This window comes from Castor canadensis, chromosome 2 (assembly GCF_047511655.1).
Source record: "Castor canadensis chromosome 2, mCasCan1.hap1v2, whole genome shotgun sequence".
Classification (NCBI taxonomy): domain Eukaryota; kingdom Metazoa; phylum Chordata; class Mammalia; order Rodentia; family Castoridae; genus Castor; species Castor canadensis.
Window position 1 is genome coordinate 104,570,298 of NC_133387.1, and position 288,358 is coordinate 104,858,655.

Genomic DNA, 288,358 nt, shown 5'->3' on the forward strand with positions numbered 1-288,358 from the left:
TGGAGAGGGTGAACTTGTGCAAGGTATACTATATATATTATGGAATTATCACAATGAAACCCTCTTGCATTATTATTTAAAAAAAAAGTAACCAATACAAGGGACAAACTTGTTCAAAGTACATAGTAGTCACCTACAGAAATATCACAATAAATTCTCCTTGTGTTACCAATGTATGCTAATTTTTTAAAATTATCTTTAAAAGGAGGGGGTAAACAAGGAATAGAGGGAGTGAATTTGATCAACATACATTATGTAAATTTATGAAATTAACACAATGAAACCCTTAATGCACAATTAATATATGCTAGTAAAAATAAAAAGAGTAACCCACTGGGGTTAAGGCATGACTCAGGGGTAGAACACTCTACACCAAGGCCCTGGGTTGGATTACAGCAACTTGCGAGCACACACACACACACACACACACACACACATGCACACACACACACGTATGTAAAGCCAGTAACCAAACTGAAATAAACTACTGCCTCATTTCCTAGCTGCTTCCCTAGTCCCCCATCCTCAGGAAAGTGACTCAACTTTACAGAGCTGGCTTTTGTTCTACCTGGAAAGTCTCAATGAGTAGCAATGACTCCTGCATAAAGACAGTTGCAAGTTCACTGTGGTGTTTGTCATTATTTTTTTTAGAGCCAAGTTCAGAATTCACTTAAGGAACTGATGAAATGATTTTATTTTCTAAATCTATTTTTTACTTTAAATGAATATTTATGAACTTTAAAAAAAATTTTAATTAACAGCTTTGATAGAAGTCCCTGAATGATTTTACTTCCAGAAGAATTTGTGCTCTGAATGTCCTCCTTGACCTTCTCAACTTCCAATCACTGTCCACACTTGAAATGTTTTCTTAATGAAACACAGGAAAGGGAAAATCCTTTGACAAATATTAGGGGCCCACCTACTGTGTGCCATGCAGTACTGGGGCTAGACGGTTTACACTGTTGTGCACTTGCTCAGTGCCCACTCCTCCCTCTCTCCCTCCTTGAGGTCCCCTGGTCCTGCACGTAGAGGAAGTTCCTCCTTTTTCAAAGATCTGTTTTCTAAATATTTCCATTGCTTACCTCATAGCTAGTGTAAACTAAACAGACACCATCCAGGGAGCCAAAGCTCCACTTTTACTCCCAATCTTCTGTCAACAGGAATGGAGCGATGCCCCTCCCTCCAGCCCCATGTGGCCCCTCAGTCCACTGCCTGACCTGTGTGGAGTGAACAGCCCTCCTCTAGCAGTCACAGCTGTGACTCAGTCACCACAGATGCATAACCCTAATCAGGGACTTTAGGACATTTTCCAATGTCCCACCCCCATGAATTAACAACCACCCAACTTTACTTCCATGCCCTACAGCTCTGGTCCTGCTGCTGTCAGTCCTGGACTCCCATTGTCCTGTTATCCTCATCTCTTGAGCTCATGGTCTCAGTCATCCATCCCAGAAGGCTTCTTCCAGGATTCTATCCCGATGTCCCCTCTCCCTTCTGTGGCAAAATGTGCCAGAATGAATTGCTCTTCCTTACAGCTTTCTAGGTCATGGTCATGCATTTTCCGAACTTCTGACTGCTTTCTCATCCTCTTGCAACAGTGGTCATGGCAGATAGCGGGGAGCCTCCTTTCATGGGGCAGGGATGGAGCTGGGTGTGGGAGATGGGTAATGGGGATGCCAAACAAAGCTGTGATCAGGCACTCTCACAGTCCAGTGGTAAATGGGTGAGTGTTCTATCCAGGGCTCTTTGTAAGGTCACCCTATGCTGCCTGTAGCAGGAGGGCCAACACATCTGGACACCTGTCAGAGAAGGTGCTGCTATGACTGGTCTGGGGAGGAGTCCTCCAAACAGCAAAGGATGGGGTACCACTTGTGAGAACAGGGACAGAAGAAGGTGAGAGCAGAGACCCCCAACAAAAGGGTGGTGTGTTCTGGGAACAGCCAGCAGTTCTGCCTGCCTGGAAGCTCGACTACACAGGGCATAAGCACAGAAGGATGGGAGTGCCTTAGGAAGAGGCCCTGAGAGGTCCCTGTTTCACTCTTCTTTCTTTCTTTCTTTCTTTTTGCAGTACTAGGGCTTGAACTCAGGGCCTACACCTTGAGCCACTCCACCAGCCCTTTCTTTTGTGAAGGGTTTTTTTGAGATAGGGTCTTGCAAACTATTTGCCTGGGCTGACTTCAAACCCTGATCCTGCTGATCTCTGCCTCCTGAGTAGCTAGGATTACAGGCATGAACCACTGGCACCCAGCTTCCCCCCATTCTTTCTGAGCACTGGCCAGATTCCCAGACATGGAGACAGGGTCCCATCCTCAAAGATCTAAGAGGGGTGGCCAATAGACGCTGAGGTACTGCAGCTTAAGGAGGGAGACGGCTGTGGGAAGGGGGAAGAGATGAGCAGATGCTTCTTAGCTACAGCATGGTAGAGGCAGATAAAGAAAGCCAGAGGCTCAGACGAGGACCAGGTGTGAGGCAGGATTGATCAGGGAAAATTAGGTGTGGGAAATAGCAGCCAGGATTTCAGAGATAAATAAGCATCATATTAATAAAAGCACAGAGGTACTGCTTTCTTCACTTTAATCTTCACGGTCCCTCTCTAAGCTGTAACATGTAGTTGACTTTTTCAAGGCAAATTTCTCCCTCTGACTTTGTCCATTGCCCAATAATTAGCACACTGGTAATGGAGGAAGGGTATCTTATTTTTTTCTTTTTTTTATTATTGTTGTACTGTGAGCACATTGTGACATTTACCAAGGATCTTAAAATATATCATAGCTGAACTCACCCCTCCATCATTCTCCTTTATTCTCCCTTCCCTCCATTCCTGGAATAGTTTCAACAGCTCTCATTTTTCCATTTTCATACATGAGTTCATAATATTCCACCATATTCATCCTCCTACACTCTTTCCTTTTATCCTCCTTCCTCCCAATGGTACCAACCCTGAGACAGGACCTGTTTTGCCTTCCTGTCCTCTGTTTTTTTTTTTTTTAAAAAAAAACATTTTGTTTAAGCTAGCTATACAGGGAGTTTCCTTGTGACATTTCCATGGATATATCCATTATAACCCAAATTGGTTCATCCCTTCTATTTTTCTCCTTTCTGCCTTAGTCCCCTTCTTATGGTAGTTTCAACAGCTTTAAAAATTCTATATTCATTCTTGTACAGGAAGTACTTCAACCATATTCACCTTCTTAACTTCCTTCTTTTACCCTCCTTCTCTCATATGTGACCTCCCCTTAGCATGACCTGTTTTCCGTACTATTACTATATTGGGTCTATATTCCACATATGAGAGAAAACATATAGCCTTTGTCTGAGAATATCTTTTAAAAGACACTTATCCTGGAGAAAAGACATTTGTAAAATGACTCCTTGGGTAAGAAGTGTTTGCAAAGACAAATATTTATCTCAAGGATGGACAGACACCTGTCTTGAAAAGAATGTCGGGTAAACCCCACCTTTGTTTCAAGGGATTCTCAGACATCTACATCAGGTGTCCCAAATTTAGTAAACTAACCAGACATGATTGATATCTCTGAGCCCAACTGATAATGAGCAAAGCACATCAGATGCCCCCCAAAAGGGAAACACTTGCCTAAGGCAAATTGATTTGAAACACCCAGCCCACTTTTTTTTTTTTACTATAAATACCCCTGATGTAGAAACACTGATTGCACCTGTTATCAGATGTGACCACACCCACGTCTGGGCTGCGTACTGTTTCTATCTTTTCTTTGCTTTGCTTTACTAATAAACTTTCTGGTCTCTACCTGGATGTGTCCTAAAATCTTTTTTTGTGACAATATCACCAACTTGGTACCCAAGGACCAGGCCTCCCTTTTGGAGACCTCCCTGGACCCAGGGATTCCTTGGACTTGCCTGCATGACCTGTGGGCTTCTGTGTGGTCTTTGGGAAGCTATCAGTGTCTCTAAGGTGCCTTTGACCTTGCAGAGGTTGAAGGTTATTCTGAGGATCATATATCTTTATTGTCACAGTCCTGTCTCCCTTCAACACCTTCTGCCCTAAATGTTCTCTCTACCTCACAGCCTTCCCCAGACCCCAGGTAGAGTTACATGAGTTACATGGCCCCTGTGTGATCCCAAAGCATGATGAGTCTTTGGGTTATAGTCATTCTGAACAGTCAAAGTAACCATGTGTGTGTGTGTGTGTGTGTGTGTGTGTGTGAGACACCAGGCTGAGTGGGCAGGGATGGGTACACAGTGGCCCCTCTGCCCAGGACATAATGGGTGCCCTATAAATGACTGTGCAATCTAAGCACCAGGACCCAAGACTGGTGGGAGCAGTCAAGAACAGGCAGGAGAGCAGGGAGCCCATACTTTATAATAAGTGCTCACTGTATACATCTTGTGCCAGGCAGGAATGTACGTCATAGTTACCAACAGGTCTCCTTACCAGCAGCTGGGTGTGCAGCCCCACTCCACAGACACAGTTTACCAGAATTAAAGCTCATACACTTCTTGACAAACCACACAGGCATTGGACAAGGGGTAGGACCAAAATGTCTGCCATGCAGGAGTAACGGAGCTTATGTGGGGAGGCAGTGTTGAAAGGGCTTGGGAGGGGTGTATGGGAAGATCTCACTTCAGATATGGGATATGTATTACATCAACAGAGCAATAAAGGGATGGGAGATAGCATCGCCTCCTACCCCTGGGTGAAGTCTCTGCCAGGCAGGGAGCACCATGGTGGAGTACACCTCTGTGTACTCCAGGGGGCGCTGTGCGGACATGCTGCACACACCATATTGCCAATAATAGGATGGTTCTTAACATTAACACCTCTGCCCTTCTGATGTGGGAACTTGAAGAACAAGTATGGACTGTTGCACAGGAATAACTCTGAGATTTTACTAGCATCTGAAGGGGAGATCATACCAGAGCAAGACTCTATATCTTTCACCTTGGATTTCCACGTCTTAGCATATTGCCTAACCAAGGCTTTATGATGAGGATGATAGAGTGCCTGATATAAGTAAGCACTGACTTAAGTGTGAGCTGTTGTCATCTGGGCTGACTTAGGGCTCCTTCTGCTGCCAGGAGCAGCCCTGGGATGATGAAACCCTCCGAGGCCTTCTGTCACCCACTGTTCCCAGTTCTGTCTTCACACAGTGTGCTGCCTATTTACTGTCGGCTGGGAAATTAGGCAATCTGTGCTCTGGAAAACAATACAAGAGTCAAGGGCAAAGTCAAACTTTCAAAAGGGAAAAAGATGCTGCAATCGAGGGAAACTCAGAAGGGAAGTTGTTTTTAACCTGGGGAAATGACACAAAAAAGATGTTCTCCCCATGTCCCATGATCAACACAGAAATGATGCAAATCTGTACAAAGACCCTGCTTATCTTCCAGGCAGATGAAGAGTGCCGCTCTGCAAACTGAAAGAAAGATTGGAAAAAAAAAAGCCTTCCACCTACACATCAGGGTGGAAGAGTAACCTCCCTCTTGTCACGTCAACAAGCCCAGGTTCTAAACATAGGATGAGTCAAAAAGATAGGTGGCCCCATCAGAAGACTGGAGTTCCAATCTTAGCATAGATCGAAAAGCCAGCCCTAACAAATGCACTTGCATTCAGGGGTGCATTGGGAGTTGGGTTAAGAAGCAGATATTAAGGGCCAAGTCCTCCTAAGCAAGGTGGCATGGGCTGGGCCACCTCTATACCACTCCTCTCTGTGGGATGTTTAGATCAGCCTCAAGTCATCAGGGAACTGGTCTTCAGATCCACCCCAAACCCTACAACTTGACCACTGGGGTGTGCCCAGCACTCTGTGTTTTAACAAGTCTCTAGGAGGTTCTGACATGGGCTCCACTAGTTCACAAAGCCCCTTGCCCCCACACTGGCAAGCACATTGGTCCGAAGGCTCCAGGGTAACGAGTTCATGTAACGAAGAAACAGACACGGGGCAATGGTTGCTGCAGCTGGGTGGTGGGAGGGGCTGGGTAGCTGAAAGAAATACAGAAAAACTACCAGTTGTACCCACAGGGCTCCCTGCTGCTCTCCAGAACAGGATTTTCCCCATGGAGTCCTGGTGGATGATTCAATAAACCATGTTGTCTCTACAATGTCACTGAGCACAGTGTTGCCTGATTGAGAAGATTCGTTAGATGGCGAAGTGAAAACCACCGTCTAAGCTGCCCTTGTGAACCTACTTGGTGAACGCCATCCTTGGCCAGCTCACCTCTTGGACTTGGTACTACTTTCAGGCAGAAAGCTTGATGTACCCCTGAGGCCATCAGTCTAGTGCAAACACCAGGGCTGCCGTTCACCCCAGCCCACAACGGAGCCTCCCCATCCCCAGAGCTGGCAGGGTCCCCCTAGGATGGAGGTGATAATTCCTCTCCCTAGACCCCAGTCCCTATGGCACTCCCTACACTCAGATTTTGAACAAAAGCCTTGGATGAAAGTGCTAAGGACCAGTGATCCAGAACTTCCAGACTTGGGAGGTAGCAATGACTGTGATCCCAAAAGGGTGCAGTTCTCAGCTTCTAAGTCACAGAGTGCATATCACTAGGGTGCTGTCATCCACATCCCTGTGTACATGTGCATCAAGGGTCTGAATCGGGGCGGGGGGGGGAGTCGTCCCTCCAACAGACCTACAAGGTGCTCATCTCATCTGTGGTCTCCCATCTTGCTTTTGCAAAATGCTGTCCTCTCCTCACTTCAAAGACATGCTGCTAGTGACCCACACCCCTAATAGCCCATTCAGCTCTGAATTCACTGATGGATTTACCCATTGATGAGGTTTGTGCACTCATCAGGCAATCACCCACCTCTCGACAGTGCCACCAACTGGGGAGCAGGCCTTCCACACATGAGCCTTTTGGAGGTAGATACTTTATATTCAAATCATAACAGCCAGTATTGTATATTGATGATTGAGAATTCAGTAATTTTAAAGCAGTATTTTGTTACAGGGTTTTGCACTTATTACTGAAGTTTGCAGGTCACCCACTTGACATATCCCACCATGCTTTACAAAGAATACTGGACTAGTGCCTTGTTCATATCCGGGGTCAAGGGCAGAATGGAGCATATTGGAGACATGCAGTTAATTCCCTGCTGGAGTTTGCAGAAATGAAATGTGGATGAGAGGGAAAATACAAATAGAGGGCAGTTGCTTTGACAGTACTGACAGAAGACTTATTATAGGTTGAATATCCCTTAACCAAAAATATTTGGGACTAGAATTGTTTCAGATTTCAGATTTCCTTCTAAGTATGGAAAAATTGCATGTAAAAAAAATGAGATCATGGGGAGGGGACCCAAGTCTAAACACAAAATTTGTGTATGTTTCATATATACCTTATACACATGGCCTGAAGATCATTTTGTGTGATATTTTTAGTGGACCTGTCTTTGCACATGACTTGTCACATGAGGTCATATGTGGACATTTTCACTGTGACACTCTGTTGGCACACAAAAAGTCAGGGATTTCAGATTTCACATTTTGGGGTGGGTTTTTTTTTTTTTGTATCATTTTTACATTTACTCACATGTGTATACATTGTTTGGGCACACCTCCCCCACACACCCCAGATTTCACATTTTTGGATCAAGAATGCTCAACCTAGTCTAGAAGGTGTTGCCAGGTATTGACTTTAGGATGTGCTATTGTCCGGAGGGTTTCCCATACATTACCATGGGCCCTGGGGTGGGGGGTAAACAATCACTGTTGAGGGTGGTATGTCTCATCCAAGGTCCCCACAATCAAAATGACAAGACTGGCTCTGAGCCCAGGACTGCTGAGGCCTCAAGCAGCATCTGTCACATAACACAACTGCAGTGGGGTGGCCCGCAGGCACACATGCTGGCCACTTGGACAAGGATCACTTACGAACCATCTATAGTCAGCCTGCCTTGTAGGTGAGGGATTTGAGGTCCTGTGCTGTATAGCATCTCTGGGATACAATCTGAGGGTGAGGACCTGGGATCTCGAGGGCTGCGGGTTTGCCTGCCTCTGGCCAAGGTTGACCTGGAGCCTGTGGTGCCCCGCCCATGGTGTGGGCTTTTCCTTCCCAGGCCCCAGGCTGCCGCCCAATGGAGGCGGTGACTGGTCCAACAGGTGACACTGGGTGCCAGGATAATGTGACTGTGGAAACACTGTAGATTCCAAATTATCTTGTTCACACACAAGCAAGAGCCTTACAGTGCCCAAAGCACTCTGCCTAAGTGACAGAGCATCAGGAGGCCTGGGGACCTTGAGGGTCAGGAAGTCGGGACCAGGAGATCAGAGGACCCTTCAGGTCAGGAGGTTGGGGGATTCTGGAGTTGGCTGAGTATGTTAAGAAATATACTGGATGTTGGTGGCTCACACCTGTAATCTCAGCTACTCAGGAGGCAGCAATCAGGAGGATCATGGTTCGAAGGCAGCCGAGGCAAGTAGTTCTGCAAGATCCTATCTCGAAAAATACCAGCACTAAAAAAACAAGCAAGGGCGGGGGGGAAGGGGCTGGTGGAGTGGCTCAAAGTATAGGCCCTGAGTTCAAACTCCAGTACCACAAAATAAAAAAATATATAGTGCTTGTTGTGGGGACAGAGGGAAGGGTGGGGTCCAGACTGAGTCTTTAACAAGCATCATGAATTCCATCAATTACTTGACACCTTTGTACCTCAGTTTCCCCATAGTCAATTGGACAAATACCTGCCACATGGGATTTTTAAGCATCATTCCTTGTGGTAGAACATGTTTAAAGCGTAAGAGGTCAGGGTCACTTACCTGGAACACTGGCATGGTTGTGATAATTAGTTGAGTGATTGCTTTCTTCCTTGGACATAGCCATATGCTTGAAGAATGCCCTTGGAGAAAGTTACCATGGCCTCTTTGTCACCTAGGAGACTGTGGGCCCCACCCTGGTGGCTCTCCGCCCTTTCTGCTCCCACTCTGCTGCCCTCTGACCTCTCCAGTTACCCTGGACCCTGCTGTGCTGAGACCTGCCAGCCTGCCCCATTTTGAAGGGACCCTGGCTTCTTCCCTCATCCAGCAGATTCCCAAGTTGAGCAGCAAGAATGTGGCCACCCTGCCATCTGGAGCCACATAATAGTGGTGACAAATATTTGTCACATGGTCTGACTCATCCTTGACTTGACTGTGGAGCCCAATGGTAGATAGGGGCTGTGCCTGAAACTCATCTGTTAGCAGAACTCATTAGGGAACTTGTTAAGAATTTGTCACTCTGTCTTCAGTCACACCAGGTGGCACAGAGGCAGGGGAGAGAGAAACCCTGGCCTGACTCGATCAGGAACTTTGGATGAAGCCCTCCCCTCCGCTGACTTCAGTTTCCCATATGGGAAATCAAGCAACTGGCTAGGAGAGCTTTATTTTAAACAATTATTATAGATTCATCCCATGCTCTATTTTTATTTTTGTTAACATATTATTGTTGTTCTGGGGGGTAAATTGCAACATTTACAAAAGCGCTTACAATATATCACAGTTGAATTCACCCCTCCATCATTCTCTTTTATCCTCCTCTCCCCCATTCCTGGAATAGTTTCAATAGGTCTCATTTTCCCATTTTCATACATGAGTACAGAATATTCCACCATATTCACCTCCTACACCCTTTCCTTATATCCTCCCACTCCCACTGGTGCCAACCCCCAGACAAGACCTGTTTTACCTTCCTGTCCTTCATTTTTGAAAAGACATTTTTGTTTGTTTAAGATAGCTGTACAGGGAGTTTCCTTGTGACATTCCCATGTATATATGTATTATAACCCAAATTGGTTCATCTCCTCTATTTTTCTCCTCTTCATCTTAGTCCCCTTCTTATGGTGATTTCAACAGGCTTAAAAATTCCATATTCATTCTTGTATGGAAAGTACACCATATTCACCTTCTTAACTTTGTTCTTTTACCCTCCCCCTCTCATGTGTGACTTCGCCTTAGCATGACCTGTTCTTCATTACATGCCCTTTTAGGAAAATGTGAGACAGAATTAAGTGATGCTAAAATTTCTTTCTTCCTTTTTTTTTTTTTTTTTTTTTTGAGAAATGGGGGTCTTACTATGTTGCCCAGGCTGCTCTCGAACTTGTAGGCTCAAATAATCCTCCTGCCTCAGTTCCCTGGGTAGCTGAGCACTACCATAGGTGCCCAGTAATGTTAAATTTACCCAAACCCCTGACTCCTGAATGTCACTATTTCCATGTATCTCTTGTTGGACGTGTGTCTGTGTGTGTATCATTTTTAAAATGAGAACACACTGTTACCTATTCTACAACCTTTCCTCATTTAACTTACTACAAACATCTCTATAGTGACATATTTGTCTAATACACACATAAACGTGAACATATCTGCACCTGCACGCAGGTGTTCACACACAAATTACTGTTAAGTATTCATTTGCTTAGATTCCTCCTGATTTACTTGATCAGTGTCTTTTTCCCGGCTACTTGCATTGCATCTGTTTGGGCACTTAAAGATAACACTCCACCACTAGGGTCGGTAACAAGAAATAGGTTACAATCCAGTCTGGTTAGTTCCTGACATAGTCATGCAAGTGGAATTGCTGGTTCAAGTTCATACATGCTTTTAAGCTTACCACACATTAATGCCAACTTACCACCTAGGAGGAAGGACCCCAAGAGCCCCAGGACAGGAGATGGTTCTCACCAGCCACCCTCAGCCCTTACATATGCATGCAGTCACTTAGCCGTGCTACTCTGTGCCAGCAGTACAGCTCAGATGGGTCCCACCTCTCCATCAGTGTTTCTCTGCAGTCCCAGGAAGACTTTGGTATCCAGGGATCTCAGCCTCTCTTCCCACCAGCTATGTCGTCAAAGCAGATAGTCAACAAAGTGGGCGAGCGTGGTGTTGTAGCTCAAATCTCTTATCCTAGCTAGGAGGCTGAGATCAGGAGGATCAGGGGTCTGAGGCCAACCTGAGCAAAAGAAGTTCACAACACCCCATCTCAATGAAAAAGAAAAAAAAAAGCTGGTTGTAGTGCCACACCTGTCACCCAGCAACAGCAGGAAGCTGAGCAAAGAGTGAGCCCCGATCTCCAGAACAACCAGAGCAAGTAGGGCTGGAGGCATGCTCGAACCATAGAGGACCTGTCCAGCAAGCTCAAAGCCCTGAGTTCAAACCCCAGCACCACCAAAAACAGACTATCACAGAGAGATCCTTTTGATGTTACAAGCTTCTCTATAAATCAAACAAAAACCTTATATTTATATAAGTAATAAGTGCTTTTAAATCGTAGCTCTCTGAGCTGTTTCATCCCACCAGGGGTCACTAGACTCTTTTAGTTTCATCCTCCTGGCACCCCAGTACTCAAGGAGTGGCAGGAGTGGCCTCTGGTCGCTCATGCCTGTAATCCCAGTTACTCAGGAGGCAGAGATCGGGAGAATCATGGTTTGAAGCCAGATCGGGCAAATAGCTCTCAAGACCCTATCTCTAAAATAAGCAACACAAGGACTGGAGGTATGGCTCAAGTGGTAGAGTGCCAGCCTAGCAAGCGTGAGGCCCTGAGTTCAAACCCCAGTACCGCCAATAAATAAATATATAAAATAAGCAACACGAAAAAGGGCAGGTGGAATGGCTCAAGTGGTAGAGCAGCTGCCTAGCAAGCGTTGATGCCCTGAGTTCAAAACTCAGTAACACACACACACACACACAAAAAGAATTAGTGTATGCATTCGAATTGACTAAGTTACCATTACTCTGTGGCACTTATCGACACTCATTAGTGCTTCTGCTAGGAAGTGGTCTAGCACCTGGCACCTGCATGGATTCTGTCACCTGGGAGTCATTAGCTTGTGCTAATTATGGGACTTCAGCCAGACCAGCTCAAGCAGGAACTTGATTGGCCTAGCACTCTGGGCTCTCACAAGCCCTCTGGGAGGGTTCTGAGAAGACTGAGTCTGAGAAACATGGAAGGGAAGGGGAGAAGGAAAAAAGGAGAAGAGGAGGGGAGAAAAGGGAGGGAAGGGAAGGAAGAGGGAGGAGAGAGGAGGACAGGGCCCTTCAGTGATAGAACATGTTTGCAGTACAACAGTTCTGGTGACCCTCAGTTTGCCTGGATGTACAAATGTCTTGTTCATTGACTTGCTTAGGTGAGATCACCCTTCCTTTATTCTGTGATGATTCAGGTTAAGAATTTGGCACACAGTGAGCACACCACACTGGGCTTATTATTGGGTAGCCAGGGTCCTGCAACCTTGACTTTCTGAAGTCCTTTGTGACACACACTCAGGTGCACACAGGAGGAACCAGCCAGGTGGAGGTCACAGGGTGAGGAGAAATCACTCCCTGCCTGCTCAGTGCACCCGAGTGCTCATTAGGTGAACTGAGGTACAGGTGGACTCGGACAGGCTTGGCCAAGCGTGAACACCAAGCACAGGTGTTTCTTGACACTGGGGATTGAAAAGCCAGAGGCTGAAGCTGCCCAAGGAAGAGATCCAAAGGGAGATCCAAACAGACGGAGGGGATGGATCCAGGGACACAGGTAGGTGGAGAGGGGTGCACTGGGGGATGTGGAGGCTACAGAGGGTTAAGTGAAACTACTACTGGTCATGTGCTTTGGGTTAGGCAGAGCAGGCTCAGTGCTGGCACTCTGGGGATGTCCATGTCCTCGCCTGGAGCCTCCTGGTTGGCTGCAGGAACTGCTAGCTATGCCTCAGTCTGAGTCTCCCCAGCCTGGCTCTGAGGCCTCCAGTGCACCTCGGGTCTCTCAGACCCAAGTCAGGCAGGCAGGATCCTTTGTTCTGTCCTGAAACTTGGGGCTGTCCTTGGTCCCTTCTTTGGGGCCTCGGCATTCTGGAGGACAGAGCCTCCTTAGCTGCAGCTCTTCAGGAAGGCCAGAAAGCCAAGGAGACCAGTGGTTCCAGGGTACAGGACAAAAAGCTGTTTGTAAAGTGAAATGCTGGCCTGTGCAGAATCAGGTAACAATTCTGTGTTATGTTAAAACCAGTTTCTAATTCTGTACTGTGACTGCATCTGAGCACCTGCAGGGTGGGACCCTTCAGTGCCTGTTCCCCAACAGCTCGTGGTCCTTGGCTCCCTTAGTCTCCGTGTGTCTTGGCTTCTTTATCAGAGAAGTATCGGTTCTTTTTTCAATCCTTTTCCATTTGTACGTGGATGCTAATTTGAGCTGTTTCTAGAACTTTAGATTTTTATTTTTGCTCCATGTGTACAAAAAGACTAGCCAAACATAGAGATCTTTTCCTGTCTGTATATTAAAAGCACTTGTGTTCTTCTTACGGATATACTGTGTATCTCCTTACATGGATACTAATTCAACTGGTCCAGAATGACAAAGACTTTCTGCTACAGTGTTGCCATGGACATCCTTGTACAGGAAATATTTTGCACATGTATCCTTCTGTAGAATAAATTTCTAGAAGGAGCATCTGTTGTTAAATAGAGACTGCATCTGGACATTACCAAGTTCCCTTCCATGGAAGATGGAAGTTTGCTCACTTGTGCAAAGTTTTCCTGTATCTGGAATTTTTTTTTGTCAGTCTAACAGAAGATTGAAAAATGGTACTCTTTCATTCTGATCTGCATTTTTATTAAAAAGAATGGGAGGGGTGTGCTGAAGAGAACTTTCTGCATTTGTCCACTAGGATGCTAAGTTTTCCCAAAATTATAGGCACTGTGATTTGTCCTTAAACTTTTCATTAGTGTATCAGTTTTTTCTTTTTCTACTTTCTTTCTTTCTTTTTTTTTTTTTTTTTTTTTTTGGTGGTACTGGGGCTTGAACTCGGGGCCTACACTTTGAGCCACTCCACCAGCCCTTTAGTGTTGGGTATTTTTGAGATAGGGTCTCACAAACCATTTGCCTGGGCTGGCTTTGAACTGCGATCCTCCTAATCTCTGCCTCCTAAATCGCTAGGATTACAGGCGTGAGCCACTGGCACCCAGCAAAGATTTTATAGACTAATTCTTTAATGGCTTCTAGGCTGTGAGTCTTAGAAAAGCCTTGCTTAGAATGCATTTTCAGAATGAGCCACTCATATCAACTGCCAACACTTTTATAGCTTTGCTTTTCATATCTGTCTTTAAGCCATATTGCAATTATCATGGTGAATGATGTGATCTAAGAACCCAACTATGATTAACAATTCTAGTTTTTTCTCTGTTCATTTCTGGTAATTTATGCACTTTAAGGAGGATGCATCTTTGGTTCTTTGTAATACAGTGTAGGGCATGAGGTAGGGATGTGGCTTTGCTATTTTTAGCCCCCCCCCCCCCCCCCCCGCAAATGGCCAACCAGACAGAAGAGTATGGTATGAAAAAGACACACTCTAGTCCCCGCTCATTTGAGATGCATCTTGTCACACACGATGTCATTTTATGTATGTCCACAGATGATTATGAAATAATACTAAATTGTGTTATTTGGGATCTTTTGACATGTTTCAATATTAGTTAGAATAACAGATCAAATTATCAACATTGAATTCAATTCTTAGTTCTTGTTAACAAGAAAACATACTTCTATCACTTTGTGGTTTCAATGTGAAATTTTTTTCCAGTGTTGAAATTTGAACTCAGGGCCTCATGCTTGCTAGGCAGGCACTCTACCACTTGAGCCACTCCTCCAGGCCTCACTTTGGTTCATTTTGATAGAAGTTCTTTCTCCTCACCCACATTTCTTTTCTCTGAGATCTTCAGCCCTGAGGGAGAAGATTTAAAGGCATCTTCATCAGTACTGGTGGTTCAGGTAAGGAGGTGGTCTCCAACACATTTCCAATCTTTTCCCCTCTTGATCTAGCAAGGGCTATAAACAGGTGAATTAGCTTCATTTACTACTTTAATTCTGTTTTTCTTGTTTTTCCTAGTAGTTTGCTCTATGAGTGTTGATGCTATAGTAACAGAGGTCGTTGTAACAGCTGTGTATTTTGGCTATTTTTACTACATGGTGCCTTTGGTTTTGGTCCTGTTTAATGTATTTTGCCATCAGTTCAACCTCTTCCAATGTAAATATTGAAGTCTGCATTTTTTATTTGTACTTCCTTAGTGTTACCTTTGACCATCATTCTACTTTGAAAGGTTGTAAAGCTCTTTGTCTGAGACCCATCTTATTGTAGGCAGTTCATTGTTGGTTCTGTTATGTAATGCAGTCTGAGAGTCCTTTAATAGGTAAATTTGTTCTGTTTGCCTTTACTGGTGTGACAGATACCTTTGGTCTTGAGTTTTTCTAGTGTACAAAAGAGACATAGGGATGTGAGGGCGATCTGGCTGCGACATCTGTCACCCCATTGATCGCCAGGGTTGATTCGGCTGATCTGGCTGGCTAGGCGGGTGTCCTCTTCCTCCCTCACCGCTCCATGTGCGTCCCTCCCGAAGCTGCGCGCTCGGTCGAAGAGGACGACCATCCCCGATAGAGGAGGACCGTTCTTCGGTCAAGGGTATACGAGTAGCTGCGCTCCCCTGCTAGAACCTCCAAACAAGCTCTCAAAAGAGACATAGATGGTAGATAAGTACATAAAAGTCAAACGACTTCATGACTTCATTATTCCTTGCAGAAATGGACTCTAAAACCACTATGCATATGGGACACCACTACTCTCTTATTAGAAAATTAATATTAACAAAAGGACTGATGGGCTGGATGTTGATGGTTTACATCTGTAATCCTAGCTACTTGGGAAGCTGAGATCAGGAGGATTGCAATTTGAGGCCAGCGTGGGCAAAAATTTTCAAGACCCTAATCTCAGCTAATAGCTGGGCATAGTGGTGTGCACCTGACACCCCAAGCTACACAGGAGGCTGAGATCAGGAGGATCCTGGTTATAGGCCAGCCTGGGCAAAAAAAAAGCTTGCAAGATTCCATCTCAGTGGGAAAAAAAGCTAGTGGCATGCACCTGTCTTTCCAGCAACAGTAGGAAGCATTAAATAGGATCACAGTCCAGTTCAGCCTAGACACAAAGCAAGACCCTACCACCAAACAACCAGAGCAAAAAGGGTTAGAAGCATGGATCAAGAAAGTAGAGTGCCTGCTTCAAAAGCACAAAGCTCTGAGTTCAAATCCCATATCGTTTTAAATAAATGAATAGAGTAGTTATACCAAATGCCAGTGAGAATGTGGCCCAGCTAGAACCCATTTACATTGCTGGTGGGCTGGAAAACAGTTTGGTGGGTTTGATACTCTTATGCTCAGGTGAAATTCCCATCCTTCAGGCTATTTGAAGTTGATTGGAATCCAGTGCTGTTATGCTAAAGGAAACCATCCACAAAACATACCCCAGGAAGAGCTCTGTGCACAGTCACCATGAAGTCTCCATCCTCAAAGGAGAACTCCCCCTCTTTACTTTCTGGCCAGGCATCGGGGACCTTGCATGTGAAGCAAGTCTGCAGTCCTGTGATCCCATGGGAAGGGCTTAATCCTTAATTTCCTCAACTCCAGCTCACACCTGCCTGCTGCCATATCCCTTTCTCAGGTGACAAAGTCATCAGCATTGAATTCCCCTGGGTTATTTGATAATGACCATCCTTGCCTCTTAAGAATGTAAGGAAGGACTGAGAGCTGATTTTAAGTGTTTCAGAACACCCTGGTGAATAAATGTTTCTAGGAAAAGCTCTCCCTAGACTATATTTCCAGAACCTTCCCCTCCTGCCATGGCTTCATTCTGAGATCTTATTTAAAATTTTTTTTTTGGTGGTACTGGGGCTTGAACCCAGAGCCTCACACTTGTCAGGCAAGCACTCTACTGCTTGAACCACTCCACCAGCCCTTTTTTGGTATTGGGGCTTTTAGAAATAAGGTCTCATGATCTATTTATCCAGCGCTGGCTTTGAACTTTGACCCTCCTGATCTCCGCTCCTGAACAGCTAGGATTACAGGTGTGAGCCACCAGTGCCAGGCTTATTTTGAGATCTTTGTGGGAAATTAGACATATCTCTGCTCTGGTACAATGTAATTAGCTCACATTTCAAATGTTCTATCTTACATGTTTTTGTCCAAAAGTCAGTGGCATATTCCAGAAATAAGCAATTTGCAAAAGTTTCAAATTGTATAATGTTCTGAGCATTGTGATAAAATATCAAACTGGCCATCCTGCTGGGGATGTAGATTCTCCCTTTGCTCAGTGTTCACACTGCATTCTTGTCAGTCATTTGGTAGTTTTGGGGTGGACTTTGATGGTTTTGTGGTTCTTATATTGAAGTGACCCTTACTTCATAATTCCAAAGCTCCAATAGTGATTGCGTCAATTTGAGTATGACAAACAGAAGCCACAAAGTACTTCTTTTAAATGGAAAAGTGAAAGTTTATCATAGGTATATGTAAGAGAAAACATCCAGAGGGTTTGGTGTACAATATCTACTGGGGGGTCTTAGAACACATTCCCTGTAGATAAGTGGTGTCTACTGCTCAAACCCACCAAGTTTCAGTGTAATTTATTAGAAAATGATAAATTAATACAGGTTCCACTGCTTTGCCTCAACATTCCCACTCATTCTCCTGCTTCAAGCAGACAGTCATCTACTTTTTTCTTCTCTATCACTCCAAAATCACTAATGTGCTTTTTACCTGATAACCCTTTCTGTGCACAAATATGTTCAGGCATTCAGTAAAGTGGTAGCACCTGTGTCTTTGCTGCTATATAGATAGCCCCCACACAGACCATCCTGAGAAGATGGCCTTTGACTTTCACCTTGTCTGAAAGAGAGCCTTCTGAGTTTCTCCTGAGTTAAGTTCTGGGCTCTCAGCTCTTACTGGCTTTGTCCAGGCTATGAACAACCAATGGCTAACCACACAGTATGGGCAGACCTTGGGGAGTGTCAGAATCCCTCCTTTTTAAGGATCTTCTCCTCTCATTTTAGAAATGTTCCAGTTCTTCTTATAGCCTGAGTAGTGACAATGGCTTCCTTCACATTTTGGGGGGTTTGCAGTGGACATTGTAACTGGAAACTGTTATTCTCATTACAAAAAATAAAGAAAGGCAGGAACTTGTTCCATTAGAGTGGGATTAAAACAGTGAGAAAACAACTATTCCTTGGAAAGCCGGCTCAGTTAGTAGTAAGTGGGAAGTTGTAACTTCCACTGTAACGCTATCAGCGTGAATGGATGTGTCTAAATGCCGAGGAATAATGGCACAGAGCCAAGTGTTGAATCACTGCCAGTCATTTGACTTGAGCAGTTTTCAAGGGGCACTGTGGAGGCACATGCCTTATGGTGATCACAAATGTATTTACCCTTGGAGATTGGTTCCAGAAACCCCCTCAGATGCCCAAATCCAGATGCACAGTGTCTTATGATAAAATGGTATTATATTTGCAAGGATCCCCTCCTATACTTTGGGTCATCTCTGAATTATTTATAATTTTGAATACAAGGCAAATGCAATGGAAATTGTTGCCATACTGAACAGTGTTTGGAATAATGACAAAAACTTTATGCTAAGGATAATTTTTTTATGACTATTTTCCATCTGAAAGTGGTTGAGTCCATTAACGAAGGACCTGCTGACACAGAGGCACACAGTATAGCTGGTATCTGAGAACAGGGTGTGAGTACAGGAATATGGCTGGCTTAATCTAGACCTTGTCTCAGGGGAACACATGGCCAAGGTGAAGGCTGCAGTCTATCATGGGACTCAGATTAGGATAGCAACACATTGTCTGAAGTGCAAATATTGTACATATTGCCTACCCTCAGCCGCCAGCTAGAGCTGCCTGCCCAACTTGTTTCACTTGTCCATGCTTGGGAAACTGCCATATCTGTCAACAAGTTTGTCTCTTTATATTGTGAATTTCCATGTGATTTCACTTGACAACATTTTGCTGTTTTCCTGGGGTGGGTGTTTACCTGAATATCCCCTGTGCTTAGTCTTATCCTTGAAGACTGTCTCTGACTGCTGTGGATGCTGTTGACAAGTCATCATTGTGAACAAGGCACAGATGAAGCCATGGTTTCTGCCCTTGGCCTCTGTGCACTCCTAGCTCTGGGGTAACACTTGGATCTGTCTCGAGGGGTAATTGTGCTCAGATGGGGATGTGCCTGATGTTGGAGGTTTAGTGTCCTTCTGGAAGCCTGCTGCAACTGTCTGTAAGTCAGATCTGTGTTTTTACCTTACAGGTTTCTGGGCTGAGCTCCACTGAGGATGAAAGCTCCTCTCTTGTGACAAGGAAGCTACATTGGAAAAAGCCCACTAAGCACAGCACCCCTAAGGAGACAGCCCTGATCTGGAGCCCAAGGCCCCCAAGAAGGTCCTCCCACCTCCAGGGGTCCCCAATACCTGCAAGTTCCTTGCAGGATGTCATGACCCAACTGGTAGGGGTCAGCCCCACAGTCACCTTCAGAAAGAGGAGACTTTCTACTGTCCAGGACTCTGAAGGGTCCAGTGGGCTGTTGGGATCCAATTCAGACCACTCAGCTGCTAGGGAAGAGCAACCTGTGTCAACATTGACTAAGCAGCAGCAGAAAACAGAAGCCCTGCAGACAGCAAGCTGGCCCAGGAACCCAGGATTGCCAGGGATTCCAGAAACAGTCAGGAGGAGGAGACGAGACCCAAGGGAGCGGGAAGCTGTGGTAGGTCTTGTCCTGCCCCTCGCTGTCCCTCAGGAGCTCCAGGTCCAAGTCCCTGTTGACAATGAGGAGGGTACATGGTGCCTAGCCGTCGGGCACTCAGCACCCACTTTCACTGCTCATGCTTCTCTGGCCCCAGGCATTGGGCCCACACAAACCATGCTGTGTGTGAGGTCACCTTGGTCATCTGGCCTTTTTGGCACCCACTGCTATCTTGTCTTGAGATGGCTGTATGCTCAGAGAGGATGCTGTGGCTGATGTGGTCTGTGGAAACTGTGACTTCCCAGCCAGGGGCTCTGACCTCCTAGTCCCCAGCTGTGGGCTCTGGATGCTCCTTTTCCTTAATCTGTATCTCTCATAGGGACCTAGGTGCCAACTCTTGTCACCAGCAGAGGGGTAGGCGGACAGAATTGCAAGAGGAGTGGGGAAGTCCCTCTTTCAGTGGAAAGCTGTACTGTCTCAGCTCCTTCCTGCACTTCAAGCTGTGCCTACCCTCAGGGGAAGAGGGGCTGTTGCCACTCCTGGGACAGTCCTGGGTCCCAATGTCCTGGGTGAAATGGCCCTAACCCCTTCTCCAGCATGGTGTTGAGACAGATGTCCCACCCTTACACAGTGAGGTTTCTATGTCCCCATGGTGGGACAACCAGCAGGGCACAAGCTGTCCTAGACACCCATCTATCTGAGGTCACTCTCTGCCTCTGCTGGTCAGAGGGTCTCCTCTCCTGAAAGCTGCGAGGATCAGATGAGAACAGGAGGGTGGCATCTGCCAGCACCTGCTGGGAACAGTGGTGGAAGAGAAGCAGATAGAGCATTAAGCACAAGTCCATCCCCGTAGTCCTCAGCTCCCATGAACAGACTGCTGCAAACTGTCACAAATACCTGACTCAGCTTGCTGGGGAGGTACAGGGCAGCCCAGGAAGCCATGGGAAGGGTTCTGTCTTCTTTATTTCTCCTCCATATCCCTCCTGTGGACTCCAACCTCCAGGGTAGCTGGTAGTCAGGCAGCCCAGCCTCTTTTCTGGAAGGGCCTGTGTCACCTGGCCCTTTTATGGGTTCATCCTTTTACCATGATGGGCCTTGTGTTCTAGTAGCTTCCCGAGAAGGGCACAGGTTGCCTTTTCCCTCACACTTGACTGGCAGGTAAGGATCCCTCCTGAGAATGGGAAGACTATGTGGTCACCCAGTTCTGCCCTGCCACCTGGCATAACATACATTTGGGGCACAGGGAGAAGGGAGCTCTGTGGGTTTGACTGGTCTCTGACCTGGACGAGGGTCCCCAGGCCTGGTGGGTGCTTCTTTTTCTAAGTGGGCTTTGCAGTGCACTGGGTGGTCTCCAGGACAGACGGCTGTTCTGCAAGGTGACACCTTTCTTCTAAACAGATGCAGCGAGTAAGGCAGTGGGAGGTCCGCCTGCTCCAGGAGATTGAGGCGGCGGTCCAGCATGAGCTCACCATCGAAGAAGCAGAAGGGATGCCTAGAACAGAAACAGTTGGGGTCGCCACTCAGGAGCCCGATGCCTCAGACTGACTTAAGCACCCACACTTGCCCTCCTGCAGCTGGCCCAGAACCTCAAGGCCCCATGAGGGTGAGGAGGGAGCCACTCTTTGCTATCCAGACTGTAAAATTGGGGTCAGGGATGCCAAGGAGCCTCTTGGGGGGGGCACCTCTTTGAGTGAACATGGCATGGTTGCTTAAACACTGAGCTAGATTTTATTCTTGTAAATGTTTGCATCCCACACTGTACCTAAAAATGTTTGCTTTCTTTTGCTAAAAACAAATGTATGCTTACATTTCCAGGTTAGGCTATTCTGCTTCCAACCTGGCTCTTGGTATGTCATCAGGTAGGCTGGGTCTTCTCAGGCATGTAGATAAAAGGTTATTGCTACAGTGGAATTGAAATGACAGCCCCTAAATAAAACCTCAGACTGGATTTAAAAATAGGATGTAATTTCTGGGCACTATGACACCTATCATCTTAACTACTTGGGAGGCTGAGATCAGGAGGATCACAATTGAAAGCCAGCCCAGGCAAATAGTTCCAGACCCCATTTCCGAAATAACCAGAGCAAAACAGACCAGAGGTGTGCCTCAAGTGGTAGAGCACCTGCTTTGCAAGCATGAAGCCCTGAGTTCAAACCCCAGTCCCACCAAAAAAAGAAAAGAAAATGGAAAAAAGAGTAAGGAAGAGTAACAGTGAATATGATCCAAGTATGTTCTATGAATGTATGCAAATTCCACAATGAAGCCCCCACTTTGCATAATTAATGTACTACTAAAAATGAAGGCTATGATTATTTACCAATTTATTTTTGGTGATATTGGGGTTTGAACTCGGGGCCTCACACTTGGTAGGCAGGCACTCTATCACTTGAGACACTATACCAGTCCTCTTTTGATGAGTTTTTTCAATGTTAAGTCCAGGATGGTCTCTTTGATGAGCCAGGTGAAAAGTTTCACTCTGCCACATAGTGGCACAGTGGCAGATCAATATATACGCATTTATATGTAGAACACGTTTGTAACAGTGGAGCTGCTCTGTGGAACTCGGGGGAGGAAGGAAAGGAAAAGAGAACGATAGAGTGTCAGTAATATCATAAAACATCACATCTGTGCAGGTAGAGGACATAAGGATGTGCACTGAAAGCTGTTGAGTAATGGGGGTGGGAGGGAAGGGGTAAGGGAGAGCAGTGGAAGGGGTTGAATGGACCAAAGTAAAGTAGACTCACAGCAGGGATACATGGAAAAACCCCTTTGAACATCAACTTAAATATTAATAACAAAAGACAGGACTGTGAAGTAAGTACAGTGTGGGGGGCACTTGTGGGAGGGGGAGGTGAATGAAGGAGATGAATGAGGGAATATGGTGGATGAACTTCATAAACTTAAATAGAACAAAGAAACCTCTTGCAAGTGCTTTAAATGGGGTAGGGAGGGAGTTAAGAGAGGAGATGGAGGGGGTGATCTAACCAATGTACAATATAAACCTATTTGGAATGGTAACTATGAATATATGCTAATAAAAAATGAAAAAGAAATTCAGATCAAGAATCCTCCTCCCTGGAAGTGTGCACATTTCTCTGGAAGAGTGGCAAAGAGGAGATGATGGGATTCCTCACAAGGATTAAACATGGGCTGGCAGCTGTACCTGTAACTTCAGATGTCACCTGACATTCTTTATTAAGTGAGAATTTTACTCTGCTGCTCGTTTAAATGTCTGCATGTTTTATGAGGTCATTCCTTTGGATGTCCTGCCTATTCAAACTGCTCTTCTTCTGTTTTATAATGACTGAGTTGTAGAATTATCATATTTATAAAAATAACACTATTCATTTTTCAAACTGTCGCATCAAAGTATAAAGAAACAAAAACTGTAGAAGTGCATAATGTAGAAATAAAATAAAGCTTCTGATCTTTTAAAAAATCGAACTGCTTTCATGAGAAATAGTCCCAAAGGCTGTGCTTGATGCAAATTGATTCACATATGAAGTCAAGTGAATTCTTCCTCCACTACCCCTTTCCCCCTCCAATTCCCCATTCTCCTCCCCCTCCTTTTTCTTCCTCTTGTTTCATTCTCCTCCTGCTCTCCTGTTCTTTCTTCCTCCTTTTCCTCCTCTTCATCTTTTTCCTCTCCTTCTCCCTTTTCTTCCTGCTTCTTTCCCCTCCTCCCATCTCTCTCATTTCTCAAATAATAAAATCCCAAAATCAGAATTAATCCAGGGAGGAAGTCTAGGGAAGTGTGTTCTTGAAACGTTGGGAATGACAGGCAAGGGGACAGGTTTATGTGACAGATGACATCCTGGATGAGCATGCTGCCTTTTCTAGGATCAGTGCATCAATGCAGCAGGAGTCTCAGCAAGTTACCCCTAGTAACTGCAGTGACTTCTCCTTGAAGTGACTAAAATGCAGCTCTGACAGCTTTCAGAAATAAGACAGAGTAGCAGGCATGTGTTCTGTTCCTGGGGAGACACTGGTGAGAAGCTGGCGTCTGGGCACAGAGGGCACAGTCCCCTTTGGCCTCAGACTCTGTGTTCTCAGGAGGAAAGGTGGCTATGAGAGCCTGGGACCAGAGATGGCATCTTTCCAGACCAAGGCACATGGGAAAGGGCACTGCCATCTCAGGTTGGCAAGCTTCCCGAACTAATCCAGTGGAAATTGATAAATGGTGGTCCTTGGGGGATGTCGCCATGATGCTCATTTGGAGAGAGAACCAGGGATGTAACTTGCACCATAATTGGGTATTAAAATGATTTTCTTAACCCCTGCTATGTAAATAAATACATATAACTTGCATAAAATACAACTATACAACCTACTGAGCAAAGGAATGCGTTCTTTTTCCTGGCAGTTTTCTTTCAATGTACAACACCCACAGACACTGAAGTTCCTCTAATCCCTTTCTCCTAAATGTAAGTGGTATTTAAACTGCTTTTGCTGAAAAGCACTGACCTTGGACACACGAATTAACTAAAGACAGAAGAAGCTTGGCATCCCTGCCTCCATTTTGTATCTGTCTTAGCTCTAAGCCATTCTCTCTGCAGTCTCTGCAATCACTTTGGATTCCAGAAAGGACAGAACTGATAACATCTGTGTGACAAGGGACTGAAACTTCCCATAAGGAACAATACAGCCTTAAAGGACAGACACCTCTCCAAATGAGGACAATGACCTATAATGAGAAGGCTGCACCCTGGAGCAGAAGCAATCATCTCATGGGAACCAGATGACTCCCCTCAAGTGATGACAGTGATGACATCTTCTCTGGAACCCCTCTGGGATCCCTTGGACTGAAATAATGGTCAATCAGAACACACCTGTGACTGGGACTATTTAACTATGCACACCTTTGTCCCCTGCCTCCTATGCTTTTGTCTGTTTAAACCTACAGCTCGTGTCTGTACACAGAAGATGGCTGAAGATGAGCTGAGTGCTTACTCTGCCTCTTCCCATGGCATGTCCCCAGCTGTATAATAAACTTCCTTTCTCTGCCTTTCTCTGCCTTCACCATGCCTCTTTATTTGGTGTTTAGGGGCAAGTGGCCAGACCTGGCATATGGAATCTCAGGAGTTTGGGCCTTGGTCCAAAACTCCCATTTCATAAATGCTTATCATATTTATACACAATGTCCAAGTGCCTGTGCCCACTTCTCATGGACTGTGGTATGAGAACTAGACCCCATGACATGCCAGAGTTGTGTGTTTAAGTTATTCCCACCAAGAGACATCTCCTCTGTGCATTTGTTTTCTGTTAGGTGTCAGTTTCTGTGGTTGTGATGGTTTCTGCTGCGTTTGAGTTTTCTAAGGCTGTGTAACAAATGATCCTAAACTTAGTGGCTCACCACCACACCCTTTTATTATCTCTGGGTCTGGCAGCTCATCCAGGGCTCTGTTTGGAATTCCTGGAGATGAGCTCAAGGTAGTTTTTTACCTGGAGGATCTGAGCAAGAATCTGCCTTCAGGCTCACTCAGCTTGGCAGAAACTAGTTCCTTGCATCTGTAGGGCTGCAGCTCTCTTCCCTTGCTGGCTATTGTCAGGGCATTGCTGCGCTCTGAGATCCTGAAGGTCCCTCCCACCACCACCAAGGTCCAGTGTTACTGGAAAAAAATGGTCCTGAAAATTACCTCAGTTCTTGTGTCCAGCAGGAGAAGAATTCAAGCAAGACACAAAGATTTAGTAACAGTAAAATTTATTAGGAAAGCATTATATTTTCAACAGACCAAAAGTGGGTTTTCTCTAGAGTGAGAGCAAAGGGGTCAGTGGGTGGGGGGAGAGAATTTCCTGTTCCCCATGCAGGAAATGAGAGCAAAAGCCCAAAATGGTGTTCCCCATTTCTTAAGTCTTATAATGGAGAGCTGGGGAAATACCCATGGTCAAAGATAATGGATGTGGGTACCTGAGATGGCTGTTAAAACAGGGAGAGGTCAGCCTCCCTAATCACATCCAGCCACACCCACATCCCATACAGGTCACAGGGACAGTAGGAGTGCTTTAGAACTTTCCTTTGATTATTCTCCACCCATCCAAGGATCCTTATAGCTGGTTAACATCTCCAAGGGGAAAGCAGAAGCAGGTAGCTCCTCTGTGTCTCCTTGTTCCTGTCACATAGCATCTAAAAGGACATGAGAGAGGGCTAGCTATTCTGGCTCTCCTGGTTCCAATACCAGAGTCTCTCCCTTAAATATTTATTAAAATAATAAAATTTCCCTGCGTCTTATGGCCACTGCTTATGTCTAACTCTATCATTAGTCATCTGGCTGCCTCAGTCTTCAAACCATAAATGCTTGGATCAAACCTTGTCATGTAGCAGGAAGGAGGGCCAGAAAAGAAGCAAGCAAGTCTGTGTCCTGATAATATAGCAGTGGGGAGTGATGGCAGAGCAGGGAAATAAAACTTAAAAATCCAAATGTGAAGAAGGTCACATAGCACTGGGGGTGAAGTAGTCAATAGAGTTGCATGCAACCATATGTGGGTTAAACTTGCTTCTATAACCTGCTTGCAAGGGTATGTAAGGTGAGACCCCTTCGTTCTCAGGGCTCAAACTTTGGACTCGAGTCTGCTGGGTCTGTGCCTGCACAATAAAATGTTGCTTCCTACTAAACTGCCTCAGTGTCCCGTGTCTTTGTTCGAGATTCCTGCAACAGTCATCCTTCAAACCTTTCTAGTTTGTCCTTCTGCCACCAGCGAAAGAACATTCTCTCATGGGGCACAAGACATGTTTAGTGTGCCAGACAACTGACCGCTTGCACAATCAGGAATTATGTCTATCCCATCATGGGTTCTCACTAGGGGACATGAAATCCTGGGGGCGGGGAAGGAATCTTTAGAATTTTGTTCCTAATTTCATCACCATGAATGACACATGAATGATAACAACTTTTGCACAAAAAGGTGTTCAGATGTCTACCAATTTTTCTAGAACCCTAGGAGTTGTTTGGCTTTATGAAAGGGTATTAACCCTCTATGGTTCCTGTGAAATTGTTAGAAATGAAGTCAGTGGTGGTCCATTTTGAAGGCAAGGCATTTAACCCTGACCACTTGCATATCACCTTGTGGATGTTGGAGGAGGACCAACTGATAAGGGAACTTAAAGTGGGAGGGGTAAACCAAGATATAGCAAGGAAATGGGTAAAAATTGTGTAGGTGCCAGAAAGCACACATCACAGGGAGAACTTCCCATCACAAAGGAAGTAGATACTGTTACATGCTGATTTGATGTGTTTGGGGCCTTCACAGGCCAGAGAACTGACTCATGAGGCAGCTGGTTGACTTGTGAGCCAAAGCCAGTATACAGAGTAGGATTTATTAGAGAGAAAGGAAAGGCTACAGCTAGAGCAGGGCAGCGGAGCCCAGAAACCGGTAGCTCGCTGCTCAGGTAAAGGCTGGGACTATATGGACATTTTTTTGTTCGTTTGTTTTGTTTTTTTAATTTTTATTGTTTTATTATTCATATGTGCATGCAATGCTTGGGTCATTTCTCCCCCTTGCCCCCACCCCCTCCCTTAACACCCACTCCACCCCCTCCCTCTCCCCCCAACCCCTCAATACCAGCAGAAACTATTTTGCCCTTATTTCTAATTTTGTTGAAGAGAGAGTATAAGCAATAATAGGAAGGAACAAGGGTTTTTGATGGTTGAGATAAGGATAGCTATACAGGGAGTTGACTCACATTAATTTCCTGTGCGTGGGTGTTACCTTCCAGGTTAATTCTTCTTGATCTAACCTTTTCTGTAGTTCCTGGTCCCTTCTCCTATTGGCCTCAGTTGCTTTCAAGGTATCTGCTTTAGTTTCTCTGCGTTGAGGGCAACAAATGCTAGCTAATTTTTTAGGTGTCTTACCAATCCTCACCCCTCCCTTGTGTGCTCTCACTTTTATCATGTGCTCAAAGTTTTATGAACGTTTTAACTCTGGGTTAGGTGGGCTATTTTCATTGGCCAAGGACTTGTGGGCTTTCTTAAATGAACTAATTTGTTTGCCCCTTATTGTGGAGGGATGGGGGGAACAATCTTGAGAGCATTTTGCTCATCAACCCTGTGGCAAATCTATCAGACCCTGTATCTTCTCTTTAGGATGCAGGAAGGCAGATTTATAACTCCTCAGGATATAGGAATCATAGTGCTCTGCATGGGGGATGGGATACTCATCTGTCTTAGGTCTCCAGACCCAACAAGTCCCCCCTCTGAGACAAGTACCCAACTGCTGTTGGGGAGAGGGGCGATGACTCATTTAGCTACTTCATGCTGGCAGTGGGGTGATGGGGGGGGTGAGGGTGGTGGTACTTGTCTCAGAGGTTGACCTGTGTAGTCTCCAGAGCCCCTGACAGAACTGGATGGAGGACTCATGTGTAGGCAGAGGTGAGTATTCCTTGACTAAGAGCTGGGGTTTGATCCATTGGACTTGTTGAGATATAAATCTGGAGATTGCATTTATTATGCAAAGCCCAAATAGGAATATTAGAAGGAGCCTAAAAAATGGTCAGACAAGGGCTGCGTATCTAGGGATCCAGATTCTGCAAAATCCTGTAACTCCCAAGAAAGCTCCAAGCTGCTTCATGGTCTGGGGGAGTGGGAAACAGGATTGAGGTGATTTACTCATGACTCAGGGAGCAGGTCTGTCCCTTTAAGATCATGCCTACGTAGGTGATCTGAAGGAGGCATAATTGAGCCTTTTCCTTAGAGACTTTGTATCCCTGGGAGGCCAGAAAGCTTAAAAGGGACTCAGTCGCCCTGGAGATGAGGGGCTCTGTGGCTCTGCACAGAAGTAAGTCATCAACATATTGAAGAAGGTTGTCCTCTGGGTAGTGCCAATCTAATAAGTCTCTGGTTAGGACTTGTCCAAAAAGATGAGGGCTGTCTTGAAACCCTTGTGGCAAAACTGTCCAAGTTAGTTGTTGTGAGGAGTTAGTGGAGTCTTCAAAGGCAAACAGAGGCTGACTGTCAGGATGCAGAGGAATGCAAAAGAAAGCATCCTTTAAATCTAGTACTGTTACTCAGTACTAGATTGGGCTTTTGAGGGTATTTGAGCCAATAGAGTACAGCGATTGGGAACGATTGGGTGGAGGAGAATGGCTGCTTCATTAGTGAGCCAGAGGTCTTGAACCAACCTCCATTTGTTTGGCCCCTTGTGAATAGTAAGACTATTGTAGGGGCTGGAGAAACTAATTAGTAGGCCTTGTTTTTTTTTTTTTTAAAGGAATTTATGATAGGTAAGAGGTCTTGTTGTCCCTCAGGCTTGAGGGGATACTGTTTTTTATGTGGAAACTGTGAGGGATCTTTGAGTTTTATTTGAATTGGGAGGGCTGTTTTGGCTCACCCTACAATCACTCCATCAGTCCACATTGTGGGATCTACTTGTTCCTAAAGAAGGGGGCAACAGAGAAGTCCCCTGAGGGGAGTAGAATTTGAGCCTTAAATTGAGATAGTAAATCCCATCCCAGCAGGGGCACTGGAATCTCAGGGACTATGAGAAAAAAGTGACAGAAATGGAGGTCTCCCCAAGAGCAGGCCAGAAGCCGAGTAGAATAGCATTCTAGGGGCTGGTCAGATAAACACTGAACAATAACCTTGTTATTGGACTGGGGACCAGGAGAGAATGGTAAGACAGAGAAATGGGCTCAACTGTCTGGGAGGAAAATTACTTTTCACTTCTCTACCATTATGGTTACCTAAGGCTCTTCAACATTGATGTTAAGAAGTAGAGCCTGGACAGTAGGCCCTGGGACCCATCAATCCATAGAAGGTGACACTCCACCTTCCATCCTGAGACAGAGGCACTTAGACCTCCAGTGGTTACCTTTGCAGAGAGGGCAGGGTACTGGCAGGGACTGGGGCTGTCTCCTGGGCTGTCCCCCTGTTGGGCATTCTCTGCAGAAATGCCACAATGTCCACAATGGTAGTAAGCTCAGCCCCTGTCAGGTGGGGCACTGCAATGAAGTCATGGTGTTTCCTCATCTTTTTCTCTCTTTTTATTAATGTCCCAGTATAGTTTACAGACATGGCTAATTGTATGAGTTGGTCCAATGATTTTTTTTCCCTTCAGCCACAGACTTTTGGAGTTTTCTTTTTATATCTGGGGCTGACTGAGTTAGAAATTTATCTTTGAGGAGAACCTCTCTGTGAATGCTTTCTGACAGCATCCTTAAGACACTGTAGAAAGGTAAGGGGGGTTTCTTCAGGGCCCTGTTGTACTACAGTCACCTGGGAATAGTTTAGAGGTTTGACTGTGGCCCTTTTTAGCCCTTCCACTATAAGATGGATGAAGTGGCATTGATGCCATTCATCCTCCTCACCATTTTGATCCCAATGTGGATCTGCCAAGGGGACTGCCTGTGCCCCTGTGAATATAGATATATTTGTTCCCTCATTTCCAGGTGCTATGGGTACTGGGGCTCATTGTAGATGGAAATCGTCACCAACCTGAGTGGCTTGGGCCAGGACCCATTGCTTTTCTAATGAGGAAAGAGTCTGGTCTAGTGGAAACATAATATCCTTCCATGCCAATTCAAAGGTTTGGATCACAGAGATAAAGGCTTGGATGTAGTGGTCTAGGGCATCAGTATAGCTGCCCAGATCTTTTTTAATCTCCCTTAGATTTGACAACTGGAAGGGGACATAGAGTCACCCTCTTCCTACCACTGCCTGTTGAAGTGGGAAACATCCATTAGGGGGTTCTGAATATTGGGCTGGCTTAGAAGTTAGGGCAGAGGGTGGAGCAGTTGGCATGGGGGCCTTCTCATTGGTAAGGGTCTTTTCTGGTCCTCCTTCCCCATGTTTATCCTGTGGCTTACAAAGAATGGCCAGTGTTTGAGTATCTAGATAACAATTACGGAGCCATTCTGGGTGGTCTCAGAGATAAAAGAAAAGCTGTATATAGGGGACCTCAGTCCACTTCTCCTCCTTTTTACAAAAAAAATCTAATTGGAATGTGGTATTATAATTTAAGGAGCCCTCTGTAGGCCACTTCTCTTGGTCACTCAAGGAATACTGAGGTCAGCCCTCAGTACAAAGAAAGATGAGGGTTTTTTCTTGAGATTAATAGGGTCAAAGTTCTTCCAATTTTTCAGTAGACAGGCTAGCAGAGACTGCTTGGATACCAAGGCCAGAAGACTGGAAGGGGCAGGTCCCATTTAAAAGAACTTGTCAGACTCCCCTTTTGTCAGTGTCCTGACTGGGGATCAGACATAACTAACGAGAGCAGGCATCCCTGTCTTGTGACTTCCTTCCACCATCCGTGACCGGGACTGAAGGAAGTGGAGTAACTGGTGAGAACAGGTCACCTTACTGACACAATGAGAGAAAAACTCTAGGATTGTGCCTTTTAGTCAAAAGCAGGCAGCCTTTTTAAGAAAGGCTACCACTTTAACAAAGGGATGCCTCATCTGGAGAGGTACCATAAGGTTAGAGAAGGGCATTCAGAGGGAGTCCCAGGACAATCACAGTGCCACAGTGCCACAGTGCCACAAGGAGACAACTAGTGTTAATATTTGGAGGAAAAAAATTTTTTATGCTGAGGCCAAAAGTATAGGAAATTTTAAATGAGAAGTTTAGAGCCTGGAAGCTGGTAGCTTGCTGCTCAGGTAAAGGCTGGGGTTTACCCTTATTGGGGGAGGGTACAACCTTAAGAGCATTTTGCTCATCAGCCCTGTGGCAGATCCATCAGACCCTGTATCTCCTCTTCAGGATGCAGTAATGCAGATTTACAACTCCTTCTCAGGATGCAGGAATCATAGTGCTCTCCATGGGGGGGATGGGATACTCACTCATCTTCCCTTTAGGTTCCAGACCCAATAATACCACCTAAAACTTGCCTCTAGAACTTGACCAATCCCACGAGAGGCATATTTTAAATAGCCCAACAGGAAATCTAGTCAATGGCTGGGAAAAGAATGTGTACCCCATAGTACTCAGCCAATGAGGAACCAGGGGAGGGACTTGTGCACTAGACAATATAATGCCTGTTGTAACCATTTTGGGTGTATCTGCTTACCAGGCACCTGATCTTGCAAGGCCACCATTAAAGTCTCATTTTCAGAGACTCATGTCTCTGAGTCCATTCTTTGAGTGTGGACAGGTGAACATGTTTCTCACAGGGATGAATACCTATGAGCAAATGTACAAATGTGACCTCATTATGGCTTTGCTAGTGCTATCCTATCATCTTTTTAAAACACTTGCCAAAGTGAATGTGGTATGTCATTGTTTTCATTTGCATTTCTTTGATTCACAGTTCTACAAATGTCCACATGTTTTCTGGTTGGTTGCATTTCTTCCTGTGATAATTCTTTGTATGCCTTTATATATATATTTAAAATCTACTGGAATATTTTTCCATAATGATTTTTAAATCCTCTTATTAGGAATTGATTGTTTTCAAAATTAAAGAGGCAGTCTTTAATTAAAGAGAGATGCTATACTTACATAATGGTCAATTTCATCTATCAGCTTGGCTGGGCCATGGTACCCAGTTTTCTGGTCAAAGCCCAGGGTAGCTATTGAGGTAAAGGTAGTTGTTAGATGTGACTGGCATTTCTTTTTGTTTGTTTGTTTCTTTTCTTTTTTTTTTGTTGGTGGGCCTGGAGTTTGAACTCAGGGCTTCAAGCTTGCTAAGCAGGCACTCTATTGTTTGAGTCACAGCACCAGTCCATTTTGCTATATTTGCCAGGGCTGGCCTCAAACTGAGACCCTTCCAATCTCAGCCTCCAAGCAGCTAGGATTACAGGCATGAGCCACCAGCATCAAGTGTGACTAGTATTTCTAATTGGTAAACTTTGAGTAAAGCTGAGGACCATCCATAATGTGGGTGGTCTTGAAGGACTTGAAGAAACTGACACCCCACAAGTAGGAAGGAATTCTGCCTCTAGCCAGGCCAGTCTTGGGACTCCAGCTGCAGCCTCAGCTCTTCCCTGCTTGCCACCCTGCCTTGCAGATTTCAAACTGGCCAGGTCCACAGTGATGTATGCCAGTTCCTTAGAAGAAATTGTGTGTCTCACTCCTCTGTATGCAGAGAGCCCCCCCTACCCCACCTCCCTCCTTGTTCCTGCTTCTTTGGAGACTTTAAGATGACATACCAAAGAAAAACAGTGGAGCAGAGATTTCTCAGTGACAAGAGACACAATCCCTCACCATCCAGCTGGATGTTGATGGGATGATATTTTCAAACTTTGGAAAAAAAAAACCTAACAAGATAACTGTGAACTCAGGTTTATCTCTTTTAAGAGAAGAGATGAGATCACAGACAGGTGGCAATGAAGTGGATTTCTCAGTGAGTCCTGAGCGAAAGGAATTCCTGAAAGACAAAAACTGTGGTGTTATCCCTCAAGATACATACTGTGAAATGTGAGGAAAGTGTGTGGAGTAGAAAATAGACAATCTATATTAAACTCTAACTATATCTAAATAAAATAAGTATCTTCATTGTGAGATTTAGCAATGTATGGGATTAAAATACTGACTAAGAACATCATGTCACAAGGACTATACTGAAAGCTGTTGAATAATGGGGGGTGGGAGGGAAGGGGTAAGGGAGAGCAATGGAAGGGGTTGAACAGATCAAAGTAAAGTATACTCACAACAGGGACACATTAAGAAACCCCCTTTAAACATCAACCTAGATACTAATAACCAAAGACAGGATGCTAAAATAGGTACAGTATGGGGAGGCACTAGTGGGAGAGGAGGGGTGTGGAGAGTGGATTATGAGAAGCCTATGAGGATATTAGTACAGCTGTACCCAATGTTCTGCAGGCTGAGTTTGGCACAGCCCTGGCCACAGAATAAGGCAAGAATAAAATGCAGAACAGCTCTTTTCCTAAGTTCACCTTCAGAAAAGCAGGAACACTGGTTCCTCTTTTTACAATGTCACACTCCTCCCTGAGAACTATTGCTCCACCTCATTTACCACTGGGTATAAAAGACTCACTGAGGGAGGACACAAAGCTTTTGGCTTTTGGTTTTTGGCTTTTGGCTTTTGGATGGGGAAGGATTTTGGCTTTTGGCTTTTGGATAAAGGGAGGCTTTTTGATGTGGGAGGCTTTGGAAGGGAAAAGGATTGCTAAAGGGAAAATGAATGGCTGAAGGGAAATAGCTGAAGGGAGGACTGATGAAGGCGAATTGCTAGCAAGTCTGAGGGATGAGATTTTAAGAAAACCAAAGAGAGAACATGGGGGGATTCCAAGATGGTGGCTAGAGGGAGGAAGCAGAAAGCGTGCTTCCTAAAGTAAAATCTTGGTGAGATGCTGGAGATACACCTTACAGGAAACACCACTGAGAAAAGACAAAACTTTGACTCCTCCACACCTCCAGCCTGCACATAGCATCTCCACTTCACATTAAATGGAGAAACCATGCCACCAGATGCCAGTGCCCAGACAGCTTGGGAAGACACAGACCAAAATGTGAGCTAAGCGGCATGCGGTACTCCCACAGACAGCCCTGGGCCAGATCAGCATAGCCCCCTGGCTATGGGACCGACCCCCACCCAGAGAAAAAAGGAAAAACCTGAATAATAAGCAATAACATCAAAAAAGTCACATAGCAAAGAGGGTGGGGTGCCCTGAGCACTGAAGGGGGGGAGGGGAAATCTCTCACAAAAAGCCAGCTGGAGAAGGCAGGAGCAGCGGCACTGCCCAGCAACCAGGAGCGGGAATGCTTGTAAAAGTGGCGGTGGGAGGAAAATGCCACAGGAGAGGGGGGAAGACTCACTTCCCATGTGAACTGTAAATAAACACGCAGGCCTGAGAAAGTGGGTGCAGTGCCACCTCCCCCAGTGTGCTTGGAAAGGGGAAAGCTTGTAGCAGTGGTAGTCACGCCCAGGAGAACTCTAAGTAAACAAAGCCTGTGGGGCCAGGTGAGTGTTAAGCTCACTCCTGAGATCTGCATAAATAAAGCCTCCAGCAACAGCAGGCTGACAGAAGCAGACAGGTGAGCTGCAGCCTCAGATAGCCATTCACAGAACTGTCTCCAGACTCTTTTTTTTTCTCTCTTCCTTTGATGAGACAACAACCAAACTACACCTGCATGCTGAAAAACTTACTGAAACTGTATTGCATTTGAACACTTTGTGGGGTTTCTTTTGTTTTGTGTTGTTTTTTGTTTTTTAGTTTTTTTCCCCTTTGATGAGACAACGACAGAACTACTTCTGAGACACCATCTCCAGGATTGGAGGCTGAGGGACTAATACCAAAATTATTAAGACTGAAACTTTATTGCATTTAAACTTGGAGATCATTTTTTCATTTATTTATTTAATTTTTTATTGTTTTTCAATCCTCTCTCTGTCTCTCTAATGCCTGTTCAGCTTACTATTGATTAGTACACTATCTCTCCCTGTTTATATCTTTGAAACTTTTTTGTTTCTTTTGTTTTTTCTACTTGTTTATTTGTTTTTCCCTTTTCTTTAACTTCTTTGCATTCCATCTCCTCTCACCCTTCCATTCTAAATATCACCAGTGTTATTATTACAAGCTAGAAAAAACTTAATTGCACACAGTACAGGGACAATAACAACACCAAAGGCAATGACGGGAAGACAGAAAAAACAGGGAAACCAGTTTCCCCACAGCAAAAAATTAGTACAGGAACCAGAGGGAAATGAAGAAAACAGATACTCAGATCCAGACTCCAACAAAATGAAGATAAACTATGCCAAAGAACCCAATGAAACCCACAAGAACAATCTAAAAAAAGAAATACTACAGGTACTCAATGAGAATTTTATAGAGATGATACTGGATAGGGTCAACCAAAATGTACAGGAGACACTCAAGAAATTCCAAGACAACAAAAATAGAGAATTTGAAAAACCACAAGAAGAAATAAAAGAAACCATAGAAGCACTGTATAAACACCAAAGTGAAACAAGAACACAATTAATAAAGAGATAAATGAACTCAGGAAACAATAGACAACATTAAAGAGGAAACGACTCAGGATACGGAAAACCTCAGAAAAAAGAACAAAACAGAATTGCAAAACAAAACGGAAGGCCAATCCAGCAGAATAGAACAGACAGAAGAAAGAATCTCAGAACTCGAAGATGAAATGGTGATTAAAGGAAAAACCGAAAAACTATTAATTAAACAACTCAAGACCTGTGAAAAGAAAATGCAAGAACTCACTGACTCCATCAAAGACCAAACCTGAGAATCATGGGCATTGAAGAAGGAGAAGAGGTACAAGCAAAGGGAATGCGTAATATATTCAACAAAACAATAACAGAAAATTTCCCAAATCTAGAGAAATCTATTCCCATACAGATGCAAAAGGCCTCCAGAACACCAAACAGACCAGATCAAAACAGAACTACCCTACAGCATATCATCATTAAAACAAGTACAGAAACTAGAGAAAGAATATTGAAGGCTGTAAGAGAAAAAAAACAAATAACATACAAAGGTAAACCCATCAAAATCACAGCAGACTTCTCAACAGAAACATTAAAAGCAAGAAGAGCTTGGGGTGAGATCTTCCAGGCACTGAATGAAAATAACTTCAACCCCAGGATACTCTACCCAGCAAAACTATCATTCAAAATAGATGGAGCAATAAAAGTCTTCCATGATAAGCAGAAACTAAAACAATATGTGACCACAAAGCCACCACTACAAAAGATTCTGCAAGGGATTCTGCACATAGAAAGTGAAACCCAAAATAACCATGAAAGGGCAGGCAGCACAAACTACAGGAAGAGAAAAAGCAAGAAAGTAGAGAGTAACCTCAACTTAGGTACACACAATCAAACCTTCAAACAACTAAGACAACTAAATGAAAGGAATCACCACATACATAGCAATACTAACACTTAATGTTAATGGACAGAATTCCCCCAACAAAAGGCATCATTTGAGGAAATGGATTAAAAAGGGAACATCCAACAGTTTGTTGCTTACAGGAGACCCATCTCACCGACAGAAATAAGCATAGGCTTAGGATGAAAGGCTGGAAGAAGATTTACCAAGCCAATGGCCCCCGAAAACAGGCAGGAGTAGCAATACTTATCTCTGACAAAGTAGATTTCAAACCTACATTGATCAAATGAGACAAAGAAGGACATTCCATACTAATAAAAGGGGAAATAGACCAAAAGTAAATAACAATTATCAACCTATATGCACCCAATGTCAATGCACCCAATTTCATCAAACATACCCTGAAGGACCTAAAAGCATATATTAACTCCAACACAGTGGTTGTGGGAGACTTTAACACCTCATTGTCATCAATAGATACGTCATCCAAACAAAAAAATCAATAAAGAAACCCTAGATCTAGAATACACAATAGATCAAATGGACCTACTTGATGTCTACAGAACATTTCATCCAACTTCTACACAATATACATTCTTCTCAGCAGCCCATGAAACCGTCTCCAAAATAGATCATATCCTAGGGCACAAAGCAAGCCTCAGCAAATATAAGAAAACAGAAATTATACTATGCATTCTATCTGATCACAATGCAATAAAACTAGAACTCAACAACAAAAGTAAAGACAAAAAACATGCAACCAGCTGGAAACTGAATAACTCATTGCTTAATGAACAATGGGTCATTGATAAAAGAAAAGAGGAAATTAAAAAGTTCCTGGAAGTCAACGAAAATGAAAACACAACCTACCAGAACCTATGGGACACAGCAAAGGCAGTCCTGAGAGGAAAGTTTATAGCCATGAGTGCATATGTTAAAAAGACTGAAAGATCCCAAATCAATGACCTAATGATACATCTCAAACTCCTAGAAAAACAAGAACACGCAAATCCCAAAACAAATAGGAGAGAAATAATAAAAATAAGACCTGAAATCAATGAAATAGAAACCAAAAAAACCATACAAAGAATTAATGAAACAAAAAGTTGGTTCTTTGAAAAAATAAACAAGATTGACAGACCCCTGGCAAACCTGACTAAAATGAAGAGAGAAAAAACCCAAATTAGTAGAATCAGGAATGCAAAAGGGTAGATAACAACAAACACCACTGAAATCCAGGAAATCATCAAGACCACTTCGAGAACCTATATTCAAATAAATTTGAAAATCTTAAAGAAATGGACAGATTTCTAGATACATATGATCATCCAAAACTGAACCAAGAGGAAGTTAATCATCTGAATAGATCTATAACACAAAATGAAATTGAAGCAGCAATCAAGAGTCTCATTAAAAAGAAAAGTCCAGGACCTGAAGGATTCTCTGCTGAATTCTATCAGACCTTTAAAGACGAACTGATACCAACCCTCCTTAAACTGTTCCATGAAATAGAAAGGGAAGGAAAACTGCCTAACACATTTTATGAAGCCAGTATTACACTTATCCCAAAACCAGGTAAAGACACCTCCAAAAAGGAGAACTATAGGTCAATCTCCTTACTGAACATTGATGCAAAAATCCTCAATAAAATAATGGCAAACCAAATTCAACAACACATCAAAAAGATCATGCACCATGACCAAGTAGCCTTCATCCCAGCAATGCAGGGCTGGTTCTACATATGAAAATCAATAAACGTAATAAACCACATTAACAGAAGCAAAGACAAAAACCACTTGATCATCTCAATAGATGCAGAAAAAGCCTTTGATAAGATCCAACATCATTTCATGATAAAAGCTCTAAGAAAACTAGGAAATGAAAGAAAGTACCTCAACATTATAAAAGCTATATATGACAAACCTACAGCCAGCATTATACTTAATGGAGAAAAACTGAAACCATTCCCTCTAAAATCAGGAACTAGACAAGGATGCCCACTATCCCCACTCCTATTCAACATAGTACTGGAATTCCTAGCCAGAGCAATTAGGCAAGAAGAAGGAATAAAAGGAATACAAAAAGGTTAAGAAGCTGTCAAAATATCCCTATTTGCAGATGACATGATCCTATACCTTAAAGACCCAAAACACTCTACTCCAAAGCTCCCAGACACCATCAATAGCTATAGCAAGGTAACACGATATAAAATCAACATAGAAAAATCATTAGCATTTCTATACACTAATAATGAACAAACTGAGAAAGAATATATGAAAACAATTCCATTTACAATAGCCTCAAAAAAATCAAATACCTAGGTGTAAACCTAAAAAAGGATGTGAACGACCTCTACAAGGAAAATTATAAACTTCTGAAGAAAGAGATTGAGGAAGACTATAGAAAGTGGAGAGATCTCCTATGCTCATGGATTGGTAGAATCAACATAGTAAAAATGTCTATACTCCCAAAAGTAATCTACATGTTTAATGCAATTCCCATCAAAATTCCAACGACATTCATTAAAGAGATTGAAAACTCTGTTAAATTTATATGGAAACATAAGAGGCCACAAATAGCCAAGGCAATACTCAGTCAAAAGAACAATGCTGGAGGTATCACGATACCCGACTTCAAACTATATTACAAAGCAATAACAATAAGAACAGCATGGTACTGGCACAAAAACAGACATGAAGACCAGTGGAACAGAATAGAGTACCCAGATATGAAGCCACACAACTATAATCAACTTGTCTTTGACAAAGGTGCCAAAAATATACGATGGAGAAAAGACAGCCTCTTCAACAAAAACTGCTGGGAAAACTGGTTAGCAGTCTGCAAAAAACTGAAACTAGGTCCATGTATATCACCCTATACCAATATTCACTCAAAATGGATCAAGGATCTTAATATCAGACCCCAAACTCTAAAGTTGATACAGGAAAGAGTAGGAAATACTCTGGAGTTAGTAGGTATAGGTAAGAACTTTCTCAACGAAACCCCAGCAGCACAGCAACTAAGAGATAGCATAGACAAATGGGACCTCATAAAACTAAAAAGCTTTTGCTCAACAAAAGAAATGGTCTCTAAACTGAAGAGAACACCCATAGAGTGGGAGAAAATATTTGCCAGCTATACATCAGACAAAGGACTGATAACCAGAATATACAGGGAACTTAAAAAACTAAATTCTCCCAAAACTAATGAACCAATAAAGAAATGGGCAAGTGAACTAAACAGAACTTTCTCAAAAGAAGAAATTCAAATGGCCAAAAACACATGAAAAAATGCTCACCATCTCTAGCAATAAAGGAAATGCAAATTAAAACCACACTAAGATTCCACTTCACCCCTGTTAGAATAGCCATCATCAGCAACACCACCAACAACAGGTGTTGGTGAGGATGTGGGGAAAAAGGAACCCTCTTACGCTGTTGGTGGGAATGTAAACTAGTACAACCACCCTGAAAAAAAATTTGGAGGCTACTTAAAAAGCTAAACATTGATCTACCATTTGATCCACCAATACCACTCTTGGGGATATACCCAAAAGACTGTGACACAGGTTACTCCAGAGGCACCTGCACACCCATGTTTATTGCAGCACTATTCACAATAGCCAAGTTATGGAAACAGCCAAGATGCCCCACTACTTATGAATGGATCAAGAAAATGTGGTACCTATACACAATGGAATTTTATGCAGCCATGAAGAAGAACGAAATGTTATCATTCCTTGGTAAATGGATGGAATTGGAGAACAACATTCTGACTGAGGTTAGCCTGGCCCAAAAGACCAAAAATCGTATGTTCTCCATCATATGTGGACATTAGATCAAGGGCAAACACAACAAGGGGATTGGACTTTGATCACATGATAAAGCGAGAGCACACAAGGGGGGTATGAGGATAGGTAAGACACCTAAAAAACTAGATAGCATTGTTGCCCTCAATGCAGAGAAACTAAAACAGATACTTTAAAGCAACTGAGGCCAATAGGAGAAGGGGACCAGGAACTACAGAAAAGGTTAGATCAAGAAGAATTAACCTAGAAGGTAACACACATGCACGGGAAATCAATGTGAGTCAACTCCCCGTATAGCTATCCTTATCTCAACTAGCAAAAACCCTTGGTCCTTCCTATTATTGCTTATACTCTCTCTTCAACAAAATTAGAGATAAGGGCAAAATAGTTTCTGCCGGGTATTGAGGGGGTAAGGGAGAGAGAGAGGGGGCGCAGTGGGTGTTAAGGGAAGGGGTGGGGGCAGGGGGGAGAAATGACCCAAACATTGTATGCACATATGAATAAAAAAAAGAAAAAAAAAAGAGAACATGGGACAGTGCAAGTTTGGGGGCAAAGACTCTAAGAGAGATTATGCTAAAGAAAAGCTAAGAGAAAACATGGGACAGAACGAGTGTAAGGAAAGAGTCTTTAAAGAACAGAAGACTTTAGAAGTGAGGTTTTCAAAGAAGACTTTAGAAGCAAGGTTTTGAAGAATTGTAAAGGAGTAAGGCCTTAAAGAATATAGATAGAGAAAAGAAGCAGAGTAAATAAAGAGTTCAATAGAGAAAAGAAGCAATGAGGGTCAGGCGTCTCCACCTGAGTGCCCAGCACACCTGGCCCCAACTTTCTGTCTGTCTGTCTGCCCTTTGTTCTTTCTGCATCTCCCATCACCACCCAGTTAGGTTCAGTAATAACCAGGAGTGAGAAGAAAGCTCACTCCAGAGGGGAAAGGAAGGAGATGAAGGTGAGGGAATATGGCGGATGGACTTCAAATATGAAATAGGACAAAGAAACCTTTTGCAATTGCTTTAAGGGAGCTGTGTATGGGTTGCGGGGAGTTGGTGGGAGGGTTCTAACCAATGTAACAATGCAAACCTATTTGCAATTATCACAATAAATCTGCCCTGTACTACAAATATATCCTATATTATGTAATATATATTATGTAACTGGGGCTGGAGTGAGAAAAGAAAATTATATGCTTAATACTTTGAATAATAAAATTCCCCTTTGGCAGTCTGTGAAACAGCCAGTAGGGACTTAAAACATCCAGATGACTATTTTGTAGTCAAGCAATTTTTTTCCTTTATTTTTGTTAAATAAGACTCCAGAAAGTATAGTGCAAACACTTGGTAGAAAAGTTGCAATTAAGGAACATACATTCACAGTTCACATTGCAGCCCATCACTTTTTGTTTTTTAAATAAAAATAGGACAAATTATTCAATTACTTGTTTCAATGAACAATCTTGAAAAAGACTAGAAGGTGCTCTACAGTGTTCTGTTGACATAAAAATAGACCCGTATTGATATACAAATCTATCGTGAGAAGTTACCCCGTGAGAGTTATTGTGATTCTAAATATAGTCGTGTTCTCGTGTCTACAGAAGCATTCTCAGTGAGTTGTTTTGGGGGAGACGACATCCCTCCCCCCAATCTTGCCCACTTCACTCTTCATCCCAGAGAAGGATGGAGGTGCTTTCTTGACTTTTCTGAGTAAGAAGATCCAGAAGTGGGCTTTGGTCTCACCTTAAATCAGAATGGAGTTACCGCTAAGAGATGGCATGTAGTCATGACATTTCCACTTGTGCAAGGTGGTGTGAAATCAGCCTAACTGAGAGGATGGTGGTCAGGGGATTTGAACTGAGAGGAGACGGTGCATATTGAGTACAGGAGCTACACAAAGCTCAGGTCCCCCTGGGACTCACCCTTAGAGGATGCTTAGAGGATGCTGTGTCCAACAGGTGGTGACACCCAGGCCTGTCCCTTTTTGTGCATGCATGATTTCAAATTCAAACTAAGGTGCACACAATTAGGAACTTCACAGCATGCAATTCCAGAGTGCAAATGGCTTGCATAAACGCAGCTTTAACAGGGATGAAGGTAACACCACGAGCCCCTGGTGGCCAGGTGTACCTACACCCCTGGTGGATGCAAGAGGCTCTGTGGGCTTCCTTGGGATCCCCACGATGTGGGAATGGTCCCCTGAGACTTGTGCTTTGTGTGCCCGGGGCCCGGGGTTGAGTGGGGGGTTGCTGGTGGGAGGTGAGGAACAGGTTCTGGCTGCTGTCTGGATAATCTCTTGTTGTATGTACCCTGGGAGACAGCTGCCCCCTGGCAGGACACTCTGAACAAAACTGTTCTTGCAGATGGACCCATGTAAGTTTAAGTCCAGGAGAGTTCAGAAATCTCTTGGGAGTTAATCTAGGATCTATTGTTTGTTTAAACAGGAATTCTCAATAAGGGGTTGGAAGCAGTTGGTAAAACCAAGTGATCTGAAAGCCTGCATGGCCCAGTATCAACAGGGACCAATACCCAGGACGCCCCACCCCCAACAACACACACACCTCTTCTTAAGGACCTACAGAGTTTCTCACTATCCATCTATTCCTTACCTTTCCTGGGGAAATCTGCTCTTTGAACATCCTCTAATCCCTGGGAAGGCACCCTGACTGCCTGTACCCCATTAGTAGCTTGTGTCCATGATGCAGAATGGCTCTATTCATGGCACAGGAGGAACAGGGTAGTTATGGCTGACACCACCAACAGCCTCTCCAGAGCTCACAAAACCCCAGCAACTGGGGGCTGGCTGGTTGGTGTCAGTGGAGAAATGATGTGTAATTTGGAGCATCAGGTGGGTGCCACTGCTCTGTCCCTGTATAAGGAGAGTCTGTTATCAGTTTAGACACCATGATGAGTTATGTTCCAAAAAAGTTTTAGAATGTAAAGAGTGGTATGACAAAGTAGTGATTGCCCAGTCTACAATTTCAATTCCTTGCAGAGAAGGTTAAAGGAGGAATAGGGCTTAGCCGAGAGGAATTGCATTGTGCCAATTTAGCCATAGGAAGCCAATGAGGAGTCAGTGAAGACTTGGCTACATGTTCCATTATGGGGTTCCAGAACAAGTGTTGTCTCCACCATGGTGGGCACTACAGTGCAGACAAGCTATCATTTTCCATCAAAGCCAACACAATTTCTGCAGATTTTTCTGTTTGCCAAATCTGACGCAAAACACAAGGGCTTGTGGTGAGACAGAACAGGACCGGAGGCCTGGTCCTTCCTCTCAGGCTGTGATGTACTCAGGTACCTCACCACTTCCTCCACAGGCTGATGATGGAGGGCTTTGGGCAGATGCCCTAGTGACTGCAAAATCAGACCTGGAGCTTGTAATGAGTGTTTTCTTCATTTATGGCTATACCAAAAGGCCTACTATGGAGACTTATTTTAACTAGACAGGAGAGTGATGGTTCCCCTTGCCCTGGGGCTGTGAGTATGGAACAGAAAGGATCCAGTGACTTGTTGAAGGAAAGGCAGCAACTTCACAAGGGATGAAGGAATTAGATCTAAAATGACCAACACCCATCAGGAGGTAAAATATGGCACCAGGTCAGATGCAGTACTGTGTTTGGTTTTCTGATTCTTAGATATCTTTTCCAGCCAGTTGTGACCCATAACCAGTCTGTTATTACTCTTCCCACAGCTCAGTGAGATAGGAACTAACATACTCAAGTGAGAAGACCTGGCCTCCAAGTTGGGTCCAATAGCTGGGAGGGAAGGAAGTGGCTTTTGATGCCTGAGGTTTGGCCCACTGGGCTTCTCCTGTAAGAATTCCTGCCAGACAACCACCCTGAAGTCTCTCGATAGGCTTCCATGTGTGTCAAAACAAAAACAAACCAAACAAAAATAACCAAACAGAAATAGGACTAGCTTAGTGCTTCAATGTATCTGGACTTTAGTGCTGAAATTTCAGATCCTTTTAGAAAATAAATCAAAGAGACTTGGCAGTTGGTGATGGACAGAGGCTCAGGGACCGTCCCTAAGGGTCATGGTGTCTTAAACACTTCTGTCCCTCCTTCTCTGATGAGTGTTCTAGGAGGGAAGTCAAGTCAAGACAATGGGTTGGGCGATGGTTTGGCCAACTCCAGTTGGCAGTCATCGGGCTATATTCAAATATAATTTTGTTCCTTAGATGAATTTGTCTTCATCCTAGGAAGGGCTGATTTATTCTTATGAACACACATGAACATACATGTTCACACAAGAACACATGTACACAGGTGCACACACTGATTTGAACTAAGTATGGCCTCCAGTGGAATAGCAATTTTTTAAATATAGTGAACAGGTCTGCTAGGGAAAAGAATAGACTGAATTTTCAAAGAAACTTGAAAATACACATCTCTGAGTCATTAGATGGGGGCATGCTGTTTAGAGATGTCTGTCTAGCCCCAGAATACAGCATCTGAAGTTGGATGTGTGGTGTTTATGGAATGCACAAACCTCCTCACATCCTTTTACTGGACCTGCCTTCATCAAGGGTGTGAACCATGCAGGAAGACAGGTGGGAAATCCCAGATGCATTCCAAAGTGTCGCCTAGTGTTCTCAAGGTGAGGCAGTCCTGGAGGGCTCTCACACCTGTTCCACCCCAGTATATTGCTCTGAGGTCATGCTCTCCAGGTACATGATCCTACAAGAGGGAAGAGCCACCAGGTAAGAGACATCCACTTCACAGTCAGTCCACACAGCAGCACCGAGCCTGTGGCAGCTCACATCCACCAGCAGCACGGCCTGACACCCTGGAGCACCTGAATCTACTATGGAAATCTGCAGTACAGCTCTGTCCTGCCACTGAGCCCAGGACCTTTCGGAGTGGCTCCCTAAACTCTGTCCCCACTCTGCCCTCCAGATGGGGTTCAGCCACCACTTCTGCCTCCCTCCAGAAGGCTGGTTAGCTCCAGCCCCTCAGCCTCCATCTCAGTTTAGCTGGGACACTGGTGTCATCCCACTAGGCTCTGGTTGATTTAAAAGACGTGAGGGGCTGAGACTGCAAGAGGTCAAAGAGATTCCATTTCTACCACATTCACTCTGCAGGCTGCGGACACCCAGCCACAGCATCTCCTCTCTGATGCCAAAGAGTATGGAATGATTCAAGTGTTGATAGCTGTTTAGGTATCTGAGTTCTTTGAGTGGGACCTCTCTCTGCTGGCTCCCAAGTTCAATGCAAAGACCCGAGCTACAAAGATTAACTCCCCACATCCCAACTGGCCAGGGTGGCCCCAGATCCTGCTCACTGAGCTCTGGGCCCTACATCCTCCCAGCAGACCCCAAATCTGATTTAAGTCCACCTTAAACAGCTCCTCTAATCCCCGACCCTAAGGAGCCATGAATGTAAACAAAAGCCCAAGATACTGTGCAAAAATCACTGACTGCGTTACTCACTGACTCTCAAACCTGGATCTCTAGGTGGAAATGAGAAACTACTGGCTTGTGTGAGCATGAGGAATGAGCTGCAGCCGGGGAGGAAGACGTTCCGAAGCCCAGAGTAAACTAGGTCAGGCCTGGCCACAGCCTGCCTTTTATTAATTTGACCAAACTGAATATTTTGAAATCTGGTCATCTCTTAAGGAGGGTCGGGGAGGGGGTCATGTGTGCATTTTGTTTTAATTTGAATCCATTGTAAAACCAAGAGCAACTCAGGGGGTGGGGGTCGCTCTGTAGGCAGGCATCAATTCTGCACAGCTTTTCAGAATGTAAGTACTGGCAAGCACTCTGTGACCCTCTTGTACAAGTGTCACTAGGAGCACAATGCATGTAAGCAGACCGTTCCCTGTGACTGTAACATACATGATAGAGTGTCCTTGCTCTATAACCCTGCAAGCATGTTGGACTCAGGCCCTTCACAGCTGTGAATGAGGTCCCTTGGACTTGGGGAGCCCCAAACCCACTCTGCTGAGGGGCAGACAGGTGCACATGCCAGGTGAAACCCTCCAAAGTGGCTATTAAAGCAAATAGTTGACACAGGTTGCTATGAGGACTATGGCATAGCCTTCCTATAAAATGCAAATAAAAACACAGAATCATGGGAGGTTGGCTGCACCCTAATGCGCCACACCCAGAAATCTCTTCCATAGCAATCAGAGATCCCCAGCTTTTCCTCAGCATACCTTCTGCTTCATCAATGGAAGACAGGTGTCCCAGCTGGGTGGCCCTTCTCCCACCAGGACCAACCTACCATGTGCCATCATTTTCCCAAAATGGCACACCATGGGGAAGGCTTGAGATGTCATCCTTTCTATGCTCTGCTGAGACAAACTCTTCAGCTCACCACCCTCGGTCATATGAGGCCAGAACTGAAACTCAAGGATGGACACAGACTTGGGACTGGTTTTGGCGGGGAGGGTGCCCTCATCTCTTCCTTGGCTGAGAAAGAGTGTGGGGCCAAGGGTAGGCCACCAGCTTGGTCTACTCACTGTCTGGGACACCAAGCATGGCTGCAGGAACCAATGGGCCAAAGCTAGAACTTTAGGGGTCTTGGGGGTGGTAGTCCCCTACAGCAAACATGTATGCATGACTGGTCTCTAGATTACTAGTCTGCTTGGGCCAGACTTGTCTCCACAGTAAAGAGTTGCATTATTGCTTCTATGACAGAAGGGGTCCGGAAGCCCTGGTGGCTTTAGAGTCTGAGAAACACTGGGTTGTCAGACAATGTGGAGCATCCATCTGTAGGACATGGACACCCCAAGAGAGGACAGGCCCCAGGGGAGGGGTGACGGCCCATGGAAGCATTTGGAAGCATTCTGGGGCTGTTCTACTCTAGAGTGTCAGGCACGGGAGGCATGCTAGGGTCAAGAAGAGAACACACGGGGTCATTTCCCAAGGGCCACAGCATGACAGGCAGGGGCTGACGTGGGTGCTGGGCCTTTCCTCATTTTTGGTACAAGTGAGCAGGCAGCACCTGTATCTGGTGCACTATTTACAGAGCATCTTAAAATAAATAATTTAGAGAATCCTACCCGAATGGCTCTAACATTTGTACACGAATATTGTACAAGAGTAAAAATAAATAAGGCAATATAATACAGTCTTATCACAAATAAAAAGGAAGTTGTTTTTCACCAACCCCCCTCCCCCAAGGAACATTATGGCTAAATGTGGTTCCTGACCTCACAGGAAGTAGGCAGGGTTTGGAATTGCTGATGATGGAGACGTCTGCTCCTGAAGTAGAGACCTTGCAGAGGCTGCTGTGTATGTGACGTACTACAGAACAGTCCTATGCCCAGGGAAGGCAGCATTGTCCCCTGCGGTGGCTCTTCCTCTTGCTCTAACCACACCAAGTGGCTCTGCCTACATATCCATGTGAGTTCATGACTGCACACTCACGTGTGGTCATGCAGAGCTGTGGACCCTGGGCTCAGATGTGGCATGGCAGGGGGGCTGGCTCTGCTTGGAGTCTCACGGGTCAAGTTCAGGTGTCACTGGCCAGGGCTCTGGTGAGTCTGCCTCCTGTTCACTCAGTTTGCTGCTAAATTCAGCTCCTGTGGTTGTGGGAGCAACGTCCCTGCTTCCTTGCTGGCTAGAGCTGGGGTTGTTCTCATATTCTGTGTCTCCAGTGAGGTCCTGTCCTCATCTTCAAACTAATAATGAGGGCTCAATACTGAGCATGCTTCACGTCTCTGCCAGCCCTCCTGCCCTTTCCCTGTCCATTTCTGAGCGCCATGTGCTTTCAGTGAATTCATCCAAACAGTCTCAGGTCTTCTCCCATCCTAAGCTTTCTAACTTTAGTCCCTTCTGCAAAACCACTCTGACTTTGTGGCTGCACACATCCACAGGCCCGGGCCATGCCAGAGGCTATCTGCCTTTCTGAATGGCAACCCACAGCCCAGCAGGAATAGGGAGGCAGCCCCACACCTTGCAGAGCCCAGGGCCAGCCTCGCCTTTGCCCTGCAGTGTGCTTGTTCGCTTGGTGTCTTCCTGTCTGAGCTGACTGCTTCAACTCTGGTTAGAACAGCAGACAGGTGAGAAAGTCCTAGTGGAAAGGCGGGACACTAAAGGATGAGTCATTTGTCCTGAAGACAGGAGAGCCTGGGAGCAGAGAGGAGGCAGAAGCCACAAGAAGTGGGTGGCAAGGTGTCCAAGCCCTCTGCCTAGCTTGGACATGTCATTAGAGGACTTGCCAGTTTTCTCAGGAGCCCTCAGAGCAGCCTGTAAACACAAAATCTGATGGACACTCCAACCACAGGGACAGACCCCAAGAGCATTCCTCCTGTCCTCAGCTACCTGGGAGCCAGTGCCCACCTGTCCAGAAGGATGCTGAAACACCAGACACATGTGACATGGCCCACCAAGAAGGATGAAGCCAACTGTGTTCTCCACTCTTGAAGTCTACAGTGGGGCCTTGGGGTCTGCATGGGCCCTGCCTGTGAGCTCTAGGTCTGTCCAGGCTAGGGAAAGATGCCAGGAAGGCAGATATGCAGGGCCAACAAAGGTTGGAGACCCTCCACAGGAGGCAGCAGAGACCACCCCGCCCTGCAGCCTCACAAAGTCATGGCCATCTCAGAAAGAGGAAAAAGGGACAGCATCACCACAGCCCCAACCTGTAATCCTTAGGTACACGAGAGCTCTGTACAGAGCCCCCACTCTTGCCCAAAACTGTCCACCTGCCCACCTCTGTTCTGAGTCTGGCCCCAGCTGGGTCCCATAGGGACAGGTGGCCAGCCTACCTCAATCACCACAGTGCTGGCTGACCGCAAAGCTACCCAGACCCCAGCTATGGCCAAAGACACTGCTACCCTTGCACGTGTATGCAGCCACACAACTCAGCCAGGGCTGAGCCAGGGATGCCACCTGCACACTCTGTCAGAAGTCTGGGCTTTGCTCCTATTCTGAAAACCTGGGGACCCCCCCAGGAAGGAGGTAAGGCAAAGAACCCCCCCTCTGCCACACACACACGCACACATACAGCCATGGACTCAGGCCTGCCAGCTCCACACAAACCTTCGTGGCCACCTCTCAGAGATGAGGCTCTCTGGACATTTCTGTTGTTGTTTGCCCAGAATGTACTCCCCACCCCATTTCAAGCTGCATCCCTCCCCATGAGTGAGGTCAGAGGTTTTCAGGAGCCAGGCTGTATCCAGCAACCCCAGGCCTCTGTCCCTCACATCCTTGACTTTCATCTCCTTCCATCATCAAGAAACATAGGCAGAAGGTCCCAGATGTCGACAAGTTCACCTGCACACTGGAACAGGGATACCTGAATTCAGAACCACATACTCTGCTAACTCTAAAACTTCTGACCCAGTGGGCTGATTCCTTTCCATCAAGGAAACTTGCTTTCAACAGGAATGAAGCCTTGATTCTTGTTAAATATACAGGATTCAAGACGACGCCACTGAGAAGGCAAGTCAGGTCCATGCTGTCTCTTCTTTGAACACATAGTGAGGGTGCAGAGAGACAAGCACCCAGCTGTCATAGGTGGGGCAGGGGTAGGGAGAATGCACAGGTAGAGAGCAGCTGGTGCCGGCCTTGAGGATGGAGGTGGGGGCTGCAGGACCCCTGAGGTCTCCAGAATACCTGCCTCTGACTGTTAGCAAAAGTCTACAGTGAGAGGTGGCTTCTCAATCCTTTCAAAACACTCCTGTCCAAGAGCTGACCAGCTCTGGGTCGTGCCTGTGGTGTGAACACACCCAGTCCTTGTTGCCCTGCCCAGCAGGGCTCACTTCCCAGTCTAGGTTTCAAAGCCAATACCCAGAGCAGAAGCCATCCACATGCCAGGACCCTCCAGGGCCAGGTTGATGTGGGTCACTCATGGTGGGCTTTCTCTCTGCCAGCTGGACCTCCATAGCTCTTGCTGTGACCCTGGCAGATACTCTGAAGGTCCCAATGTCAATGCCAATCTGCTAGAAAGAGACCGGGCTCCTTATGCCCCCAAGGGCCGTGGTGTGGACACATCTCCCATTGGCCCTCGGGCCACACCTGACCAATGCTCTTTCTCCTGCTTGGCCAGGGCTACCTGCTGTGCTCATCCAGCTGCTCCTGGCCGGAGATATAGTGGCCCATGTCACCCTGGAGCATCCTCACCCCGCATGCACCTCCAGAGGCCAACATGGGATCCACTAAGCCTCTTTTCCTGCTGCTGCAGATGGCAGGTACTGACCACTGGGGGCTGGGGGAAGCCCAGCCGGTACTGGGGGTCTGGCTGCAGGACACAGTGGGGGCCGTCTGGCCTGGCCTCCGGCTCTCCCATAAGGACACATCTTCCGATCCAAGTGCAGGGACCTGGTATGGGAGCCACTTCCATCAGTCCTGCCTTCTAGAAAGTACGTCAGCATCTCCCCCTTGCCCTTGACACTGACTTTGCCTCGGCACACGAAGTGGTAGGAGTACTTCCTCAGCAGCCGGTGGACCTCCTCAGTCACCTGTCACAAGCAGAGAGAAGCCAGTGTTATTCTGGGTCATGGGCAGCATGGGGGTTAGGAAGATCTTCTGGGGGTCTGGGAGCCCCATGGTGTGCCATTTCAACCTGTCTCTCCCACTGCCCACGCTGACTACCTCACATCTTGGCAGCCCAGGGCTATCACTTTTTGACAGCCACTCCATCTCCACAAGGAGCATGTGACCTTGCAGAGACTGTCCAGGAATCCTATGGTTTGTCCCCTGGACAAGTGGGAGAAGCACAGTTCACAAAGCAGGACCACTGGACTGGGAGGGTGCCATGGCCTGCCCACACAGTGCGGGACAGGACCCAGCAGGGCCTGGGGAGTCACTGCAGATGTTTTGTGCACTTGCCAGAGGCTGTGGGGGCCCAGCAGCAGTGTGAGGAATGGAGGACAGGCTCCCTGGGCCTAGGGCTCCAGTACCCTTCATCCCAAGTAGAGCGCAGAGCTAAGTCCACCATTGCAAGTGGGGGTGCCTTTAGTGGCCAGGGTTGGGATACAGCTGCCACCTGGGGCCCTGGAGTGGGAGACATGAACATAGAGAGGGCAAAGGCAAGTTGCCAGGAGAAAACCAGGGTGTCTCTTAACTCCCTCCCTTCTCCCATACCCCTCTCTCTTTCTCTCTCTCCTCTTCCTTCCCCCTCCCCCTTTCTCTCTCCCCTTTTCCATTCCTCCTCTCCTCCCTCCTTTCTCCCCCTCCCTCTCTCCCTCTCCCTCCTTTCCTCTCCCTCTCTCTCTCTCTCTCTCTCTCTCTCTCTCTCTCTCTCTCTCTCTCTCTCTCTCTCCCCCTCTCTATCTCTCTCTCCTCCAACCAGTGTTGTAGCTCAAAGAACCCCTGCTTCATAAAGGTAAAACGAGAGAGGCTAAGAAGGACTTTGTTCTCAACAAAGTCCTGGACCAGCAGAGGACAGGACTGCTTTGTCTTGAGATAGAGATAAAGATAAAGAGAGAAAGAGAGAGAGAGAGAGAGAAATGGGACCTCTCTCTCCCTGCCTCCCTCCCATATGCCATTTTCAGTTAAAACAATGAAATCCATCCCAAATTATAGGCTCCTGTAGTCTCTGATGAGAAGACTTCCAAATTCTTTGTGTCTGGCATGGAACCTCCAGGCAAGAAAGGCAGATGTAATAAGGGAGGTAATAGAGTTTATTAGAGGTAAGGGAAGGCATTACAACAGGCAATGGTGGCCCCATCTGGCCAGGTTGGATGCAAGCAGGAAAAATGGGCAGACTCTCTGGATGAAAAGATTCAGGCAGTTCCTAATAACCTGGCAGTGGGGAGGGATTTGGTGATGGGTCACTCTGTGTTTATGCTAATTCTCAGGTACCCTGACTTTCACAGGGTGGAGGTTTCTGTAGCTCCGCAGCTCAAATGGATCAAGAAAATTATAGATACACAGTGGAGTTTTACTCAGCCATAAGGAATAATGACACCGTGTGGTTTGAAGGTGAATAGATGCAATTGGAGGACATCATGTTAACTGAAGTAAGCCAGGTTCAGAAAAACAAAAGCCACATGTTTTTTCTCTTATGTGGAAGATAGATCCAAAGATAAACATATATACAAAAACAAGCATGGTCATATACAAACTCACATGTAGGACACGTTTTAACAGTGGAACTGCTCTATGGAACTCGGGGGAGGAGGGAAAGGAAAAGAGAATGATAGAGCATCAGTAATATCATAAAACATCACATCTGTGCAGGTAGAGGACATAAGGATGTGCACTGAAAGCTGTTGAATAATGGGGGTGGGAGGGAAGGGGTGAGGGAGAGCAATGGAAGGGGTTGAACTGACCAAAGCAAAATATACACTCAGCGGGGATGCATTGAGAAAACCCATTTGACTTAAATATTAATAATGAAAGTCAGTACTGTAAAATAGGTACAGTGGAGGGGGTACTTGTGGGGGGGGGAAATGGAGGAGATGAAGGTGAGGGAATATGGTAGATGGACTTCATATACTTATATGAAATAGAACAAAGAAACCTCTTGCAACTGCTTTAAGTGGGGTGGGGGCCAAGGAGGAGAGATGGTGGAGTGACCTAACCAATGTACAATGCAAGACTATTTGGAATTGTCACAATGAATCCCCCTGTACAGTGAATATATCCTAACAAAAAATTTAAAAAGAAAGAAAACAAAAGGAACCCTTGCAACTGAATGAGAGTTTCAGAGTGAGAGAGAGAGGGTGTCTGACCTGAGATGCTCTAGGTTAAGTTACACAGATTGAAGAGTCCCAGTCTTTCCCTATTTTCTATCTGCCTCAAAGTCACCTTCTCCCATGCCACACATGTGCAGAGAGGGATGGCTGTGACATGGGGAAGTGCTTAATGGCACTTGACTGTGCACTTAAAAATGACTGAGATGGTACATTTTATATATATTTCATCTCAGTACAAGAAAACTCAGAAAATCAAACAACTAAAAGCAATGCAGAGAGGTTCCATAGATGACCTCATCATGAGGGGAGGCTCTGGTGAAGAGAATGGACTACCTGCCTCCTACACGGTCCAAACAAGGTAACTGAGGCAGGGCGAGGGGTACTGTTAACCACTGTTGAACGCTGTTGAGAACGTCAGTTTTGCATTGAGTTTTCTTTAAGTTTTTATTGTAAGCACCCTATAATTTTTTTCCGTCAAATTTGCTGGACCTTCATTTTTTTTTGCAATACTAGCGTTTGAACTCGGGTCCTTGAAGCTTGACAGCCAAATACTCTATCACTTGAGTATCAGCCCCAGCCCTTTTGGCTTTCCTTTGTCTTTAGATAGGGTCTCATACTTCTGCCAGGCCAGCCTCAGACTGCAGTCTTCCTACCTCTGGAGTAGCTATGCATGCACCCATACACCCAGCCCCTGCTCAGGCCTTTCACGGCATCAGATTGACTCTTCCCTCATGCAAGGAACCTAGCTCATGTCCCAACCACAGCATTAGGGCACCAGCCCTATGTCAAATACCCTGTGTTTGCTGCCCAGTTCCACAGGTCCTCAGAGACCATAAGGGAGAGCTGGGTAGTCCGTCATGAACTCCATGTGTCTCACAGGGCCTTATCCCAGAGCACACCAGGACCAGGTTTTGTGCTATTCTTAGTGAAGCGTGAAGAGCTAGGCCATTCCCTCACACTGATAAAATGAGAGGCTCCTGCCTTCTAAGCCTCTTAGTAGATGACACAGCTACCAGGTCTTGTTCTACCTGAGTGGCCCAGAAGTTCTGCAGATGTAGTGGGTGTGCACAGCAGTCTGCCCTTTAAACACAGTACAAAGCCCTTCTCTCCTCTGGCATCTGGATGGCAGCCATGGTCCTGTAAGAGGCACTCAAATTGCTTTTGCTGAAAAGCACTGACTCCTTACTTGGGCACACAAATTAACTAAAAACAGGAGAAGCTTGGCATCCCTGCCTCCATGTTGTATCTGTCTTTGCTCTAAGCCATTCTCTTTGCAGTCACTTTGACATCACCTTGGATTCCAGAAAGGACAGAACTGATAACACCTTTATGACAAGGGACTGAAACTCCCCATAAGGAACAATGGAGACTTGCAGGACAGACATTCCTCCAAATGAGGACAATGACCTATAATGAGGAGGCTGCACCCTGGAGCAGAAGCAATCATCTCATGGGAACCAGATGGCTCCCCTCAAGTGATGACATCTTCTCTGGAACCCCTCTGGTTCCTCTGGAAACCCCTGGACTGAGATAATGGTCAACCAGAACACACCTGTGACTGTCACTGTTTAACGATGCACAGCTTTGTCCCCTGCCCCCAGTTCTTTTGTCTACTTAAACCTATAGCTCATTATCTGTACCCTGAAGATGGCTGAAGATGAGCTGAGTGCTTACTCTGCCTCTTCCCATGGCATGTTCTGAGCCGTGTAATAAACCACCTTTCTCTGCCTTTACCATGCCTCTTTATTTGGTGGCAGGGTGGCCAGACCTGGCATGTGGAATCTCAGGAGTTTGGGCCTTGGGTCCAAAACTCCAGTTTCAGTCCTGGGACAAGGGAGGAAACTGAATGTGATCCAACTCTGTACCTTGTCACTCAAGAGCCACCTCCAAAGTCGCATGCAAAATCAAACATCCAGGCCTGGGCAGTGCCCTCAGCAGCAGACATGGCTGGGTCTTGCCGCTTACTGGCTGTAGACCGTGGGCTCACACAAGGCCCCTGGAGTCTCTGTTTCCTCACCTACAGAATTGACACCTATGCCTTTGGGGATCTCTGGGTGAACTTACCTGAATTCTGCCCTGGACCCCGGTGCTGTCCATCCGACTGGCCACATTAACTGTGTTTCCCCAGATGTCATACTGGGGTCTCCGAGCACCGATCACTCCGGCCACCACAGGGCCAACGTTGATGCCTGAAAAACAGCCACAGCATGGCCTGTGGTCAGCTGGAAAAGAGCAGCTCATCTGCCATGCCACCCAGGATGCCTGCCACTGCTCCTGGTGGCAAAAACACTGCTCCTTTCATGTCCTGTTTTCGGGGTTACCTGGGGCCAGGCAGGAAGCAGGACTCCCCCAGCCTCACAGAAGGGTGGAGGTGAGCCCCTCCTTCCCAGGGCTCCCTGGCTCTCATCACAACATGGCCCAGTGCGTCCTGCCACACCCTGGCTGCCAGAAGCAATTTCTAACTCTGAGAAAAAGCCTCAGGTCCTGGAACTTTGGCTCTGTGAGGAGTCCTGCTCTGGAGCCTCTGAGTGCATCCCCTCACCCCCTCCAAAACAGCAGCTCTGAGATTCTCTCAGGATGCAGCCCTGCAGCTGTTTCCAGTAGTGGGTCCCAGGACTGAGCAGGACAGATAGTTCCGGTGTGCAGAGGGGTGGGGTTCCCACAGCTCAGAGTCCAGCTGGCCTCTGGGCACCCGCACACCTGGACAGTGTCACAAGGCCCAGGTGTACCCCAGTCTGGAATCACCCCTCCACACACACCCTGTGAGACCTTTGGCAAAGTGCTCATACGTTTCAGGACCTGGTTTTTTTCCCTGTGAATAGGGCACAAAATGACCAGTGCCACCCTGGCCTGGCCACAGGTGGGATGTCTGATGGGTTCTGACCATAGCCTGCTGCCTGTTTTCCCTTGTAACTGGAGCTGTCTGGTTTGAGCAGACACCGCCTCCTAGCTTCCCTTCTTGTGCTTGTGGACTGATTTTTTTTAAACATTTTTATTAGTATATGACAGTTGCATAGGGGGTTTCAGTGTGACATTTCCATATATACATGTACAATGTGCCCTGGGTTGGTTCATCCCCTCCACTGTTCTCCATCTCCCCCCTCACCCCCGCCTCCATCATCTTAAAGTATCTTGGACAGGTTTCAGTGTTCCATATTCACACCTGTGTAGAAAGTACATCAGCCATATTCACCTCCTTTACCTCTTCATTTACCCTCCCCCTACCACTATGCCCTCCCCTTATCATGACCTGGTCACACTCCTGTCCTTCATTGTTTAAGGGTCTGCTCACTGTTCAGTGGGGTTTTGCCATGGTATTTTACCCACAAATATACTGTGCTTAAACCGGTCTAGCCCCCTCTGTTACTCTTCCTTACCCTTTCCCCATACCCATATTGTTCGAGTTTTCAGTGCGTTTCCTTGTGTCTTGTTCCTACACAGGTGTGATGTACTTCATTATCATTCACTCTATCGTTTTCTTCTCTTTTTCTCCCTTAGTCTCCTCTAACAGTCCCACTTTTGGAAACATTGTGGACTGACTTCTTGAACTTGGTCTAGTAGCTTCCCCCAAAATCCTGGTCATTGGGGGGTAGCCTGGAAGGAGCATGGGAGGCCCAGAAAAGAATCCCAAAGGGCCACTTCTCAGATGGTTGGTGGGACTCCAGGAGCACCTCTGCCAACCCTAGACACCTTTACCCAGGTGGAGGAGATTGGGCCAGAGCCAGCCTTCTGGGTAGAAGGGCCCCAAGGGACCCTCATCCAGTCCCACTGGGTGATCAGCCATATACAGACAGTGGCAGGGCGGATCTGCTGGTTCTGTTGAGGGAAAAGGAGGAAAAGAATCTCCACAACTCTCCATCACATCTGGTCTGTTCACATCAGTACATCTACCTACCAGAGCCAAGGCCCAGGGAGGAGGCCTGGTGCCCTCTGCCCCTGATCCCAGGCAGAACACCACATGGAAACAGCTTGTGAGGACCTCAGGGCTCTACCCGCTGGGAAGTGGATCCCTTTCCCACCCTCCCACACAGACACAGCCAAGGGCGGTCTTATGGCCACTGGATGTTTGAATCCTAAAGGGCCATGTGGGAGAGAGGGAAAGAGAGAGAGAGTAGGAGGGAGAGAGACAGACAGAGAGCAGGAGGGAGAGAGAGGGAGGGAGGGAGGCAGGAAGGAGAGGCAGAGAGAAGGGAGAGGAAAGAGAGAGCGACAGAGGGAGACAGAGAGGTAGAGGGAGGGAAGGAGAGAGAGTCAGAGAAAGAGGGAAGAGAGGAAGAGGGGGGATGGAGGGAGGAAGGGAAGAAGAAAAGACAGAAATAGAGGCAGAAGGAGGGACAGATGCAGAGAGAGGAAAGAGATGGAGGGAGTGATGGAGGGAGGAAGAGAGAGAAAGAGAAAGATACAGGGAGAGGAAGGGAGAGAGAGAGAGGGAGACAGTGATGGAGAGGGAGGGAGAGAGAGATGGAGGAAGAGAGAGGGGACGGAAGAAAAAAAGATGGAGGAGGGAGGGAGGGAGGAAGGGAAAGAGAAAGAGAGACAAAGATAGAGGGAAAAGGAAGAAGAGAGGCACAGATAGAGAAAGAGGAAAGAGATGGAGGGAGGAAGAGAAGGAGGGAGAGAAGGAGTAAGAGAGAGAAGGGGGAGAGAGAGATAGAGACAGAGGGGGAGAAGGAAAGACACAGTGAGACAGAGGGAGAGAAGCCATAAACATCTTGATTCTGGACCAATAAGAATTCTGACAAACTGTCTACATCTCAGGAAAAAAAGAAAAGGTGAATTTTGGATTAAAAATTCCCCCAGCAAACTATGATTTTGTAAAAGTTTAGAAAGGAACCTGGCCCTCACTTCACAGCCAGATGCTGACCTATGCCCACAGCTGGGCTCCTGCCAAGGCCACCTTCCAAGGGACTCCCACACCTTGGCCTGGCCATTGGGGCCATAGCAGGAGCCTTTCTCCAGCTGAATGTGGCAGTGGGGTGCCTCTGAGTGACTACCCCAACAACAAGATAGCTGACACAGGTGCTTCATGCTGCCCCACAGCTCCATGAGTTCCTGGCTACACTGCCACCCTCCTGAAAGACCAGGGGCCCACCCTGAGCCCGCTCCCAAGGCGGAACACAACAGGGACAGGTTCAGAGCCACTGACCAACTCGGAGGACAAATTCATTGTAGGACTGGTAGTTAATTTCATCCAGGACATCAAACATATCGATGGCAAAGTCAGCCAAGGTGCTGAGGTGAGCAGAGATGGACTTCTTAGCCTAGGTGTGAACAGACGGGAACAATAAGCAGAGGTGCTGGAAAAGAAGGGGTCAGGGGCCAGCGGGACCTGTCCTAGGATTGAGAGTTGACTCCCACAAAGCCCAGTGGTCCTGGAGACTGTGAGTGTCTTGGTACCTGGCTGGGGACACACTTACCCCCCATTCTACAGGTGGGAGACCGAGGCAGGGCAGGGCCCAGACCGTGGCTCACGAGGGGGCACTGGAGGCCATGTGAGCCCAGGCCATGATCCTCTGCAGGTGTACAGCGGGACTCAGACAGCACTGCCACCGCCACTGCCCACAGCAAAGGAGCAAAACAAGGACAGGGGAAGTACATTGGGGAGCACTACCACATCACCTTCCTTCCTGCAAACTGAGACTGTGTGCGTGAGAGAGACACAGAGACAGAGAGCGAGATGGAGAGTGAGTACGTGTGTGAGAGACCATGTGTGTGTGTGTGTGTGTGTGTGTGTGTGTGAGAGAAAGAGGGGGCAGGGTGTGTGTGTGAATGAGAGAGAGAGAGAGAGAGAGAGACCTCTCTCTTGTGAAATAGTGAGTCTCATCTTTATTTACCGAGGAAATTTTATTTGTTCTCGATCTCAGGGAACACTCACAGACTATTTTAGGATATTTTAGGTTTACAGGTGATGGAGCAGATGGCACAGAGGGTTCCCATGTGACACACTCCCCCACAGTCCCCACTATTGCTAAAATCTTGTGTCCCTGGCACTTGTGTTGCAGTGAATGAGCCAATACCCACCAGCTGTCGCCACCCCAAGGCCAGGGTAAACATGAGGGTTCACTCCAGATGGACATTCTGCAGGCTGGGACAGACTGTAGTGTCACATGGTGTCACAGTCTCCTTGCACTCTGCCCAGTCACTGCTCCACCCCCAGCTCCTGGGGACCCCTCATCTTACAGTCTCCACAGTTCTGCCTTCTCCAAAAGGTTGTGTCAGAATCACACACTCTGTATAAGGCTCCTCCACACCTTTTCATGACTTGTCATTTCTTTTTATACCTGAGTAATACGCAATTTTATGGCTATATCAGAATTTGTCCATCTGTTCACCTAATGAAGGGACTTTCGTTTCTTCCCAGTTTTTGGTGATTATGCCATGGACACTCACGAACTGGTTTCTGTGTGGACCTAAGTTATATCTCATTTGGGTAAAATGGCAAGGACTACGCCTGCTGAGTGTCTCGGATGACACCAACTTTAGTTTTGGAGAACCTGCTGGACTCTCCACAGTAGCTGGACCACTTTGCATTTTCCACTAGCAACCAAAGAGGGTCCCTTATGCTCAATGTCCTCATGGTGTTTGCGGTTTTAGCTGTTCGAACAGGTGTGCGGTGCTATCTCACTGTGATTTGAATTCGAAACTCCTTAAAGACCTAACATCCTTTCATATGTTCACTGGCTTCTGTGGATCTTCCTTGATGAGCTGGCTGTTCAGACTGCCTGCTTTTTAAACAAGATTGGTGGCTTTTTTATTGGTGAATTTTAAGTGTTCTTTGTATACTTCAGAACCAAGTCCTTTTCAGAGAAATGATTTGTCAAGATATTCTTCCAGCCTGTGGCTTGACTTTTCATCCTCTTAACAATATCTTTCACAGAGCAGGAGGGTTTTTTATTTTTTAATTGTAATGAAGTCCAACTTCAATTTTTTCTTTCATAGTTCATGCTTTTGGTATTCACCCAAAGTCAAGGCCTTCTAGGTCTTCTCCCTTGGTGTCACCTAGAAGTTTTATACTTTTTCATTTTATATCTAGGTTTACTGTCTATCTTGAGTTGACTTTGTGAAGGGTATGATGACTGCATTGCATCTGGATGTTTTTTGGTTTTGGGTGGCACTAGAATTTGAACTCAGGGGCCTCACACATGCTAGGCAGGTGCTTTCCCACTTGAGCCACTCCGCCAGCCCTTTTTTGCTTTAGTTTTCACATAGGGTCTCCTTCCTCCTGTCTAGACCTCCTCTGCAAAGCTGGGGATACAGGCGTGGGCGACCATGTCCAGCTTGTTTGTTGAGATAGGTTCTTGCTAAATTTTTGCCCAAGCTGGCCTCAAAGTATGATTCTTCCAGTCTCTGCCACCCAAGTAGTGAGGATTACAAGCATGAACAATCATCCTTTCTTAATTTGTTAGATCTGCATTAATTTCTTTCACCAGAGCTTTGTGGCTTTCCTTATATAGCTCTTGTGTATAATCTGTTACATTTATACTTTAAAAAAATTACTGGGGCTTTTATTCTCTTTTCCCCATTCTTTCAGATTTTCTACCCATATAGTCATGCCATCCACAAATGAAGACAATTTTTGTTCTGCCTTCAAGGTCTGTGTGTCTTTTATTTCCTTTTCTTGTCTTATGGCCTTAGCTTGGATTTCCAGTATGATGACAAATGATAGGGAACATCCATGCTATGCTCCTGATCTTTGGGTCAAAGTATACAGTCTGTACCCATTAGGAACAATGACAAGCTGTAGGGTTTTATTGATTTTCTTTTTTTTTAAATCAAGTTGAAGGAGTTTCTTTTCCAACTTGACTAAGAGTTTTTCTTCAAAAATAAGTGCTAGATGATTTTTTTGCATCCATTGGTAAGATCATAGGACTTTCATTCTCCATTCATTCACTCGTACAGTGAATTTCATGAATTCATCTTGCAATGTGGAACCAGCCCTACCTATCTGGAGTGAGTACAGCTTGGCCTTCCTGTATCTTTTTACTTATTAGTGAATTCAGAAATAAATAATTATAAGTCAGTAATATAATTATAATAATAACTCAGTAATAAATGTTTGATGAAGACTTAAGAATCTGCATTCATGAGACTTTAATTCTGTTCTACCTCTTCTTTCTTGTGATGTTTTTGTCAGGTTTGGCATCAGAGTGAGGCTGACCTCACAGAATGACTTAGGAAGTGGTCACTCTGTTTCTGTCTTCTGGAAGAGATGGGAAATAACTAGTACCATTTATTTCCCCTTTAAATGTTTTGTAAGATCACCAATGAATGCATCTGGACTGCTGTTTCTGTTTTTGGAAGACTGTTAATTGCTGAACCAATCTCTTTAATAACTATAGGTCTATTCTGGATCTGTACTCCTATATTCCCAGTTCTGCTATGGGGAAGGCACATCCTCAGTGGTACATGACTGACTGACGGGGAGGAGCGGGCAGAGGACAGGAGAGGCAGGGGAGGAAGAATTGGGGAGGGGGCCCTGCATCTGACCTGCATGGACTTCCCTTAGAGATCATGTCTGGAGAGTCAGCCAGTGGGGAAATAGCCTAGGACATGCCCCACTCCTGCAATGCAGTGACACCAACCACAGCATGGGACCCTCCCAGGGTCCCAGAGCCCACTTGGGGCAGGGCTGGTCCAGGCTGGAGCAGGTGTCCCTGTGCACTACTCACCCTGGTCCCTGCTGTGGGCGCCAGCCCCACTGCTGCCATGTAGGTGCTCCCAATGGTCTTGATCTTCTCCAGGTCCTTGTAGAAATCTTTGTCCATGAGCTTGTTTAAAACAGAAAACCATTAGACATCACACAACACTGGAAAGACATCACCGCAGACATCAGTCACTGGCAGTAACAGCCAAGGCGACCAACACATTGAGGACAGCAGCCATTCCTCTTTGTTTTAGGTACCAGATGGGTTCGGAAACTGTGTATGAAAGAATCAGCAAGTTGCCAGGCAGCAGTGGCTTATGCCTACCATCCTAGATCCTTGGGAGGCTGAGATTGGGAGGATCACGATTCCAGGTCAACCTAGGCAAAATGTTTATGAGACCCCATCTCAACCAATAGCCAGTGATGGTAACAGGTATAAATAGAAGGATTGTGGTTCAGGCCAGCCTAGGCAAAAACCAAAACCCTCCTCTCCAAAGTAACCAGAGCAAAAAGGCACGGAGGTGAGGCTCAAGCGGCAGAGCACCTGCTCTGCAAGTGAGAAGCCCTGAGTTCAAACCCCAGTCCCATGAAAAAAAAAAAAGCAGCAGCAAGAAGAAACAGCATAGGACATATCCCTGTCCCTAAAGCCAAGGTCGTGGTCACTGTGGAGAGTGGGTCTCCAGTGATGGGGAAGACACAGTGTCCATCTGGGGAAGAACCTGGAGGTGCCCACCCACCCATCTGAAGAGGAAGCCGCCGAGGCTTGGCCATTGCTGATGTCCAGCCCATGCCCAGTGGCCAGGTCCCCATTCTAGAGTTAAGACCATCTTCTTTCTTTAACTGTCATGGCTGATCTGCCCCCAAAGGGGACAGACACGTGTGCTTCATCAGATCTGCTTTCTCCCCATGCATCTAGAGAGCATAGAACATACTGGCCACATGCGGGATGTGGTTGGGTGAAGGGACATCCTCGTCACCTGTATGAGGATGGCACAGTGTAGCCTCACCTCATCGAAGTCAGCAATGATCTCATTCAGGAGCCGCAGGCACTCTACCCCCATGTTGTTGCCATCCAGCTCAATGTAGAAGTCATTGAAGTTGGGGATGGAGGCAAACATGACGCCCACCTGGGAGTAGGACTGGTAGTAGAGGTCCTGTAAGAGCAGAGGAGGGTCAGCCCACTGTGCTAGGATGGAAGGGTGCTTAGATTGAAGATGGGCCAGGCCATGGAGACCCAGCTGGTTCTTAAGATAACGAGGGCATGGGCTCCAAGGGCTCCAGGCTGTACGGCTCACATTTATGGGCAAAAGTCTTGATGGAGTCTGCATCCTCCACAAACCTAGCAAGGTGAGGAGGCAGGAGGGCGAGTCTTAGCAAAGTCCCACGCTCTGCCTGGCTTCAAAGCCCAGCCAGGAACCACTTTAGGTCAAAACAAGTCAATGCTGAACTTTGGGCTTTCCTTCCTGATCTTAGGATCTTAAAAAAAAACAAAACAAAGCAACCTAACTCTCTCTACTTTTGAATTTGGTCTCACACCATGATAAGTAACTTCTGTCATTGGGGCAGCAGCTGTGCTGTAAGGAGCTCTGACTGACCCAAAATACCGAGCAGAGGGGAAAGGGGCTCTCCAAGGGTTTCAAGCTGATGTAAGAAGGCAGAGGCAAGTTCTGGTTTTAGGTACATATTGGCCAAAAAATAGCTATATAAGGGAAAACTCTGAAAGGCTCAGGACCTGAAAACAAAGAGCTTTTCCTCTCCACATTTGTTTTTTGGAAGCTCGTTTTCCTTTTCCGTGGGTGTGATGAATGGTGCATTCTCTCCCACAAACAGAGGAGAGGAAAACTAGACCAAAGAGTAGCCATCAGCCCAAAGCTCCAGGAGCTCACTAGCGACCAGTGCCTGTCTTTGTCCTTGGGATGGGCAGGGAGCTGAGCCCACTAAGTTGTGGTGAATCTGCAGGCAGACAGGCCTCCAGCTGCAGACCAGGAACCCCTGCCATGTGAGCAGAGCCCAGCAGAGCCCACAGGGGTCAGCGACCTGGATGCAGGGCCCAGGGTGCCAGGCACTCACCATGTTCCGGGGATTGGACATGAGGAAGTGCTGTGCCACGTGGGCTGGAAGTAGGTTGAAGAGGATCCTCTTGTTGTCCAGCTTCACCCTCTCCATGTCATCTCGCTCCTCTTCTGCCTGGGGGTCATGGGGTCACAGGGTCATGAGTCCCATCCATCCATGCTACTGTACCTGACTACTGCAGTTTGTCTCTGCTCTTCCCACATGGGACCCAGATCCACCAATCGTCCACACCAGTGCTCTCCCCACTTCCACACCAGACATAAGGACCAGTCACATTAGAGGGCCTCTGGCATGATCAAAGGGTGAACAATGGCTCCCCCATTTCTAGAACCTGCCCTGTCCCCAGCCATCTCCTGGGACCCAGATCCCATGGTGGTTCCTTCTGAGGCACATGCCCACCACCAGGCCAAATCAGCAAAGGGCAATCCCCAGTCTGACTTCCCCACAGTGCCCAGCATCAGGTGGTAGGCGCCTCCCTAGGACACGAGAGTTCCCTTTGGAAACTCTCTGTCCCCACACGAGCTCACAATCTTTTGGCACCAAGACAAGAATTCTGTGGGGACTGAGGTGGGTGGCTTCAAGAACTCAGCTCAGTGAGCGTAACTCGCAGAAACGGGAAGTTTTGTGAAGGTCTAACAGATGCATGGTCTGAGCAGTCCAGTCCCACCCTACAGAGGCTGATGAAAATGCCAGGGATGGCCTTCCTCTTGGACCACCAAAAGGGCTTAAGAGGTGCTCCTGGCAGAGGTCCATGGCCCATGGTACACAGCAGAGCCCTCAAAGACAGAAACCACTAAGGTCACTGTGTATCCCTGGCACATGACTTGACCCACAAAAAGAGCCAGGCCTGGGAAATATTGCCTGTGTGCCTCAGAATTTATGGGCACCAAACTCCTGGGTAGAGTAGAAATCAAATAATGATGTCCTGTTGATGGCCTGGAGTTAGCACTCCATGGTCCATGCCCCACATGGTGGCTGGTAGCATGAAGGGCAGGTACACCTCTGTGGTACAGTGTCCTTGTTGGAAAATGAATATCAAACACCCATTTGAGAGGGGTCCCTCCTAGGGCTGTACTAATCGAGGGCTCTGGAGATGGCAGGTGTCCCCTTTCTGGTGGGATCCTTGGATTAGAGTGGAGTTGGCTGGTGTCATGCTGTTAGATTTCATGTAACGATTCACCAAGAAGCAGAGAGGTGTAAGGAGGCATTGAGCATGAGGATGTGGTGACCCCAGGATACAAAGCCAGGTTAGGCAAGGTGGACCCCCACAGGGTGTTCTCTGGGAAGACAAGTGCGGTGAGCCAGCGTGACCCACCCAGTCAGACACATAATGTCCTTTTTCTTGCTTGTTAGGAAAGGTAGACCACAGAGCACTAGGACAAATGAAAGATATCCCTGGGATATAACCTCTAAGTCAGGGCAGGGTAGACACTGGTCAGTGTGGCCCAGAGGGGCTGGAGCCAGCTCTGCAAACAGCACAATGTGGACACTGGAGCTTCTCAAATGACTAAGGGTCCACAGCCTGGGTTGGACAGAAAACAGGAGACAACAAGGGCCTGAGTGCATCAAACAACCAGTTTGGGGTGTCACTAGCAGTGAGCCTTTCATGAAATAAACCCATGACTTGCTCTGAATCTGTATCAAAGGTCAACGGCCTCTGATTTCCAGCCCCCAACTGCCTGCTTACCTCCTATTCCTGTCAATATAAAACTCTGAACACACTCCCTTCTAGACAGATACAAATAGTTACACGTCACACAAAAGAAAAGTTTCTACAGAGGGAAGAAATAATGCTTTGTTTAATAATGCTTTTGTTCTATTTATTAATGGCATAAAAAGCTTACCCTTTCTAAAATAACTGCTGCTAATAATATTTTAGTAAAAACAATGTAACTGAATTTGCTTTGATTAAAAAAAAAAACCTTGGCTTATTACATTGTGACTAAAAGATCTGATTCTAAGTTCTCTTTATGTCAACATTTCCACTGAGGGACTGTCAGTACAGATATGCTTCCTACTATCATGTATTTATAGGTCATTCACAGATACACACGTTTTTGTTCAAATCTGACTGGTAAGTGTCCACTGCTCCTGAACCCATTCCGTGCCAGTTATTTTTATGAGCCTAGCAGAAACGATATTGTTATAATTACACAGTTTTCCAACCAGCCAGGAAACGCTAGTATTTTTAAGGAAGGGTGATTGTGGGTGGTCAGTCACATTATTCTTGTCAACAGGTCACATGGGAGAGACACATTCAACTTCTGTTTTCAAAATGTTCTCTTCGTGAAGTTTCTTTCAAAAGGTTTTTTTCCTTTCTCGTGTATGCTTACATTTTAGAATTGATTGGCCAGGGCACATCTATTGAACGTGGTGTGGCATGTCAAAGGAGGTCACAGCCTGGTACATTTGTCATTTTTGGAAAAAGAACAAAACAAAGTAATAACAAATAACCTAACCTGACAACTCTCTGGAATGCTGGGTGTGTTGTCAATGACTATCACCATCACCCTGACCAAGAGCTCTCAGGGTCACAAATAAGATCAGCACCCCTCCAACCCAGCACCTGGAATCAACAATGTGTTCCTTATAATGGAACAGCCCAGCACGGTGGCCCCCTCCTCCCTCTGTGCCTTCCTGAAAGGGACCACAGGGCTTTGGACAAGAATATGAGTGCCAGTTCATTCTTTAACATTGGGACAGTACATTTTTACTTTCAAGAAAAAATCACAGATGTCCTCTCTCATTGAGTCACTCAGTATCCTTCCAGGGACACATCTTTCTTCAGGAGCACCCCAAATCTGAGGGACATCTCTTTTAGGGAAGTGCAGAGCACAATCCCCAGCATGGGGAGTGGCTACAATTAAGTCTCATCAGCTCCCACTGGGGAGGAATGGATGTCGTTTCCAGCTTTGGGGCTGAATTGTTGCAGGGTACCTGCCTTTGATGGCTGATTTTACTTGAGCTCACTCTGTGGCCACATCTTCCCCTGTGAATGAATTCTAAGATCAGGGTAGCCCAGATCAGGCAGAATTCTAACTGCAGGTGTCCAGGGAAACCCCTATCCCTGATATCAGAGAGGGTTAAAACACAAGAGGGGTCAGCAGCAATGTGAGGAACCCCCGCTCACCTCACAGATAGACTCTAGTAGCTTCCCTCCTCTCTGAGGCTCCGGGGAAGACACAAATGTTTCCCCACTGACTTATAGACACAAGGAGATCATCCAAGTTCACACCTCAAAGACTAGTCAAACCGTGCCTTGCTTCTGGAATGAAGCCTTCAACAGCCAACCCTAGACCCTGCAGCCCCACTTCCATACCACAGAGGACTGAGGAAGCTCTGGCAGCCACCAGCCTGGCCCTGGAGGACTATGATGAGGTGGTCCTGGCTAACCTGCACAGACATGTAGTATGAAGAGGAACCAACCTGTGCGGCTAGATTCTACTGACATCCTGGGGATGTTTCTCACTGCACCACAACCCTGCCTGACTCTCAGAATGCTGGATTCAGAAAACAGCTCTAAAGGGTCTTTCTATGGAAATCACCACTTTCCCCTTGCCTCCCTCCCTGCATAGTTAGAGTCTCAACACGTCCACACCGAACTTCCCATGCCCTTGGAGACGAGATCACACATTCTTCACCTCTTTGAAGGCCTTTCTCTCAAATATCAACATTTCAAGAACCAGTTTTAGAGGTCATCTTACTTCCAAGGAAACTAGTGAAACACTCTCTACTCTTCCTTGAATAGTCACCAGAGATGGGGAATTCACATTGTAGAAGCCTGCCTCACTGCTGAAGAACTGTCCTGACATTGCATGAAAATCTTTATCTCTGGTCTATAGACCCTGGTTCTATTCTCAGGTGGCTGTAGAAACCAGCCATGTTGGGAGGGAAGGGCTAGAACCCTCACCTAGGCTCCTACTCAGTTCTTTTAGTCACTCCCCTTACCTGTGACTGGTGTGACAATCCCTCACTGGCTCAATCTCCAGGCTGAGCCCTGAAGGCCAGGTTGTGGCCAAAGCCTTCCCCAGGCAGGGCTCCAATCAGGGTTTGCTCCCAACCAACCTGGACCGCCAGACCCCTTTCTGAGAACTGCCACTACCCTATGTTCGCAAAGAACTGTGTTTTGGACACAGAATTCCTCTTTCAGCTTTATCCTGTGTAGTTGGTTCCAACAATCCGGGTACCATGATCAGCTTGGATTCTGAGCCCCATGTCCTTCTCAAACCTCAAGACTATGGACATACAAGGAAATAGAGAGGAGGTAGGACAAAGGACAGAGGTTCTTGGTTCCCTGCTGAAAACACCAATTTTGTGTGGCTACGTCAGGGACCATGAGTTACGTACACATGTCTGCACCTTGTTAACCACTTCTCCAACTTATGTACGAGACTTTAGACACACCATCTACACTATGGGGCAGGCTGACTATGGAGAGGATATTCTTATTTGGACACCAAGTTTCCTCCCTCCCCCACTGCTTAGTGTCCTTACTCACCCACACCTTGCTTCTGACCCACTGAGACCTGTCAATATGACCATGGCCATTCTCTGTCCCTGTCCCTCACATTGAGGTCCTGCTGCCTGTATGTAGGTCAGTTCTGTTTCCATCTTGGAAGAGTAGCTGGAAAGTTCAATTTCCAGGCTGCATATGGAGCCTGGAGCTCTTCCAAGGTTGACAAACCTGGAAGACAGAGAACCCCCATACAGCCTGAGTTCACAGGGAAGACACACAAGAGGAGAGGACTCTGGAGACTAGCAGAGGTCCCCTTTAAGTCCCCACGTAAGCATCAAACAGCACCAGCCAGGGAAAGAACCACCCAATAAGATTTCAGGAGCAACTCCCGAAGCTCACACAATGATAGGAACAGTTCTCACCCCACCAGAAAGTACGGAAAACCACGTAACTCACTGGGTATTGGGTAGAATGCTGAAAAGGGTTTTGCCTCAGTTATGGGCAAACTAGTCCTGGAATAAAGGTTGCTCTGATTCTTCCTAACAAAGAATCAAGATGCTGCCAAGTAACTTATCTGGGTCCCAGAAAAAGGATCAAGGACAACTTTAGGAATGAAAGAATCTATAGCATTCAAAAAGTAAAATTCCATCATGCCTATAATTCTAGCTACTCAGGACACAGGGATGAGGAGGACTGCAGTTTGAAGCCATCTTGGACAAATAGTTTAGGAGACCCTATCTTGAAAAACCCATCACAGAAAAGGGCTGGTGGACTGGCTCAAGTGGTAGAGCCTAGCAAGTATGAGGTCCTGAGTTAAAACCCCAGTACTGTCAGAAAGACTAAAATTCTGGATGTCTGTCATCCTGTTAAAAATTAACATATGCAGAAAAATATGGGTTATAACAAGCTTGCCTAACAAGCTCAAGGCCCTGGGTTGAATCTCTCATACAATAAGAAGGTGAAGAAAGAGAAGGAAGAGGAAGAGGAGGAGAAGGAGAAAAAGGAGGAGGAGGAGGGAAAAGGAGATGGAGGAAGATGAGGATCAGGAGAGTAGTATAGTGAGGTGTGGGACGACTTGAAGAGGCTGTGTAAATAGGGCTCCTGAGAGAGAAAGGCAGAAAGTAGGGAGAGATGGATAGAAAAATATTGAAAGAAACAATAGCTAAGATTTCCCCAAATTTTATGAAATGATAAACCCACAGATCCAAGAAGCATACCAAATCTCATGCATAAACACACAAACACCTAGTACAGTGGAGCACACCTATAATCCCAACACCCAGGAGGCTGAGGCAGGAGGATCTTCTGAGCTACATAATGAGACCCTGTGTCCAAAAAGATGGGGATAAAGAAAATGACACCAAGGTACATCATACACCACTTAACACCAGTGATAAAGTCTTAAAAATCCAGAAAATAAAGACATATTCCTTAGAGAGAAACAGGAGCATGGCAGCAGACAATGCCAACCAGAAGATGGTGGAGTGTCTTCAAAATGCAGAAATGAAGGACTGGTGGAGTGGCTCAAGTGGTAGAACGTCTGTCTAGCAAGTGTAAGGCGCTGAGTTTAAATCTTAGTACTGTCAAAAAAAAAGAGACACACTAAAGTGCAGAAATGGAAGACCACCAGAATCCTCTTCTAGTTCTAGATCCTAGAGTCTCCTTTCAAACATAAAGTCAAAATAAAGATTTTTTTTGACATCCAAAAGCTAAAAATTTTAAACACCAAAAGATCTGCAAGTTGTAATTAAAGCAAGTCCTTCAGACAGAAAGACAATGATAGCAGACAGAAACCTGGACCTACCCAGAAGCACAAAATCACCAGAAAGCATAAGTTAAAAACTTCTCATTTAAATGTCTTCAAAATATAATTAAGTGTTTATGATAGGAACAATAACAATATATGTTGGGTTTATTTGTTTTCTTAAGGGGCTGGGTACTGAATGCAGGGCTTTGAATATGTTAGGCAAATGCTCTACCATTTGAGCTGCACTCCTATCCTGAATGTTGGGTTTATAACATAAAACCTATGAGGGCAGTTACAAAAACCCAGGACGGATGACATGAGCAAGGCTTTGTCAGTTCGGGATGCAAGGTGGTGTCAACAACAAGCACTGGTTTCTCATGGTTCTGGAGGGTGGGAAGTGTGAGGTCAAGGCACCAGCTTCACTGGGGTTTGGATGAGAACTACTTGGTGTAGGTGGCTAACATCCTATTGTATCTTCATGACAGAAAGAGGATAAGAGAACTCTCTAAGCTCTTGCTTACAAGGGTAATAATCTTATCATGAGGGCCCTACCCCCATGAACTAATTTCCTCCCAAGAGTCCCACTTTCTAATACCAAAGGGACACAGAAGGTATGCAAACACTCAATCTATCATAGACATATCCTGTCATAAGGTTCTTATACTATGTGTGACATACTATAATATCCCTTAAAAGCAAACTATGAGAAGTGCCCACTAAAATCTTACAATAGAGAGAACTAGCTAATAAGCAAAACAGTAGACAAAGAAAGACAACCCAAAGGAGGAAGAGGAAAGAGAAGGAGGAGGAAGACAGGAAGAGGAAGAAGGAGAGAAGGAAGAGGAGGAGGTTGAAGGAAGAGGGAGAAGAGAGGAAGAGGAGGAAAGAGAAGGAGAGGAGGAGGAAGAAAGGAAGAAGAGGAGAGAAGAATGAAGAGGAGGAAGGAGGAGAAGGGAACAAAGAACAGATGGTGCAAATAAGAAACAGACAGGAAGATGGTAGACAAAAACCCAACCACATCAATAATTACACTGTAAGTGGCCTTAACAGCTAAAAGGTAGAAAATTCTAAACTGTATGAAAAAGCAAGACTCAATCAAATAGTGCTTAGAAGAAACCCATTTTTAAATAAAAAGACACAATCTAAAAGTAGAATGCTAGGAAAAACATATAAAACAAAAGCTGAATATTCTATCAATATTAGACAAAGTAGACTGCAGAACCAACTATGATCTTGGGGGAGGGGAAAGCTAGAATGTTAAAGGGTAATAAAGAGGCAAATTTATCAAGAGGGCAAATCCTAAACATTTGTGCACCAAATGGTAGATCACTGAGACACACAAAGCAAAAAACTGATAGAACTACAAGGTATTCTACCCACAATTATAACTGGAGATTTCAACACCCTTCTCAACAACTGATAGGATAGCTAGGGAGAAAAATCAGTGAGTACATTATCAACCAAGTTGACTTCACTGAAATTTACTACACACCATCCACCAACAGCACCAGAATATACATTCTGTTCAACAACACGTGAAATATGGATACTGTGGCAAGTCTTAAGGGAAGGATCCAAATCATAAAAGTATAGCCATTGGGCATGCTATAATTAAATTTTGAAGTCAACAACAGAAAGATCTCTCTCTGGGAAGTCCTCAAACTAAAGACCCTACTTCCCAACTTTTGGTTCCAAGAAGAAATCAGAAGGAAACTTAGAAAGTATTTTGAAGCACACGAAAATGACACTACATGTAATACCAACATTTGTGGAATTCAGCTAAAGACAATTTATAACAAAGTTACCTTTATTAGAAAGGAAGATAAGCCTCTCTCAGATTACCTAAAACAACTTGGAAAACCAATAATAAATTAAACCCAAAGTGTTCAGGAGAAATTAAATCATAGAGACCAGTCTCTATAAATATTAAAATGACATTAAGGAAATATTACAATCAACTTTATGTCAACAAAATTGACAGATGCTAGGGAAGGATTCAAACTTCCAAAACGACCTCAAAAACAATGGGAAAGACTGAATAGCTTTATATTTTTGGAGAAATTGAATTTTAGTTTAAAATTACCCCATCAAAAAACAAACCAACCAAAAGATACAAGTCCAGAGGGATTCATTATACCTAACATTTATGGAAGAAACGATACCAATTCTATACAAACTCTTTTGGAAAATGATTAAGGATGGAAACTTCCCACTCATCCCATGAGGCTAGATAGATCAGGAAATTGATCTATCAACGTCAGGATAACAGTGGCCAGCAATTCACAGATAAATACTGTATCAATGAACGGCTTGATAAAAAGCACACAGGCACTATTTTCTTTGCTTAAAACATACATCCCCTAAACTATCTGTAACATTTAGTAAAAAGGGAGAAAGAGCAGCTCCCTCCCGCTGACCTTGCCACTTGCCCAAAAGTAATTAGTGCATTCCGGGAACTGAGCAAGGACATCTTAAAGAAAGACACTTATCCTGGAAAAGAACTCAGTAAAACAATGTCTCTGGACACAGTGTCTACAAAGGAAATATCACAAGGATGGATGCCTGTCCTGAAGGGAGCATCTGGCAGGACCCACCCTTTGTTTAAAGGGATGTTCAAATACCTGTGTCATAGTGACTCAAATTTAAAGAGCGGGCCAACTTTGAAATCTTTGGGTCCAATTGATAAGACAGTGAAACACCAAAAGCAACTAATTACACCAGATGTCAGAGTACTTTTCCCAAGGTGAATTCAAGCCAACCCCCAACCAAATTTTTCACTATAAATACCCCAATGTTAGAGCACTCCTTGCACCTGTTATCAGATGTGCTCACACCCAGCTCTTTCTTTCTTTTACTTTGCTTGAATAATAAATTTTCCTGGTCTCTGCCTCAATGTGTCCTAAAATTCTTTGTTGCAATAACATCACAAATCTGGTACCAAGGGCCAGGCAGAAGCCTCCTCCTCTTAGAGACCCCTCCCTGAAGCGTTACCAGTTCCGAGAACAATTCTACCAAAAACCAGACAGAGACATTGCTATGGTTTGGGTGTGGTCTGTCCCTGAGGGCTCGATCCTCAGTGTGGTGGTATTGGGACCCAGATGAGGTGGAACTAAGAGGAGGTGACTGATAAGGAATCTTCTGTCTCCAATGAAAGCTGTTGTTAAAGGTAAAGCCCGTGTTGAGTAACAGTACAAAATGATGAATGACATGCTATAGCATTTCAGAGTCAGAGAAAGGTGACCTTGACTTAGGTGTGTGATGGAAACTCTCAACTACTGTCATACGGGTGAGAAATGCATGCTCAAGGACACAGGACATAGGGGACTGGAGTCAGGAGAGCAATGTGGTTTCCAATTTAGTTCTACTGTGGGGAATTCCATGCCTTTGCCATAACCAAGCCAAAAGCACCCCTTCCTCTCAAGGTTAATAATGACTACTGCACCATGGGAATTAGCTCAGATTAAATATTACTGGTATTCAAACAAGTTAGCTTGATTGATGCTAATGACTGTAAACACTGAAATCGTAATTGCCATGGTGATTATCTACTGAGTTCAAAGAAAATGACAACAGAAGGATGAAAGCTTCCCACTAGTTAAAAATAAAAAGCTTACAGAGGCCACAAAAGGGTAACTCCTGTCTATTTATGTAGGTTTGTCTATCCAATCTGGTCTCCATAAATAATTAACCCACCAGGTGTTTGTTTTGAGAATGAGGCAATAGTTGGAGACAACCTGTCTAAATGGCCAGAGGTCAAGGAGACAAAGTCTAGATGCTCCATGTTTTGTTGGGGTGACAGGAAAATGAGGTGAAATTTTTCTTGCCACCTATCTATGGAAAAAAAAAGGTGTCAGTGTGTTCCATTTAGCAACTCTTGCCTCATGACACACAGGCAGGAGGGCCAAGAGTGAGGACTGTGCAGGAGGAATGCATTAGTGCCTGAAACTCACTGGTAACCTCCTATATGAGGGCTTTGACTGGGGGTGTGGTAGAATTACATGACAAGGGTCAAATATTGTAATTTAATAACAAAAAAAGTCCATACCAACCCAAATGAGAAAAAATACCTCCCATAGGGAATGTCCTCCAGCTAGAAGTCACAGACAAGACCTCAATTCCACTTGCTTACAGTATGGAGTCATACAGGTACCCAAGTACACAACCTTACACACCCCCATTTTGCCACTCTGGCTGTCCTGTTCTTCCTGGTTCATTTTAAAGCCATTCTTCTTCAGCTCTGGGTAGATATTCCCAACAAAAAGATCTTGAACCAGAGGGGACAACTGATGGCAGATTAATGGATCTTAGGACAGCCAGTGGAGCCCAACAAAGACCACAATCTTCAGCACAGGACTGTAAAGAGGCTCATTACACCATTAACTGGCATGGCTCTGACAAACAGCAACTGCTGGTCTCCTTTCCAGGAACCGGAACCTGAGGCCTTCCCTACCTGCTCTGTCCTGGGGAGATTGACGTAGCTACTACTAACCACAGGCATCCCGCTTCCACTTCCAGCTGGGTTGGGTCAATGGGCAGTGCCCGCAGGAGCTGGCCACTCAACAGGACTTATGACCTGCCCCAATGGGTATAGCCACCCACAACAAGCAAGCCAGCACACCTTCCTCCCTCACTCCAAGCCCAAGGCCAGCATGCCGAAAAAGGAGTCTCAGTTATTCTGTGCAACCTTGATTGGGGTTCTCGCCCCCATTTTACTGCTGGAGGGCAAGAGTTTGGCTAACCACTGGCCCTACTGGAATTTGGAACAAGGACTATCAATGCCAGGGCAGCTCTCATCACCTCTGCTGCTGCTGACCATGGTCTTGGTCCCTCCACCACACAGCCTGCTGCCCACTCAGCTTTAGGACCAAGGATGACAAACCACCAGGCTCTCCCACTCCAACAGGTGCGTCAGAGCTGGTCCCACTGCCACGAGACAACTGGAACCCTCCGGGTCCTGTCATGGTGAGCTCTCTAGTGGTCTGTGTCCCTCCCCACCACTCTCTGGCTACACCTGTCACAGGTTGGCCCCACTTCAGTGCTGGCTGAAGAGTGGAGGCCCTGGGCCTAGGACACTGGGGGTTCTGAGCCTGTCTGGAGATCACATGGACTGCAGCTGGATTTGGGCTCAGCCACTTACCACAGCACAGCCATTGCTCCCCCTGGCTTGTCCCTGCTGTGGACCTGGTGCCGCTCTGAGAACAAACGAAATTATACAGCTCCACTCCAGCAGCAAACAACTGTTCTCAACATGGCAGAGTACAAAAATGGTCCTTACTAACTGAGAATCATCAGCCATTGCACCCCTTTTTCGGTGATGGGGAATCTAGGCAGAACAATGGGTCCCGGGGGGAGACTGTAAGCAAATTCCACAGATGGAATTTGACCCCAGGGAATTTGGTCCAAATTCTTTTAACTGTCTTGCACCCCAGAAGCCTGGGGACAAGCAGGTGGTGCAGGCGCAGGCAAAGATGTGTGCTTATAGCTGGGAGCACAGGTAACTCTTGCCATCCCTGAATGTGGCTGCACAGCAAGAGTTCAGGCAAACATCCTGCAGATGGCACCTGTCTACCCCAAAGCCACCTACAGACTTCAAGAAAGCAAGCCACCCTGCCTGGTATCCAGATGGCCAGAGTCCGAGGCCAGCCCACACTGCTGCTCTGTGGCCACTTCTCCAAAAGGATCTTCATGTCTCTCCTGCCAGAATTGCCCAGGGTAATTATTTAAAAATATAATTCCCAGTTCCCACAGCAGACCTACTCAGTCTGGTTGGGTGGAGTGTGATTTGGCATTTTTTCATTTCCTGATAGCCCTGGTGGGATGCCTGGCCACCATCCAGCCCCTGTGGAAGCCAAGGCCCCTCTGAGCATGACCACCACACAATGCTGAGGACAAGGAACTCACTGTCTCACCAAACAGCCACTCTGATAGCAGAGAGCACCCAGTACACTCATCCTATAGCCTTCTGTACAGTCATCCCACAGGCACTGTTCTCATGCCTCATCCTGAGACAGGTCTCAGACCTCCATCCCTGAACAGTGCTCGGCCCTTGCATGCTGCTAAGCCTCGGTCTCTGTGGGCCCCACGGCCTGGAAGTGTCATGGCCTGCTGGCACTGGCTGAAGACTTTCCATCCTACACCCCAGGGAAGCAGGGAGGGCTCATCTTGCCTGTGCAGCCCAGAGGTAGTCCAGACGCAGCCTGACGTCCAGCTGCCTGGCGTGCAGGGCCAGCGTGCATGAGAACAGCAGGATGGCCACAATTGGCTCGTAGCTGCGTCCAGAGAGGGCACCACCCCTGCAGGAAGGTGAAGAAGGAAAGCTGATCAGTGTCGAGCTTCCAGGAAACATTCAGTCATCAAACCCCAGAGCTGGGTAGAGAGCATTCCCCAGGTGACAATGGCTGTAAGTGGCTTGCACAAAGGGACCCAGGCCAACACCCCCTTCTCAGCTGGAGTCTGAGGCCTTGCTAGAATCTGGGCTGAAGACTGGAAGTAGTCTAAAAATAGTGCATGCATTTAGACCATGTTAGTGTGCTAATCAGCTTTGTGTAGCTATTCATATGATTTAATGGTTAACATCCCACACTCACCCGGCCTTGGTGTACCCACTGAGCTCCAGAACGAGGATGTAGGATGTGGTGAGCCCGGACAGCAGGATCATCTTTGGCAAGGAGGACACCCTCAGGAATATGGCGAGCGGGAGGGTCCCCACCAGGCAGCAGAGCAGGGCGTGGTGTGCAGATTCACAGGGCAGGGCAGGCAGCACGGTGCGCCGGCCACCAGCTGCCAGGACCACCAGGGAGCTGTTGGACTGGGAGCTCCAGGCCCAGGGCAGGCAGCCCACCTGGGAAGAAAAGGCCCAGGGGCTTAGGAATGGCTAGATGAGGGCCGGCAGCTCTCAGGAAACTGGGGTGACACATCTCACAGTTCCCCCAGTCTCCCATAATGACCTCCACCCTCCTACTGTCACTGCTGTCATAGCCTGAAAAGGTCCCCAGTTGGATGCAGGGCAGAGAAGGGGACAAGTTGGACCAGACCAGACAGCACCAGCCGAGCCTGGAGGCTCCCTCCCATGACTCCCACCCCAGCCATGAAGGAAAGTCTTGATGCTCACCACACATCCTTGGGCTACCGAGTAGATTAAGACCACTATAAACATACATAGGACAGTGCGGATCTGAATCGTCAGGCACCCTGGAAAACACTGAAGGAGAATTATTATTTATTTATCATCTATCTATCTATCTATCTATCTATCTATCTATCTATCTATCTATCGGTAGCACTGGGGTTTGAACTCAGCATCTCCACACTTGCTAGGTAGGCACTTGAGCCGCTCCACCAGCTCTGTTTTGTATTGGGTATTTTCGAGATAGGGTCTTGTGAACTAAATTTTCCCAGGGCTGGCTTTGAAACCACAATCCTGATCTCTGCCTCCGGAGTAGCTAGGATTATAGGCATGAGCCACAGGCACCTGGCTGTCACTTTAAATAATACCATGATGGAGTTTTACTCATTTATATGGAAGAATGACACCATGTGGTTTGAAGGTAAATGGATGCAATTGGAGGACATCATGTTGAGTGAAGTAAATCAGGAACTGAAATACACACGCTACATGTTTTCTCTCATATATGGAAGATAGATCCAAAAGATAAACATATACACAAAAACAAGCATGGTCATATACAAACTCACATGTAGGACACGTTTGTAACAGTGGAACCGCTCTATGGAACTCGGGGAAGGAAGGAAAGGAAAAGAGAATGATAGAGCGTCAGTAATATCATAAAATATCACATCTGTGCAGGTAGAGGACATAAGGATGTTGAAAAATGGGGGGTGGGAGGGAAGGGGTAAGGGAGAGCAATGGAAGGGGTTGAATGGATCAAAGTAAAGTAGACTCACAGCGGGGATACATCAAGAAACCCCTTTGAACATCAATTTAAATATTAATAGCCAAAGTCAGTACTGTAAAATAGGTACAGTGTGGGGGGCACTTGTGGGAGGGGGAGGGTGGATGAAGGAGATGAAGGTGAGGGAATTTGGTGGATGGACTTCATATACTTACATGAAACAGAACAAAGAAACCTCTTGCAATTGCTTTAAGTATAGTGGGGAGTGGGTTGAGAGACAGAGAGACGATGGGGTGATCTAACCAGTGTACAATATAAGCCTATTTGGAATTGTCACAATGAATCCCCCGTACAACAAATCTATCCTAATAATTTTTTTAAAAGATAACACCATGATGACAAAGGAGGCTGCCTTCCATGCACACCAGGAATAATGCACGGGGGCAGAGTGTGAGGGCCACTTGCTGGCCCTAGACCCTCCCCGGGCTTTGGTCCTCCACCCACATTCTGTGCTGTTCCTATCTATCTATTTCCCAGAAGATGCACTTTCCAAAGTTAAGAAAAACAATCTGAAGTCTTTAAATCAAAAAGAGTAACTGCCCTCCCCCACTCTTCTCTCAAGCACTGAAATTAACTGGATAGAATAACTTCCTTTTTCCTATTTCTCCCTTCTCAAGAATGGTAAGAATTCCATTCATTCACATTCCTGTCTTCTTTTATGTCCTTTAGGTACACTGTTTTTTGTCTGCTCCTTTCAAGGTACTGGGGTTTGAACTCAGGGACTCGTGTTTGCTAGGCAGGCGCTCTACCACTTGACCCACCCCTCCAGCCCTTTTTGCTTTAGTGTGTTCTTCAGACAGGGTCTCAAGATAACTTTTGACTACACTGGCCTGGAACCTGGATCCTCCTGTCTCAGCCTCCCAAGTAGCTGAGATTACATGTGCACCACCACACCTGGACCTTTGTTTTGCTTTTGAGACAGGGTCTTGTAAACTCACTATTGTTCTGCCTCACCCTCCCAAATGCTGGGGTTACAGGTGTGAACTCCATGACTGGTTAGTAAGTTTTATCACATTCTTCATATACAATTATTATTATTATTATTATTATTATTTTGGCAGTACTGAGGTTAGAACTCAGGGCCTTGGGCTTGCTAGGCAAGTGCTCTACCCCTTAAGCCACTCCACCAGCCCTTTTTCCTTTATTTATTTTTTGGGGGGGGTAGTACTGGGGTTTGAACTTAGGATCTCACACTTGCTAGGCAGGAGTTCTAACACTTGAGCCATTCCACCAACCCTTTTTTCTGATGGGTTTTTCAAGATAGGGTCTTGAGAACTATTTGCCTGGGCTGGCTTTGAACTTCGATCTTCCTGATCTCTGCCTCCTGAGTAGATAGGATCACAGGCGTGAGGCTCCAGCACCTGGCTTTTAGTTATTTTTTGAATAGTATCTCACATATATGCCCTGGCCAGCGTGGACCAAAATCCTCCTATTTATGCTTCCTGTGTAGCTGGGATGACAGGTGCATGCTACTACACCAAAGTTTTTATTGGCTGAAATGGTATCTTGGTAACTTTTGCCTGGGTTGGCCTCAAACCTGATCCTCCTGATTTCTGTCTCCTAAATAGTTGGGATTACAGGCATGAGCCACCACGCCTAGCTGGTTTCATACAATTCTAAATAGAAAGTTTATTTTGAATATATTTACTAAGTACAGTTTGACATAGTCAACAAACAGTTTCAAGGATAAAATTAAGAAGTCCTGTTTTATACTCACACTCCCAGAAATAAAAGTATAGACTCTAATAAATACCCACAGCCCCTTACAGAAAGCAACACCTCATGTGGACAGACCCTGGCCCAGCAGGACACCCATGGCAGCCTAGGCAGCAATTCTTGCTGTATTCCTGTGAGATCAGGAGCACTGCTCTCTTGCTGGACACCTGAGGAAAAGCTGTCAAACTCCAGCAAGGCTAGGATCACAGGTTCTGGGGGCGAGGGCACAGTAGTTTGCCCAGCTACTGCATCTGGTAGATTCCCAAGTCCTGAGACTGTAGCATTCCACTAAAACACTCATCCATCTCCACTGATCTTAGAAGGAAGAGTAGCCAGACATTACAAGGCCCATGGGCTCCACTGGTCTGCTCCTCTGTTTCCCTACCAATCTGATCCCGGCCCTGGACAAGACACAGCTGCAGGTCCTCATCTCCAGCATGACCCCTTAGCTGCTTCCCCAGCTCCCAGCATGTCATACTAATGTGACTAGATCAGAGCCACCGATCCAAGATTAAGACTTTGGAGCAAGGCCTACCATCTTCTGCAGATAAGGCCTTTCCTTCTAACAACAGAGCTCAGATCTGGTCTTGAGACTTAGAAAAACTGGAGTGTTTGATACAGGCCACCTGAGCTGTCCATCAGGAGCTGGGTGTTATCTGACTCACAAAGCCACAAAGATTGGTGTATAAGTAACACCCCATCATCAAATGGGAGTGGCGTATATATGATTGGGCCTGAACAGACCCAAAGCACAAGTAAGTTACATGAAATGACCCAAATGCCCAAGATCCCTTTCCTGGCACTGTCCCCTTCTCTATCCCAGCATGCACCTGCAGCCTCCTGGGGACCATCGAAGTTGAGCCCTGGTTTACAGCTGGTTCTGCACAATAAGCAGGCACCACCCCCAAAGTGGACAGCTGCAGCCATTTAGCCACTCTCTGGGACATCCCTGGAGGACAGTGGTGAAAGAAAAGTCCTCCTACTAGATAGAACTTGGGACAGTGACCTGGGTTTCCTTTTGTGTAAGAGAAAAATGGCCAGATATGCAATAATGAGCCAATTCCTGGACTGTGCTTGGTGCCTGGACAGGACTAAACTACTAAGGGAGCTAGAAGGAACACCACTGGAAATTGGTGACAATGAAGTCTGAGGAAGTGGGATGTTGACTGGCCTCTCCAAATGGACAAAAGTCAAAGGACATGAAGCCATCTGTGTCCTCTCTAAAGGGTGACCTCAAAGAGGCTTTTAATAATTGGGGGACCATGAGTCTCCTTCCCAGCCACTCCACTGCCAATGAACTCATGAGCAAAGTGGCCATGGTGGCAGTGATGGAAGCTAACCCTAAGTAAGCAACATGGACTTCCTTCCATTCAACAAGGCCAGCCTGGCTCCAGCCATGCACTGCCCAGGTACAGGAAAGAGCATATGTCAACATCATTTATTGGTCTGATTTGGGTCCCACCATCCTGAAGCAGCTGGCTTCACAGAATGTGGAAATAACCTGAAGACCAGTTCCTGGAGTGACAGCACCACACACAGCCAAGGTAAAGTTCTCCAGAACCAGCACCTGAGCCAGGCAGTGAGTAGCGTATGCTACACAGTGACAGGCAAGCAGGAACCTATGATGCAACCTCATCAGTGGGAAAATCACAGTTGTCTTTTGGATCTATCTTCCACCCATGAGAGAAAACATGCGGTCTTTGTCTTTCTGAGCCTGGCTTCCTTCACTTAGTATGGTGTCCTCCAATTGCATCCATTTACCTTCAAACCACATCATTATTCCTCATGGTTGAGTAATATTCCATTGTGTATATACACCACATTTTCTTGATTCATTCATCAGTTGTAGGGCACCTGGGTTATTTCCATAGCTTGGCTATTGTGAATAGTGATGCGATGAACATTGGTGTACAGGTGTCTCTGTTGTATCTTGACTTATGTTCCTTTGGATATATGCCCGGGAATGGTATTGAAAAAATGGGGGGAAGGAGGTAAAGAGGTTAGGGAGAGTAATGAAAGGGGTTGAATGGACCAAAGTAAAGTATGCGCACAGTGGGCAAACATTGAGAAACCTCTTTGAACATCGACTTAAATATTAATAACAAAAGACAGGACTGTAAAATAGGTACAGTGGTGAGGGGATATTTGTAGGAGAAGGAAGGTTGAATGGAGTAGATGAAGGTGAGGGAATATGGTTGATGGACTTCATATACTTATATGAAATAGAACAAAGAAACCTCTTGCAATTGCTTTAAGCCAGGGGAAGAGATGGTGGGGGTGACCTAACTAATGTACAATATAAGCCTATTTGGAATGGTCACAATGAATCCCCCCCTGGACAACAACTATATCCTAATAAAAATTTTTTTAAAAAAAGAAAATTACAATTCTCCTCCAAATCACAGAAACATCTATCAGAAAAATCAAAACTCTCTTAACTTTAAGTTATACAGAGAGAAAGAGAACTCTAATAAGATGAATATTTATCAGGCACACTTGGGATAGACAGTTCTAAAAGGGTTCCCAAGATTCCTCACCTTAGTTTCTGAGCCAGAGACTACAGCAAGTGGTCATGTCCACAGTCCTGTGCTATTACACAGCAAGGGATTCTGCAGCTGTCATGAAGGTTACACACCACGTGACTCCAAGTCACTCACACAGAATCCAGGTGCATCTCGGAGAGTCACAGAAGGTCTTTAAAAGCCGAATTTTCTTTGCTGCATGGAAGCCTTTTAATTTGATGCAATCCCATTCCTCTCTCCCTTTTGTTGCCTGTGCTTTTAGAGTTATATCCAAAAAGTAGCATCACCTAGATCAATGTCATGGTCCTTTTCCTCCATGATGATTACAGTTTGGGAGTTAATACTTGCAAACTATACATCTCATAACAGCTAAAATATACAAGGGACAATATCTAAATATATAAGGGGCACTATTTAAAATACACAAGGAACTCAGACAACTCAACAGCAAGAAACAAATAACCTGGTTTCAAAATGGGAGGAGTACCTTAATACACATTTCTCAAATGAGATACAGGTGAAAGTCTGACAGATATATGAAATGTTCTCAACACCACCAATCATTAGAGAAGTACAAATTCAAACCACAATGCCATATCGTTCCAGTTAGAATGTCTATCACCAAAAAGGTGAGAGGTTACAAATATTGGCAAGGATGTGGGGAGGGAAGGGAATGCCTGCCCAACGGTGGTAGGAATGCAAATTAGCGCAGTTGTGATGGGGAACAGTACAGAGGTTTCTCCAAAAAACAAATGAGAAATAGGATTATCATCCTATCCAGTAATCCTACTACTGGGTATATAACCAAAGGAAAGCAACTCAGTATGTCAGAAAGACTGCTGCACTCTCATTTACTGAAGCACGAGTAACAATAGCCCAGAAACAATCTAAGGTGGCCATTGATGCGTGAGTGGATAAAGAAAATATGGTATATATACACACCATGAAGTACTATTCGGCCTTAAAAGAGAAGCAATATGTCAGATGCACAAAGATACCACATGATCTCACTTGTATGTAGCATACAAAAAGGTCAAATTCACAGAAGCAGAGAGCAGAGGCTGGGGTGGGCGGTGGATGGTAAAAGGACACAAAATTTCAGCTGCACAGGAGGAATAAGGTTTTGAGACGTCTTGCACAGTGCGGTGACTATGGTGAATATCAATATTCATATTGCATATTTCAGAATTACTAAGAGTTGATGTTAAATGTTGTCACCACAGAGAAACACTAAGTGTGTGAGGTGATGGATATGTTAATTTGCTTGATTTAAATATTACACAATGTTTAATATATCATAGCATTCTACTGAAGCCCATAAATATATTTGACTATAATTTGTCAATTAAAAATAAAAATATAAAAGCAGAGTGTTTTCTCTGGCTGGTAGCAGAAGGGAAAGCCAGAGAGACTGAAGTGTCACAGAGGTTTGATCCACCATTAGTGGCCTGGAGCTGGAGGAGGTCATACTGAAGAACCAGAGAGTGGCCACTGGGCTGAGAGCTACCCTCACCAGCAGCCAGCAAGAAGAAACCTCAGCTCCATACCCACCAGAACTGGATTTGCCAAAAACCAGATGGACCTGGAGGTAGATCCTTCCCCAGAACCTCCCAAGAGAAGCCAGGGGTACCTGAACATTGGTTTCAAGAGCTTCGCCTGGCCTGGGCACTGGTGGTTCACGCCTGTAATCCCAGCTACTCAGGAGGCAGAGATCAGGAAGATTGAGGTTCAAAGCCAGCCAGGGCAAATAGTTCACGAGACCCCATTTTGAAAATACCAAACACAAAACAGGGCCAGTGAAGTAGCTCAAGTCATAGAGCTCCTCCCTAGCAAGTTTGCAAGCTTGAGGCCCTGAGATCAAGCCCCAGTACTGCCAAAAAAAAAAGCCCCAGCTATGCCTGAACTTCCACTCTGTGCAACCACAATCTTATGAATAGCTGCTGTTTTATGCCATGTGCCTATGGCCGTTGGTCAGGCAGCAACAGAAAACCACAAGGGATTTTGGTATCTGGAAGTGGGGTACTGTAACTATGAAAGCAGCTTTGGAAGTAGGCAGGAGGGGGAGGTGGAGTAGGCTAGAGAAGGTATGTCCTTGTCCTTCCCTGTCCCTGCTGACTCCAAACTCCATCCCAGAGACTGACCCCTGCTCTGCCATGGTCACACCCCCATAAGTGACCTCTCTGCACAGAAGGAAACCAATAAGCTCTCTGGGTTCTGCTCCTCTGAGTAAGCCCAGCTGTCTCCATGGAGCTGGAAGCTATTAGATCTTTTGAGAGAGGTAGAGAGACATAGCCTGTTCTGGGCACATGGTGATGGGACTGCTGCCAGCTTTTGGCCACCTCAAAGGAGTCCAACCTTTTGAGACCAGTACCAAGGGGCAGAGAGAGGACCCAGAAAGAAACAGATCTAAGAAGACAGAACAGTCATTTGGCTAAGCCAACCTTGGGTTCTTCTCTCTTATTTTTCTGGAAACATGAGTTAATAAATACTCCTTATTTAAGGCACCTTGAATTGGCCAGTCAGTAACTTATAAACCTCAACCACTGCTCCAAGGACTGTAGAGAGGTAGTGGAGCTTAGAGGCCTAGCCGCCAGAACTCAAACCCTTAGGGAGGAAGCTATGGTTTCCATCCAATGTTTGATACTTGAGCCTATGAATGTACTTGGTCAAAGAAATTAAGAATTAAAATCTCTCTCCAGTAATTGAATAGTGGGCTGGTGGAGTGGCTCAAGCAGTAGAGTGCCTGCCTGGCAAGCATGAGGCCCTGAGTTCAAGCCCCAACACCACAAAAAAAAAAGTAATTGAATAGTGATGATCATATAGAACATGGACACCAGGCACTGAGCACTGTCGGCATCAAGGAGGAAACATTTCTATGCTGTCAGGTGCCTGGAGACGAGTTATGGCACCTGGCTTAATCCTACCTGTGTGACCAGTCCCAGTCTTGTGTCCTCCTTGGCCATGCTGGCTCCCTACTGGGTGACCTTAACTTCCTACCTCCTCAACGCCTTCCCACATCCATCTTGCCCTCTGTCCCTGTGTGCACCACCTTTGTCATGGCCCTAGTTACCCCCACAATGGATGTAGAGTCAGGATGTGCTGGTTCAGTCAAACCCTATGCTAGCTGTGTCCACGTCAGCACCATATGCTATTGACACAGCTCCCTGGGACTCAGACCACAGCTCTGGTGCTTCCAAAACCCTCCACACTCTCAGGAGGCTGAGAGGGGCAGTGTAACTCAACTTATTTTAATATCACCACCCAGGAATTATTCTGGTCAGTTACCACCCACAAGGGCAGTTCAACAAAGGGGGTTAGTTCCAGACAGGCCATCACAGTCAGATCTCACAGAATGTGTGTTTTATGGAGTCAAGTAGTGTTTAGGTTTGAATATTAATTTTATGGACAAGAGGCTGGTGTCAATCTTCTTGGGTATGGAGTGAGATGCAGGGCAGGCTTTTTCTTACACAAATTTTTTATTGGGATATATTCATTATATGGGGGGGATCATAGCGACAATTTCAATTAGACATATATTGTAAATTATTCACATTGTCCCCCATTGTTTCTCCCTCAACACCCTCCCCACCCACTTAAAGCAATAGCAAGAAGTTTCTTAGTTCTGTTTCATATAGGTATATGAAGTCCATCAACCATATACCCTCACCTTCATCTCCTTCCTTCACCCTCCCCCTCCAAGTAGTCACCCCCCACACACACTGTGCATATTTTGCAGTCCTGTCCTTCATTATTAATATTTAGGCTGATGTTCAAAGGGATTTCTCAATGTGTCCCCACTGTGAGTCTGCTTTACTTTGGTCAGTTCAACCCCTTCCGTTGCTCTCCCTTACCGCTTCCCTCCCACCACCATTATTCAACAGCTCAGTTCATCCCCTTCCATTGTTCTCCCTACACTTACCTCCCACCCCCATTATTCAACAGCTTTCAGTACACATCCTTATATCCTCTACCTGCACATCTTATGTTATGTGATATTACTGATGCTCTATCATTATCTTTTCCTCTCCCTACTTCCCCGAGTTCCAAAGAGCAGTTTCACTATTGCAAACATGTTCTACATATGAGTTTGTCTATGATCATGCTTGTTTTTGTGTATACGTTTATCTTTGGATCTATCTTCTATGTATGAGAGAAAACATCCAGCCTTTGTCTTTCTGAACCTGGCTGACTTCACTCAACGTGATGTCCTCCAATTGCATCCATTTACTGTCAAACCACATGTCATTATTCCTTATGGCTGAGTAATACTCCATTGTGTATATATACCACATTTTGTCGATCCATTCATCAGTTGTAGGGCATCTGGGTTGTTTCCATAGTTTGGCTATTGTGAATAATGGTGCGATGAACATTGGTGTATGGGTGTGTCTCTATTGTAGCCTGTCTTATGTTCATTTGGGCTTTGAGGGGTGAGGTTCCTCAGCCACCCTTTGGGCTATGTTTTCCCCAGGTTTCTGCACATCTCATGTGATGTGCACACCATCAGTTCCCACCATGACAGGACAAAGTGACAGGCTTTAAATATAACCATCCTTCTGTCATACTTTCACTTGATACCATATGACAAGAGCAATATTTGACACAGGAAATTTCAAACCAAATGTCACTCGACCCACAAATGTGACTTTTAATATGTGAGCTTTTAATAATCTGAAAAAAAAATCAAAATGGTGATGAAGTGGAATTGATCAAACTAGACTTAATCTTTTCAAGAAGTTGGGTGTTCTCAACAATTATGGAAAAATAACTCTGGTTCTATCAGAAGTGACAGGTGAGATACACTAGGGGAAATGTGCTTGAACATGGAGGATGTGACAAAGAAATGCAAGATGGGGAAAATAATCTCCTCTAAAGAACAGAGAACACAATGCTGCAATGCTTAGGCTTGCTCCAAACTGCAGAGCAGGTGAACACCAGAGCCAGGCAGTGCCCACAGCCCTCCTAGAAAATACCCTCCCATCACCTGCAGCATGAGCACAAGAAGCCTCCCTCTTCTTCCCTAGACTCTCTATCCAGGGCTGCAGGGCAGCACCTCACGCCCACATATCTCATCAGTGTCCATCACTCACCACCATGCCTGGCCAGCAGTTCCCAGCAATGCATGGTGTCCAGTGCAGGACAGGGCTTAGCAAGCATGTCTACATGGGCAGATATGGAGGGCAAAGGACAGAACTACCTCTGTTCTCCCACCTGTCCTGCCAAGAAGGCAGGTAGAAACCACCCAAGTATCTGGATCAGGTGGTGCACAGACAACAGGACATACATACAAGCATACCTGGACCCGGGTGATATGTAGGTATAGGACACAGGCTACCAGGAAGCAGATTGAAAACACCAGCAGGAGCAGGACAGCCACACTCCTGGGGACAGAGGACACCAGGTCACTGTAGGGCGGGGGCCAGGTAAGGTGGACCCAAGAGATACCTAAAAGTCAGTCCCTCCTCCCCTTGCCTCATGTCCCCAGAACCCCAGGAGGAAGCATTATAATGAACCCCTGCCTGCCTCAGGTCCCTGGAGACTTCTCACCTTTGGTTCTTTTCTAGGGGAAAACACCCAGGGACTCCCAAGTAAGGTTGTTTCCCAAGTTCAACCACATTTATACTACCCCATCCCCAACCCAAGATCTAGCCTAGGCTTGGGGAGGGGGTGGTCACATGACTTTCTGGAAGCCTGTTCTTCCTGATCAAATGGCAGGAGCTGCCCACTTTTGTCCTGCTGGCTCTGTCTGGGAAGGGCATTTCTAGGAAAAGCTTAGTCCCCAAACAGAGCCCTAGGGCAGATGGCCATGCTCACAGTGTCTGTGTTTGTCCTACAGCTGAGACCCCCATCCTCAGTAGGCATGAGGGAGCTCCTATGTGCTTCCTGGAAACTCAAAAGAGGTGCTGTACCCCATAGGAAGGTTTTATTAAGAAACAGGTATGTCCAGAAGAAAAGTTACAAGTAGAGGTTTTCCGGTGTCGCCCTTGCCCCAAATCAAAAGCTTCCCAGCTCACATGGGCTTATAGGACAATTAAATGTTATTAAAATTACTCTTTTTTTTTCCTTTTCAGAGCCCACTTTTTTTCATTTTAATGTTTCTGAAAAATGCTGTAGACCCACAAACTAAAGAGAGTATTGGTGACACTCTTGGTTTCCCCTCAAAAGCTACTTTCAAGGCAATGTTGTGAGTTTTTTGAGGGGATGGAAAAACTACATATGTCTCAGAACTCATTAAATTCAAAATTCAAAATCTGCAGTGTCCAGTCCTAGGCTGGACGCCATCCAGGCTCACTAAAGAACCAGCTTGAGTAAGTGGAAGGCTAAAAAGTGACCAATGTATTCCCCAAATGCCAGGTGCAATGAGAGAGCCAACCTTGAACATGAGAAGGACACATGGTCGCCTACCCCAGGGAGCTGGAATTCTCAGTCACCTTCCCATGTCATTGATCAGAAGAGGGACAGCACTTACTGTGGGATTACCAGAAGGTAGACAAGGCCAAATAAGGCAGCCATGATGAGGGCGAGGACAACAGCGCTGGTGAAATACTCATCCTGAAGCTGGTGGTACTACAAGAAAGAGGCATAAAGAATGAAATTTTGCTGTTTGCAGGTAAATGGGTGGAACTGGAGAACATCATCTTAAGTGAAGTTAGCCAGACTCAGAAAGACAAAGGCCACATGTTTTCTCTCATATGTAGAATATAGACCTAATATAAATACAAAAATATTATGAAAATCAGGTCAAGGCTAAGGGGAGATCACTGATGGGAGAAGGAAGGTAAAAGAAGGAAGTTCAGAAGGTGAATATGGTTGATGTACTTTCTATATAAGAATGAATATAGAATTTTTAAACCTGTTGAAATCACCATAAGAAGGGGACTAAGGTAGAAAGGAGAAAAATAGAGGAGCTTTACCAATTTGGGTTACACTACATATACACATGGAAATGTCACAAGGAAACTCCCTGTGTAGATATCCTAAACAAATAAAAATGCCTTTTTTTTTTCTAAAAAAAGGACAGAAACATAAATCAGTTCCTATCTGGGGGTTGGTATAGAGAGAGGCGGGAGGATATAAGGAAAGGGTGTAGGAGGGTGAACATGGTAGAATATTATGTACCCATGTATGAAAATGGAAAAATGAGGCCTGTTGAAACTATTCCAGGAAGGGGGGAGGGGATAAAGGAGAATGATGGAGGGGGTGGATTCAATTATGATCTATTGTAAGAACTTTTATAAATGTCACAATGTACTCTTGGTACAAGAATAATTTTAAAAGAGAGCGAGAGAGAAACAAAGACAGAGAGAGAGAGAGAGAGATTGATCAACCCATCAGAGCCATTAGCTTCCAGGACACACAGAGCCTTCCCCTGAGGACAGCTGGGAAGATTAGGCTGGAGTCACTCACTTACCTTTTGCTCCCGTTCTACGTGCTTGTACTTTAGGGTGAAGAAATTCAGATCTGCCATCTCTAGCTCTGTCTGGCGGGCTTCCAGGAGGCGGCTGATGTACCTGTTGACACGTGTGCCCGGAGTGGTGTAGACCACGTTGGTAGAGAAAGAGGAGCGGTTTCTGAGTTTTTCCGAGGCTGTTCTCAATGCCCTCCGCTAGCCATCATGGAAACAAGGAAATAAGATCAAAGTCTCCACTTTATAAAGATAGGCCCCTCTGCATGCCCTCCAGCCTGCATTCTTGTGTGCTGCAGCTTAGGCTGTGCTCAAGGATCTGAGACACCACCATGGTGCTTCCCCCTGCTGGTCCAAGGTAGCAGGCAAGTGTTTCTTGCTTTTGGCTGGAGTTGCCATGGTCTGTAATGTGGTGATAGGGTACCTATGACAGCCCTTTGGCGACTGTGGCAGGATTCAACACATGTGCAGTGGGGAGCAGTGCCCAGGATGGCCTGAATTCACAGTCCACGCATGCAGGAAAGGATGCCCAAGGTTACACAGGCAGGAGTTTCTCCCCCTCCTCCCAGTAGGGAGAATCACAGCAAGAGAAGAGACCTCACCAGTGTCTCACTGTGGCCAGCATGAAGGAAACAGAGCAGAGCCCCAACTCCAAGGCCTTCATGCATCACTGAGGGGTACAATAAGACACCAGCTTCCCAAAGGAAAATGGCATCTAATTTGAAGCCATCTGCTGTGAATTCGTTAATTACCAGGGCTTCACAAGCAGAGCCTCTGGTGCTTACCACGTTTTAGGAGAAAACAAGGTATTAAAAAGAGGCTCTGATGTGGTTCCAGAAGAGATGTAATAACACTTTTCTCTTTTATTCTAACCAAATGGGAAAACTCTGACAACATGTGGAAACCAAGACTATGAAAGGTGGAAAGAAGTAGGGGGGGGGGGGCTTCAGGAACTTTAGGACTATGTGACAGGGGTTTCTTTTCTTATCTACCATAAGCCAGAAACTAGTGAAATCCAGGACCTGGAAATACCAATGGGTGAAGAGAAAATTGGTAAAAGCCACCAAGAAAAACTTGTTCTCTCTTGGTCAAAGGACCAGGAATGGACAGTTCAGAAAAAGAGAAAACTTTTAGACAATAACCACCCTACTCTCCACAAACAGAAGAATCTGCACCTCACCTCAACTCAGCCACCAAAGGTCACACAGAGGCCCTGGCTCCAGCCTTTTGAGCTGTGAGGACACACAGCTATGCTCCCCCTGAGACAGTGGTGGACAGCTGAACAGAGTGATGGTGTCCATTTCCAGGCCATGGTAATGAACCCTTTAACTTGTGTGGTCGCTGGTGGTCTAATGGGAACCTGAGCTTCTGCATGTGTCCTACAATGATGTCTTTGAGGACAAGTGTGTAACCTGGACTTCCACCCCCACCTGGCAGCAACAAGATGGTAACCCTACTCCACTTCATAAAGTCAGAGAAACACTGTGGGATACAGGCATATCAGAGGAGAAAACACCAGACAGATTATCTTAATACATACTCAAAAATATTTCTGAAAGAAAAAAGGTGGGCTTAGGGAGTAGCTCAAGAGGTAGAGTACCTGTCTAGTTAGCAGGAAGCCTGGAGTTGAAACCCTAGTACTTCCTATAAAAAGAAAGAAAGAAAGGAGGGAGGGAGGGAAAGAGAAGGAGAGAGGAAAGAAGGAAGGAGAGGAGAGAAGAGAGGAAGGTAAAGAAGAGGGAAGGGAAGAAAGGCGAGACGGAGGGAACAAGAGTGATAGAAAGAAAGAAAGGGAGGGAGGGAGAGATGAAGGAAGGTAGGAAGGGAAGGAGGAAGAGAGAGTGAAAGAAAGAAAAGAAAGAACAAAGGAGAGAAAAAAGAAAGGAGAGAAAGAAACAAAGGGAAAGAGAGAAACAAAGAAAGAGAAGGAAGAGGAGAAAGGTAAACACTAACTCACATGGATGTCTTTAAAATTATTAAGCATATTACACAACTCCTAGCTCAAAGTACCACAATTAGAGATTACTTATTTTAACTATTAAATCAAAAATGAAAATAATGTCCACCATTATTTCTATCATTTAATTTAATACTGGATGGAAAAAAAAGCATATTTATTACAATTTATACTACATATTATTGCAGATCAAGATAAGCCCAGAGAATCAAGTAAAAAGTTTCAACTAGGATGAGCCAAACAACTTCAATTTTATCTTCAATGAATTTAGACAGATCCTGTAGAGAACATAAAGCCTCACTGAACAAGCCACAAAGTTTGTCTGTACTTTGGGTGTACTGCAGTTTAGAATCAGTGAGCTCCCAGACATCTGGACTGTTGGCTACCGCTAACACCAGGACACTGTCTATATGGACAGGACTGATAAGGCATACAGCCAAGAAATGCCCAAAATGGCGACACTCATGCTAAAACATGATGACATCTAGAGCATCCTGCCAAGGATGCCTACCTAGGTTACACCCAAAGTGTAACCAATCAGCAGAGGACTAAATGACATAAGAGGTGAACACCATGGAGGACAAAGATATATAAAAAGGGCATCTGCTGAGGACTTGGCAGAGTGCGCTTTCCAAAGTCCTCTGACACTCACAAGCAATGTAAGCCAGCATCAAGGGACTCTCTCCTACATGCACCTCTCCTGGCCAGAGGATGTCTCTCTCCAGAGTAAGGGAGGTCTTGCCGTATAGTAACTCTCCCTCCCAAGTAGATCAAGGTCTGGGCAATCTCACCCCAAATGAACTGACTACTTGGTGGAGCTCCCTTATGGGAAGGAGGATGAAGTCCTATTCAAGATAGATATATTGCCAATTATCTTTATAAAACTAATCCTGGGCTGTGTTTAAACAAAAGGTCCAGGAGACAGGGCAGGTGAGATGCTAGGTGGATGAGAAACAGAAGGGAAGGCCCAGTGTAGAACAGTACTGGGCAGTGCTGGACACCCTGTTGGTGTGGTTTCCTCATCCCACAGGCAGGAGAGAGCAGGTCCAGTGCTTGAGAGAGTATGGCTTGGCAACAGCTGTCCAGATTAAAATAGACACTCCATTAGCCCAGCAATTACACTACTAATACCCCAGGCTATCCTTGTACCCTTGAATAAGATGTTCACTCAAGAGGATGTCCCCAGAGCCCATTGGTATGACGACATAATCTAGAAATGAAGTCCATGTCTACCAACCAGCCAGTATGAGGTCAGGCTTGTGCCCACCCCTGAGGGCCATTCAGTCACAGAGAAGTGACCAGGACCTGTGTGCCTCCAAATACCTCAGTCTGTCAGGACTGAAAGGACCATGTATAGCACAAAACACTCAACTCCAACCTGCATTTACCACCTGCTTTTTTAATCCAGAAAAAAAAACCCTACAAAATGGTAATCATTTTGAAAACCATGTTAGGATCAGGACCCCTCCCTCAACTCTGGCAGGCAGCTTATTGGAAACACCCCATCACTTACTGGAAGGACCACACTTAGCCTCAAGGGAATGACAAACTCTTATCTCACCAGGGGTCCAATCTACCTAATTACCACTTATCTCCCATAGCTTCCTCCTCACAACTGTTAATCCTGAGAACCCAGCTAAACTTCCCCTTCAGACCCCTCCCCTCTATGTACTCCAAGTCTGTGAATGGGCAGTTCTGGCTTTGGCTAGGTTTCTTCCAGAAGAAACCCTGTGCTGGCCTTTGAGCCATTTCCTGGCTGTGTATTCTGTGCCTCTTTCAGTCTAACAGGTACATGTTGCTTTGAGTTTTCTTATCAGTAAGCTTAGCACTGAAATATGACAAGGACAAAAGTAACACTAAAAACAAAAAGAGACACATGGACAGACAGAATGGGGGGTTCGTTGGGTATACAAATGAGGGGAATGCATGTGCTTCAGGTGTCAGGAAAGAATTGAGAGGTTCCCATGTTGGCTGTGCCCAGCGATGGCTAGTCCCTCACCTGATAGGCACAGTTGGTGACAAGCCTTACAACTCCTAATCAATGACATTCCCACAACTCACTCTACAGAATGAACACAATAGGAATGAACTTTTTTTTTAAAGCATGTTAAATTATGTTTATTTTGCTAATTTATTAACTTTTATCTGCTAAATAGCAGTAATACTGTGAATACTAAGTACACGAAACTCTCCTGCATTAATTTAATTTCAAAAATATCCTATGAGACAGGAAACATTATACCCATTTTACAGATGAGCAATTGGAGTCACCAAGATGTTGAGTCACTTCTTTTTAGCCCAGGTGTCTTTATTGTAACCTGACTTACGTTCCTTCGGATATATGCCTAGGAGTGGAATCGCTGGATCATAAGGTAGTACTATTTTTAGTTTTCTGAGGAGCCTCCATACTGTTTTCCATAGTACTTATATTAATTTACACTCCTGCCAGTAGTGCAGGAGGGTTCCTTTATCCCCATCTCCTCACCAATATTTGTTGTTGTTTGTGTCTGGAAGATAGCCATTCTAACAGGAGTGATATGGAATATTAATGTGGTTTTGATTTGCATTTCCTTTATGGCCAAAGATGGTGAGCATTTCTTCTTATGTAATTTGGGCATTTGAACTTCTTCCTTTGAAAAAGCTCTGTGTTGTTCATTTGCCCAGAACTGTACTTTTATGACCAAACACTTCATTTAAAAGAAAAAACAGAAACACCCAAATATCCATGCAAAGTGATTACATAATGGCCTAGAAATCTATGTGATGATTGAAAAGTCAAATTTATGAGTAATATTTAACAATATAAGGAAGTCTTCATTGAAGAGGGATGATGGATGAACTGTGGCTGGGGTGGGCCAGAGCTCAGGCATCACTGCTAGATGGGTGCCGTGAGTGACAGGTGCACCCTGCACAGAGCACAGGCCTGTCTTCCATCACCCGTGTTTCTTCTTCCCACCTGTACCTCCAGTCCTGCCTTCTAGCAGTCCCAGCATTTATTTGATGGGTGAACCCAGAGCTGGGGTTAAGGATGGGGTAGGAGTGTACACTCCACCATGTAGGACCTTGGTATGGCTTTTGTGAATCAACATGTCCCTTTCTGTTTACAAAAGTGCTCAGACAGCCTCAAACTGCTCACTTTCTTGAAGTCCAGTGTTTTGGGGGACTGCTTATTTAGACGTGCAGGAGCCAAGATAGCAGGGTTGACCAGTAGGAGGCAGTATCACACAAGGGTCCAGTTTAGGGATGGGGGTCAGGATGCTATTAAAAGGAAGTCACTCACTAATCCTTGTTGGAATGCAGTGGGGTAGACTTGATTTAAGACTTTTGCAGTAATACAGGGAGCCCAGCCCAACAGTGGGGTCTTGGAGTTGGGAAGAGAGACTGGGCTCAGCTCTGGATACAACACAACAAGGGAGAGTCTACAGTCATGGAACAAGGTGGGGTCAGTGGGTAGGAAGTTACTCAGAGGCAACATTGGGGGTCAAGAGGATTCTGGGTAAGCTGACCTAACTGGGTTCTTGCTGGAGACAGGTTAGAGTTATTGTCCATCTTCTGGGAATGGCAGAGATTGAGGGCTCTGATCAGATATTGAAGATGAACAGATTCTTGCTAAACTGAGTAACAGAGTTCTTTGGTAAAACTGATTTTCATAAAGAAGTGCACAGATGGGCCTAGAAGAAGGTTCTGGAGCCTGAGTAAAGTTTGGTCAAGCAGAGAATCTTGGTCAATTCTGATGCCTCCTGGGTAGGGTCAACCTGCCCTTCACCCAGTGGCCTGTACATCCCTCTGGACATCTGGCTTCTTACCTGTTGCTAGGACAGCCATATTTGTGGCTCCTGATCTCACCCAAAGAGCCACCATCATCAATGTTTCAGGGCTGAGCTCCTACAATAATGCTCCCTCCAGGCCCCCAGTACATTTACCCCTGTTCTATTTGTTCTTTGGGTACTTTTCTGATTAAAGTGTTTATTGTAGAAAATATCAATAAATACAAAACAGTACATAAAAATGCAAGCCTGGCCCCAGGGCTCACGCCTGTAATCCTAGCTACTTGGGAGGCTGAGATCAGGAGGATCTAGGCTTGAGGCCAATCTGGGAAAATAGTTCACAAGACCCCATCTCCAAAATAACCAGAGCAAAATGGATTGGAGGTGCAGCTCAGGGGGTAGAGCACCTGCTTTGCAAACATGAAGCCCTGAGTTAAAACCCCAGTCGCACAAAAAAAAAAAGCAAATGACATTTGTCTATAATCCCACAACCCTACAAAAGACCTGACATTTTGCTCCTTTCAATTTCCTAAGCATGTCTGTCTAGAAATTTGTAAAGAATGTTCACTGGGTGCTGAACAGGGAGTTGGGTTGCTGGTTTCTTCTTCATCGGCCCACCCCAGTCACCGTCCATCATCACCCCTCAATGGCTCCCATGGTGGAGACACTACAAGCTCCCATTTGGGGCTTCTTTTCATTAGTCATGAGTAACAGCAAGGGGCCTGGACTGGGAACAGGTGACAATGGAGACATCAGAACAGCAAAGGATTTTCCATGGAAGTTGGGTTGACTCTCAGCATCTGTCCACAGGGAGACCTGGGGTCTGGGGGGAGGGGAGGAGCCTGGGCTACAGAGGCTGCTTATAGGGCAAAACGGCCAGAATCAGGCACTGTGGAAGACAAGGGGTCAGAGGTCAGAAATTGAGAACAAGAAGACAATTGTTTGGGCGGCATCAGCCAGTATAAAGAGAAGACCACCTGCAGGCAGAGAGCTCATGTGCAGACAAGGAGCTGTGACCAGCACAATGGGTGGATGGATGGATGGAGCACAGGAGGGAGGTGCTGGGGAGAGAGTGGCAGGCAGGTGGGTGGGTCCTGGTTCCAAGGTCCAGAAGTTCAGTGTGATATCCAGTCATTATGTCCACCTGGGGTAGAAGCTAGAGAGGTCCCAAGATGGGGTAGGGCCCAGGGTCCAGCCATGCCATCACAGACAATGGACCAGAGTCCACAAAAGGCAGAGTGATAAGAGAAGGGAGTGCAGTCTAGAAGGGTGCTTATATGTGTTGGCCCTGGAGAAGCAGACAGGCTTGATACAGAAGTGTCATCTGCCCAGGAGCAGATGGAGTTCAGGATCCTAAGCACATAGGTCAGGCTTGAGAGTGTGTGCAAGCTTTCCAGGAGGATTGAGGGACAGAGCAGCCAAAGACGAAATGGGGACACCACCACTCAGTGCCTCTAGGAGAGGCAGCAAGTGCAATTCTAGAAGCCCACATCTCAGACTGGCAGGTAAAAAGCTTGTGCACGTGGAAGCCAGACTGTGGTGGCCAAGGATGGATGGGAGTGAGAAATGTGGTTGAAACCCCAGCACTGGGGTGAAAGACGGGTGGGGATGCTATCCGGGGCCTGCCTACCCAGGCTGGGCATGAGGAACAGTGCAGGTGGTGAGGCTGGCAGTCAAGGAGGGTGGGGCTGAGGACTCGTGGTGGATTTCTGGGGGTATCAGTCATATAGATAGGCTATAGACTGCATGAGATGGGGCTGAAGGACCCTGAGCTCCTTCAAGCTTATGGAGCACTGGCGGGGAGGAGGGGCACCTACCGAACTGTCTAAACCTGAGCAGGGGCGGCAACCAGCCCACAGGTACCACTGTTCCATAAGGAGAGATGGCTCCCTCACTGCCTTGGTTTGCCAAACAGAGCTTAAATGTGAGTCACAGGCCAGCTCACTCTTGCCTGGAAGTTCCCTGGTTTCCAGAGTCTTATTCCACCTATGCCTCCCAGAAATTGAGCAAGAATGAGTTCCAAGGGCATCCTGGGCAGCCAGAAGCCCTGGCTGTCAGTCTGTCCTCTTGCCTCAGTCTCCGTAATAGCTCTGTGCTCACTATTCTTTTCTGATTTTGATTTCTGTTTTTTTTTTCTTTTTGGTTTTTTTTTATTGTGGAGTCTTTAAAATTGAATTTGTCATAATTTATTGCCTGAAAATGTCATTTGTCTCAATAACTGATTTTGGGGGACACACTTAAATTGTGCACCTGACTCACTCTATCCTTGTTCTAGCTCTGTTGGGAAGCTGGTGGGGGGGTGGTGTCCCTGTACTGGGAGAGGAAGACAAAGATTAAATCTGGCAATATGGAAAACAGCAGACTAAAATTCTATTGCTGCGAAGTTGGAGTAAAAGCTTTAAAATACACAGTTTTTAAAATGCATAATTGAATGGGAAGAAAGTAAAGGAAACTGTCAGAGGCCAGAATCATTCAAGCAGGTAGGAGTGCAGACAGGGCTCTGTCTGTCCTGAGGGCATGGCAATCTCAGGATACCACCCTCTGGAGTATACTGTGTTTCTCAGGGAACACTCACAATGCCACAGTGAAAAGCTAGACCCTGAAAGAGGCAAGAATCCCAGACCCCATTGCTCCATCTTCAGCAGACAATAAATACCTAGGAAGCACCTTTATGACAGATAAAGAGGCTTACCTGTCTTGGACCTATTCTGAATGGAGCAGGGAACCCCTTGGGAGCATGTGTACCTCCCCTGATCCCAGCCAAAATTCCTCCTACTTGGGACATCTAAAACCCAGAAACCAAGCATTTAGTATAAAGAAGCCCCCAGCTGCCTGGTAGGTATAAAAACCAAACTTCTTTGATGGAATCCACCATGAATGGAGTTCTGATTGAATTACCAGATAAAGTTCTAGCAAAGATGAGCTCACACAGACAAATCCTTGTGTGTGTGATGAGCCATGAATGAGATGCAGGAGAACCTAGCTTTATCCTGAGAAGCCTACAAACTACAGCAAGAAGTGACTTTAAAAGGCATAAACCCAAAGAGAAATGTATGCACAAATATAAACATAATCACATAGATGGATGGATGGATGGACAGAGATGGACAGATACATAGATGACAGATAGATAGATAGATAGATGGATAGTTATAGGACATGTTTATAATAATTGACTGTTTTTTGTTTGTTTTCATTTTATTAGGATATATTTGTTGCACAGGGGGGTTCATTGTGACAATCCAAACAGGCTTATATTGTGCATTGTCTAGATCACCCCCTCCATCACCTCCCCCTCCCCAACATTTAAAGAAATTGCAAGAGGTTTCTTTGTTCTGTTCCATATAAATATATGAAGTGCATCCACCATATTCCCTCACCTTCACCTTCATCCACCCACTCCCTCCCACAAGTGCCCCCCACACACTGTACCTGTTTTACAGTCGTCTTTCATTATTAGTTTCAAAGTCAATGTTCGAAGGCATTTCTCAACGTACCCCCGCTATGGGGTACGTATGTTGTAGGGTATGTTGTCGATACTTTGACTTTACTGTGGTCAGTTCACCCTTTCCATTGCTCTCCCTCACCCCTTCGCTCCCCCCCTCATTATTCAACAGCTTTCAGTACACATCCTCATGTCCTCTACCTGCACAGATGTGATGTTTTATGATATTACTGACGCTCTATCATTCTTTTTTCCTTTCCTTCCTCCCCCAAGTTCCACAGAGCAGCTCCACTGTTACAAACAAGTTAATAGTGGGACTTTGGAGGGGACTTGGGGGAGGAGAGAGAAGAAAAGAGAAGGATAGTGTGAACAATATAGAAATACATCGCACCTGTGTAGGAAGATGACAAAACAAAACACTCTGAAAGCTGTTGAATAATGGGGCTGGGGGAAGGATAAGGGAGAGTAATCCTTCTAACCAGAAGGATTAAAATACAATATATCCATTGGTGAAATACCATGGTAAAACCCCACTGAACAATGAATATCCATTTAAAACTGAAGAACAGGCATGTAAAATAGGTACTGTGGTGGGGGATCAGTGGGAGGGGGAGGCTGAATGGAGGGGTTAAAGGAGGGTGAATGTGGTGGATGTACTTTATATACTTGTATGAAATAGGTCAATGAAACCAGATGAAATCATTTTAAGTAGGGAAAAGGGGGTGAAGGAGAGTGATGTTGGGGGTGAATCTAACCCAGGTACACTGTAAGCATTTATGGAAATGTCACAATGAAACTCCCCCACACATTTAAAAACATTTAAAAATGTTTTTTTTAAAGGCACAATACCAACAAAGTCCAGGAAAAAGAAGGCAGAAAAAACAGCAACAGAAACTAAGGCAATGACAATGCAGACCCCAGAGGGCTGGACCCAAGCTGGCAGTGGAGGAGCTAGGCCTACTCAGGCCCAAGTGCAGGAAGCTGCAGTTGCTCTGGTGGAAGGCTGTCCAGGAGGTGGTGGTAGAGCCCTGGAGTTTACCCCAAGCTCTTTAACACAGCTCTCCTGAGCCCTGAGCGCACCAATGCAGTCTTTTCTGGGGGCATGTGGGGGGAGGGGGAATCAAGGTCTCTGACCCAGAGTAGACAGAAGCCCAAGTGGTTGAAGTGAAGACGGAAACACCTGTAACCCCCTCAGCAGATTAGAACAATCACAGATGACCCTGAGCAACCCAAGAAGACCAAAAGCAAATGGTGGTGCCCACAAGAAAGCCTAAAGAGGGTAGCACTCACCATCCTCAGTACTTCCCATCAGCTAAACAATTCCAGTGTTAATCAAGAACAAAACAGGAAGGGTTTACACATCTATGGAAGACGGAATTAGAAATGGAGTCAAACAAGTCAAAAAAAAAAGTCTACTCAGAGAAAATAGAGAGGTTTCTGGAACAAGAATATATGTCTCCGTGAGATGAACAGAAAAAATACATCCTGGATATGGGAACAGAATTTCATGAGAAGTAGGCAGAAACTGAAAGGGGAGGGAAGGGGACGGGAGGGAAGGGGAAGGCGAGAGGAGGTGAGGAAAATAGACCATTTCAGAAGGTCTAATGAACAGGTATATAGAGGACAAAAATTAACAAAATCTGCATGTTTCCAGAGGTGGATCCTCTGAGTCCATGGGGTGTTGTCCCAAAGTATAAAGAGAAAGACCCAAGTCAAAGCACACATCAAAGAGCAGGTTCATCAACAACAGGCATCCCAAGAGCAAGAACACCAGGAAGTGTCACATCAAAGGGCTGAGAACTGAATGACTCTGAGCACCTCAGGAGTGACTCTGGAAGCCAGAACACAGCAAGCGAAATGTCAAGAGAAAGAAAGATGATGGCCAACTGCAATGGACTGAATATCTGTGTCCCCCAAAACCCATGTGATGAAATTCTATCCCCCAGTATGATAGTTTTAGGATGTGGGAACCCAGGGAGTGACTTGGTTTAGTTATGGTCCTGATGGGACTATGCCTTTATAGGGAAAGGAAGAGACACTAGGGCCTTTTGTCTCTCTGTGATGTGAGGACACAGAAGAAGACAGTGTCTGAAAGCTAAGGACAGACCAGCCCTGCAAACACCTTGGACTTTTAGACTCCAGCACTTGTGGAAGAATGAATGTCTGCAGTTTAAGCTGCCTAAGTTGGGATTTTTGTTTTGACAGACTGTGTAGACTAACAATGCCCAAACATAGACCTCAACACTCCTCTCCAGCATGAGGGGCTGTAAAGACCCCTTTACACCCACAGGACCCCCAAGGTCACCTCTTTTTCCCCTTCCATTATCAGCTGCCAGAGTCCCTGATCCATCAAAAAGAGAGAATGAACCAAGGGAAAGGAGACCATGTCATATGAGAGACAAGAGGTTAACCACAGGAGAGAGACAAGGCCGGAGAAGTCCCCAAAGGTAGAAAGGGTCAGCCTTGGAGGACAGTTGAGCTGACCCTCAAATGGCCAAGACCTTGGACTAGAAGGATTACCTCAAGTAGCTTAGACAACTCATGGAGAATGTTAGATTGAACATGTATAAAATGTAGAATGGAAAGATGTACAAAAAATAGTACAAAATAATATAAAGATGTGTGTAGGAAGGACAAAGTATCTTGGCTCTGGACAGCATTTACAAGGAATGGAAGGGATGTGACAGAGACCAAGCCACCGTCCACTCCTGCACAGCAGTGGCCCGCCATTCCTACCTTGTCATCGTCCTCACAAGTCATGACATTGGAGAAGGGGATCTCAGCTTTGAACATCTTCCGACAGTGCATGAGCTGCACCAGCAGGTAGCAGACAGTCTTGAACTTCATCCTCTTGGCCGGCTTTATATCTGAGAGAATCAGGCCTGGGAATATCTGTCCAAACAATGAGCTGTTGATGAGACATATCTTGCCATTCAGGCTAGAAGCATGACCCTAATGGCAAGATCCCCAGGGCTTTGGGATCTGTTTGCTTATTGCCTACTGTGAGGGGAACTCTGCTAGGAACCGCAATGACCAAAAAAACCTCATATCAGGTTCCTGAATATCCAACTCCCAAATCGCACCCAATGCCTCTGAAAACCAAGGGTTAGGCATCAAATACCAGGCAGAATGGAGAGAGGTTTGGAACACTGGTCAGGAAAGGATCACCAGTACTTTGTGACTTCTGTTACCCCATCAAGGTCTCAGTATGTTCCACTCTACTGGGAAAGAGGCCATAGGCCTGGAGTTGGGTGGTAGTAGAGTCAGCACCTGATGATGCTAAGGGCCCCACACCTCACAGACTTTGTGTCCTGGGCTCTGATCTGTACCATGGACAAATATCACTCATCCACCCCCTTGGGTCTTTTCAAGACCATAGTGAAGAGGGACCCTAAGAAAATCCTACAGATAAATACACAGTTATCATTCTTGCTGGTCTCCCATCATTCTGATGTGAGAAGAAAGCTCTGCTCCCCACAGCAGTTGTGACCCTATCTCTTCTCCTCCCCAGGACACAGCCTGATCTGGAGCCACCCCTTTCTTGTCACCCTCACCACTTCCCACTTTCACTTCCACTGGCCATACAGGCAGGTGTGAAGTGTGTAATTTTAAAAGAGAACATCCTCCTGCTTTTTGGTATTCTTTCCTCTTCACTATCCAAAGTTCTCCAAACAGGGGGCTGCATGCTCTTTTGACCTCATGGCCACTCATCCTCAATCACAGGACCCCAACGCTGTGGCGACATGACCCAGCCTGGAGGCTCTTCTTTCCTCAGGATGAGTCCCCTGACTCTTGCCCCGTCAGCCCTCATCCTTGGTGGACCATTCCAGGTGGTTAGTCAAGGAATCCCTCTAATCTAAGGACTCCAGATCTACATACCAGTTTCTCCCAGGCGACTGGAGCTGCCCTTAGGGACCATCCCACCCTCTATTCAGTCCCTCCCATCTCCCACCAGGCTTGTGAAGACTACAATGACAATAGGGAGCCCAGCTGGGGAAAAGGGGTGACAGTGAGAGCTCTGGGAGCTAGGAGGGCATAGCCCTGCTCAGCCTCACTTCCCCCAGAACCTTGGATGGGCAATGGCCAATGTCAGGTTAGAAACAGCCCTCAACACAACTGCCCAGTGGTGTCCAAAAGTGAGGGCCATCTCCAAAGAGGCCCAGCCAGGCAAGCTGTATGCAGACCAGATTCCTAAAGTGGTGGTGGACAATGGTGACATTCAGTAATGGAAACTGCCCAGGGACACCAGACTTTATTTACTTAAGTATATCAAATTTTTCTTAAAAGAAAAAAACCCACAGAAGTGGCTCTAGTCCTTCACCTGAGCCTCCATTTTTCACCTGAGCCTGTGTCCTCATCTGAGCCTTTACCCTCACCTGAGCCCACACCTGAGCCTCCACTCACACCTGAACCTCCACCCGCACCTGAGCCTCCATCCACACCTGAACCCTGGAAGCTACTCTGTGACCTTCAATCATAATCAGATCACTTTTCTCTAGGGTGAACTGAAGTGTCCCACACAAGGTGAACCCAAGCCCTGTGTGCACAGCCCCCCTAGGTTCACAGAACTCTTTACCCCTGACCCCCTGCACAAGTTCATGCCCATTTTCCTGAGGAATGAAGCAGTGAACGTCTAGGAAGGGGAAGCAGGACAGGTGGTCCAGCCCCAAGACATCCCCAAATCTCCAGCTGGGGTCTCCCCTCTCCTTTGACTGGCCCCCCTGTCCTGCTTGCAAGAAGCAAAGTCCCGGGCCCAGTGTTAGTGCAACACCCTCCCTGTTATAGCAAGTGATGGGAGGAGTAGGTGAGAGCAAAACTCTGCCCAAATGAGGCCGTTTAAGGACCAATAAAATGGGAGGGGGGATCCTGGATGCCCACCTTTCTCCGATGGGATGGCACAATGAAGAAGGTCTCGATGTTGTGAGTTTTCAGGAAGCTGTTCCTCTCATGCCCGTGACCTGGCTCTACCTCATAGTCCCCATTCAAGCACGCAAGGGTTGTCTTTGTGATGTGAACCTTCCTACGAGGAAAACATGCAGAGATGTGTGTGGAGTGCTGAGCCCTGCTGCTCAGGCTCCCAACAGATCCTCACTGGGCCCATGACAGAGGCTTCCTTGTCCAGGGCAAGACTGCAGAGGAGCGTTCACGTTCCCTGTGCATGCCCCAGGTGCACTCCTGCACAGGAGAAAGAAGAGAGGCCCAGGGTAAAACATGCCCAGGAGGGCACAGCAGGAGTAGCTGAATCAAGAAAAAAACCACAGGAACCAAAGGGAAGAAAAATATGTCAGAAGGACACAATAGAGAAAACAAGAACAGGAAAAGCAGGGTGAAGGGAGGAAGAGAAAGGGAAGAGGAGAAAAAGGGGGTACTTCCTCCAGTGTGTAGGCTAGCCCAGTCTGCAGTGACAGGTCAGGGCTGGTTGATAGCCAGTGAGGTGGACATCAGGCAGTGGGAAGTGGTGTGTGTGTGAGGCCCAAGGACAGGAGAATCCCTTGGAAAAAAACACAAACCCAAGGAAGTGAATGAAACACCTGTAGCCTCTGCTCCTTAGCCAAGTCCAATCACATGGACTTAGACTTTTTTTGGGGGGGCGGGGAGGCACTGTGATTTGAACCCAGGACTTCATACTTGCTAGGCAGGTGCTCTTACCACTTGAGCCACTCCACCAGCGGCACATGGACTTAAGAGGCCAAAAAGTAGGCTCCCTGGGTTCCAAACCATCCTTGCCAATCTGATTCTTCCTGGACAATTAGACTTCCCTCAAGTTCAAGATTAAACTCTACAGCTGGCTGAGGATGAAAACAGGGAGACCCCACTGTGGTGATGACAGGGTTTGAAGGACAGACCTCCCAAACTCACAGGGATTCCAGGAGGGAGGACAGGACAGTCAGCAGTGGCCTCTCCCAGCAGTGGCTGCCTTATGATCCTTAGAGATAGGGCAACAGAGAGAGGGAGCTGCCAGCTGCCAGAGGGGTTCTGAAGTCACACACTTTCCATGTACATGTTTGAGAAAATGAAAGCAAACTGTAGAATGGATAAGAAGCCACGAGGGTGGCAGGTGCAGCAGATGAAGGTCCCTTTACATATTCGGTCTTCTCATCCGACCTAGGCATTCTGCACACATGCACAGGGCCTTGGCTAGTGCCAGGGAGGGCAGAAGTGGGCTGGGCAGGACCACCCACCCCACAACACAGGAGTGCACAGTGCCAGGTGCAGCAGGGACAGGCCAGGATGCCCTGAGGTCTTGAAGTAAAGGGTCAGATTAGAACCTGGCACACATGTCCTCAGAAGCAATGCTTGTAGTGGGGCCTTGAGCAAGGACACTGCACAGCCACCCCCCCCACTCAGTCCCCAGCTTACCCTGGCAGGCCAGCAGCCTCCATGACATTGGCCAAGGTCACGTCATTGGACCACACGTCATACTGCCACTTGCGCAGGCCCAGGACGCCACAAAGAACCCTTCCGGTGTGCAGCCCCACACGCATGTTCAGGTCCACCTCGGTGGCCTCGGCCACAGACCTGCAACACAGGCATAGGGCGTGGGGCTGGGGTCTGCCCTGCACCTGTCTAGATGGTCACTAGACTCTGTATGACAAGGCCATGGGTGTTGGGGAAGCTAGGCATTGTTCTTGCTTCACATGGCCTTCGTGAGGTCATGATGAGACAGGTGCACTGAGTTCTCTTGGCAAGGTCAGTGCATGTCAGCCCTTCACCACACCTGTGAGCTGAGGCCCCAGCTACCTCAGCTCTGTGGAGCCCTCCATTGCGTCCTTCTCCACCTCCCAACTCAGGGAAGTGCCCAAAGGGAAATGAGCCCAGGGCCTCCAAACGCACACAAGTCTTGTCGCCAAGGGAAGGGGCTTTGGAGTATAGTGTCCAGTCAATTTTGGACATGCCACTGCCAGTGTCTTAGCCTATTTCCTTGCATGTAAACCAGGCTCTGCCTACACTAACTCTGACCATCTCTGAAATTAACTGCACTATCCAAGTGCACCCCAATGCAGAAGAGAGCGGCCAACTTTCTGCTAACTCGTTCTATTGAATTAAATGTGAAAATTCCCATGGAGGCTGCAAAAAGGACTCTGGAAAGCACAGTCCACTCCTTGTCACTGTTGGGGGTGACCAAAAACCCAGCTCAACCCTCACTGTGCCCTGACCCCCACTCCCCGCTCCACCCTGCGGTCCTACTCCGAAGGCCTCTGTATACCACATTTGTCAGTAATAACACGGCGTGTGTGGACTGATTGCGCCCCACCTGAGAAGACCATGTCTGGCTCCCCTTCCCCTGGACTTCACTTCACAGAATTCCCACCCCACTCTCATACTGGAGATCCAGCCACAGCTAAATAAGCACCTGCTTTGTACATCGTCCCGCTTCCATACCAACCCCACCCCCAACCCCTCCTGAGCTCATCTTACAAACAGGAGCATCTCTGCCATCACTGCCCCCCAAAACACCAGGACACAGAGGGCCCAGTAGCCTCCAAGACAGCTGCTGTGTGTTTGAGGATACAAGATGGTAGAACAAGATACATCCAAGTCAGGGTCCTGGAAGTCCTACTGCAAGTTCAGCTCCAGTAACAGAAGTTGGAGGTTAGACAGTTGCTACATCTTTGAGACCTATATTTTATGCATTCTGAATGGAATCTTTCATGTTGTCTTTCCCTAGTAAATTGCTAATCTCTAATAAGAGACACTGAGACAAATCCTAGGGTTAAAACTTGTATTCAAGTTCAAGACTCACAAAGAAAATACTGTGAGAAAATGTAGATGATGAAATGTACCAATGGTGTTCCCATGGGCTTTCAGCTTTTAGACTTCTACAGTCATATTGGGGTAGACAGCATGGCAGCTGTGGGCACTCATGTCCACCCCTATTCCCAAATCCTCTAAAACACCCCCACAAAGCAGCCCTTCAGGGTCCCTGTAAGCATTGCCATGGCTAGCCTCTAACCAAGTCCATGATGCCCCAGGTGTCTGTCACCAGCCACTGTCTACAACACTCTTCACCTTCAGTCTTTCCCAGCAGGTTCTCCCTCCAATGTGTCAACAGTGACACCATCAGCTCTGTGGCTGGTTAGAGAATTGCTCTCTATAGAAACCGTCCCCAACATCTCTCCCCTTTACCACCCCCGCCCCACCCCACTTCAAGCAATTGCAAGAGGTTCCTCTGTTCTATTTCACATAAGTATATGAAGTCCATCCACCATATTCCCTCACCTTCATCTCCTCCATTCCCCCTCCCTCTCCCACAAGTACCCTCCCAACACACACTGTACCTATTTTACAGTCCTGTCTTTCATTATACCTAAGTTGTATCCCCACTGTGAGTCTACTTTACTTTGGTCCATTCAACCCCTTCCATTACTCTCCCTTACCCCTTTACCCCCCATCCCCTATTTTTCAGCAGCTTTCAATACACATCTTTGTATCCTCTACCTGCACAGATGTGATGTTTTATAATATTACTGATGCTCTATCACTCTCTTTTCCTTTCCCTCCTCCCCAAGTTCCATGGAGCAATTTCACTATTACAAACATGTTCTACATACAAGTTTGTACATGGTCATGCTTGTTTTTGTGTATATGTTTATCTTTTGGCTCTGTCTTCCACATATGAGAGAAAACATGCAGCCTCCTGTACAATGAATATATCCTAATAAAAAAATATAAAAAAGAAAAGAAATGGTACATCCAGTGCTGTCCTGAAGAGCCTCCACGTTGTCACTTATAACTGGAACAACCAAGCTGGCTTTACCTAAATCCAATAAAACCTCCAATTTCATTTCCAAGGAACCAGAATTTCCACTGTCATTTTGACTTTATTGATCTAAATTTGCTTATTTATCTCAAGTATTTTATTTTATTTATTTTATTTTATTTTATTTGATGGCACTGGGGTTTGAGCTCAGGGCCTCATACTTGCTAGGTAGGCACTCTACCACTTGAGTCACTCCACTAGCCCATCAAGTATTTTATATGCAGGAAAAAAGCCAGACTCTGGCTCACTGCAGCCCTCACCTTGGCCTTCGGTGCTGAACCTCAACAGGGTTGGAAACAAGGAAGCAGCCTACCCCACAGCACAGGGGACCCCTGCCTGCCCCTTCTTATAAATAAACTCTATTAGAGCCAAAACCTAATCATGATTACACTGTGACTCCAAAATGAAAGGACAGAGGTGTACTTTTGGTCATGAGTCCAACGAACACCTACCAAGCTTTCTCCCTTCTGCCATAATTTTCCAAGCATTGGGTGCAGTTGTGCACACAACAGAAAAAAACACACATTATTGCCACCTTACTATTACCTAGGCAGAATTTTCTAGCAATGGTAACAACACACATGTCTACAGCAGTGTCCAGCCCCACCCCAGCCAGGTAGAATGGTTTTAACTGCGTACGTTCAAAGTCATGACCTCAACTTAGTCTCCTCTCCTCCCCTCTGGGCCTCAGTTTCCCTACCTACAAAATTGCAAGTTCTCAACCTGGAACATAGGGACACTGAGACTCCTACAGGGTCAGGTTCTGAGCCACAAGTGGACGAAGAGGGGAAGGGTCCAGGACTCCACTATGAAGTAAACCTTCTTCTTGTCTTTGTCAAGGAGATACCTTGCTGATATGGTTTGGATGAGAAATGTCCCCCAGAGGCCCATGCGCTGGGTCACCTAAATGTACATGTAGCCACGTGGAAAGAAGTGAGGTCCCTGGGGGTGTGCCTGTGAAGGCAACATCGGGACCCTGGCCTCTCTTTCTCTCCCCTGTTGCTCCCTGGATGCTATAAGGTAAGCATCTTTGCTCCCCCATGTCTCCTCTCATGATGTTTTGCCTCACCATAGACCTGAAAGCAACAGAGCCAAAAGACCATGGACTGAAACAATGAGTGACAAACTTTTCCTCGTTGCTCAGGTATTTGCCTCAGTCATGGGAAGCTGACCAATACACCTCACCTGTTTCAGGGGGCTTCACTGCCACTCCGTGGGGTTTACTCTGGAGCTGTCTATGCTAGTGAGTCTTAGACAAACAATGCCCACAAGTTCCCAAATGATCACAGTGAACAGTGACATGACGACAGGCCTGGGTTTAAAGGTTCTCACAGGAAAACATGGTGGACATTTCCATTCTTTTTTCCCCCATAGGAACAAACAATCTATAAAGTAACACAAGATTGTTACTCACAGGCTTGACAAGGAAACCATCTTGTCCTCCCCTCCACCCCCCCAGTCAGCTGAGAAGTCAGGTACCAGTCTGGCTGTACCCTGCCACACCTGCTTCTTTAACAGTTCATTCTTTCTTTCCCCTTGGGTCCATGCCCTGGCGTTTCAGAAGTCCATCAATGTGTACAATGTACACAAATACAAGAATGGATTGTCAAGTTTTCAGCAGCAAGTGACCCTGCTGTCCATGCTGCCAGGGAAGCCTCAGCCAGAGAGAACTGAAAATGGAACCCCAGCTCCCAGGGGTGGGGACAAGTGGTTTCCCTACCTCACCCACTCCATCAGAGCATCCCCTGAACCCAAGAAGTCTGTATGAGATGCTTCCAGAATCTTCCACCAGCCAGACTGGCCCTTTGTGTCTCCAGATTTCCTCTGTCAGAATGGACTTCTCTGTGGCTCCATCTCTTCCCTGATCACCCAGCAGAGTCCACCACCTTGGGCCCTTTTGAAAGAGGTCAGTCCATAACCTGCAGAATCTAGCTCCTTGAGGCCTGGCTTATTCCTCTGAGATGGGAAGGGCTTCCTAGAACAGAAGCAGCTCCAGAGAGAAGAAAGTGAAGCTGAGAGTCCAGGCCTCAGACTGCAAGGGACATGGCCAGCAAGGACCAGCATGAAGCCCTGCAGACACCTGAGCTCTGGTCACATTGCTTGTTTTCCTGAGTTCTTCTCAAGGAACTCTTGTGTTTCAAAAATCCCCAAATATTCTCCACTCTAAGCTCAGAGGGCAAAAAAAACACACACAAATATCTTCCTGTGTCTGGACACACCTTTGTATCTGATAAATATATTCTGTCCTGTCCTGTGTGTGTGTGTGTGTGTGTGTGTGTGTGTGTGTGTGTGTGTGACAGTTGGCTGGAGAACTGTTTTCTACAGAAATCATGCATCCAGAGTACACGCAGCCTGGAATGGTTGACAAGGAAGGACGCAAGTTGCCAGGAGTGGCCTTTCCTGGAAGCCAGGAGGTCAGCCTCAAGAGCTCACTCTGATGGCCCTTGGTTCTGTGACAATCCTAGGAGGAGGAGGGGTTTGTTGGGCAGGAAGCCATTTTCTGAGCTTGGGTTCTTGGTGAGACTTTCCTTCCTGCTCAGAACCAGGAACTCAGGCCCAGACAGAGACTCCAGGTCTGTGGGGATCCCTTCTGTCCTGGGAGTTCGGGTATCGGGAGCTCAAAGCTGACAGCAGCCCCAAAAGACATAGGAAGATGCAAACAATCCCAGGTCAGTCACAGCAGCCTCAAGGGCAAGACCAGAGACAAGGAGGCAGATAGCTGCTGGTGAGATGCAGGCGGGCAGACGGCCAAGGGGTCCACTTTGTGGAGCAAGGGGACCGTGGAGCAGAGCAAGAAGGGCAGAGTGAAGGGGTTGCAGCTCTGCTGGACAGATACAGGGTTTCCTGGGCAGCGACCAGGAAATTATTCAGCATGCACACAAGTGCCAAGAAAGCAAGACAGAGACAGGAGTGAAAGGAAAGGTTATCACCTGAGGCCAGAGCACCATGTGAGAGGTGAGTCTCAGCCAGGCGGGTACCAGTGGCTGCCAAGGAACCCCTGCAGGGACCCAAGGACACCTACCTACAGGGACACAAGACCACTCACATGCAGAGGCACAAGGCCGTCCACCTGCAGGGGAACAAGGCCACCCTCTTGCAGGGGAACAAGGCCACCCTCTTGCATAGGCACAAGGCCTTCTGCTTCACCTGGCCAGCCAGACCACTGGCCTAACTTCACTTGCATCTACCTGGGTGGCATGGAACAGGGGTCATGAATATTTCTCAAATGAATGAACTGACCTGTGTGCCCTTATAGCTTCCACCGACAAAGCCTCATTCTACCTCAAGGAGATCACACGGAAGAGCTGGGGTGGTACGTGATCTATATATATGTGATATCATCTGTGATGTGACAGCATGTGACACACCACACAGTGTAACATGGTTTGTAGCCTTGCTTCTGGTTGAAAGAGAACACAGCACCACCATCTACTGGTGGCATTGACACTTCTAGATGGACAGGGGTGCCCTCCCTGCCTATGCGGCCTTGTGACTCACATAAGTTACCTGGTGACTGTACAAATCCACACATCACCCCCTACCAGGCTTCATCAATCAGGTCTTAACCCAACCTCCTTTCTTTCCCTGCCCAAAGCTAAGAGGAGCCTAGATCTGTGAGCTGGTGATCTTTCAGGACTCATACCCAGCATCAGCTTACCTAAAACTTCTTTTCCTTTGCCCCAACAATCTGTTCTGGATCCACTGAGCCCTTGTTGGGCAGTGAGTAAACAGACTTGGGGGTTGATAGCTGTATGATGGTGTGATGTCACATATAACATGATTATGGTGGTACAATGTGACATGTATCATATATAATATATGATACATGGCATGATGCAATGTGACCTGGTATGATATGATATCCCCTATGACATGAACTGTGATGTAATAGATTAGATGATACAGGATGTGACATAACATGACATATGATGTGATACAAGATACATAATGAAGATTATACTCTGTGATGACGTGATATCTGATATGCTGTGACAGGATGTAGGTGACATGGTGTGTGGCATATGATATGGTGTGTGCTATTACATGTGATGTATGACATGACATCCTTCCTGGAAGAGAAGACAGTCATTGCCTTCTGAGTCTTCTCCAAGCCAGGACTCCTTCCTTCCTCTTCTTTCCCTTCTTCTCTCCCTCCTTCCCTCCTTCCTCCCCTCCCTCACTCCCTTCTTCCCTCCCTCTTTCCCTTTCTCTTTCTCCTTCCTTCCTCCCTCATTTCCTCCCTCTCTTCCTCTCTCTCCCTCCTTTCTTCCCTTCCTCCCTCCCTTGTTCCCAGGTATCCAGCCCAGCACTTCTGCACTGTCTGCTTTTCTCCAGGGCAGTGGCTCTTAGACTTGGCTCTTTATGGGAGTCACAAGGGGACTTTTCCACTTCCTGTCCTACAGCACAGCCCCGACCATATTAGAGGACCCCTGCCCTGCAATCAGGGCTCAGATTTGCAGCCCTGGCTCTGTCCTCAGGCCTTTTCTGTCATACTCTTCAGGGACAGTGCCTGGGTGTGGGCCACAGCAGCTGAGGCCACACACACAGAGTTGGGGGCTCACTCATCTATCTCCACAGCCTTGATCATGGGGACATTCAAGTGTGTTCTTTCCCCTGGCAGCTATGTCACACCATGTCCCCCATTCATTCTTGTGCTGTTACTGTCCATTCCAAGTGTGAATCCTCACATCAGTCCCTGAGAACCCATCTCACTGGAACCTACCCCCAGGCCACCATGTTCTGAGATGTCTTGAGTTTGGATCCACCCTACATCCATCCGTCAATCTGCAGCTACACACATCTAACTTGATGAGAGTATCTCTGTCCCCATTTCTGATTTGCACCAAGGTTGACCAAGAAAGGGCAGGCTAGGCCTCATAGATGTGCCACCATTCCATTCCCTAGGGACTCCCCCAGCACCTGAGGCCATCACCTGCCTTGGAAGAAGACGCACACACTCATTGCCTTGTAAGTGGAATTCAGCTGGACTTGGGCCAACCCTCTCTGAATGGTTTATCCAACTCCATTATAAAAATAATTTGGTTTTGCACCTCTCAGACAGACCTGACAATACACAGGATTCCTACAGCAAAAATATATCACAAACTGTAAGGAAGGGGTTTCACTGACACATCACTTCCCAACTCCAGGGGGACCCCCTGACCCAGCACCCTCCTCCTCCTCTTCCTCCTACTGCTGCTGCCTGGGCCTCTACAGCCCTGGGCAGCCCTCCAGATGGCCCGGCACTTACGTGATGGTATCAATCATGTCCAGCCCCATCTCCACGCAGCAGTGGGCATGGTCAGTCTTGGGCTGGGTGAGGCCCGACACACAGTAGTAGCAGTCTCCCAGGATCTTGATCCGACGGCAGTGGTTCTCCTTCAGGGAGGCAAAGCACACATGGTCAGTCAGGGAAGCATTGCTGCTGCCTGGCAACTCGGCCTTATTCCTCTACAAGCCCACTAGAGACCACTGAACAAGTGGACAACTTACCATGTCTCTACATGGCCTCAGGATGATGGCCAAGGCCAGGCTCACCATCCCCAATACCCTTACCCACACCTCTTTCTAGTTGGGGTGTCCATTCCCCCCACCCTTGCTCTCTATTTGGCCAATTCTAGGTCCAAGTGCAAGGCCACCTCTGTGGGGAATTGGCCCCAACCCACTGAATTCATACAGTGCCTCCACAGAAAAGCAGAGTCAGGATAGGACTGAATCTCTGACTACAATCCCTATAGAAGCTGTTTGGAGGACGATAAATGGCACTCAAGTGATGAAGGATCAAGAGATGCCCAGGGGAATGACAAGTGTGACCATTCCTGCATGATACCACCAAGGTGTGTGCAGAGGGAGAACCCCCATCTGAACAAGGATTGATGGCAAAGACCTCTAGACCTGTGACCCATGGACACACATCCATACAGCAAGTGCTTGCAGGCAGACAAGGTCCATGTGATTCTGAAGAAATCACCTAAACAACTGTTCTAAAATAGCAATCCCCAGCCTGGAACCGGGTCAACAATGCATATGGGGTCACAATTCCAGTTCACCAGGGTCACACATGAATCATTGGTCCTGATATTTGAAGCCTAGGCTCCTCCTGACATCACTTTCATACCTGGTCATCATGCCAGCCCCAGTGAACACAGTCTAAAACAAATACTAATACATATATTGCTTTGTTTTATTTTTTACCTCAAAGATCCTGGGTTTTTTTCCACACACTTAAGAGATCAAAAAAGATGTTTGACCGTGCTTTTAGATGTTCAGAACATGGAGAGGTTCTGCCTTGAGTGGCTGCAGGAAGTACAGCAGGGAGAGTTTATAATGTCTGGCTGGCTCTGTGATCCACAGAGAAGAAAGTAGAAGAGGAGAGCAGGAGGAGTTCTAAGAGGCGTTCAGCTGCCCCCCCTCCCTCAGGGACCAGAGCTGCCCTCTCTCTTCCACATCTGGAAGGGATGACAGTGCTGGGAGAATCCAGGTAGGAAGGCCTCATGCTTGGCCAGATGGAAGACAGAGTCTAAACCAGCCTTGGACCTTCCTGAGTGGGTAGCCACAACCAGACCTATGGGTCTAGGCCACAGGGCCTTCCTCCTCCCACCACCATCACCACCACCATCAGCATATCTTGACTCTGCCTGGCCCCAGCAGGTCACAGCATGCTGGGAAGGCTGGTTGTGGGGAGGGTTGTCAAGAAGGCTTTGATTCCATGCAGAAGGGACAAAATTAAGACCCACCATTTTGTAAGTCTAGAAAGAACCAAATGGTTCATGGGCAGGATAACTGCTGCTGATTCTAGAACCCTAGGATGCTTCAAACCCTGCCAGGGTCAGTCCAAGACAATGGAGTCTAAAGAGACCAGAGTACCACATGGGGACGCCCCCCAAAGTGTACCTCAATTCTGAGATAGCAGACAAGTCCTAGACATGGAGCACCAAAGCCCTGGTGGGGAGGAAAAGGTGAGGAGGGCAAACCTAAATTAATCCAGTTCTTGCAGCCAGCTGACTGCATTAAAAAAACCAAGTCTGTTAATTTTGTAATATTGAGTGTGTGTCTATCAGTGGGAAAAATGAAAGAGGAAATTTTAGAAAACTCTATTTCACACAGCAGTGTGAATGACTACTAGGAGTGTGCACATATAACAGGGGTGGCACGTGAAGGGTAGAGAGGCACCCAAGGCCTCTGCAGACATCTGCCAATCCACAGGGATGGGTCCCTGGCTGTGGTCCCCAGAGGTCTGTCCAGTTTCAGGAAGGACAGACAGAGGGAGACAGCCTGCTCTGTCATCAGGGGAACACTTCTGAAACTTTCTTCTTTTTTTTGACAGTAAGAGCTTTGTGCTTGCTAAGCAGGTACTCTACCACTTGAGCCACTCCTCCAGCTCTTTTTGCTCTGGTTATTCTGGAGATAGGGTCTTACTTTTTGCCCAGGCTGGCCTGGACTGGAATATTCCTACTTAAAGTTCTCACAATCGATTCTCCTGTACTTCCTGAAGTAGCTGGGTGACAAGCATGCACCACCACACTCGACTATTTCCATTAAGATGGGATCTTGCTAACTTTTTGCCCCAGCTAGCCTGGAAACAGAATCCTTCCCATCTCAGCCTCCTACATAGCTGGAATGGCAGGTGTGAGCCACTAGCGCCACCCGCCCCGTCCCCCCCCCCCCCCCCCCCCGCCCCGGCTCCAGAAAGTACTTTCATGTCTGCATTCGCTCCTAGGATCAGAACTGAATGAAAGAGGGGCAAAGTGAAACCCAGCACAAATGTTCAACTCCCCAGATGGGAAGAAGGAGAGGGGCAGGGTAGCCATCTCATATGTCTACCTAGGAGTATCTCACTGTGGAACTGGACCCTGAAAATATTTTATGTATCCAAAAAGCAAAATTAAATTGAAAAGTGATGCCTAAAAATCCAAACCAAAAATCTATCTGTTCCCACATGGGCAGACTGACCACACAAAGAAGCGTGATTCCAAAGGATGTAAAAATACACATTTCACTGTAGATTTGGTAGAATATAATCTGAAGATTAAAATCACATTAAGATACATTAAAAATGGCAGCGCCAGTGGCTCACACCTGTAATCCCAGCTACTCAGGAGGCAGTGATCGGGATCAAAGTTCAAGGCCAGCCTGGGGAAATAGTTCACAAGACCCTATCTCAAAAATACCCAAAACAAGAAAGGGCTGGCAGAATGGCTCAAATGGTAGAGCACCTACCTAGCAAGTATGAGGCCCTGAGTTCAAATCCTAGTGTCAACAACAACAAAAAGTTATATTAAAAATGAGCCCAAACCACAACAAGGGGATAGGACTTTGGTTACATGATAAGGCAAGTGCACACAAGGGAGGTATGAGGATAGGTAGGTAACCCCCCCCCAAAAAAAGATAGCATTTGATGGCTTCAATGCAAAGGAACTAATTCAGAAACTTTAAAGCAACTGAGGCCAATAGGAGAAGGGGACCAGGAACTAGAGAAAAGGTTAGATCAAGAAGAATTAACCTAGAAGGTAACACACATGCACAGGAAATCAATGCGAGTCAACTCCCTGTATAGCTATCCTTATCTCAACCAGCAAAAACCCTTGTTCCTTCCTATTATTGCTATACTCTCTCTACAACAAAATTAGAAATAAGGGCAAAACAGTATCTGCTTGGAAGTGAGGGGGTGGGGGCAAGAGGGAGGGGGTGGAGGGAAAGGGAGGGGGCGGGGGAAGGGGGGGAGTAATGACCCAATCATTGTATGCCCATATGAATAAAGAAAATAAAAAAAAAATGAGCCCAGTAGTTTTACCCTTGTTGATGACATTAGCCATGTTATTTTGAGCTTACTACATATAGAACAAGTACTATTCCTGCCTGTCTTCATTTGTGTGGGGTTACCCCAACAGAATAGCTGAGACTGGGTAATTTATAAAGAGCAGAGGTTTGTTTCTTACAATGCTGGAGGCTGGGAAGTCCAAGGTTGAGAAGCTTATGTTTGGCTTTGAGCTCCCATGATGGAAGGCAAAAGAACAAAAGAGCATGTGACAGAGAGACGGCAAGAGAGGCTGGAACTGAACTTGCTTTTGTAGCAACCTACTCTCACAATAATAACCTTAATCCATTCCTAAGGGCTGAGCCCCCCTGACCTAATCATCTCTTAATTTGCCCCACATCCCAACTATGTTAAATTAGGGATTAAGTTTCCAACACAGGAACTTTGAGGGACACACTCAAACCATAGCACTTGTCCTTAGGATTTTCAACATCAAGTAAAAGACACAAATATAAAAGTGAAGGGAGTGAACTGGGAATTGGAAATATCGATCTATACCTGTGGTTTAAAAAAAAAAAAAAAAAAAACTCGTATCTCTGTCACTTGCAAAGCCCCACAGCCAAGGTCAACCCAGATTATGGGTGTAAAAGACCATTTTTCCCTAAAAGAAATTAGAGCATCTGGAAAAGTGCCCAAGCATCTGAATCAAGAGCCATCTCACTGTTCCCATCTCACTGCTCAGGGCTGAGGGGACAACCCAGACGGGCCTCCACTGACATGCTGGGAAACTGAACACCAAGAGTAAAGAAGGTGGTAATGAATCAGCATACATCCACTTCCCTTTTTTTTTTTTCTGGTAGTATTCAGGGCATTTCACCTGCAACATGAGCCACACCTCCAGCCCTTTCTTGGTCTGGTTATTCTGGAGACAGGGTCTCATTTTTTTGCCAAAGCTGTCCTGGGATGACAGGCATGTACCACCACGCCTAGCTTTTTTTCCACTTAGATGAAGCTCTTTTTTTAACCTGGAACTTTGATCTTCCCCATCTCAGATCCCATGTAGTTAGGATTATAGGTGTGAGCATGAGGACCCGACCATCACATTTTTAAAATTCCACAAATTCATAATGGGGCACTGATTCATTATTTTGAAAACTCATAAATAAGAGTCAAACATTTATTGTTTTTGAGGATAACTAAATAGCTGATGAGAGTAAACACTCTTCTTTTTCAAACATTATGAGCTAACAGACCAAAAATGATGTAAATAAAAACCACCATTTTGCAAACCCAAGAGAAATATGAAATCATGGTGATGCTTACAAGATAGCTGCTGTAAGATCTTTGGGTTCAGTACAGGTGGGGGCCAGGTGAGGTGCAGGTCACACTAGCAAGGTCCCAAGCCACCATTAACCTTAACCAGACAGGAAGAGGAAGGCACTAGTGTCCCCTCTGGGGAAAAGCAAAAGGATTCATACAGCCCCTGCAGAGAAAGTACTAACAAAAACCAGACCCAAGAACCAGCCAGTCAAGTCTAGGCCAGATTTCTCAGTTCAGAGGAGATGATGAAGGGGGTAGGGAACATAGAAGATGGGGAACAAAAAAAATGAGGAACCCTGTTAAAAGGAAACTCATTAAGGTATCCACCAAGTGCAATTGTGTAAAAAGTTTCAATGCAAGACACCAGAAATGTTATTTCTTTCACATATTGTGAGATGGCTTTTTTGCAGCTCAGAAAAGCTGTCCTTCCTTCTGTGGGGGACATCTGCATCTACAGCAGAAGAAAACAGTGATGTAAAGAGGTGTTCTCTGAGCCCCACTCCCAAACTGCCCAGGAAAGTCTTTTCACAGGAAGAAAAGATTGCTTGTTTGAAACCTGGCCAGGGGACCCACAGGTTGCTTCCTGCTGGCTGCTACCTGGAAATTATGCCTAATAAGACAACATTTGTTCGGGTCATTTCCCTCCCCTCACCCCTCTGCAGCCCCTATTTCTTTCTCAAGCTCAAAATGCTATATAAGTTTCAACCATCTGACCGGTTCTTTTGAGTCTTGAGCATTGTGTGTGGCACCTGTGTTTCTAGTGCTTTTTTTCCTATTAATCTGCGTTTTCAGTTTGCTTTGTAGACTAAAATTATGGACAGCTGAGAGAGAAAAGAGAAGATTTGGAACTTCCTGACGCATCTTTCTATTTTCTGTGTTTTAGGATGGTCTGACAACTTGGAGGCCTTGCTTGCTGGCCCCTATAATCAGTTACAACTCTCTGATCACTCACTAGACAACTAGAGACCACACCAGTAGCCCAGAGGCAATGGACATCATCAGTGAAATTAGCCAATCTTAACCTGTCTTACCCCTTCCTTCCCCAGAAAACACAGTAAAGGCTCAGGGCCATTCCAAGCCTTTCTCCGGACTGCTAGCAGATCTCGGTGCTTACCATGTGTCACAAAGAGTCACACGGTTAGTATCTGGGAGACTGTGAGTAATAAATTTCCTTCAATGGCATTGATCTCTCTGTCCTCACTCAATCACTCCATAAATAAAATCCCACAGGACAATCAAGTCATATGTCCATCTCGTTTGCATTCTGATTGGAACAAACCAGCCAGGGTAAAGGACATTTTTTTGAGACAACAGACTGGGTATTAGAAATGTCATGACTCTCAAGGGTGTGGCTGGGTATGGTGATGATGGTAGTGGTGGTGGTGGTGGTGGTGGATGAACGTTCTCAGATGGTAGAGCTGTGCAAGGAAGGGCTTATCCATGAGGTGAAGTGCTGTCCAGGGTTGGGAGGATGAAGAGGGCAGACACCAAACAGGATTGGCTATAATCAATGGCTGCTGAACCTACATTATGGGCTCAGGATCACGTCTCTCCACCTTGGTGTGCGTTTGAATGGCCCCATAACAATGCCAGGCTCCTGAGGGCAGGGTCGGTGCCTCACTTGCTCATGCTGCATCCATCACCTACAAATATGTATAGCCTATGGTGGGGACTCAGTAGCCATCTCCTGAATGAGCTCACGTATGTAGTTACTTTTGCATAGCCGTTAACAATGCCTAAGGGAACAACTTAAGGAAGGAAAGAATTATTTTAGCTCCTGGTTTCAGAGGTGACAGTCCATCATAGTGCAGAGGGCATGGCAGAAAGCATAAAAAAGGGAATCCAGGAAGGGGTCAGGGCAAGACATAGGCAAGGACTTGCCCCTGACCCCCATGATTCCAACAAGGCCCCACTGCCTAAAGTTTCCAGAATCTCCCAAAATAGCACCAGAGCTAGTAACCAAGTACTCAAAACATAAGTCTGCGGGGACATTTCATATTCAAGCCACAACATCCACCTCCCCTGCTGAGGACTGAGTGCTGAACACCCTTCTGGCTCTGCATTTTGGGGTCTGGGAGCCTAAAGGGCAGATGAGTGAGTATCCCAACCCCCACAGAGAGCACTATGAGCCCTGCACCCTGAGCAGGATACACAGGGTCTCATAAATCTGCCATGGGGCTGGTAGACAGAATGCTCTCAAGGTTATTTCCCCCAATAAGGGGCAAACAGACCAGCTCATCAAAGAGAGCCCACATACACGAATCCAGTCAATGGAAAGAACCCACCTAACTCTTACCCTAACCCAGAGTTAAAGCATCCATAAAAAGCCCAAACCTTCACCTGAGCAGGGAGCCACCGGTTTCCGGGCTCCACTGCACTGCTCTATCTGTAGCCTTTCCTTTCTTTCTAATAAATCTTACTTCGTGTACCAGTCTTGTCTCATGAGTCAATCAGCTGCCTCATGAGCCAGTTCTTTGGCCTGTGAAGGCAAAAACTCTTTCACAACACCAGCCTGCAACAGCATGGTGTTCAAGGCCCACCCATCTAACTGACTGCTTCTTACCCCAGCCTTCTCACTCCCTGTTTCCTGATAATCTCCTGCCCTCAAACCACAATTCAGTCCTGTTTTCCTTCATGTCCAGTCTTCTCTACCTGTAATACCAACTCCCATGAGAGGTCTGTTAATGGCAATGGTGTAGATTCTGGTAAGACTTCCAAATTCTTTGTGTTCTACATGGAAGAATCCATGGCAGGACATGTGAATGTAAATGGAGATTATTAAAAGTTAGGGAGGGGAATCACAAAAGGGGGCTTGGTGGATGCAAGTGGAAGCTGGAAGCAGAGAGAGATTCTTTTTTCTTGTCCAGGTGTTTTTAAAACTTACACTAAGCTATGGAAAGGGAAGAACCTGGTGATTCCCATCCAATAATCAATGAGTGGGGAGGGGCATGGGTGGTCCCTGGACCAGGTGGCTCTAGGCTCGTCAGCAACCAAACCAGTTTCCATAGTCCCTTCTGGAAATATCCAGACTAAATACACAGTAGGTGCAAAACAATAACCTCATGAACACAAGTTATAATAGTTTATCTTCCATCAGATAAAGATTGAATAAAATGGCTAGACTGCAGCACAGAACCACATGAGTCTGTTGTCCTCTGTGGCCAGGAGGCCCTTGCTGTGTCAGCCTGCAGGAGGACTTGTCAGCTCAGCATAAGTGACCTATTTTCCCCTAAAGCATACATGAATGCAAATGTCCCTGAGCTAAGGTGTGAATAACCTACACACATTTGCAACTGAAAAGAAGGCTCAGAGAAAGAGAGGAATGTTCAGCCCATTCAACCCAAAACTCAATAGTAAGTCATGTGTTCTAAGAATCCCAAACTTTCCCTAATTGTAGCCTGCTTCAGGCACTAAGCAGCATTCCTGATGTTTTGTTTATACGACAATCATTCTCTGTCAAGCACCTTACGCCTCCAATTTGGCTAGTTTTTGAGTGGCTCACAGAACTGAGGTGATGGAGCAGGAATTGATGGAGACCCTATTGGTGTTCTCCTGGCAGGTCACAGACAAAGAAACTGAGGCATGAGAAGTAAGGATAGTGTGGCTGAGTTCCTGGGGCTGCCTGGTGAATCTTAGTTGCTAAATCACAGGCAATGAGGACAAAGTATAACAGATGCTTAGAAACTACGCTGCTTAAAAGTGCTGACGCCTCATGCTGGTCCAAAGGTAACTGACAGCAAGATAAAAGTCTGGTACCTCTGCCTCCATTCTGTGTCTGTCTCCTTTACTTTGGGCCAAACTCCTGCTTAACTGTGCATGGGCATGTTATCACCAATGTATCTATCACCAATGATACCTAACTGATCTTATTTCCCCTCTTATAAAGAGAAGAGTAACTGTGGCATCTCACCATCAGCTTTTACAATGTCCTGTTTCAGACCTTGAAAAGCACTGGAAAGTCTCCTGCCATTGTCCTAAACCTGCAGTCAGTCACCTTGGATTCTAGGAAAACAAAGCCTCTCAGATCAGAGCACCCCATCATGAGATCACCCCCAGATAGGAGCAATCACTACAGGGGAACTGGATTCCTCTCATGCCATAAAGACATTTCTAGAGCCATCTTACAGAACCAGATCAGAGATAATAACCAACTAGACCCCACTTTGCCTGGGACGGCTTAATTATGTATCGCTCTCTCCCTGCCCCATTCCTCCCTCTTGAACCTAAAGCTCATGTCAACACCCCAAAAATAAGTCATGATGCTTCCTGTCCTTCTTCCCCACATGGCCATTTTGATTAAAATCCATTCTTGCCTTTTCACCATTACTTTTGTTTGCTTTCTTTAGGGCATGTGGCTGAACCTGACATGTTGGAATCCCCAGAGTCAGGCCTCTGATCTAGGACTTTGGTCACCAAAGGCCAGGAGGGGCACAGGAAAGACAGAAATGACAGAATCCTGATGAGCCTGAAGTCCAACATGGATAGCTCTGGCTCCCATAGTCCCTTCTGGAAAGATCCAGACTAAATACTCAGTTAAGTGCAAAACAATAACCACATGAACACAAGCTATAATAGCATCATCTTATTTCACCAGATAAAGGTTGAATAAAATGGCTGGACTGCAGCACAGAACCACAAGAGTCTGTTGTCCTCTGTGGCCAGGAGGCCCTTGCTGTGTCAGCCTGCAGGAGGACTTGTCAGCTCAGCACGAGTGACCTATTTTCCCCTAAAGCATACATGAATGCAAAGGATCCTAACTTAAACGCTGATTAAATTCTTATTCAAGTGCTTCTCCATGATAGGCCCTTGTGGATCAGAAAGTCTCCTCATGTGCCCATGTTTGAGACAGTTGGGGACACTACTGACTTCAACAGGCTGTAAGCAGACCCAGTACAGCCTACAGCATTACTCAGACCCAAGGTAGCCTAGATCAAGGAGAAGAAGTGAATCATGAGGTTATCTAACCTTGTGATACCACCCTGCCAGCTTGTGTGTGATTCAGTCAGTTTCTATCAATACAGGCACTCAAGGTACCGGAAGTCTGAGTGTTGGGGCTGAGACCCTACATGATATCCTAAGGGTATCATGGGAGGGTTCTAGGAATTGTGGTGAGGACTAAGCATCTGTCTTTTCGTCCACCTGGGGAATGGGCTCAGGTGGAGAGCCCTAGGTGACCCAGCTGAGAAGAAGCCATACTGAATGGCTTATCTCTGCAGAGCACACACTGTGATCTCACCACACCACCACTTAGCCTCCTGGAACCAACTAAGGGACTGTGTGCCCAGCCCAACCAATTCAGAGTCCCATTAAGAAAACTGATACGCTGAGAAAAGGCCCTATCGCTCCACTGGTGGTGGCAGAATAAGACTGGGAGTCAGGACAGGTATTTCTCCATCATTTCAAAGGGGTGTGGCCAGTTTCTCAAATATACTGCATGTGTAAGACCCACTGCAAGTCTAACAGGTACCCAATAAACGGGGAAAATGTCAAAAATACTGCTCTCATCTATTGCCATCAACCGTGGCTAGGGATGGTAAGTAAGCCATCACCTACCCAATGAGACAAAGGCAAACATGCCTTCCTGGGGGCACCTTCAGAAAGAGAAGGCATTTGGACCATAGCTGTGTGTGATTTTCCAAGCCTGGGCTTTCCAGGGGCCACCTCGCAGCTCAATGCCAGAGACTCTGACCTCAGACAGATACATATGAGGAAGCCCATGTGCTCCCCAAAAAAAGAACTCATAGATTACAGCAAAAGGTATATTTAAAAAAATACACAACAGCCTTAGGTCCCAAAGGAAGAAAGGACCAACCTTTGCAGAGGGAGGAGAAATGAGAGGATCACCCCACTGTTCAGCTTCCTAGCAGATACCTCAACAAGGGGAAAACTGATTCAAATTGAGGTTCTAAAGATGAAAAAAATATAAAGTCTAAGAATGGAACAGAATAACAGTATATACTGCCTAAGAAGACAGATACTATATTCAAAATGAAATAGAAAGAAAAGAATCTAAGATCATTCTTAAAAAGATCATCAAGAAACTACAGGACAAGTTAAAGATAACATAGGTAGGAAGGAAGAAGGGGAGAAGGGCAGAAAAAGTATTTGAAAAGGGGTGACCCAGCTTTTTTGTCCCTTCCAAATTTGATGTGAACTTAAAGAAGCAAAACAGAACTAATGCATCAGCCTGGTTGAAATAACTTCAAAAAGTGAAGGCAAAAGAAAGAGCTTGTTCACAAACACAAAAACTGAGAGAATTCATCCCAGCCGACTGGCACTGCAAGACAGGTGAAAGGCAGAAAAACCCAACTCCTAGAAATACTGGATGAAGAGCCATAGAAATGGCTACTCCATGAGCAAGTAGATAAGACTTTATTATTCAAATCTCTTTGAAAGAGCACCGGCTGTGTGAACAAAATATGAAGCAGGTAAAGCGGAGTCTGTAACACAAGAAAAACTTGACTGTGTGGCAGTGATTTCACAAAGGGCAAGGGAGAAGTTTGCCATCAGAAGCTTGCTGTCCTGTAAGTGACAGATCACGTGATGGTTGACAGTTGTACAACAAAATATCCATGATAAAAGCAATAATGGAAATAGCTAAAACAATGCCTTCTGAGAAGAAACCAACAAAGGCAGTTCGATGGAACCATGAAACATGTTTAATAAATCTACCAAAAGGCAGAAAAAGAAGAAAAAAAAAAAAAAGGAACAAACAACAACAGATAGGACAAACCAAAAGCAAACAACAAGGTGACAGCTTTCAAACTAAATACATCAATACAATAAAGCAGGGCTCTAAATACCCCAATTAAAAGTAGATATTGTCACTCTGGATTAGAAAATGAAATAAAATCAAAGCAGAACTGGAAACAAACGCTACCTAAAAAGTCATCAACAGACTAAAAATGAAAAGATGGAAAAAGATATACTTTTTGACAATAATCAAAAAAAGTTAGATTCTTTTACAAAACTGGAGAAAAAGAGGGCAGAACAGATCCTGTCTGGGGGTTGGCACCAGTGGGAGGGGAGGACATAAGCAAAGGGTACAGATGGTGAATACAGTGGAGATATTATGTACTCATGTATGAAAATGGAAAAATGAGACCTGTTGAAACTATTCCAGGAATGGGGGAGGAGGGCAAAAGAGAATGATGGAGGGGAGTGAATTCAATTATGATATATTGTAAGAACTTTTGTAAATGTCACAATGTACCCTCACTCAGCACAACAATAAAAATAAATTTTAAAAAGAAAGTTGGAGTGGCTGTGTTAATATCAGACAAATGAGATTACACACCAAGATTAATGTCAGGATGTGAGGGTCATTTCTTTATAATAAAAGAGTCAATTAATCAAGTCAGCTATTAAATGAAGAATCTAGTAACAGACCTTAAGAAGTCATGAAGCAAAAAACAGTAGGACTGAAAGGAAGAATCTACAATTACGTTATAGTTTTTGGCCATCTCTCACCATAATTGAGAGAACTCAGCCAGGACATCAGTTAAAGACACAGAAGGCAGGAACAATTCTGTCAGCTTGTATAAATACAGTTTGTATTAATAGAAAAGAAATTATTAAAAGAATTCTACAAAAGCAGAGTACCCCTTATTTTCAAGTATTCAAAGGTCATTTGTCAAATAGATCATATTTTAGGTCATAAATCGAGAAGAATTCAAACACTGACATAAACAGGAGCAGAAGGACTGGGCCAGGGTGTGGCTCAGAGGTAGAACACCACACAGCATGCACGAGGCCCTGGCTTTGAACCCCAGAACTGCAAAAAATGAAAAATTACATTAAAATTAAAAAGTATTTTGAAGTGAATAAAAATAAAAATATTTCAGAAATTTGAGGACTTATAAGTTTATATTAAATGACTAAAAATAAAAAATAACCCTCAATTTAATGGTCACAGTTTCCAACTTAAACTACTCAAAACACTAAAGAGAAAATTAAAACTCCAAGTAAGTAGAAAAGGCACAATAATTAAGATCTGAAAGGAGGTTAATGAAATAAAAAATAAAAAATATAATGAAATAAAAAATTCCTTTCCTTAAGGAAATCAATGAAGTTGATAAACTTCTAGCCAGAATGATCAGAAAAGACAGAGAGAGAGAGAGAGAAACAAATTACCAAAATCAGGAATAAGAAAATTGCCAAGCCCTATCTCAAAAAACAAGCTCAGTATGGTGACTCAAAGCTATAATTCCAGCTGCTCACACCTGTAATTCTAATCCCAGCTACACGGGAGGCAGAGGTAGGAGGATCTCAGTCTAAGGCTAATCAGGGTAAATGTGTAAGAACCTATATGAAAAGAAAAGAAGGAGGGAAAGAGGGAAGGAAGGGAAGGAGGGAGGGAGGGAGGGAGAGAGTCTGGGCACATGCTTCAAGTGGTAAAACACTTCCCTAGAGATGTGAGCCTTACTTCAATCCCCAGTCCTGCCAAAAATAATGAATATGAACACAAAACTATCAAGTCATTCCAGAGAAAAAACTAACCAGCCCTATTGAATTTGTAGGTAAACCTCTTTTCCACAAAGGAAATGACAGACTCAGATGGACTTGCTGATAAATTCTACCACACATTTAAAAAAGAAATAATATCAGTTCTGCACAAACTTTTCCAGAAAACCAAATAAGAGACTTCACTTCCAAACACACCTATGAGGTGGGCACTACCTTGACACCATGTAAAGACAGAAAAACCACAGACCAATATCCTTAAGTGACATAAATTTAAAAGTTCTAAACCAATTTGAGCAAATCAGAGCCAACAATACCGAAGAGAGGTAATACAACACGTCCACAAAGGGCTTATCCCAGGAATGCAAGGGCACTTCAACCTTCACCCACCACCGTGATCCATCCCATTAACAGACTGCAAGTGAAAACACCCTATGACCATACCCACAGATACAAAAGAAGAAAATGCTGACATCGAACTTCTGTTTCTGATTTTAAGAAAAAAAAAAAATTCAGCAAATGAAGAATAAAAGGAAAACTTGTTCAACTTGAAAAAACATCCACAAAAAACCAACAGTTAATATCATCCTTAGTGATGAAAGACAGACTGCTTTACCCCTAAAATGGAGAACAAGACAAGAAGGTCTGCTCTTGACCCTTCTGTGTGACATGATACCAGAGGTTCTGGCCAGTGAAATAAAGCAAGAAATAAAAATAAGACAAGAATAAGCAAATAAAAGTCAACTGTGGGGAAAATGAAGAAATAAAACTGCTTTACATTTGAGAACAATGACCATTTATGTAGAAACCTACAAGAGAAGTACTAGAAATGAACTTAGCAGATTCAGAACAACAAACTGCTCAATTTGTGTCTTAAGACTATAGTAACAAACAATTATAAATTAAATGTTAAAAACCACTAGTATTTATCATACTATGGAAAGGCAGAGTGAATCTTATAAACGATAGGAAACTCCTGTACACTGAAAACATAACTTTTTTGAACAAAACTAAATAAGGTACAAAACAGAGAGAGATATACCACGTTCATGGATCGGAAGCATCTCTATTTGTAGGACACCAGTTCTCCCAGCTGAATGATGTAGATTCAACACAATCCCAAAGAAAATCCCAGCAGCCTTTGTTGTAGGAACTAAAGAGATGGTTTTAACATTCATCCTAAAAAAAAAAAAAAACTAAAGGACCTGAAACAGTCAAAATCACTTAGAAAAAGAACAATTAAGTTGGAGGGTTCACAAGACCTGATTGCAGACGTACTTGCTATAAAGATATAGGGCCAAGGTATGAAGTTTTTATGTCAAGGCCTGTATGGCCAAAGTATGTATGCAGTCAAAATAGATACATGGATTCATGGAAGAGAATAGGAAATCCAGAAACAGACCTACCCATCTATGGGAAAGTGTTTTTTCTAAAATTTCACTAGGCAACTTAGTGAAGAGATAGTCTTTTTAACTGATGATATTGACACCATTAGATATCACTTTTTTAAAGGACATTTTCGGGGGTGAAAGTGGGTTGTCTGAAAAAAGACAGGTTAAGAATGATATAGTAATTTTTTGAAAGGCATTGATCCGTACCTCATACCATATGCAAAATTTAGCTCAAAATGTGTTATAAATCTAAAAACCTAGAACTACAAAACTCCTAGAAGGAAATAAAAGGAGAAGTCTTTAAGACTGGGGTTAGACAAATTTTTTATCGTATTATTTACTTAGCAGCCTACTGTGCAACACAGGGACGGGGAAGCCCAAGTGCTAGTAATGAAACAGGACATTGTGAAGGTGTGCATATCTCTGTCTTGTGACTTTTCCAAAGAACATGTATGCAAAGCTATGGAAAATTCACACACACACAAAAAAATTTTGAGTACTACATTACATTTTCATTTCAGGACCATGAATCTGATTTTTGTACCTAATACTTGGACTTTCTGTTGATGCTGCTTGCTTCTGAATTTGGGAACAGACCTTATAAAACGGAGAACAGCTGAATTAATATATTGCATTTATTTGTGATTTGGGGTATGCTCTGTGAGCCAGTGTGTAAGGAACACCTCTGCTCCTCTGCTGCATTGCAAAGCTGCATCCTGCTTAGCTGTGTAAGTCTTGGTCAGCCATAGCCTTCCTCCCACATGACAGATTTAATTACAATGGTAGTGAGACAGCAGTTAATTAACAATTCTCTAAAACAGACCCCACTGACCAGTGGAGGTTTTCTAGCAGCAAACCTGGTTATAAATGAAGACCTAGGTAAGATTAAAAGAAAATGACTTACATCTTTACATTAGAGGATCCTAACCTTTTCCCGCTGGATTTTCAAGTACTGTGAAGATTTCTCTGATCACAGCTCTTCTGTGATCATGGAGTTGTCCATCACTGGGTGTCCACCCTCCCTTGGGATCTGCGACAGATGTTCTTCTACTATGTATTATCTTACTTTCATTCTTTGACTTCTCAAAATGGTCATAGCTACTCTCATTTCTTTCAAGGGGAAGACTAAAATCTAGAGATGTGGCACGACTGCTCACAGTGTGTGGTAAGCTAAATAAAAGATCCTTCAGCAGATGCGAAGTCTGTGCCCACAGTGTGTGAATGTCACATTGCAGGATGAGCAAAAACAAGAGTCTTTGAAGATGTGATTGATAGGGATTTGAGACAGGGAGACCATCCAGGACTGAGGAAGGAAGGAAGAGAGGGAAAGAGAGAGAGAGGGAGAGGGAGAGGGAGAGGAGTGGAGAGAAGAAGGAGGAGGAGAAGAAGAAAGAAGAGGAGGAGGAAGAGAATGAAGAAGAAAGGCTGGAGGGGGAGAGAGAGAGGAGGAGAAAAAGGAGGAAGAGAAAGAAGGAGAAGAAGAAAGAACTGGAGGAGGAAGAGGGAAGAGGAAGAAAAGGAGGAGGAGAGAGAAGAAAATGAAGGAAGGAGGAGGAGAAGGAGAAAAAGAGAAGGAGGGGAAAAGGAGGAAGAGAAGGAGAGGGAGAAGGAGAAGAAGAAAGAGCTGGAGGGGGAGAGAGAAAAGAAGGAGGAGGAGGAACAGAAGAAGGAGAAGGAGGAGGCAGAGGAGGAAGAAGAAGGAGGAGGAGGAGAAAGATGAGGAGGAGAAGGAGGAGAGATGGGGAAGAAGAAGAGAAGGAGGAGGAGAGAGAAAATGACAAAGGAAGAAGGATGAGGAGGAGAAAAAGAAGAGGAGAAAGAGGAGGAGGAGAAGGAGAAAAAGACAAAGAGGAAAGGAAGCAGGTAAAGGAAAGGGAGGAGGAAAAGATGGAGAGGAAGAAAAACAAAGGGGGAGGAAGAGAGAATGGAGAGGAAGTGGTAAGGAGGAGAAGGGGAGACAGGTGTTATAGACAGGCTGCAATGCCCAACAGAAGATGTAAGTAGTAATGACAGGACCCCCCAGAACTTCTGGGAGACGGACAGTCCTGCCAACACCTTGACTTTGGCTGAGCAGCACTCATTTCAGATTTTGGGTCTCCCAAACTGTGGGCAAACAAATTTCTGTTGTTTCAAATCACCAAGTCTAAGGAAATGAAGTGTTCACATAGGCAACAAGATGGATGACCTCAAAACAGCTGGAGAAAGAAGAGAAAGAAGGCAGAATACAGAGCACACATTACATTATGTCTTATGTAGGAGATTCTGGAATATCCAAAATTATCTGTGAAAAGCTTACTAGCAGCCTGGACACAAGGAAGAGAGTGGACATGGCATAGGAGGAGAGAGGGAGACACCTGGTGAGGGATATATTTAGTGTCACATCTGTGCACATCTGTCCAAACTGTACACCTTCAACACGCACCACTATATGGTCACTCAGAAAAACCACTTTTTCTTTTAAACAGCCCTCTGTGCCACCAAGGACAGCAGGAAGACAAGAAGTTTGGAAGAGGAAACACAGCCAGATTTGCCCGTGAGGAGGCTGGTCCCACAGCAGAGCTGATGTGGGAATCCCGGAAGGGGCAGGACTGGCACAGAGAAGTGAACACATCTGTGACTTTTAGTGTCAGCAGAAGGGGGCACTAGGGAGGCTATACTTGGTGCATATTTGTAGGAAGAGAGAATCATGTTGAGCTGAAGATGACTCTCACTGTTCAAACTTTCCCTTTGTGTTCACAGTCTTCCATCAGTGATACTCTACAGAACTTTTCTCAATAAATATTTTCCCTGCAGACTTCCACACTCAGCCTCCCTAGAGGTAAGTGGGGGAGGTCGTCATCCTGTCCACTCCAGGACCATGCCCTGTGGGGCCCGGGAGGGCCATTTTACAAGGATTCCAGAACAGGAAAACAATTTTTCTGCTATATGCAGCAGGACACATGTATACCCTGCAGGGCTAGGGCTAGGCAGTGGCCAGCACCGAAGCAAGCGGGTCTCAGGGCGAAGAAGGTGAGTGGCTCTGTTGGGTAGGAGGCTAAGGTGGGAAAAAAGATCCACGGGTCAGGGAGCAGATGTCAGGGGACGCACCTCAAGGCCCAGTGGCTGCACAGAGGCACATTTGTTAGCAAGTGACTTTCAGACTGTAAAACTCCAGGGCAGTTAGTAAAACAAAAGTCCCTGGGTCCCAGGACTCTGGATCGGGTCCCGGAATCCAACCTTCATGTTCCTGGTAATGTGATCAAGGTCTTCTGATCACTTGCTGAGAAAGACCAAAGAGTGCCAGATGGCTGGGCACTGTGGCCACACCTGTAACCCCAGCACTCAGAAGGCTGAGAGACTTCAAGGCAGCCTGGGCTACACAGCCTGACCCTGTCAGGCTAGAACCCCTGATGGATAGAAGGATGAATAAGATGGATGGGAGCCTGCCAGGGGCTAGTCCATCCTTAGCCAGGTCTGAGCACTCACAGAGGGGTCCTGGGATCTGGAAGACCAGCCTCCTCCCTCTGTCCTCACATGACTTCCACAGCACCTCCTGAAGGCCCCTCAGGGCTGGGTTTGTTTCCTGGATGTATCCATGAGCCAAGTCCCCCACCAGGTTCTCTTCCTCTGGGTTGCTCCCAAGGTTCACAGATATAGGAAAGGGAAAGAAGGAACAGGACCTCTTTCTGGCCATCACAAATGGGAAGAGGAGCCTGAAGGAAACCCAAACTCCAGCCTGCTGGCTCTCGCAGCTCAGCTGCTCCTAGCCTGACTTTGCTACTATAGGTGAGTGACTGTGGTCAACAGGTACCCGGCACAGGCCACCTAGCCTCTTCTCTGACCATTCCCACCCTGAGATCCCCTAGCTTCAGATCCCAGGCCAATGAGCTGGCTGTGTGCCAGCTCCTTGGTCACCATGGAGACACAAAGCTGCTTAGACACAGGTGTGGCCTGTCCACAGGAGGCCACTGTCTTATAACAAAACAGCCCCACATAGTAATGGGATGGGAAGTTTCTGAAGGACAGGATATACCCCATTCTACAGAAGGTTAGACAAAGATAAAAGGCCAAACGAGCAAAGCCCCACAGACAAGATGACCTTTAGGGCTTTGAAGGATGAATAGGAGTTCTCTTAGAGAGAAACAAGCTTTGAAACCACAGGGACACTGCTTCTGCTACTGCCTGTGATTACAGGGAAGCTGCTTTACCACATGAACGTCTTGGAATGAGGATGACATTGTGTTGTCATGGCCAGGATGTTGGACAGATTCCCTGTATGGAGAGTTGCTGGGCCTTACCTCCTGCTCATGTTGCAAGATGCAGCCAAAGTCAAAACTTTCAGCCTACGCTATGACAGCTGTCCCCTGACTCGGAGGGCAGGGGTCAAGAGATGACAAGCCCAGCCCTTTGCCTGGGTCTGCTCCCCGCTTCGTACCACTAGCCAGTTGTCTGGTGCTAGGAAACACACAGTCACTCTGCACCCCACCTGTGTGCCACAGAGCCCTCTGTGCACCAAGACGCCTGTCACTGGCTGGCACTCACAACCTCAGAGCCCTGTGTCACCCCAAGGCTTGTCACTGCATGGAATCCACAACCTGAGAGGCCCCTGTCCACCACTCCAAAGCCCATCACTACTCAGCACCCACAATCACACAGCCCTCTGTGCACCCCAGGGCCTCTTGTTGCATGCACCCACAACCTCAGAGTCCTGTGTGTACCCCACTGATGAACACCCTGAGGATAAGCCCAGCACCCATGCTCAGCCTCACAGCCCTACACTCCAAAGAGTTCTCTGCTCTCTCCGGCCACATGCATCAGGCCCAAATGGCTCCATTACAATGGGCTTCTAGAACATTTCTGGGAAACACTCTCTTCAGCTCCAAGTCACAAGCAGACACTCAACACTGAAGGTCTGTGCTATGGGGGAGGCGCCCTATGGCACTGAGAAACTAACTCAGCTGTGGGACTGCCTGTCATTTCCAATGTCCTGACCCTGTGGACACCTGGAACCGTCCACCAACAGAATCGAAGGCCACCTGAAGGGACCCGCCAGCTGCAATGACATGACTGGCCTCTGGCTCCCTGCTAACCAGAAACAGTGTCTGAGCGACAAGGGCAGTGGCAGCACTGCCCTGACAGTGAAGGGTGGACAGAAGCCACGGCCCAGCACGAGTACAGCAGGCACCCCCTGGAAGCCATGTGGCAGCTTTGTCACCAAAGGAAGAACCTGGAAAACACAGGGACTGGAGCTGTGCTGACGTTGACGAAGAGGGAAGAGGTGTGGGACACCGAGCTCCGCGTCCCACAGGATGTCGTAGCATCTGGGACACAGAGGTGTCCACAATTCAGTTAGCCTTCACAGAGGCTCTTCTGTGCTCTGTGAGTCTAAAGAATGATCTTAAGACGCAAGAGGAAAACCTAAAGCTATAAAATTTCCAGGGAAAAAAACAGAGGTGGAAGACAAGCTCTCTAGACTTTTCATTAAGCAAAGATTTTTCCAGATATAACACCAACGTTACAACTCTGATAAGAGAAAACTGTTCAACTGGACTCTGTGGAAACCAGAAACGCCTGCACTTTTCACAACACTGTCCCTGCCTAGAGGAAACGTTTGCAAACTGTCTACCTGATGAAGGGCCGGTGCGGTGGCCACTGAAGTCTGTTCCACTGTTGATCCTTTAGTGGGTCAGGGGGACCCATGGGACAGTCCCTCGTAAGAGCTCTGGGGAGTCTCCAGAGAGGTCAGCAGGGGGGCTGAGAATGATCACACATGGGATCTGTCCCCTCAGGGACAATGATGTTGACCTCAGGGCTGCCAGGATGACCAAATCAGATGGTCAAGGTGGAGAGTCCTACCCCATCCTGTAGACAATACAGGCTTCAGAGCACAAGAGAGAAAAACAGCCCAGACAGGACCAAGCGAGAACCTCCATCCAGAATTTTCCAACAGGATGAGCTTCCTGCAAAAGGGTAGAAGCAAGAAACAGGCCCTGGGAACATCACTTGCTGTAGTATCTCCTGGGAGCTTCCACCAACCACAGTGTCTGGACAAAACACACTTTCTGAACCAAAGGCACAGGCACTAGAGACCCATGCCTCCCACAGCATCCTGCACACTGGTTGTGCCCCGCCACAGCTGCACACTTCCTTCATGCTGTGCCAGGAATCCTCACTTTGAACAGGAAGCCAGGGGGGACAAGGGGCACATGTGAAGACCGTCACAGCCATGCCCAGGGGGACAGGCTCAGCAGATGACCAGACGAAGCTGCAAGGGCCTGCAGACAGGCAGCCCTGGAGCCTGACAAAAACATCATGCTGGCTGGAATGTGCGCAGTCCCAGATGGAGGGACTCCAGGGAGGGGCATGCACCCTTTCCCAAGCGAGGACCCACAGCATTCAGATGTCCAAGGGGTGCTCCAGGAGACAGGGCTCCTGCAACTGATGCATCAGGGTTATACACTACAACTTTACAACGGGACCTCAGGAGCCTCACTTCCCACAGGAACCTCCCAAAGGGAGAGGGGTCTGAAGTCCCCATGCCCACCCCCTCCCCCACCCTGCCACCTTCAGCCTTCTTCCTACCCCAGGAGTCTAAAGCAGGCTCCTAGATTTTCTCCCACCTGAAGTCAGGCCCCAAAATTTCCCCAGGTGCCACAAGTCTGGCAACCTCAGCCCCAGGTGACCACCACCTGGCCCTGCACTGAACTCAGATGACCCTCAGCTTCGTGCCTGGCCCTCTGCTCTCTCCTCCTTCTCCCAGGGAATGTCCAGTCTTTCCCACCAGTGTCCCTCAACTGAGAGAGACACTGGTTTTCCTCCCAGCTGGCTGCTCCTTCCCTTGCAAACTCCCCCATCTGGGGAAAGAAAGTGGCTCCATTCATTTGTACCTCCACCTCCCTGCAAAGGGTGGAGATGGTGGGGTCTTGGGTGCAAGAATGCCCAGGCAGACAGCACCCCAGCAAGTCTTCCAACCTTGCATCCCCACCCTGTTCCCTCCCACAAGCAGTGAGAGGCCAGCCTGGGCTGTCATCAGTGTCCTGCAGAAGACATCCCTGCCTGCACAGACTGGGCCAGTATCACAGAGGGTGGGCCAGATGAACAAGCCACATAGACATCTCTGCCACCAAGTAATGGGTCACATTCTTAGCTCTGATCCTATCATTGCTGTGAGCAGTAAAATTCATCCCCAGGATTCCCAGGATGGTAGAGGAAAGTGAAGGGCAGGGGATGGATGCCTCTCAAGGGATGGATGCCTCTCAGCGCACGTGCCCTTCCTGGCCCCACAACAGTCTAGTGGCTTCTGCAGCTCAGATCCCAGCCCCTCCATTCCCTATTCCTGTTCTAAACCAGCATGTTTTGGGGGAAGAGGAAAAACTGAGAGTCCTCAGGGGTCTTGTGGACAACAGGGCTCCTGAATCCATAGAGTAGCCAAGGAAAAATAAGCCACAGGCATAGGCTTGGCCAGGTGGGCTCATCTCAGTATCTAAGCTCACCACAAGCCAAGGCTGTGACCATGCCCTTGGCCAGACCTAAAGCAGAACTTAGCTGCCAAGAAGGTCCTTATGAAGTACAGCGTGAAGCCCTGCGCTGGGCCAGTATGTCCAACATCAGCAGCAAGGCCCCTGCAGACAGTTTCAGCCTAGAACAAGACCTGGAATCAGCAGACACAGTCACAACCGCCTCTGAACAAGGGCTGTGGTCACTGGCTCTGCCTGCCCAGGGCTTGGGCTGAGAGCTGACTGTGGGACAAGGCTTCTGCCTGAAGGCCTCAGCTGGAAGATTGCTGTCCTCATTTCCTCATCTGGCCTGTGCAGGGCTCAAGTCCAAAGACAGGAATCAATGAACAGCAAGCCTCAGAAGGACAGTGACTTAGCACCTTACTGAAGAATAGCCAGACTCAGGTGGCAGACACAGGAGTCCACAGCATTACTGTCCTCTGGCACAGCATTACTCCAGAGGCCATTCTGATTTAACCCAAGTGACGGAAAACGCTGTTACTTACCGTGGCTAACTCATCAAACTTGCCAAAGAGCTCATTGAGAAGTTTCACCAGCTCCTGAGCTGTGCACTGGGACGCCAAGCCAGTGAAGCCCACAATGTCAGCAAAAAGGATACTGCAAGAGAGAAAGCAGAGTCTGGTCTCACCTCCCTTCAGTCACCAAGGAAATCACAGCCCCCAGAGTTGCATAGACATGTCCACCTGCTCCTCAATGCCAGCTGGAAGCGAAGGCTTCCTCCTTTCCTACAGGTGAGGAGACTGAGGCTTGGAGCAGCCACAGGATGCCCTCTTGGTCACAGAGGATGTAGCTGCTGTGCCACTCAGAGTGTGCTGACACCTCCCAACACACAGGGACATGCCGTCCACTAGCTCTGCCCCCTCCTACGGAGGCCGTGTGACTGCAGGTGGAAAGAAGCACAGAGTAGAAGCAGCAAGCTCTGAAGAAGTGTGCACCCTCACCACACCCTGTTTTTCCCCTTCTGCCAGGTGGATCCAGATAGACACAGGCCCAGCTGGACACAGGTGACCACAAGGCCCAGCTGGATGCAGGTAACCACAGGCCCAGCTGGACGCAGGTGACCGCAGAGCCCAGCTGGAGACAGAAGACTACAAGTTATAGCTGGACATAGGTGACCATAGGCCCAGCTGGACATAGGCAACCATAAGGCCCAGCTGGATGCAGGTGACCACAAGGCTTTGGGTATAGTGTCAGAGCCCCACGGTAGACAGGGACAAAGTCTCTGAGTTACTGTGCAGAGGGCCACAGACCTGCATGAAACAGTCCATGTAACAAGTGTTTATTTATCTATAATAAAACTGGGGTCAGCCTCAAAAACTCAGTGCCCACCCACAGAGCAGAACGATGTTTCCAGCAGGGGTAAGACTTCAAAAAAGATGGTTCTTCTTGTTTTCTCTAAGAATAAAATTAAAACATGCTTTGTGGAAAATTTGAGAAATGAAGGAAAATCATATATAGTGTTTGTCTTTAAACATTTTATAGCTTTAAGATGTATCTTAAAAGATGTTAAAACACAGTCCTGATCATTTATTCACTTTTGTTCAAAGTGTCCTTGACTTTTCTCTAAGTTTGGGACTTCCTGAACCTATATACTATCCCTAGGACCCCTTCATGATGGGAGCCACAGATACTAAATAAAAGGAAAGGTGCACTCTTGAAGACAGCTCCCAAGAGGAGCCCAGCCCAGGAGGGGCAGGAGGGAAACAGGCCTTAGACCTGGACTCCACTAGCCCTGACCAGCTCCACCAGCTCCAGCAATGTACCCAAGCCTTCATCGTGTCTACCCTCTCTTATGTGAACTAGGAAAAAGATGACAGTCCACCTTGTACCTTGGGAGAGCTCAATCATTGATAATCAATAATAATTCACTTCTTCACTTTCTCCTTGGACAAGAGTTTACAGAGGGCCAGGTGTGCTGGCACTGTTCTAGGCACTTGTGACTTACCAGTGAGCAAAAGATTCAAGCAGACATCCCTGTCCTCAGAAGGGTTCCATTCTATTGAAAGGACAGGAACATTTAAAGAATGTCCAAAGTGGCATATTTAAACTGTCATAAAAGATGGGTATGCGGTGTGTGTTGTTACCTAGGATGGGCCAAGTTATAGACACCAAGACAATAGGGTTCCAGGTGAGGAAATTCAAAAGCTGCTCTTTCTGTATCCTGCTGGATACAGAATTCTTATCTTTTTATTATGGCCTTTAAATATGCCATCCGCCTGCCACTTTCTTTCTTCTTTTTGGTGGTATGGAATTTTGAACTCTGGACTTTGCACTTGCTAGATAAGCACTCTCCCACTTGAGCCACATCTCCAGACCTTTTTGCTCTGGTTATTTTGGACACAGGATCTTGCTTTTTGCCCAGGCTGTCCTTGGACTGTGATCCCTCCTATTTTATGCTTCCTGCTGTAGCTGGGATGACAGGTGTGCCAACCCCATGTCCACTTTTTTCTGTTGAGATGGAATCTCACAACCTTTTTGGCCCAGGCAAGCCTGAATCTACAATCATCCTGGTCTCAGCCTCCCAAGTAACTAGGATGACAGGCGTGAGCCACCACTGTCCAGCCCTGCCTGGCTTCTAATGAGAACAGCTGTTCATATTACTGAAACTTGCTGGCAGGCCAAGTCCTTTCTTCATACCAGGAATGGGGGTGAAGTCAATCATTCATTGACTGGATTATGTGTTATTTTGCTTTTTTAGTTCTTTATATATTCTGTATATTTACCCCTGTCTGATGAATAATAGCTGGCAAAGATTCCCTCCCATTCTGTAGGAGGTCCCTTCACTCTGTTGATTCGTTTCTGTTGATGTGCAGAAGCTTTTTAATGTGAAATATTCACATTAAATCAATTCTTGCTCTTATTTCCTGAGTTGATTTTTGTACAGGGTAAGAGACGGGGATCTAGTGTCAGTCTTCCATATGTGGATATCCAGGTTTTCCTAGCACCACTTGTAAAAGAGGCTGTCTTTTTTCCAGTGTGTGCTTTTGGCACCTTTGTGAAAAATCAGATAGCAGTACTTGCTTGGGATTATTTCTGGACATTTTATTCTATTCCATTGGCCTATCTATTTTATGCCAGTACCATGCTGTTTTTGTTACTATGATTCTGCAGTAGACTTTGAAGCCAGGTATTTTGATACCTCCAGCATTGCTCTTTTTACTCAGGATTGAATTGGCTATTTGGGGTCTTTTGTGTTTCTACATGAATTCTTTTTCTATTTCTATGAAGAATGACATTGAAATTTTGCTGGGGATTACAATGAGTTACGATGTTGCTTTTCTAAGGAAAATGAAATGTACAAATTAATAAGAATAACAGATGACTTCTAGTTTTAAAAAACTGAAGCTATCTTGAACAAAAAGTCTTAAAAAAAACCAGAAGACAGGAAGGTAAAACAGGTCCTGTCTGGGGGTTGGTATCAGTGGGAGGGGAGGACATAAGGAAAGGGTGTGGGAGGAGAATATGTTGGAGATATTATGTACTCATGTATGAAAATGGAAAAATGAGACCTGTTGAAACTATTCCAAGAATGAGGGATAAGGAATAAAGAATGATGAAGGGGTGAATTCAACAATGATATATTGTAAGAATGTTTGCAAATGTCACAATGTACCCCCAGTACCACAATAATATAATAAAAATTTAATTTAATTTAAAAGTACAAAAAATGTTGCTTTTGGTAGTATGGCCATTTTAACAACATTTTTTCTGCTATTCTTTCCATCTTCTAGTGTCTCTAACATTTTCTTTCTTCAGTACTTTCTTGGTTTTCACTGTTGACATCTTTAACCTCTTTGGTTGAGCTTTTGCCCCCACTGTTTGTTTGTTTGAGGCTGTTGTGAATGGGACTGCTTTCCTGGCTTGTCTTTCTGTGAGTTCATTACTGGTGAAAAGCAAAGCTATTGCTTTGTGTCTGATGATTTTGTGTCCGGCCTCTTTGCTGAAAACATGTATCAGAACTTTAGGGTATTTTAAGTATAGGATCACATCATCTGCAAATGGGGCTGGTTTGACTTCTTCCTTTCTCATTTGTATCCCTTTTATTTCTTTCTCTTGCCTTATTGTTTGAGCTAAGACTCCAAGCACTATAGTGAATAAGAGTGGAGATTGTGGATACCCTCATTTAATTCCTGATTTTAGAGGAAATGCCTTTAGTTTTTCCTCATTCACTATAATACTGGCTAAAAGTTTGTGTTTTATGTTGTGACAGGAACTTCTATTCTGAGTTTCTTCAGGGCTATTATCCTGAAGGGATGCTGAGCTTTGTTGAAGGTTTTGGTACACTATATTAAGTTTGTTGATTTGCACATGTTGAACCTTCCTTGCATTCCTGGAATGAAGCCAACTTGATCATGCTGTTTGATCTTTGTGGTGTGTTGCTGAATTTGCTTTGCAAGAATTTTGTTGAGGATTTTTGTATTTTTGTTCATCAAGGAAGTTAGCCTACAGTTTTCTTTTTCTTGTTGTTGTTCTTGTGTCCTGATCCAGTTTTGGTATCACAGTAACACTGGCTAAATAAGTAAGTTTAAAAGTGTTGCTTCCCTTTGGATTTTGCAGAATAGTCTGGAAAGCACTGATGTTAGTTTTTCTTTAAAATCTGGGAAAACTCAGCAGTGACTCCATCTTGTCCTGGGTTTTTCTCTATTGTGAGACTTTTTATTGCTGTTTCAATCTCATTCCTTCTTATTGTTCTGTTTAAGTTATTTGTAATTTCTTTGTTCAATTTTGGTAGGGCATAGGTATCTAGAAATTTATCTGTTTCTTTCAGATTTTCCAATTCATTGGAATATCAGTTTTCCAGACATTGCCTAATGATCTTCTGGATTCCAGTGGTGTATGCTATAATGTCACCTTTTTCATATCTAACTTTATTAATTTGGGTCTTCTCTTTCTTTCTTTAGGCTGGAATGGCTAAAGGTATGTCGATCTTGTTTATTCTTTCAAAGAATCAACTCTTTAGTTCATTGCCTCTCAGTATCATGCTCTTAATTTCAGCACTGCTCTTCCTTATTTCTTTCTTCCTACTTATTCTGCAATTAGCTTGTTCTTGTTCTCCTAAGACCTTGAGATGCATAGTTGGGCTATTTATTCAAGACCTCTCTGATGTTTTCAGTGTAGGCATTTTAGCTATAAATGTTCCTCTCAGAACTGCTTTTAGTGTGGCCCATAGGTCCAGGTATGTTGTATTTTTATTTTCTTCTAGGAATTTTTTATTTCCCCCTTACTTCTTCAGTGACCCACTTGATTACTCAAAAGTGTATTATTCAGTTCCCTCATGTTTGTATATTTTCTCTGTAATTTCTAGTTTATTCCATTGTTGTGGCCTGATACAATACAAGAAGTTATTTCAATCTTCTTGTGTCTGTTAAGACTTGCTTTAGGTTCTAAACTAGAATCCATTTTGGAGAAAGTTCCATGGGCTGTGAACAAAAATCTGTATTCTGCAGCTGTTGAGTGAAATATTCTGCAGATGTCTGTTAAGTTCATTTGATCTTAACAGACATCTCTTAATTCTAAAGTTGTTTTATTGACTTCTTTTTTTTTTGGTCTGGACGACTGGTCTACTGATGAGAATGTGGTATTAAAGTCATCTACTTTTCTCGTGTTGGGGTCTATCTGTGTTTTTATGTCCATTGGTGTTTATTTACAAAATCTAGTTTGTGTATGTTTACAATTACATCCTCTTGATGGACTTTTTGCTTTATTGATATGAAGGGGCCTTCTTTGTGTCCTCTGACTAATTTTGACTTGAAGTCTGCTTCATTAAATATTAGCATAGCTACTCCTACTTGCTTGCAGGATCAATTTGCCTAAAATATTGTTCCTCTGCCAGATGAATACCTGGCAAAGATTCTCTTCCATTCTGCAGGCAGTCCCTCACTCTGTTGATTTGTTTCTGTTGCTGTGCAGAAGCTTTTAATGTGACACTATCAATCCCACCTGTCAAATCTTGCTCTTATTTACTAACCTACCAGAATTCTATTCAGAAAGCCCTTACCTAGGCCTGTATCTCAAAGTGTTTCCTTTACATTTTCTTCTCAGAATTTAAAAGTGTCAGGCCTTTAATTAAGGACTTTGATCCATCATGAGTTGATTTTTATACAGTCAGAGATGGGGATCTGGTTTCAATCTAGCTTCATCCTTTGACTTAAGCCTGTGTTTCTCTCTGCCAGTGAGTTGCATTTCTTGTAGGCAACAATTGGGTCTTGCTTTTAATTCAATCTGCCAGTTTGTATCTTTTAATAGGAGAAGCAAGGTGACTAATATTCAGAGTTATTACTGAAAGGTAGGTAGTCACTCCTGTCATTTTGTTGCTTTTGTAATGTCTGATTCCTTATTTGTTTATCTACTCTTGTAGTGTGATACCTTCTTTCCTGTATTCTTGTGGTTGTGTGAGTCTTCCTCTTCTGGGTGTAGGATTCCTTTTAAGTATCTTGTGCAATGCAGCTTAGAGGTCATGAACTCCTCTAGTTTTCTCAATGTTCTAACTCATCTTCCTTGTCTTCAAGACCTGATGATCTGTCTCCTACTTGATCTAGTCTGCTAATAAGGATTTCATCTGAGTTTTTTTATTTGAATTATTGAACTTTTCATTTCTATTGAGAAATCTGCATTAATCCTAAAGCATCTGCCTTTGTATGTGACTTGGCACTTCTCTCTTGCAGCTTCCATAGTCTTTCCTTGTTCTATAAACCCAGTTTTTAACTATATTATGATGTGCAAAGGTTCTTCTCTGGTCTTGTCAGTTTAGTGTCCTAAAAGTGTCCTGTGTCTGCATGATTATCTCTTTCCCAAGTCTTGGGAAATTTTCTGTAATTATTTTATTACATACATTTTCTATGCCTTTAGCTTTCACCTCTTCTCCTTCTTCTATGCCCATGATTCGTAGGTTTGATTTTTAGTGGTGTCCCACAGGTCTTAAATGTTCTGTTCAGTTTATTTTTTTTAGAATTGCTGGATCTTTATTGAGTTCCTCTTTCATATCCTGCATTGTCTTACTTATTTCATTCAGCTGTTCATTTGTATTCTCTATGATGTCTGAAGGTGTTTATTCATGTCTTCTTTAATTTCATTGATCATTCTAATAATCATTCTTCTAAATTTTTTTAATCTGGGACAAAAAACTTATTGCTTGCCTCAACTGGTATTACCGGCAAAAGCAGCCATGATGTTAAACAATTGCTACTAACTACTCTCAACAAAAGTGCTGAGCAAAGTCAGTGCACACTGGTCTGAATCAGGTCCAGTGGTGATTAGGCTGTGAGTGGGATTCTCCAGGGAGTCATGCAGATACATTATGTTATGGTCATTAACTAGTCACTGCCCATTCACAGTCCCCCATTCCCTGGATACTCTGAGTCTATGAATTTGACTGCTTTAAGATACACCTCATAGCTACTTAGGAGGCTGAGACCAGGAAGATCTTGGTTTAAGGCCAGCCTGAGGAAAAAAAGCTTGCAAGATCCCATCTCAACAGAAAAAAGCTGGGTGTGGTAGTATGTACCTGTCATCCCGGCAATGGCAGGGAATGTTAAAAAAGGATCGTGGCCCATGATTACCACTTGCCAGGCAGATGCTCTACCACTTGAACCATGCCCTGCTTCTACATTTTTTTATTCACTCATGCATTGAGATGATTTAGATTTAGACTCTTATTTATTGTGAATAATGCTGCAGTGAACATGGGAGTGCACATATGTACTTAACATACTGACTTTATTTCCTTTGGACATATACTCAGTAGTAGAATGATCGGATGGTAGAATTATTTTTAATATGGCAGTTGTAGTTATAGTTTTTTGAGGAGCCTCCACACTGATTTCCATAGTGGTTGTACTAATTTACATTCTCACCAACGGTATTTAGGGGTCCCTTTCTCACCTGCATCTTCACCAGCATTTGTCATTTGTTTATTTGTCAATAGCCATTCTTTCCATACCCTTGGCACTCTTTTGAGGACTATTTACCATACATGTGTGTTTATTTCCGAGCTCTTTATTCTGGTCTGTTGATCTACATGTCTATTTTTATACCAGCACCACATTGTGTTGGTTACATGGCTTTGTAATATAATTTGTTCAAGACTGCTTTGACTATTTGCCATCTTTCTATGGTTTTAAATGAATTTAGAATTTTTTTCTTTCTCTTTTTCTTTTTTTGTAGCCATTGAGATTTTAATTAAAATTCCACTGATTCTACAGATTAGATTTTTGGGGGCTTTGTCATTTCCTTTTTTTTTTTGGAGTTACTGGAGTTTGAACTCAGGGCTTCATGCTTGCTAGGCAGAAGCTCTATCACTTGAGTCACGTGTCCAGCCCTTTTTGCTCTAGTTACTTTGGAGAAAGGGTCTTGCTTTTGCCCAGGCCAGCATGGACCACAATCCTTTTTTAAAATTCCCTGCCATTGTTGGGATGACAGGTGCATACCACTACGCCCAGCTTTTTTCTGTTGAGATAAGGTCATGCAAACTTTTTTTTCCTCAGACTGGCCTCAAACCAAGATCTTCCTGGCCTCAGCCACCCAAGTAGCTATGATTACAGGCATGAGCCACTGGCTTATGCTTGCAGATTCATTTTTAGCAAAGACATTTTAATAATAATGCTTTTCAGTCCATGAATATGAGGTAACTTTTCATATATTTGTGTCATATTTAGTTTCTTTCACCAATGCCTTATAGTTTTGAGTATACAAATTTTTTACTTCCTAAGCTTATTCTTAGATATTTTATTATTCTGAGGAAGTTGTAAATGGGATTGTTTTTCTAATTTCCTCTTTAGATAGTTTGTTGCTGTTTTACAGAAACACCACTAGTTCCTGTAGGTTGATTTTGTACCCTGCAACTTTATTAAATTCATTTATTAGTTCCAACACAGCTTTTTATGGTAGTTTTAGGGTTTTATTCCCATAAGAACTTGTCTTCTTCAAACAAAACGATACCACTTCCTCCTTCCCAATTTAGATGTCTCATATTTCTCAGTTTTGCCTCATCACTCTGGCCAGGACTTCCCATCCATGGTTAACAGACATGGTGAGACTAGCCATCTTTGCCTTGTTCTTAATCTTAAGCGGGAAAGCTTTTAGTCTTTTATTACTGCATGTGATGATCAGTATGTACTTTTCTTATTTGTTGGGGAATGTTTCTTCTACCCTAGGTCGTTTAGCATTTTTAATCGACAAGGAGTGTTAAATTTTATCAATATTTTTCTGTACCTAGTGAGAAAATCATGTGATTTCAGTCTTTGTTCTCTTAATGTGGTGTACTATAATAATTGACTTCTATCTGTTAAACAATATTTCCTTCCAAAGGACAAATTCCACTTCATCATGATTTATGCTTTATTTAGTGGGTGATTGGATTCATTCACTAGTATCTAAATGAGGATATTTTCATCTATATTCGTCAAGAATATTAGCCAGCAAGTTTCTTTTCTTATGGATTGGGTAGCAGCGTAATGCTGGTCTCATAAAAGGAGTTTGTAAGTGTTCCCTTCTCTTCAATTGTTTTGAAGAAATTTGAGAACTGTCATTAATTCTTTAAATAATTGGTAGAATTTACCAGTGAGGCCACCTGGTAAATTCTTTGTTGTAAGGTTTTGATAACCGATTCTATCGTGATACTATTTATAAGTCTGTTCAAAATTTGTATGTCTTCATGATTTAGACTTTCTAGGTTGCACATTTCTAGGAATTTAGCAGGTTTTTCTAGATTTTTCCAGTTCGTTGGTGTGATGGTCAATCTTGACATTCAACTTCATTGGGTTGAGAGATATCTAAGACATTAGTAAAGTACATCTCTGGGTATATCTGTGAAGGTGTTCCCACAGACAGTTAGATCATGAGGGCTCTAACTGTCTAATGGAGGGTGAATCCACTGTTGGATTCAAAGTTTGATTAGATTATTGGAAGGTAATAGGGGCTGGTTGGAGGAAGTAGGTCACCAAAGGCATGACTTCAAAGGGCATATCTTGCTCTGGCCCCTTCTTATCTTTTCTCTGCTTCCTGGACACCATAAAAAAATATTGCCTCTGCCATACACTCCTACTGCCATGATGTCCTGCCATGGTGTGCCACCTCACTAAAGGCCCAGAAACATGGAGACAAGTGACCATGAACTCAAACCTCTGAAACCATGAGCTAAAATAAATCTTTCCTCCTCTCAGGTTGCTTAGGTAAGGTATTTTGTCAACGTGACAAAAAGCCTGACTAACATAGTTGGCATATAGTTATTCACAGTAGTCTCTTCTGGTCCTTTTCATTTCTGTGGCATCAGTTAGAGTATCTCTTTCCTTTGTGAGTTTCAGTCTTCTCTCTTTTTTCCTTAATCCAGCTAAGGATTTGTCAATTTTGTTTACTTCTCACAAAGCAACTCTTAGTCTCTACTGTTTTTTCTCTTTTTGTTTGCATTTATTTCTGCTTTTTGCTATTTCTTTGTGATAGCTTTGGTCTTAGTTTATTCTCTTTCTAGCTCTTGAGGTGTGGTTAGGTACTGGTTTGAGATCTTTCTCTTACATTACATTAATAATTTATCACCATGAATTTCCCTCTTATTACTGCTTTTGCTGCATGCCATGAGTCTGGGTTTGTTGTTTTCGTTTTCATATGCCTAAAGGTACTCTCTCTCATTTCCTTCTTTGATCCAGTGATTGTTCCTGAGTATGTGGTTTAATTTCCATGTACTGTGAGTTTTCAAGTTTTTCTTCTGCTATTAATTTCTAATTTCTCAACATTGCTTATTGAAGATACTACCCTTTCCTTACTTTGTTCCCTTGGCACTCTTTTGAGGATTATATGTCTGGGTTTATTTCTGAGCTTTTCAGAGCTCAGACAATTAGACATTGGTCTAATGTGTCTGTTTCTATGCCAGTGCCATACTGTTTTGATTACTACAACTTTGTAATAAGATTTGAAGTTAGGAAATTCAGCTAGATGCTGGTTCCATGAGTGACCTCATGGAAGTTGGAGGACTGGTCACACTGAACAACTCTTCCCTCCCAGGGGACAGTGAAGAGCTGGGATTTGTCTTCTTCTTGCTGTGTGCTCAGCAGGAAGAAGGTCAATGATGTCCACCAGCTCAAGTCAACAGAAGGCTTCTGACTTTCTGCAGTGTACAGAGGCTCTGGTATCCTTAGGGTTCCCTGGGCATCATTGTGGTGGTCTGACCATCTCCCCAGGGGTTGCTGTATCACATCCTTACCCGGTAACAAGAGGTGGTGGGTGAAATAAGAAACACAAAGACAAGTACTAGTGTCAGCTAACTGTAGGTCCAGCCCAGCCACTCACTGTCCAGTGAGTTCTATTCACATGCTTCACTCAGTGTACCTTGAAAATGGAGATAGTAATGTCAGCAGTTCATGGGAATGTGGTGATATTCAACAGAAACAAGTATTTAGCAAGGAGGTTCTGAGCTCCAGTTCTGAACTCATCCTGGGCTCCAATGATGGCTCTAGAGCTACTTTCCAAACACCTGAGCCTTGACTCCAAACCACTTCAGCACCCTCCTCTGTAGAAGGAGGACAACATGGGTCCTCATGGAGCAGCATGATGATGGGGAGTGGATGAGCTCACACATATGCTCAGAGCTGGACCTTGTAAGCTTCCATTCAGGAAGGGCTTACCCATGCTGGCTTGGCACACTGTGATGGCTCTACCCTGATGGATTCAGAAGCCTCAACTCATTCTGGTGACAAGTACTGGCTCACAGTGACCCAACTCATGGTGCCTGACATAATACAGAGGTCTTTCCTTTTTTCCTTTATGTCTTCAGGGGTTCTACAGCAAGAAGGCCTGATACCCAACACCCAGAAGAGCTAGCAAAGACTAGCTGAAAAGGAAAGTGCTTCAGGCCCCCACAACCCCATCTCCTTTATCCATTCATCTGTTCGTGGGCCCCTAAGTCAATTCCATAACTTGGCTATGGTGAACAGAGCCACAATGAACACAGATGTTAATTCTGTCATGTAGTTCATTGAAGTCCATTTCACTGGAGTCAGTTTCCATTTATGCAAAGTGTCAATCACAAGCAGGGGATACTTGACTGCTCTTAGCGCATTATACTTCAATGAAAAGTCTTTTTAAGAAGAATTTACAACACAGTAAAATAAATACTTCTAATAGAAGCTCTAAAAACAGAAAAGCAACCCTCAGCATGTCTACAGCAAGTCAGTTGACACTGAGAGCTCAGTTTCCTCACCTGTAAAATGGGGCACTGCCATGAGATAAAAAGAGAAGGAGGAAGAGGTCCATCCCAAACCCTGGCAACAACAGGAATAATGCTCACCTATTTTTCACAAATGAGCAAATACCCATCCCAATATGTCACACTGTTCAATCCCAATTTTAGGGACAGAATTCTGACCCTCTACAGTCAACACAGGAGGGCAAGGGTATTCAAAGAGGACAGAGAGCTGTGGCATGTGTCACCTAAGAAAGCCACAGCCCATTCTTGTGGGATTTGCTTCCCTCAAGGGCAAATTCCTGATCACACCTTCCCTCTTCTCCTAGAACCACTGTGACCTTCCAACCTCTTCCTACCCCTCCCCACCTCCTCATCAGCCTCCTTCCTCTTCCCCTCCTCCTTCCTATCTCCTTCCCCCATCTCTGCTCCATCCACTACCCACCTCCCCACCTGCTCCATCCCACTTCCCTCATCACCTCTATACAACATCCCTCCCAGCTTGCCACTGGCCAGGTCAGTGCCAGCCCTACCTCACGTTGTCATGCCTCTGGATATAAATCTTGTGGAAAATCCTCTCAGGGGGCTTCAGGAAGTCCTCCTTCATCTCCATGGCAACATTCCGGGGCAGGAGGCTCATAAGCAACCGCTCCTGGACAGGAGAGAAGGCCTCCATCAGACAGTAAGGACTCCCCCCTCTCCCTTGGAGTGCCCTGCCCAAACAGGGTAGGGTGAGTGGCTGCCCTCGGAAAGGTGCTGCAGACCCTCCTTAGGTGTGGCGAACAGACATCCAGGCTGTACACCTGCTGACCCCCACACCCTCAGTGGGCCCATGTCCAGACCTGGACACTCCAAAAGTGCTGCTGACATGGGCCTGGCCTTCAAAGGGCACAGTTAGGTGTGCAGTGCTTGAACGCTGCTCCTTGAGTCAAGATGCTGAGTCTTAACCTGCTGGACCCGCAGCTTCAATGCACACTGGTATCACAGCCCAGTAAATGCCACCACAGCCCCCACACGGCCCCTCTCCCTGCTCCCCACTGCTCCAACACAGCCTGGAAAGAATTCTTCATATTGGTCTACAGAAGTAACCATCCTCCCAGGGCACACAGGGACCCACTGATCTTTCATAAAGACACAGTCTTGGACAAAGTGGCATTTTCTTGTGCTCTTTGTCTTATTTTTCCCTGATCTGTGTAGGTCAAGTACTTTCTTTCTTCCCCCAATAGAAAATATAAAATTGTTGGGTTTTTTTCAGGAGACCTGTGTCACCCCAAAGAATCCTTCCCCTTTCTGGGTTTCAGTTTCATTCACCTGGACCAAGGGCATGAAGAGGACTCTGGCTCTCACCTTCCAGGTGACCTACCCTGACCTTTAGCCCAGGCTGGCCCCTGGCCTACCAGGCACAGCCCTGTGTCTAAGAAAGCATATGCTACTGGATCCCTACTGTCAGGGCCCCCGCTTTTCCCTCACGCCCTCTCCTGCCACCTCAGAAAGAAAAAACAGAAGTACAGCGGGGTGGGGGCATCCCACTGATGAGGAGGACATAGGGGCTGAAGGAGTTGAAGATTCATCACCACCTGGTCTCTGGAGGCTCCTGTGTGGACCCCTGGCTGTGGTTTGTGTGGGCCAGCAGCTGGCCCTTCTCCTCCTCCTTCACCTCCCTCATCCTCCTCCTCGTCCTCCTCCTTCTCTTCCTCTTCCTCCTCCTCCCCCCTTTCCCCTCCTTCTCCTCCTCCTCTCCCCTTCCTCCTCTTCTTCCTCCTCCTCCCCTTCCTTCTCTTCCTCTTCTTCCTCCCCCTCTTCCTCTTCCTCCACCTCCTCCTCCTCAGAACCTCAATGGTAGCCACGCCCTCCAACACATTCCCTCCCTGCCCACCACAGGCCACCATGCAACTCTCAGAACTAACAGTCCCTGCACACCTTGGCCCACTGTTGTGTGACTTTCTCAGGAGCACAGTTGCCCATTCCTCTGTGCTCAGGATCCATCAGGACAGCAACCACAGAGACCCTGCAAGCCCAATGGAATCTGGGGAGTGATATGAGGGCCTCAGTCCTCTGCTACCCACTTTGATAGCAGTGCATGTGCTGGGCTCAGGCTGAGACCATACACCATCATGCACACACTGTGAAGCCTGCACAGAAGTTATCTCCTTACTTCAGAGAACAAGGAAGGTCAGGCCCAGACCTATTGGAGGGCAGGGTTGAATTTGGGAGTCTGGGAGGGTCCTGCCTGAGAAGGGATATGAGAAGGGATATGAGGGCTGTGGAGAAGGGATATGAGGGCCATATCAGTGTGGCCCTACTGCGGTACCTACCACCATCCCAATGCAGCTCCTGGCTGGTTGGACCCTCACACACAGGAACAGATGCTGCAGGAAGGCAGAACACCTGTGACCACTCTCCATGTTGGGTCATATGAGAAGAGGACACTGCAGTGTCCAGACCACATTACATATGAACAGAAAGGTCTTCTTGCTCAGGGCATGGAAGCACAAGTGTGTCCAACACTGAGAGGCCATCAGGCCCCTTCTTTGACTGCGTAGACAAGGCCCAAAATGTGGCCCTCAGAAAGAGGCAACTGCAGGCAAACCAGCCATGCTACAGGAACCACGTGCTAATGGAAACACTGGGCAGCGTCTCTAACACAGGCACCAAGAAGCTTCCATAGACTTTTATGGCTCTGAGGCTCAAAAGTGCTGGCCAGGTTGGAAAACAGAAGCCACTGCACCAATTCCAAAGGCACAGGGGAAGGTCCCTGAGGAAGCACAGGCAAAGCTCAGTGCTCTCCCAGTCAGCCCCAGAGTCACAAGGAAAACCATGGCTCCTGGGCCTGATGAGCCATGTGCAGTCTCAAGGCAGTCCAGGTAGGGTCCCAGAAGACCCACCCAGGGGTCTCGGAGGCCTGACCTCATGTCAGACAGTTAGTGAAGTTATCTCAATCTCAGATAGGTAAGGATAACACCTGGGGTAAACAGGACCTACGGGTCAGGCTTCTTCTTCACTGTGTGGCCTTCACTCCACCATCATCACTCCAACCAGCTACCCCTATCCCGTGGCTCTAGCACTCAGCTCACTGCCTCTCACATCCACCTCTCACCTGTACCTACCAAGCATGAAAATCCCCACAAGTCAAGTCAAGGAAGAAAAGCTCTACCCTTCACCCAGAGCCCATCTGACAACCCCCTTTTGGGGTCAATGTTTTCAAAACATCCTCACTGGCAGCCCTCACCCAGAATACTCTCACCCTAGGCCTTCAGCAAGGCTGTAGACCATCACCACACAGCCCAGAAATGAGGAATTAGGACACAGAAATAGTGAGCCACAGGCCAAGGGACAGAGCTAGCCAGGCAGGACAATGCAGGAGGAGACTAACCTCAAGGGAAAGGAGGAGTGTTGGGGCCACTACACTAATCCAGAGGGAAGGAAGGAAGAGATGCTGGACTCCTGGCACAAAGACCCCAGCATGAGGGTCTCCAGCAGTCCACGTGGAAGGCTGGGCTATGGCCCAGGGCATTGCAAGAAGTAGCTATGCCCATCAGTGGCCATCATCAGCTGGCTATCCCAATATCTTGACTCCACTGCTAGCACCAGGGGTTCTTGGCTCCCTGAAATAAGGACCACATTTTCCAGACTCCCATACAGTACAACTAGATAAGGCCAAAAAAAAAAAAAAAAGATATAAGCCCAAGGTCATGAGGGAGTACTGTAGTGTGGATTGTGACTGTGCTCCAAAGGCCCACATGTGGAAGGATAAGGGTGGTGCTGTTGGGAAGCGGGGGCTTTGAGAGGTCCTGAGGTCATTAGAGGTGTGACATTAAAGAAGACAGTGGGAGCCCAGTCCCTTCCTCTTCCTCTCTTTTGTTTTCTGGTCACAAGGCGAGAGACTTTGTTCTACCACCTGCTCCCACCATGATGTGTACCTCACCACAGGCCCAAAGCTATGGGGTCAACCAATTACAGACTGGAACCTCCAAAACCGTGAGCCTTAATAAACCTTTTCTCTTTAGAGGCTGACTAAAGCACGATACATATAGACCTGAAGTACCAAGATATACCCTTGGACTATCAATATACACTTTTAAAAAATGAAGGGCAGAAGGAAAAAATGGGTCTTTTCTGGGGGTGGGTAGCAGGGTGGGCACAGGAAAGGGAAAATGAGAGTGAATATGGTAGATGTGTTTTGCACCCATACATGAAAATAGAACAATGAAATCTGTTGAAATTGTTCTAAGAAGGGGGTGAAGGAGGAAAAGGGAGAACGATGGAGGGGTGAATTTAATTAAGATACATTGTAAGCACATGTATAAATGTCACAATGTATCCCTCTGTACAACTATTATATGCTAATAATTTTTTTAAAAAAGAACTTGATTATCTCAGGTAATCTAATTCACTGGCTAATTCAGGGAACTTTTGAACTATTCTTTAAGGACAGTTTCTCTTCCCTTCCTCCCCAGCCACTGCTGGGAATGCAGTAATGGCCGGATCTTTACCTGCCATCTTGGATCACAAAGATGAAGACCACATCCCAGGGACACAGATGGTGAACTACAGAGGAAGCCAGGGCTGCTGAGAGTTCGTGGATCAGATTTGCCACAGCCCCAAAAAGTGCCTGCCCTGCCCTTGAGTGTGTGCATGAAAAAGTGTGTGTGTGTGTGTGTGTGTGTGTGTGTGTACACGCAAGTGGTATAAGTGTTATGTACGTGAATGGGCTGTGGGAGTGGGAGTGAGTGTGGGAGTGTGTGCATGTGAGAGGGTTGTGGGAGTGTGTGTGAGGGCGTGAGGGTGTGCGATGTGAGTGTGTATGAGCATTGTGTGAGTGTGGGAATGTGTGTGAGTGTGCATACATGTGGGTAAGTGTATATGTGACCATGTGTGTGAGTGTGGGGTGGGTGTGAGCATACAGGTGTTGCGTGTGAGTGTGTATAGTTGTGTGTGGGTGTGCGTGTGAGAGGCTGTGTGGGTGTGAGTGTGGGTGTGTGGGTGAGTGTTGTGTATGTGTGGGTGAGTGTGCATGTGTGTACTGTGAATGCATGTGTGTGAGTGTGCATGCATGTGTGTTTGTGAGTGCACTGTGCTCAAGTATGGGAGCTCGCATGCGTGTTCCTATGAGTGTGTAAGTGTGTGTGAGTGTGTGAGTATGAGTGTGGGTGTGTGGCTGTGAGTGTGCAGGTGTGTGTGAGAGAGGGCTTCACCTGTTTAAGCCACTTGCAAGTGAAGTTGCTATGGCAGATGTACTTCTGACTGAGCACTTCCTCCATTAGATCAGCAAGCGCCCCTAAATCCAACACTGGTTAGTAAAGAAGACCCTTCCTCCAGGGAGCAAAACAGCCATCTCACACCATTGAGAGCTTATTTCCAATCAAAAAACAAAAACCTAAGATAAAGAAGCCCATTCACTTTATAAATATACCTGAAATTAGTTTCCACTCTCAAATCTCACCCTGTAGCCCCCAACCCAATTGACATCAGGACCAGAGGGTGACAGCAATAAACTCTAACCAACAAAATAAGACACAAAGGCAGAAAGTAAAGTGACAAAAGTTATCACAGGCTTGGACCATACAAAAGATCCCAGAGTCCTATGAAGGGCGTATTAAAACCTTAATACATTAATCTTGACTATTAAGCTGTGATTTAAATAGGTGTGCTATTCTCAATAAAAGCTAGATGTTTAAATGACTATTGTGAAAGCTTTCCTTATGGGGAGATGGAGAAGTACTAATATTCCTCACACTCACACTGCTAAGAGTCCTAGACATTCCACGTCAGGCATCACAGACTGAAAGCTCGAGGGAAAAAGAACATGGACGTGGGCCCCCTGGGCTCCCTGTTTGCCTCTTGTGCCTCAGACTCAGTGCTGGACATGCAGGCAACTCTGACCAACAGTGGGCATACATTAAGAAAAGGCCCAACCAAAGCTGCTGTCTCCAGGACAGAGACCAGGAAAAGGCAGCTGAACAGAAGGAAACTTGTGGACAGCAACCACCCAACTCCAGGCCAAAGATGCTGAAAAACCTGAGTGTGGCCCCACCCACACCAGTAAAAGCCAAGCAGAGAAGCCAGGCCTTCGCCCTCCCTTTGACACTGGGTAGAGTCAGAGAAGGCCACAGTTTCTACGTACTGGTAACAAGGGTCCTCTCTGTTCTGTGGGGTCACTGCTCCTCTCCCCAGCCCAGTGCTATGAGTGTGGTCCCTCTGGGCCAGTACCCTCACTCCTTCCTGGCAGTCAGAGCTCTCCACAAATGATGGTCAATGGACACCCAGCATGGAGCCTGGGCACTTCCCCTGACCTGGCAGCAAAGAGACTGCAGCGCCTTCCCCTGCCAGGGTGATGTAACAGAAAACTAGCCCAAAAAAGATACAGAGCCTCACGCAGTATTCCGCAAATGGCCAGGTTCCAACAGGACATCATTTGTCACGTCAACAGCTAGGACAAGAGGAGTACCAGTGGCTCACATCTGAATACTAACAACTCAGGAGGCAGAGATCAGAAGGATCACAGTTTAAAGCCAACCCTCAACAAATAATTTGCAAGATACTATCTTGGAAAAAAAAAATCACAAAAAAGGGCTGGTAGTTTGGTTCAAGTGGTAGAGCACCTGCCTTGCAAGTGTGAGGCTCTGAGTCCAAACCCACCTACCACACCAAAAAGACAGAGTGCTAGAACAACTAACCAAGACCTAAAGCAGCCATTGTGGAAACGATTCTATGAAAAACTGAAGCACTCGTGAAAAACAGATTATAAGAAGTCTTAATGAGACACAAGCAATTCACCAACACATAAAAAGAATTATATACCCTAACCAAATTGGGCTTAATGCAATGCTAGTTCAATATTGAAATCTCAACCAATCCACAACAGTATAAAGAAAAAAACACACATAGTAATTAATACTGAAAAAGAATGTAACTAACCTGTATTCATGATAAAACTTTCAAAGAACTAGGAATAAGGAACTTCCTCATCATGAGGAAAATTAAAAAAAAAAAAAAAAGCCCACTGCTAACATTTTATACTGTTAAGTGCTGTCATCCAGGCCAAGGCCAGGGCATCAGGTCACATCACTCACCTCCCACATCACACTGGGGAGGTCTAGTCAGTGCATTAAGGTGAGAAACAGCACACAGACTGAAAAGAAAGAAATAAAAAGTATACAATGGTCTACACGGGAAACACAAAGGATGCTACAAAAACAAAACGAAGCAACACCAAAACACACCTAGAACAAATAATCAAAAAGTCACAGTATACAAACAAGACTAACCTACAAAAATGAATTTCTACATATTAGCAACAAACTCATGGACACTTATTTTACTTATAATAACCCCAAACTGTGTTATTGCTTATACTCTCTCTTCAACAAAATTAGAGATAAGGGCAAAATAGTTTCTGCTGGGTATCGAAGGGGTGGGGGGGAGTGGGAGGGGGTGGGGTAGATGGTAAGGGAGGGGGTGGGGGCAGGGGGGGAGAAATGACCCAAGCATTGTATGCACATATGAATAATAAATAAATAAATAAATAAATAAAATAAAAAATAAAACCAATTAAGAGCCTTAAAAAAAAAAAAAACCCAAACTGCAAGTTACCATGATGTCCCCCCAGTGGGAAAATGCTTAAACAAACTGTGCTACAACCACACCATAGCATTTATTAGCACTAAGAAGAAATCAAGGGCAGACACATCCAACTACCTGGATGAATCTCTAGAGAACTGTGCTGAGCGAAAGAAACACAACTCTAGGAGTCTACCAACTTTCTGATCCCATTTTGATGACATTTTTGAAATGACAAATTTACAGAACAGGTTCCTAGGGGCCGGAGGTCAGGAATGGAAGAGGACTGGAAAGAGGCGGATGTAAGGGAACGTCAAGGTTCCTCCTGCTTCATGGTGCTGGTTGTTATGGCCAGGGACGTCTGTATCTTTACTTCCCAATGTTGGTCTCCTGGTTGTGATACTGTACCACAGTGCAGCCAGGTCACCACTGGGGAATGGAACAAAGGACATTCTTCTTTACAGTGACATGTGAATTTACAAGTAGCTTTGTCTTAAAGTTTATTTTAAAAAAAACACAAATTCTGAATATGAAGAAAATGTTGCCCTATGTATGTTTCTGGCAGGAACAGAAAATGGCATGGTCACATTGGCCACAGAAGGTCTACACAATTTCTCATGGTAGCATTATTTATACTAGCCAAAAAGTGAATGTGATCTAAATATTAATATGATGTGAAGGGATAAACAAAATGTGTTCCATCTGTAGAAATGGAACAACACTTGGCAAGAAAAAAGGACTGAAGTACTGATACTCCCTACAGAAAACAGTCACAGAAGACCAGAGTACAGCATAAAGTTCCATCAGTACGAAATGTCCAGATCCCCTGCATACAGAAAGATTAGTGAGTTCTTAGGTCTGGTTGAGGGACAGGTGGAGGTAGCTTTTCTAAAAATGTTTTTACAAAAAAAAAACCCAAAAATTCTGAAAAGGGAGAAAACGGCACCTTTGTATATTCTCCGTGAAAAGACAAAATGGAATAGCCACTTTGGAAAACCATCTGGAAGTTCCTTAAAGTGCTACATTCAGGGCTGGTAGAGTGGTTCAAGCAGTAAGAGCACCTGCTTTGTAAGTGTGAAGCCCTGAGTTCAAACCCCAGTCTGCAAAAAAAACACTCTGAAGTATAAACAACAACGGTCATGGCTTAAGAACAGCTGTCTGTTTAAAAACCCATCCTATATTATTCAGATGAAAGTTTTCTTTCTCGTGATGCATGTCCTCACACACTGAGAACTCAAAATTGCTCCATTTACCTTGCTAAGATAACAAATTGAGTGTGTGCTTTAAATAGCTGCCTGTTATTTTGGGAAATCTGATTTAGTAGTGGTGGCTGAGGGGCCAGGGCCTTGAGGGACCAGCCTCACACCTAGGAAGACAGCTGGGCCTGGGGTGCCCTCCTGGTGGGCTGCAGAGGTGGCAGGGGTGGGGGAAGCCCAGGAGCTGAGGGGGACCTTCACATACCTCCGTGCTCTCCAGCTGTAACAAGCACAGACTCCTGGGATGGAGGGGGGACATCCCAAGGCCACCAGGTTGTCATAATGGACCTGTGCCTCCAGCCCACAGCCCCACCCCCTCCATGCTGACAGAAGCAGAACTCATGCTAAGGGACCTTCCCATCCCTGTCATATCTGCAACCTGAATGCCACCTACAAGTCCCACCTCCTGCCTCTACCTTCTATATACACCTCCCTCAAAGGTCTGATGGTACCTGCTCCCCCATACAGCTCATCCACAGAGGCTCCCCCATACAGCTCACCACGGACTGAATCCCAGTGGCACAGTCCGTGAATCAGCACCTGGGCCTCCTCAGATGTCCCTTCTGGCTATGGACTCTGTGGGTCTGGGGCAAGACCTGAGCTCTGCATTGCTCACCAGAATTACCTGCAGAGGCTGAGGAACACATCTGGGTGACAAAGCTGGGCTGGCTCCCCACAGGGGAAGGTGTATCTTCCCAAGTGACTCAAAGCTCCCTTGGGAGCTAGTGCAGAAGTGCTAGAGACAGGGACCCAAATCCACAGAAGGCAGGGGCCATGGGCTCTCCAACCAAGGACCACCATCTTGTCCTCACCACAAGTGGGCAGCACTGCAGGGCCTGCCTTCCCTCTTTCGCCCTCATAAGCCAGCACCTGGGCCTTCTGTCCAGTCACACTCCAGGAGGCGCTAATTGCCAGTCAGCAATCTTGAGTCCCCAAAAGCCAGCCCACCTGAGACCTGCACCTGGGATTAACTTTTCTCCTTCTCGGTCCAGTCAGGGCCTCCTCAAGGCCTGAAACTGATCATTTCTGGAAGCTTTTCCAAGACCAGAGCAATCAGCCAGTGTCCTCTTCTCTGTCCAGGGCCTGGAAAGCACCCTCATCTGCTGTCCTCCACTCCCTTAACTAGCTCAGACCTGGCCCTGCCCCTTCTCCTCACACCAAATATCAAGAAGGCATGGTCTGTATCCCACTGTCCTCACTCCTGACCTGTCACCCCAGTTATGCCAGTTATGAACCCCACTTGATATCTACATAGAGAGACAGACCAAGAAGACCAGAGGATGAGTCCCCCTCCCCCAGATCGTGTCCACCTCTTAATGAGGACCTCAGGGTTCTGCTTCTGCCACTCACTGGGCTGGGTGGTAAAAGTAAAATAGGAGAAACTGGAAGGAGGACGGAAAAGCCAAAGAATAATCCTTTCTAAAGCCCCGGGAGTGCTGAGAAAGAACTTCTTGCTGGGTACGTATGCAGTAAAGGGGCCACTGAGGTTGCAGATGCCCTAGGCCAAGGGGAGTACCCTCAGCCCTCCCACCCACAACCATCCAAGGAAGAAAGGCAGATCTGCACCCAGAGCTGGTGGGACCCAGGCCAGGGATGGTGGATGAACTGCTCAGAGTCATAGTTCATCTGGAGTGAGCAGAGAGCATGTCTGGGCCCTGCTTGTGCTGTCACCATCCTAAGCTCCAGTCAGAGCAGGAAGTACAGAGGAGAACCAGCAGGAAAGGGCCATGTTCACCCAAGTCTTCTCCCAGCTGCACAGCAGCCAGGACTTCTTGTCCTTGTGCCTGGCCAGCTGAGGACTAGAATAGGCGCTCTCTACCCCAGGCACAGCCCGCCTCCCCTCATTCCAAGATCACACTCTTGACTTTCACTTGACAGAGTACTATGTTGCTTGGTGTGTGCTATGGATGAAACCGTGCCCACCACCAAAAAAATTCACAAATGGAATCATAACGCCCAAAATTCACAAATGGAATCATAACGCCCAACGTGACTGTCAATGTAATTCATTTAAAATGAAGTCGCTGCACACACAGGTTTAGTGCAGCACTATTCACAATAGCTAAGCTATGGAAACAGCCAAGATGCCCCACTACTGATGAACAGATCAAGAAAATATGGTATTTGTACACAACGGAATTTTATTCTACCACAAAGAAATGAAATTTTGTCATTTGCAGGCAAATGGATGGAACTGGAGGACATCATCTTAAGTGAAGTTAGTCAGGCTCAGAAAGCCAAAAGCTGCATGTTTTCTCTCATATGTGGAAGACAGACACAATACAAATACAATCAATATTATGAAAAACAGGTCACACTAAGGGGAGGCCACATAAGAGAGGGAAGGTAAAAGAAGGAAGTTAAGAAGGTGAATATGGTTGATGTACTTTCTATACAGGAATGAATATAGAATTTTTAACCTGTTGATATCACCATAAGGGGACTAAAGTAGAAAGGAGAAAAATAGAGGGTATGAACCACTTCAGGTTATAATACATATATACATGGAAACATCACAAGGAAACTCCCTGTGTAGCTATCTTAAACAAAAATGTCTTTTTTCAAAAACAGAGGACAGGAAGATAAACCAGGTCCTGTCTGGGGGTTGGCCCCAGTGGGAGGGGGAGGATATAAGGAAAGGGTGTAGGAGGATGAATATGGTGGAATATTATGCACTCATGTATGAAAATGGAAAAATGAGACCTGCTGAAGCTGTTCCAGGAATGGGGGGAGGGAGGATAAAGGAGAATGATGGAGGGGCTGAATTCAAGTATGATATATTGTAAGAACTTCTGTGAATGTCATAATGCACCCCCAGTACAACAATAATATGGTAACACAAAATTTTTTTAAAAAAACAAAAAATAAAATGAGGTCCCTGGGGCAGGCCCCAATCCAATGTGACTGGTGTCCTTAGAGGAAGACACCAAGAGCACATGTAGGATGACCATGGTAAAAAACAGAGAGAAGGTGGCCATCAAGTCTGGTAAGAGGCCTCTGAACCTCAGCCTCAGACTCTGCAGCCTCTAAAACTGTGAGGAATAAATTTCTATTGAAGCCAGCCATGTGTGGCACTTCATCATGGCTGCCTGAGCTGACTTAGACAAGTCAGACCCTAAGAACCCTGGAGCCACCACATCAGCGCCAGGCTGCCTCCCTCCAGATGTCTGTCCATGAAAAATGCAATTTCCGTCTTACCACAGCTATTAGCACAGGCAGCTAGGAACAAGGACATCCCCAGACTACAAGATTCCACCCTGCCCCCTTCTCCATGGCAGAACTATAAAACCCAGATGGGTGCCAGGCACCAGTGGCTCACACCTGTAATCCTAGCTACTTAGGAGGCAGAGATCAGGAGGATCAAGGTTCGAAGCCAGTCCGGGCAAACAGTTCACAAGACCCTATCTTGAAAAAACCCAACAGGAAAAAAAAAGGAGGGGGGGGAAAGGTGGAGAGTCTCAAGGTATAGACCCTGAGTTCAAAACCAGTATCACAAAAAAAAATAATAATAATAATGGGCCACACCCTGTACTACCAATAAGGGTAACAGCCCTAGCCAGGCACCGGTGACTCCTGCCTGTAATCTTGGCTACTCGGGAGGCTGAAATCAGAGAGGAACACAGTTCAAGGCCAGCCCAGGCAAACAGTTTATGAGACCCCATGTGAACCAATAGTTGACACACTGGTATATGCCTGTCATTTCAAGCTAGGCAGGAAGCTGAGATTGGAAGGATGGAAGTCCCAAGCCAACCCTGAACAAAATAGTTCATGAGACCCCATCTCAACAGAAAAACTGTGGCTGTGGTGGCATGCACCTGTCATCCCAACTACAGTGGAAAGCATAAAATATAGGAGTATCACAGCCCAGGCTGACCTGGGCAAAAAAGCCAGACTCTATCTCCAAAATAACCAGAGCAAAAAGGGCTTGGAGGCGTGGCTCAACTGGTAAAGCACCTGCATGGCGAGTGCAAAGCCCTGGGTTCAAGCCCCAGTGCCACCAAAAAGAAAAAAAAGATAACAGTTCTATATCCTCCTTATCTAGCCACAGGGAGGCTGCACGTGGCTTGAGGGCCATAATGACTACTAGGACGATCATCCACAGTGGCACTACACAGGGAAGGGCAAAAAGGATCAAATTCACAGGTGCCTGCCTTTACCCTGTTAAAATTTCAGGAGCCTGACTTCCTTAGGCAGCCAAGCCATTTGGGGAAGCTCCCTTATTTCACACCACTGAGTAACTCTGCCCTATGGACAGTAAAAACCCTAAGGGCAAACTCTCCAACTCAGCCAGGCTTTATCCAAACTGCTCCCTCTCAGACTCTTTTGGTGCACCTGAGGCAGCATCTTAATCTCTATGTCACAATGCGGGACACTTCATCCCATCCATTGGTAACATTTTGGTACTGTGACCCAGATCCACTAAAGGGTAAATCCTTCTCCTGTCCACTATGGTGGCTACCGAGTTGCCCCCTGGTCTTCTACCTTTCCACTTCTAAGCCTCTATGACAACTGAACACCAATGGTTTCCTAACTTTCTGGAATCTGGGGACCTCACTCACCATTCTTGATCAACATGTAAACATTTTGATCTTGCATGAGCCACAAATTCATAGGATTTGACCCCTTCTTCACCTTGACCCAGGACACACACAGCTATCTCCCTATTTGTCTGTCTGGTTATTTGTGGGTGACACAGCCAAAGCTGATTCCAGCTGACATGTTGTCTCTGAGGCCACCTTTCCCTGGACAGGCTCAGCCACCTGGCTTGGTCTTCCTGCCTTGGTCAGGGCCTAGTGAATATGGTGGCCGCAGCCCTCAGTATACTCCTCGGGTTTTTCTAGAAAGCATACTGTAAACCACAGGCACCCCCACAGCCATGTTGGCCAATTCTCACCCCTGGCAGTGTCTCCAGTGTCCACAAGTCACTTTACATCACAGTGTTGAACATGGCTTGGTCTGCTTGTCCAGTCCTCTGCTAGCTGGGCTATGGACACTGGACTCAGCGCTGAAGACCCAGCCACTGCCTCTGAATCACAAACTGCCCACGGTGCACCAGACCCTCAGCCCTCTAATGGACACCACCTTCTTGCCCAGCCACGGGGGCTCTGCGTCAGGTGTTAGTGGCTCCTGAGCCTGGACTGTGCCATCAGGAGAACCATAAGGACCAGCATGTCCATCAAGCTGGCCACCATCTCCAACTGCCATTTAGACTTAAACAAGGAACACAAGACAACCTGTTGCCCCACAACCTGTAGCAACTTCCTGAGATACACTGAAGAGCCTCCTGCCCAGGAAGTGGGGCTCCAAATCTTTCTGTCAGGGTTGAGACACCCCCAAATGTTGGCAAAGAGGACACACCAGATCCCTATGTTGTCTGTAGGATAAACTCTGAAGCTTGAGTGGCACAAACAGCATGGCATGAGTAATCATGGAGGGCCCAGTGGGCTCAGAACCCCATAGGCAGTGCCCACAGCAAGGCTAGGACCCCTCAGAGGGAGGACAGATGTGTGGTATCCAGGCTAGGGGGAGGTGCTCCACACCACCCCTACTGACCACCCAATGCAAGAAGAATGCTGGACAGCGGTCACCTCCCCTGCCCAGTATCTGACCAATGTCAATAGGAGCCAAGGATGCTCTACGGCCACTCACTTTGAAGCAGATTAGAACTAGGGAAAGTTTGGGACTGAGACCCCTCCCTGACATCCCTTAAGAGCTCCATTGTAATTACAATAAGTTAGAAAGAATGGGAACTTCCTCCCTCCTTGGTGGGGCACCTGAGAATTAATATAGGTGTATATGGAAGTCCACCCAGCTCCTCCCCCTGGCTCAAAGGTCACCTGGCTCAGAAACTACCCATTCCCCTCCGCACTCACTGATTATTGGATGGCAATCACTAGGTTCATCCCTTCTCATAGGTTAACATAGGTTTAAAAGCACTTGGGGAAGAGACACAAGCTGTTTCCGCTTCCAGATTCCACCTGGGCCCCAACCTGCTCCCTTTCATATCTCCCTTCCCTAACTTTTAATAAACTTCATTTGCACCCACGTGTCCTGCCATGGATTCTTCCATACAGGACAAAGAATCTGGAAGTCTTCTGATCACAGACTCCAACAGGCACCAACAGCTTGATGCCCTGTCTTCTGTAGGATAATCTACACAAGGGGTCAGAAGTACACCAGTGCCCCTCTCCTGGAACCTGATGCCTAACAGCAACACCACAAAGGGACAGTGGCCAGCAGAACCCTCCCACTTCACTGAGGCACCTAGGCACAGGGCCTGGGAAGAGCCCTTAAGGAAAACTAAAACTGGGCAGAGAAACAGGCTGCCGTGTGTGCACCTGGCTTGCCTATGGGATCCAGGCATCTGAGCTCAGCCCTGTGTGATTACGAAGGAGGTCATGCTGAGCTCAGAGAATGAGTTTCTTAGCAGTGTAGACCCAGCTGGAATAATATCTTCCTGGCTGTTGCTTAGCATTTATCTGTAAAACCTGAGCCTGCTGCTACTTTTGGATAAGCTTAAAAATTACTCAGTCGGATGCTAGGGATAAATTCTTGCCTGGTGCGTGAGGACCTGGGCTCAATCCCCAGCATTACAAAAAAATAAAATTAAAACAAAATAGATAAAAGACTGAGTCAGCATCGTTAAAGACTGACTCAGCATCATTAAAGCTCATAGGATTTTCAGGCTTCCTTTTCCTTCTAGGATCATATTCAGTAGCTAACATTTTTTTCTAGGAATGTGCCCATTTTGTCTCAGTTTTCAAATAGGTGGGCATGAAATTCTTCTTAGCATCTCCTGGCAGTCTATTTGGGGTCGCTGCTCTGTCTGTGGCCGGTGCCTCCTCAGCCCTCAAGCCCCTCCTGTGTGTGTCAGCTCTTTCTTGGGCTCTCTTGGTCTCTTCCGTTTCAAAGCGCTCACTTCTGACATTTCTGTTCTGAAGGCGAAGGAGCCCCACTTTTGGAGCATGTTACCTTGGTTTTCTACAAACGTGCACCTCCGGGTGAACCTCTTTGAGCTGGGCAGGGCAGAGACACAAAGGAAGGCAGCAGTCCTTGCTCGGTCCATTGGGAAACGCTGGGCTCAGCCTAGGTCTGCCCCATGCCCACCTGCTGTTCACTCATCATCCCTTCTGAGCTATTTAAATTCTGAGCCCAGATTCTCAGATTAATAAACCAGAGTAAAATCCTTCTACTCTTAAGGGTGGGACAGAGGCCTGGTCATTTTACAAGTGATTCTTCATTTTAAGAAGATTTAATGACCACACACACACAAGCAGGAAGGTCATCTGTCACTCCAGCCTGTGAGGCATGCCAGAGTCAGGGAAGTTCAGGATTCTCAGAACATTATCACTTAATATTGTATTTCATGGTGAACATCCCTTTCTTTCTTTGAGCCTTCTATTCAATTGCAAATGTGCAAATGTGTGTAGGTCATTCACACCCAACTCAAGGACAACTCAAACCACCCCCACCTTAGCCCAGGGACCACCCATGCCCCTCCCCACTCACTGGTTACTGGATGGGAATCACCAGGTTCTTCCCTTCCCTTAGGTTAGCATGAGTTTTAAAAGCACCTGGAAAAGAGAAAGACTCTCTCTGCTTCCAGCTTCTACCTGGTCCCAGCATGGTCCCTTTTGGAATTCCCTCCATTTATACCCACATGTCCTTCCACAATTCTTCTCATGGGACACAAAGAATTTGGAAATCTTCGGATCACAGACTGCACCACTGCTGTTAACATCTGGATCATCTATCTTGCTCACATTGCAGGCAAGGGTGTCCCTTGCTTCTGTTCCTTTGTTTGGGAAGAGGGGGTCATTTAAGCATACCCAAACTCCTCCCAAAGGAATGAGCCTCAAGCATACTGACAATAGGTAGCTCCTCCCACCTTACCCCCAGTAAAGAACCTTCTAGAAATGTAAAAGGTGGTGTGGTGGTAACCCTACTCCTACCCTTCTCTCCCAGTGCCTCCTGAGTTGTGCACTGCCCCAAGAAGGTCCAGGAAGGACACAGAGAGCTAGTCAAGCATGTCCCCAACACATGTGCAGAGCTGAAGTTCCCTGAAGAAGCCACCTTGCTAATAAAGATTCCATAGACTGTGTGACCTGGTTGACTTCTTAAAGGTCAGTATCAGCTTGAGAGTCAAAATTACCTTTGGCTATCTTAAGATATTATTAAAAAAAAATAGCCACTCACTTTTCACCTTTGAGTCTGACCTGACATTCTAATAATGGTTAGATAGACTTCCCAGAGTAGATGGCTAAGCCTGCCTAGAAGACCTCTTGCCTCTGCCAACCTTAAAACTAAGAACAACATCTAAAACCTACAGAAAAGATGTCCCCACTCTGCTGTAACCCACTCCCACCAATATGGGTGCTAGACAGAAGTGATGGCCACAAGAGGAAAAAAGATAAAATCCTGTAATTCAACTCCCCAACTCCACTAGCCTCTCTTAAGATCAAGTAGTCAGAGGCCAGGGGTTATCACAGGAGGCTTTGAAGTCAACCACCTCCCTAAAGCTTAATCCTTCCTTTACTCAAGAGCAAGCCACACCCTAAACATCAGCTAGGCCTGGTGCTGGGAGTTCACACAGGTATCTCTTTAACTTAACAAGACAAAGACCTAGACCCAAGAGCTGCACCCTAGACGTCTGATAGAGCGAAACCAGGAATTTCACATAGAAATTCTTTACCAGCTAGAGCAGGTAATCTCTCTAACTTAACAAGACAAAGACCCAAGCCCAGGAACCCATCCCAGGGACCAAATGGACCTAAAGCTAAAAGTTCCTCAATAAATAATCTAACTCCAAATTTTGACCTGTGCTGGCAGAGTGGCTCAAGTAGTAGGATGTCTGCCTAGCAAGCTTAGCAAGTGTGAAGCCTTGAGTTCAAACCCCAGTACCACCAAAAATAAATAAATAACAAAACCTGACCTGTGGCTCTCACTCTAGAGGCAACCCCCTTAAAGTCTGTCGAAAACGTAAGGCTTTCCTAATAAACTATACTATCATTTTTACCATAATTTTTGCATCGTGCTTGAATTCTTTTCCTACCAGACACAAGATCCAAGGTACTTATCTGTGATATTTTTCTGGTAACAGTCTCATTTCCCAAGACACCAGAGGTTCGTCCAAGGCTCAAGGGGCAGCATGGCCTACTAACAGAGTGAAAAGGTAGCTGAACCTACTGGTTCTGGGTCCCCCTCCAAGAACTGGGGTGGGAGGGACTAGGGTACATCCCACAGGTCCCCTCCTGTCACCCATCATGCTGCCTTAACAGCCTGCATTCCAGAAGTAACCACTGGATGGAATTGTGTCATGAATGCAACTGACCCACCCATTTAGCAGACAGTCCCTGGCCTATCTCTCGAGGAGGCTGTGGTTCCATATTGACACAATATGGAGAGGCCTGGGCAGAGCTTCTTCCTCTTCAACCAGAGATTCCCTGGGCAGCCTGTGGTCCTGAGATCTGGGAGCCACAGGCCTCAGTGGGTCCTTAGTGCTCACTTCCTTCTACCATCCCAGACACCAGGCTCTCTGCACTCAAGTGAGCCAGTAGGAGGCAAGGGGACCCTGAATCCTGGGGAAGAGGTTGTCCTGAGAGGGATGCTCAAAGGGTGCTCTGAAAATATGGCGGAAATGGAACCTACAGGAACCTCAGGATGAGCTCAGGAGCTCACAGAAACCAAGTCTTCACTCAGCACTCAAGGATCAGAACATGTGTTCCGCTTTGACATCACCTCTATTACAGTGAACTGTGCACACAGTGCCAGGGGTCCAGTCCACAGTTCACAAAGAAATATGGAGGTGGGGCCAGCATCATTAAGGAGAAAGGAAGGACAAGCAGGAGGGGCCATGGCCTGACATTGAGACAGGGACATGGAGAAAGGAAGACAGAAGAGAGAGACAGGGAGACACCGAGAGAGACACAGAGACACAGACAGAAATACAGAGTCAGAAAGAGACACAGAGACAGACAGGGAGACACACACAAGAGACAGAGAGATACGGACACAGAAATACACAGAGTCAGAGAGAGACACAGACACAGAGACAAAAAGAGAGACACAAAGATAGAGACACAGACAGAAACAGAGAGATATAGACACAGACAGAAATAGAGTCAGAGAGACACAGTCACAGAGAGATATAGCCAGAGACCCAGAGATAAAGGGAGAGACACAGACAAAGGCAGAGAGGTGTAGAGACAGAGACAAAGACAGAGATACGGACAGAGACAGGGGACAGAGATTGTCTAGGGACCCAGGAATTTACATCCTTAATGAGCACTGCAGACAAATGTGCTACTGCTGGGCAAAGGGAATACATTTTGAGAAAGAAAAGCAACAATAAATGCTAGTGAGAGCCAGGCACTGGTGGCTCACTCTGTAATCCTAGCTGTTCAGGAGGCAGGGATCAGGAGAATCACCGTTCGAGGCCAGCCCAGGCAAACAGTTTGTAAGACCCTATCTTGAAAACCCATCACAAAAAAAGGACTGGTGGAGTGGCTCAAGTGATTGGATGCCTGCCTATCAAGTGTGAGGCCTTGAGTTCAAACCCCAGTGCTGCAAAAAAGAATAAACAAATAAATTGTTTATATGCACATATATAATAAATATATATGCTAATGAGGATGGGGGTAGAGGAAGCTTTATACACTGTCCATGGCAATGCAAATTAGTGCAGCCACTATGCAAATCAGTATGAAGGTTCTTCAAAAAACTAAACCTAGAACAACCATATGATCCTGCTAGACCACTCTTGAACGTATATCCAAACGAATGTAAGTCAGATTACAATACAGACACCTGCACATCCATGTTAACTGCAGCACTGTTGACAAAAGCCAAGCTATGGAAACAGTCTAGGTGTCAGAAACTAATGAATGGATAAAGAAAACGTGGTATACATACACAGTGGAGTAGTATTCAGCCATAAAGAAGAACAAAATGTCACTTGCAGGAAAATGGATGGAACAGGAGATCACCATGTTATGATTAAATAACCAGACTCAGAAAGACAAACTTCACTTTTTCTATCTTATGTGTAATCAAAATTTTAAAAAAAGACCAGAAAGCAAAGAGGGACTTTTTGGGGGAAGGGGAACAAGAAGGGTAATGGGAGAGAGAATACATCAAGGCATATTATATAGGCATATGAAAATGTCATCATGAAACCCATTGCTTTGTACAACTGATATATGCTAATAAAAATATTAAATAAGGATTGGAGGAGTGGCTCAAGAGGTAGGGCACTTGCCTAGCAAGCAAGAGGCTCTAAGTTCAAACCCCAGTACTGCCAGAAAATAAAATGATGACATCAAAGTCAAGCAGGGGTGGCAGTGCACACTTGTAATCCCAGCACTCAGGAGGATCAAGAGTTCAACACCAACCTGGACTGAAAAAACAAGGTCAAGAATGTCTTAGAAGAAAGCACTAAAGAGATATCAGCACCCGTGTGAAGAGTCCAGAGGACAAGGAGGAAATCCTGGGTATGGCCTTGGAAAAAGCATGGTATACACACCCATGCACACAATCATGAAGAAGTATGATTTACACACACACGCACACAGTCATATGCATGTGAACAGTACACAACACACACACAAATTCTCACATGCCCAAACATACAACCACACAAACATACAGACACGCAGAGAAGTTCAAACTGCCACATGTACAGACACGCACACAGACACCATGCGTGCAGAGGCAAAAGGCTTCATTACAATGTCTAGACATGAAAATAAGTATGCACATGTTTTTAAGCTTACAGTTGGTATGAAAACCTCTTTTTTTCCCCATGGTGCTGGGGACTGACTCCCGGGCCTTGGGCATGCTAGGCAAGTCCGTGCTCTACCACGTCAGCCATGCCCCCAGCCCTTTTCTTTGCCTTTTGTTTTTAAGACAGGGCCTTGAACCGTCCATCTTCCTGCCTGCACCTCTGGCCTAACTGGGATTACAGGCATACACCACCATACCCAGCCATAGTATTTCTATGTACAACAAAATTGGAATGCACTTGAGAGATGGATCCTATCTGTCCCCCCACTTCCATGACCACATGTGCGAGGCATTAGCAGCTGGTACACAGAGGGCCTGTAAGTCCCGAGCTGGGAGGAGGGTCTGGACCCTCCCAGTGAAGGTACCTGTGATGGCCAGGCCTGGCCTTGAGGCTCAAGTCACCATTCCTTGGTCCAGCTGCTGGGCAGCAGTCAAGGACACATGGTGAAAAGCCACAGGGGGCAGGTATGGCCAAAGTATGACTCCTCCAAGTCAGTTCCACCTTGAGGATGGGGTGGTAGTCGCACTGCTAAGCAGGTGCACAGTCCCAAGGAGACGGGAGTCATGGTGCACTGTGGCCTCTCCTACTCCCGTGTGCCCAGAAAGGCCAGCATGTTCTGGGGCTTGTGCCTCCTTAGCATCTTGTCCACTAGTCCTCAGGCCAGCAGTCAGGGCTGGCTGCATGTCCATCTTCACCTGAAGGGTAGCCAGGAGCTGCCTGTCCTCCCAAGGCCACTGGAAGCATGGATGCCCACAGCCATCCACAGCTTACAGGCAGCCCAGGCTGACCACTCAAATCTGGCCAGCATCTCCTCCACAGCCCCCAGTGCCAACATATAACACCAGGATTTACAGCGCATCACCAAAGGGTAAACTGAGACTCAGGGAGGACAAGGGTGTGCAGCTCTCACCACGCGACAACCACAGCTGCCCGTCATTGGTCAATTGCCCCTCCCCCAAGCCTGAAGGCCACACAGCCTGGACAGAGACCCTGTGCCCACTCACCTGCTTCTCGTTCTCATCCTCCAAGCGCAGTCGGTCCTCGATGCAGCCCCGGGCCTGCAGGAAGGCCTTCCTCTGTGAGCGCTCAGTCAAGATGCGCACAAACACGCCATACATGTTCACACCAACGAAGAGCAGGGCGTTGGCACCGAGCTACGGGGAGAGAGCAGACACTCTATGTGGGGCCTGGACTGGCCAGAGGGAGCATGAGGGGCAGGGAGGATAGAAGGCTTCCCAACAATCCCACAGCCACCATGGCCACCAGGGCCTCTGCGGGCCCCTCCCAGACCCAAGTGAAAGAGACTGGGACCCCAGCAGGTGCAGCACACACGCCTGTGTCCATCCAGGCAGGCAAAGCAGGAATTGAGCAGTACCCAAGTCTAGCATTGTGGGATGAATTCCGTCCCCCTTGAATTTCTGTGTGCCAACCCCAATGCCCAGGACCTCAGAATGCGGCTGTATTTGAAGACAGGCCTTGAAAGAGGTGACTAAGGCAAAATGAGGTCATAAGAGTGGACCCTGACCCAATCTGACTGGTGTGCTTATAAGACAAGATTGGGACACAGACACACACAGAGGAATGACCATGAGAGACCTCAGAAAAGATAGCATCAACAAACCAAGGTAGGGGCCTCAGGAGAAACCAGCCTGCCCACACCTGGATCTTGGACTTCCAGCCTCCCATGAGAGAATACATTTCTGCTACTTGAGCCTCACTCTGTGGCACGTTAGCCCCCAGCAAACCAACACACCTAAGAATAAGAAGTGACCATTTTCAAAGTGACATAGGATGCCCTAGAAAGATTCAGGGGAGAAGAGCTGACAAAAAATAAAAGCCAGAACATGGATTTGGGCATGATATACACACCAGCACAAGAAGAGTAAATGTAGTGTCAGGCCTAAGTCTGAATGGCCCCAGTGCCTCCCCACTGTGACAGCCAGCTGAGGAGGAGCCCTCAGTGAACCCTGGCTCTGAGGCCTGCTGCGAGGGCCAGACCAGAAGGGATGCATGCTTTGGTTGAAATAGGATCCCAGAAACAGTGTCTGTGATGTCCTGGCCCTGACCTGGCTCCAATCAAGACCCCACAGGACTGAGAATAGGCTTCACAGAAACAGGATTTGACTAAGAGGACACTCCTGCCCAGTCAAACTAGCAGGCACAGCCTGCTAGGCTTGGCTCAGCCTCAACATTGCCCAGCAAGTCTCCTGCCTTCTCTGCTCCAACCTCTTGCAGACCACAGTGCCAAAGCAGGACATTTGCCTCTCATGAGCTTCCCAGGACCAGGGCAGGTGCCCTCAGCAGGGGGTGCCCACCTCCACCCAGGGCAGGTTCTTTTCACTGTGGGAATAATGTTCTAGAAGTCGGTCACCAAAGTGGAGAATTTCTGTCTCTGCCTAAACCCAGCATTTCTCCCTCTGCCCTAGGAAGCCACAGGTTCTGAATGTCACCACTCTTCACAAATGCCCCCAGATCTGACGTGTGTTGCACTGTGTGAAACAGAGAACAAAGTGACACAGGTGTCTACTGATAGTTGCTGAGGGAAAGGTGGGGGGGATTCCCATGATCAGGAGGCACTGAAGGACGAGACAGGAGAGGCCTCCAGGAAGGAAAACAGCTAGCACCTGGCTCCCCTGAATGCTATCCCAGAAACAGACGGACTGGCCAGACTGGGGCAGGTCCACAGAGAGAAGACAGAGAAGGATTTGGGCACCTTCAAACTTAAGGTTTGTGAGATGAGCTCTGCTCAAGAAAATTAAAATGGAGATCCAGCCTAAAGACCCCAACCCCCCTGAACAGACAATGCCACAGTCAGGCCTGGTAAGTGAACTTAAGCTTGGCCTGATGTACAAGCACAGACTTTAAGGAGCTGTTTATTGCAAACACCTATTCTACGGGAAAACAGAAGGTAAGCTCAACCAATTGGAGCACTCAATAAACTTAACAGCTGTATGACAAGGGCTTTCCGATAGGGTGGATCAAATAAATTCACGGTATAATGGTAACCAGAGAAATCATTTCCTTAATCACCAACAAATACAAGTATCCAGTGCTTTGTCCAGAACATCAAGATTTTTGGTTCAGAACCTCCCAATTCATGAACTGCATGCAACACAAGTAACTAAAATTACTCTGTGCCTCAGTGTACTTTCCTACTCTGGAAATACCAACCAATGGCCCACAGTCTCATGGGCTCTAGAAATATCTTACAGCCATTCTCAAAGAGATGACCAGGAGGGAGGACATGAAAGATGAACTGCAGGACCCCCCAACCCACCGTAAGGTAAGTGGCCATCCTCTGCCTGGAATGTCCCCTAGTGGGGAGGGGAGCTGACCCTCATAAGGTTAGCTATCCCTCCTGGATGTCACCATCCTGACCTCAGCTTCCTCCAGTGGGACAATGAGAGGGTTGGAGGTGACAAGATGTCCAATGGTATGACTCCTGTGAGGTCCCTGAATGTCATCGTGGTGACCCTGAAATCTTACAATAAGTAATTCAACCAAAGGAAATCAAATTAACTACAGTGGGAGTTGTTCAGGACAGTAGGGCTCTGGGGGCTGTGAGAGAGACAGGTGTCCCAAGTCTAGGAAGTTACATGTCACCCAATCAACTAACAGTAGCAATACCCAGAGCAGCCAGCAGTGGGAGCTGTCTGGAGAACACTGAAGGTGGTGGAGGATGAGGCAGGCCTCACAATGGTCTGAGCATAGGACTGCTTCTAGAACTCACAGAGCCCTAAGCAAGGCCTTCCACTGTCACCAGACCACCTAAGGCCACAGGATGTTGGGTCCCAAACACATGAGTGGAACCCTGACCCTGACATGCAGGTTACATCTCTGGATCCCAGCACTGGACAGATAGGATGTCAAGGACACTATGGGCCCCTGAATATGCTGGGGTAGACATCAGAGCCACCAGGCAAGTGACCAGGAGGGATGGCCACCCCTGGACACAGGAGCCAAGGGCAGCAGTTGTGAGTGGGGAGGCCAGGCAGGCCTGAGGAATAGCAGCAGCTCTCAGGAGGACACACACAGTGTCAAGGTCAAGGCAGATGGACACTTAACAGGAGACCCTGCTGGCCACCAGACACCATGCAGATCTGGAAAGGGCCAGAGATAGAGCAGGGAGCTGGACTACCAGCTGAGCTGAGTCTTGCAGAAGGCCTGCACGGGAGGCCACCATGCACCTCTAAAGGAAGTGGAAGGCAGGCAGACCCCGGTCCCTAAAATAAAGCCTATAATTAAGAACAAAATGTCTTTCTTGAGCTCTGTCCACATTGTAACTTCCTTTCTCCCATGGCTTCCTCTTGGAATACAATGGGCTCAGATTACAGGATATGATAACAGAGGGGGGGGAATAAGACAGCTGGTGCTTTCACCACCAGGATGATTGACCAGTCCTCCTGGTCCCTGTGTGCTTCAGAGCCCTTGAACGTGGATTGGGCAGGCCATACAGGACCCTCCAGATGCCCCACTCCGACAGCGGCAGCTCAGCTGTCCATTTCAACTAGCTATACACCTGTCCTCCCTAGAGGGGGACTGTAACTAACTACCCTCAGGATGTCTGAAGGCATCATCCCCAGCAAAGTCGACACTCCCATGCTGACCACCTGAGAGTCCCTCAAAAGGAAAAAAAGCTCTGTGGGCCAAACACACTATCTCCTGTGAGCCGGGCCTACAGGAAAACCCAGCAAGGGAATGTGTGGATAAGGGCTGGGGGTGGTGGGGTGGAACACCTCAGGGAGTCCTCAACTAGCTGTACTTTCTCTTGCTAATCTCTTTAGGTCTGGGTCCTTCCCTGCAGGCTCCTACACACCCATCCTGGGAATGGATGTGTCCAAGGTGGGTGGTGTGGTCAAGGAGACCCCTTGTCACCATCACACCAAATACAACATCATCCCCACGTGCACAGGACGCTCTGTGGATGCGAAGGATCATGCTGATGCCACAGATGCTCCTAACAATCCCATCCCAGAGAGAAATGGGAGTTCTGTGTGTGGCACAGCAGAGCCGCTGAGCTACAGGATCTGTGGGAATCAAGGTAGCCAGGAACTGCTCTCCTGCAGCCCTCACCTTCCCTATGCCACCGACCCCATTCTGTAGACAGACACACTGAGGCCAGGAGAGAGGACAGGGTCTCCCAGGCACTATGACCCCTGCACGTCCCTCTGCAGAGTCCCCTGGACCCACCTGAACAATGCCTCCATGAGGGGGGCAGACCCAACACCTGAACCAGAGATTAACTTTGAGAAGGATGGATTTTCTAGCCCCCCTCCTCAGGATGCAGAGCTGGGGCTGGGGGGCCATCAGACAGTGTGGAGCAGCCCCCCACAGGGCCCAGTTCAGAAGCCTGCCTGGGACCTGCCTGACCCAGCAGAGCCAAGAGAAGGGGGTCCTTCCGGGAAGCCAGGGCTGAGCGAGGCCACACATGCAACGTTCTGGAACAGGGACCATGAGCATCCGGCATTTCTGTGCTCTGTGCTCGTGCCTTGCTGCAGGAGGGGGTTGCAGTTGGTGAGGGAGCAGACCAGAGTGGGGTAACAGGATAGAGTTGGGGTAACAGTGGCATCAGGTTCAGCTTAATCCAGACACAGATGGGCACATGCTCAAATATTTACAGATTAAAGTACAATGTATTTACAGGTAAAATACCAAGGCAAACCACCACTGAACAATGAGCAGACACTTAAACAAAGACAGGAATGTGACCAGGTCATGTTAAGGGGAGGGTAACAGCATGAGGGGGAGGGGAAATGAAGAGGGCAAAAGACAGTGAATATGGTTGATGTACATGTATGAATATGGAACACTGAAACCTGTCCAAGTCATTTAAGAAGGGGGAGAAGAAAGAGGGAGAATAAGGGAGGGGATGAACCAAACCTGGGTACATTGTAGCATATATGGAAATGTCACAAGGAAACCCCATGTACAATTATTATATACTAGTAAAAACGTTAAAAGTATTTACAGAAATGTGCACATACATGTATTTTCTTTCTTCTTTTTCTTTTGGTGGCATAGAGGTTTGAACTCAGGGTCTCATGCTTGCTAGGCAAGCACCCTACCACTTGAGCTATCCCTCCAGTCCTTTTGCTGTTATTTATTTTTCAGATAAGGTCCTGGGGCCAGTCTCAAACCACAATCCTACCTCCACCTCCAAAGTAGCCAGGATTATAGGCATGTACCACCATGCTTAGGCCCTATACATGTATTTTCTAGCTCTGTCTGCAGACAGAAGCAAAAGTGCCCTAGGAGCAACAAAGACATCCAGGACCTATACCAGATCTGAAAGGGCTCTGAGTTGGCCAGACTGGAACAATCTGAATCACAAAATAAAGTGGTGTTGAATGGCAAGTCAATGTGTAAAATAAATATCCATGAGCCCAAAATGATAGAAACCAATGAGTGAATAAAATACAGATGAAGGATAACAGACAAGCATTTTAGCGCCAAGAACATTCCAAGACATTCATGGCTCCTCTGCCCTCTGGGAGGTTCATTCCACACTCCCAAAGTGTGGGCTGGGTACCTGCCTCCTCCCCAGGAGCAAGACATAGGAAAGGAAGCTAGGACAGAGAAGCTTCAGGGGAGCAGCCAGGCAGCACCCCTTCAGTGCACTCACAGCAGCTCAAACATGACACAACCCATGGACAGGTGTGGGCGTGACGTATCATGATGAAGGTGTTTCCCAGAGATTCTTGCTGAAAACCCAGGACCCAAAATAACCACAAGAAGTCATCAGACATCAGTGGCCACTAGACAGATCTCAAGGTCACTGCACCACCCCTTGGGGCAATCCTGGTCCTAGTCTTCCCCCAAGATGTCCCACAGTGCCTGGACAATTGGCCTGTCCCAACCTGACATCCCACACCCTCAAGTACCTGCCCTTCCTCTCCTTCATCAACTCCTGTCCGCTGAGGGCCCCGGCCCACCCACTTCCCAGCACACCTGTCTGCCCCAAAAGAGACCCCCACACCATCCCACACGCTATACAGAGCCCTACCTCCCAGGCATACTGAAGTGCCAGGCCTAGGGCTCACCTTTGCCCTACCCCCAACACATCCTGTGCCCCTGGTACAGGCATGCTGTGTGTGTATGTGCATGCATGCCCACGGCACAAATGCACGCCCTGCTGTGTGAGCAATACACAGCCCCGGGCAGATCGTGCCCTCGGGACCACTGCAACCATGGCCTGAGGCTTTCCTGCCTGACCCCTGGATTGGGCTGGATGGTCCTCTCTTGTGCTGTGGTACTCCTACTTAACCTCATCCCTATTTAGTACCAAGCTGACCCACTGAACTTGCTCACATTTTCAACCTGTGGCTGGCCAGGCTGGCCTCACACAGGGCATCAAGCTTGGGGACATTCGAACTACTTGTGAGGGTGGAGGGCACAAGGCAGGCTGTCCCTGGAAGGGCACCTGCAAGTCGGGTGCTGGTGGCTCACACCTGTAATCTACTTGGGAGGCAGAGATCAGGAGGATCAAGGTTAGAAGTCAGTCCAGGCAAATAGTTCAAGAGACCTATTTGAAAAAAATCCCATCACAAAAAAGGGCTGGCAGAATGCCTCAAGTGGTAGAGCACCTGCCTAGCAAGCATGAGGCGCTGACACCACTCCAGGGAATTCTTTCTGTCATTAGCTTCAGCACTCTAGCCACTACAAGGAAGGGAGTTGTCCCTATACCCTGGCCCCTGTGCAGCACACTGCACATTCTCAAGGCAAATCTGCTGACTGCTTTAGCAAGCCTCTGGGGATCTGGCTGATGGCCTTAACCCCTCCGCCCCAATCTCCCAGGCCAGATCCGCTCAGTCCTTTTTGGGTGTGGGCCCATGGCTGGGCAGTGGTCATAATGTCGCTCACTTCCAACCATGTTTTTTTTTTTCAACATCACACACAGTGTGTTTTTAAATTAACGTAATTGCTTGCGAGCTCTCTGTTTTTGAATTAATAAGTGTTTCAGAATTAGCATCATTTCAAAGAGGGCTGGCAGAATGCTGATCACTACTGGAGCTGGTGATAGGTTTTTCCCCGAGATCACTGTGTACTTCTCCCTACTTTGGGGTGTTTGAATGTTCCGTAATAAAAAATAAAATAAAACAAGTTTAAAAAGAAAAGAATCTGCCCACTGTCCCTGAGCTCCAGGGTCAGGGGATTCTCACAGGGACCTGGGGATTGGTGATCTTTGGGGTTTCCTGTGTAACTCCCGGCAGCACCATGCCAAGGGGGCCCCCCTCTAGGCAAGCAGGACCTCTGCTCCCCCATCATGCACACCATGTCTTCTGGTAACAAGGGAGGGCAGAGAAGACACACACAGTGACACATGCAGACACCAGCAGGGACATTTGGAACAAAGGGTAGGAAGTCAGAAAACAGATGTGAGTCTGCAGGCTGCTGAGCACCCCTGGGGACGGCTCCCAGGGACAACAAGCAGCTCCCCGCAAGGCTCAGCACACCCCTGCCCAGAGGATCAGTAAGCAACACACTGACCAAACGTCCCAGAGAGGGGACTTCAGGCTCAAGGTCACCCACCAGGATCTGACAGTCACACTTCAGGCTTGCCCACCCCATCCACAGCAGGTCTCCACACCACCAGCCCCTCTAGACACCTAGACACCAACAAGAGTCGCAAAGGAACTATGTCACTCACTGGCTGAGCTCTCAGACTGTTCATTTCCAGTCTTTGACCAAACTGTACACAGGTGCTTAGCATTAAAGAAGTGCCCATAGCACAGGGATGAGACCCTGCCTGCCACCCGGTTCACAGACGGTGCTCAGAAAACATTTATGGTGTCTGCAAGTGCAGATTTTACTAGATTAAATATCAGAGATATTTCTGCATCTTTAGGCTAAATGATCAGTCTGTTAGTCATTTACACACCAGAGCACAAAGACTTGGAGAAAATAATTGTCATCGAGGTCAAACTGAAGAAGCAAGTTTCCCACTCCTTCCTGAGGCCATGCTGATCAGGAAGGTGACAAGATCTTGTGACAGGAGGTAATCTCTCTCATAAGGGGATGTGACCAATGGCACAGAGCAAAACACACTAACCATCTCTGAGACCGGTACCACCAAGCATGGCTACAGCGCAGGCTTCCGAGCCAGCAGGGACACAGTGCAGCTCCACAGTGACCACTCAGTCTTCCTGTAAGAGGTATTCAAACTGCTTTTGCTGAAAAGCATTGACTCCTTCCTTCAGCACACGAATTAATGAAAAACAGGAGAAGTTTGGCATCCCTGCCTCCATTTTGTATGTCTTTGCTCTAAGCCATTCTCTCTCCAGTCACTTTGTGATCACCTTGGATTCCATAAAGGACAGGACTGATAACATCTTCCTGAGAAGGGACTGAAATTTCCCATCAGGAACAGTGGAGACTTGCAGGACAGACTACCCCTCCAAATGAGGACAGTGACCTGTAATGATGAGGCTGCACCCTGGAGCAGGAGCAGTCATCTCATGGGAATCAGCTGGCTCCCCTCAAGTGATGACAGTGATGACAACTTCCCTGGAGCCCCTCTGGGAATCCTTGGACTGAGATCAGGGTCAACCAGACCACAGCTTGTGATTGTTTAACTATGCACACCTTTGTCCCCTTTTCTTTGTCTACTTAAACCTATGGCTCATGTCTGTACCCTGAAGAAGGTTGAAGATAAGGTGAGTGCTTACTGTGCCTCTTCCCATGCATGTCCCAAGCTATGTAATAAACCTCCTTTCTCTGTCTTCACCATGCCTCTCTCTTTATTTGGTGTTTAGGGGCAGGTAGCCAGACCTGACAAGTGGAATCTCAGGAGTTTGGGCTTTGGGTCCAAAACTCCGGTTTCATCTTGGCTCTCCTGAGGTCTGAGCTTTCTCTCAGTTCACACTGAAGCCACAGCAAACACCCAACTTGAAGATCAAAGCAGGCCCTGCCTCCCTCCAACCCCAAGAAACAGAAGGGGTCATTGAGATTCAGGCCACCTTCAACACAGAGCAGACCTCAGGCCCCCAGATGGGCTCCCACTCCACTCCTTTCTGCAAGACACACAGGGAGAAGTGGAGGTGGACTCTTTAGCTTGAGAACAATAGGATGCCAGAAACCCCCCACTGAGAAGAGGCACAGGAAGATGAGAGATTCTGAGGGGACACTGAAGGAAGGGGGAGGTCAGGAGGGACAGAAAGGAGCCTCACATGGTTGAATGGGCTATTGTCATGGATTCGTGGATGGGTTGGAGGATACAGGACAAAAGCCCACCTTGGCCTGTACTAAGAGATGGGTGGCCTCACTTCCTTCCCTGAAGTTCTAAGCCCTGGTCACTGACTTTGTGGCCCTCAGGTCCCACACAAACACACCAATCTCCCTGATCCAGGCAAGGCCTGAGCTGGATTCCTCATTCCACAGTCCACACACCCTGGGGTCACCCAAGGTTGTAGAACTGGAGGTGTAGGATGGGGGTCTCAGCTAGGGTCTCTGCCCAGGCTCTGCTGAGACTCAGGGACAGACTGTCCCTCCCAGAGCCACTTGTCCCCCAAGAGATGAGGGTGGCATATCTGCCCCAAAAGTGCACACTAATGAAAGTGTATGGTGTGTGAGTGGGCGTCAGTGTGTAAGTGTGCAGGTGGCTGTGTTTACGTGGGTATGTTTGTTTATGACTGTGAGTGTGCTTCTGTGTATGCATGAGGGAGTATGAGAGGAAAAGATAGCGAGTGCGTGTATCTGTGTGTGCATGCAGGTGCAGGTGTGAAAATGAGTGTAAGAGTGCATATGGGTGAGTGCATCAAGGGTTCTGAGAATGTGAGTATGGACTCACTTGGGCTTGTAGATTTCTGCATGCATGTACAAGCATGTGTAAGTGTGAAAATGTGACTGTGTACATGTGGATACATGCATGTGGGTACACACGTGTGTGTCTGTGTGTACACAATTGAGCGTATGTAAGTAAGCATGAGAGCATGACTGTGCATGGAGAAGTATAGTATGTTCACGGGGGCCAGTCATAGGTGCATGTCCTCACACACAGGAAAGCTGTGCCCTGCTTTACTAGAAGGCTCTGCTGGCTGCCTCACTCAGCCCCTGGGTTAAAGAGAGGAACTCATGGCTGTGAGAACAGGGTCTTCCCCACAGGGGTCATGCTGCAGCCTCCTGTGCTGGGAAACCTAGTTGCAAAGCAGCCTGCCTGTGGAGTGACACACAAAGTCCCTGGCCACAGAGACTCCTCCTCCACCATGGCCACATGGCCCTCCTGGCTGGGCTGTTCTGCTCCTGCCATTACAACGGGTGGGGCGGGGGGAGCAGGCCGAGATCTGCCACCTGCATCCTGGGAGTTCCCAACAAACACCTCACCCCAACCACTCAGGGTCACCAAGTCGGAGATAAATTAGCAGGTCACTAACTTCAGACAAGAGAAAGAGGATAGAAATGTGTCACTGAGCCCAGACAGTGAGGGCAGGATAGGGAACACCTTCCACACACAGTCTACACACTGTACATAGAGGACAAATCTGTCCTATGAAACCATGCAATGAACAACTGGTCCATAGACAGTGAGGGAAAATGAGACACGGAGATCATCCTGTACTCCAGGTCACACAACTACGTGAGCATCCCTGAGGCGCTGGGAGACCCACCCACTTGAAAGTCCACCAGTGCCCATCTGAGTCGACATCTGGGTCACCACACTTCACCCGTACATCAACCCAGAAAGCTCAGCCAAGCTGGGACAGGAAAAAGACATCATCCCAAACCATTGTGAGCCCAGCAAGCAAAGGCTGACAGCTTTGATGGCAAGCAGAGACAGGGCACAGACGCCTGTGATCATCGTGATTTCTGTCACCCTGTCTACAGTTAAGAACCCAACAGAAACTGCAATGTACTTCCTTTTACATTTATAGGAAACTTAACTAAAAGCATATATTGTGCACCAGGTGATGAACCTCTGCTATTTCAAAAACAGTAAGTAGTAACAGTAATCCTGACTCACCCCAGCCAAAAAGCAAGCATTTGGAAGCTGTGCAGAGGAAGGTGACACAGGCAGGAAGCTCCAAGCTGGCAGAGGTCTGTGTCTTTTGCTCGAGGCGAACGAGGCGCAGGGCAGGGGGGACTACTGTGGGTGGGAGCCCCAAGCCAGGGGTTGGGCCCTGCTCAGATCTCCTGGGAGTCTGTGTCCTCTACACATTGATTTTCTCCACCATGCACCTGTCTTTATTTCCCCACTAAAGCCCCACGAGCCTTCCTGCAGAGCAAGGACTTGAACCCAGGCCCTACTGCAAAGTACTGGCTCTTTTCTGGTCTCCTCGGGGCTATCCTTAACAGGAAGGCTTGCAGGTCTGAGCTGGAGGGGAGGAGCTCACATGTGTGCCTAGAGAGTTTCCCTGACTGACTGGTCCTCAGTACTTTCCTGGGGGCTCAGTACCAGGAGTCCCCCCACAGGGACCCTGAAACAGAGTCCCACTGTACATGCGACAAGGGCAAACCCCCTGCATGATATGCTCTGTCTTTCAGCCTTTTTCATGCCTGCCTGGATATTGCCTGCCTGAAATGCAGAGCTGAGGAGGCAGCGCCATCAGCAGGTGACTGTGCTGCAAAGGTAACAAAGGGCCTGATGGGAGGTGGCTGGCGGCAAGGCACTGAGAAGCAGCAAAAATGCCAACACCACCTTCCTCACACATCCCGAGTACCAAGTTGCACAGCTCATGACGGATGGACTTCACAGGCGCCTGGAATTTTGCAATGAGAAGACAGGACCCACAAACAAAAGACACACACACACACAATAGGTTTCTCTCTCTCCATTCCTGTTGATCTGTCAATACTACTGCCACCTGTATTGACTTGAGTTTGAGCATTCTAAAGACGGAAAAATGATTAAAAGTGGTATAAGGTTTCCAATATGTGTTTAGCCATTAAGAACCTTTCACCTTCACGATATCCCTGCAGCAGGGAAAAGGAGGGGGGGGGCTGTGCTCCCTTTATATAGGTGGGGAAACTCAGTATAGGAACGGTTTACATTGCCCATGGAGGTAGCAGCAGGGAAACTCAGTGTCTGCTCACTGAAAATTCTTGCTTCCAGGATGAACTTCCTCCACCCTCCCCTCCTCCCAGAGTAACAAGGGCTCCACTTATCCCAGAAGGAGGAGCAGAGTCATTTTTGTAGACACCCCATCCTTTTTCATCTTTTCTCTAAAAGGAATGCCTACAGGCTATATTACTTATTTAAAAAGAAGATAATAATATGACCTTTTGTGGCACCTGCTGGCTCCCTGGTAGGTACAGGGGGAACACAGTGTGATAGGGATACCTGGGCTTTCTCCCCACTCAGAGTTGCCCTGGGATCTGGCCACTCCTTCTGGTCAGAGTGGGATACAGGTCTGGCTGTGGGGAGCAGTATGAGTCCCAGGCTACGCAAAGAAAAGGGTGACCTAGGAAAGGCATGGGAGTGCCCCCTGAGAAGGGTCTAACAGGGTCTACCTACTGCCCTCTGAGAACCCTGCCCACCAACCCTCCATCTCTGTTCCCTTCTTCCCCACCTTTCTCCTTGCCTCTTCTCTGCCTTTGGCCCTCACCCCTACTTTTCTTCTCTTCCCCACACCCCACAATCCCTTTTGCCAGCTGGGCTCTGCATACTGTCTCCTTCTTCCCTCCTGAGTCCTGCCTGCCCATTGGTACCAGCACCTGCCAGGCTGTCTCTCTCTCTGGCACCAATCCCTGTGTCAGGCTCCTCTAACCAAGTGCTACCCCAGCATCAGGACCAGCAGGGTGTTGGCCCTGTTGGTCCCCCAGGCGCGCGCACGCACACACACACACACGCACACACACACACACACACACACCACACCACCCCAATCACTTCCCCAATCTGCAATCTGTCCAGCTTCCCTGCTGGTCCCCAATTTCTTCCCAGTTTGCTCCCACAGAGCCTCCCCTCTCCCCTCCCTTAGATGGACTCCCCCACCCCAACTACTAAACTGTATCAAGAGCCAGAAATAACCCCCTCAGCCGACAGCGGTGAAGTGGGTGCAGGAGACCCTCCCCAGCCTCTGGGAGGGAAGGACCACCTCTCACTGGGTGAGGTGGTCCGGTAGGAACAGGCGCCTCCAGGATCCAGGTGGAGCCCACCGAAGGCAGACGTCCTGTGCGTCCTTGTCCTTGCCACCACCTCGCTTGACAAGCAGGGAAGACAGTGACAAAGTTCAGGCGCTGCAGAGCTAGGGTCAGGGAGACCGCGCACAGCGGGAGCTGTAGGGACCGGACCGGACCGTGTGTGACCTTGGGAAACCCTGCTTCTTCTGAGCCAGAGTCAGCTCCACAACAGGGTGGCTAGGGAGACTGAAGGGGTCCAAAGCACCTTCCCCCGCCCCTACCTGCTCCCGCCGGGTCCTCAGAACTGAGAAGCGAGCCCCAAGCGCGCTCCAGGCGAGAGGTAGAAGAGCCCGGGGACTGCGCGCATCGCCAGCCCAGGGGCCCGCGCCCCCCGGTGCTTTCAGCCCCTCTGCGGGGACCTGAGCAATGACTGAGCCCTGCATCCGGGCTGTGGCCCCGCTTGGCCGCCTGACCTTGGCCAATCCTCCCCCTCTCTACACCTGTCTTGCGCCTCCCCACTGCACGCCCAGAGACGCTTTGTGGACTCTGTCTGTCCGAAGGCGCCATTCCGGACTGCATCCCCACCTTACTGAGTGACCTTGAACAACACCCCCACCCTCCCCCCGAAAAAAATCAGGACCTCAGTTTCCCCACTCGCCCAATAGGAAGAAGCGCGCCCAACTCCTGGCACACTCCCAGTCCCAATGGGCAGGTATGTCTCAGAGCAAATTGGGGGAAGGGGGCCCGTGGTGGCACTCACCGTCCTCCAGAGACGTGGGCGCTTGGCGGGGACCAAGGTGGCCGTAACCAGTAAGTGCGAGGCGGCCACCAGCAGCCCGAAGCCGATGGCCAGCAGGCTGCGCACGGGCAGCAAGGCATAGGACACGAAGGTGACCAACAGAAGCTGCCAAACTCCCTGCTCAGCGACCGCGGACCCGGCAGCCGCCCCGGCCGGGCCCCTAGCGGGGCCACCCAGCGCGAAGGGACAGCACAGCAGCGCGAAGGTGAGGCTGAAGAGCAGCGCCAGCTGGCCGACCTGCTGCAGCTGGGACACCTGCAGGGACCGGACATTGGTGACCACCAGCAGCGCCAGGAAGAGCACGCAGTGCACCGGGTGCGACCCCTTGGCCAGGCCGGGCGCGGGCCCCGGCGCGCCCAGCAGCTCAGCCAACGCCAGCGCGCCCGCCAGCAGGCTGAGCACCGCCAGCGCCTTCAGCGTGGCCGCCTGCTCCAGCCGCAGCGTGTAGCCGCGGAACAGCGCCTCCAGCTCGGGGCACGCGAACTCCTCGCCGCACGCCCGGAGCCCGCGCCGGACGCCCGGCCCGGCCGCCCGCTCGGCGCCCCCGGGCTCGGCCGCGCCGCCTCGGCCGCGCGGCGCCCCCGCCATCTCAGCGCCATGCAGCGGCCGCGGCCACGGGCGCGCCCCTCGCCGGCCCGGGGCTCCGGGGCGCGGGGCGCGGGGCGCGGGGCGGCCGGCGAGGCACCGGGGTGCCGGGCGCGGGGCGCGGGGCGCGGGGCGGGCGGAGTTGGGGCGCCGGCTGCCCAGCGCGCGCGCCCCGAGCGCGTCCCCTCCCGCCCGCCCCGCTCGTCCCGCGCGCGCTTGCGCACTGGCGCCCGCCCGCGCCCTGGCCGTGGTCCTCGGTGGCGATCGCGCTGCGACAGCCCTAGTCCTGAACGTTCGCAGCCCAGTGGCCGCGTGACCTTGGGCACCTCCCTGCCTTTCTGAGACTCAGTTTCCCCACCACCACCACTACCACCCTTGGTTGCCTGTAGGAAACGTTAAGGAAAAAAAAGCTAAAATTCCGCGTTGGGGGGTAGAGAGAGTTCTGCCAAATGTGCGCCCCCTCCCCAAATGAAACCAGCTCATTCGGAAGGAGTGTGGACTCAGCCAAAATCCGGAACAAGCGACGCCCGAGGACTAGGGCGGTGGGAGGGGTGGCAGTGTCAGAGCCCACCCCCACCCTCCCGTAGTCTTAGGTGCGTAAATGGGGCCCTCCCTCAATGTGCCTGGTCGTCCCTGGGGTCCTGAAAATCCTGAGCGGGTGCAGGGCGGGAACTGCGCCCAGGGAACTGCAGCGAAGTTCCAGGTTAAGTCCCCTAACCCCCGAGTGGCAGTAGGATCCCAGCCCCTCCTGCGTGCTGCACTGAGCCAGGAGAGGGTCCTATGCTGCTGTGGCAGGGAACGGGGAACGAGGTGTGGGGTTGTAGGCTCAGGAAAGGCCAAGTGATGAACCACGAAACAGCGCGGCTGTCTGCCCTAAATAGGAGCTGGACACCCAGATGATGGGTAGACGTTTGCTTCCTGCAGGACAAGTGGTAAGGACTGGCCTCGGGCACCAGGATCACATCCAGTGGACATTCACTCTCTATAAGCAGGAGGACTTGGTACTGGTGCCTCACAGTAGTCATCTCATTTAGGCTGGCAGAGTAATTCAAATTGTAGAACACCTACCTAGCAAGCATGAGGTCCTGAGTTCAAATCCTAGTACCACCCTCCCCCCAAAAAAAGGCAAAAAAAATAGTCATCTTATTTGGTGTTCAGGGTGGGCCCCTTGGGGTCGCTGCCTCTGTCCCCCTTTAGTGAGCATTCCAGGTTATCAGGCCTCTCCTGAGGGTCCAGAGTGGAGTCAGGACTACAAGTAATCCTCTGTGATCTTTTTGGATAATCCAGGGACTGGGGGTCCCCTGTGGCCAAAGCCTAGCCTGCCCTATTTGGAGAAACTCGATTTAATTGATCCCACCCAAATATTAGGGTATTTTAGAAGCCCGCAGGAATTCCCACGGCTCTCAGGGTGACCATCACTACACACCTGTTGCTATACGGGCACAAAGATTATATGTGAAGTATTTATAATTAGTATTAGATTAAACTACATGAAACTGCCATTTTTGTGAAGTCCAAAGCAGTCACCTATCAACTCTATCATCTGTCCGTGAGGATGCTTCTTGATCAGGTGTACATTCCCACCCCATGTCCCCAACAGCTCACACCAAGGCCCCCAGGGCACACATGGGGACCAGCTGATCCCTCCCCTTGGTGTGGCCTCTCCAGCAAGGGCACCTCCTCTGGAAACTTTCCTGCCAACAGCCCTGCACCCACAGGGAACTGCTTTCTTCTGGGTCAGCATCCTTCTATGAAGGTTAGCTCCATAACCTCCCTTCTTTTGCCTGAAGCAGTGGAGGGTGGCATGAGAAGGTGGCTTGTTTCTCATTAACTTCATAAACATCGGTTTCATTGTCTGGTTCCCCATTCGTCCCCAAATAGTAACATAGGATCAAGCATAGATCCTCTTGCTAAATGGTGTGGTGTGTTTTTACATCTTCATGACATTACAAAGTTGAAAAAAAAACCCAAACTTATCAAACTACAAGAAAATTAAAGTATGATAGAGTTCTCAGGGTACAAATTTCCCATGTCACCTGCACCCTCTTGTAGCTGTTTTGGCTCTCAACTCTACCCTCACTCAAAATTTTCTTTGTAGAAAGAGCCAGCTGCCTTCAGGAGTGCCTGAGGGATTTGCATTCAGGTTTGCATGGACAGAAGGTTGCTGGGGGCTGGGGACTGGGGAGACACCATTTGCTTGCAGCTATCTTCCTGTCATTTTCCTGTCTGTCATACCACTGACCCTCCATGGCATCCTGGTACCAGTGTTTCATCCTCTTTGTTTTGTTGATGAAGAAACAGACAATCAGGAGCTGGTCCAGGTCTCAGAGGGGATGCTGGGAACCTGGAGTTTCTCACTCCAAGCCCTCTTGCCAAATAAACCCTGAGAGAGACAAGAGTCATTCATTATCATCACTGTTGTTGTCAGTGTTGAGTTTGTGCGGCAATATATTAATTCCCTCTCCCCATTTGCTAGTTTGGAAGGAGATGCCCTGCAAACAGGCAGTTTGCAGTCAAGGACAAAGAGAACTTAACCTGTGATACAGCAAAGTATTGCTCCCTGTGCTCTCAGTGGGTGTCATAGGTTGACTTGTGTCCCCTCCAAAATTCACATGTAGAAAGGAGAAAAATTAAGGGTATGAACCAATTTGGGTTATAATACGTATACATGTCTGTAAAGAAGAGGTGACCTGCTTAAGGGGAGGTCACTGATGGGAGAGGGACAGTAAAAGAAAGAAGTTAAGAAGGTGAATATGGTTGATGTACTCTCTATACAAGAATGTAGAATTTTTAAGCCTGTTGAAATCACCATAAGAAGGGGACTAAGGTAGAAAGAAGAAAAATAGAGGAGGTGAACCAATTCAGGTTATAATACATATATACACAGAAATGTCACAAAGAAACTCCCTGTAGAGCTATTTTAAACAAACAAAAATGTCTTTTTCAAAAATGGAGGACAGGAAGGTAAAACAGGTCCTATCTGGGGATTGGCACCAGTGGGAGGGAGGAGGATATAAGGAAAGGGTGTAGGAGGTGAATATGGTGGAGATATTATGTAATCATGTATGAAAATGGAAAAATGAGACCTGTTGAAACTATTCCAGGAATGGGGGGAGGGAGGACAAAGGAGAATGATGGAGGAGGTGAACTCAACTATGATATATTTTGTAAATGACACAATGTACCCCAAGTACGGCAATAATATGATAATAAAAATCTAACTAAAATATAGAAGATTTGAATTGCTTATATTTATACTTAGGACATGTGCAATTATATAGTTCACTGTGCAATAAATTGCATAACTTTAATTTAAAGAAACAAAATTCATATGTGTAAGCTAACCTCCAGTACCCCAGAATGTCACTTTATCTGGAAATAGAATCAATGCAGATACACATATTTAATCTGAGGGCTGAACATGGTGGCACACACCTGTGATCCCAGCTGCATGGAAGGCACAGTATGAGGACTGAGGTCTGAAGCCAGCCTGGGAAAAAACACACAAGATCCTATCTGAAAAATAACTTAAAGCAAAAAAGGGTTGGTGGAGTGGCTCCAGTGGTAGAACACTGGCCTAGCAAGCATGCAGCCCTGATTTCAAACCCTAGTACTGCCAAAAAAAATGGAGATAAAAGTATAGTTAAGATGAAGCTGTCCTGGAGTAGAATGGGAGCACTTCTAATATGACTGGTGTCCTTATAAGAACAGGAAATCCGCACACAGGCTTGCACAAAAAGCACCATGTGCAGATTTGGGATGAAGCTGCCACACCCAAGGACCCATTAGAACTTCAAAAGAGGGGCTTGAATCAGAGCCTTTGGGGGAAACCAGTCCTGGATCTGAGATTTCCAGCCTCCAGGACAGGGAGAAAATAAGTTTCTGTGGTTTAAGCTGCCCCGTTCTTGGTGTCTTATTATGGGAATCCCAACCAACCAATCCACACGCCTGTCCTGGATCCCATGATACATACTGAATAATAGCTCAGGGGCTGGTAGAATCACAGGAAGAGAGTCTGCTGTTCTGGGGAGCCCCCATCAGAAGTCAGCAGCTGGAGAGGCACTGCTGATGGCAGCCCCACAGTGTGTGGTGTGTGGGAGGCAGGCATTGGGTTCCCTTTTCTCCTCACAAGACAAGATGGTACTCTTGTTCACACAGAGGGGCTCTCAGGTTCATTCTTCCCTCCTGTTACAGCAGGTGGTTGGTGGCCTTCAGGACACGAGCCCAGCCCGATGCCTCTTGCAGCAATAACACCATCTGTGACTTTGCCCCACTTATAAATCTCTTTTTATTTTTGCCCTGAGGCCTCAAGACTGCAGGGGGGTTGCAAGGTAGCTAATGTACAATAAAAGCCTAATCTGAATTGTCACTATGAACCCCCCCATATAATGAATCTATCCTAATAAAAAATAATAATAAATATTATGCACAAAAATTTTAAAAATATATTATGCACAAAAATTTAAAAAAAATTTTAAAGTCTGCAGAGGGACCTGGATTTTGGAGAATCTAGATGAATTGTGGGGTCATGGTAGGGGTGAAGGGTGTGCAGGGTGGGTCCAGCCTGCAGCCTCAGCCCATCAGGCCCAGATCCAGCTTATAGCCACTGCAGGGGGGGGTGAGCATGTGGTGGCATGGCTAAATGACACCCCAACATCACCCTTCCTGGTTTTGTAACTGTGAGCAAGTTCCTCAACCTCTCCACTGAAAATTGGGGGTTTGACACTTAGGCCATTGTGGAACAAGAGGCCCACAGGCACATCAAGCCTGTATTCCCTAGGCACAAAATAAAGATAGTTTTCCCTGTAACAACTCAGTGTTCTACATACACAGAAAAGGGTGAGGATATTCACTCTTCCAGCAAAATGCATCAATTTAGCCATCTAGGTGGGAGACAGAGCCAGGCACCAGTGGTTCATGCCTGTAATCCTAGCTACTCAGGAGACAGAGATCAGGAGGGCTGCAGTTCAGGGAAATAGTTCTGGAGACCCCATCTCCAAAATAATCAGAGCAAAATGGGATGGAGGTGTGACTCAAACAGTAGAGCACCTGCTTTGCAAGTGCAAAGCACTGAGTTCAAATCCTAGTCCCACACACACACAAAATGAGGCATCTGGACAGTGACCTTAATGGCCAGGGAAGTGGGTTGACCCAGCTGCGGCTCACTGGTCTCCACTGACTTTGGCCAGAGATCTAGCTTCTAAAGGAAAGGGTCACATATTCCATTCCTGCCTTGTGTTTGGGGACAAAGTCCCCTAGTGAACCTGAGGGAGAGAAGTCAGCCTGTGAACTGACTGACTTTGAGCAGGGGTCCTGTGGAAAATGAGTTTGGTGAGTAACAAGCTTGTTAGTTTTGACTAAGGAATTTCTAAGTGATCAAATAATCCACAAAACCTCAGAATGGCGGGACAAGGACTGGGCTCAGTCTAGAGCCAGTTGGGCCCTGCTAGGGTTTAAATGTGGTTTGTCCCCACCAAAACACATATTGGAGCTAAGTCCTCAACCTGGCGACATTCAGAGCTGGGGCCTGGGAGGAGCTGTCTGGGTCACAGAACCAGAGCCTCCACAAATGGCTTCACACTGTCCCACTGGGCTGGGTCAGCCACTGTGGGAGTGCAGACCTCCTGGGTCCCCATGTGCTCATTGTCATTCCACTTCCTGCCATGCATGGAGACAGCACAAGGACCTCACAGGCAGTTGGTGCTCTTAGACGCCTGGCCTCCAGAACTGTGAGCTGAATAACCCTCTTCTCTTTATAAATTCTGCACCTTAGGTGTACTGTGATAACAGAAATGAACGAATACAGACCCAAAGACACTACCTCTTTCTCACTTTTTCCCTTTTTACGGGTGTTTTTCAAAGCCTGGCCTCACAGGAGGGGTGGCTCAAGTGATAGAGCACCTGCCTAGCAAGTGTGAGGCCCTGAGTTCCAACGCTGGTACTGCCAAAAAAGAAAAGAAAAGAAAAGAAACCCACGTGCATCTATTTCAGACTCCTCCTGTCCAAAAGTGACAAAAATCACCAAGTCACACCACCTTAATTCAAAATATGGGAAGACATTAGCTCTCATTACTGAAGGCCTGGGTGTCCACAGCTGCCCAGAATCTGGCCAGGTCATCACATAGGGGTTCCCACTGCCACCACCTGCCAGGAGAGTGGCAGAGTCAAGTGCCCAAGTAGGAGGTACAGGCTCCCGTTTGGCCACATCTGGAACTGGGAACAGCATCCAGACAGCTGGAACAGAGAGGAAGGGTCTTTGAACTGAAGGCAGGGTTGTGATTGCACAAAGCAGGTAAGTGACAAATCAGCAGACACCAGGGTACCCAGGGGCAGGGTCTGGTTTCACCTGTTGGGCCACTTCGACTACCAGTTGTCCTGCTCCTTCTGGACACTGGTGGAGGATAGAGTTGGCAATGTTGAAGGAGGTCTTCCCATAACTGAGGACCACACTCCTGGGTCTTGGGAGACTCGGTGTCCTCAGCACTGTGTCAGAGTGTCAGGCCAGCTTAAGGGGACACCAGGTATGAGAAAAACATCCAATCATAGACCCCAGAGGTCTGTATATTGCCCTTGGCACTTGAGCAGTGCAAGGTCCACCATGTCAGGACTCCCAGCTGGGTGGGAGACAGATGCTAAACCAGTAATTCTAAGCATGTACTGGCAAATGCACTTTAAGAGAAGCACCAGTGGGGAGGGCCAGGGTTTGAGTGCACTGGGTGGCCTCTTGCTCCTGGTCCTCTGCCCTACAGCTACCTGCCCCTCACTCCTGTGTCTCCCCCATAAGGCAGAGCAAGGCAAAACTCTCCACACCAGACACCAGACTTTCCAAGGGATCTGGGGACAGAGGGAGCACCGTGTTCCTAACCAAAATGTGTTGGTTATTTCAATGACGTCACTGAGGGAGCTGTGACTTCAGAAATGGCTTGACTCTTCCTACATGTAGCAAGTCATAAAGATTTTGGGGGGAGGTGTGTCCTTCCCATACCCAGGCTGGGAACAGCTTTGATCCCCAGAAAGGGCAATCTGGGTGGCAGAGAATCTGAATAAACCAACTCCAAAGTCACCCTATCTTTCAGGAGTTTCCATCCACTATCGATCTCTTAGTGACATCCCTAGAACTGACTACCCTTGTTCAGAGACCCATATGTCCTCTTGTCCCTTCACAGGTGCATTGTCCTTTATCTAGAAGGTACAAAACCATCATGCTCTGACCATTTCTTCAGACTTCACTCTGATGTGAAGACCCCCCCCACCAAGATGCATGAAAGTTTAATAAAATTTTTATTGTCAATCAGCATTGAGTTAATTGAGCCCCTTGTGAGGACTAAGGGGGCGTCCCTCTCCCCTACCACACCTGAACACTTTACCCCTGGGGACCCATGTCCCTCTGCAGCCCATCCTCTGTCTCTTCAGATCAATGGATGCCCCAGTATCTTGGGCCAGCGATAACTTTAAAGGCAGGATCATGACTGCACAAAATCACATCTGATGCTATCTGCTTGCACAGATCTGCAGCCCAATGGTGATGACAGGCAATCCAATCCCCCATCACCACCCACTCAGGTTTTCCTAAGGAGAGCTGTCTTTCTAGGTAGATGTCACACACCCAAGAGCCCAAGGCAAGGGCATCCTGCTCCTGGCTTTCTATTGCAATTTCTTCCTTCTTCCCTCCCTCCCTCCCTCCCTTCCTGCCTCCTTCCTTCCCTCCCTCCCTCCTTCTTTCCTTCCCTCCCTCCCTCCCTCCTTCCTTCCCTCCCTCCCTCCCTCCTTCCTTCCTTCCTTCTTTCCTTTCTTTCCTTATTTATTTATTTTGTGGTACTGGAGTTTGAACTCAGGGCCTACACCTTGAGCCTCTTTGTGATAAGATTTATTGAGATAGGATCTCGCAAACTATTTACCCAGGCTGGCTTTGAACTGCCATCCTCCTGATCGCTGCCTTCTGAGTAGCTAGGGTTACAGGCATGAGCCACTGGATCCTGGCATTATTGTGATTTCTTTCTGGTAAATTCCAAAGCAATTAGATTCACTGAAGTACACTGGGAATTCAAAACTCCCCATGTTTTCCCTGAGAGCAAAAGCGAGGTCCTTGCCAGTGGTGGACATGGCATGTGTGTGGCGTATGCTCTGTCTTGCTAAGCTCTCTGGGGCATTTTGGCATGTCTTGGGTGCAGGATGTAACTCTCACAAGGGACCTTCCTGGCTCCTGATGACCAGGGTCTGTTCTGGTCTTTGCTGCACAACTTTCTATCAGGGATGGTGGCACACATAGGTTTTTGTTTGTCCCAAGTTATCTTGGGAATGACTGCTGATGTCATAAAAGATGCCCAGTCTTTACAACATGTCATCATAGGGGTGTGTTTTCGGGGGATGGCAATAGTGGAAGGTGCCTGACTGTGGCCACAGGAGAGCAGAGCAGCTATGTCCAGTCTCCTTCCTTGTGGAGGACAGCTCGTAGCATTTGCAAAAAAAGCTGCAAATCAGGTGCTGCACCTTCCGGTACATCCTGCCTGATTAAAAACCTGTCTCCACTGCTCTCTCATTATGTGGTAAATTTTGGAGTCTGCCAGACAGGACAAGTGTATTAGGCAGAGATACAAAACCAAGAAGCTGGCAAGTCCAAGAACTGCAGAGTAGACAGGCAGCTGGACACCCAGAAAGGAGCACACATTGAAGTTTAAATCCAATGACCATCTAACTGGAGAATCCTTTGTTCTTTGAGGGAGGCCAGTCTTGTTCTGTTTAGGTATTTGACTGATTGGATGAGACCTACTCACTTTATATAGAATAGTCTGCTTCACTCAAAGTCCGCTGACTTTTAAATCATCCAAAATCACCCTCACAGACACATCCCAAATATTTGGTCACCTATCTGGGCTCTGTGACCTAGCCAAGATGACATCAACAAACTCATGGGGAGTTTGGTCAAAGTCACCAAAAAGACAAATTTTATTTACCTATATCAATGGCAAGCCACACGGTCTATCACACTTCAGAAATTGAGGTTTCCAAGATGAAACTGGACTGGATGTCCTTTTTTTGAGGGTTCCATGAGCAAAGAACATTGTGCACAAACAGTGAAGACTGAGAAAAACCTTTAGCATGACTGTTTTTTGCTTATTTGTTTTGTTTTGTTTTGTTTTGTTTTTGCAGTACTGGGGCTTGAACTCAGGTCCTTCACCTTGAACCACTCCACCAGCCTTATTTTTGTGAAGGTTTTTTTGAGATAGGGTCTCACAGACTATTTGCCTGTGAGCTATTATTGCTGCCCAGACAGCAAGACCCATTTTGCCTCCCTCTTGCCAACATCCTTGCTTGAAGGAAGTGAGGCTGGCATTTGCTGGTCTTGGGGCTACCCCGATGATGGCTGGACAGGTGGGCTCCAGGAACAGGCACATCCATGCCACACAGCATCTTCCTTGTCCCTTCTCCTGGCTGAACTCAGATTCACACATTTCAAACAAGGAGATGGGAGTCAGGATCCTCCCCTGCCCCCATGTAACGGCCCTAGGACAACCTTGTGAGAAAGACCCATGCCCTTTTTCTAGAACATCATGCAGGAGATCTGGTGTTGGGGGGCAGACACCAAGGCAGAGAAGCCCCACCTGGCTGGCCTCCAGAAGCTCACAGTGTAGTGTTGGGGAGGCCAGAGGACAGGCAGTCCTCCAGCCCACATGGCTGTCTTAGTTCTTAGCTTAGAGAAGGGACACCACCCAGCTGGAGGCATCCAGGAAGAATGCAGTGCAGGATAAGGTGCCTGGAGCACCCCAAGGAAGATCCATCAAAGTCCCTTGGCTGGATGAGGACAGCAGAAAGGGATTCTCCAAATCCCAGTGATGACTTCAGGGTCAGCATAAACCCCTGCTCTCCTCCCTCTCCCCCCAGGTTCATCCACAGCAGGGACAAAAGACAGCAGCAGGAAGCCACTCTCTGGTGTTTCCCCAAAGCCTCAATTATTTATAGTGACACTGGGGACCTGAGCTGACTGGCAAGCGTTAAATGGATTTGTGTAAACCATCCTGGTGCTGCAGATGGGGGGTAGGGAGGAGCAGGAGGGCGGGGCAGGCAGGCTGGCCCTTCAATATATAGGGAAAATATTTCAAAGCAGGTCTGGCTCTGGAGAGCAGAGCTGGCCCGCTGACAGCAGCATCTGAACGGCGGCCGCAGGAGCTTCAGTCTGAGGATTTGCGCTAAAAATAGCATCACTTGGCTTGTGGGTAGAGAATTTGACCCAATTAGAGATTACCAGTTTCAGGAATTACTGGAAACGAAATCTCATTAAATAGGTTAAATATAGGAGCCAGAAGCTTAAAAGGCCATTTGAGATTAAAAAGGAAACCAAAAACTCCAGAGAGATTGTAAAATTAATTTTGCACCTCCTTTAAGGGCAGGGGTCTTGGCTCCTAAATGCAGACTTGGCAAGGAGGGGACCTGAGCTGAGTTTGTACAAGAAGCTTCTGCAAAGCCATATCCAGCAGCCCTGGAGCTGTACCCAGCATGGACCCCCCACTGGCCGCTATTAGGGTGCTGGTTAAATGGCCCCTTTCATGCTCAAGAGTCAGAGCGGGGTGGTGGCTCTGATGACACGTGACACATGCACACATTAGCTTTCCTGTTGGCACACAGTGAATTCCCAGACCCACCGGCCCAGTCTGGATTCTCCATCTCTCTCTGCACACACCACTTTACCCTGGCCAGGAACCCAGCACGCTCCACGCCTCTCTCTCTCCTCCCCACAGCCGATCTGTCACCAAGTCCCATGGATCCCAAGCCCAAAATAGCTCCCTCCTGGGTGTCTCCACTCCCTGCTGCCTGTAAATGGGGCTTCCCAGATCCCTGCTCCCCACTTCCCCCAAATAGATACACACCTGCTCAGTCTGCAGCTCTTTCTTCCTGACATGTAAAGAGGTTCTTAAGCATTCCTTAGCCTAAAAAAATAGATTGGTGGCTTCTCGGTACATCCAAGCATCTCTGACAGTGTGTGTGTGTGTTTTTACAGCACACTAGTCCTGAGAAAAACCTTAAAAAAAGCAATGCTGTCTTGGAAAGCATCCCAGAGATGCTGCAAGCCTTCAAGGCAGCATTTCCAGCTCACCTGACCAGAGAACACCTAACAGCACCCCAAGGATGAAAATGGGGCTCTCCAGGCTGAGTTTGCCACCCTAGATGCACCTTTGTGCCAGACACCTGCAGCCCCTGCTTGGGATTCTTGACCTATCATTGCATTCTGCTTTGACCTCATGCCATTGTCCCTGTGAAATCAGGCCTTCTCTGTGTCTCTCTTCTACTCTGCAGAGTGCATAGGAAAAGCTGCCTGTCCCTCCTCTCTCCTCACATCCAGTACAGGGCACTATGGTCAACACAGTGCGAGGGGTTTTCCCCACACAAACCAATTCTGGCAACAGCTGGGTGTCCCCCAGTACCCCTCAGTTCTGAACCACTACTGGAGTTAGCATTGGACCCCACAGATTAAGGACTTGGGCTCAGGGATGCCCTCCACTTGAGATGCTAGTCACACTAGGAGGTCCCCAGGTCGCCTACAATTTCTGTCTGACTTAGCTACACATCAGAGGTTCTCACAAACCCTTTCTTGGGTTCCATATTCCCAAGGAAATAGTTTACTTACTCAGTTGCCAGTTTGGGGGAAGTTTGGGGTTTGGGGGGGTGGTAATACTGGGATTTGAACTCAGGGCCTCATGCTTTCTAGGAAGGCTCTCTACCACTTGAGCCACTCCACCAGCCCTGTTCAGTTGTTAATGGCAATGGTGCAGTTTGTGATCAGATTTCCAAAGTCTATGTCCCATTTGGAAGAATCTGTGACAGGACACGTGGGTGTAAAAGGGGTTTATTAAAAGTTAGGGAAGGAAAATACAAAGGGGAGCACGGTGAGTGCAGGTGGAGGTCAGAAGCAGAGACAGCAGGCTTCCCCTGTCCAGGTGCTTTTAAAACTTATGCTAACCTATGGGAAGGGAAGAACCTGGTGATTCTCAATGAGTGATAATCAATGAGTGGGGAGGGGCCCCCAACCCTGTAATCTCACATTGGTTGCCTGGCAACCTGCACCCATCCTGAGGCTATGCCCATCCTTGCCATGGTCATCAGCGCACAAAGGCACTTCACTTTGGAGACTCCAAGGGCTTAGAGAGCTGTGTGCCAGGCACTGTGGGCAGAGACCCAATATCTGTACCCTCTTAGTCCACTTACAGTTTTGCCACATTGGCCCCTTTGCCCTCTCCTCCCCCTCAGCAGGCAGACGTTCTCCTGCTCAGGCACAAAAGGTAGCTTTGGTGACCTGGCTCTCTGCCCCACCCACCCCAGAGGTCTCTTGCCACCTCCATAAAGGTCACATCCTCTTTTTTTTTTTTAATAATTATCATATTATTGCTGTACATTATGACATTTACAAAAGGTCTTATAAGATATCATAGTTGAATTCACCCCTCCATCATTCTCCTTTATCCTCTTCCCCCCATTCCTGGAATAGTTTCAACAGGCCTCATTTTTCCATTTTCATACATGAGCACATAATAGTCCACCATATTCACCTCCTACACCCTTTCCTTATGTCCTCCCCCATCCCACTGGTACCAACCCCAAGACAGGACCTGTTTTACCTTTCTGTCCTCCATTTTTGGAAAAAGACATTTTTATTTGTTTAAGATAGCCACACAGGGAGTTTCCTTGTGACATTTCCATGTATATATGTGTTATTACCTGAATTGGTTCATACCCTCTATTTTTCTCCTTTCTACCTTAGTCTCCTTCTTATGGTGATTTCAACAGGTTTAAGAATTCTATATCCATTCTTGTATAGAGAGTACAGCAGCCATATTCACCTTCTTAACTTCCTTCTTTTACCCTGTGTCGTATGTGACCTCCCCTAAATGAGTGACCTCCTCTTTACAGATGAAAACGTGGAGGTTGCAGATTGGGGTCCCTGGAGGAACTCTCACCTTGACAAGTGGAACAAAATAGGTCAAGGGCAGATAACAACCCTGAGAGTGTGTCCAGCCAGACTCTGAGCCTGACAGAATTTTGCAAAGGGAAGCCCTTGTCACCATTGAGTGCAGCACCCTAGGACACCCAAAGCCAGCTGAGCACCAGGGTCCAGGATGAGAGCCAGCAGTGTCAGAACCAAGGGGAGCCCCTCTCCTGGGGGCACAGCAGCAGCTACTTGGAATTTTAATCCTCTTTCTCATGGTGACTTGAGCAGCATTTTGACTTAGTTTCTCCCTGTGGATGGTAATTACCGATGGATAACTAAGCAGTTACTCCTCCCATGTGAAGTGTGGGAGGTAAATTGGTGGAACAAAAGAAAGTTTGTCAGGAGAAAGAAGGTTTTGCCTAACATACTCCAGTTCTTAAAACTATGTACTGTCCAGGTCAGGTGTGGCAATGCACTTCTATGATCCCAGGGACTCAGGAAGTTGAGATAGGAGGATCAAGGTCCAAGACTAGTCCCAGGCAAAAGCGTGAGACCCTATCTGAAAAATAAACTCAAGCAAAAAGTTCTGACGGGGTGGTTCAAGTGGTAGAACACTTGCCTAGCAAGTGTGAGGCCCTGAGTTTAAACCCTAGTACTGCCCAGAACAAAAATACTGTCCAAAGAAAATGGATCAAACTTCACCAAGGCAGGAGCCAAAGCCCTGGTTTGTGAGGATGTTTGGCCAGACCTCAGAAGGCTGACTTCTATCCTGTTAATATCTGCACTTTCTGCCAGCAGACTCAGAACAGGGACTTACCACTTGGTTTTTTGTTTGTTTGTTTGGTGGTGGGATTGGGATCTGAACTCAGACTTTTGTACTCGCAAAGCAGACACTCTACCGCTTGAGCCACACCTCCAGTGCAGGACTTAGCACTGTGAACTAAATAAATGCATGACCTAGCTTGCTTTTTCCTGCGAGATTATGAAATAACGTTGCATTTACAATGCCTTACCCGGGACAACTGTCAAAGTCCCTCCCTGTAGATGCTCGTTGACTCATTGGTGTGTACGCGACCTGTCATGTGCACTTAAGTTGCATTTTTCTGATTAGAAAAAGTTGTCACAGAGCCTTTGCAAAGTCCAAGAGCATGTGTACTAAGAACAATCTCTCCTCCCCATGGCCATGGTCACTCTTTACTTGTTCAAGTGTCTCCCCACTGACCTGCTGGTATCCTTGGCACTCATGAGCATAGGTGACACTCTGGCATCTCCTGCTTCACAGATGAGAAGAAGACAAGAATGGTGAAGTGACTCACTCTGGCACAGGGGCCATCTCTACTGTGAAAAGCTGGACCATGACCACCAGATACATTTGTGACTCTCATCCCAAGAGTGTTTACTGCCAGGGGTTGAGTCCTGGGGACAAAGAAGTGGACATAAAATGGAGTCAGAAGTGGCAGTGTGTTCCAGGAGCAGCAAGAGAAAGAGACACAGACCCAGTGGTCACCATACCAGACCCTAGCAATTCCACAGGCTGCCATACAAAATTGTCACCAGTTGGGTGATCATTGTACAACAGAGAATTACTCTCTCATAGGCTGGAGACCAGAAGTTAAAAATCAAGGTGTCAGCGGGACTGAGTTGTCTTTGAAATCTGTACAAGAGAATCCTTTCTTGCCTCTTCCAGCTGTGAGTATGACAATGTCAAAGTATATTGAATGGATCTATCAGTTAAGCAGAAGTCAAGTAGGAATTGTTCCTGCAAAAAGGGACATTTGGCCAGCCAGATCCCACACACAACAAGCCATAAAGATAACTTCCCTACATCAGGCAAGAAAACAGCTTTTATCACCACAGCCCTGTAGACATTGGGGTTATAATGAGACTGAAGAGATACACTCGTGGCCATAACTCTGTTTTCTACTAGCTCCACACTGCCAAAATATCTCTTACTAACATTCCCAGAATTTATTGTTATTTGTTCTGTCATTCCTTCACACATATATTGTTCTTTGTCTAAGAAGTATTGAAGTGTCATGCTTTGGACATTTTGTTAGACTTCACTTTCTTGGAAAGATCCCCATGCACATGTAAAATTAACAAAACTTATATGATTTTCACATTTTTATCAGCCTTATATTAATTTGGTTCCTAGATCTAACCAAAGAGCCCACATAAGAAGTAAGGGGAGGGGGGTAGTGTGATGGTTCATGCCTGTAATCCCAGCTACTCAGGAGACAGAGAGAGAAAGATTGAAGTCTGAGGCTAGCCCAGGCAAAAGTTAGCAAAACCCTATCTCAAAAATAAGCCAGGTGTAGTGGTGTACATATGTAAATGTCAGCTACTTGGGAAGTAGAAGTTGGAGAATGGAGATCAGAGGCCAGCCTGGGCAAAAGTGAGAGACCCTATTTACAAAACTACTAGGTAAAAGCAAAAGAATGAGGGGTGACCTGCCAAGTGAGGTCCTGAGTTCAAACCTCAGTACCACCAAAAGAGGAAAAGGAAGGAGAAGGAGGAGGAGAAGAGGAGAGCGGGAAGAGGGTGAAGTAATAAGGGTTGTAGAGTGAAACTTTCCCTCCCCTATAAGCAAATCTCAAAACTCCTAAAGTCTCAGATTCCTACACATCATTTATTTTGCCACAGCAAAATTGAAATATACATAGTTTTTAAAAGACTGCTAAGTATTTCCATATACTTGTAATTTAAGAACGTATTTCTCAGAGCTGGGGAGATAGAACTTTCCTAGCATGCACAAGGCCCTGAGTTCAATGTCCAGCACTACAAAACCAAACACTAAATATATCATGCCACTGAATAAAATGTAACAGAAACATTTACAATACTTTGAACAATAAAAATATTGTATGTCAAAATTGAAGAGATGTAATATAAACAACATTTGGTAGGAAACTTACAGCCTCAACTTCTTAAATAGAAAGAAGAAAGGCTAAAAAGTAAAAAAGCCAAGAGCCCAACTTAGGAAGTAAGTTAAAGAAAGATAGAATAAACTCAAATATCACATGAGGACTGTGTGAGCCAAAAATGTCTAAAATACGCCAGGTGCTGTGGTACAGGCCTGTAATCCCAGCCCTGGGGAGGAAGAGGCAGGAGGATCATGAGTTCCAGGCCAGCCTGGGCTACACAGTAAGATCCTGTGTCAAAAACTCAAAATCCAGAAGAAGGAGGAGGAAGAGGAAGAGGAAGAAGAAGAAGGAGGAGAAGGTGGAGAAGAGGAGGAGAAGATGGAGGAGGAGGTGGAGGAAGAGGAGGAGGAGGAGGAGGAGAAACAACAATGGGACCAAATAGACCCATGCGTATTTGGAAATGTGACCTTTAGCAAAGGTCGCCCTGTCAATCCTTGGGGAAAATGATGGCTACTCAATAAACACTGCTAGGAAATATGAAACTGCAGTCTTGCCTGCGCAACACCCCAGACCCCAGTCTTCACAGGATAAAGACTTAAATGTGAAAAGTGACATTTAACTCTTTAAAAAAATTGAGAGAAAGTGACCATTTTGGACTTTGAGGCAAGACAGATTCCTTCAACAAGATACAAACAGCCAGACACTCACCGAAAAAATTTTACAACATCACAATGAAGAAATCCTGCTCATGGAAGATACCCTAAACATGAAAAGACAATCCAGAAACTGGGGGGAAATAATCTATGTCACCTACACAAGTGACAGTGGAACGGCTTCCAAATTATACAGAGTCCCACCCTCCATGTCCACGGATTCCACATTCAGAATTAACCAAAGTACTCAAAGAAGAAATGCGCCTGTACTGATCAAGTACAGATTTTTCTCTTGTCCTTATTCTATAAATGACACAGCGACTGTAACAACTATTAACCTAGCACTTACATTTTGTTAGGTGTCATAAATTATCTAGAGCTCATCTAGAATATTCAGAAGGCGGGAGGGTCTATGCGAACACTACACCGTTTTATATACAGGATTTAAACATCTATTGCTGTATCTGTTGGGGGCAGGGGAGGGGCGTCCAGGAGCCAATTCCACCAATGGGGAGAAAAACCACTATTCTTGTTAGAAAAATAACAGGACCAAAGTGTGAATGGAAAGTTGGGGACTCTTTTAAATCATGATCATTTGCATCCCCTATTATCTGAACAACAATGGAAATTAACAATTCTGTTTGACAGATGTCCTCTGTGCTCTGTTAACTGCTTAATTATAGAAGCAACAGTCGTGGTCCCATTAACAATGTTCCCTAGTCTGTGTATTTACTCTCACTCTGAGAAGGTCAGTTGCGACCCAAGAAAGGGGCTCGTCCATGCTGTCCCCATCCCACACAGCCACTGAAGAGCACACTACTCAGAATTTATGTCACGAAGTCAACTTTCCTGCTTAGCCAAATGCTCACGTGACTTTAAAGTCCCATGTGGATGGTTTGAATGGGGCTTACCTTAAAGAATTGGGGGCTGAGTACAGATTCCATGGGGAAAATGTTAGTTCCCCCACAGTTTCTAACTCAGACAACTGTAGTGATAGAAACATAGACCAGGTGCCAGTGGCTCACACCTGTAATCCTAGCTACCTGGGAGTCTGAGATTGGAAGCGTTGCCGTTCGAAGCCAGACCAGGCAAATAGTTTAGGAAACACTATCTCGAAAATGCCCAACACCAAAAAATGGCTGGTGGAGTGGTTCAAGTGGTAAAGCACCTGCCTAGCAAATGTGAGGCCCTGAGTTCAAACCCCAGTGCTGCCAATAAGGAAAGAAGGGAGGGAGGGAGGAAGGGAGGGCTTCCTCTATGGGTAGTCATGGCCCTGGTATAAGGTCCACACACCCTGCTGTGAGCAGTGTATGTGTCTTAACTCCTACAGCCAAGTGGGGACTCTGAGACACAGCCACAGGGGACTTGCCAAGGTTCCCAGAAGTATCCCAGGGTCCCCCTTTCCCACGGTCACTCCCACACTGGCCTCTTTCCAACTGTAAAGAACCAAAGGAAAAAGGGTCACTGTAAAGAACCAAAGGAAAAAGGGTCACTGTAAAGAACCAAAGGAAAAAGGTGAGAATTCCTTTCTCTACTGGGACACGAAAGGCCATGGCTGTGTCAGTGCCTCAACATACAAGGATCTTTCTCTGGGGTGGATGCCAGAGTCAGGACAGGGCTACCAGCCCGTGGGCTCAGTAAAAGGGGGTCCTTCACAGTGAGTGAATGGCAGTGTGCAGGGAAACCACACTTAGTCATTTGAGGATGAACTCCTCTCCACTCCACACTTTGTAGGGTCTATCTACAAGTTGAGGCTCAGAGAAAGGGCCACAGTCAAGGCTGCATAGGTAGAGTCAGTGACACACAACACTGGTGTGTAGTACACACACCATACACCCCCACAGGCATGCACAAGCATGCACGCTAGCATGCACACACATGTAGGAACACACACATGTGCACACTCCTGGCCCCAGCTGCCATAAGGAGGATTCTTGTGAGCCCAAATGCCCTCATAAGGTCTCTCTCTACTCAAGATCACCCTCCCCTCATTCCTGCCCCACTCCACGCTGGCCACCCCCACGCCTGATGTCATGATTGCAATATTTACTGTTCTCAGCTGGAATTGGAGGCTCTATCCTTCCCCAGTCCTCAGAGTCACAACCTCTGGTCCCCAACCCTCCTGGGCCCTTCTGCACCAGGTGTGATGGGGAATGAGTTAGGGCTGCTTCTGCAGGAAGTAGGATGAGGTCTGTCTCTGCCTTCTGTCCTCCACCTTCCTGGACTCAAATTCAGCAGTTTTTAGTCCATTCACAAGGGTCGAACAATAATTACTAATCCCCTCATACTTACATCACTCCAAAAAAAAAATCCTGTAGCCACTCACAGTCATCCTCTATCCTCTCCACCCCAAGCCCAAGAACCACTGATCTACCTTCTCCATGTATGGTTTGCCTAGTCTGAGCATTTCCTGTATTTTAAATCATATCTTATTAGACCTTTTGTGTCTAGCTTCTTTTGTTAAGACTAAGAGTCTTATAACTCACCAGTTTAAAAAAAAACACACAAACAACTCAACTAAAAGGGAGTTAAGTAGATGTTTCTACAAAAAATCAATTTTATATATATATATATGTATATATACACACACATATATCCACAGATATACAATATGTATATATATATTTATTTATTTATATATATTTACGGCCAATAAGCTGGCAAAAAGATGGCTATTAGTCATACCATCCCACACCTGCTAGGATGGCCATAATAAAAAGAACAGACAATCACAAGTTTTGACAAGGGTGAGGATGAATGAAACCCCGTCCACCATGGTGCATGTCAAGCAGCAACCTGCCTTCAAAGTCATTTCCAGATGAAATTCCCCAGTTCATCTAGACTGTGGTATGTACTGATTCTTCCTCTGGTTGTATGCCAGAATCCTGTTCTGTTATATGTATATAACAATGTCTTTTCTTTAATCAGCATTTGTGAGCCTTTGTGTTACTTGTGCATTTTGGCTTCTGTGAGTAACTCTGCCATGAGGGTTTGCGTACAGCTTTCAACGGTGGCCCTGAGAGTGAGATGCTCAGTCCTCCCCTAATGGCAGAGGGACTTTTATTCTTTTTCTTGTTTTTCTTTTTATTGTGGCCATTCTAGCAGGTGTGGGGTGGTATCTCATTGTGGTTTCTCTTTACATTTCCTAACAGACTAGTGACCATCTTTTCCCTAGCTTAAATATATATAGCCATAAATATAGATAGACAGATAGACAGATCTTTATTATATATAATGTAATGGAATATAGTGTAGTATAACATAATATAACATAAATTATACACATAGTTTATATATATAAATATATAGGGTATACACATATATACATACACAATTTATGGAGAAATGTCTACTTAAGTCCCATTTAGCTGAGTTACTTCTAGGTTTGGTTTTTTTGTTTAAATGGGTGAGTCACTAGAGCTCCTTACTCTGGATGCTGCAGAGCAGTTTTGTTGATCTTTTCAAAAGACTAAATTCTGGATCAATAGTTCTGTGTTTCCCTAATGTCTGTTTCATGTATTTTCATTCTAATTTACACCATATTCCTTCTTACTTTGGGTTTAGTTTGTTCTTTGTTTCTTGGGGTAGAATGACAGGGAGGTGAATAGTTAATAGTCATGTGTTAACAAGTACCCAGATATCTTGTCAGACATTATTCTACATGATTTTTGTAAAGATATTTTTAGGTGAAATTAGCATTTAAATACATGGACTTTAAATAAATCACATTACCTTCCAATGTGTGGGTGGGACTTGTCCAGTCAGTTGAAGGCTAGCTGATCAAGAAGGAGGAATTTCTGCCGTCAGAGAGATTTTGACTTGGAGCTTTCAACATCAACTCTTCCTTGAGTCTCTAACCTGCTGGCCTGCCCTATCTATCTATATCTATCTATCATCTATCTATCTACCTACCTACCTATCTATCTATCCATCTATATCTATCTCTATCTATCATCTATCTATCTATATCTATCTCCTTATCTATAATCAATCTATCTGCTTGTTTATCCATCTATCTATATATCTATCTGTAGCTGTCTATATCTATTTACTATCTATCTGCCTATCTACCTGCCTATCTATCTACCTACCTATCTATCTATCCATCTATATCTATCTCTATCTATCTATATCTATCTCCTTATCTATAATCAATCTATTTGCTGTTTATCCATCTATCTATATATCTATCTGTAGCTGTCTATATCTATTTACTATCTATCTGCCTATCTACCTGCCTCTATCTACCTATCTATCCATCCATACTTATCTATCCATCTATCTCTATCTCTCTATCTATGTATCCAACCATATCTAGCTATCTATATATCATTTATCTGTCTATCTATATCTATCTGCCTATCTATAATCAATCTATCTATCTCTCTTCCTGTCTATTTGTCTATCATCTAATCTGTCTGCCTGTCTATCTATCTGCCCATCCATCCATTAATCCATCTATATTATCTATCTATTGGCTCTCTCCCTTTGGAACCCTAACAAACACGGTTAGGTTATTGATTTGACATCTTTCTTATTTATTTGAATGTAGACATTCTCAGGTATACATTTCCCTGTAAGCACTGTTTTCACTAATCCCATGAATTGGATTTTTATTTTTATTTATCTCAATACATTTTCTAATCACAATTTCTCTTCTAAGCTTTTTGATCCCTTGTTCATTGAGGAAAGAAGGTCTTTTGCTTGCTTATTTGTTTGTTTTAAATTTTTTAAATGTATACACCTCTATGAATTTCCCAAATTTCTTTCATTTCACTGGGGCAGAGACTACACTGATCTCACCCTTTAATGTTTTGAGTGTTGTTTTTTGACTTAGTATGTGGTCTGTCTTGAGGACACTTCATGCGGATTTGAAGAGAATGTGCATTTTGCTGTTTTGGAGCCAAATGTCTGTATTTACTTTTTAAGTATCTGAACATGCACCTTCTTTGACTGCTTTTACCCTTTTTGTAATTAGAAATCCTTAGTTATGCTGGGATTATTTAAATATTTACCTCTACTTATTTTAGCTTTTTAAACATGACTGATTTGAATGCAGGTGTATTTCCTGAAAGAATTCACACTTTCCTCCAAAGAAAAGAAATCCATTCTGAACAGCCACTGAACACAAGAAAAGACCAGTGTGGTGGCTACCAGTGTCCAGTCAGGTCTCTAGGTGGATAATTAACTTCTCTCCTTTACTGTGTTGCTCAGCTCTGACACTGTTTCAGAAGCTTCTAAACACACAGTATTAAAGGTGAAGTATAGCTTAGATGTTAGTTGGCTAGGACCATGTTAGTTTGCTTTACAACAATGAATACCACAGTCTGTGCTCTATGGAACTCAGAGAAGGAGGGAAAGGGAAAGAGAACAATAGAGCGTCAGTAATATCATAAAACATCACACCTGTGCAGGTAGAAGACATGAGGATGTATATTGAAGGCTGTGAATAATGGTGGGGGGAGGGAAGGGGTAAGGGAGAGCAATAGAAGGGGTTGAACTAACCAAAGTAAAGTGGACTCACAGTGGGATACATAGAGAAACCCCTTTGAACGTTGACTTAAATATTAATAACAAAAGACAGGACTGTGAAATAGGCACAGTGTAGAGGGGGTTACATGTGGAAGAGGGAGGTGAATGGAGGAGATGAAGGTGGGGGAATGTGGTGGATGGACTTCATATACTTATATGAAACACAACAAAGAAACCTCTTGCAATTGCTTTAAGTGAGGAGGAGAGATGGTGGGGGTGATCTAACCAATGTACAATATCAGTCTATTTGAAATTGTCACAATGAATCCCCCTGAATAATGAATATATCCTAATAAATTTTTTTTAAAGAACAACATTGCTTGGCAGTGCTGTCCTTGTGTGCAGAGGTCATTTACAAAATCAGTGTGGACAGGGAAGATAAGGGACTTTCTATGTCCATAACAATTCTTTATCCACATGAAGTGGTAAAATATGAATTCCAAGTGAAAGGACAACTTTAGTATGCACTTTGTAATCTTGAGCGCAATTGCTCCAAAAATACAGACAGATATAAGCAAAGCCACAACAGGGCATTAAAGTGTGTTATTGAGCTGGAGGTGTGGCTCATGAGGCAGAGCACCTACTTTGCAAGGGCAAAGCCCTGATTCAAACCCCAGTCCCATCAACAAAAAAAACGGGTTACTAAAAATGTCTGAAAAGTACACATAAAGAGGGAAGGGGAAGCAGGCATGAAAACAAAGGAAATAAGCAGGGAAAAAATAAATGACAGACTTCAATCCAAATTTGTTAATAATTGCATTAACTGTAAGTAACCCGTGCACCCAAATTTTTCACTGGGTTTCTTATTTTAAATTCCTGTAACTGTTAACTCACGTTAATTGTGCAAAAGAATGAGTTTCAGTAAGACATTTCTGTATTTGTGCATGCTGTGTTTTGATAATACTCATCCTCCCTACTATCCTGTCTTGCTCTCCCACTTCTCCCATTCCCTGCCCCCAGCCCTTTGCCTTTTCTTTTAATCATCTGGCTTATTTTGCTTAACATGATGACACCCAGTTCCATCCACTTTCCTTCAAGTGACATGATTTCACTCTTCTTTAGGGCTAAATAATACTCCCTTGGGTATACATACCACATTTTCTTTATCCATTCATCCTTTGATGAGCTGTTTCCATGGCTTGACTATTGTGAACAATGCTGCAATAAACATGGGTGTGCAGGTGCCTTTGTTGTAACCTGAGTCACATTCCTCAGGGTATATTCCTAGGAGTGGGATTGCTGGATCATATGGCAGGTCTAGTTTTAGTTCTTTTAGGAGCCTCCATACTGTTTTCCATGGCATTATTGGTTTACCTTCCTTTCAATTCTCATTTGTTATATATTTATACTCTTATGTTTTTATTTAATACCCATTCTGACTGAGTGAGGTATAATTTTTTTTTTGTAGTATTGGGGTTTGAACTCAGGGCCTCATGCTTGCTAGGCAGGTGCTCTACAACTTGAGCCACTCCACAAACTTGAATTTTTTTTTTTGAGACAGGGTTTCTAATGTAGCTAGTCTGGCCCGAAATTTGCAATCCTCCTGCCTCAGATTTCTGAGTGCTGGGACTATAGACATGTACCACAACGCCTGGCTGGTATCTGAATGCAGTTTGTAATTGCATTTCCCTGATGTCTAAATATCTTTCATATCCTACTGGCCATTTGCACCTCTTCTTTTGAGAAGCATCTCTTCAGATTGTTTTCCCACTCATTGATTGGCTTACTTGTTGATAACTTTTTTGAGTTCTTTATCTGTTATGGTTATTAATAGCTGGCAAAGATTTTCTCCCATCCTGTAGGCTGTCTCTTCACTCCGTTGAATGTTTCCTTAGTTGTGCAGAAGCTTTTTAATTTGATGTAATTCTGCTTGCCAATATTTTTTTCTCTGATTTCCTGAGCTGTTGGAGTTCCATTCAGGAAATTGTTACCTGGTAAGCACACCAATTAAATGACAGAGGTTGTCTAGCTGGATTTAAAAGAAAGTATCCCAGCTATTTGAAAGAAATTTATTTCAAAGACCATCATGCAGTTGGGCTAAAGGCTGGGAAATGATCCAGTGTGAAAACTCTGAGAAGGAAAGATGGCTGTATTATCACCAGCCAAAACAGGCTTCCGAGCCCAGATAAAGCATGTATTACATCACTATAGGGTCAGGCCAAGAAAACCTAATCCTGAATGTGCATGTGTTTAAAATGACAGAAATTTAAAATACATTGAGAGAAGGACAGAAATAGACAAGCCCACAGTTATGTAATTGGAGATTTCAATGCTCCTTCCTCAGTAACTTATCAAACGGAAAATCAGCAAGAAGGTAGACTAATCAAACAACATGGTCAACCAGTCAACATAAAAAATATTCAAGCACAGAACAGAGAGGTACACATGAGCTGTTCACTACACCAGCCCAAAGTCCTGGCCAAAACGAAATGTTAACACATTGAAAGAGAATTGAAATACTGCAAAGAGTGACTGGTGGTTGTGATGGAGTCAAAGTAGAAACGAAACACAGAACAAAAAGAAAGTCTCCAAATACTTGGCAATTAAACGACATCTTTCTTTTTTTTTTTTTTAATGGTTTATAATTTTATTTTTTTTTCTTTTTTCTTTTATTATTCATATGTGCATACAAGGCTTGGTTCATTTCTCCCCCCTGCCCCCACCCCCTCCCTTACCACCCACTCCGCCCCCTCACTCTCCCCCCCCTCAATACCCAGCAGAAACTATTTGCCCTTATTTCTAATTTTGTTGTAGAGAGAGTATAAGCAATAATAGGAAGGAACAAGGGTTTTTGCTAGTTGAGATAAGGATAGCTATACAGGGCATTGACTCACATTGATTTCCTGTGCGTGGGTGTTACCTTCTAGGTTAATTCTTTTCGATCTAACCTTTTCTCTAGTACCTGTTCCCCTTTTCCTATTGGCCTCAGTTGCTTTAAGGTATCTGCTTTAGTTTCTCTGAAACAACATCTTTCTAAATTGCCCACGAGTCAAACAGAAGCAGGGAAAGGTTTTAGATTGAACAAAAATGAAAATACATTTAAAAAATGGAAGGACACAGCTCAACCAGTACTTGGTAGGAAATTTCTCACACTAAATGATTATATTAAAAAGGAAGAAATGTCTTAAACCAGCATCTGATCTTTCATGCTAGGAAAATCAGAAAAGGTGAGAGAGAGAAAAAAAAAAGCCAAAGCAAACATTTCCTGAGTTAACATTTTTGTCATTTGCAAACATTTTGGATTTTTCATTCACAGTCTTTGAACTTCACCTGTCCTCTTTTTATTACGCTGGTTAGGATGTCCAGGAAAAATCCAAAATTTTTTAACTATATAGCAAGTGTTCTTGTCTTTGCTCAGATTTTAATGTCAAAGACTCAATGTGTCACCGTTAAATGCTAGAAAGGGATCATACTTTATTATAATATATATTATTATATTAAGTAATGACTTTCTTTTGCTTCCAACTCAAGGAAAAATCTGCAGAAATTCTAACTCAAGGAAAAATGCTAAAAATTAAAAATAGATATTAAATTTGATTTAATTTATGTATTTTGAGCAAAATACAGTGAAATGAAGCATAAGTCCAATATTCTTCTTCCTTAAAAGAGAAAGTGATTTTTTTAAATTTGGGGAGGAAGAGAAAAACGAGAAATAGGATATGGACAAGAATACAGGCTCGCTGGTTATATTTGCAGAAAAGAGTTTTAAAAGCATCATGATAAACTTTGTATTTAAACCCGGGGAAGTCTATTGGTTGCTAAGAGGACACCGAGGGTGATAAAAAAAAGATGTACATCTTCCTTTAGAGAAACGTCAAAACCAAAACCAAAAAAAAAAAAAAAGAAGAAACTCTGCACAGAAAGCAAAAAAAAAATTCATGCACAAAAATTGTTGCAGTATCAATAATAAAATACATCCTTAATATTTCAAAAGGTAACACTGTCAGTCATCTGTATTTCTCTGCTCACTACTTTTTATCTTTTTAAAATTATTGTTGTACTGGGGGTCCATTGTGACATTTACAAAAGTTTTTACAATATATCATAGTTGAATTCACCCCCTCCATCATTCTCCTTTATCCCCTCCTCCCATTCCTGGAATAGTTTCAACAGGCCTCATTTTTCCATTTTCATACATGAGTACATAATATCTCCACCATATTCTGTTGACTATTTTTATAGTGGATAAAGCCAGTCATGCTTCAAAAAAAAAATCACAAAATGGAAAGCCAAAAGTGTAGGAAATTAAATTCAGGGTGCAAGGAAGAGGCTACAAGTTGGCATGAACCCTGTCCCCCCCCATAACCTTCCTCACCCACCAGTGTCTGCAGAGTACACAGTCAAGGTGGTGTGGATGGCTCTGTGCACAAGCTTGGCAAAAGTGACCTGCCCATTGCTCTCACACCACCAAAGCTCTGTAGTTGGGATTCTGCTGCTCACACTGGGGGGGAGGGCGACTTGGTCAGGACCCCCAGAATGATTGTGGGGTGCATTAGTCAGCTGAAGCTGTCGAACAAAACACCACAGATTGGGTGACTGGCCACACAACAGACCTTCATCTCTCCCTGTTCTAGAGGCCAGAAGTCCAAGATTAAGGTGTGGTTGATTCAGTTCCTGGTTTCCAGACAGCTGGCTTCTAGCTGCATCCAAGAAACCTTGGGTGTGTCTTCTTTCCTCTCCTTGTAAGGACACTAACCCCACCACAGAGACCCCTCTTCATGAACTCATTGAACCTTAATTTAGGAATGGTGCTTACACATATGAATGGGGGCTAGAGGAACACACACAGAATGAGGAGCACAAGGAACACAAGCTAGAGGTTGTGTTGCGTCTTGTGACGATTTGTCACATCCAGAGGTGGAGCCAATAGTCATGCAACATAGACATGAGGAACTTGTTTTATGACAATTCTTTTTTTTTGCATTTCTTTATTTTTGGTGAACTCAGGGCTTTGCTTGCAAAGCAGGGGCTCTACTGCTTGAGCCACACCTCCAGTTCACTTTTGCTGTGGTTATTTTGGAGATGAGGGTCTTCCTTCCATACTATGTCAATGACCAGCCTGAGACTGGCCTCAAACCTCAATTCTCCTGCAAGTAGCATACAGGTTGTCAGGCATGAGTCACTGGGCATCTGGCATCTTATGGCAATTCTTGATAGACAGATGTATTTGTTTGCTAGGGCAGCCGTGAAAATTTACCACAGACTTGTCTTGGACTAAAACAACAGAAATTAGTTGTCCTCACATTTCTGGAGGCCAAGATCTGAGTCAAGCTGTGTCAAGGGCCTGATCCATCTATAGATTCTATGGAAGGATCCTCCCTCACCTTGTTCCATCTCCTGCTGGCTCTACAGTGGGTGTCTTTTGGTTTTCAGTCTCTGGGTGTCATTGCAGAGAAGAGGGCAGCAGCGGGGACAGTATGCCTTCCTGGTGGGGAGTGAAAAGACATCCAGGACAGCGATGATTTGATGGTCAGTACATAGGCTCAGAAAGGTGACCGTGCCAGTGTTGCTTTAGTCTAGGCCAGAGTGCCTCTGGGCCTTTCTGGAAAGAAGCCTCCCAGGAGCCTGGAGTTGCAGCTCCCTAAGTCTGGTGTGGAGCAGCTGGAACGCAGGGGGAGAGTCTTTGCACAGGACTGGCCATTTGCTTTGTGCAGACAAGAGTAGGGGGGTGGCAATGTTAGGCCATCACAACATAGCAAGGGATGAGGCAGTGGGTGGCAGGGATAGGCCATTGGTAAGTGTGACCTGGTAGAATGTGGCAGGGGAAGGAGAGAGGGAGGTGAAGAAAGGGAATGGACATGGGGAGCTGGTGGGCAGGTAGCAGGACAGAGACAAGGACACAGCAGACATGGTAGGACAGAGTGTACACACCACCTGCTGTAGCCCTCAAGTGCTTGCCCTTGTGCCCTCTCCTGCGAGTGGCTGTGGTTCATCCATGACAGGTCATGTGGGAGTGCAAGGATCTGTCTTTTACCCCAAATGAGACATGTCCACATGGCAGGCATGAGGGTTGGAGCTCCTGGGGGGAGGAGAGGCTCTGAGGTCTTTGCTGCAGGGGGCTGCACATGTCCCTGGCTCCCTCCTGCTGCTGCCTTTCTCCCCCATATCCTCCCCCCACCACCCTCCTGCACACAGGTCCTCATCATAGAGTCCAAGTCAGGGGCCACTCAGCTGGCACTTCTCTAGAGTACAGTGATGTGTGTTCATAGGACATAGAAGGACCATGCAGGTGCCACTAAGGGGTGGTGTCATTTTCCAGCAGAAGCTTTAGGTGAATACCTGGGTGGGGGGAGGTGGGCAATCAATTGCTTCCTTCCCTAGGAGACCTAGAACTTGGGATTTCTGATTTCCTTTGTTCTCAGGAGATGTGCAAAAAGCCAGGCAAGGGCAAGTCGGCCACTGTGCTGGAGCGTGCAGAGCACCAGGGAGGCCAGAATTAGATTGCAGGTGGTCACAGAACGGAGGCCAGAGGAAAGTGGATTCCAAATGCAGCCTGGGGATGTTTAAAAAAAACAAAAAAGTCACTTAATTGCTACAGAAAGTGCTGAGAATCAGAACTATATTGGGGCAGGCGTTGGCAAAATATTGCAGCAGGTGCAGGAAGGAGTCTAAACTGGAGAAGACTGCCGGCTCATATTCTAGACATTTTGGGTCTGATGCAGTTTAAGTTTTGCAAAATATACTGTCTTTTAAAAGGTTGAGAGCTACCCAATAAGCTGTTTATAGTTGTTAGAATGACATCTTTCTTCTTAAAATAATTTGAAGTGATCACTAATGACTGGAAAGAAAAGTGGTTTCTGGGAGATGGTGCGGGTGGGGAAGATAAAGGAAAAAGAATGACTATAAATGCCAGGTTCTGTGGCATATTTCATTCACCCTTCACACTGAAACCCTTAGAAATGAAATAATTTTTTTTTCCTTGCAAAATAAGTCAGGCACCCCAGAGATGCAGTGAGGAGAATCAATTCGATCACTCCTAATGAGGACGAAACCTTGCAGTCGAGGGCCAGGACATTTCAAGGTGTCTTTCAGCTCTTCTGTAAGAGCTGCCTCATCACCCTCAAAGACCACCCCCCACCCCAGTTTCTTTCTTCTTGACCCCAATCTCAGCCACAGCTGGTGAGACCTCAGGGAGGTCACTCATCCAAAAGTACAATTGGGTTTTTTTTTCTTGCCAGCTATAAAGAAGGGAGAACTCCATGTTGACTGGTCCTCTTCATCTCTCCTGGGACCCTGGGAAGCTGAGAAAAACCTGGGGTGCAGAGAGAAAAGAGTCAAACACACGTGTACAGAAGAGCTCAGAATGGTGGAGGCAGGCTGGTCCCTGGGTTCTGGCTGCCCTTCATTGAGGGCTACAGTGTGGTCCTAGGATGTGGCCGAAGGTCTCCTCTTGGGTTCTGTGAGGGACCTCACTCTTTCTAGTAATTACCCCTAAGCTTGTTCAACTTGGGTTCTGGAACTTTCTGAAGAAATTCTTCCCCCCTCCCCCATTTTGATCAGGGTCTATTCATTGTACAGGGGGGATTCATTGTGACAATTCCAAACAGCCTTACGTTGTACATTGGTTAGATTGCCCCCACCATTTCCCCCTTCCAGTCCCCTCCCCCTCCCCATTTAAAGCAATTGCAAGAGTTTTCTTTGCTCTATTTCATACAAGTATATGAAGTCCATCAACAATATCCCTCACCTTCATCTCCTCCCTTCACCCCCCACAAGTAACCCCCAACACTGTACCTATTTCACAGTCCTGTCTTTCATTTTTAATTCCCAAGTCAGTAATCAAAGGGGATTCTCAATGTACCCCACTGTGAGTCTACTTTACCTTGGTCAGTTCAACCCCTTCCATTGCTCTCCCTTACCCCTTCCCTCCCAACCCCTAGTATTTAACTCCAAAGACATTCTTAATTAAGGCGTAAATTTCTCATCAGTGGGGCAGTAGTCAGAGACCCTAGGAGGGGTCTGTTATCAACCCTGGATAGTATGATCAGCTGTCACCCTCCTCCTGAGGTGACAAAATTGGGACTCAGGCTTCTTCCCAACAAAGTCTGACAGTCCCTCCCAGCAGCCTTTGGGAAAACAAAATGCCAAAGCTCACAACAGCCCAGCATAAAGACAGCAGAGAATGGTCAGGTCTGCTTCTGTTCACCTGCAAAAACGTGCCCTGAAAAACCACAGCAGGGCACGGGGGGTGAGAGGGGGTGCTCCACCCTTTCTGCAGGTGAAGTTTAGAGTGACCAGTGGACATATGGCATCCTGGTGGCCAGAAAGCTTGCAGGTGTAAGAGACCCCAATCCTACCTGGGTCCCTGCAAAACCCTCCTACTGCATATCCCTGTTGGCATTGGCCTTCTGGACCCCTCCTGCAACACTTGTTCCGGGTCAGGGACCCTCAGAACTCCTGGAGAGCTTGACATGCCTGGGTATTGGGGTCCACCTCCAGGCTTTCTGGCTCAGTAGATCTGGGGTGCAGCCCTGGAACTTGGTGTTGGTGACAAGCCCCCAAATGTGGCTGATGCTGCTTGTCTGGGGACCATAGCTGAGATCCACTTATCTGCAGAAATATGACACAGCTTCTGAGTTAAAAATAGCAGTCAAAATGACTGTCATGGAAGTACACCGTCTAGGAGCAAGGGCATGCTCTAGGAAGGAGTAGAGACCATTGTTCCTCTGTCCTGCCCAGGGCTGGGAAGCCAGGAACAGAGCATACAGGAAGAGGGACATGGTGGACAGGGTCAGCCTCACCTGGTCAATTTAAAAATTCACAAAATAAAACAATAAGTCTTGCTTTCTTTCTAATATAAGGAACACACCTTTTTCTTTTCTTTTTACTAGGGTATGTTTGTTGTACAAGGGGGATTCATAGTGACAATTCTGAATAAACTTACATTGTACATTGGTTAGATCATTCCACCGTTTCTGCCCCTCGACCCCCTCCTTGCCCCAATTAAAGCAACTACAAGAGGTTTCTTTGTTCTGTTTCATGTAAGTAGATGTCCATCAACCATATTCCCTCACCTTCATCCGCCCCTCCCCACTAGTATCCTCCCCCACTGTACCTATTTTACAGTCCTGTCTTTTGTTATTAATATTTAAGTTAATGTTCAAAGGGGTTTCTCAATGTGTCCCCGCTATAAGTCTACTTTACTTTGGTCCATTTAGCCCCTTCCATTGCTCTCCCTGACCCTTTTCCCTCCCACCCCTCATTTTTCAACAGCTTTCAGTACACATCCTTATATCCTCTACCTGCACAGATGTTATGTTTTACGATATTACTGATGCTCTATCATTACTTTTCCTTTCCCTCCTTCCCCAAGTTCCATTGAGCAGTTCCACTGTTACAAACATGTTCTACATCTGAGTTTCTATATGTTCATGTTGGCTTTTGCACACACTTTTTCTTAAGTATATAACTTCCCAGTTCTTTTTATCTCTGTACCTCTGCGATACCACCCAAAGGAAGAGCTGGGGACTATCTGCATCTCTTACATTTTCTCCAAGTGTCACCACCTATCGCTGAGCTGTGATCAGTCTTCTTGGGAAGAAGAGCATGCAGCAGGTGCTTTCTATGTCGGGCTGCTTCTGCTCCACACTGTCTTTGCAGGTGCCAGGACCTTGGTCTTATTTTTATAGGTGTGCGGTGTTGACTTAAAGAAAACTTTTTCACTCTGATTGCCAAAGATGGTCAGGAAATTGTTAGTGTAGTGCAGAGAGGTCACTTACACCTTCTCACTGGTCTCCCTGGTCACCTTCTAACTACCTGCAGAACAGTGTCAGAACCAGGAGGTTGACATTGATAAAATGGGTGTGTGTACAGTGCTGTGCCATTATATCACGTGTATCACGTGTATAGGTTCACGTGACTATCACTGTAATCAAATTATAGAAATGGTGCATTATGGTGGCCCTCCCTGGTCCCTCTTCTAGCCACACTTAGCTTTTCCTCCCCACTACCTCTCTTAAATCTTGGTAACCACTGATTACTTCCTTGTCTCTATAACTTTGCCACTTCAAGAATTATGTCTATATCCAGGTGCTGGTGGCTCACACCTGTAATCCTAGCTACTTGGGTGGCTGAGATCAGGAAGATTGAGGTTAGAGGCTAGCCTGAGCAAATAGTTCTCCAAATAGACCATCTCCAAAATAACCAGAGCAAAATGGACTGGAGGTGAGGCTCAAGTGGTAGAGTGCCTGCTTTGCAAATGCAAAGCTCTGAGTTGGAACCCCAGTCCCACCAAAAAATTATATATATATAATATATTATATATATAACATAAATATATGTATATTATTTATATATATAATATATTATATATATAACATATATATGTATATTATTTATATATATATATATATGACATATATCCTATACTATAAATATGGACCATAGAAGTGCTATAAGGCAGAATGTATCCTTTGGAATTGCCTTTTTTTTTTCACTTAGCACAGTGCCCCTGAGATCTTGCCTACCTGCCATGTGTATCAGGATTCAATTCTTTTTCATTCCTGAGTAATAGCTATGGTTCACCTGCTGAAGAACATTTTGGTTAATTCCTGTTTGGGGAAATTGCAGATAAAGCTGGTATTATCATACAAATTTTTGTGAAAATTTTCAGTTTTTCATTTCTCTGGGATAAATGTTTAGGAGAATGATTCTGGGGGTTGTAAGTGAATATTTAGACAATCTACTTACTAGATTGGTTCTACATTTTGCATTTCCCACCAGTAACATGAGAGATCTAGTTTGGATCCTTGCCAACATTTACTGTCATTGCTATTTTATTTTAGCCATTTGGATGGGTGAGAAGTGACACTTCACTGAGGTTTTGATTTGTGTTTCCACTCGTGGCTGAATATATAAAGACTGTTCCATTATCTTTTACACTAGGCATCCTTTGAATGTCTTAATGTCTTCTTCCATGACTTCATCTCTCTGCATACCTTTTACTCACTCTCTATGAGTTTTGAGAGTTCTTTATGTAATGTAGACCCTGATCTTGTCAGACATTTTGTTGCAAAGGTCCCCTCCCCCAATTTGTATCTTGTGTTTTGATCCATAGAACAGTCTCTTATAGAACTAAGATTTTCCATTTTTATTAAGTTAAATTTATCAAATTCTTGTTCTGTTGTGGATTGGGTCTTTGGGGTCAAGTCTAAGAATTCTGAAAAAAAACCTCTGTCCTGAGACTTTCTACGTTTTGTTCTAAAATGCAAGCATATCCTTACATAGTGTATCTATCTATCATCTATCTATGTATCTATCTATCTAGCAATCATCTATCTATCTATCTATCTATCCATTTATCATCTATCTCACCTATGTATCTGTCTATCTATTATCTATCATCTATCATCTATCTATCTACCTATCTATCATCTATCTATAAATCATCTATCTATTTATCATCTATTTATCTATCATCTGTCAATCTATCTATCATCTACCTTTCTGTCATCTATCTGGTGTGTGTGTGTTTCACTCTGGATTGAGCCCAGGGCCTCGCATGCTAGACAGTCACTCTACCACTGAGTTATACCCCCAGCCTAATATCGATTTAGGTTTGTGATTTATATTGAGTTAATTACAGGGTGCAGGAAGCAAGATTCCGTCAGGGTTTGTTTTTTGTCTGTGTTTGCACTCCAGCAGCATTTGTCACAAGTGCTCTCTGTCCTCTCCCAGTTTGCCTTTCTCAAATGCTGGGTGACTGTACCTGAGTGGGTCTGTTTCTGGGTCAACTGTTCTGCCATTATCTTCAGACCTATGGGTTTTCTGTACCATGGTATTTTCATCTCTGTATCTATACATGTCTTTACAACTCAGAAAGAGTGACCCCTCACCCTTTATTCTTCTCAAAACTGTTTTTTTCTCTTCTGCTTCCTTGCCTTTGCATTTCCATGTAAATTGTAGAATAATCTTGCCCACATCTACAAAAAGTGCCTTGCTAGGATTTTAAAAGAATTACAGTAAACTCATACATCAGTTAGAAGAGCAGTGATATCTTTACTATGTTGAGTTTTCTAATACAAAACACTAGGCCTTCTTTCACCAGAATTGTACAATTTTCAACGTTCAGATTCTCCCTATGTTTTTTTAGATTCATACATAAGCATTCCACTTTGTTTTTGGCAATACTGGGGTTTGAACTCAGGACCTCACCCTTGCTAGGTAGGCACTCTACCACTTGAGCCACTCCTCCCGCCCTTTTTCATGATTTTTTTTTTTAAATAGGATCTTGTGAACCATTTGCATGGACTGGCTTCGAACCAGTCCTCCTGATCTCTGCCTCCTGAGTAGCTGGGATTACAAGAGTAAGCCACTAGTTCCTGGCTAGTATTCCACTTTTGAGTAATCATAAATGACTCTGAATTTTTAATTCCTGTGTTTGCCGTTAGTAGAGAAACAATTGATTTTGCACACTGGTCTTGCATTCTATCATATGACTGAAATAACTTAATTTCTATCTTTCTCTTTTAACTTGTAGACTTTGGGGCTTTTCTCTCTGGACAATTGTGTCATCTGCAAATAGGGTCAGTTTTATTTCTTCCTTTCCGATTTCCAAGGCATTTATTTCTTTCCCTTACTGTATTGCCCTGGGTAGAAGGTCCCCACTTGTTGGATGTGATGCCAAGAGCAGACATCCTTCCTAACCTAGAGAGAAGCAGTCATTATGTTCCCAGAAAGTGTAATGTTAAGTGCAGGATTTTTGCAAACTCCTTTATCAAGTTTAAATGTGTGTGTGTGTGTGTGTGTGTGTGTGTGTGTGTGTGTGTATTAGGGTTTTGTTTTGTGAGACAAAGTCTCACCAGGTAGCTGAGGTTAGCCTGGAACTCACTGTGTTACCCAGGCTGGCTTTGAACTTGCAATCCTCCTTGTCTCAGTCTCCTGAGTGCTGGGATTACAAGTGTACACCACTATACTTGGCTCATGATGTATTTTTTTAATTAGAATAGGTATTGATATAATATTGTGATTTTTCTTCATTAACCCATTAATCTGGTGCTTATATTCATTGACTTAAATACTGAACCATCCTTGAAAACTTAGATTAAATTCAAGTTGATTGTGGGAAATATATTTTAAAAATGTGTTGGTGAATTCTATTTGATAACATTTTGTTTAGGATTTGTATCTATATGAAAGAAGAATGTTGGCTTATGTTTTTTTGGTTTGGGGTTGTATTTTGGGGGTTGCTGATGCTGGCCTCATAAGACAAATTAAGCAAAAGTTCACACCTGTTTTCTTGAAGAGATTATGGAAAGTCGATCCAAATCCTTCTTAAACTATTTGGAAGAACCCTCTGATAAAACCATCTGGGTTTAGATATACCCTTTTTGGGGAATTTTAAATCATAACTTCCTCAATAGTTATAGGGTCATCTAAATGAATTATTTTATTTTGGGTGAATTGTCATAATTTGTGTTTTTTGAAGAATTGGTTCACTTCATCTTATTTTCAAATTCACATGTGTAGAATATTTTTTGTTGTATGTACTTATTTTCATATCATCTACAGACTCAATAGTGGTCCTCTTGTTTCATTTGGGGAATATTGTCTTCTTTTTCTCATCATTCTTATTCAAGATTTGTTGATAGAACCAGCTGTTTATTTTCATTAATTTTTTTTCTCTCTGATTTTTGTTTTAAATTTCATTGGTTTTGCCCATTTTCTTAAATAGTTCCTGTTCTCTGCTCTTTTGGGGGTTTACTTATTCTTCCCTTCCTTGATGTGGGAACTTAGATTATTGACTTGAGACATTATCTCTAATAAAGAGAAAGTGCAATCATTTAGTGTAAGTACTTAGCACTTCAACACTTGATCTTGCAGATTTGGGAACGTTTTTGTTGTTGTTGTTGTTGTTGTTTTCATTTTCATTTAGTTCCATGTATAGTTTTGTTTTCCTTGGGATTTTTTTTCTTTAATCTATGGTTACCTGAGAAGTGAACGGTTTAATATCCAAGAGTTTGGAGTAATACATGTTATCTGTCAGTGACTGATCTCCACTGTGAGCTGAGAACCTCATCTGTGGGCAGCCAAGGCCTGCAGAGGTCAAGGAAGTTACCTGGGTTGTTTGCCTGCAAGTTTTTTTGTGGGGGGATCTTGAACTTTACAGATCTTGTGGCCCACACTCTTGACACTGGGCTCCAGCTAGTCTGGAAGCATAGTGGGGTGTCCACTTACACGGGAGGGTCATCCAATGGGGTGGAAGTCAGAGCACTGATGGAGGGGGGAGGCAAGAAGGTCACACAGAAAGGGCAGTGGGAGCACAGAGCATGAGTCATCACAGTTTTTTTTACCTGAACTGGGTCCTTTTTCTCTCTCATGGTAGCAGAACTAACAGAGGAGACTGGAGCCCTGTTGAGTAGGGAGGGAGGTTTACTCTTGTACAAGTGTAGGAGAAGCGGAGAGACAGTCACCGAGCAGGCTCTCAACACAACGAGGTTGAGCCCTTTTGAGAGTAAGGGGAATTTCTGAATAATAAGTAGGAGGGCTGGTCAGGACTTCCAGGAGGACCAGTGGGCTATCTTGGAGATGGAAAACTGCCATCCTTTAGTATTTATATTTGGGGATTCAAGTTTGGGCAGGACCAGGGGGCATTGGAGGGAGGGAGTTATACTAGGGTAATATATAGATAGATAATAGATAGATAGATAGATAGATAGATAGATAGATAGATAGATGATAGATAGATAGATGTGGTGGGTCTTGGGTTTGAACTCAGGGCTTCACATTTGCAAAGCAGGTGCTCTACTAATTGAGCCACACATCCAGTTCATTTTCTCTGGTTAATTTTTGAGATGGGGTCTGGTGAAGTATTTACCCAGGCTGTCCTTGAACCTTGATCCTCCTGATCTTGGTCTCCCAAGTAGCTTGGATTATAGGCATGAGCTACCAGCACCTGCATGATATTTCAACCTTAGAAAATTCAAGCTGAGGTCCATGTGGTATGGTTACAAGGGACAGTCTGAGAGAGCTGACCTTGGGCACAGCAAGGGGTGGGGACCCAGCAGGCCCTGAAGATGGAGTTGTTCATTTAGACGTAGAGCTGATCTAAATATCTAATAGTAAAGGGCGTTGAAAAATCCTAGTATTTTATTGGGTGGCTGAAAAAAGGTGCAGTGCAATTACCACACTAAGACCAAAGCAGTATGATTTTAAGGCAAAATGGGAATGTCACAGCTGCACCGATGGTTTTGAGATGTTATTGATAGAACCAGAGGAGGTCTTCATACTTGTGGGTGAGGCAGAGCAAACTGTCATCATTGCTGCTGGATTTTATTCTATGCTATAAAGATCTATAAAGCCAAGGTGAGGACAGACTAGAAAACAGCAAGAAAAGCAGTGAATGTGCTGGCCAAGTCCACGTGCAAGTCCTGCAGGACAAATGGGAGGACACACTCTTGTGTTCTTGAAAAAGCCACTTTATCTGGTCACCGAGGTGTGGTGAGCATGGGCACAAGCCAGGCAGGTCCACTGTCATGTTACAGCATGGGCCACTCTGGGTACACAAGGGACAGCTGCAAAAGGACGTGTTTACCCTGAGCCTGGTGTAAGTTGATTGGCTTTTCTGTTAATTCAGGCTCCAGATAAAGACTGACTCTTTAATGCACTAGGGTGAAGCAGTGACCCCAGGAAAGTCCTGAGATAGACTGGAAGCAGTTCAGAGGTGTCCCCTCTGCTTGTCGCCCAGACAGACCCCAGAGTGAAGCTAATACTCAGAGACCAGACCGAGGAGACAGCAGTCCCCGTGGAGACAGGCAGTTTCCAACAGATATTGGAAAGTAAAAATAGATCTTTGGCTTTAAAATAAAGTCTCTCTAAAATAGAAGCTATTTTGGGGCAAGAATTAGCTGGAGGGATGTGAGTGAGCCAGCTGGGTGCTGGGACTGCTCACTAATTTCATTCTGAGGGTGGTTATATGGGTTTACGTATGAGTAAAAGTTAATCCATATTTGTAAGATGGGTACATTGTACTGTACCTAAGCTTCTATGGGCTGAATTCCCCAAACCAATGGATTTCCACGTTGAAGTTCTAACACACGGTACCTCATACTGAGGCCTTATTTGGAAGTAGGGTTATTGCAGACATACTTAATGAAGTTATCCTCAATTATTTATATTTAATTAGGATGGACTTCAAATCCAATACACTCGGAGCCCATGTTGGGAAGGAAAGCTTGGGCACAGGCTCACTCACTGAGAATGCCAAGGAGCCACCAGAAAACTGGGAGAGGCCTAAAACAGACCGGGAAGGAGCCGCCACCTTGACTTTGGACTTCTGGCCTCCAGGATTGTGAGACGATAAATACTTGGTGTTTAGCTACCCAGACTGTGGTATTCATTTTATTATTATTATTATTTGGGTTGTTTCCTTAAGCCAAGCAACGTTGTAAGCTTGGTCAACCTTTTAATGGATCCAAGAGAAGAGGATGGCTTGTCATACTTACTAGCTTGTGGCCATTTTAATTGTCCTAACCTTCTTCCTCCTCCATTTATTGCTGATAAGATTCCCTTCTGTATCAACGACTGTCTGAGGGATTCCATGAAGACAGACCTGCTCACATTAGGGCCTCTCAGCTTCCCACCAAATATCTTCATGCTATTTTCATTCCTAAAGTGTATTGGATGTCATTAGGGGTTGATGGTTTCTTTATTTCAAAACTCTTTCCACTTCTTTCTGACTCCATGGTCTTGAGGAGAATCTATAGTCATTTGAGCCATTATCCCATGGAGGAACTGAGTCATTTTCCAACAAGCATTTTTCTGGGTCTTTATGACTCAACTTTATTGCGTTTCTGTGGGTCCATCCTGTCCATCCTGCTTACAGTGCACTGAGCTGGAATCTGTAGGTTCAAGTCTTTTGCCAAATAATTTTTTTCTGCACCTCTCTCTTTTATCTCCCCCTCTGAGACCCTGAGGCACACATAACAGACCTTTTAGCACCACCTCACAGTTTTCTGGGGTTCTAGTATTGTTTCCCTTTTTTTCAGTCTTTTTTCTCTGTGATAACAAAGACTGAATCCTCTGTCATCTCCATTCTACTACCTAGAATTTTTAAAAAATGTATTAGTATATATTCATTGTACAGGGGGATACTTTGTGATATTTACATATGTGCTTACAACGTATCTTAATTAGATTTACCTCCCCCTACCACCATTGTTCTCCCTCATCCCCCCTCTTCCCTTCTTAGAAAATTTTCAACAGGTTTCATTCTTCTATTTTCATGTATGGATACAAAATGCTTCCACCCCTCTCCCACTGGTACCCCCCAAAAAGACCCATTTTACCTTCCTGTCCTTCATTTTCTAAGTGTATATTGATGGTCTAAGGGGGTCTCACTATGGTTTTTCACACATACGGATATTGTATTTTAGTGAGATTAATCCCTCATCTTACTCTTTCTCTATCACCTTGTTCCCCAGTTGTTCAACAGCTTTCAGTGTATTTTGTTGGCTTTTTTTGCTCTGTTTTGTGTGTGTGTGTGTGTGTGTGTGCTTTTTGATGATACTGGAATTTGAACTCAGGGCCTATGTGCTTACTAGGCTGGTGCTCTACCACCTGAGCCATTCCACCAGTCCATTTTTAAGTGTGGGTTTTGTTTTTCTTTCAGTACTGGGGTTTGAACTCAGGGCCTCACACTTCCTAGGCAGGCACTTTAACTTGAGCCACTCTGCCAGTCCTTTTTGTGATGGGTTGAACAGGTGTTGGGTTTAGGCCATGGGACAGTCTACCATAGTAACAGTCTGCTCCATCCACCTTAATAAACCCTGGAACTCTCCTAGTCCTGGTGGTTGGAAACCCCAGGTTAAAGTGTTGGTAGAGTTGGTTTCTCTCTCTTTGACTGTAGAAAGCCATATTCTCTCTGTGTCCCCACATGGCCATCCCCTGTGTATATTGGTAGCCCAACCTTCCCTTCTTATAAAGACAACCGCCATGTTGGATTAGGGCCCATCCTAGTGACCTTATCTTAACTTAATCACCGCTGTAAAGACCCTGTCTTTGAATATGTTCACATTCTGAGATTCAATATGGGTTTTAGCAGCATACAGTTCATCCCATAATGAAATATAACTTTTATAATCTCCATTTTCTCTTTGTAGAACATGGTGGTAAAACATGTCCAAATTTCTACATCTTTTTCTTCTATGATGGCAATTTAAATTTTCACAAACTTCTAGGGGCTGGTAGATCACACCTGTCATCCTAGCTACTTAGGAGGCTGAAATTGGAAGGATCACAGTTTGAGGCCAGGCTGGGCAAAAAGTTCACAACACCCACATCTCAACCAATAGTTGGGCGCAGTGGCTCACTTCTATCATCCCACTGATGTGGGAGGCTTAGATTAGGAGAATCATGGTTCCAGGCCAGCTGGAACAAAAAAGTTTGCAAGACCCCATCTCAACAGAAAAAAGGTGGACATGGTGGTATGCACCTGTCACCCCAGCAATAAAGAGAAACTTAAAATAGGACAATGGTGGTCCAGGCTGGCCTGGGCAAAAAAAAAAAATGATACCCTATCTCCAAAATATCCAGAGCAAAAAGGGTTGGAGGTGTAGTTTAAGCAGTAGAACACCTGTCAAGCAAGTGTGAAGTCCTGAGTTCAAACTCCAATACAACCTAAAAACTTTCACAAACTATTTCATATTGCATCCATTAAACCAGTGGCACATTCACTTCTTCATGTGAACCAGTGCCAAGTCATCCTCCCCACCTTTTTAATGGGAGAGCTATTTTTTAAAGCATCACCTAGAAAGGAAAGGAAGGAAAGGAGAGAGGGAGAAAATACCTCACTGCACTAATTTTCCTTGTACCTCACCTCTTTCCCAAGCTGGAAAAATTTTAAAAGGATATCTGGTCTTTGTCTCTAGAGCCCTAGAATTTCCTGACGACAAGAGTGTCTTATCTTTGTCTTGCCAATGAGGTGATTCCTGGTGGCTTCAGGATGAGGCTAATGGCCAGAAAGACCAATCCTGTGACTAGAAGGTGGGAACATCCACCCCAACCCACGTGCATGGAGGGAAGTGGTGTCTGAAGTTTGAGTTTAAGCAGGTGACCAATGATTTAATGACTTCTGCCATGTGAGAAGACCTGAATTTGCACTTGGACAGGCCGACTTGGGGGAGATCTCACTTGTGGCAGCCACCTGAAGTTGGGGACTTGGCCTTTTTGCCCTTGAGGTCTGCACTGACTCCAGGTGGCTAGAGTCATATTTGAATTAGATTGTCAGATACCCAGCTGGCACTGGAAAATCAGTGTTGGAACACACGGGCATCATAGACTTTTGAGCAAAAAGGAATAGCAGTGGTTTGGTGGAAGACAAATGTCTGTCTAACAACTGGTAAAAAGAATCAGAGCTGAAGTGTAAAAAATTTTATTCAGAAACCATTGCAACAGGAGGAAAGAGACCTCGGGATAGAAGTCAGCTCAATTCTGGACACAGCAAGGACAAGGAAGAACTTATAGCCAAAAGTAAGAGTGACATCAGAGCAAGAGGATTCTTGCAGAAATCAGACCGGGTGATTGTGAGACATCACCTGGAAGACTGTGGGGGACGGGGGACTTGATCAGGACAGATCAGGTGGTGAAAGGATTCTGTCTAAACTGCCTTTGGATTCTGGCTAAAAGTGGGCTGCACAAAGATAGAAGGTCAAACTCAAGGTCATTCAGGAGAGAACTAAGAGGAATCTGTCTAAAGTGTAGTCAAGGGCTGGTGGAGTGGCTTAAGTGGTAGAGCACCTGCCTAGCAAGTATGAGGCTCTGAATTCAAATCCCAGTGCCACCAGAAACAAACAAAAAGTGTGATCAAGGCGGATGTTTGTCCCTGCAAATGTTTCTTGTATGGACACAGTATCAGTAGCACGAAATGACATAGGACACAGAACTACAACATCTGAGTACATGTACACGAGTGGCTAAATTCTTATCACACGTATGTGAAGACATGTAAAGCATGTGGGCTGCTGTGTGTGGGCCTCTCTCAAGACAGGACTGGAGATGCCAGCATGGATGGAGGCCTTGCCTGCTTTCTCCAGGCTGGGACACACAGAGCCAGAAGGATTGGGAGGGGGTGTTCATTCCCCAGAAGTAGGGGGTTGGTTGCAGGAATTAACATAAACACCCTCAAGAGCACGGTGATTACAGCTATGCAAACAAAACATTCCCTAAAAATACTTCTTTCCTAGGACTTACAAGGCAATGAGCTTCTGAAGAGATTTTTTTTTTTTCAGGAGATTCAGTCAGATCCCTTCCAGGCTCAACCCAATTTGACAACAATCAACAGGTCTCTCCTGGGAGCTGATGGGGATAGTTGTGACTCCATTGGACCATAGACACCTGTCCTTCAAGAATGTCTCAGTGTACTGGGGACAGACTGGAACTCATATGGCTGGACCAAGCAGGTTTCCAACCCTTTTCTGTCCAAAACAGAGGTCAAAGTTGTGAACAACCTTCTCCCACAACCTCCATCGTTTGACCAAACAAGCTTGGGGTCAAAGTCAGGGAGCTGTATCAAACACAGACCTCACCCCAGGGGTGCCAGAGCTCCTCCCCATACCAGTAAGGCTCTCCTCCAACCTCTCCTCTTTCATGTTCAACATGTACACATACCCTGGGATTTGCAGTGGGGTTGCATTCCAAGAAACCCATCCTAGAAAAAGATCCTTATGTTGAAAATGTGCTTAATAGACCTAACCTACCAAACAGGATAAACATCCACATGGTGCCTGCAGCCCCTTGTCCTGGCCACCATGACCAGGCTGTCCTGGAGCAATGCCCAGGGCAGGTGTCCAGGGGTATTGTCAGATGCTCTGGGGCATCAAGAATGCACCCCTTGGGACAAGATGAATCACCTGACGACCTCAGAGGCTCCTGAAAGAATCTGGGCTTGAATGGTCCATGAAGCATTTAGACCATGAGTGAAATGCATCCTAGCATCTGGCCTGCAGACCAGAGTGGACACACTGGTGACAAGGTGTGCTCAGACCTGACCTCAGTCAACACTGGTGGCCTGAGCCACGGGTCAGTCATGAGCTTGGAGGAAATGGAAGCATTTCTGGAGTTTCTTCCCCAGGAAGTCACCAAAACACCAGCAAATACCAGACTTCCCTGATGTCCACTGGAGTGGGGTGGGTACAATAACAGTGTGTACCATTCATTCAAATGTCCCTTCATTCTTTCCTACACCAGCCGCAGACAAGCACTGTCTTCACACAGTTCAGTTTCCTGGGAGAAAGGAGCTGGTATTTGCTCCAGCACCTGTACTGGCTGCCACCCCTGGACAGGTGGTGGTACTTGATGACTGCCCCATCGGTAGGGAGAGAATGAACGTCTTTTCTTCTTTTTTCTTTTCAAACATTCAACTTTCATTACTCACCTATTAAAATAGCCCAACACCAAATGCTGGTGAGGACTCTGGAGACTTTCAGCACTGCTGGTGGGAAATGTAGTCTCCCTTGGAAGAGAGACTGGCAGTTTCTTATGGAACTAGATATCCCCTAACCTTAGGATCCGACAGTCTTACTCCTGGGTGTTTGCCCAAAGAAGATGAAATCTTATGTCCATTCAAAAATCTTTATGAGGGTGTTTAGAGAAGATTTATTCTTAATTGCCAAATTTGGCCCAGTGCAGTGACACACACTTGTAATCCCAGCATTTAGGAAGCTAAGGTAGGAGACTTGTTCAAGACCAACATGAGCTACATAGCTACACCCATCTAAAAATACATATAAATGCCAAACTTGGAACAACTAAGATGTCCTTCAATAGATGACTGAATAAATAAATTGATTCATCCAGACAATGAAATATTATTCAGCACTAAAAAGAACTCAGCTATCAGGCCATGACAAGACAAGGAGGAATCCTAAATGCCTACTACTGAGTGAAGGAAGTCAATATGAAAAGGTGACACACAATCTGATTCCATCTCTATGACATTCTGGAAAAGACAAAGCTATGAAGACAGTGAAGAGAGCAGTGGTTGCCAAAGGTTATGGGTGAGGGAAAGAAAAGGAATAGAGGAAGTACTGGTGTTTGAATTCAGGACCTCGAGCTTGCTAGGTAGGTCTCTACTCCTTGAGCCACACTCCCAGCCCCACTGAGGATTTTTCAGGGCAGTGAGAACCCTCTGTATGATACCACAATGGTGCATACGTCATTAAACATTTGTTAAAACCTGCAGCATGTACACCAACAGTGAGTGTCCAGGGTTCAATTCCTGGGAAGGTCAGCACAGGCGGCCTGAGGACATTCTCAAGGCTCCTTGAAGGGCCAGAGAAGCAGGAGGATGGCTGCTTGCTGAGGCTGGGGGCTCCGTGACCTCTGCAAACCCTAGGACCAGTATGGTGGCCTGGCCCTCTCTAGGCTCTTCCCTAAGCACAGAAGAAGGGACTGTGTGGTGCCCAAGGAGGCACAAAGAAAAATGAGCCATAGATGTGCTGATCTGGGCAGATTCACAGAATGCAGAAATCGACACATTTCAGCACTGTGACCCGAGCCAAATCAGCTCCTGCCAGCCGCAGCATGTTCTAGTGGGTCGGTAACAAGAGGGCAGCTGGCGTCAGACGGGCCTGGCATAGGCAGGCGCTCTCAGGATCACCTGTCACACAGGTGTGGGTTGGGGTTGGGGCCTGGAACAAGAAACTGTCCTAGAACAGAAGGGGCTGGAAGGAAGCGGGGCTGGACAGGAAGGGGCGGGGCAGGGATGGAGTTGCACAGGAAGGGAGGTTGAACAGGAAGGGATCTAGAGAGGAAGGAAGGGTGGAAAGGAGGGAAATGGACAGGAAGAGGGTAGACAGGAAGGCAACTGGACAGGGAGGGTGGACAGGAGGAGACTGGACAGGAAGGAAGGGTAGACAGGAAGGGAGGTGGACAGGAAAATATCTGGATAGAAATGGTGGCTATACAGGAAGTGAACTAGACAGGAAGGGAGGTGGTCAGCAAGATAACTGGACAGGAAGGGAGGGTGGGCAGGAAGGGCACTGAACAAAGGGATATACCATTGCACAGAGCAGATATCTCCATGTCACCACAGCAGCTCCTGGCAGTGGTAGAGACAGAAAGTCACACAGCTTCATGCTCAGCCTGTTATTGTGCCAGGCCTAGTGCTGCCCTTGGTCCATGGTTTACCTCACTTGGTCCTCTTGGCTCCCCCTCCAAGGACACTGGATGTCCCAACTTCTTCAACCTGCCATCTCATGTAAAAGGGAGCCAGGACCACCATAAGGGCCGAGCCCCCCATCATGTGTGGCTCCACTATCACCTGTGCCCACACCTGTCCTTCCTCCCTGGAGAGACACCTGTCTCCCTGCACGTTTTGAGTTATACAAATATTTCCATGGTTTTTCATTAAATATGGTGCCTATTCAGTGTTTGCTTTTTTCTCTAGAAACAAAGACAGCACATGCAGGACCCTCGTGGTTCTGTTTTCAATCCTTACATCCTCTTGGGATCTACGTTGTTCACCATCCTTCCAGACCCTTTGCCTCTCACTGTTTTGCTTTGCCACAGCATGGCCTCTGAGTGTCCCTCCTTTGTGGGCTGTTAGTACTGATGTTCGTTATTCATTTCCTTGTGGTCCTTCTACTCTTTGTCCTCTTTGTCATCTCTAGGTGTTCACTTTGACCCCTTTTTATCTCTCTTGTCCTTCATTTCCTCAAGAATGCAGGACACACAGCCTTGTCCCTCCCCCAAGATGTGGCACTTTGTGTCTTTTATAAACTGGACTCACCACTGTCCTTTAATTAAAAATCCCCTTTTAATGGACTCCAAGTTGCTGACTCAACGGATGTGTAGGCTCTGCAAGTCACCAAATGCTGTTCACTGGAACTGAAACAGTGTTCTGGGCCCAGCCTCCTCCCTCTGGATGAGGGGCTGAGGATGGTGTGTCACAAGTCTTTCTGGACTCGTAGCCCAGGACACACAGCCTACTGGGAAGGGGACAGGGTCCAGGTTTTGGTCTGGTCCCCTTTGCAGCGTGATCAGTAGAAATTCTGGTCAATGTGTGCACGCAGGCACTCTTCTGTGGTCTTGGGGGCTGTGAAGTTTTCTTCTGAGTTGGGTTTTTGTGCTTGTATTTTGTTCTATGGACAAGGAGACAGAAGGTGGCTCTGAATCCCCCCTCCCTGTCCCATGTCACCATGGCCCATTAAGGCTGCTAGCCCCCAGTCCTGTGATTATAAAGCAGATCAGTTTGAAAGAAAGGGTTGAGGTGACAGAAAGGTATGTTCTGTCACCAGCAACCACCCTGGCACTGGGAATCCTGCCCCATACAAGGGCTGTGCCCAGAGATCACAAGGCCTGGACATTTGTTACTCAACCAGCCCAGAGTTTTATTTGGACTTCAGTTTAAATTCTGCCTAGTGGACTAACAGTTCCCAATTTGCATTGAAACCCCAGAGAGCAAAGTTTCCTTGTAAGATCAGCAATTCTTTTCCTTTCTTCAGTAAAAAGCCCCAAAATATCCTCTGCTCACATTGGGTTGTAGCTCTCCTTTTCAGCACAGCTGGACACAAAAAGAATTATGCCAGGGAAAAGCAAAAGGTAGGGACTGTTCAATCAACCCAGGCAGAGCTTTGCAGGGACTTGGATTCATCAAATCCCTCTGCACTCCGCACCACTGGAACCACACCTCCCATCATCCCCAGCTCATCCTGCTGTGTGGGCCCCACTGCATCCTGAGCTTCCGGGCTGAGCCATCAGCCTCTGATGCAATTCCTGCAGTAACACTGGGTGACAAGATAAGAATCAAGAGAACCCAGCCAGTCACCCTCTACTGCCATGGTCACTGCATGCAGTGACATCAGCCACACACCATGACTGTCGACCATGCAGCCCTGTGCATGGTGACCAACCTAACACACCCACCATGGCCATCCCTCCCCCTCCTCATGCCACTGCACAGTGCATGGATTATTCTCTTACCCTTCCTCCCAACACCGCAATCCAGCTATCCCAAGACATCCATTACACCATCCTCCCCTCTCTCCCCCACTTGGAGACTTACTCCAGCAAGTTCCAGACACTTCTGTGCTTTTGTTCTTTCCCTTCGGTCTCTGTTTCTACACTTTCTTTCCTTTGATGGGACTGGGATTTGAACTCAGGGCTTCACATTTGCAAGGAAGGAGTTCTACCGTTCGAGCCAGTCCGTTTTGCTCTGGTTATTTTCAAGATGGGGTTTTGCAAACTTGTTGCATGGGCTGGCCCCAAACCATGATCCTCCCAATCTCAGCCTCCCAAGTAGATAGGATTACAGGCCTGAGTCACCAGTGCCTGGCTCTGTTTCTGCATTTTTGCTTATGTCTCTTACGTGATATCAAGCAAGGATTTTCTGCTCAGAGTGCACAGGGGCCGGCACCATGACACTGGCTTTCTGCAAAAAGAAAGCACTCTACTGCAAGGTCAACCAGCAAAAATGGCAGTTGAAAACCTCCACTTTGCCTCCTTTACCAAGTGGTGGCTAAGGCATTGTAGGAATGGAGAGGGAAGAAGCTGCTTGTTGACTGAATGGCATGGTATGAAGGGGAACTTTTGGGGTTCTTCTGTGCAGGTGTAGACAGTCACCATGCTTCCATGTTTGTTTTCTGGGAAGGAGGGATTACCATGTTCTGCAGGAGATGTCACATTTCAGACAGCAGAAAGGTCACTGAGCACCCAAGCTGGGCTCTTCAGCACGTGTGCATCCTTTTTTTTTTTTTTTTTTTTTTTTTTGCAGTACTGGGGTTTGAACTCAGGGCCTACACCTTGAGTCACTCCACCAGTCCTTTTTTGTGATAGGTTTTCTCAAGATAGGGTCTCGTGAACTATTTGCCTGGACTGGCTTCGAATCACGATCCTCCTGATCTCTGCCTCCTGAGTAGCCAGGATTACAGGAGTGAGCCACCAGCGCCCAACTACTTTGTTATTTTAAAAACTGTTTCATGGGGATCTTACCTAGCAACACTATCCAAAGAGCTTCATAGCTTTCACACTTTGTATTTGCTTCAGAATCTCATCAACTTCCATTATTTTTGCTTTTCTCAAATGTTTCATTTCTTCTGGAATCCTTCAGACACTTTTAAGGAACTGCATTTGCATGAAGTCACAGATTAATTTGGGGGGAGTGATCCCATCTTACTGTATGCCACCTTTCTGTCCCCGCACAGGTCCCCACCTCCCTCCCCTCCTTCCCTCCTGACATATCCTGGATGATGCCTCCTTACTCCTCAGGCTCCCATTTATCTCTCTGCGCATTGTTTGTTTTGGTGTCTGTACTCAGGTGAATTCCTTTGCTCATTTCTTTCTGACAGCTGTTTCCAGGGAAATGAATGCTTTTTATTTTATATATTTGCTGTGAAGCTAGTCTTTTCGGTGAACCTGTTTTTGTGGAAGCTTCAGGAAGCACCTGCCCAGCACCAAAGCATCCTTTAACCGCAGGCTACCAGGTGCCACCTGGTGCTCAGGAAGTGCAAAAAGTGCCCAGAGGAACTCTGGTCACCCATCCCCAAGGGAAGAGCCCTGCAAGGCTGCCTGAGGACTGTGGCTGAGGCTGGGACAGGCAGTGGGGTGAGGGATGCCGTCGTCCCACTGTGCAGCAGATTCAGGGGAGGCTTGCCGTGAACTTGAACTTGATTCTCGCTGAGCTACTTCATGCATCTGAGATAGACGTCGGGATCCAGAGTCTGTCTGATGTATAAACCTCACATTTATCTTGAAAAGATGAGAAAAGGAAGAAAAAAAGCCGTGACCCACTTCAGTCCCAGTCAGGCCGTGGGTACCCTGCATATCAGGGCACAGCCTGCATTTCGTGACTCTGCCCTGACTCTATCCTCTTTTGTCAAGATGCCCTAAATGTCCTGGATTCAGCTTTTTTCTTTTGTTTCTTCTTCAATAAATTGCAAAACTGCAACAGCTACCTCTAATTTGACGCTCAGTACTTTGGTCCTGAATTACAAATGATAGCACCACCAGGACCTGGTCTCACAGATAAGGTTGGAGATGCCCCCCAGCCTGGCCTGAAGTGATGATGGGGCTCAGAAAAGGCTCAGAATGAGAAAGGGAACTAAGTTTACAAATTCCAGAAAGGAAACAGTTGATGTTTAGCCAAGGTCATTTGCCACGAGAGAGACACTGACAGTAGTAAGAACTAACAAGGGCTCGAGCCATGTTGCCTGATCAGCCAGGCGACAGCAGGGAGGCCAGGCTCCAAAAGGAGGCGTGAAACTGGAATTTTGGACCCAAGGCCCAAACTCCTGAGATCCCACATGCCAGGTCCAGCCACCCGCCCCTGTACACCAAATAAAGAGGCCTGATGACATGCCATGGAAGAGACAGAGTAAGCACTCAGCTCATCCTCAGCCATCTTTGGGGTACAGACATGAGCTATAGGTTTAAGTAGACAAAAGAACTGGGGGCAGGGGACAAAGGTGTGCATAGTTAAGCAGTCCCAGTCACAGGTGTGGTCTGGTTGACCATTATCTCAGTCCAAGGGTTCCCAGAGGGATTCTGGAGACGATATCATTGCTGTCATCACTTGAGGGGAGCAGTCTGGTTCCCATGAGGTGACTGCTTCTGCTCCAGGGTGCAGTCTCATCATTATAGGTCATTGTCCTCATGTGGAGGGGTGTCTGTCCTGCAAGTCTCCATTGTTCCTTATGGGGAGTTTCAGTCCCTTGTCATAAAGGTGTTATCAGTTCTGTCCTTTCTGGAATACAAGGTGATCACAAAGAGACTGCAGAGAGAATGGCATAGAGCAAAGACAGATACAAAATGGAGACAGAGATGGCAAGCTTCACCTGTTTTTAGTTAATTTGTGGGCCCAAGTAAGGAGTCAGTGCTTTTCAGTAAAAGCAATCTGAGTGCCTCTTACAACCAATGTCCTTGGTTTCTGAGAAACCCCAGCCTCCCATAACGAAGCCCCAAGCCCCGCAAAACCTGAGATGAGGTCAGCTTAACTTTGGTGGTGGATGGTTCCTGGCAGGAAATTGGGGAGCACCATGACCTTGAATGCAGTATTGACTTTAATGGAGTTGGGGTTCAAGGTTCCCAGTCATTCCATCTGCTAGACCCTGTGTACCTCTCCTCCAGCAGCATGAGATCAAGTTCAATCTTTCTTACCCTCCCTTGGTTCCTGTTACCTGTATTTTATTTGTGTATTCAGGCCCCCAAAATGACAAAGTACAAGCACAAATTGTCACGGCTGTCTGAGTTCCCCGGCTGGTACCAAAGAAACTGATATCATGATGGGTTTTTTCGCTTTACAAGAATTCATATAGAGAGGATAAAATGGTGTCAAGATTGTCAAGACTTCCAGGCTGTGTCTCGCCATCGGCCTTTCAGCTTAAATAATTTTCTTAACATACTACTGCCTGAAGGATTTTCAATTCCAGCATGGCAAGCAAGCCGTTCAGTGTCAGTCCAAATCTCCTGTGATAAAATAATGGAGTCACTTCATCTGCCCTCACACGGACAGGCAGATCTCCCCTAAATCAACTTTTACAGAATAGTTCCGTGTTTTTGCCAGATTTCTTTTTCTTTTCTTTTCTTTTTTTTTTTTTTTTTTTGTGGTACAAGGGTTTGAACTCAGGGTCTACACCTTGAGCCACTCTGCCAGCCCCTCTTAATATGAAGGGTTTTTTTGAGATAGGGTTTGAACCGCGATCCTCCCAAGGAGCTAGAATTACAGATGTGAGCTGCCAGCTCTCCACTGGAAGGTACCATATATCTATCCTGGAAAAAAAAAAAAGATTTGCTTCTAAAACTTTCCCAAATACAATCTCTTCCAGAGGAGACACCAATAAAAAACTAAAAATAGCAACACTTTGTAGAGATTCTGTGATAGACTTAGCTGTTAATGAAAAAAAAAAACTGAGCATGGTGGTACACACCTGTAATCCCAGCACTCAGGAGACAGAGGCAGGAGAATAATGAGTTCAAGGCCAGTCTCGGCTACATCCTGAGTCCTTTTCTCAAGAAGCTAAAAAACAGGGCTGGTAGAGCGCTTTCCTAAACCCCAAGACCACCAAAAAAAAATTATAATGCTTTTTCTGGAGATAATACAAAGCCACACTTGGTGAATGTTTTTGTGAGGATAGAGTTTACTCAAAGTGGGATACCGAGTGTCTCTAAGGAAAGGTCACCTACCCTCCCTTATTCTCCAACAAGTGGCTCTCACGGCACCCCATGTCCTTCCCACTGGCCAAAGAGGTTGACATGAACTATTCTCTAATGTCAACATTCACACTGCTCAACATTCACACTGCCCAACCTGAGCCATCAAAGGACTCGGGTGACTGGCTGGGCATTCCATAGTGTTCAGTTCATTCCCATCCATTCAAAAACCCATTGCCAGCAGGCTCATTGGCTGACGCTTGTAATCCTAGCTACTTGGAAGGCTGAGATCAGAAAGAGCAAGGTTCAAGACCAGCCTGGGCAAATAGCTGGAGAGATCCTATATCAACAGAAAAAAAAGCTGGTGTGACAGTATGCAGCTGTCGTCCCAGTGAAGTCAAAAATAGGAGCATCCTGGTCCAAGCCAGCCTGGAAAAAGTGAGACCCCCATCTCCAAAATAACCAAAGAAAAATGGACTGGAGCTGTGGCTTAAGTGGTAGGGCACTTAACTCAGAGCCCTGAGTTCAAACTCCAGTCCCACCAGATTGTTTCTCCTTAACAAACTCAGCTGAGTGAATCCTCAGTTTGAGTACAGAAATCACATTTTTAAATGTGGCTTTTATATACAATAGAATTTTATTCAGCCACAAAGAATAATGAAATTTTGTCATTTCCAGGTAAATACATGGAACTGGAGAATATCACCTTAACTGAAATTAGCTAGGCTCAGAAAGACAAAAGCCTCAGGTTTTATCTCAAGAAATATTGTGAAAAACAGGTCACACTAAGGGGAAATCACACACAAGAGAGGGAGGATAAAAGAAGGAAGTTAAGAAGGTGAATATGGTTGATGTACTCTCTATACAAGAATGGATATAGAATTTTTAAACCTACTGAAATCACCATAAGAAGGGGCCTAAAGTAGAAAGAAAAAAAATAGAGGGGATGAACCACTTCGGGTTATAGTACATATATACATGGAAATATCACAAGGAAACTCCCTGTGTATCTATCTTAAACAAATAAAAAATGTCTTTTTTAAAAAACAGAGAACAGGAAGGTAAAACAGGTCCTGTCTGGGGTTGGTAGCAGTGGGAGGGGGAGGATATAAGGAAAGGGTGTAGGAGGGGAATATGGTGGAGATATTATGTAATCATGTATGAAAATGGAAAAATGAGACCTGTTGAAACTATTCCAGGAATGGGAGAGGGGATAAAGGAGAATGGTGGAGGGGTGAATTCAACTATGATATACTGTGAGAACTTTTGTAAATGTCACAATGGGCCCCTACCTAGCACAACAATTAAAAAAAAAAAAAGTCACATCTTGGTTGTGAAGAAAAGCCACACAATTTCTTGTTGTATGCATGAATGGCTCTCGAGGGAAGCCCACTGATTTCTCGCCGGGCGGTTTCAGCACCCATCAGTGGATTGTGCAAACTGGCAGAAGAGCCAACGGTGTGAGTGAAGCCCTGCAGTGCTGAAGGGAATTGCATACATTAAAGAAGTAATTGAAGAAATATTTACCCTGGCAAGTGTCAAGGCCGTTCTTCAAAGGAACAACGTTAATTATGAACAAGAAACCAAATTCTGGCTCCCAGGGGATAATTATGACAGCGTTTGCTGTGACTATCTTTGAAACAGATTTCATCCCTTGAAGAATTCTTGTCTTCTACCCAGAAGATGTCTGAATACTCTTCCAGCCTGGGAACAAGAGTCGTGTGGACGATGACAGGAGCACAAGCTGACTGTGATGTTTTTGCCGAAGTGGCCAACATCCAAAAATGTTGATGAATGACAGATGCGATGAAAAGTCAAAGAAAGGGAAGAATAGGAGATGGTGGGAAGCCAGGAGCTGTAGCTCACACCTGTAATCCTAGCTACTTGAGCAGAGATCAGGATAATAAAGGATCAAAGCTAGCCAGGGAAAATGGTTCAAGAGACCCCACCTCAAAAAGCCCACCACAGAAAAGGGCTGGTGGAGTGGCTCAAGTGGTAGAGCACCTTCTTAGCAAGTGTGAGGTCCTGAGTTCAAACCCCAGTACTATTTTAAAAACAAGATAGTGCCATGTGATAAAAGTCTAACCCTGAGGGCAGCTGTCAGGGCACTCAGGGAGGCCACCCTAATGTCATCACAGCTCTGGGCACAGCCATCATGGAGTGTGTTTTGCCATTAGTCAAAAGACAGATGGAAGAAGTGGGTGTGACCCTTGTAGAAGAATCCTTGCATCGGGAATGGAAAATGAGCTGAAAGTCAAGGAGTTTGCTGAGTGAATTTTTGCAAGAGAAGGAACCACTAAGGACAGTCAATTAGCAAGGAAATGTAATCTAATGTACATAACATGATGACCTATAGTTTATTGTAGATAAACCATAAGTGAGTTTTGGTTTAAGTATGTAATGCAATTTTTTTTCTTTTTATGGTCTAACTCTGGCTGTGCCACCCTGGCAGGAATCACTACACCCAAATGGAGTCTCACTAACTTTTTTCTTCATGAGCTGCAAACTTCAACCCTCCCTTAGCTCCACATGCTGAGTAGCTGGGATTATAACTGTGAGCCACCATGCCCAGTCCTCCCTGTAAAAGCAGATTTAGTCTCAAAAGCAAATTGTTGGTGGTATTTTAAAATATACTTGAAAACATATGATATTCAATTTTAAAATCTAACTGGGTGTGGAAAGGCAAAGGTGAAGAGTCTGTTCACATCGAAAGGCTGCGACCATCAGTGGGCTTTCTTCTATCAGTTTGCTAGGTTTAATGGGCAGATTTTGGTACATCACACAAACCAACAAACTTCCTAATTCTTGTGGTGAGACACACTCAGGCTGTAAGAGGAAAAATTCTACCTCACAAACTATGTTAGCTCCATTACTCACAGTCTGTGCCAGGAGCACGAGGTCTAAGAACAGTTGTAATAAGAAAAGTGAGAACAGAGTTGGGCACAGTAGCTCATGCCTGTAATCTCAGCTACTTGGGAGGCTGAGATCTGGAGGATCATGGTTGGAAGCCAGCCTGGGCAAATAGGGTTTTTTTTATTCATTTATTCATATGTGCATACATTGTTTGGGCCATTTCTCCCCCCTACCACCCAACTTCCTTTCTCTTCCCCCTACCCCCCCTCGCTTTCAGGTAGAATCTGTTCTGCCCTCATCTCTAATTTTGTTGAAGAGAAAACATAAGCAATAATAATAAAAACAAAGCATTTTTGCTAGTTGAGTTAAGGATAGCTATATAGAGAGATTCCTAGCATTGCTTCCATGCACAAGTGTATTACAATCCAAATTGGTCCATCTCTACCAGACCTCTTCACTACTTCCTGGTCACCTTCTCATAGTGGCCTCCGTTCCTTTAAGGTTTCTGTATTAGTTCCTCTGCAGTGAGGACATCAAACACTTTCCTGTTTTGGGTTTTCCACCTATCCCCATGCCTCCCGTATGTGCTCTCCCCTTGTCATGTGACCCAAATCTAAACACATTGCTGTATTTGCCCTAGATCTAAAATCCGCATATGAGGGAGAACATACAATTTTTGGTCTTCTGAGCCTGGCTAACCTCACTCAAGATGATATTCTCCAGTTCCATCCATTTACTTGCGAATGATAAGATTTCATTCTTCTTCATGGCTGAGTAAAATTCCATTGGTATAAATACTACATTTTCTTAATCCATTCGTCAGTAGTGGGGCATCTTGGCTGTTTCCGTAACTTGGCTATTATGAATAGCGCTGCAATAAACATGGGTGTGCAAGTGCCTCTGGAGTAACCTGTGTCGTGGTATATCCCCAGGAGTGGGATTTCTGAATCATATGGTAGATCTATGTTTAGATTTTTAAGAAGTCTCCAAATTTTTTTCCAGAGTGGTTGCACTAGTTTGCATTCCCACCAGCAGTGTATGAGGGTTCCTTTTTCCGCACATCCTCGCCAACACCTGCTGTTGGTGGTGTTTTTGATGATAGCTATTCTAACAGGGGTGAGGTGGAATCTTAGTGTGGTTTTGATTTGCATTTCCTTTATGGCGAGACATGGTAAGCATTTTTTCATGTGTTTTTTGGCCATTTGAATTTCTTCTTTTGAGAAAGTTCTGTTAAGTTCACTTGCCCATTTCTTTGTTGGCTCATTGATTTTGGGAGAGTTTAGTTTTTTGAGTTCCCTATATATTCTGATAATCAGTCCCTTGTCTTATATATGGCTGGCAAATATTTTTTCCCACTCTGTGGGTGTTCTCTTCAGTTTAGAGACCATTTCTTTTGTTGAACAGAAGCTTTTTAGTTTTATGAAGTCCCATTTGTCTATACTTTCTTAGTTGCTGAGGTGCTGGGGTTCTATTGAGGAAGTCCTTGTCTATACCTATTAGTTCCAGAGTGTTTCCTGCTCCTTCCTGTACCAACTTTAAAATTTTGGGTCTGATATTGATGTCCTTGAGCCATTTTGAGTTGATATTAGTACAGGGTGATAAACATGGATCTAGTTTCAGTTTTTTGCAGATGGATAACCACTTTTCCCAACATTGTTGAAGAGCCTGTCTTTTCTCCATCATATATTTTTAGCATCTTTGTCAAAAATAAGGTGGGCACAGTTCAGTGGATCCATATCCGAGTCCTCTATTCTGTTCCACTGGTCTTCATGTCTGTTTTTGTGCCAGAACCATGCTGTTTTTATTGTTATTGCTTTATAATATAGTTGAAGTCAGGTATTGTGATACCTCCAGCATTGCTCTTTTTGCTGAGTATTGCCTTGGCTATTCGTAGTCTCTTGTGTTTCCAAATGAATTTTAGGGTAGATTTTTCAATCTCTGTGATGAATGTCATTGGGATTTTGATAGGAATTGTATCAAACCTGTAGATTGCTTTTGTTAGCTAGCCATTTTTACTATGTTTACTACCAATCCATGAGCACAGATCTTTCCATCTTCTGTAGTCTTCTTTGATCTCTTTCTTCAGGAGTTTGTAATCCCCCTTGTAGAGGTCATTCACATCCTCTGTTAAGTTTACTCCTAGCTATTTGATTTTTTTTGAGGCAATTGTAAATGGAATCGTTTTCATATATTCTTTCTCAGTTTGTTCATTGCTAGTGTATAGAAAAGTTAATGATTTTTGTAAGTTGACTTTGTATCCTGCCACCTTGCTGTAGCTGTTTATAGTGTCTAGGAGTTTTGGGGTAGAGTTTTTTGGGTCTTTAAGGTATAGGATCATATCATCTGCAAATAAGGATATTTTGACAGTTTCTTTACTTATTTATATTCCTTTTATTTCATCTTCTTGCCTAATTGCTCTGGCTAGGAATTCCAGTACTATGTTGAATAGGAGTGGGGATAGTGGGCATCCTCATCTCATTCCTGATTTTAAGGGAAATGGTTTCAGTTTTTCACCATTAAGTATGATGCTGGCTATAGGTTTGTCGTATATAGCCTTTGTCATGTTGAAGTACTTCCCTTCTATTCCTAGTTTTTTTAGAGCTTTTATCATGAAGTGGTGTTGGATCTTGTCGAAGGCGTTTTCTGCATCTATTGAGATGATCAAGGGTTTTTGTCTTTGCTTCTGTTAATGTGCTGTATTACATTTATTTATTTGTGTATGTTGAACCACCCCTGCATCCCTGGGATGAAGCCAACTTGGTCATGGTGAATGATCTTTCTGATATGTTGTTGGATTTGGTTTGCCATTATTTTATTGAGGATTTTTGCATCAATGTTCATTAAGGAGATTAGCCTATAGTTCTCCTTTTTGGAGGTGTCTTTGCCTGGTTTTGGGATGAGAGTAATATTGGCTTCATAAAATGAGTTAGGCAGTGTTCCTTCCCTTTCTATTTCATGGAACAGTTTAAGGAGGGTTGGTATTAGTTCTTCTTTAAATGTCTGATAGAATTCAGCAGAGAATCCATCAGGTCCTGGACTTTCATTTTTTGGGAGACTCTTCTTTGCTGCTTCAATTTCATTTTGTGTTATAGATCTATTCAGGTGATTAATGTCCTCTTGGTTCAATTTTGGATGGTCATAAGTATCTAGAAATTTGTCCATTTCTTCAAGATTTTCAAATTTATTAAAATAATAGGTTCTCAAAGTAGTCTCTGATGATTTCCTGGATTTCCATGGTGTTTGTTGTTATCTCCCCTTTTCCATTTCTGATTTTACTGATTTGGGTTTTTTCTCTCCTCATTTTAGTCAGGTTTGCCAGGGGTCTGTCAATCTTATTTATTTTTTTAAAGAACCAGCTTTTTCTTTCATTGATTCTTTGTATGGTTTTCATTGTTTCCACTTCATTGATTTTAGCTCTTATTTTTATTATTTCTCTCCTGTTTGTTTTGGGATTTGCTTGTTCTTGTTTTTCTATGAATTTGAGATGTAGCATTAGGTTATTGATTTGAGAGCTTTCTGTCCTTTTAATATATGCACTCATGGCTATAAACTTTCCTCTCAGGACTGCCTTTGCTGTGTCCCATAGGTTCTGGTAAATCATGTTTTCATTTTCATTAACTTCCAGGAACCTTTTAATTTCCACTTTTATTTCATCAATGACCCATTGATCATTGAGCAATGTGTTGTTCAACTTCCAACTGTTTGCATGTTTTTTACTATTGTTTTTGTTGTTAAGTTCTAGCTTTAAGGCATTGTGATCAGATAGAATGCATGGGATTATTTCTATTTTTTTATATTTGCTGAGGCTTGCTTTGTGCCCTAAGATATGATCAATTTTGGAGAAGGTTCCATGGGCTGCTGAGAAGAATGTATATTGTGTAGAAGTTGGATGATATATTCTGTAGACATCAGCTAGGTCCATTTAATCTATGGTGTGATTTAGATCAGGGATTTCTTTATCAATTTTTTGTTTGGATGACCTATCTATTGGTGATAGAGGGGTATTAAAGTCTCCCACTATCACTGTGTTGGAGTTTATATATATTTTTAGATCCTTCAGAGTATGTTTGATGAAATTGGGTGCATTGACGTTGGGTGCATATAGGTTGATAATTGTTATTTCCTTTTGGTGTATTTTCCCTTTTAGTAGTATGGAATGTCCTTCTTTATCTCTTTTGATCAATGTGGGTTTGTAGTCTACTTTGTCCAAGGTAAGTATTGCTACCTCTGCCTATTTGGGGGGGCCATTGGCATGGTAAATCTTCTTCCAGCCTTTCACCCTAAGCCACTGCTTGTTTCTGTCGATGAGATGGTTCTCCTGTAAGCAACAGATTGGTGGAGCTTCCTTTTTAATCCAGTTTGCTGAACAGTGTCTTTTGATGGGGGAATTAAGTCTGTTAACATTCAGTGTTAGTATTGATAGGTATGTGGTGATTCCTGTCATTTAGTTGTCTTTGTTGTTTAAGGGTTTGATTGTGTGCAGCTAAATCAATGTTACTCTCTACTTTCTTGCCTTTTCTTCTGGTACTGCCTGTCCTTTTATGGTTTTGCATGCTTTCATTTTCTGTGTGCAGGATTCTTTGAAGAATCTTTTGTGGTGGTGGCTTGGTGGTCATACATTGTTTTAGCTTCCGCTTATCATGGAAGACTTATTGCTCCATCTATTTTGAATGATAGTTTTGCTGGGTAGAGTATCCTAGGGTTGAAGTTATTTTCATTCAGTGTCCAGAATACCTCATTCCATGATCTTCTTGCTTTTAATGCTTCCAATGAGAAATCTGCTGATTTTGATGGGTTTACTTTTGTATGTTGTTTGTTTTTTCTCTCTTACAGTCTTTAATATTCTTTCTCTATTCTCTGTGCTTGTTGTTTTAATGATAATATGTAGTGGGGTAGTTCTATTTTGATCAAGTCTGTTTGGTGTCTTGGAGGCTTCCTGTACCTGAGTGGACATAGTTTTCTGTAGATTTGGGAAATTTTCTGCTATTATTTTGTTGAATATATTATGAATTCCTTTTGCTTGCACTTCTTCTCCTTCTTAAATACCCATGATTCTCAGGTTTGATCTTTTGATGAGTTGTTGAGTACTTGCATATTCCTTTCACAGGTTTTGAGTTGTTTGAGTAATAGTTCTTCAGTTTTTTCCTTTAACTACCATTTCATCTTCAAGTTCTGAAATTCTGTCTTCTGCTTGTTCTAGTCTGCTGGAGTGGCTTTCCATTGTGTTTTGTATTTCTGTTTCATTTTTTTTTCTGAGGTTTTCCATGTCATGGGTCACTTCCTCTTTAATATTGTCAATTTTCTTCCTTAATTCATTTATCTCTCTATTTATGGTGTTCTCTGTTTCACTTTGGTATTTATTTAAGGCTCCTATGAGTTCACTTATTTGTTTTTGTGTCTTCTCATTTTTTTTTATTGTCTTAGACTTTCTTAAGTGCCTCCTGTATGTTTTGGTTGACCTGTCTAGTAACATCTCCATGAAATTCTCAGTGATTTCCTGCCAGATTTCTTCTTTCAGAATGTTCTTGTGGGCTTCGTTGGGTTCCTTGAAATAGTCTATCTTTGTTTTGTTGGAGTCTGGAACTGGTTATCCATTTTCTTCATTTCCCTCTGAATCCTGTACTAATTTATTCTGGGGGGGGGGGGATGGTTTCCATCCCTTTTTCATCTCGCCATCATTCCACTTGGTGCTGTTTCTATCCCTGATCTGTGTGTAATTTAGTATTAGCTAACTTATAATAGTAAAAGTAATGAGACCAAGAAAAAAGAAAAAGAAAAGAAAGAAAAAAAAAATAGAGAACCAAAGAAATCAACAGGGAGAGATGGTGTACTAACCAACAGTGAACAAGACAAGCACTTAGAGAGAAAGAGAAAAAAGAAAAGAAAATTCCAGGTTCAGGAGCAATGAAGTTTCCGTCTTAGTAGTTCTGGTGTTACTCCTTCAGCATCCAGTCCTGGTGTTGGTACTGGGCAAATAGTTCTTGGAACCCTATTCCAAAGTAATCAGAGAAAGATGGACTGGAGGTGTGGCTCAAGCAGTAGAAAGACTGCTTTGCAAATGTGAAGTCCTGAGTTCAAACCCCAGTGCTGGACAAAAAATAAAAGAAAGAAAAGAAATGTGAGAGCAGGTCTCTTTGCAGGGTGCAGAGAAGATCAGAGCATGGATGGAGGAAAAACTGGTCAGCTGGAGGCCCGGGATCCCACATGGAAGGACCTGTCCATGAGGCCATGGTAGTGGTGTGGGGTGAGAGCCAACTGCAGAGTTTAAGGGCTTCATCCACAGAAATCCTCTTGTTTGGGAAGTCATTGTGTGAGGGTGATTAGAGACTGTAGTCAGGTCCTCCTTCCCCTTCTCCCTCCATGGCCAGTCATGTGGCTGTGCTACACAGGGCCATTCAGAGCCAGCCCTGGTTCCAGCTCCAGCTCCCTCCTGGCTGTGAGGCCTGGAACTGCTTCATGCCTCTATTTCCCCACTTGGAAACTAGAGATAAAGCAGATGGGAAGGACTTGGCAATGTCACTCATGAGGAGGAGGCAGTGTCTGCCTGGGGTCAGGGCACCTACTCTCAGCAACCTGGGAGTTGTGTCCATGCCAGCTGAGGTCCACTTGACCTTCCTGGCTATCCTTGCTCCTTTGCATGTCACTGTCTCACAGAGGAGCAGGGACTCTGTATGCCCCCGGACACTGCAGCCCTCAGCACCACAGGTGGCCACAGCTGTCCCCTCACACACCAGCCCTTCTGCAAATCCAGGTGCTCCTGGGCTCGTCAAAGCCATCACTCCCCGGGGACACTGGAAAGTGATGTCGTGTGACAAATAGGACTGTTTTGTAAGAGTGCTCAAACTGCTTTTGCTGAAAAGCACTGACTCCTTACTTGAGCACACAAATTAACTGAAAACAGGAAAACCTTGGCATCCCTGCCTCCATTTTGTATCTGTCTTTGCTCTAAGCTATTCTCTTTGCAGTCACTTTGGATTCCAGAAAGGACAATAACACCTTTATGACAAGGGACTGAAACTCCCCATAAGGAACAATGGAGACTTGCAGGACAGACACCTCTCCAAATGAGGACAATGACCTATAATGAGGAGGCTGCACCCTGGAGCAGAAGCAGTCATCTCATGGGAACCAGATGGCTCCCCTGAAGTGATGACAGTGATGACATCTTCTCCAGAACCCCTCTGGGAACACTTGGACTGAGATAATTGTCAACCAGACTACACCTGTGACTGGGACTGTTTAACTATGCACACCTTTGTCCCCTGTCCCCAGTTCTTTTGTCTACTTAAAGCTATAGCTGATGTCTGTACCATGAAGATGGCTGAAGTGCTTACTCTATCTCCTCCCACATCATGTCCTGAGCCATGTAATAAAAAACCTTCATTCTCTGCTCATTTGACATTTAGGGGCTGGTGGTCAGACCTAGTAGTATATGGAATCTCAGGAGTTTGGGTCTTGGGTCCAAAAATCTGGTTTCAGTTTGATTCTGTTAGTAACAACTCCCCTTTCAACTCTGTCACTTGGCTCAAACCCTCATGTGCCCAGGTAGCAAGCCTGTCCTTGGGGATGTCATGGTCCTGACTGCTAGGGAGAATCCTAGCATTGAAACTGTTTCACAAAACCATGCACCTTGATGTCAGTGCATTTTCTTGAGCTCCCAGGGTTGCTCCACAGTAATGAACCAAGCACGCAGGCAATACAGGCTGGGGTGGTTTGCCAATGGGGTGGAATTTGACAAAGTAGGTTGGATGCCAGCCATAGATCACTAAAGAGCCTTACCAGTCTTGAGCAAGGATGATGTGTGACTGTAAGAAATGCAGTGTCTTGAGACTTGGTCTTGGAAAGTCCCCAACATCACAGATACCAAGGGAGAGGAAAGGATGCAGAAGGCAGCTCTCCAGGCTCTGCTCATCCAAGATGGTGACACTGGCTGAGCTCTGGACATCTGTGTAAGGGAGAATAAATGGCAGAAGTGACCCTGGGAATGTACAGGGAACAGATGGCAGAAGTAACTTGGTCTTTGATAAAGGAGACTGGAAGGCATCCTTAAAAGCAGACATCTGCATAAAGAGGTGTGGGAAAAAACGGACTTCTCAGAGAAATAACAAACTTATCACCAAAGTAAAAAGCTGTCATCATAAAATGTATATGACATTCCAGGATGAGTTGGACAGATTTCCAAGACCAGGATGAGCTGACCAGACTCTCCTGGAATGTCCAGTTTGATAAGGAGAGGGACAGACAGTTGATCAGATTTAATGAGAAGTTAATTAGATATCAACCAAACACATAATTTCAAGGTAGAATAGTTGGACCTAAAGCCAGTTAGAGCCCTATATCATCTCCTAGACTTCAGCCTTTCTTGCTTAGCTCTTTCACTAAGTCCCACCTGTCAGTGTGCTTTGCTATCCTTTCAATAAACTTTGTGCTTGCTTTAACTCTTAACTCCTGGTCCTGTGTCTTCAATTGTTGACTATGCCAGGACACAAACTTGGGACACAACCCAGTATCACCTGGATTCCTTAAATAACAAAGTCCTTAAGTTTTCTTTCAGGGAAAGCCTCCAGAATCCACTTAAGGGGGAACTGTTTGGAACCAACTCTTCAAGAATGGACAATAATGCATTGAGGCAGGCTAGGTTAAGGATAGTTTGAGACTACTACCCCTCTTGGCTCAAGGGCTCCTCCCCCTAGCACACAGGTGATGGCATATTGTCACCCCACCTTCAAGTTCAAGGTGGTGTATAAAAATGACCTACCAAGAGATCCCAGCCCTTCTTCTTCCCTTTCTTCACCTGGCAGAACGGGTGACTCCCCTTTCCTCAATAAAGCTATCCTGCCTCACACCATCCACATATTCTGCTTGGATTCTTCCATTTGGAGTAGAAGGACCAAGATCTTCTGAAAATGATTGCTGATAACAGCATGACTTATGCATGCATGGCAATGTCACTGTGTACAGGTATACATTGGTAATTACACTCTTAGTAAGAACGGATGAATGTGGAAGGAACCAGCTAATCCAGTCAATGACATTTTGATATCCCAAACCACAAATCGCCCATGCTGGACATGAGGCCTTGCGTGCCAGTGTCATGACCACCTGGCCATCCAGCCAATGAGAGGATTTCCTCTTCCTTCCCCTAAATTCTTCCACTGCTACTGAAAAACTGGTATTGATAATTACCTGGGTTCTTGCATCTAGCAGTAGAAGTCAAGCAAGACACAAAAATTATAGTGAAAGTAACAGTAAAGTTTATTAGGAAAGGAATACACTTTCAACAGACTGAAAGCGGGTTTTCTCTAGAGTGAGAACAAGGTTGGAATATTTGTTGAGAAACTCTTAGCTTTGGGTCATTTTGACCCCTGGGGTAATTTCCTGGATTTAGGTCATTCTCATGTTAAGAGAGACATTGAGTAATCTACTAGTTCCTGCTCTAATTGATACAGAATTTCTGTTTGAAATTCCTAACTTTTGCTTTATCTAGCTCTTAGGTCTTGATGATTAGGGTGTGGATTACTCTTGGGTAAAGGGTGAATTCAGCTTTAGGGTAGTGGCTAACTTCAAAGCATCCTGTGATAGCCCCTGGGCTTTGGCTACCTGATCTTAAACAGAGCTTAGTGGAGTTGGGAAGTTGAATTACCATGATTTCTTCCTTTTTTTCCTCTGCTTATATCTAACTGCTACCTATCCTACCTGATCCAGGAGGCAGAGTTGAGCTCCTTGTAGCTCCCAGTCTTCTTAGCAGTTGACTGAACAACAAACTTTTTTCTTTTCGGAAAAACCCAGTGTCACAGTATCGTCATGTCAGGCAGCGAGCCCTTGTTGCATAGCATGAGGATAATCTCAGTATTAGAAAGAATCGAGACTGTAGTTGGCTGAAACACACTCAATTTACAAAAAGCCATGACCCCATAATTCTCAAAATTGAAGGAAAAAAAAAAAAAAACCTGCCCTAATTCGTCTTTGGTGGAACCAAGTGTCACACCCACTTTCCTCTGTAGATTCACAAAGTCTTTGGCAGAAAATATGAAGCATTTATGTCACCTTCCCAAAGAATCCATATTCAGGCTATGGAAATGCCATTGATTCTGAGAGGATTCTTCTTTATGGAATAAAGTTAATCAGGAGACAAAAGTGAGAGACTAGGAACACCCCCCTGGAGGTCCCATATGGAGATTGCTTTGTTCTCCTGCACACTTCCAACACAGGTGCGCAGGGTGGTCCCTACCTGCCCAGCAACCAGTTAGGTAGAGTTATGACACCAACTGGGGTCATCTAACTCAGTTCTGTTCTCACATGTGACAAACATGCTTACCTGCCCAAACTCAAAGAATGGACTCAGAGACACATGGAGTGCAGTGAAAGGGAGACTGTAATGGAGGTCTTGCAAGATGGGATGTCTGGTAAGCAGACACACCCAAAGCAGTTACAATAAGCATTATATTGTCTAGTGTGCAAGTCCCTCCCCCGATTCCTCATTGGCTGAGTACTATGGGTATACATTCTTTCCTAAATTTCCTATTGGGTTATTTAAAATATGTCTCTTGGGATTGTTCAAATTTTAGAGGCAGTCTTTAGGTGGTATTCACCACTCTTTATGGCAGAAAGGTCTCCCTGTGATATGTGCTTTCTGGCACATACACAGTTTTTTATCCATTTACCCATTTACCCACTATATCACTTTACCCCTCCCAGTTTAAGTTCCCTTATCAGTTACCCCTCCCCCAACATCTGAAAGCTGATACACAAACAAGCAACCAGGGTTAAATGGCTTGCCTTGAAAATAGACCACCACTGACTTTATTTCTAACATCACACTATCTACTTGGGGGGATCAGGTCACCTAGTGTTAGGTAGCAGTCGGCCATGAGTAATGGGTGAGGCAGGATAGGTAGATGAGGAGATGGGGAATTCATATTATTTTAGTAAATATTTAAAGGGCCAGACTCCAACATTGAAACCAGAAAGTAAAAACTAAAAAGCCAGAGCAGCTGGCCACCTCCTTCCATCTCCTTTTGGATGTTAAGTTACAAAACAGGGCTATCTGCATTCTAGAGCTATTTGTATCCTCATTTCTCTCTTTGAGATATCAAGCTTCTAGGCTCCTTGAATTGGTAGAGGATATCATGCCTAGTGAAGGGAAGTCCTAAGCACACCTGTTGTCCATGTGATTTGGGTGGGCCAGGATGATACCTCTCTGTTTTAGCAGCCACCTCAGCCACACAGATCCATCATCTTTGACCACATGTATTCCTCCAGCTCTCTGAAGACTAAAAGATGGGGGCCACCATTTTAAATCTCTACTCCCATTGACTGCATGGAGAACAGGAAATGTTTTTCCCTTTTTCCCCATTTCTCCCCACTTTTATCCTGTTATACTAAACTCCTTTCCTAATAAACTTTACTATTGCTTTTACCACATTTTCATGTCTTGTCTGAATTCTTCTCTTGCTGGATACAAAAAGCAAGGTATATAACAATGCTCAACTTTCTGGTAACACTAGGTCTAGGGTTTTGTCCCCAACCCTGCCCCACCTCTCCCACTTCTGGTACCAATCATAAGCCCTCAACCATCTCTCCTATGCTTCTAAATGACTGATTTACAAATCAGGTCCTCACACCCCCACCTTAGATTCAACTGATTTCCTGGAGTAACTCAAAGAACTAAGGGAAACATGTTTACTCACTGATTATAGAGGATGCAGATGGGGAGATGCTGACAATTTGTTGGTCCCTCTGCTAAGACAGAGAGAGAGACCCCTCAAAAGGGATTTTGGGGGGATTTTTTTTCCATTTGGTATCATAAAGCCAAAAAAAAAAACCAAAGTTGGGGTTTAGTCAGTGGACAAAAAATTTAGAAGCAGAAGCCTAGCTCTGGAAAATCAACTTCTCAACCCACTGGGTGTGTGGAGTCACAGACACAGGGCAGCAGAGATTATGGGGAGGAATAGTCACAAGGTGTTCAGGAAAGGGGTGGCAGTTTTCTAGGACTCCAGATAACCCCTGTTTTATTTCTGTATATGGTCCTTCCTGGTTGTTGTTATGGTGATTATAAAATGTCGTGGTACTTGTGGGTGAGTCATTTGGCATAGAAGTTAGATGGTAATGAAAGTTAAGGTCTATTAGAAGCCCCATCTTGGATCCAGCTAGTGAGTTGGTCATTTAGCACAGAAATTAGGTAACAATGAAGGTTGAAGTCTATTAGCAGTTGTTTGGGGTACTATCTTGGATCTGGCTAGTCTTGGTTAATTACTATAGAGGCACTCCAGGCATCCTGTTCTTAATGATAAGCACAGGTAGGGTGAGATAGGAAAAATGGAGCAGGCAAGGCAGGCTGGGTAGATATTGCAGTGGGTCACCTAGAGTGAGGTAAGTGGGAAGGGACAGAGTTGCCATGCCCTCTGTTGGGCTCAACTGCCCCATGTTAGACTATGTGGAAGCTCTCCAAATCTACACCTTTGAGCTTTATTATGTAGGCATGCCTGATTAAATCATTGGCCATTGGTGATCAACTTAACCCTCAACCCCTCTCCCCTCCCTGGAGGTGAGGGGTGGGATGAAAGTCCCATTTCTCTAATCATACCTTGATCTTCTGGTGACAAGCCCCCAACCTATGCTATCTGGGGGCTAGCAGCTACCAACCCTCTTATTAGCAAACAAAAAGACATTGTCTCTTGGAGACCTTAAGGATTTTAGGAAACAAGAACAAAGAACAAATGTGTATTTCACAATCTCTTGCATCCCCTAACAAAATCAGTGATTCAATTAAGGCTTATCCAGGGAGGCTAGGGAGGTCAACATATTCCTTCCAGAATATGTTGCCACAGATTTTTCTCTTTGCACTAGGAAAAACACACCATTGCAGTGAAGGACTGAAGTTGTCAACACTTAACCTAGAACAGTATAAAAAAGAAAAAAATTACTCTCCTCCCCCACCTTTGTCCTTGCTTCCAGTGATAACTGTGCCCAGAGGTCAAGCATGCATGCACTCCCTTTCTTGGTCCAAAGGATAGTCATTAAATTTCACAAGCAGAAGTCTCTGTTGCAAGGATCTGGAATTGAAACCAGATTTTTGGATGCCAGGCTACATGTCAGGTCCGGCCACTCACCCCATACACCAAATAAAGAGGCATAATGAAGGCAAAGAAAGGAGATTTATCACATGGCTCAGGACACACCATGGGAAGAGGCAGAGTAAGCACTCAGCCCATCTTCAGCCATCTTAGATATGATCTATAGGTTTAAATAGACAAAGGGAACAAAAGGTATGTGTGGTTTAACAGTCCTAGTCATGGGTGTGTTCTGGTTGGTCATTATCTCAGTCCCTGCCCTGGGAGAAGTTCTGGAGTTGTTACCTAGACTCATTGTCACCTGTTGGGTGGTCCATACTGAGAAAGGCCTACTGAGGGGGTAGTTTCCATCCCTCATCATGAAGATGTTATCAATTCTGTCCTTCTGTTACCAGATGGGTGGTCTCTAAAGGCATCTGCTCAGAAGATTTCAGGTACTTGTGTCCCAAGAGGATTCAAGCAAGACATGACAATATAGACAATTTTATTGAAGGTGAGGGCATTGCAGAGAAAGTAGGCATTGCAGAGAAAGTAGTGGTGGCCTCCAGCTAGATGGGATAGAAACATATGCTAGTCTTTGTTCAAAGGGCTCTTATAAATTGAAAGGGTAAAGGGAGGGAAAAATATGGTGGTCTTTGCAAAATGGGCTAGAGTGATTGACAGGTTTGATTGACAAGGTCTTATCAAACAACATGGGGCACTCTGTGCACGTGCTTATGTTAGCTCTTAGGTATTTTAATTACATGTATGAGGTATGATCAATATTCATGTTTTAAGATAGGGCTATTATGTGAGAGGTAATCCAGGGCAGAATTTCCCCAAGTCTTCCTGTCTTGCAACTGCTAAGATTTTACAATTGAAAAGCAATTTACAACTGTGAAGGATGGCATTGGGTTGAGAGAGGAGGGGACCTAACAGAAATGCACTGGGAAAGCCACATGACACCTGAAAGTCCCACAGCTTCTGTCCCTAGTTCCTAGCCTGCTTCATTTCCTGGAACCCAAGATGACTGCAAAGTGACTGCAGAGAGAATGGCTTAGAGCAAAGACAGATACAAAATGAAGGACAGATGCCATACTTTTCTCCTGTTCTTAGTTAATTGTGCCCTCAGTGTTTTTCAGCAAAAGCAATTTAAGCACCTCTCACTTAACTTATTAGATTTAATGTCTCTAGGCTGAACTAAGAATTCGACACTCTCCAACAACAGGAGTGCCTGGGATGTACCAGGTGCTGAGAATGAAGGGGACCATGCATCCTAAGGAATATTTGACACATGCCCAGTTCTTCCAGCATCTTTGCCCTGCTAACCTATCCCATTTGTGTCATTCTGAGGCAGGGCTAGAATTAGGGAACATTCAGGACTCTTGGAACATATATGACTTAATACTCTCTTTCTCTAAGCCTTCTTTTCAATTGCAAATGTGTGCAGGTTATCCACGCCCTAGCTCTGGGACAATTAAAACCACCTTCACCTGGCCTAAGAACTACCCATGTCCTTCCCCACTCATTGATTATTGGTTGGGAATCAGCAGGTTCTTCCCTTTCCATAGGTTATCATAAGTTTTAAAAGCATCTAGAAAGAAGAAGACACTCTTTCCATCTGCAACTTATTCCTGGTCCCCCCATGATCCCTTTTGTAATTCTCCCTAAGGTTTAATAAACTCCATTTACACCCATGTGTCCTACCATGGATTCTTCCATTTGGGACACAAAGAATTTGGAAATCTTCTGACCAGAGACTACACCATTGGCATTAACACTTCCTCTCCACCTGTGTGTTGCCTATGTGGTACGTCTGCACTTTCACCTTTACTTGCTGAGTAAACCTCTGTCAGTCCCTCATTATGGAAAATTCTTTATGGTTGGAGAACCTCAAGGACTGAGGAATCTCCTTGAGACCACCGCCCCCATCCCCTGTGACAATGGCACCAAGCAGCATGTACTTTGGGCATGACCCATCCCCAATGTGACCTCTTGCCTAAATCACTTATCTAGTCTTTGGGACTTCACTCTGAGTTTAGAAGAAACACAGCAGATAGAGAACCAGTTAAACAGCTCAGCGGGGACAATGGGCCCCAGGTGAGTGGGAGGTGAGGGGGCTACTGGTCTGGTCTCTTCAGTAAGTCCATAGGAGGTAGAAGGAAGGATCCATTTTTTTTAAAGGCCTAAGAAATATAAACCAAAAGTTCTAAGCTGGGCACACATCTGTCATCCTTAGGCAGGATAGATAGATGAGGAAATAAGAAAAGTATATTATTTTAACAAATATTTAAAGGGACAGACTCAGACACTGGAACAAGGAAATAAACACTGGAAAGCCAGAGCAACTAAATCCTTCCCATCTCCTTTCAGATACTCAGTTACAGGAACAAGGGGACATAGAGGAGCTATCTGCTTCTGCTTTCCTCTTTGAGATGCTAACGAGTTGCAAGAATCCTTGGATAAGTGGAGAATAATCACTTCTAACAAAGGAAAGTCCTAAAGCTCACAGATTGTCTCTGTATTTTGGTGGATCTAGGTAACATCACCACTATTTTACAATAATAAACACCACCCATCTTGGGCACCCAGAGCTATTACCTAATGCTATTACCTAATGGTTAGGGTTGCTAGACTTGTGGTGGCAAGGTTTTTCCCATCCCAGGAGAGCATAAAACCACAGACTCTGAGTCTTTGCTCCTATTTCCTGTATGGGGAACAGAAACTCTCTCTCTCTCTCTCTCTCTCTCTCTCTCTCTCTCTCTCTCTCTCACTCTCGCTCTCTGCCTCCCTCCCTCTCTCTCCCTCTCCCCTCCCCTTCATCCCTATTTCTTTATCCTTTACCCTATTATACTAAAACAAATCCTTGCTAAAATTTCCACCTTGTGAGGCTCCTTGCTGTGAGACACCTTGAAATGCTTTTCACATCTGTGGCTCTCAAGGACCTCTGATTTTGCATGGAAACTGGGAAGCTATGGAGCCCCCTCAACCCTCATCTGGTAACAATCCTCACTAAGGCAGGAAGCAGAAAATAGGATTGTGGTTTAGGCCACTACAGAAAGACCTATTACTGAACAAAAAGCCCATTTTCAGCCATCTTTAGGGTACAGACATAAACTGTAGGTTTAGGTAGACAAAGAACTGGTGGCAGGGGACAAAGGTGTGCACAGTTAGACAATCCAAGTCACAGGTGTGGTCTGGTTAGTCATTATCTCAATCCAAGGGTTCCCAGAAGGGTTCCAGAGAAGATGTCATCACTGTCATCTTGAGGGGAGTGATCTGGTTCCCATGAGATGATTGTGCCTGCTCCAGGGTACAGACTCATCATTATAGGTCATTGTCCTCATTTGGAGGGGTGTCTGTCCTGTAAGTCTCCACTATTCCTTATGGGAAGTTTCAGTCCCTTGTTATAAAGATGTTATCAGTTCTGTCCTTTCTGGAATCTGAGATTATCACAAAGTGACTTCAGAAAGAATGGCTTAGAGCAAAGACAGATACAAAATGGAGACAGGGATGCTGGGCTTCTCCTGTTTTTAGTTAATTTGTGTGCTCAAGGAATCAGTGCTTTTCAGCAAAAACACTTTGAGCAACTCTTACAGCCAGACTACTTAAAGTAACAGGACCAAGGTGGGGAAGGCACTAATTAGCCCAGTTCAGAAGTGGCAGATAGATTTCCTGTGAGATGTTTCTTCAGGCCAACAGGAGGAGGCTCCCAGCAATGTCTGGTGGTCCCTTTTGCCTTTCTGAAATCCTGCCCTATTTGAGGAAAAGTTAGGGGGCAGGATTTAGAATTTATACCAGGTGAATTTACAAAGGAAAAAAAGACGCTTTGGATTCTACATGGCATTATGCCTCATGCAAATGCCTCCCCCACACACCCCCGCCAACACACACACAGGCTGGGTTATTCGATCCAGGATGTTTCTGTGCTCAGCCTTAGGGCACAACTTTGCCTTCAGGTCAGACCACCACCCCATGACAGGAAAGGGAGGTGCCAGAAGCAGGAGCACAAAACCACAGCCCATTCTGGGGGAGGAGGAGAAGAAAAAGATGGCAGAAAGGTATGCAATGTGTCCTAGCTAGCTAGTTTCTGGGGATTGATCCCAGAGCCTTGCACATGGAAAGTACACACTCTTCCACTGAGCAACACTCCAGCTCTTTGTGTCCCGATTTCTTTCTCTTACTTTGGCCAATGAAGGAAACAGCCCATTAGTTTAGTGCAAATAACATTGAGATTTCAAAGGAAGTCTCCTCTCAATCCATGGTTTTTAATAAAGTTGTTTTAGAAGTTTTAAACTACAGAAAGACCTATTACTAACACCTTTTATTACTGCTATAGTACATCTGTCATAATAAAGAACCACTATCAATACATTTCTAGTAACTAAGGTTCTTGCTGTATTCATTGCCCTTTTTTTGTTTCAAGGCCCTAGCCAGGCCACCATATTATATTCAGTGACTTACCTCCTTAGGCCCCTCAAGTTGTGACAGTTTCTTAGACTTTATTTTTGGTGACATTTATAGTTTTGAGGAGCACTGTTGCTCATGTGTTTTGTAGAATGTCCCTCATTTGGAATTTGTCTAGAGGTTTTCTAATTATGTTGGTGGCAGAGTAGAGTCTATGATCACCAGACTTCCAAATTATTTGTGTCTGGAGGGAAGAACCCATGGCAAGACACATGGGTGTAAATGGAGTTTATTAAAAGTTAGGGAAGGGAAATACAAAAGAGAGCATGGTAGGCACAGGTGGAATGTAGAGGCAGAGAGAGCATGCGTCTCTTCCCTAGGTGCTTTTAAAAACTACAATAACCTATGGGAAGGGAGGAGCCAGGTGATTCACATCAAATAATAAATGAGTGAGAGGGCCATGAGTGGTTTCCGGGCCAGGTGAAGGTGGACTCAAAGCCAGAGCATGGGTTAGCACCTTAAACTTAGAGATGGGGAGAAATTACGTGTCATTACCTGGCTCCATTGACCTTTGAGTTAGGGGGAGGAGCTAGGTGGACTCCCATATATACTTATGTTAATTATTAGGTGCTCCACCCATGAAGGAGGAGTTCCCATTCTTTCTCACTTATTGTAATTACAATGGCGCTCTTAAGGCAAGTCAGGGAGGGGTCTCAGTCCCAAACTTTCCCTACTTCTAGCCTGCCTCAATCAGACTGAGGTTGTATCATAGTATCATACAGAATAATTTCATTATCATAAAAAGCCTATACGTTCCACCTATTCATTCATTCCTACTGCAACAGGTACTTAAACTGCTTTTGCTGAAAAGCACTGTCTCCTCACAGGGACCATGATTTGACTGAAAGTAGGATAAAAGCTTGCCATCCCTGCCTCCATTTTGTGTCTATGACTTTTGCTCTGAGCTATTCTCTTCTGCAGTCACTTCAGCCATCTTGAAATCCAAAAGAGACTAGACAGGAGACAAGAACACCTGCCAGGCAACAATGACTTTTATTGGAACAAGGTCCCACCTGACCAATCCTGAGACAATGAGCGACTGGACAACCTCTGACCACCACATATAGCCACAGAACACACATGAGGCCAGGACTGGTTAATATTTGTGCCTCTCTCTCTCTCTCCCCACCCCCAATTCTTTTTCTATTTAAACCTAAAACACGTGTTTGTATAGGAGGAAAATGTCAACATGCTTACTTTGCCTCTTCCCACCATGTTCCTGGGTCATGTTAATTAAATCTCCTTTCTCTGCCCTTCACCTCTGTTTATTTGGTACATTGGGTGAGTCGCTGGACCAGATGTGTAGAACACCCAGACTTTGGGCTTGGGTCCTAAAATTATGCTTACACTCCCACCTGTCAGGTTGCCCCCTGGCAATCTTTTACAATCACCATGGTTTTGCATTTTCCAGAATCTCAGAATTGGAATCGCATATGCCAGCTTCAGCCATCCACCCCTAAATGCCAAATAAAGAGGCCTGGTGAAGGCAGAAAAAGGTTTATTACACAGTTCAGAACATGCTGTGGGAAGAGGCAGAGTAAGCACTCAGCTCATCTTCAGCCATCTTCAGGATACAGACATGAGCTATAGGTTTAAGTAGACAAAGAACTGGGGACAGGGGACCAAGGTATGCATAGTTCAACAGTCCCAGTCACAGGTGTGTTCTGATTGACCATGTGCTCAGTCCTTGTTCTGGGAGAGGTTCCAGAGTTGTTATCTGGAAGGTGGTCCATCAGAGGAGGGTCTACTGTTGGGGGTAGTTTCAGTCCCTTGTCATGAAGATGCTATTGATCATTCCTGTCCTTCCTTGATTCCAAAGTGGTTGCAAGACAACTGCAGAGAGAATGGCTCAGAGCAAAAACAGATACAAAATGGAGGAGAGATGCCATGATTTTCTCCTGCTTTTAGTTAATTTGGGCACCCAAAGAGTCAGTGATTTTCAGCAAAAGCAGTCTGTGCGCCTCTTACAGTGTCAGTTTTTGTAATCCATTTGCATACTGAAAAGCAACATGTTTGCTCCTGAAGTTTTGGTAAGTGTCAGTAAAGCTGTTATAAACACTCGTGCAGACATCATTGTGGATTGCATGGTGAGTATGTGTGTAGTTTTGTGAGAAACTGCTGAACTGTTTTGCAAAAATGTGCTAATATTTTGCATTGTCATTAGCAATAACTCATGAGTTCTGTCGCTCAAGACCTTGCCAGCATTAGGTGTCATTCATGCTTTGCAGTTTTTTTGCCATTCTAATAGTTGAAATTATAGAGTGGTATCTCATTTTAATTTACAATTCTCTAAAGATATGGCGTTAAACCTTTCAGATGCTATGAAGTATCAGTTCAGGCTTCACTCATTTTGAATTGAGTTGTTCATTTCAACATCGTTGAGTTGTAGGAGTTCTTTGTGTATTTTAGATAAGAGTCCTTTATCAGATACGGCATAACAAATATTTTCTCCCAGTCTGTGGCTTATCTTCTCAGTCTAGCTTATGAGTTGTTTCTTTCATGAGTCATTTCTTTGGTGTTGAGTATAAAAGGTCATCGACAAACTCAAGGTCATCTAGATTTTCTTTTATGTGATCTTCTATGGGTTTTATAGTTTTGCATTTTACATCAAGGTCTGTGAGGTAATTTTTGTAAAAAGTATAGTCTGTGTCTAGGGTTTTTTTTCTTTTTTTTCTTATGTTGAAAAGTCTATCTTTCCTCCATTGTTTTATCTCTGTTCTCCCATCAAAGACCTACTAACTATATTTGTGTGGGCTTATTTCTGAGCTCTCTATTCTGTTCTAGTCTTTCACAAATACTGGTCTGTCCTGACCTCTGTAGCTTTGCTATAAATCTTGAAGTCAGACACCTCCCAACTTTATTTTCCTCCATCATCATTAGATTGGCTTTTCACAAAATAAATTTTAGAAAGTTTGTTGTTTTCCATAAAATAACTCTTTGGTAGTTTTATTAGAATTGTGTTGAATCTGTTTATCAAATTAGGAAGAACAGCATTGAATCTTCCTACCCATGAGTGTGGAATATCTCCCATGTTTGTTGTACTTTTGTCACTGTGACAAATATCTGGGTAAAACAACTTCAAGAAGGAAACATTTGTTTTGGCTCACAGTTTCAGAGGTTTTAATCTATGGTTGGCTGACTCCATTAGTTTGGACTTGAGGTAAGGTGTCATGGTGGAAGGATTGTGGTGAAAAGCTGTAGATTTTATCGTAGTCAGGAAGGAAGCAGAGAGGGAAAATTGAAAACATTAGCATTCAGAATTATTATTGAAAGGTTTGTGGCAATCCCTGACATTTTATTGGTTTTGTAGTGTTTGATTCTTCCGTACTCCTCATTTGCTTCTCTACTCATCTAAGTGAGATTTATTCTTTCCTATATTCTCATGGTTCTTTTTACCTTCCTATTCTGTGTGTAGGATTACTTTAAGTATCTTCTGCAGTGTGGGCTTGCAGTTATGAGTTCCTTTGATTTTTATTTATTTACTCTTCTATTATGAAGGATAGCTTTGCTGCATGCAGTAATCTAAGCTGGCAGTTTCTTTCAAGGCTTGAAATCCATCGTTCCATCCCCTTCTTGCTTTTCAAAGCAAGAAACTTTAAAGTTTCTATTGAGAAAGCTGCTTTTATTCCCTTTATAGGGAGTTGACTTGGCTCTTCTCTCTTACAGTTTTCAGTGTTCTATCCCCATTCTGTATATTTACTGTCTTAATTATAATATGACAAGGAGAGTTTCTTTTCTGGTCCTCTCTATTTGGAGTCCCAAAAGACCATCTCTTTCTCAAGATTAGGGAAGTTTACTGTTTTTGTTTTATTGAATATGTTTTCTATGCCTTTAACTTTCACCTCTCCTCCTTCTTCTATACCTGTGATTCATAGGTTTGGTCTTTTAATGGTGTCCTAGAGGTCTTGATATTTCATTCTTACTTCTTTAGGTTTTGGTTTGTTTGTTTTTTTGAGACTGGGGTTTGAACTCAAGTCTTCATGCTTGAAAAGCAGGCACTCTACCTCTTGAGCCACACCTTCAGTACATTTTGCTCTGGTTATTTTGGAAATGGCGTCTTACAAACTGTATTGAAGACTGGCCATGAACCATGATCCTCCAGATCTTAGCCTCCCAAGTATCTGGGAGCACCCAGATTCTTTAGATTTTTGTTTTTGTTTTTCAATCTTTATGTGCATGTTCTAATACATCTACCTTGTCTTCAAGCCCTGACATTCTTTCTCCAATTTGGTCCAGTCTACTGAAGAGAGTTGCAGCTGACTTTTTATTTAATTTATTAAGCTTTCCATTTTCAGAATTTCAATTGGATTTCTTTGTTAGAATTTCTATATATTTATTGAAGTCCTCTTTCATGTCCTGTCTTGTCTTCTTTATTTCGTTCATCTCTTCATTTGGGTTTTTTGGAATTCAATCAGGTATTTATTTATGTCCTCTTTAATTTCATTGATCATTTTTATAATCATTTTTAATTCTTGGAGATTTCATTCACTTCACTATCATTAGTCCTAGTTACTGTGGAGATGTTGAGTTTTGGAGGAGCTGTGTCGCCTTGTTTTTTCATATTTTCTATGTTTCTGCATTGGGATTTGCACATCTGAGGCTAAGTAGGTGTTGGACATTTTATTAACCTGTAGTCTTTTGGATGGAATATTCGTGTGCAGGTAGGACAGTGTAGTGGCAGGGGCATGGTGATATTTCTCACCATTAGATTTCAGGTACACTTAGTAGCCCAATATTTGCCCACATGCTCAGTGCTCCAGGCCTGATCCCCAGCCTTGCTCAGATCAAGGTAAACTAAATAGAGGATCTTGTAGAAGGGTCAGTTGTCTGTTTCTGGGCTACTTTCACTATAGAAGCTTCCTTTCTTTGTGAACTTGGAGCTGCTGGCTTCAGAAAGCTCATAGCCTGTGGGCTGGGACAGTCCCCATTTGCTCCATAAGCTCCTCCCCAGTCTTTGTCCCCAGGGGCAGCAAGTGTCCAAGCCTCAGGATGACCCCCAAATGCTTCAGAATGGGGGGAGCAAACAGAGCACTGAGTTCTGCATTGGTTGGGAGAGAACTGAGGGACCTGCCTGCTGCTTTCAATGTTTCCAGACCCTGCCCGGCAGTTCATCTCCCTGTAGGGAGGAAGAGGATGCAGGAATCTCATTATACAAAGGGTTTGGACTCTAGGCTCTCAGTTGCATCAGGCAGCAAACATTACAGGGTGTATTTTCTGGAGGTTGGTCTCTGTGCTTTCAGACCCCACCCAGCAAGTCACCTCCCTATATAAGGAAGAAGGCTGCAGAAGTCACATGATTCAGCAGACCTGGGCTGGGGGCTATCTGATCCACCTAGAAGCACACACACACAGCCAGGAAGTAGGCCTTGGAGGCCAAATACCACACCTGCCATAATGTTGTTGCTTTGTTTCTGATATGACCTCAGGAGATGGGAATCAGTCCTCATCAGGGAGGTCAGGGTCTCCAACCACCATACCTTTCACTGCTAGACTTCTCTACTGCAAGTCCATGTTGGACCCTGTCCCTCTCCACGACCACCCAGACACTGGCCATCTCCCACCCAGACACTGGCAGGGTGTCCCAAGCCATGATTGTTCCTTGTTTTCAACCCCGCAGTGTAACTTACTCACATACAGTAGGTTTCTCTCAAGATGGCATCTTGTCATCACCCTCCAAGACAAGGAGAGTGACTGAATGTCTTTCTGCACCAAGGCTAGCCTTCCACATTGGCCATCACTGTCTCACCAAATCCCCACACTGGGTTTAAGGCTTGTGAGAGTTGTGAACTTATCCTGCACCTAGAATTTCCAGTCTGTCACCAGGGCCATCTGGCTTACCTTGTGTATTTGTCTTTGGCTTCCCCTTCCCCTCCTGGGAGCCAAGGATGGGACCTGAAACTGTTTGCTGTTTTTCTCTGTTGCCTCAGTTTCTCTGTGCTTTCCTGCTGTCCTGCCACCTCTTTCATGGTACTCAATGCCCTTCCTCTCTTTCTCTCTTCAGAATATAGTCCCTCCTCTGTTTTATTTTGGGGTTTTGTTGTTGTTCATTAGCTTGTTTTTTTGGTGGTACTGGGGTTCAAACTCGAAGCTTCATGCTTGCTAGGCAGGCATTCTACCACTTGAGCCACTCCTCCAGCCCTAGTCTCTCCTGTGTTACTGGGATCTTCTTTAGTGGTCCTGCCTTAATTGGGTTATTAAAGTTTTAGTGGGCCTTTAGTGGTCCTGCCTTAATTGGGTTATTAAAGTTTTCCACTGCCATTGACCACAGAGCATGGTAGAACTGAGTGACACCCTAAAGGATCCCCGGTATTCCAAACATATTCTTCCATTTACTGTGGAGTAGTAGCCCACTTTCCCCATGGTGGTCTGGATTCATCATCTTCACCAATTCAGGAACTCTTTCTTTACTTGTTAATTCAGAGTCATGAAAAATTCCAACTGGCTTGTTGGCTGCTTTAATTTCCAGGTCAGTGGACTTACTATTCCACCTCCTGGTGGAATCATTATTTCCTCTGGAATTAAGACCACTAGACCAGAAGAACATAATGTTTTAGGTACAAAAGGCAAATTTTTATTAGTAAATCACTAGGGGCAACAATGGGTGAGGACTTTCCCATTCTCACCCCTTGATTCCTGAACTCAGAAATCCCTGCAGTGAGAGGAAAATCATCATATACTCCATGTTGGCTGAAAGCTGATACAGGCTCCTAAAAAACCTGACCCCAGCTCTGCAAGGTACTGTCATCTTACTGGTGCTTCAAAAGGCTGTCTACCATTCTATCAAGCCAACTGCCTCTGGCCCATGGACAACATGGTGAGATCAGAAAATTCCATGAATATGAGTCCACTGCTTCACTTCACTGCTTTTCAGTGAGTTCCACGATCAGTGCTGTGCAGAATATCAGGATGGTGCATAAAGTCTTCTGTAAGACCACAGTTGGTACTTTTGGGGATAGCGTTTTATGGAAGAAAGGCAAATTCATACCCAGAGTAAGTGTCTATTCCAGTAAGAAAAAAAAATGCTTCCCTTTTCCATAATGGAAGTAATCCATTAATATCATCAACCTGCCAAAAGGTTGGTAGCTGATCACCACAGGGAATGGTGCTGTACTGGGGTCTTGGGGTTGGTCTCTGATTCTGCCATATTTGGTACTCAGCAGTTACCGTAGCTAGGTCAGTATTGGTGACTGACCTACATAACCTCTATCCCTGCTATCAAAGCCACTTTGTTAATGAGCCCATGGGCAATGACAGATGACTGGATAAAGAGGCTGACTGGTGTCCATAGAAAGGGTCTTCCCAATCACTTGCTTATTAAAATACTGCTCTGTTGAGGACACCCTTTGGAGAGAATCCACATGGGGCAAAAATATCTCAGACTGGTCCATCCAAACTCTTCTCCCTACACCTCCTTAACACCAGTTCTCTAGTTCTGTTCTTTCTAAGAATTATGGTCAGTCGTGCACATGGGTACGTACTCTTCTAAGACAAGGAAACAGCCAGGAGCTGCTCAAAGTCCTTCCCACTGGGAGAATATCCCTTGACCACTGTCCTTCAGGGATGTCCCAGAGAAGAGGTAAGGGGCTGCAGCTGCCCACTTTGGGGTGGTGTCTGCATATCATGCAGAACCATCCATAAACCAAGCCTGAATTTTCTCTTCTCCTGTCAACTGATCATAGGATGCTCCTCATAAGGACACAGGTGCAGGCGGGAGAGAGAAGGCAGTGCAGACAGAGGGACAGAGTGGGCAATTGGGCCACTTCTTCATGTCACTTGTGCCTTCAGAGTCTGCCTGGGCCTATCACATACAGACCACTTCCTTTCATCAATGGAATATCGCTGAGTACTACTTCATGACTCAGTGGGTGTATTTGCAGGTTTGAGTTGCAATAACAAAGTTTCCTAAGCTAAGTGGGCTTCAAACAGCAGAAATTCATTTCTCACAGTTTTGAAGGCTGGAGGTAGCCTGAACCACCACCTTAACACCAGGCACAGCCCAAATCCTAACCCCAGACCACCCGAACCCCTTCCACTCACTGATTATTGGTGATCAAATACTATGGATGTTTTTCCTCTCCTGTAGGTTAGCACAGGTTTTAAAAGCACCTAGAAACAGGAAGAGCTCTCTCTGCTTCCACCTAATACCTGGCCCATTATGGACTCTCGTAACCTTTAATAAACTCTGTTACCTCCCTTACTACATCCACATATCCTGCTTGGATGCTTCCACGTGGGACACAAAGAATCTGGGAATCTTCTGATCAGAGACTACACAAGTCTACAACACCATCACCTTGAAGGTTAGGATTTCAACATGTGAATTTTAAAGCAGACATACACATTCAGTCCACTGCAGTGGGTCAGACAACACCCAGCTCATGACAGCATAAGTGGACTTCTCTTTTAGAAGCCATGCAAGCAAGAAAAAATTAGAGTAGGACTGGACAAGAGATTAAACAGCTTGAAAGTGGCAAAAAGAAATGATAGTTTCCATTTTTTATGTGAACTTAATAAGACTTGATGATGGATTTTGTGTATGGGGCAAGGACAAAGGGATGCTCAAAGATGGTTCCTAAATTCCTGACTCAGTGAAGGTAATGGCACATTAGCACTCTTTGTGTGGGTGGGTGAGTGGGTAAGGTAAGTTTCAAATAAGGTTGTCATTCCTAGTAAATACTTAGTAGAGGGGTATCTTTCTGAGTAGGCAATTAGCACTTGAGAGGGCAAGGCTAGAGACATAGATTTGGAAGTTATGGCCAATTAGAAGTTTGAGGGACTGGAATAGGAGGGTAAATAGAGATGGAAAAATGATAGTGGCAGAGGTCAGGAAGCTAGGACCAGTACAGGCAGGTTTTTGAATGATAAATTGGGCACATTAACGTCTCTCTTCTCAACAGGGAAAAGCCAATGGAAGTTTCTAAGGAAGAAAGTGACTATGGTCCTTTATGATTGTACTAAATCAGCTTTACAAAATAAGTACAAGCAATATTATGAAAAACAGTCACGCTAACGGGAGGTCACATATAAGAGAGTGAGGATAAAAGAAGGAAGTTAAGAAGGTGAAAATGGTTGATGTGCTTTCTATACAAGAATGAATATAGAATTTTTAAACCTGTTGAAATCACCACAAGGAGACTAAAGTAGAAAGGAAAAAAATAGAGGGGATGAAACAATTTGGGTTATAACATACATATACATGGAAATGTCACAAGGAAACTCCCTGTACAGATATCTTAAACAAACAAAAATGTCCTTTTCTTTTTATTTACAAAATCAGAGAACAGGAGAGCAGAACAGGTCCTGCCTAGGGAGTTGGTACCAGTGGGAGGAGGAAGGAGGTGGGGAAAGGGTGAAGGAGGATAAATATTATGGAAATATTATGTAGTCATGTATGAAAATCGAAAAATGAGACCTGTTGAAACTATTCCAGGAATGGGGGATGTAGGGATAAAGGAAAATGATAGAGAGGGTAAATTTAACTATTTGATATATTGCAAGAACTTGTATAAATTCCACAATGTATCCCCACCCAGCACAACAATAAAAATAAATAAATAAACCGGGTATTGGTAGATGGTTAACCATCAGCTGTCAGAAAAAAGAAAGAAATGCAAACAGTGCACCATTGTGTAGGATTTTCACCATACAGATACAGAAACAGAAAAGTGAAATCAAGATAACATTAAAATGTAATAAAATAATTAGAAAGGGATGAGCTGAGTGTTGCCTGATTGTAAGGTTACTTAATTATGTAGGCTTATATACTTTTATTTTTTCTGGGTGTGTTGAATGAGTCACTCACAGAACACCTAACTGCTTAGCAGATGGCTCTCCTGAGCTGGTCCCTAGGAGGGCCCACACCCCTGTGGGCATGTGCAACAGAACACAATGCTTTTATAAGAGGAAGAAAGGTTTCTCACCTGTGGGTTCTGAATAGACTGACTCTTCTAAACCCAAGCTCTAGTTTTTCAAGAAAAGTGTTAATTTACACTAAATAATATCAGAACTGGCTTTTATTCAAAAGGAGTTTTTCTGGAGATTTCAAGCCCTCCCCTTTCCCCATCCCCAGAAACTACTAAGTTCCTAATAGAAAGTAGACATATGTCAAATTCCATCTGGCTGTGAACCCAATACCACTGCCCTGCCCCCACTTCTGCTTGCTGGGGTCATATCAGGGAACAGAGGAAAAGTCAATGTTGGCCAGGATGTCTGGCAGGAGACTCTCTCTCTCCAGGAGGACAGCCTCCTATCAGAGCTGCTATTACCACTAAAACCCTCAGAGGTCCACATCCCATTCCTCCAGATGGGAACACCAAGGCCCATATTGAGCAAAGAGACTTCCCTAAGCTCACATGGAAGCCAGTGGAAGAATCAGGACCAGAACTTGAGCTCTGCTGTGTTCAGATGTTCATTTGGCTAACAGTTCCCTTGATGAAGATGGACCAAATGCATAAGACCAAGGGGAGGGAGGAGATGAGCTAGTGGGCCAGGCTCATCTGTTTTTCTGAATAATTCTCATTCAGTCAGTATTTACCTTCTACCTCAAGTTTCACCTCAAACCACAAAGGCTCTTCTGGTTACAAAAGTTCATGGAACTCTTCCAAGGTGCCTCTTCTTTCAGGGACAATTGGGGGATTCCGCTTAAAAAATCATCATGGCTGCCATGATGATTAATCACCAACAGATCCTTATGGCATTCATTCCATGAAGGAAGTAATATCCCCAAGTGCCCCAGGCAGAGGCCCTTGGCAATCAGCAAACCACTACCCTTGCCCCATGGGCTTCTGGGTACTAAGTCTTCTGAAGAGAATGACCTTGACCATTCACTTATGTTCCTCACCTCCTTCTAAAGATACTTTCTAAAATATTTGCAGTCAATAATAGTGCACAACTATACATCAAATCCCATTAAGCACTCCCCCAGGCTATTATAGACTGAACTGTGTCTCCCAGTATTCATAAGGTGAAATCCTAATGTCTAGGTCCTCAGAATATGACCATATGTGAAGACAGGGTCTTTAATGAGGTGACAGAGTTAAAATGGGGCCATCAGAGTGGGTCCTATTCCAATCTAACTGTTGTCCTTGTAAGAAGGAAGGGTAATTAGGACACAGACACAGAGGGACAACCACATAAAGACACAGGAGATAATGCTATCTAGGAGCCAAGAAGAGAAGCTGCAGAAGGAATAAACACTGCACACACCTTAACCTTGTTCCTCCAACCTCCAGAAGTGTGAGACAATAAGTTTCTCAGGTTTAAAACCTCCCTTCCCCCATCTGTGGCTGTCTGTTATGGTATTCCTACCAAAGTGACACAGAGACCCTCTGGTTACTCCACTGAGGACTCTGGAAGGCAGGTGGTGCACCCTCTGCCTTGAGAGAAAGCGAGGTTATTCAGGCTTGGGTGAGGGCTCCTATGGCAGGAATTCAGGCTTTAATACTATGACAGTCCCTTGATTATTTTAGGCAGCTTGGCTTTCTGAGTGTAATTCTGTTTGCTCATGGGGGACAATTGAAGGAGTTGGAACACAAATAGCTGATTTATGTAATTAGCCTGTGTGCAATTACACAGAACTCCATCAAGTGGCTTTTTCATGAACCAGATTGGCACCACCTGATCCTTATAAACATAAATAGATCGAGTTGTTAAGTAACAAGCAATTAAAGAGAAAGCACATGATATTCTCTCTGGGCAATGCAGACTACCCACGTTTAATCTGGCTTCTCTATTGCTCAGCCAGCTCAAAAGGAGGTGGGGTGCAGCTTCCAAAATGAAGTGCTCAAGCATTTTGTGTTGAATTTCAGGGAGCTTGTGGGCAACACTATGACCATCTAGCTGTCTTAGTCCATTCCAGCTGCTAAAACAAAAATACCACAGATTGTGGAAGCAGGGCAAGACTACAGAGCCATAAGAGCAAAAACATCCTAGTACTAGAACAGAAACATACACACAGATCAAAGAAGAGCCAGAAATAAGCCCAACTAGGTACAGCCATCTGATTCTTGATAAAGATGCCAAACATACACAATGAAGAAAAGACAACCTCTCTCACAAGTGGTGTTGGGAAAACTGGATATCCATGTGTAGACTGTTGAAACTAGATCCCCATCTCTTATCCTGTACAGAAACCAATTCAAAATGGATCAAAGATCTTAGCGTAAGATCTGAAAATTTCAAACTACCAGGGGGAAACACTTGAAGATCTAGGTATAGGTAAGAACTTCCTGAATAGGACTGTGACAGCTCAGGGGATAAGAGCAAGAGCTGACAGGTTGTATGGAATTAAACAGTTGCCGCAAAGAACAAAATCAGCAGAGTGAAGAGACAGCCTACAGAGTGGGAGAAAACCTTTGCCAGGTATTCATCTGGCAGGGGATCAATTTCTAGAATACATAAAGAACTCAGAAAATTAAACCTCAAAATAACAGCTAACCAACCAATAAAGGGAAAATGAACTGAGCAAACACTTTTTTGAAGAAGTAAAAATGGCTGATAGCTATATGAAAAAGTGTCCAACATCTTTAGCCATCAGGGAAATGCAAATCAAAACTACATTAAGATTCTGCCTCACTCCAGTAGAATGACTGATACCAAGAAAAGAAAAACAACAAATGGTGGTAAAGATATGGGGAAAAATGAAATCGTACCCACTGTTGGTGGGAATGTAAATCAGTCCAACCACTATAGATGTCAGTATGGAGGTTTCTCAAAAAATTAAAAATATAGCTTCCATATGACTCTGCTATACCACTTATGAGTATATATACCCCCCAAAATCAAAGTCAGCTTACTATAGAGATACCTGCACAACCATGTTTATTGCAACACTGTTCACAATAGCCAAATTATGGAATCAGCATGGGGCCCATCAACAGATGAATGGATAATCAAAATGTGAAGCTGGGTGCTGGTGGCTCACGCCTGTAATCCTAGTTACTCAGGAAACAGAGATCAGGAGGATCACGATTCAAAGCCGGTTCCACAAGACCCTATCTCTAAAAACCTTTCACAAAAATAGGACTGGTGGAGTGTCTCAAGGAGAAGGCCCTGAGTTCAAGCCCCAATACTGCAAAGAGAGAAAGAGAGAGAGAAGAAAAAGAAAATGTGGTATATATACACAATAGAATTTTACTCAGCTACTAAGAAGAATGAAATTATGTCATTTGCTGGAAAACGGATGGAACTGGAGACCATCATGTTAAGTGAAATAAGCCAGTCATACAAAGATAAGTATCACATGTTTTCTCCCATTTGTGGAAGAAAATGGGAAACAAAACAAAATGAAGGTGGTGAAAGTAAAAAGAAGACTCTAGGAAGGTGCAAAGGGAGAAGGGAAATGGAGGAGGTGAGATAAGAAAGAGAAGAGAGGGGCAAATATGCAGCAAGTACATTCATGCATGTATGGAAATGTCATGATGAAGTCCCTCAATGTACAGTTTAATACACACCAATGAAAATATACACAATAAAAATGTCTTAGGAAATTGTGATGGATTTGACCTCCCCATGGGTGGATGGACAGAAACAATTCCTTTTGTTCAGAGACTCTTTTTTTTTTTCCTTTTTCTTTTGTTATTCATATGTGCATACAAGGCTTGGGTCATTTCTCCCCTCTGCCCCCACCCCCTCCCTTACCACCCACTCCACCCCCTCCCTCTCCCCCCCACCCCCTCAATACCCAGCAGAAACTACTTTGCCCTTATTTCTAATTTTGTTGTAGAGAGATTATAAGCAATAATAGGAAGGAAAAGTGTTTTTGCTGATTGAGATAAGGATAGCTATACAGGGCATTGACTCACATTGATTTCCTGTGCATGGGTGTTACCTTCTAGGTTAATTCTTTTTGATCTAACCTTTTCTCTAGTACCTGTTCCTCTTTTCCTATTGGCTTCAGTTGCTTTTAAGGTATCTGCTTTAGTTTCTCTGCGTTGAGGGCAACAAATGCTAGCTAGTTTTTTAGGTGTCTTACCTATCCTCACCCCTCCCTTGTGTGCTCGTGCTTTTATCATGTACTCAAAGTCCAATCCCATTGTTGTGTTTGCCCTTGATCTAATGTCCACATATGAGGGAGAACATACGATTTTTGGTCTTTTGGGCCAGGCTAACCTCACTCAGAATGATGTTCTCCAATTCCATCCATTTACCAGCGAATGATAACATTTCGTTCTTCTTCATGGCTGCATAAAATTCCATTGTGTATAGATACCACATTTTCTTGATTCATTCATCAGTAGTGGGGGCATCTTGGCTGTTTCCATAACTTGGCTATTGTGAATAGTGCCGCAATAAACATGGGTGTGCAGGTGCCTTTAGAGACTCTTTTTGCCAGCTGTGCTTCCTCTTGTTATTATGTGATTAAGAGACAGAAGGAAGGGTCCTGGGAAAACTCCATTGTGACCTCCCTGTGATCTTAAAGGGTGGAAAGAAGGAAAAGCAGGACAGACCACAATAAGGACTAGTATGAGAATTAGTGCACAGCCAATCAGAATATTGCTTTCTGGGCATGACCAATCAGAATGTTGCAGGCACAGCCAACCAGAATGCTGTTTTCTGCACACCTAATTCACACCCTGGATAAAATGGATAAAAACCTCAGACCACATCACTTCTCTGGCAACACACTCAAGAACCCTCTCTTCCCATGGGAGCTCTCTTTGTTTTCCTTAATAAACTTTCCTACCTTTATGCTCACTCTTTGTCATCCATGAGGTTCATTCTCTGGTTTTGTGAGACAAGAACCCAGAAACCAACCCTCCCTCTGGCTAAACAACTAAGCCAGCAAGGTTGAGTGGAGGCTTTCAGTCCTACACAAGTCTCCTGTATTAATTGGATAAAAATACTGTGTAAAACAACCAAAAAGCAATATCATAATCTGGGGTGCTTATAAACAACAGAAATCTATTCCTCACAGTTCCAGAGGCCAGCAAGTGAGGGCTTGTTCCTCACAGATGTCACTTCTTGGTGCATCCATACATGGCAGAAGGACTAAAGAGGGGAAAGGGGTTACCAAGTCCCTCAGCTTGGCTTCAGACACTCAGACCACAACACAAGCCAAAATGCAAAGGAAGCAGTGGATGTCAATAACCCTTGGAAGTCATGGCTTTACTCCTCTTCAAACACATCCATTGTTCTTGAAAAACAATTACAGAGAATATTATGACAGAGATAAGCTACTGTTTGTGTATATAAAGACCTCATTCAAATTGTTAAGAAAAATGGTAAGACCCAAATATTTAACTTGTCAATAGATATAGAGCGTCAAGACCTGAGGGAAACATCAATGACTAATAAGCAAATAAATTTAAAATAAAGAGATGCCTTTTTGTTACCTGTTCTTTAAGCAATCATTTAAAAGTTATCACACTTGCTTTCACCCCTTCTAAACCCCATTGAATGATCCTGTAGGTACAGGAAAAGAATAACCCCATAGCAGCAAAGATGAAAGGACAGGGGTCCCTAAACTGATGGATCACTCAGGACATGGAAGGGTGACGAAGGATGGATGGATGATGAATGGATGGTTGAATGGATGGATAGAGTAAAGAAATCACCACAAGCAACCCCCTTCCAAAAGACAGAGTGCTAGAAAAGACAACCCATTTGACAGCTGAATTTCTTCAACTTTTATCTTTAAAATAAATTTTGTGTATATTTGGGATATACAACACAATGTTATAAGATATGTACATATCATACCTGAGAGAGTCAACTAAATTGGGTCTTTTCTATCAAAGGGCTAGCTCAGTCAGTAGAGCATGAGACTCTTAATCTCAGGGTCATGGATTCAAGTCCCTTCACCCCCCAACTTCACCTGGTATCACACTGTGGAATATGTCTGTCATTGTGTGGATATTAGCTTATTTCCCCACTTGCCTATGTGCTCAGTGGCATGTCACCTTACTCTGGAATCCTAGAATTCCACGCCTCGTGGGTCACTCCTTTGTCTTTGTGTAAACAACCAAATTAAAGTTTTGTGTCTGTGCTCTCCAATCATGTCTGCTCTTCCCCATGCCCTCCCCTAAACCTCAACCTTAGTCAGTCATGAAGACTGTGAACCCAACCTCCCTCTGTTAGAGCAAGGGGCAGTCCTGCATTAGTAATAAAAACTGAGGTGGTCCTCCTGCCCAGCATGCTTGCTTGACTGACTCTGGATGCACATACACACCCTTCTGCAGATTAAATTTTGCCTTGCCCATCAACTTTCAAGCAGGTGTCTAATTTGTGATCTTGGCAGCTCCCTGATATTTCTAACAGTAGCCATCATTTCACTCAGTTACCTCCTCTTTCTCAGTGGCAGAACAGCTATAATCTCCTCATTAGCAAAACTCCTGAGTACAACACACTATTTTTTTGTCTCCATTTCTTTTTTTTATTGTTTTATTATTCATATGTGCATACAAGGCTTGGGTCATTTCTCCCCCCTGCCCCCACCCTCTCCCTTACCACCCACTCTGCCCCCTCCCTCTCCCTCTCACCCCCTCAATACCCAGCAGAAACTATTTTGCCCTTATCTCTAATTTTGTTGAAGAGAGAGTATAAGCAATAATAGGAAGGAACAAGGGTTTTTGCTGGTTGAGATAAGGATAGCTACACAGGGAGTTGACTCACATTGATTTCCTGTGCGTGGGTGTTACCTTCTAGGTTAATTCTTTTTGATCTCACCTTTTCTCTAGTTCCTGGTCCCCTTCTCCTATTGGCCTCAGTTGCTTTTAAGGTATCTGCTTTAGTTTCTCTGCGTTAAGGGCAACAAATGCTAGCTAGTTTTTTAGGTGTCTTACCTATCCTCACCCCTCCCTTGTGTGCTCTCGCTTTTATCATGTGCTCATAGTCCAATGCCCTTGATGTGTTTGCCCTTGATCTAATGTCCACATATGAGGGAGAACATACGATTTTTGGTCTTTTGGGCCAGGCTAACCTTACTCAGAATGATGTTCTCCAATTCCATCCATTTACCAGCGAATGATAACATTTCGTTCTTCTTCATGGCTGCATAAAATTCCATTGTGTATAGATACCACATTTTCTTAATCCATTCGTCAGTGGTGGGGCATCTTGGCTGTTTCCATAACTTGGTTATTGTGAATAGTGCCGCAATAAACATGGATGTGCAAGTAAGGCTGGGGCTTTTATGGACATTTTAACTCTGGGTTTGGGTAAGGGTTAGGTGGGTTCTTTTCATTGGCCATGGATTCATGGGCTTTTTTAGATGAACTCGTTTGCTTGCCTCTTATTGGGGGAGGGGAAACTATCTTGAGAGCATTTTTCTCATCAGCCCTGTGGCAGATCTATCAGACCCTGTATCTCCTCTTCAGGGTGCAGGAATGCAGAACAAGGGTTTTTGCTGGTTGAGATAAGGATAGCTACACAGGGAGTTGACTCACATTGATTTCCTGTGCGTGGGTGTTACCTTCTAGGTTAATTCTTTTTGATCTAACCTTTTCTCTAGTTGCTGGTCCCCTTTCCCTATTGGCCTCAGTTGCTTTAAGGTATCTGCTTTAGTTTCTCTGCGTTAAGGGCAACAAATGCTAGATAATTTTTTAGGTGTCTTACCTATCCTCACCCTTCCCTTGTGTGCTAAAGCTTTTGTCATGTGCTCAAAGTCCAATCCCATTGTTGACAACACACTATTATTATTCCTGGAAAGATAACTTGGTTCTTGCACCCAGCAGAAGAATTCAAACAAGATGCAAGGATTATAATAAAAATATTACTAAAGTTTATTAGAAAAGGAATACACTTTCAATAGATTGAAAGTGGGTCACCTCCAGAATGAGAATGATAATGTCAGAATTTGGAGTTGGAATATTTATTGAGGAACTGTTAGCTTTGGGTCCATTTGGTCCCTGTGATGGGTTCCTGGGTTTGGGTCTTTGTCTTGTTAAATTAGAGAGATTACCTGCTCTAGCTGGTAGAGAATTCCTATATGAAATTCCTGGTTTTGCTCTATCAGACATCTAGGGTGCAGCTCTTGGGTCTAGGTCTTTGTCTTGTTAAGTTAAAGAGATACCTGTGTGAACTCCCAGCACCAGGCCTAGCTGATGTTTAGGGTGTGGCTTGCTCTTGAGTAAAGGAAGGATTAAGCTTTAGGGAGGTGGTTGACTTCAAAGCCTCCTGTGATAACCCCTGGCCCTGACTACTTGATCTTAAGAGAGACTAGTGGGGTTGGGGAGTTGAATTACAAGGATTTTTCTTTCTTTCTTCCTCTTGTGGCCATCACTTAGTCTGCCTATTGCCAATCAGCATCATCTACAGCCTTGGTGTTGTACATTAGCTTCTTAGACTTGTTCATCCTACCTATCTGCTACACACATCCTCTTGATACTGGAGTGTTGAACCCAAGTTCATGTCCTGGTGTAGTCAATAATTAAAGGCACCTGGGGTAGTCAATAATTGAAGGCACCAAACCAAGAGCTAAGAGTTAAAGCAAGCACAAAAGTAATTGAAAGGACAGCAAAGCATCCTGACAGGTGGGACTTAGTGACCCCTACTTTACTTTGAAGCTCCATCTATAATTGGCTGTTTAATTAGCTTTTTGTTGATTCCATCCTTATTGGACTGGGCATCCCAAGAAGGACCTTCGTAGTCCATCCTGTCCTTGAGAACTGCCATACACATTTTATGACTACTGCTCATTATTTTGGTGAGACCCCCTTTTTGCTATCTTGGGAAAGTTTGCTGTGCTATCTTCCTTAAGGAGCCTATAGTTCATCTCTTTAGATACTTGTCTTTAAGAATGCTTCTCTGTCTCCCTTATCTAGGAGAAAGACCTCTGTACTTTATTAACTGGGTGAGAAGCCCACTCTTCATGTCTCGTAGAAGTCTGCTTTTAAGGATGTCTTCCCGTCTCCTTTATCTAAGACAAAGTTACTTCTGCCATCTGTTCCCTTTAAATTGCCAGGGTCACTTCTGCCATTTATTTTCCCTCATGCTCTGATCTGTATCTTCCCATTTCCACCCCCACCCAGATCTTGGTCATTGTTGCATGGAATTTGCCTGTGGAGTGGTTAGTCTGTGTCTGGTCTCCCACTTGATTGAGTACTTGGGTTTGCAGGCTCTTTGGTGTGGGAAGGTTTTTGTTTCTCTTTCCTTCCTGCTCTCACTTTCTTTCAGTCCTCAGCTCTCTCCATCACTCCCTATTGGTATTTTACAGCCCTGGCATCAAGCCAATCCCTTCAAGCCCTCACTCAGGGCTCTGGTGAGGACTTGGTTCCCTCACTGGCACTATGGTGGCTGAGCCCCTGCCCACAGTCCCTGCTCTTTGCCCAGAGCAGTTTAGAAGGAAGCCTGCCCTGGCCAGTGCTTTGCCAATACCACCAGGGACCCACAACTCAGTAGCCACTAGATTTGCATTGTGTTATTTTATTTTCTTGTCTGCAGAGATGCATCTCATGGTTTAGGCTTGCCATCTTCTTCTCCCTCTTCCATTTCATATTTTTTCTTTCATTTGGACAGAGAGGGCTTTAGAGTAAGAGTTTGTTTGGCTGTGTTGATTGACAAGTACTTGCTTGTTGGTTTTAAATTCCATAATCAACTAGAAGTAATGCATGGCACACTCACCTGCAGTTGCAGAAGAGATTGTGATGTTATCAACAGGACTCTTTAAAATGAAAAATATAGTTGAGTGTTAGATCAAGAGATGGAAGGAAGGGGACATGAAGACAGGGATCTAGGAGCCACCTTCCCTAGAGGGAAGTTAAACTCATACCAAAGTCAATGGATCAAGAATAGAAAGCTAATGCTATGCTAACCTTTGCCATTCTCACTACATTAGGAGGAGCATTGGGGGGTGACCAGTGGGATATACTTTGAGTGACTAAATCCTAATCTTCTTTTTATGTGAATGTCATTAAAATCTATGGACATTGTCTCAGTGTGATGAAGTGCAGAAAGAAGGGAAACCTTATTTTCAGAAGTGTAGCTATAATTTAAAAACTAAAGATAAACAAACAACACTCTCAAAAGAGCTGGGGGCCATCTTTAATTACAAGAAGATGTTTCTGCTATTCACTTCTTCCTCAATGTCATTCTTTATTAAGATGGAATATACACACACGTGTGTTAATATCCATCACTGGTGACTTTGACAAGATGGAGCCCTCACCACCACACCTATGAGGAGGCACCATCTGGGATATTCTTCATAGAAAGCAATTTGACAATATGTACAGAGAGCTTTAATATGATTATAAACTTCAATCGGTAATCCTATTTCAGGGAATCTATTTGCAGAAATATTAAAAGTAGAGAAAAACAATTTCACACAGGGATGTTCCTATAAGTATGCTATATAATAATGAAAAGTGAAAAATGACTTAAATGCCCAGAAAGAAGTGATCAAATGATAGCAAATCCATAAAGGCACACCATGCAGTGATTAAAATTATATTTTAGAGCAAGATTTAATGCATGATCATTCTTACATTGTTACATGTATTTTTTTTAAGCAGGAAGCATATCACGAATGGTAACTATGGTTAACTCTGGGTAATGATATGAGTCACAATTTAAATTGTACTTTTCAGATGGTTTCCCTTTATTTCCTAAACTTATAATCTGAAAAATATGCCTCATTTTTTTAATGTATAGTCTGCCTTACATTTTATCAACACCTAGTCCTACCAGGAGTGGAGGCTTGTGCATATAATCCCAGCACTCAGAAGACACTGGTAGAAGGATTGTAAGTTTGAGGACAGCCTGAGCCACATATCAAGACTCTGTCGCAAAATAACAACAACAAAAAATAGCCCTGTTTCTTTCAGAGATATTAACAGAAAGTGGGGACCTTTGGGCTTCAAGGGGAATGATTTTGCCTATGAAGTGTTTGAACTAGAGTCAGAAATCAGTTACCCTGGTCTCTTGCAGGTGAAATAAAGACACAGTATAGCACATGTTGCCATAGGGCATGAACTGTCCTGCTGACCAAATAGGATAAGTCCCTGTCTCAGAAACTATCTTACATCAGCATCAGGGAAGTGAAGTGGGATGGGTTGGGGGGCAGGGTGCACAAAGCTGCCATAGTATCTGCTTGTGAGGGGAATGAATGACAGTGGTGACTCCATTTTAGATGAGGGAGACATTTTAGTGTGGGGAGCAGATTATGAAAAGCCTTTGAGAACTTAACATAAGCACAGCTGTGTCAAATAATCTGCAGGCTGAGTTTGGCATGGCCCCAGTCACAGAGAGGGCAAAATGCAGCACAGCTGGTTTTCCTAAGATGTTTATGTCCAGCGAAGTAGAGAGCAGGTTTCTCTTATTACAATGTCACACCCCTCCCCAAGAACTGTTGCTCCACCTCCTAGTTGGCCACTGTATCTAAAAGACTCACTGAAGGGGGATTGATGGAGGATGTATTTGTTGGTTGAGTGGTTGATTGCAGGCTGCTTGTAAGGCTACCGCTGAATGATGCAGATGGCTGCTGCTGCTGGCTGTTGTGTGTCTCCACCAGAGCAGCTTTCTGCACTGAGAACTTTATATATAGGCATCTAAAAAGCTATGCTAAAGAAAACATAGGACAGTACAAGTCTAAGGACCAAGACTTTAAGAGTTATGCTAATGCAGTTTTTAGACATGGCTGCTGTTGTATGTCTGTGAGTCTGAGCACTGAGACTTTGAGAGAGATTAAAGAAAACATGGGACAGAGCAAGTCTAAGGAAAGAGATTTTAAAGAATAGAAAAGAAGAAAGACTTTAGAAGTAAGGTTTTAAGGAATAGAGAAAAGAACCAAAGTAAAAGAAGAGTTAATAGAGAAAAGAAGCAACGAGGCTGCTGTGCATCTCCATCCAAGCACTCAGCACACCTGATCCCAACTTTCCATATGTTTGTCTTCTATCCTTTGTCCTTTCTGCATCCTCAGTTAGGTCAGTAGGAACAGAGCTCGAGAAAGCTTGCAACATTTTAGGAGTAGACATAAGAAGCAACAGGCTTCTTAGAGAGATAACAAAACCCTTACCCAAATAACAGAATGCAGCTGCAAGATGTGGGTGGTGGACACCAAGGCCAGGACGAGCTGACCCATCTTCTCAGAATGTTCTGTTCAATTAGGACAGGGACTGGCAGGTGGCAAGGTTCAATGGGAAGTTGACTAGGTGCCAACTAATCACAAATGTAGTAAGTTTCAAGGTAGAATATTTGTATCTGAGCTAGGTAGAGCCCTGTATCACTCTTAGACTCCAGCTATACTATGGCTTAGCTTCCCTAAGCCCTTCCCACATGAGACCTTTGCTGTCCTTTCAATAAACCTTGTTCTTACTTTATTCTTGACTCCTGGTCTGGTGTCTTCAATCGCTGACTGCACCTAGACACAAACTCTGGATCAGCAATCCAGTATCTGCTGAGACATGGACACAGCCACACAGGTTGGAACACACTGACCTTGGTCCCACCCCATATGTAAACAGAGGCAAAGTAGCCACCAGGATGTTGGATTAGTTAGTGTGGGTGGAGCAAAATGGAGTTCATTGTTGAACTCTCAGTGAGTTTTGTTGGCACATGCCACACTTGATCATATCCATGTTGTCCGTGACTGCTTCCCACGATGAAGGCAGAGTTGGGCAGTTGTAGGCAGAGACCATGGGCCACATGTGGTCTGCTAGTGGGAAGGGGAAAGAGAAAATTGATGATAAAAGTTTATCCAGACCACATGTCATGAGGGAACAACTTGGAGAAGAGTTCACCCTTGAACAAAGCCCAAGTGTTGGGAAAATCTCAGGATTAATGAGTAAGACTCAGGAGTCAGTCATCAAGGCAAAGTTTTACTTCTGCAGAGGGGTATGCAACTGACAAAGGTCTGATAAACAAGCACATCAAGCAGGAAGTCCACTCGGGTTTTTATCCCTGTTGCAACACTGTCCCTTTTTCCAATAGGTAGGAGTCAGGGTTCACAGTCTTTCTTGATTAACTGTGGATGAGGTAACGTGTTCATGGTCTTTCTGGATTAAATACAGATGAGGTACAGGGCACGATTAACATTTAACATTCCAGGAAGCTGTAACAAACTGCTGCTTTAAAATGGATTTACCTGGGTTGAGTATATAATTCTATTTCTTTGACGGAAAAGACAAGCTAACCCCTACAAAAGTGACGAGCAAGTGGGTGGCCAGGTATCTCCCAAGTAATCATCTCTAGGCATACAGGGGTGGAAAGGCACCCAGGTGAGGGACTTGTGGGGAGAGACAAGGAGCCTACAGCAGACTGGGAGTGATTTCCAATTGGTGAGTTATTAACCACATCTGGTTTATGCATTGGCTGTGTTGGAACAAGGGTTGTGGGGGAGAATAAGTACCCCTTCCAAGAGAAATGAATATCAGAGCAAAATCCTCAAGATCAGGTTCCAGTTGCAGGCACTTCTGTAGCCTCCAGGCCTACAGGAGATGCAGAGCCAGTGGTCCTGGGCTCTGATTGGTGCCCATTGGCCCTGTTGCAGTCCTGAATCCCTGGGTAGCCCTGGACTGGGCCAGCTTCCTCCTATGTGAGAAGAAGGTACACATGATGGTTGTGAACTTCAAGGCAGGAGGTGGGGGCTCTATCTCTGAAAAACAGCCTTCATAACACTGTGGGAAAGTCTGCTCACTGCAGCACCAGGTCTTCTCTTTGGAAGATTGTTCTGGAAGTGCCTGAAGCCCAGCCAGGTGAGCTTCTGCCCCCTGAGAACTGCCCTGGACTCCATGCTCCCAGGAAAGGCCTGAACTTGGGAACTGTCTTCCTCTTGGAACAGATGGATAGTGGAGCCTGGAGCCCAGGGGCTGGACAGGGATAAGGCCAACAGAGGAAACTGACCACTCAGCCTCCATGATGTCTCAGCAAGGGTCTTGTCCCTGTCCCTTGTAGCCACCACCCTGTCAAAAGTTGTTCATGTTTCCAGGGGTCATGGATGCTTTCAGCAGATTCACTGGCTTTGAGAACTAAAAGACATGGTGAGTTTTATGTCCAGGTCAGTATGGGGCGGCATAAGGACTGCCTGGACAAGAAGCTAGGAGGTCGGAGGAAAGTCATTCCCAGGGCCACTGCCCTCAGGCTCACTGTGGGCTCCACTTTCCCCACTGTCCACCTCTCTTGCCCATCTGGAGTTCTCGGGGCTCCCATGAGACCTGGCCTGGGCACTGAGCCCAGAATTACTGCCTCCCACTCCAAGCCAGCCCCCTTGCAGGTCCCTCCCAGACTGTCTGCTGAGGGACTGGCCAAGCCTGGCTGTGTCTGCCCAAGGTCACGAGCCTGCAAGCCTGCCCCTTTCTGAGGTCCAGGAGCTATCACTTCTGTTTTCTACCAGTTCTTTGGGAAAGTTTCCTTGTGGAGGCAGGAAGGGAAGATGTTTAGTTCTAACTTACTTACACAGGCTCCAATTTTAATCTTACCTGTGCCCTCATGCTGAGGCTCAGACTGACTACAGGGTCTTCCACAGGCTGTGGATTCACCAAGTTGTCAAACAAAAAACACAGAGTTAAAGAAGACTTTAATTCAAAGGATTATTCAAGAAGAAAGGGATTATTTTCATGATGGATGACTCTGATCAAAGGTCTGGGAATCTCAGGGTTGGGCAAAAAGAGTGTTTTCCTGCACAGAGAAGAGTGGACAAGCTAGAGAGAACAGTGTGAGGAGAAGGGTGGCAACCTGGTGGGAGCCCAAGGCAGTTTGACTCGCAGCTGCCTGGGCTCCGGGACCTGCCTGTCTAGGATGAGCATGGCCCAAGCGCAGGAGTTAAAGCAAAGAGAGAAGCTGAGCCAAAGGTGGTTTAAAAGCATTTTGTCAGCTGGATGTTGTGGCTCATGCCTGTAATCCCAGCTACTCAGTAGGTATAGATAGGAGGATCAAGTTCTGAGGCTGACTGGGCATGACACTCTACCTGCAAAATAACTAAAACAAAAAAGGACTGGGTACATGAAGTGATAGATCACTTGCCTAGCAAGTGCAAGGGTTTGAAACTCAGTACCAAAAAAAAACCATTTTGTTCTGACTGACTGAGCTGTCAGAACAGCTCACACATGCACCCTGCAGTGAGAACCACCGCTGATGGACAATGGGAATTTGGAGTCCTGGGTCTGGTCTTGTCCTAGGTGGAAGGGCACCCATGTGGATCACATAAAGAAGAGGGTTCCTTGGCTGAATACTACAATTACAGGATGCTTTATGTGCCATGGGACTCCTACTTGTGTAAATAAAGTTCTGGCATTTTTTTTTCAATTTTGAATGTAAGATATACCTGCTTGAATGGTGATAGAGAAAGAGTGAGTAATGGCGGTGTAAACCTGATTAAAGCATGACATACACATGTCTGAAGTGCCAAGGTGAACCTCCTTGGACTATCAGTATACACTTAAAAAAAAAAGGTCAGGAAGGTAAAACAGGTCTTTTCCAGGAGTGAGCACCAGTGGGAGGTAGGAAGGCACAAGGAAAGTGTGTGGGAGGTGAATATGGTGGACATATTTTGTATTCATGTATGATAATGGAAAAATGAGACCTGTTGAAGTTGTTCTAAAAAGGGGGTAGGGAAGATGAGGAAGAATGAAGGAGGAGGTGAATATGACTAAGATACATCGTAAGCACATATAAAAATATCACAACATGTCCTCGTGTACAACTATCATATGCTAATAAAAAAATAAAAGAAACGTTCAGGAAGTTCCAAATTGTTCATGTAAGTAAATCAGCTCATCAGTGTGAACTGTTTTAGCACCAAACAAAAAGATTGAAATTTAAAAAAGAGAGAGAAAGACCTACTTGAATCACTTTAATTTTATTTAAGGAAATTTCTGTTCAAGTGTGTCCAGCCCTATAGATGGATATGTTATAACCTTCCAGCAGCTTCCACAGATCTGGGGCCAGGAAAGAACTCGTGAGCCTATCTGATGCTGAGAAAAGCCTTCCCTCGTCCATCCCTATTGCTAGATGGTCCCCTTGGTGTCATTACATGTGGGAAAAACATGATTGGCTTAATTCAAAGTCAACTGTGGTTTACTGATCTGACACACTCAATTAAAATCCTGGACTCTCTTAAACAAATAGGTGTGTGAGTCACAGAACACAAGTTCAACACAGGAATTAAAACATTAGGTACAAAAGAGCCCACCCCACATGCTGCCCAAGGTGGGTCTTGTCTGGGGAAAGCCATAGTGGGAGCTGGGGCATGGCATGGTCTTGTATCACCAGATCCATTCTCTGCTCCTAGCCCTGGGGGAAGCCGCCACCTTCTAAGTGCCATGGTCACCACAGTGCCCAGCTCACAGCCCCCTACATGGGGACCACTATAGGGTTCTGTCTGCCATGGTCTCCCCTTTACCCCAAGATGCAGGAGACCCTAGTAGGGATAAGGTGTCCCCAGAAGACACTCTCTAGAGGAGGGGGTCATGGGAGGATCAGGGTGCCTTCCCTGCCTACTGCTGGTTTCTCTTCTTTTGCCCATATTTTTATGTGAGTGAATTTCAGCTCACAGTCATGTAGTGGCAGCTGTGGACCCTTGCTCCATGGTTTCTTGCCATCTGTCCCCGTGGTGCTGCCTTTAAGGGCTGCGGCCAGAGAGTATCTTGCTGCTCTCTCTCCCCAGTCAACACACCAAGTAGAACCGGGGCATGCCTGGCCCCTTCCAAGAGCCCTGCTGGCCTGGCCTCCCCCTCAGAATGCTGGACAGCCTCCCTGACTTCTCACCTGGGTCCTTATTTCCAAATTTCCTTTCTAAGACGAGGTCCATCTTGGGTGCAGGTGGAGCCAGCAGCCTCTCCCTCCTCAGCTGTGTGTCCTCACCCTCACCCAAAGACAGGTAGGAGCTGGGCAGAGACTTCCAGAAAATCAAGAAACCATCACCAGTGCAGTCCACAGCTGGCTCCGCAGGGGTTGCTCTGGGGCGTGAGTCACGACTCGTCACCTTTGTGGAGCTCTGTCAGTCAAACCCAGAGACTACAGAGCCTCAACATCTCACAAGAGGCTTATGAAATTCAAGTGTCTGTTGAGTCTGCAGTTCAAGAGCCAAGCGGCTGTCCCATGGACTCCCTTCACTCAGCCTCTCTTACAGCAATGACTGTGAAAATTAATGAGGCCAAATCTTCAAACTCCGAAGCTTGTGTCATTATTTTTCTTCTCCTTTTCATACAATGCACAAAACAGTAAAATATTATAGTAAGACCCTGGTCAGGGGGAGGGGGCTCACAATACCAATTATCTAATTCTGTTGTCTTCCTGGAAGTTTTTCATTGTTTATATTCTGACAGAGAAGAGGAAGGTAATTTGCTTCTCATTTCTGTGATGAGATTTTCATTATTCAGAATTACAACACAGAAACCAGGATGTTTATTTTGAATGAGATGCAATGAATTCTTTCTGAATTCATTTTGAATGTTTCATAATGCATTTTAAATTCTAATTTGAAAAGTAATTTCTATGCCAGCAACTGCCCTGCTAACATACCCAAGTTGGTTTATTGGCATAAAAAGAAAAACCAGATATATTTTTATAAATTAAAAAATGTGAAGGATACAGTTGGCATTCCTTTTTCTGAAAATAGCACATGTAATTTTTTTAAAAAACCATCATACTTAGGTTGTAAATCTTGAAATATTCAGAAAAAAAATAACAGAAAAAAATTAAATACCTAGGGATAAACTTAACAAAGGACATAAATGACCTCTACAAGGAGAACTACAAACTCCTGAAAAAGAGATTGAGGAAGACTACAGAAGACGGAGAGATTTTCCATGCTCATGCATTGGTAGAATCAATATAGTAAAAATGGCTATACTACCAAAAGTAATCTACATTTTTTTTTCATTTTTCTTTTATTAGTCATATGTGCATACAAGGCTTGGGTCATTTCTCCCCCCTGCCCCCACCCCCTCCCTTACCACCCACTCCACCCCCTCCCGCTCCCCCCCTCAATACCCAGCAGAAACTATTTTGCCCTTATCTCTAATTTTGTTGTAGAGAGAGTATAAGCAATAATAGGAAGGAAGTAATCTACATGTTTAACACAGTTCCCATCAAAATCTCAATGACATTCATCACAGAGATTGAAAAATCTACCCTAAAGCTCATTTGGAAACACAAGAGACCACGAATAGCCAAAGCAATACTCAGCAAAAAGAGCAATGCTGGAGGTATCACAATACCTGACTTCAAACTATATTACAAAGCCATAGCAATAAAAACAGCATGTTACTGGCACAAAAACAGAAATGAAAACCAGTGGAACAGAATAGAGGACATGGATATGAATCCACACAAGTTATGCCCACCTTATTTTTGACAAAGGCACCAAAAACATATAATGGAGAAAAGACAGCCTTTTCAACAAATGTTGCTGGGAAAAGTGGTTACCTGCCTGCAGAAAACTGAAACTAAACCCATGCTTGTCACCCTGTACTAGTGTCAACTCAAAGTAGTTTAAGGACCTTAATAACAAACCTGAAACCATGCAGATAGTACATGGAAGATCAGGGAATACTCTGGAAGCAATAGGTATAGGCAAGCACTTCCTCAGTAGAACTCCAGCAGCCCAACAACTAAGAGAAAGTATGGACAAATGGGACTACATGAAGTTGAAAAGCTTCTGCACAACAAAAGAAATGGTCTCTAAATTGAAGAGACCACCCATAGAATGGGAGAAAAATCTTTGCTAGCTATACATAGGACAAAGGACTGATAATCCAAATATAGAAGGGAGCTCAAGAAACTAAACTCCCCAAAATCAATGAACCAATAAAGAAGTGGGCAACCAAACTAAACAGAACTTTTTCAAAGGAAGAAATCCAAATGGCCAAAAAACACATGAAAAAATGCTCACCATCCCTGGTCATAAAGGAAATGCAAATCAAAACCACAATAAGATTCTATCTCACCCCTGTTAGAATACCCATCAGCAAAAACACAACTAACAACAGGTGTTGGCGAGGATGTGGGGAAAAAGGAACCCTCTTACACTGCTGGTGAGAATGCAAGCTAGTGCAACCACTCTGGAAAACAATATGGAGGCTTCTTAAAAATCTAATCATAGATCTGCCGTATGATCCAGCAATCCCACTCCTGGGGATATTCCCAAAGGAATGCAACACAGGTTACTCCAAAGGCATCTGCACACCCATGTTTATTGCAGCACTATTCACAATAGCCAAGTTATGGAAACAACCAAGATGCCCCACTACTGATGAATGGATCAAGAAAATGTGGTATTTATACATAATGGAATTTTACTCAGCCATGAAGAAGAATGAAATCTTATCATTTTCAAGTAAATGGATGGAACTGGAGGACGTCATTCTGAGCGAGGTCAGCCAGACTCTGAAGACCAAAAATCGTATGTTCTCCCTCATATGCAGACTTTAGATCTAGGGCAAATACAGCAATGTTGTTGGACTCGGATCACAAGAAAAGGGGAGAACACATACGGGAGGAATGGGGATAGGTAGGAAACCCAAAACATAAAAGTGGTTGATGTCCCCACTCCAGAGGAATTAATACAGAAACCTTAAAGCGACAGAGGTCAACATGAGAAGGGGATCAAGAACCAGTGTAAAGATCAGTTAGAGATGAATCAACTTGGGTTGTAACACATTTGTACATGGAAGCAATGCTAGGAATCTCTCTGTATATCTGTCCTTAACTAAACTAGCAAAAGCACTTTGTCTTTCTTATTATGCTTAAGTCTTCTCTTCAATAAAATTAGAGGTAAGGGCAGAACAGGTTCTGCCTGGAAGCAAGGGGGGAGGGGGTAGAGGGTGGAAGTGGGGCCGGGGGAGAAATGACTCAAACAATGTACACACATGTGAATAAATGAATAATAAAAAGAAAAATAAAGAAAATGTGGTATTGATACACAATGGAATTTTATTCAGCCACAGAGAAGAATGAAATTTTGTCATTCGAAGTAAATAGACGGAACTGGAGAACATCATCTCAAGCAAAGTTAGCCAGGCTTAGAAAGCCAAAAATCTCATGTTCTCCCTCATATGCAGATTATAGACCTAAAACAAATGCAGTAATATTATTGGACATGGGTCACACACTAAGGGGAGACCGCACACAGAGAAATAGGGAAAGGAAAGGAAATCTAAAACTTGAATGTGGTTGATGTGCTCACAGTAGAGGAGTGAATATAGTAATCTTTTTTTTTTTTTTTTTCATTTTTCTTTTATTAGTCATATGTGCATACAAGGCTTGGTTCATTTCTCCCCCCTGCCCCCACCCCCTCCCTTACCACCCACTCCACCCCCTCCCGCTCCCCCCCTCAATACCCAGCAGAAACTATTTTGCCCTTATCTCTAATTTTGTTGTAGAGAGAGTATAAGCATTAATAGGAAGGAACAAGGGGTTTTGCTGGTTGAGATAAGGATAGCTATACAGGGCATTGACTCACATTGATTTCCTGTGCGTGGGTGTTACCTTCTAGGTTAATTCTTTTTGATCTAACCTTTTCTCTAGTTCCTGGTCCCCTTTTCCTATTGGCCTCAGTTGCTTTAAGGTACCTGCTTTAGTTTCTCTGCATTAAGGGCAACGAATGCTAGCTAGTTTTTTAGGTGTCTTACCTATCCTCACCCCTCCCTTGTGTGCTCTCACTTTTATCATGTGCTCATAGTCCAATCCCCTTGTTGTGTTTGCCCTTGATCTAATGTCCACATATGAGGGAGAACATACGATTTTTGGTCTTTTGAGCCAGGCTAACCTCACTCAGAATGATGTTCTCCAATTCCATCCATTTACCAGCGAATGATAACATTTCGTTCTTCTTCATGGCTGCATAAAATTCCATTGTGTATAGATACCACATTTTCTTAATCCATTCGTCAGTGCTGGGGCATCTTGGCTGTTTCCATAACTTGGCTATTGTGAATAGTGCCGCAATAAACATGGATGTGCAGGTGCCTCTGGAGTAACAGTCTTTTGGGTATATCCCCAAGAGTGGTATTGCTGGATCAAATGGTAGATCGATGTCCAGCTTTTTAAGTAGCCTCCAAATTTTTTTCCAGAGTGGTTGTACTAGTCTACATTCCCACCAACAGTGTAAGAGGGTTCCTTTTTCCCCGCATCCTCACCAACACCTGTTGTTGGTGGTGTTGCTGATGATGGCTATTCTAACAGGGGTGAGGTGGAATCTTAGTGTGGTTTTAATTTGCATTTCCTTTATTGCTAGAGATGGTGAACATTTTTTCATGTGTTTTCTGGCCATTTGAATTTCTTCTTTTGAGAAAGTTCTGTTTAGTTCACATGCCCATCTCTTTATTGGTTCATTAGTTTTGGGAGAATTTAGTTTTTTAAGTTCCCTGTATATTCTGGTTATCAGTCCTTTGTCTGATGTATAATTGGCAAATATTTTCTCCCACTCTGTGGGCGTTCTCTTCAGTTTAGAGAGCATTTCTTTTGATGAACAGAAGCTTTTTAGTTTTATGAGGTCCCATTTATCTATGCTATCTCTTAGTTGCTGTGCTGCTGGGGTTTCATTGAGAAAGTTCTTACCTATACCTACTAACTCCAGAGTATTTCCTACTCTTTCTTGTATCAACTTAAGTGTTTGGGGTCTGATATTAAGATCCTTGATCCATTTTGAGTTAATCTTGGTATAGGGTGATATACATGGATCTAGTTTCAGTTTTTTGCAGACTGCTAACCAGTTTTCCCAGCAGTTTTTGTTGAAGAGGCTGCTATTTCTCCATCGTATATTTTTAGCTCCTTTGTCAAAGATAAGTTGCTCATAGTTGTGTGGCTTCATATCTGGATCCTCTATTCTGTTCCACTGGTCTTCATGTCTGTTTTTGTGCCAGTACCATGCTGTTTTTATTGTTATTGCTTTGTAATATAGTTTGAAGTCAGGTATTGTGATACCTCCTGCATTGTTCTTTTGACTGAGTATTGCCTTGGCTATTCGTGGCCTCTTGTGTTTCCATATAAATTTCACAGTAGATTTTTCAATCTCTTTAATGAATGTCATTGGAATTTTGATGGGAATTGCATTAAACATGTAGATTACTTTTGGGAGTATCGACATTTTTACTATGTTGATTCTACCAATCCATGAGCATGGGAGATCTCTCCACTTTCTATATTCTTCCTCAATCTCTTTCTTCAGAAGTGTATAGTTTTCCTTGTAGAGGTCTTTCACATCTTTTGTTAGGTTTACACCTAGGTATTTGATTTTTTTTGAGGCTATTGTAAATGGAATTGTTTTCATACATTCTTTTTCCGTTTGCTCATTGTTAGTGTATAGAAATGCTAATGATTTTTCTATGTTGATTTTATATCCTGCTACCTTGCTATAGCTATTGATGATGTCTAGAAGCTTCTGAGTAGAGTTTTTTGGGTCTTTAAGGTATAGGATCATGTCGTCTGCAAATAGGGATATTTTGACAGTTTCTTTACCTATTTGTATTCCTTTTTGAATATAGTAATCTTAAACTGACAGAGTTCACTATGGGAAGGAGACCAGGAAGTAGTGAAGAGGTCTGGTAGAAATGAACAAATGTCAGTTGCAAGACACAAGTGCATGGAAGCAACACTAGGAATCTCTCTCTATAGCTATCTTTATCTCAAACTAGCAAAAATGCTATGTCTTTTTTATTATTGCTTATGTCTTCTCTTCAACAAAATCAAAGAACAAGAGGGTGGAACAGGTTCTGCCCAGAAGGTGCAGGGAGGATAGGAAGAGGGGCAAGGTATCCCAAACAATGTATATACATGTAAGTAAATGTAAAAATGATAAAATAAAAGAAAAAAAATTACCAGACATCCAGTCTTTTCTTCCTTTCTTTCCTCTTTTTGAGGTACTGGGATTTGAACTCAGGGCCTCATGCTTGCTAGGATGGCTCTTTATCACTTGAGCCACTCCACCAAACCTTTTCTGTGATGGGTATTTTTTGAGATAGTGTCTCTCAAACTATTTGCCTGGGCTGACCTTGAATCTCGATTACCCTAATATCCTGAGTAGCTAGGATTACAGGCATGAGCAACCAGCACCTGGCCATCTGCCATCTTCTGATTGAGTACCAGGAGTTGTTTATCTATTTTGGACACAAATCATTTGTGAGTTCAGTTGTCTCAATACTTATGGTACTTAAGTTCTATAAAGTGGCTTGAACATCAAATTAGCAAATACTGAACTTAGGGAAAATTCAGAGTTAGCTTCCTGCTAGCGGTAAGACACATTTTCATCAACTAAAATGGTATTTGCATTAAATAAGTTCATTGGCCAATGTGCTCATAAACCTGAGCCTATTTTACCAGCTTTTAAGTCTTGGCCTTTGCATTCCCTTATTCTTATATTTTTAAAAGTGTTCTGCAGCTTTCTGATCTAGTCCCTGCTTTATCTGCATGTTCATCTTTCTTACCTATTTATTGTCTTGTAAGATGGGCCAGCCAGCACTAGCAACGAGGGGTTGATATTTCCTGACCGTGATCACATGGCTGTGAATTCTTTTGGCTTTCAACCTCTCTAGGCAAACATTTAACACTTGAGCCACACCTCTAGAAATCCTTCAACCTCTCGATAATGCTCTTCACTGCACTTTATTAAAAATGTTATTTTAATTGTATACATGGGGTACAGTGTAGTATGTCTATATGTGTCTACAATGCATGCTTGTCAAATCAGGGTAATTAATGTTACCCAGCTCCTATCATTGCTCTGTATTTACAGCCTTTGAGCTCTCTGGTCTCATGATTTATAAAATATATAATAGGTTATCATGAGCTCCAGGCACCCCACTCTGCCATAGAGCCCTAGAAATTTTTATTTCTCTCTAGTGTGTTTGGGGCCCCCTTATCCAACCTCCCACTCTCTCTCTCTCACTTTTTTTGGGGCAGTACTGGGGTTTGAACTCAGAGCCTCATGCTTGCTAGGCAGGTGCTCTACCTATTGAGCCACTCCACCAGCCCTTTTTGTGTTGGGTATTTTCAAGATAGGGTCTCGGGAACTATTTGCCTGGGCTGGCCTTGAACCTTCATCCTCCTGATCTCTGTCTCCAGAGTAGCTGGTGTTGGAATTAAAGAACCTCTGTTGCTGAAAACGGACACACGAGAGACAGAGAAAATCTTAACAAGGCAATTTCTTTTGATCAAAAGGGTACAAGCATGTATTCACTCCAGCTGAGCAGACACACAAGGACAAAATAGCCAACAGTGGCCCCTCCTTATATCCCTGTCAGTTGTACCTGACCCTTACCTGGGATTTGTCCAGGTCAAAGGTTCACAATCTATCTCAATTGGCTAAAAGGCTAAAAGGTTAGGGCAGGCAGTTTGGGGGGCAGTTTTTGTGGGCAATGGCTGTACAAGAATCTAGAAGAAACAGGAACCCTTTAAACA

General features: G+C 45.3%; 2 protein-coding genes and 1 pseudogene across 2 annotated transcripts; 2 read left to right on the forward strand and 1 right to left on the reverse strand.

Moving 5' to 3' along the window:
- The first annotated feature begins 12,175 nt into the window (after positions 1–12,175).
- On the forward strand, positions 12,176–24,487 carry Ccdc201 (coiled-coil domain containing 201). Its single transcript, XM_074065418.1, has 3 exons — positions 12,176–12,468; positions 19,048–19,500; positions 20,878–24,487. The coding sequence occupies exons 1-3, from the start codon at positions 12,451–12,453 to the stop codon at positions 21,022–21,024; spliced, it is 618 nt and encodes a 205-aa protein (XP_073921519.1). The 5' UTR covers positions 12,176–12,450; the 3' UTR covers positions 21,025–24,487.
- Positions 24,488–41,445: 16,958 nt separating this feature from the next.
- Adcy1 (adenylate cyclase 1) lies at positions 41,446–182,664 on the reverse strand. The gene is made up of 20 exons (XM_020177063.2): positions 182,038–182,664; positions 168,227–168,376; positions 147,158–147,276; positions 134,938–135,049; positions 112,276–112,403; positions 104,624–104,782; positions 103,142–103,283; positions 101,000–101,155; positions 89,101–89,295; positions 88,159–88,256; positions 86,986–87,070; positions 76,650–76,739; positions 76,126–76,379; positions 75,705–75,831; positions 63,333–63,449; positions 62,270–62,416; positions 61,288–61,386; positions 57,765–57,879; positions 54,683–54,807; positions 41,446–50,437 (listed from the first exon to the last, which is right to left on the reverse strand). Exons 1-20 carry the CDS (start codon positions 182,662–182,664, stop codon positions 50,135–50,137), a joined length of 3,348 nt encoding a protein of 1,115 aa, XP_020032652.2. The 3' UTR covers positions 41,446–50,134.
- Positions 182,665–183,262: 598 nt separating this feature from the next.
- On the forward strand, positions 183,263–229,426 carry LOC141418094 (uncharacterized; annotated as a pseudogene).
- The last annotated feature ends 58,932 nt before the right edge of the window (positions 229,427–288,358 follow it).

Excerpts from the sequence above, each read along its gene's own strand:
- Ccdc201 (XM_074065418.1), top strand. Across the intron at positions 19,501-20,877 it reads CAAGGGAGCGGGAAGCTGTG|ATGCAGCGAGTAAGGCAGTG; the intron begins GTAGGTCTTGTC and ends TCTTCTAAACAG.
- Adcy1 (XM_020177063.2), bottom strand. The coding sequence starts at position 182,664 with ATGGCGGGGGCGCCGCGCGGCCGAGGCGGCGCGGCCGAGCCCGGGGGC. Across the intron at positions 76,380-76,649 it reads CGGTAGCCCAAGGATGTGTG|GTGGGCTGCCTGCCCTGGGC; the intron begins GTGAGCATCAAG and ends TTTTCTTCCCAG. Across the intron at positions 62,417-63,332 it reads TGTCCAATCCCCGGAACATG|GACCTCTACTACCAGTCCTA; the intron begins GTGAGTGCCTGG and ends CTGCTCTTACAG.